The sequence below is a fragment of the Manis javanica genome, unplaced genomic scaffold, assembly GCF_040802235.1.
Source record: "Manis javanica isolate MJ-LG unplaced genomic scaffold, MJ_LKY HiC_scaffold_24, whole genome shotgun sequence".
NCBI lineage: Eukaryota > Metazoa > Chordata > Mammalia > Pholidota > Manidae > Manis > Manis javanica.
The window spans coordinates 1,408,419-1,696,776 of NW_027332170.1; the positions used below are offsets into that span (position 1 = coordinate 1,408,419).

The 288,358-nt window shown below is 40.7% G+C and overlaps 1 protein-coding gene across 9 annotated transcripts; it reads left to right on the plus strand.

The window, feature by feature from the left end:
- Positions 1 to 52,315: 52,315 nt before the first annotated feature.
- On the plus strand, positions 52,316 to 169,834 carry LOC140847599 (transcription initiation factor TFIID subunit 1-like). Of its 9 annotated transcripts, none has more exons than XM_073228286.1 (38): positions 52,316 to 52,449; positions 80,602 to 80,716; positions 80,862 to 80,978; positions 90,726 to 90,845; positions 100,612 to 100,853; positions 101,262 to 101,381; positions 101,867 to 102,085; positions 102,425 to 102,632; positions 103,840 to 104,016; positions 104,363 to 104,490; positions 104,586 to 104,693; positions 104,814 to 104,987; positions 105,462 to 105,635; positions 105,863 to 105,967; positions 107,501 to 107,701; positions 107,866 to 108,007; positions 108,395 to 108,525; positions 108,903 to 108,983; positions 119,178 to 119,327; positions 119,515 to 119,634; positions 119,932 to 120,107; positions 120,740 to 120,918; positions 129,967 to 130,180; positions 130,647 to 130,812; positions 132,148 to 132,359; positions 134,940 to 135,048; positions 141,586 to 141,684; positions 141,982 to 142,159; positions 145,709 to 145,776; positions 146,886 to 147,008; positions 147,764 to 147,856; positions 147,946 to 148,030; positions 161,095 to 161,162; positions 161,507 to 161,623; positions 164,687 to 164,803; positions 165,981 to 166,137; positions 166,758 to 166,935; positions 169,563 to 169,834. In XM_073228286.1, the coding sequence occupies exons 1-38, from the start codon at positions 52,411 to 52,413 to the stop codon at positions 169,780 to 169,782; spliced, it is 5,430 nt and encodes a 1,809-aa protein (XP_073084387.1). In that variant the 5' UTR covers positions 52,316 to 52,410; the 3' UTR covers positions 169,783 to 169,834. The 9 variants fall into 9 exon arrangements, with proteins under 9 accessions (XP_073084387.1, XP_073084389.1, XP_073084388.1 ...); XM_073228288.1 differs by having other exon boundaries at positions 132,151 to 132,359; XM_073228287.1 differs by having other exon boundaries at positions 129,970 to 130,180.
- The last annotated feature ends 118,524 nt before the right edge of the window (positions 169,835 to 288,358 follow it).

Genomic DNA, 288,358 nt, shown 5'->3' on the forward strand with positions numbered 1-288,358 from the left:
AGCCATCCTTAATGGTGTGAGGTGACATCTCATCATCGTTTTAATTTGCATTTCTCTAATAACTAGTGATGTGGAGCATCTTTTCATGTGTCTGTTGGCCATCTGAATTTCTTCTTTGGAAAACTGGCTGTTCAGCTCCTCTGCCCATTTTTTAAGTGGATTATTTGCTTTTTGTTTGTTGAGGTGCGTGAGCTCTTTATATATTTTGGATGTCAAGCCTTTATTGGATCTGTCATTTATGAAAATATTCTCCCATACTGTAGGGTCCCTTTTTGTTCTATTGATAGTGTCCTTTGCCATACAGAAGCTTTTCAGCTTGCTATAGACCCACTTGTTCATTTTTGCTCTTGTTTTCCTTGCCCAGGGAGATATATTCATGAATATGTTGCTAATGTTCGTGTCGAAGAAATTTTTGCCGATGTTTTTTTTTTAAGAGTTTTATGGTTTCATGACTTACACTCAGGTCTTTGATCCATTTTGAATTTACTTTTTTGCATGGGGTTAGACAGTGATCCAGTTTCATTCTCTTACATGTAGCTGTCCAGTTCTGCCAGCAACATCTGTTGAAGAGACTGTCATTTCCCTATTGTATGTCCATGGCTCCTTTATTGAATATTAATTGACCATATATGTTTGGGTTAATGTCTGGAGTCTCTAATCTGTTCCACTGGTCTGTGGCTTTTTTCTTGTGTCAGTACCATATTGTCTTGATTACTACGGCTTTGTACTAGAGCTTGAAGTTGGGGAGTGAGATCCCTGCCACTTTATTCTTCTTTCTCAGGATTGCTTTGGCTATTCTGGGTCTTTGGTGTTTCCATATGAATTTTTGAACTATTTGTTCCAGTTTGTTGGAGAATGTTGTTGGTAAGTTGATAGGGATTGCATCAAATCTGCATACTGCTTTAGGAAGGATGACCATTTTGATGATGATAATTCTTCCTAGCCAAGAGCATGGGATGAGTTTCCATTTGTTGGTGAACTCTTTAATTTCTCTTGAGTGTCTTACAGTTTTCAGGATTTAGGTCTTTCACCTCTTTGGTTAGGTTTATTCCTAGGTATTTTATTCTTTTTGATGCAATTGTGAATGGAATTGCTTTTCTGATTTCTCTTTCTATTGGCTCATTGTTAGTGTATAGGAAAGCCACATATTTATGTGTGTTAAAGTTGTATCCTGCAACTTTGCTGTATTCCAATATCAGTTCTAGTAGTTTTGGAGTGGAGACTTTAGAGTTTTTTATGTACAATATCATGTCATCTGCAAATAGTGACAGTTAAACTTCTTCTTTACCAATCTGGATTCCTCTTATTTCTTTGTTTTGTCTAATTGCTGTGGCTAGGACCTCCAGTACTATATTAAATAACAGTGTGGAGAGTGGGCATCCCTGTCTTGTTCAGGATCCCAGAGGAAAAGCTTTTCACTTCTTGCTGTTCAGTATGATGTTGACTGGGTGTTTATCATATATGGCCTTTGTTATGTTGAGGTACTTGCCCTCTATACCCATTTTGCTGAGAGTTTTTATCATGAATGCATGTTGAATTTTGTCGAATGCTTTTTCAGCATCTACGGAGATGATCGTGTGGTTTTTGTCTTTCTTTTTGTTTATGTGGTGGATGATGTTGAGGGATTTTCGAATGTTGTACCATCCTTGGATCCCTGGGATGAATCGCACTTTGTCGTGGTGTATGATCCTTTTGATATATTTTTGAATTCAGTTTGCTAATATTTTATCGAGTATTTCTCCATCTACATTCATCAGGGATACTGGTCTGTAATATTCTTTTTTGGTGGGGTCTTTACCTGGTTTTGGTATTAGGGTGATGTTGACTTCCTAGAATGAGTTTGAGAGTATTCTCTCCTCTTCTATTTGTTGGAAAACTTTAAGTAGAATGGGTATTATTTCTTCTCTCTATGTCTGATAAAATTCTGAGGTAAATACATCTGTCCCAGGGGATTTTTTCTTGGGTAGTTTTTTGATCACCGCTTTAATTTCTTTCATTGCATTAAATTTTATGTAAATAAACCTAAAGCATTTGAAGGCTCAATCAATATCACTGAAATCCATTTGTTTTTTATTTCAAATACTATTCAGGGAAGAGTCGGGAGTGCAGCAAAGACAGGAGAACTTCTAATTTAATCTAGCCAAGCAGTAATTACTGCCAAGTTCTATAAAGGTTTGCACTAAAGCACTAAATCTGGCCAGGCCTAAACTCTACAACTCACTTTTTAATAATACTGTGGAGTTTCTGTAACAAAATAGCATGGGCGTATTTTTTTCCCAAAGACAGCTGCCATACATGAAAAGGAACAGGCTAATGGTTTTACTTCCTTCCTACCCTGAAGCCTAAATGCATAGTTACTTGGCAAATGTTTTCTCCCAAGAATTTACAGCTGTTTCTGCCTTTCCTTTTGTGCTTATGTTTGGCTCTGGGTGGGAATACAAGCTAAAGCCCCAGATGTCAGGTGCAAAGTGAATCAGGTGTTTCACAGTGGTTATTTGATTAGAAAGAATTATATTGTTTAGCTAACAATATTATATGTATGGCAGACAACATTTTTAACATGTTTCTAACATTTAAACATGTGTAACTTATCTCCTACAGGTGCAACTATGTCTAAATATGCTGATATCTACATATATTTGAGTCTCTCTTTAGAGCCATGTCAGTATAGATACAGATTTCAAAAGCAGTTTTTATTTGTGTAGTCACTCTCTTGGGATGCTTTGAAGTAAAATAATATGAAAAGCAATACCCAAGATAGTTTAAGTAAATAATAAGAACGCACAGTGCCCCCTTAGGAATTTTGAATGGGGAAGGGACATAGATGGGAACAAGACTCAGTAGCAGCCCAGTGTGCAGGGCAATGTGGGAGAGGGAAGGGGTACTCATAATGATCACAGGACTGATCACAGGAATTGCCCACGTCTCCCCTTCAGAACTTCTCATCTAATCTAATCCAAAAATAATGCTTGACTTATTTTTACAGCAATTGTGTAAGGCCTTTAATCTCTAGATGCAAAGCATTGCTAGTAATATATTTGTGCATGACTGTCAGGCCAGGGAGAGTGAGTGGATCAGGAGTGTGGTAGGGGGGAAGTACTTTCAAGACTTGTTTCAAGTTCAGCTCAACAAATACACACTGGGCAGCTATCCTAGGCTGCATACAGTGGCCACTGCCTGCACACTCTCATAGCTGTCATTGGGTCTTTTGTCAAAATCCTTGCTCTTCTCCTATCCTCTTCCCCTCTCCCAATTCCTTGATGCTGTCACCATCCATCACCCCTTTTCTCTCATACCTCTAATTAACTGGGCTAGTTGCATCTTAAGCAAGAAACTTAGAGGTAGGGATCACCTAAAAAGACATCCTCTGCTTATGATGATTATTTATGACCATCACTTAAAGGATTATGTTAGCATTCAGTGAACTTAATAATTACTTATCTCCACTAAGAGGAATCCATTCATCTATTGACCTCCTGCCTTCAAATTCCTTTGGTTCCTGTGCCACCATCATGGTATGTCAGTGATCTGTGTCAGAAGCCTGTAGCATACAAAACATTTGCGATTGCTGCTGTCTCAGAGTATGTACACCCAAGTCATCAACTCATCAGTGCTCTGAGCATCCAGCAGACACATAGGCAGATGATCCTTGAACCTGAACATTTCTCTTTAGAGATTTCTAACTTACCCATCTCCTTTATAAAATGGTCAGATACAAATATCACCTACCTTTTTATTAAATTTGTGCGTTGATTTAGTTATATCTCTAAAGAATGGTAGCTTTGGTGTTTTTCCTTGGAGGAAAATATACTCATAGGTTCTGAATGTTCCTTTGTGTTGGAAGAACCTATTATAAGTAGTAATTTTAGAATTATGTCAAGAACTAAAAATTAAATCCAGTTCAGGTACTGTCTCCCAAAATGATTTAATTCATGCTCTTGAAATACCTACAACTTAAGCACTGTTACATGAATAGAAATGTAAAATATAAGTATTTGAAACCATGGTAAAATGCTACACTTTTGTTTGTTTTGCTTTTTGGTAGTAGGGAATAACTGGGATTTGTTTGGGTGCTTTTTTGAAAGAGTGAAGAGACATTTTAAAACCTAAAGAATGTGTGTGTGTTCGTGTATAATAGTAGTTGTTTTTTTAAAATTTTATCACTTCTAAAATTCAGGAACAATATACTCTGTTACAGATTAGCTAATGCTACAATCATTGTATTTGGAATACTGATTTGCAAGTACTGGTTATTTTTAAAGTTTTACAAAATTACTAGCATATTTGGCTTTTGGATCCTTTAAATTTTCTTAGAAAGGTCTCAATCTGGTAATGACCCATTCCGCTCACTTTGGCTCATCTCAAAAGTCGAAACACAGACATCAGTATTGTAACAATAAGGAAAATGTCTTACTTTTTGTGGGTACCTGGCCTTACTGGTACCAAATTGGTGCAGAATCACTTGTGCCCATTTACCAAAAACAGCAGAGAACACAGTAAAGCTTCATTTGTTCAACTTTTGGAATAAAGTTGAACACAGGCTTCCGCCTGCTATTTTTTCTTACCACTTTTAATCTTGTGTTGTCAGCATGAATCAGCAATTTCTATTTCTTCTCATGTTTCACTTTTTTCCATCCCAGAAAACTAGATGTTTACCTTGATTGTAAGAAAAAACTGTCCTCTTCCCATCTGATTTCCTTCTAAACAAACACTAATTTCTCTTACATACTGAGGAAGGAAATAAACCTTAAGCAAGTGTCTGAGCCAGCTTAGGCCGCTATAACAAATTACCATACTCAGGGTGGTTTAAGCAGCAAATATTTATTTCTCACAGCTTTGGAGGCTGGGAAACACGAGCTCACAGTGCCGGCAGACCTGGTATCTCGTGAGCACCTGCGTCCTGGTCCACACGTGTTGTTCCTGCTGGTGTTCTCACACAGCAGCAAAACAGCAAGAGAGCCCTTTGGGGTCTCTTTTATGAGGGCATTCATCTCATTCATGAGGGATGCACCCTCATGACCTGATTACCTCCCAAAGTCCTCACCTCTTAAAACCATCACACGGGGGTTAGGATTTTAACATGCGGATATTGGGGTGACACAAGCAGTCCATTTCAGTAGGCAAAAAGCAGGAGGTGTTAGAAGCCATTTCTAGAAATGCTGATAAAACTCTTGAAGGTGGTCTAAATTTCTAAAACATTTAAAAATCCCATCCTTCACCAAGCCTTAAGTGAGCTTCTTATTTCAGTCTATCCATATATTTAGGCAACAAGTATACCTTCAGGACCTATCACCTGCCCAACTCCATACCAGGAACTACATGAAAGCAGACCCACTTCCTGGAACCTTAAGGTCACACCCACTTATAACCCAACTTGTTTAGTAATAGTGTTGACACCTTCATTCGCATTTTTTTCCTCTCACATTTTTTTCTCATTGAGTCTCAGATTCCAATAATTTGCATCATCTTTCAATAATATTGAAGCTTTCCTTCCTCCTTAACAGAAATCCTCTATTTTTCTTAACTTTTAAATTAGAAATCAATCTAGATAATATCAAAGGCTCCACTTGGTTCTCTTTGCCTAGAAATAGAACTGTATATTTTCTGTTCTTATTCAGTCTTCACATAACATTAGTACCTGGGGAGTAGGCTGCATCTCCCACTCTAACTGATTCTCCCAGTGAGAATGCACTTTATTCTGTCTGTCCCTCCCCCACCTCCAGCCTCTTGAGGATCCTGTTTTACCAAAGTCCAGTGTGGCCATGAAGGAAGTTCTTCAGAACCCTGGTTGTGAGGCTGAGCATATAATGCCCAACTGCTCAGTCCCAGGCAGGAGGAATGGATGGAAGACTATGGACACTCAGTAGTAAACCTGTCTTTTACATAATTTAAAAATGTTTAGCAGAGAAATACAAAATTCTAAATCCATAATAAGGTACCATGGTTCACACCCACTGGCATGGCTTTAATCTACAAAGCGGAAAATAACAAATGTCAGTGAAGATATGGAGAAATTGGAACCATCATACATGCCAGAGGGAATGTATAATTGTTCAGCCTGTTTGGGAAATGGTCTAGCATTTTCTCAAAGGTGAAACATATTTACCAGAAGACTCAACAATTCCAGTCCTAGGTTTATAACCAAGAGAAAATATATGTTCTCACAAAAACTGGTGCATGAATGTTCATAGCAGAATTATTCACAAAGTCAAAAAGTAGAAACAAACCAAATGTCCATCAACTGATAAGGGGATAAATAAAAGATGGTATAGCCATGCAATGGAATATTATTCAAGGGTAAAAAGGACCAAAGTACTTATACATACTCCAGCATGGATGAGCCTTGAAAACCTTATGCTAAGTGAAAGAAGCTAGTCACAAAAGACCACATACTATAGGAGTCTACTTATATGAAATGTCCAGAATAGGAAAATCTATAGAGCTACAAAGTAAATTAGTGGTTGCAAGGGTCTGGAGGGTATGAGGGGTGGTGGTATGATGACTAAGAGATATGGGTTTAGAACATTAAAATGGTCTAAAATTGGTTGTGGTTCTCGTTGCACAGATCTGTGGATATAATTTTAAAAATCATTGAACTGTCCACTTAAAAAATGAAGAGAAGGCCACATAAAAGAATTTCATGTTAAAGTGTTATTCTTAAATTCTTACACTGTTTAATCAAAAATGAGACTATGTTGGGGATGAAGGGATATGGATTTTATGTATTTGTAGATATATCAAACAAAACTACTTTGGTCAGGTTTATGAATTTTGGGGCCTAGCCACAAAGGTTTTATTTATACTATTTGTCCATATATTTCTTCCTTGTGTCCACTCCCAGAAAATTTGAGATCATAGGTACAACAATCAAGTAAATTCAGATTCTTCCCAACTCCCTGGCCCGAAATATATCAGTCTTGTAGTTTCAGGAGCATATAGAAAAAGGTTTTGAGTCCTAAACACCAAAGATTAGTTGTCACCACAGTAGAGACTAATTTCCAGTCTTCTGTTTCATACTAATTGCCCTAAGATCGCCTGGTGATTTATCATAAGAATTAAATTTAAATGCTAGAGTCCGTTCTATCCCTAGAAATGTCTCCATGACAACCAAGGGACCTCCTAATTTCTTGCAGACATTGCTACACGAGTATTTCGAGGTTTTTTAACTATTTAGAATTCTGGCAATAAGAGAAAGTGAGGAATTAATGACAGAAACACATTCTTGGCAGTTTATATCAGTAGGTGTACATGCAGAGAAAGGGCTAATGATCCACTAGGAAGGTATTTGTATCCATGATCATGATATCTGCTTAAAACTGCAGTCATCTCACTTTTCCACACACTTCCCATCTTCCCTGGCTCATCCTGTTTTCTGTACCATGCCACACTCTTCCTAGTTCATACCCAAAAGTAGAGCTCACTAGCTCTACCAGTGACATTTCCTCTGTGCCACTAAAAACCATTTAGATGATGAGTCTTTCTCCTTAGGCACACTTAACCTGTACAGCCCAGATTACTGAAACAAGAAGTATTTGGCAAGGCAAATATATTGTGAAATTTATTTTAATACTTTGGCTCACATGTGGCTCTTGGGCTCTGAGTTAGAGCTTTTTATTGGTATTTACTTTGGTGCTCTGAGAGTGTAGCAGTTGAGTGTTTAAGAAGAGGTCAAGCAAACAGATTCTGGCATTAGATAAAGCTGCTTGGCAACTTGGCTCTTGTACTTTCTAGCTAAAGTTCTCTGGTGTATATTCTTTGTAGAAAATAGTAGTATGTACGTCATTGGATTATTGTGAGGAGCAACAGAAATACCCAAATCACAATGTCTGGCTCAGTTGCAATGTAGAACCATATTTTGTACTCTCCAGACAAAATGTCTTAACAGGGAATGTACCATATCAGTCTACCCAAGTTCCAGAGGTGCAAAGAGCATCTTTATGAAAAGACAAAGAAAAGTTGATCCTTTCTGGGAAATGCTTACTTGGGTAGACTTCAGATATTTTATAAAATCCAACATGATGATCCTAGTGGTGAAGAAGGGATTGCTTACTGTACATATGGAAAGTGATACAAAGAGAGCAAGAAAATAGAAAAAAAGGTACTAGATGGTAATTGTTATGTAACAGGTCCAAATAGAATGAGAAATACTAGAGGGATGGACACAAAATGCCGATATACTTAGGAAAGTCCAGAAGGATAGATCATCTTCAGAGACGTGGAAAGCACAGACTGAGGCACAGGCAGAGCTGGGTTATTAACAGGCTGTTTTGACGAGTGTGAGAAATTTTTGTTTTCAGCTTTGCAGTTGGAAGAGACTGGCAACAATCAGGGAAATGCGAAAAATTGGGGTGTAAGGGATAGGAAAAATAGGAGGTGGTGAACACCAGAGGTGAGTCCAGGTTAGAAACTGCATAATTAAAATGTCGATAAATTGAGAGAGAGGTTTTAGAAGCCTGATGTCCTGATACTCTGCCTCTGACCAGCACCTGGAGGCGGGTAAGACCGGTAATCAAACTTCTTTTTACTTCCCTTATGAAAGTCACATGAATTATTTGGCGGTAAACTGAGGAAAAACAGCAGTTTCCATTGTTTCCCATCCTGACCAAATAAACTTTGACCCACCATTTAACTTCGGTGCAAATACTGTCACCCTGCTTAATGGAGATACTTTGAAAGTGTTGACTGTTTCAAGTAGAACAAAAAAGTGTCATGATGCTCAGCTTTCATGGCTTTGTGTGTGCTTGGTTAGTTTCTCTATCAACAATCTTCTCTCTGGGAACAAATAGTTACCTTGGAATCATCCCAGATTGTTTCAGAGCACATGACTCCTTGGGCTGAAGAAAAAATTTACTGCTGCCCCAGAACTTTTATATGTTGTGTTTGAGTTTGTTAGAGTACTAAGCAGTTAATTTCTCCTGTAATTTTCATTCCCATTTTAAAGATGCCCTGTGATGTCATACTCATGGCAAATACATGTGCTTTCAATGAAACGTTAAAGGGTATTTGGGATGTTGAGCAATTTCCCAGTCAATTTCAAGCCCAGAGCTGTCCTTATCCTTCGGCACCTCATGTAGGAGCAACGTTAGAGCCCATTTCAGAATGAGAGTCTCCCGGTGAGGTCCGAACTCTCCTAAGTCTGAGTGCTAGTCTCAGGTAGTCATCCTGGTTTTGTTGGACTTACTGTCACTGGGTTCTAACAATAGGGCAGATGGAAACTGTATAGCTAAGAAACATCTCAAATTAGAAATACCTGAAAGTAAAAATGACACCTGTCATCAAAACTCATTTCCAAGACATTGTTAAAACCATCACACCTTATTATAAAACCAGACCAAGAAGCAGAACTTTACTTATAATCTAAGTGATAACATATGATAGGGCAATGGCTTATAAAAACAATAGCACTTCATTTCAGAGTCACTGAGGGCCTATTTTGAACTCAATGATCTATAAATATGGCTTAAGATTATCAAAGCTGGAACTAGAGCCAGGTCTCCACAGTCCCTGTCCACTATCCCTTTCATTATATAAAGGAAAGCTGCTCTGTGGGAAGGGCCATGGAGGAGAGATTAAAAAATATCCTAGTAGCATAAGTGACTTCTTCTGTTCTGGGAGAGTGTGGGCTCTTCCAGTACCACCGTGAGGATTTGCCTGAACATGCTGGTTGATTGACTCAATATCTCCTTCCCTAGAAACCATTGAAAGTTCATCGGCAAGAGTCTGTCGTGGGGTTCAGATAAATTGCCTTCAGGGCAGGAGATTAGAAGATGTCATCTTGATTTACAATGAGCTAAACTGTAGGGCCTTTAGGTCAAATACCCGTGAGCTCTCCTGATCTGTTATTATTGTTATCATTCACATTTTCCTCTTAATTTAAACTGAGCTGATTGTACAAAGGGTGTTTCTGTTTTGTTTCTCAGGTTGTGGTTTCTCCATCGGTATCATGAACCCCTCCTGTGAATATTCCCCTGGATTCCCAACCTGCATCTCCAGAAGTTATCGCGGAACACCCATTAAACCAAAATGGCAGAGGAGGGAGCCAAGATGGCGGCATGAGTAGCTCAGTGGAAATCTCCTCCCAAAAACATGTTTATTTTTGAAAATACAACAAATACACCTATTCCTAAAAGAGACACCAGTGGGTACAGTACAGCAGCCAGGATACATCTACATTTGCGAGAACTCAGCATCACACGAATGGGGTAAGATTCAAGCCACAGCCCAGCGGGACTCGAAATGCTCCCCCACCAAAGACCCCAGAGTGAAGAAAGGAATCCGAGCAGGGAGGGAGAGAAAGCCCCGGGCTGCTAAACAACCAGTTCTAGAAATCCTCACTGGGAGTTCAGACACAGATGCACCAGGTGCTGGATATTGGAGAAATGGAAAAGCAAAACCTGCGGGCAGGTCTTCACCACCGGCGCACCCCTGGGACAAAAGAAAAGCGAGTGCTTTTTGCAAGTCTTAAAAGTACAGGGACCTCACAGTTGGATGAAGCTGTCCCGGCACACTGAGCCCAGCACCTAGGAATCTTGGGGAACTCTAGGCGACCTAACCACTTGGGTGACAGCACAACTCTGAAGCACCTCATGTCTATAAGCAGCCTGCCTGTCATTCTGCTAACTGGCATGGTGGGTGACACATCAGCCCAGTAGTGGGAGAGTAGCAGTGCACGCAGGGGCAGTGCCAGAGGCACTTGGAAACGGCCTGTATGAGCCCAGAGTGGCAGTGGCTGAGCAGCTCGTGGCCAGCCCTCATGAGCCAATGGTGGTGGCAACAGAACGGGCCACACAAGCCCACAGTGGCAATGCCATAGGGGGCCAGGAGCAGCCCACAAGTGCACGTGGTGGTGGAAACTGAGCAGCCCGGCAACATCAGTGGTGGCGGTGCCAGAGGGGCATGGGAGTGGGCCACGGACACCTGCAGTGGTGCCAGACAGTCCCAGGAGTGGCCCGAGGGAGCTGGCATTGGTGGAGGAGCAGCTCAGGAGCACCGTGCCCCAAGCAGCTGCCCAGAATCTCAGCCCAATGCACAGCCACCCAGGCCAGACCCAAAGGCTGCTTCAGGCAGAGAGCTGCATGGCAGGGGCACCGTTTTCACAGGAGAGTGTATGAAGCATGCCTGCCACTCCCTGCAGGCTCTGCGCTGCTCTGACAGAGACCCCACCCACAGCAGCTTAGGCGATTAACCCAGTGGATCCTCCAGGATTGTGAGTAACTGACACAGGCAGCGCATAAGTGCAAGGAATCCAGCAAGCAGGAAAGGACTTTATTCTCCCAGCTGACACATCCACAACCTGCCTACAACCACTGCTACCACCATGAAAAGGCAGAAAATTTTAGTCCAGTCCAAAGTATCCAGACAACCCCCAAGAGCAGATCTGCAGAGACAGACCTAACCAGTCTCCCTGAAAAATAATTCAAAATAAAAATCATAAGCATGCTGATGGATCTGCATAGCAATATACAAGAGCTAAAGGAACAAGTACAGAGGGAGACTACAGAAATAAAACAATGTCTGGAAGGACTTAAAAGCAGAATAGACAGGATGCAAGAGGTCATTAATTGAAATAGAAACCAGAGAATAGGAATGCATAGAAGCTGGTGCAGAGAGAGATAAACAGATCTCCAGAAACGAGACAATATTAAGAGAACTGTGTGACCAATCCAAAAGGAACAATATCCACATTATAGGGATACTAGAAGAAGAGATAGGAAAGGGGATATAAAGTGTCTTTGAAGAAATAATTGCTGAAAACTTCCCAAAACAAGGGGAGGAAATAGTTGCTCAGAAGACAGAAGCACACAGAACTTCCAACAGCAAGGACCCAAAGAGGACAACAACAAGATACATAATGATTAAAATGGCAAAGATCAAGGACAAGGACAGAGTATTAAAGGCAGCCAGAGAGAGAAAACAGGTCACCTACAAAGGAAAACCCATCATGCTATCATCAGACTTCCCAACAGAGACATTACAGGCCAGAAGAGAATGGCATGATATATTTAATGCAATGAAATAGAAAGGCATTGAACCAAGGATACTGTACCCAGCATGATTATCATTTAAATATGAAGGAGGGATTAAACAATTTCCAGAGAAGCAAAAGTTGAGGGAATTTGCCTCCCACAAACCACCTCTCCAAGGAATTTTAGAGGGACTGCTCTAGATGGGGGCACTCCTAAAAGGAGCACAGAATGTAACACCCAATATATGAAGAATGGAGGAGGAGGAATAAGAAAGGAGAGAAATAAAGAATCATCAGACAGGGTTTACAATAGCTCAATAAGTAAGTTAAATTGGACAGTAAGTTAGTAATGAAGCTAAACTTGAACGCTTGGTAACCACAAACGTAAAGCCTGCAATAGAAATAAGTACATATCTTTCAATAATCACCCTAAATGTAAATGAACTGAATGCACCATTCAACAGACAGAGTAATAGAATGAATGAAAAAGTAAGACCCATCTACATGCTGCTTAGGAGAAACTCACCTCAAACCCAAAGACATGCACAGATCAAAAGTCAAGGGATGGAAAAACATATTTCATGCAAACAACAGGCAGAAGAAAGTAGGTGTCACAGTACTAGTATCAGACAAAATAGACTTCAAAACAAAGAAAGAAACAAGAAACAAAGAAGGACATTACATAATGATAAAGGGCTCAGTCCAACAAGAGGATATAATCATTATAAACATAATTGCACCCAATACAGGAACACCAAAATATGTAAAACAAATACTAACAGAACTAAAGGAGGAAATAGAATGCAAAGCACTCATTTTGGGAGACTTCAACACACCACTCACTCCAAAGGACAGATCCACCAGACAGAAAATAAGTAAGGACACAGAGGCACTGAACAACACACTAGAACAGATGGACCTAACAGACATCTACAGAACTCTATGTCAAAAAGCAATGGGATACACATTCTTCTCAACTGCACATGAAACATCCTCCAGAATAGACCACATACTAGGCCACAAAAAGAGAGTCACTTAATTTAAAAAGATTGAAATGCTACCAACCAATTTTTCAGACCATAAAGGTATAAAACTACAAATGAATTGTACAAAGAGAGCAAAGTGGCCCACAAACATTTTGAGGCTTAACAACATGATTCAGAATAATCAATGGATCCATGACCAAATTAAAATGGAGATCAAGCAATATATGGAAACAAATGACAACAACAACACAAAGCCCCAATTTCTGCGGGACACAGCAAAAGCAGTCCTAAAAGGAAAGTATATAGCAATCCAGGCACATTTAAAGAAGGAAAAACAATCCCAATTGAATAGTCTAATGTTACAATTATTGCAACTGCAAAAATAAGAACAAATGAGGCCTAAAGTCAGCAGAAAGAGGGACATAATAAAGATCAGAGAAGAAACAAATAAAATTGAGAAGAATAAAAAAATAACAAAAATCAATGAAACCAAGAGCTGATTCTTCAAGAAAATAAACAAAATAGATAAGCCTCTAGCCAGGCTCATTAAAAGAAAAAGAGAATCAACACCCATCAACAGAATGAGAAACAAGAAAGGAAAAATCATGACAGACCCCACAGAAATACAAAGAATTATTAGAGAATACTATGAAAAAATATATGCTAACAAGCTTGAAAACCTAGGAGAAATGGACAGCTTCCTAGAAAAATACCTTTCAAGACTGAACCAGAAAGAAACATAAAATGTAAACAGACCAATTACCAGCAACAAAATTTAAGCAGTAATCAAAAAAACTACCCAAGAACAAAACCCCCGGGCCAGATAGATTTACCTCAGAATTTTATCAGACATACAGAGAAGACATAATACCCATTCTCCTTAAAGTTTTCCAAAAAACAGAGGAGAGAGGAGTAACCTCAAACTCATTCTATGAAGCCAACATCACCCTAATAGCAAAACCAGGCAAAGGCCCCACCAAAAAAGAAAACTACAGCCCAATATCCCTGACAAACGGAGATGCAAAAACACTCAACAAAATATTAGCAAAGTGAATTTGAAAAGACATCAAAAGGAACATACACCACGACCAACTGGGATTCATCCCAGGGATGAAGGATGTTACAACATTAGAAAATCCTTCAACATCATCCACCACATCAACAAAAAGAAGGGCAAAAACCACACGATTATCTCCATAGATGCTGAAAAAGAATTCGACAAAATTCAACATCCATTCATGATAAAAACTCTCAACAAAATGGGCATAGAGGGAAAGTACCTCAACATAACAAAGGCCATATATGATAAACCCACAGCTAACATCATAATGAACAGCAAGAGGGGAAAGCTTTTTCTCTGAGATCGGGAACAAGACAGGGGTCTTGCCCACTCTCCTCACTGTTATTCAACACAGTACTGGAGGTCCTAGGCATGGCAATCAAACAAAACAAAGAAATACAAGGAATCCAGATTGGTAAATAAGTAGTCAAACTGTCACTATTTGCAGATGACATGATATTGTACATCAAAAAACCATAAAGACTCCACTGCAAAACTACTAGAACCAATATCGGAATTCAGCAAAGTTGCAGGATACAAAATTAACACACAGAAATCTGTAGCTTTCCTATATACTAACAATGAGCTAATAGAAAGAGAAATCAGGAAAATAATTCCATTCACAATAGCATCAAAATGAATGAAATATCTAGGAATAAACCTACCCAAGGAATTGAAAGATCTATACCCCGAAAACTACGGTACACTCTTAAGAGAAATTAAAGAGGACACTAGCAAATGGAAACTCATCCCATGCTCCTGGCGAGGAAGAATTGATATCATCAAAATGGCCACCCTGCCAAAAACAATATACAGATTCAATGCAATCCCTATCAAATTACCAACAGCATTCCTCTATGAACTGGAACAAATAGTTAAAAAATTCATATGGAACCGCCAAATACCCCGAATAGCCAAAGCAATCCTGAGAAGGAAGAATAACATTGAGGGGATCTCACTCCCCAACTTCAAGCTCTGCTACAAAGCCAATCAAGACAATTTCATACTGGCACAAGAACAGAGCCGCAGAACAGGGGAACAGAAGAGAGACTCCAGACACTAACCCAAACATTTATGGAAAATTAATATATATGTATTATTACATATATTATAATATATATATTATATTATATACCATGGATGTAGAATGAAGAAATGACAGTCTCTTCAACAGATGGTGCTGGCAAAACTTCACAGCTATATGTAAGAGAATGAAACTGGATCACTGTGTAACCCCATACACAAAAGTAAACTCCATATGGATCAAAGACCTGAGTGTAAGTCCTGAATTCATAAAAGTCTTAGAAAAAAACATGGGCAAAAATCTCATGTACATAAACATGAGTGAGTTCTTCATGAACATATCTCCCCTGGGATGGGAAACAAAGGCAAAAATGAACAAGTGGGACTAGACTATATCAAGCTAAAATGTTTCTGTACAACAAAGGACACCATCAATAGAACAAGAAGGTATCTGAAGTATGGGAGAATATATTCATAAATGACAGATTGGATAAAGGATTGACATCCAAAATATATAAAGAGCTCACATATTTTAACACCCAAAAAGCAAACAATCCAATTAAAAAATGGGCAGAGGAGCTGAATAGGCAGTTCTTTAAAGAAGAAATCCAGATGGCCAACAGGCACAGGAAAAGATGCTCCACATCACTAATCATCAGAGAAATGCAAATTAAAACCACAATGAGATATCACCTCACACCAGTAAAGATGGCTACCATGCAAATGACAAGCAACAACAAATGTTGGTGAGGTTGTAGAGAATCAGGAACCCTCCTACACTGCTGGTGTAAATGTACATTAGTTCAACCATTATGGAAAGCAGTATGGAGGTTCCTCAAAATGCTCAAAATAGAAAAACCATTTGACCCAGGAATTCTACTCCTAGGAATTTACCCTAAGAATGCAGCACTCCAGTTTGAAAAGGACAAATACTCCCCTATGTTTATCGCTGCACTGTTTACAATAGCCAAGATATGGAAGCAGCTTAAATGTCCATCAGTAGATGAATGGATAAAGAAGATGTCGTACATATACACAATGGAATATTATTCAGCCATAAGAAAAAAACAGATTCTACCATTTGCAACAACATGGATGGAGCTAGAGACTATTATGCTCAGTGAAATAAGCCAGGTGGAGAAAGACAAGTACCAAATGATTTCACTCATATATGGAGTATAAGAACAAAGGAAAACTGAAGCCACAAAACAGCAGCAGAATCACAAAATCCAAGAATGGACTAATAGTTACCAAAGGGAAAGGGACTGGGGAGGACGGATGGGAAGGGAGGGATAAGGGCGGGGAATAAGAAAGAGGGCATTACGATTAGCATGTATAGTGTTGGGCGGGGCACAGGGAGGGCTGTGCAACAGAGTGAAGACAAGTAGTGATTTTACAGCATTTTACTATGCAGATGGACAGTGACTGTGAAGGGGTATGTAGAGGGAACTTGGTGAAGGGGGAAGCCTAGTAAGCATAATGTTCTTCATGTAACTGTAGATTAATGATACCAAAATAAAAAAAGAGAGACTCCAAACAACCTATCAAACAAAAAAAAAAAAGCTCTCAACAATATGGGCATAGAGGGCAAGTACATCATCATTATAAAGGTCATATATGATAAACCCACAGCTAAGATCATAATGAACAGCAAGAAGCTGAAAGATTTTCCTCTGAGATCTGGAACAAGACAGGGATGCCCACTCTCCCCACTGTTATTCAGCATAGTAGTGGAGGTCATAGCCACAGCAATTAGATAAAACAAAGAAATACAAGGAATCCAGATTGGTAAAGAAGTCAAATCATCACTATTTGCAGATGTCATGATATTGTTCATAAAAAACCATAAAGACTCCACTGAAAAACTACTAGAACTAATATCAGAATTCAGCAAAGTTGCAGGATACAATATTAACACACAGAAATCTGTGGCTTTCCTATACACTAACAATGAACTAATAGAAAGAGAAATCAGGAAAATAATTCCATTCACAATAGCATCAAAATGAATAAAGTATCTAGGAATAAACCTAACCAAGGAATTGAAAGACCTATACCCTGAAAAACTACAGTACACTCTTAAGAGAAATTAAAGAGGACACTAGCAAATGGAAACTCATCCCATGCTCTTGGCTAGGAAGAATTAAAATCATCAAAATGGCCATCCTGCCCAAAACAATACACAGATTCAATGCAATCAAATTACCAACAGCATTCTTCGATGAACTGGAACAAATTGTTCAAAAATTCATATGGAATGCCAGATACCCCAAATAGTCTAAGCAATCCTGAGAAAGAAGAATACAGTTTGGGGGGAGGTTCTCACTCCCCAACTTCAAGCTCTACTACAAAGCCATAGTAATCAAGACAATTTGGTACTCTCACAAGAACAGTTCCACAGACAAGTGAAACATAATAGAGACTCCAAAAATTAACCCAAACATATATGGTCAATTAATATTCGATAAAGGAGCCATGGACATACAATGGAGGAAATGACAGTCTCTTCAACAGATGGTGCTGACAAAACTGGACAGCTACAAATAAGAGAATGAAACTGGATCATTGTCTTAACCCATACACAAAAGTAAATTCGAAATGGATCAAAGACCTGAATATAAGTCATGAAACCATAAACCTCTTAGAATAAAACATACGTAAAAATCTCTTAGGCAGAAACATGTGTGACTTCTTCATGAACATATGGCATTCCCTCCCTGGATAAGGGAAACAAAAGAAAAAATGAAAAGGTTGTACTATATCAAGCTGAAAAGCTTCTGTATAGCAAAGGACACCATCAATAGAACAAAATGTTATCCTACAGTATGGGAGAATATGTGACAGATCCGATAAAGGGTTGACATCCGAAATACACAAAGAGCACACACCTCAACAAGTAAAAAGCAAATAATCCAGTTAAAAAATGGGCAGAGGACCTGAATAGACAGTTCTCTAAAGAAGAAATTCAGATGGCCAACAGACACATGAAAAGATGCTCTACATCACTTCTCATCAGAAAATTGCAAATTAAAACCACAATGAGATATCACCTCACACCAGTAAGGATCGCCAACATCCAAAAGACAAACAACCACAAATGTTGGCAAGGTTGTGTAGAAAGGGGAATACTCCTACACTGTTGGTGGGAATGTAAATTAGTTCAACCACTGTGGAAAGCAGTATGGAGGTTCCTTAAAATGCTTAAAATAGAAATACCATTTGACCCAGGAGTTCCATTCCTAGGAATTTACCTGAAGAAAACAAAATCCCAGCTGCAAAAAGACAGATGCACCCCTATGTTTATTGCAGCACTATTTACAATAGCCAAGAAATAGAAGCAACCTAAGTGTCCATCAGTAAATGAGTGGATAAGGAAGATGTGGTACATATACATGATAGAATATTATTCAGCCATAAGAAGAAAACAAATCCTACCATTTGTAACAACATGGATGGGGCTAGAGGGTATTATGCTCAGTGAAATAAGCCAGGTGGAGAAAGACGAGTACCAAATGATTTCACTCAAATGTGGAGTATAAGAACAAAGGAAAACTGAAGGAACAAAACAGCAGCAGAATCACAGAACCCAAGAATGGACTAACAGTTACCAAAGGGAAAGGGACTGGGGAGGATGGGTGGGAAGGGAGGGACAAGGGTGGGGAAAAAGAAAGAGGGAATTACAATTAGCATGTATAGTGTGTGGGGGGCATGCGGAGGGCTGTGCAACACCGAGAAGACAAGTAGTGATTTCACAGAATCTTACTACACTGATGGACGGTGACTGTGAAAGGGCATGTGGCAGGACTTGTTGGGTGGGGAGAATAGTAAACATAATGTTCTTCATGTAATTGTAGATTAATGATACCACAAAAAAACACAATGTATGAATCTAAAAAAAAACAAACAAAACAGAGGAATCCACATCAAGGTCCTATGTGTTACTTTTTGACCTTGGTTACCTACATTTTTTTAAATAGTAGATGTCTGACAAACTTTCAAGAATGGGCTTTTAAAAAGCCCTACTACTGAAATTTCACTAATACTATAAGTCTCAAGAAAAAAATATTTCTGGCCAGAAATTGAGAGGAAATTCTTCTGCTCCAGAAAATCATTCCAATGGAGTGATCTGTTACTCTAGTGGGGATATGGCATAATGGAAGGAGTAGGATTTGGGCAAAGATAGATCTGGGCTTGAATTCCATCTCTGTCCATCCTAGTTATGTGAATTTATTTACCTGTACAATGAAAATTAAAATGCCTACCTTGTAGGTTGTTGCAGAATGTTAAGTAATCCATAAAAAATGCCTGACCCAGAATAGTGCTCCATAAATAGTAGCATTGTTTTACATCTTTTCTTCCTTGCACTGTAAAATGTCTTGAAAGGCACAACCTCTATTTCCACACCTCATTCTCTCCTCAACTCACTCCAGCTTAGTTTCACATTCCTCCATTCCACTGGCTCTCTTCTTGTCAAAGTCACCAGTGGTGTTCAATCATTCCTCAATGTTATGTCACTTCTCTGCAATATTTAGCCCAGGTGGTCACTCCTCCCTCATTGATTAGCTTTCTTTTCTTGGCTTCAGTGACACCACACCATCCTAGCTTCTACCTGTAAGTCCAGGAGGAGGAAATCCCAGGGCAAAATAGCTCTTAAAACCAAAATCAGTCATAGGGAGAAATAAAGCTTAAAACCCATTTATTACTTACAAACTGCAGTTGAGGGTTGTCTCTCTCCTCTGCTCCTGAAGAAGCAAGTCAGCAAGGAAGCCAGCCCCCTCTCTTTAACCTCTCTGGTTCAGACACACCCTCAGTTGCCTAGGTAATTACCCACTTAGATAAAGATGAACTTCTCTCCACCTCCCCAGGAATGATACAAATGCCCTAAAGCCATACTTCTCTCCACCCTTGAGCATCTGTTGATATGCAGATGTGCTTAAAGCCAGATGAGACATTCTGGAAATATAACAATTTAACCCACACCACCTATGTCACAGTAGGCTCCTTCTCATTTTCCTTTGCTGGGTCCTTTCCTCCCTCCAACTCAAGTATCTCAGATTCCGTCCCAGAACCCTGTTTCTGTCGTGGCCTCACACCCTCCCAAGTAATACTGTCCAGTCCTATTGTTTTAAATTCATGTATAGACCCCCAATTATTTATTTTCCCCTGAATTCCAGATGCATATGTTCAGCTGCCAGTTGACATCTCCATGTAGTAAGGTTAATTGATAAAAAAATAGATCTCTTGACTTTCCTGGCTCCTCACATCTTCCCCCACCTTAGTAAATTGCATCATGCACTGGGGATACTCTACCAAAACCCTAACCTCCAGCACATGCTCTTAACTCTATTTCCAAAATGTACCCACAGTCTGCTTCATCTGTGCCACCAAACCCCCAAGACCAGGCCACCATCATTTCTTAGCTGGACCATTGCTCAAATGGTCTCCAAGTTTGCAGTACAATCCATTCTTCCACAGCAACCAGAGTGATCTTCGGAAAACATAAATCATGTCATGTCAGTTTCACACTTAAAATCTTTCAGTGGCTTCCCACTGTGCTGAGAATGGAATCCAAAGTTTTCCATGGTTCCCTCAGGTCTGCATGACTTGGCCTCCTCTCCCTCTCCAGCCCATCTCATCCTGCTCACCCCCTCTAGCACCCTACCCTCTGGTCGTGCCAGCCTTTATTCTTGCCTCAACGCTTGTTTCCCCCTCAAGGTCTTGCCCTCCTAGTTTCCTCTGCCTAGACATCTGCCCCAGATTTTTCCATGGCTGCCCCTTCTCCTCATCCTCAGCAAGGCCTTCCCTGATCACCCAGTCTGAAATAGCACCAGCCCCTCAGTCATGCTCTATCACGTGACCCTGCTTTCTTTTCTTTTCATTATTTATAATCATTTGAAACTATCTTGCTTATTTTTGTGTTTTTTTCTGTATTTTCTTTCTTCCCTCCACTAGATTATAGGCACCTGGAAAGTAGGATTGATCTCTGTTATTCATCCCTGTGTCCTTAAAACTTAGACAGAGCCCAACACACAATAGACACCTGAAAATGTGTGTTTAATGAGTGAATGACTGAGTGACAGCTCTGCCTGTATGCCAAGCTGACACTCAGATGCTGTGGAATCCAGTCCTCTTCTTTTTCATCTTTTGCCACATGGGTAGTTCTTCTGCTTTACCTAAATGTTTTTTCTTCTCTTTCTCTGCTTCCCTCTACATTTTAAATGTCAGTGTTTTTCAACTAGTTATTAAATTCTCTCTCTTCAACATCTCCTATTTCTATCTTGTCCCCTCCTGCTCATGTCTGTCCTTACCTCACACTATCATCTTTTACCATAGCATTAAACAGTCTCTTAATTAGTCTACCTCCCCCCAGTATCACCATTCTTAAACCCAATATCCAGTTTTTCTAACACATAGATTTCAGTTAACAGCCTTGAAAGTCTCCACCTATCCCACAGACCCCTAAGTGAGGTGGGGAGAGGTCCTCTATGGTTGGGCTGGGCCTCTGCCTTCTGTGAGCATCACAGTTCCCAGCCTCCCCAGATGCCCCTACGCTCCAGCCATTCCCAAATGGCTTTCAAATGTCTTCCTGCTTTTCATCCCTTGCTCTGGTACAGACTTGCTCTTTCTGCTGCCAACCCCTTCCATCTGTATGTTAAATTTACACTCATCCTTCAATACCCAACGCGAGGATCTCCTCTTCTGCGAAACTCCTCCAACCTGCCAAGTCCACATTGGCCCTTTTCCTCCTATGCTTCCTCATTATCAAGTACATACTTCTGTGATTTTACTTTTCAAGTTATACAACAATCATTTATTAGCTTGGTACCACATTTTGAGTTCCTTAGTCACAGAAATTAAGTATTATCTTTGCATTTCTACACTCTGCATGAAATCACACAACTATTTATATCCACAATACCTCTCCCTTCCGTCACTTTGAAAATGGCTGGTTAACAAAATCCTTTACTTTGCACACATCTAACAATTGCTCTGAAAAAAAAGTAGTCTGCTTATTATGAGAACTCTAGGTTATTTTGGAATTCCTGAACCAAATGCATAATAAATTGGTTCTTTTAATAGTCCTTGGAAATAGATAACAACCAAGCAGATGCCAAAAGAAAAGGAGATGCTTGGTGTTCTTTGGTGGGGCGTGAATGCTAGGAACACTTGTACCTTTTGGAGCTTTCGCACTGCAGAGTCAGTGTCAGCACAAATGCATACGTGCACTATAAATATAAGCCTCTTTTTTTTTTGCCTTTATTCCCTATATCCAAAAGAATGAAATAGGATGTACATCTAAACTGTATCATCTCTCCTCTGCTGCTCAGAACAAAACTATCTTCCCCACTTTTAAGGCCTGTCCTTCCTACCACAGAAGTCAGCATACCACCTTTATAAAATTCCTGTTAAGAAGCACCCCAGAGATTTCTCCCAAGCAAAAATCAATTCCTATCACTCTGTTGGCAGCATTAGTGTGTGTGATTTTCAAAGAGAAACCAGCTCCCAAGATGTCAGATGGATAAGAAACAGGAAGTTGTTGACAGAAAAATAAGCCTGAGAAGGGAAGGACAGGACTGCAGGCAAAATTCAGGGTACGCCCCGCTCCAGCAGGCCTTGGTTTTTGCATAACGATGTGGTGATTAAAGCTTGCAATTAAAATGAGCAATGGCTTTCCAAGGGACAGCCTATTAAGAGTTAGGGTTCAAACTCAAGCATCTCTGGGGCTTAGGACGATTCTCAGTCCCACAGAGAAAAACTGTCACGGGTTGTGTGCTTACCTGGCCATGACAAGTGCAAACTCTGAGGTTAATGACCCTTGAAAGTATTGAAGAGTAAAAGCAATACATGTGGTTCCTAACTTGGTTTGGACTTCATTTATGTGAAACCTGACTAAGATTACCATGCTACATGTGTTTTTTTGTGTGTGAAAGTATTGAGAAAATATTAGAAAACCAAGATCTCCTCTGTAAGTCCAAGGAGAGGAAATCCCAGGGCAAAATACATCTCAAAACTGAAATCAGTCAAAGGGAGAAATAAAGTTTAAAATACATTTATTGCTTACAAACCTGCAGTCTGGCCCATCTCTCTCTCCTGCTCCAGCAGCAGCAATACCAGCCCTTCCCCTCACCTCTCAGGTCCAGATAAGCCCTCCTTGCCCAGGTAATTACCCACTGATATGGAGGTGAGCTTCTCCACCCCTGAGGAAAGATGCAAATGCACAAAAGTCATACTTCCTTCCACCTCTGAACTCCTGTTGATATGCACATGTACCAAAGCCAGGCACCATATTTTGGAAATGTTACAATTTTACCCACACCTCCTAAAGTGTCATAATTAGGGGAAACCCACAGTAATGAAATGTTTTGGGTATAGAAACACATGAAACAACACAAACACAGAACTGCCTGTTCTTTCTACACCAGAGTATAGACCCCATGTCCAGTGAATTCCAGTGAAAACAGCATGAACTTACAGAGAAATGCTACAAGATCAAAATGGTTCATAGCTTAGAATAGCCAGTCACCTCTGAGGGAGAAGAGGCAGTGGAATGTAGGAGCAGGAAATGGAGAGATGAAAGGCTGACAAGCAAAAGAATTGTTCTATGAAATGAAATCTCTTTGCCAAAAACAGAATAGAGTCTAATATTGTTATTAAGAGTGACTATTGACTGAAACTCTTACTTACAAAAGCACACTTAAGGATTAAAAAAGCCATGACTAGCTGCTGGGAAAAAAAAAACACTATTAATAAACTGTTGGTAACCATTCTTTTACCATCAGCATACCCCAGCATATTAATTTCATCAGGCTGCTGAAGCAAAGTAAAACAAACTGGGCGTCTTGAAGCAACAAAGTTTTTCGCCTATTGTCTGTAGGTTAGAAATTAGAAATCAAGGTGTCAGCAGGGCTGGGCTCCAAGACCGAGTCGAATCCGTTCCTGCCTTGTCCTAGCTTCTAGTAGTGGCTCTTCCTTGGTGTTCCTTGTTTTACCGCTGCTTCACTCCAATCTCTGACTCTATTGCTAATGGTGTTTTCTCTGTGTCTCTCTTTAACATGACATTTTCCTCTTATAAGGACGCCAATCATACTGGATTAGAAGCTACCCTAATGACGTCATTTTAAATTGATTGCATCTGCAACGACCTTGCTTCCAAATAAGGTCATAATCGCAGGCACTGGAGGTCAGGACTTCAGTACACCTTTTTGAGGGACACAATTCCTTTCCCTTGATTCAGCCTCCCATGGTGATCTAAAATAGGGCAAGCCTCAAGTTAAAATCGTCCCAGACTCCAAAATGAATTTTTCCCAAGCCCTACCACTTCCAAATGCAAGCTCACATGTATATTTCACCACGACCAATATCCACTCTGAAATCCTACAGCATTTATCTTGTGAGCTCCATTTCTAAAGTACTGCACTTTTGATTCACACATCATGTAAATGGATACTTGACATCCAATCTTTTATATCCAATCTATATGTCCTGTACGCGTATGTCTGTTCTTGACTGTGAGATCCCAGAAAGCAGTGACTAATTAATGGCTCCTTTTCTTTATTTTTGTTAAGCTCTTTAGAGGAGTTCCTACAAGCAAAGTGTTTTGAGCCCATAAAGATGTAGTTCATATATAGCAGCCTGGCAGTGTTGACACTGAGTCAGGGTAGACTCACATGTAGTCACATATTGTATTCAGAATCTTCTGCCTTCTACTTTGGACTTTGACCTAAGTGACTTAAGTGTGACTCACTCCTTGCTCCCTTATAAGGTTTTCTTATTTTATATGTCCTTCTGTCCGCCCTTTAATACAGCTTCCCTAAACCCAGCCTCCCATGAGGACATCTAACATTGCTTTACATGACTGAACGCTAAATATAGCCATCAATTAAGTTCTTTCCAGTGACACTCCTGAGACTCAGAAAAATTAAGAGATACAGTTGAAAATCAATTTAAGTGGCCCCCTGAGTACTTCCTTCATCATCATCATCATTTAAAAAAGCACATTAACATTCATTGAGTGCTTGACAGGTATTTTCTCATCAAAAGCCCATAAGGTAGGTACTTTATCATCCTAATTTAATTTTCAGTAAGGAAAACTGAGGTACAAGGACATCAAGTGAGTTGCCCAAGGTCATGCAGCTACTAAGTAGAGGAACACAGCATTTCATGGTGTCTGAAGCTTTTTCTGCTTGACAACATAGAGGACTACGGAAGCCTGGTTACCTAACTTCACACAGTTGTCCCTGGTAGCTGGGGCACAGATAAGATGTCATGTTACAAAGGAAATGTATTTGTCTAGGAAGAAAAGTAGTGTGGTATTGGGTATAGGTTATATGGTAGTTCATAAACTAATATTTAAGCAGGAAAACTCTGCTTATATGCAGAAGTTCGAAGAGGAAGAAAACTGAATGACCACAAATGGCTCTCTGAAAATGCGCTCCTCCTCCAAGAAATTTATTTATACAGTGAGTTCAAAGTGTCATGTGATGGAAGAGCTGTTGAGACTATCCCTGGCAAGAGGTGACTCACTACAGTCTTGACAAGAAGTTTAAGTTCAGTTCTTCATATGTCTCATCTTCACCTCACCGATCTGTTTTTTGATGAATTTCTCCCCTAGTCTCTTTGAATTGTTTAAGTGGACTTTAGTAATGCAATACTAAATCTAAAAGAACAAATGTTGAGGATGTTCAAAATGTTGAGGTCAGGATGTGCAAAAGATGATTTTAGTGAGTGAAATCTTTTGTTGCCTCTCATAGTGTATGTGACTGGCAGTAGTGTAGGTGGCCCATCATCCATGTGTCTAATCATGATAATGGTAGTTTTTCTGAATAGTTATGAGGTAGGGCAAGGACATGGAACAAGCATCGTGATTAGCTTTTCCTGCCTATGATGAAAAATGCCAAGATACAAACAGCATAGTAAGAACAGGAGGGACTCCATCTTAAGGCTAAGATTCCATTTTTATAACAAGGGATTTAGGAGGTAGGATTCTTAACATATTCTTTGGTAATCATCCAACAACCTATCTTAAGGCAGGGCAAGCAGTCCTAATATGTTCTCAGTGCTTGAGACATACCACTATCTTGGAGAAGAACTGATCAATAAGTTCCTTGTGTTAAATTTATCTTACAGAATATCTAGAGGACTGACTGTGGTTGGTGACATAAGGTCTCTCACTGAAGAGAGACATCATGAGACCACATGTCAAGCTTACACCTCCCAAACCCCCACTGCCCTTTGCCCCATTATTGAAAGCCTTAAAAGACAGAATCCTAAGCCCATAAGTGCACCTCCTCTCTGAGGTTGTCTGCACTCCCCTTTCTTCAAGTGTGTACTTTTCACCTTAAAGAGTTGTCACTGCTCAAGTTACTGCATTTTGTCTCTGCCCTCTTCTGGTGGTAAGTGTCTTTGTTACTGGGCTATTTCATTCTATTTTCTAGACTTAAACGCAAGTCTTCACTCTTTCTGTCCCACTTCAGACAAGAAGGGAAGGGGTAATGAGGTCTCTGATTTGGGCTTGAAAGTTTCCATAACCTGAGTGACTGGACAGGGCTTCAGATATATGATCATGCTCTCTAGTAGCCTGCTGGAAAACCTCCTTTCTTTGCCTTTGAGAAGTTCTCAGAACATAACCTCACTCCATCCGGTGCTCTGTAGCTCCCCCTAATCATGGGGTGGTAGGGGCTTAGTTCCCATGCCATGCAGATTTGAGTAGTCATTGGATACCAGGTGACCCTGGCTTTAGTAGTTGGCAAGGATCTTCCCCATGCCTAGCAGGAGTTTAGGGAGCCTCCATCTCCTCCCTCTATTCATTCTGGCTCTCTGCTGCCTGCAAGGCAGCTGCCATTCCCTGCTACTATTGCTTTAATGAATTCCTTCCTTACCTACACTTGTCTGACCTGCTTTTGCTCAGTCAAGAAGCCTCCTCCATTCAGACTGAAGTCTCACCAATAGCAGAGAGAGACCTCCACAGGTGCAGCTGCCCTACAACATTTGTACTATGTAATTAAAACGCAGAGAAGGAAAAAATTATACATATTAATCATGGCTGGTATATATTGTGTACTCACTAAGTACAAGGAATGTTACAAATACCTCACTGTTATTATCTCAGTTAAATTCTCAAAACCTTTTTCAGTACAATTCATCAGGTTTAACACAGGAAATTGCTGATATTCAACTGTTCATAACCTATAAAAATGGCAAGTTCATATTTCAGCCTAATATTATTATCCCTTTTTACTAATGAGTAGACTAAGACTCATAGGGATTAAGGAACTGTCCCCAAAAAATGATGGAGCCAAATAGTTGAATCCAGGCACAGTGATTTCAAAGTCCAGAGTCTTAGACTTGTTTGAAGGACACAGCATATGACAGAATGCATTAGGATAGACATCATGCAAATATCTATGTCCACACATGTAGAAAGTCTCCCAGAAAGTTTTGTTCTTCATCAAGGACAGTTTCCCTTCTTGGATTAATAATGCTTTTCCTTTTGATGCCAAATACTTAATAGCCAAAAATTTCAAAGGAAACATCAGTGTGTGTGCACTACTCCTCCAAATGTTCTTTTCTCCTAATAATTAACCATTCGTCCCCTTTCTGACCTTTATCACAGTGAGACTGAGAATCATCACATGGCTCCCCCACCCTGGAAATGATTCATCTGGTGAGTCTGTGCAGTTTGTTGGGTGATTCAGTTTGTAGGAGGGTACTGGTTAAGTAAATAAAAATTTATCTGTTGTTCCAAAATATGATCTTGGAACAGAAAAAGAACATTAGAAATCAACTGATGAAGTCTGCTGAAGTATGGACTTAATAACAATGAATCAATATGTTTATTAATTGTCACAAATACACCATAATAAATGTTGATAATATGGAAACTTGATATGGGAACACTCTATACTATCTTGGTACTTTTTCTGTGAACCTAAAACTATTCTAATATAAAAGATTTTTTTTAAAATCTGGTTGCCTAAGGATCTCTCTTGCTGAGTTGGCCTGGTCATTATATCATTCAGAATTCTCTGTGAAGTAGTAATTGGAAAATTAGTATAAGCTGGCAAAAAGTAACACATTAGCATAGTTTCACTTTTTGTATTATTTCTCTAATCTGATCACCCCACAGTGGTCCCTGTTCAGACCCCTCAGAAGGCCCTAAGTAATGGTAAGGGCTTCCCTAATCCAGCTGCCTGTTCCTCACCCAGAGCATATGTAACCCTTAGGGTCAATAGCAAGGCACAAGCAGGTGAATTGAGCCACTTGGCTATTTTACTTGAACACTAGTTATGGGGCAGGTAAAAAATGTAATTTAAATTTCAGAGTAATGTACACTTTCAGGCTTCCAGTTGCAGTAAAGCAGGGTATACAATGGGCTTCAAAGTACTTATAAAATATCCCCTATCTTTAGTTGAATGGAGGGTACAGGAATGCTTCTTTTATTATTCTTTAAAGCACATAAATGCTTTATACACCTGTCTGAAGTTGACATTCTTGGGAAGAAGCCTCTGAGATGGAAGTTATCATACAGAAGATTTATTTGGGAGTATCCTTAGAATCAACAGTGGAAGGTCATTGAAGGCAGCAGCATTGGATAGGGGAAGAAGCTGATCTGCAGTGCAAGTCTCAATGGGCATCTGAGCCAACCATGTAGGGGGTTTTGAGCTGGGGTGGTCCTTGAAGGTCGTCCTGACTTGGTGCTGAGGGACTGGTCTTTACAGCTCCTTGCTGGTCAGTCAGTGAATGAAAACTGCTCTTGGGAAAAGGTCTTCACCTTGAACACAGCTCCTCTCCTTGGCTGACATTTCCACACAGCAGGCTCACTGCTGACGGCTTTTTCCTGTTCTCAAGCAGTTGGGTCCAAGTCCTGACAGAGACTGACAGCACATCACAATGCCCAGCACAACACTGGTTTATGTGTGCTATTTTTCACAATAAAATGCATTTTAAAGAAAAGAAAATGGATAAAGCAAGAAGGTCAAGATGCTGAAGTCCAGCTCCAGTGAGTCCAGGAGTCCCTGAAGGATGGACAGCATCGGTGACCAACCAAAATAAATGAGGACACAGACACTAGCAAAAGATGAGCCTGGCCTTTAATGAAAAGTAGCAGCTTGATTATATACTCTTTGCTTACTTAAAGTACAGATATTAATAATTTAATTGACACATAGCAAGGTTACAAGAGTTGAGAGACTGAGATTACACCATTCATCAGATCTTGTTTCTAGGTAAGCTTGGTTTTTAGTTATTGTGGACAGAAAATTTTACAAAGGTTAGGTAGCTGTCAGACTCTTGGTTTCTTTTCAGATGACTATCTAAAGGTCACTCTTCTATTATTTTTATGTAGGCCCTCATTCTTTCATAGCTACACTGCCATTCCTCATCTTCGGTAGGAAAGAAGGAGGCTCTCTCTAAAAGAACATGATGGCCTTTTGTCAGGCAGGAATAAAGTTTATGGACTGTGCCTCGGACCCATTTCCAGTAAGACTTACAATGGAGGGTTTTCTGATCTGGAGTTAGGTAATGCCCTGTTCTCATTTGTTTTATAGTTTGCCAGGTTGTTCTTTGGCAGGCTAACCAAAGAATATTATTTGTTCTCTGTATCCACCTGTCACCATTAATCATTGAGTATGTTATTTGGAGGCCACATAGGGGTGGAGGCAGAATCTTGACCCAGGTAAATTTCCCATATCTTTTTTCCCATAAGATTGGATCCAGTACTCATGGGGTCTCACTTTCCCATCATCAGGGATAGTCACAAGGACAGTAGTGGTTTTTCCAATTTCCTTTAGGACCAGTACCCATAATTTTCAGGGATAATTGGATATGGCCTCTTCCCTGAAGGGGCAGCTTGAATTGAAACCAAAATAAACAAATGTATTAGGAGAGACATTTTCAGCAGGAGGGATTTTGTGGTTGCTCCTCTGGGAAGGCCACTGTGCAGTCCCTTCCATCTGACTGCCTGGACTGTGTTAGCAGGCTGGCGGTTCAGACTGGCTCCCAGCATCAAGATAGAAAAGAGAATTCTTTAGGAATGCTACAGAAGCTCAGACATGACAGGACAAAGTCAGAAACTTAAAATGATGAGTTAGAATGAGGGAGAAAACTGAGCAGACTTGGAAGTGTCTGTCTGCCGAGTAATACAGAGGATCTCCACTGAGAAAGATGAAACCAGTGATGCAGGTGTTATTTGGTAATACAACCCAGACTGTATGATTAACAGTCCTAGTGGAGTCAGCCTTATGGGTGAGTTAGATTGACAACTCTCAGGAAGTTAATCTGCATATTCATCTTTTGCTTTGTCCCCACTGTAAGGGACATATGTGGACAAGGGTTTTTATTCCGAGTCTGAGAAGTCTGTGCTCCTTTAGTTACACAAAGGAAGGTGGCCCACCAGGGTGGTGAAAGATTCCTTGAGAATTCTAGTATGGAATATGTTCAAATGATAGAAGGAATTCACTTTCTCTTCTCTCTCGCTGACAACTATCTTATTATTATAAATGCTATAATAAATGTTTATTCTTCACTATGAACCAGGCACTGTTTTAAATGTTTAAGTGTCTTATTCATTCTTCACAACAGCTAAATGAGGTAGGTACTGTAGTTATTTCCATTTTATTGATGAGAAAAGTGAGGCACAGGTGAATTCAATCACTTACTCAAGGTCTCCAAGTTAGGAAGTAATAAGACAAGCACTGAACATAAGCACCTTGGTACCAGAGGCCCTCAGCTGGAATACGCAGCTGTCTGGTAGAGGTGGAAAACCATCAGTGGTGGCAGGAGCCCTGTGTGCGGCATACTCTCTGGGCAAGGATGCAGCTTAACTTAGCAGTCAAGTTGGCAGCACCCAGCACTGAGATGCAGACGCAACATCCAGGCATGGAAGGTGTGCCTGGTGGGGAAGGCTGTGGGGTGTCAACAAGAACTCTGAGAACCAGAGACAGCATTACCCCAGCCCTTGTTCTGACTCCACAGAATTCCCCAGGAGCTCTGCCTCGAGCCCCCAAGACTGTTCTTTGCCACCCTCACTTATTTGCACAAAAATGGGGCATAATTAGGATCATGACCTGAATGAAGTTCTTGTCTGCAGATGGATTTTGAGAGAGTCAGGTTAGCAGTATCACTAGACAAGGAAGGATGTTGAAAAATTCTGATCTTAGGCAGCAGCAGTTCAGTGACAAAGGAAAAAGTTTTCTGAAGCAGAAAACACTCATACTGGGATGGGAACTTTTACAGCCCTTCCCACAGAGCAGGTTAAGAACCAAACCCTGGAGGGAGACTAGCTGGATCAAGAACAGAGTACCTGGGGACCCTGAACATGATACTATCACTCTCTGTGCTTTAGGCATGGGTAAGGTGGTACCAACCTCCTCACACTGCACCTGAAATTGTACAGCATTGACACATGTCAAGTTTTCAGAACAGGGCATGACCTGAGTTTTTCTGAGCACCTAGGTGCTATCATTAATTCCTCCTGGGTAGTAGGACCTTGTTCCCCTTGACAAGTCCACTCCAGCCTTTCCTTTTTGCTCCAGGAAATCAGGGCGTGGTTCTGGGATCAAAATCATTCTGAGTAACAGAGTAACTAACCATTCTGTCTGGAAGGAAGGCAAGTATCCCACATGAATAGACAGGCTAATTCTATTCTAGTTCTAGCATAGGCAGACTAGCTCTAAAACTGGGAAACACATCAAAATGTATGACTTAAAAACAGAAAACACAATCACATTCTCTGGCCCTCTGGTTCCTTATATGTAAAGTGTAGTGGGGGTTCTGGACTCAATTGGTGGCCCCTAAATTGGCTTGCTCAGAGCTGGCATCATCAGCCTCCCAGGAAGGATGGAGGAGAAGCTGTGCAAGCAGGACCCCAGCCCCTACTCCAGCCAGAGCAGCCTCCAAATGGCATCTGCTTTATCATATCATCATGACTGTAAGAACAAAATACCTGTCGATGGAAAGAGAGCAGAACCACAGCTCCTGATGAAATATAATCAAGTTCATCCTAGAGTAAGAATCTCAAAGCTCTCTTTTTATAATTAAGGGTACAACCATTAAAATATTATACAATATTATACCCTTTTTCTTAATTCATGACAAATCCAAGTGAGCATAATTTGGAAAGCAGCAGGAAAGGGAATGAATAAATTGAACTAATTATTGTGCTGAATTTTCATGGGGTGCCACAGAAAGAGAGATGCTTTACAAATTTAAGGAAGCTGGAAAATATTTTTATCCTTGTTAGGAATTTAGACTTCTGTGTCTCTGGGAAGTCCCTTATTCCTTGCGAATGTGTGTTCCTGGTCCAACAGGCAGGCCTACCAGGACTGGCTTTTTCCTTAGACATGGTAGACACAGCAACTAGGGACCATAATAATTTTAGGGCCCCACTGAAATGTTTTGTTTTTCATTTCGTGTAAAATGAGGAGAAAAAAATATTATCAATAATAATCATTTCAGACTGGATCATATTCATCTTTGTACCAACAAAATCATAAAATGTGTACATCATAAAATATCCCTTTTAACATTTTTCAATGGAAGGAGTCAACAAAGGCAAGCGTGCATGCATCCTGATAATGTCCTAATGCAGCCCCATGCCTACAGCTCACAGCAGGGAAGGGTCACTCAGGGGACCAGCTGTGCAGAGTCCAGGCACAGCCCACTTGGAGGACCAAATCCCCTGATGTGTCTTGGATTTAATCATGTCAGCAGCATTCCGTTTGTCCTGAGGATCCTTCCTATTCAGACTGTTAAGAGAACCTTCCTATTCAGACTGTGGCCTCATCTGGGGACTGGTTAGAAATGCAAACTCACAGGCCCCACAAAAGACCTTATGAATCAGAATCGGGATTTCCACGAGATTCTGAGTGATTTAGAAGCACAGGGATATTTGCAAAGCATGGTACCAAGCATGATGATTCAGATGATTCAGATGCAGAGAACTAAAATCTGCAGAGAAACAAGCAAACCCCAGAGCAGATCAATGCCTGAGATTAGTTGGACATTTTCTTAAAAGGAAGGTAGAAGCACCAGTAAGCCCAGGTAAAGCCAAAGGCAGGAGGGCCAGGAAAGAAGCAGGAATGGAAACTAAGGGAGCCTGTCAGAGACATTTGGCCTTTACTGTGCTTTTCCCACTGGACTCCGGAAACGGTGTGTTTGGGGATGGGAATCTGGACACCTGACCTCCAAGCATGATGGCTCCCTGGAAGCTGAATGGACAGTGTGGCAGAATCAACCTACCTGCCCACATTCTCCTCCCCCACTTGGACTCAGGCAAGGGCATCGCATCCCCCCAAGACCAGTGCCCAGAGCTTTGAGGCGACAAGAAGCTAAGGAAGCCATGGTGTGTGGCAGAGCCACAATCAATCCAGAAGATCAGGAGATGCCAAAGAGCAGCTTCCGGGTAGCAATTTTAATAGAGATAATAAGACCAAAACAACTACTCTCTCCCTGTACTCTAGGCAAAAGGGAGGTGGGTGCTAGCTCTTTGGTTATAGGAAGGTTTCATCTACATTTTCTTCTTTAAGCGGTGGTTGTATTGCTTTAAAATTTTCAAAAACTCTAAACTGGAAAAAACTCTCAAGTTCCTTCCAGCTGTAATGAGGCCTGTTTCAGCCGTAATCCTCCCTGTCTGGGAAGGCTGGTGGGCACCAGTCACTACCTTTCTCTCTCCAGCTTCAAACCAGTTGAACAAATGCACATAAGGAGCCTGAAGATGATAAAAGGACAAAACCAACTATATATCTGGTGAAGCAGAATGGGAAAATTAAAACAAATTCCCACGCCCCTAGGAAAGACCTGATCCCCTTATAGTATTGCAATGAGTGGCACTCAGAACCTGCTTAAAACTTATTCGAGACAGTCACAGACTCACCCCAATAACGGTCCCACAAAGTCTATCAGCCAACAGCAGTCTCGCCTGAGTACCTGGCTTCTGCAGGTGATGTCATCTCCCCGAGCTTCTGCAAACCCACAGGCCCTGAGCCTCTGTGTTTCCCCTGTAGAACCCTATTGGGAGTTTTATCAACCATTTGCTCAGACAGACTGTGGCTCCTTTACTATTGTTAGCAATCAATTTGGTTTTGATTTTGTCATTTTATTTCAAATATTGAGTGAGGGTCACATCATCCTTTTCACACCCCGAACTCAGGGTGTATGAATGGAACTTCTCCAACCAGTTGCAGGTGGAGATGCTTAGTTAACTAACTTCATAGATAAAGCAGCCACTGGAGAACCCTGGCATTTTTACTAATGTGTGCAGCAGTTAGAGGAAGAGAGGGAATTAGTGACATCCTAGTTTCCACTGTCCAACTGGACATGAAGGGATGTCCACCAGATTCTCTCTGTCTCACCAAGCATATTAGTCACTTCCCAGGAGAGGGAGCACAGGTGAGAGGGAAAATGAGAGGATGGAGATAGAAAGTGGAAATGATGCTCCAAAACTGCTCCTTCCAGAGATTGGAGGCTGATTCCATAGAAACAGGAGGAAGAGAGAACAAGTACTCCTCCTAAATGTTCTCCATATGGACCACTTTGCAAGCTGGTTGGGGACAGGAGATATAAATACTTAAAACACTTGAGAAATACAGGGCAAAATAGTCTGCAGAAGATAGTTTCATTGGGCGTCAGATAGTAAGGAAGGATTTCATAGAGAAGAAAGAATTTGAGATGACCTGGAAAAGATGGAATAAATTAATCAAATATCATCAGGTTTTTTTCATCAAATATGATCCGTTTTATCAAGTACCATGGTGTCAGATAGTGGTTTCTGGGTTTTATAAACAAAGACAGGTAAGTCATCATTTCTAACCTCAAGAAGCTCATACCCTGAGTAAGTGGTTTGCAAACCTAGGTGCACATTAGAATTAACTGAGGAGCTTTTTGCATATACCTACAATCCTGATTTAATTGATCTGGGATGGCTTCTGTGTATCAGTATATTTTAAAACCTTGGGTGTAAGCAAAGAATTATTAAAGAGAAAAAGAAGATAACCACACAAGAAGAAGATAATTTAGACTTCATTAAAAGTAAGCTTCTCTCATCATTAAAAGACACTACCAGGAGTGAAAAGACAAGCCACAGATTGAGTGAAAATATTAGCAGTGCAAGTATCCAAAGCTAGAAACAATATAAATGTTCTGTATAGCTTGTAACAAAACAATTGTCCTCAATAGGGGAATGAATAAATGAAATGTGGTTGGAACATTGATATAATGGAATATTACACACAAAAAGAATAAATGAACCACTTACACAAAGAATGGAATGGGTGACTCTCACATTTTGTTTAGTGGAAGAAGCCAAAGACAGAAGAGTATATACTGAATAATTCAATTGTTAAAATTTCAAGAACAGGTAAAACTAATTTATGGCATTCCGAGTTATCCGTTGGTGACTTGACTGTGAACAGGAACAGAACTTTCTAGGAAGCTAGAGTTGTTTGTTTTTTTCTAAATCCTGATCTGGGTGGCAGTTACGCAGAGTGTGTACAAGGACAATTCTCAGGAATTCAATTGTGAACCATCAGCAACCAATACCTTCAGCAAATAGGGGAAATAAGGGCCTTAGTACTGGAAAGGAGGTCTAGGAAGAGAATCAAAGCATCCACTCTCCAGTGGGTTCCAGTGTGGACCCCAGCGCTGAGAGCTATTGGTAACTGGTTCTCAAAGTCCCTGAACACACAGAGTAATACCCAAGTGATGGTTAGAAATGCAAATTATTGACTCCTACTGAATCAGATCTGAAAGTAAAGCCCAACAACCTGTATTTTAACAAGATCCAGATAGGCACTGAATTTGAGAACACTGTTTTAAGCAGATTTCACTTAAAAGTAGAGAAGAGCTTTTGGAGAAATGGAAGCAAACATAGCAATGTCACAAAGCAAGTCCAGTATGACATGAACAGAGTGCAGTCTGGAGAGGTGAATGAGAAACTTGTTTAGCAAATGGGACTAGACAGTAGAGGATTTTATTTTAAAATTTCCTCTCTTGGGGAAAGGATTAAAGATGTCAGCTTGAGAGGTGAGACAGAGGCTTCCTCCTAAAACTGCATATAATATGAAAATACAATTAATACAACTATCCCAAAAGAGCACCAGGAAAGAGGGCTGTGCCAGACTGCATATACCTGGAGAAAAGAGCAGATCTCATGGAACAGGGTAACATAACAAGGCTGTGGTCCAGCAGGACCTAAGCCCTTCCCCCACTCCAGCTCACTGGCGGGAGGAAGAGAAAACGGAGGAGGGAGGGAGTGGAAGACTTGGGACTGCTGAATACCTAGCTCCGGAGATCTGCTCTGGGAGCACAAACTTAGATTTCATGGTGCTTTCATGATACTCTCGTGATTAGGGGGTTGCAAATTCAAGACAGGCAGGGAGAATTCCTAGAGAGACTGAGATTCCAGCCGCTTGTGGAAAACAGGGATCCATATCTGGCTGCTCTGGTACAAAAGAAAGGCAAGCAGGAATGAAATAGAAAAGCAACAGAGACTTTTAGCACTGGAAGAGTGCAGACAAATATGATTCTAGAGTCGAGGGCAGAGCCAAGATGGTGGCATGAGTAGAGCAGTGGGAATCTCCTCCCAAAACCATAAATGAATACAACTCTTCCTAAAAGAGAGACAAGAAGACACAGGACAACAGTAAGACTACATTCATACCTGCAAGAACCTGGCACCTTGCGAAGGGGGTAAGATACAAGCTGCAGCCCAGTAGGACTGGAGTGCCCCTCACCCCAGCTCTGGGTGGGAGGAGAGGAGTCAGAGGAGAGGTAAAGGGAGCTCAGGACTACTAAATACCAGCCCTTGCCATCCACACCAGAGCGCAGACACAGTGCATGCGTGGGGTGCTGGAAACTAGGGACACAGGACAGTAACACCTGTGAGTGGGTCCCTGCGGCAGGTGCACATGAGACAAAGAAAAGCGAGGGCTTTTTGAAAGTCTTAAAGGGACAGAGACCCCACAGCTAGACAGAAGCATCATGGGACAGTTATCCTAGCAGCTAGGAATCATGGGGAACTCCGGGCACCCTAACCCCCTGGCAAGCAGCACAGCTTGGAGGCCCCTCATGGAGATAAACAGCCTCCCGGCCATTTCCCCTCTGACATGGCTTGACCATATCAGAGCAGCCGCCTGAGTCAGGCCATGCCCACAGCAAACACGGAGCTAAACTCCATAGCGACAGGGCAAGAATTAGAAACCCCGCCTGTGCGCAGCTGCCCAGCACAAGCCACTAAAGGTCACTGTTCTTCCAGGAGAGGAAGGCCACAAACCAGCAAGAAGGAACATTCTCCCAGTCGTCACACATGCCAGCTACACAAACTATCTCTATTGCCATGAAAAGGCAGTAGAATTTGATAAAGACCAAATCACAGTCAACCTCTGAGAAGGAGATAGACCAAACCAGTCTTCCTGAAAAATAATTCAAATTAAAGGTCATAACCATGTTGACGAAGCTTCAGAGAAATATACAAGAGCTAAGGGATAACATCCGGAGGGAGATTACAAAAATGAAACAATCTCTGGAAGGATTTATAAGCAGAATGGATAAGATGCAAGAGGACATTGATGGAATAAAAACCAGAGAATAGGAATGCATAGAAGTGGATGCGGAGAGAGATAAAAGGATCTCCAGGAATGAAACAGTGTTAAAAGACCTGTGTGACCAATCCAAAAGGAACAATATCTGCATTATAGGGATACCAGAAGAAGAGAAAAAGGGATAGAAAGTGTCTTTGAAGAAATAATGGCTGAAAACTTCCCCAAACTGGGGGAGGAAATAATCAATCAGACCATGGAAGTGCACAGAGCTCCCAACAGAAGGGACCCAAGGAGGACAACACGAAGACACATGATAATTAAAATGGCAAAGATCAAGGACAAGGTGCAGAGTTTTAAAGGCAGCTAGACAGAAAAGGTCACCAATAATGGAAAACCCATCAGGCTATCATCAGACATCTGAACAGAAACCTTACAGGCCAGAAGAGAATGGCATGATATATCTAATGCAATGAAACAGAAGGGCCTTGGACAAAGGATACTGTATCCAGCATAATTATCATTTAAATGTGATGGATGGATTAAACAATATCCAGACAAGCAAAAGTTGAGGGAATTTGCCTTCCACAAACCACCGCTACAGGGTATTTTAGAGGGACTGCTCCAGATGGGAGCACTCTAAGACTAAACAGATGTCACCAAAGAAAGTAAAATCCCAGCAAGCAGACTAACCAAATACTAACTAAAGGCAAAAAATAAAATCAACTACTCACAAAAGCAGTTAGAGGAAACACAAAAGAGTACAGAATAAAACAACCAACAAATAAAGAATGGAGGAGGAGGAATAAGAAGGGAGAAAAATAAAGAATCACCAGACAGTGGTTATAACAGCTCAATAAGCAAGTTAAGTTAGACGGTAAGATACTAAAGAAGGTAACCTTGAACCTTTGATAACCACAAATCTAAAGCCTGCAATAAGTACATATATTTCAATAATCACCCTAAATGTAAGTGGACTGAATGCACCAATCAAAAACATGGAGTAATAGAATGGATAATAAAGCAAGATCCATCTATATGCTGCTTATAAGAGACTCACCTCAAACTCAAAGACATGCACGGATTAAAAGTCACGGGATGGAAAAATATTTCATGCAAAGAACAGGAGAAAAAAGCAGGAGTTGCAATACTAGTATTAGACAAAATAGACCTCAAAACAAAGAAAGTAACAAGAGATTAAGAAGGACATTGTATATTGATAAAGGGCTCAGTCCAACAAGAGGATATAACCTTTATAAACATATATGCACCCAATACAGGAGCACCAGCATATGTGAAACAAATACTAACAGAATTAAAGGAGGAAATAGGATGCAGTGCATTCATTTAGGGAGACTTCAACACACCATTCACTACAAAGGACAGATTCACTGGGCAGAAAATAAGTAAGGACATGGAGGCACTGAACAGCATACTAGAAAGAGATGGACCTAATAGACATCTATAGAACTCCACATCCAAAAGCAACAGTACACACATTCTTCTCAAGTGCACATGGAACATTCTCCAGAATAAACCACATACTAGGCCACAAAAAGAGCCTCAGTAAATTCCAAAAGTTTGAAATCCTACCAATCAACTTTTTAGACCACAAAGGAATAAAAGTAGAACTGAATTGTACAAAGAAAGCAAAACGGCCCACAAACACATGGAGGCTTAACAACATGCTCCTAAATAACTAATGGATCAAAGACCAAATTAAAATGATAGTCCAGCAATATATGGAAACAAATGACAACACAGAGCCCCAATTACTGTGGGATGCAGCGAAAGCAGTCTTAAGAGGAAAGTATATAGCAATCCAGGCATATTTAATGAAGAAAGAACAATCCCAAATGAATAGTCTAATGTCGCAGTTATCAAAATTGTAAAAAGAAGAACAAATGAGGCCAAAGGTCAGCAGAAGGAGGGAGATAATAAAGATCAGAGAAGAAATAAATAAAATAGAGAAGAATAAAACAATAGAAAAAAATCAATGAAACCAAGATCTGATTTGGTTTCAAACAAAATAGATAAGCCTCTAGCCAGACTTACTAAGAGAAAAAGAGAATCAACACCCATCAACAGAATCAGAAACAAGAAAGGAAAAATCACGACAGACGCCACAGAAATACAAAGAATTATTAGAGAATACTATGAAAACCTATATGCTAACAAGCGGGAAAACTTAGAAGAAATGACCAACTTCCCATAAAAATACAACCTTCCAAGACTGACCAAGGAAGAAAGACAAAATCTAAACAAATCAATTACCAGCAAAGAAATTGAAGCAGTAATCAAAAAACTACCCAAGAAAAAAAAGAACCCGGGCCAGATTGATTTACCTCGGAATTTTATCAGACATACACAGAAGATATAATACCCATTTTCCTTAAAGTTTTCCAAAAAGTAGAAGAGGAGGGAATACTCCCAAACTTATTCTATGAAGCCAACATCACCCTAATACCAAAATCAGGCAAAGACCCCACCAAAAAAGAAAATTACAGATCAGTATCCCTGATGCACCTAGATGCAAAAATACTCAACAAAATATTAGCAAACTGAATGCAAAAATACATCAAAAGGATCGTACACCATGACCAAGAGCGATTCATCCCAGGGATGCAAGGATGGTACAACATTCAAAAGTCCATCAACATCATCCACTGCATCAACAAAAAGAAGGACAAAAATCACATGATCATCTCCATAGATGCTGAAAAAGCATTTGACAAAGTTCAACATCCATTCATGATAAAAACTCTCAGCTAAATGGGTATAGAGGGCAAGTACCTCAACATAATAAAGGCCATTTATGATAAACCCACAGCTAACATTATACTGAACAGCGAGAAGCTGAAAACTTTTCCTCTGAGTTTGCGACCGAGACAGGGATGCCCACTTTCCCCAGTGTTATTCAACATAGTACTGGAGGTCATAGCCACAGAAATTAGATAAAACAAAGAAATACAAGGAATCCAGATTGGTAAATAAGAAGTCAAACAGTCACTATTTGCAGATGACATGATATTGTACATAAATCCCTAAAGATTCCACTCCAAAACTACTAGAACTAATATCGGAATTCAACAAAGTTGCAGGATTCAAAATTCACACACAGAAATCTGTGGCTTTCCTATACACTAACAATGAACTAATAGAAAGAGAAATCGGGTAAACAATTCCATTCACAATAGCATCAAAAAGAATAAAATACCTTTGAATAAACCTAACCAAGGAAGTGAAAGACCTATACCCTGAAAACTACAGGACACTCTTAAGATAAATGAAAGAGGTCACTAACAAATGGAAACTCATCCCATGTTCCTGGATAGAAACAATTAATATTGTCAAAATGGCCGTCGTACCCAATATACAGCTTGGATGCAATCCGTATCAAATTACCAACAGCATTCCTCAATGAACTGGAACAAATAGTTAAAAAATTATTATGGAACCAGCAGAGACCCTGAATAGCCTAAGCAATCCTAAGAAGGAAGAATAAAGTGGAGGCGGGGGGGGGTTCTCACTCCCCAACTTCAAGCTCTACTACAAAGCCACAGTAATCAAGACAATTTGGTAATGGCACAAGAACAAAGCCACAGACCAGTGGAACAGAATAGAGACTCCAGTCATTAATTAACCCAAACGTATATGGTCAGTTAATATATGATAAAGGAGTCATGGACATACAATGGGGAAATGACAGTCTCTTCAACAGATGCTGCTGGCAAAACTGGACAGCTACATGTAAGAGAATGAAACTGGATCACTGTCTAACCCCATACACAAAAGTAAATTTGAAATTGATCAAAGACCTGAATTTAAGTCATGAAACCATAAAACTCTTAGAAAAAAACATAGGCAAAAATCTCTTAGACATAAACATGAGTGACTTCTTCATGAACATATCTCCCTGGGCAAGGGAAACAAAGGCAAAAATGAACAGGTGGGACTATATCAAGCTAAAAAGCTTCTGTAGAGCAAAGAACACCATCAATAGAACAAAAAGTTATCCTACAGTATGGGAGAATATTTATAAATGACAGATCCGATAGAGGGTTGACATCCAAAATATATAAAGAGCTCACACACCTTAGCAAACAGAAAGCAAATAATCCAATTAAAAATGGGAAGAGGAGCTGAATAGACAGTTCTCTAAAAAAGAAACCCAGATGACCAACAGACACATGAAAATATATTCCACATTGCTTGTCATCAGAGAAATGCAAATTAAATCCACAATGAGATATCACCTCACATCAGTAAGGATTGCCACCATCCAAAACACAAACAACAACAAATGTTGGTGAGGTTGTGGAGAAAGGGGAATCATCCTACACTGTTGGTGGGAATGTAAGTGAGTTAACCATTGTGGAAAGCAGTATGGAGATTCTCCAAAAGGCTTAAAATAGAAATTCCATTTGACCCAGGAATTCCACTTCTAGGAATTTATCCTAAGAATGCAGGAGCCCAGTTTGAAAAAGACATATGCACCCCTATATTTATTGCAGCACTATTTATGATAGCCAAGAAATGGAAGCAACCTAAATATCCATCAGTAGATGAGTGGATAAAGAAGATGTGGTATATATACACAATAGAATATTATTCATCCATAAGAAGAAAACAAATCCTACCATTTGTAACAACATGGATGGGGCTAGAGGGTATTATGCTCAGTGAAATAAGCCAAGTGGAGAAAGACAAGTACCAAATGATTTCACTCATATGTGGAGTATAAGGGCAAAGAAAAACTGAAGGAACAAAACAGCAGCAGAATCACAGAACCCACAAATGGACTAACAGTTACCAAAGGGAAAGGGACTGGGGAGGATGGGTGGGAAGGGAGGGATAAGGGTGGGAAAAAGAAAAGGGGCATTACAATTAGCATGTATAATGTGGTGCTGGGTACAGAGTGTGCTCTACAACACAAAGAAGATAAGTAGTGATGTTACAGCATCTCACTACGCTGAAGGACAGTGACTTTGTAGGGGTATGTGGGGTGGACTTGGTGGAGTGGGGAGCCTATTAAACATAATGTTCTTCATGTAATTGTAGATTAATGATACCAAAAAAAATGTTGAACAGAAAGAAAATACATGCAAATACAGGAAGGAATAGATTTAAAAAAATCAAGCACCAACTCACGAGACAGAATATATCAATAAGTAGAAATGCAGCAAGATTGAGATAGTAGAAGAATGGAAATCATCAATGAAGTAATTTTAAAAGTTTCTCAGAAATGAAGGATGTGCTCTTCTGGGTTGGAAAGATTCAAAGGACCCACTAAAATGGATGAAAAGCCATTCCATTGTGACATTTCAGAACTCTTAGGACAAATGTCACTGATTAAAAAATAAAAAATTCTGAAGAAATGGGACAGTGCCATCAAAATTCTGAATGAAATGATTCCACTGTAGAATTCCATATACAACCAAACTATCAGTCAACTACAAGGGCATCATGTTTTCAGATATGTACCATTGCAAAAATCTACTGCTTACTTACCTTTTCTCAGGAAGCTTCTGGACAATATGTCCTACAAATACAAGAGTAAATAAAGAGAAAGTCATTAGAAACAGAGAAGAGGAGATGACATGACAATGGGGTATCCCACACAGACTCGACGCAGAGGACTAAAGGAATCTCCAAGAGAATGAGACAGGGAGACACTGGAGGGGACATGTTCCAGCTTGGAGCACAGTGTTCCTCAGGAATAAGGACTTCTCATGGGCTGTCAGGACACTAATGCCTGCTGTGATCTGAAGGCCAAGGGCTGAGGTGAGCCTGGCTCAGGTCTGTGTCTGCAGTGGGCTTACTTTGACCATGTGCTGAAGTGCCTGCTCCCTCCTCCTCGCCCAGGTCAAGAATCACCTGCTTAGACCATCTTGGTTCCTTGGTCTCACCCCAGAAGTACACTGCTTCAACCTAAACCTGAGAGTGGGAGGATGGCCCTGGCGAGCCTGGGATCAGGGTACAGAGACCCCCATGCCCCCTCATTCCTGGCAGATGTCTCAGACCACATTCTACTACTGACTGGTGCCATAGTGTTGCCTGGAACGCACTCACAGCCATGCCCCGTGATTTTTTTCCGCAAAGCATTTGTAAATTCACAGAAATGCTGAAGCCAGGTTGTATAGCACAAAGACCATTTTGTTGATCTTCTCCCAATTATGCTTAGCAATATTGTCCTGTCCTTACACAATGAAATAGTGCTTGAGCAGTAAGGTTCTTAATAACCTTGTCTTTCCATTTACACATAAACTGTTGTCAATAAAATAATAAAATATTATGTGGAGAAAATAAGCAGCACAGAATGATACACATTGAATCCAGATAGTGTTTACTCAGCGAGGTAAGGATAGACAGGAGAATGAGATGAGAGAGGAAGATCCGGGGACCTCAACTTTGTGAACAATGCTTTATTCATAAATATCTAGTAGAAGACATATGACATGAGGCTAGTTAGTTAACATCTGATAAAGCTGGACTGTGAACATGCAGATGTTTATGATATTAATCTCTATTCTTGACTGCATATTTGAAATACTTCATTGTGAAATAGAATGTATTTTAAAAATGAATTGGAGAGAGGTTAGATTTAGAGGCTTAAATGACTGTCTAGAATCGATCCCTTTTTAAGTGGGTCTGTGATTCTGCCTGTTTCCAAGGAAACAATTTAGCCTACTATAGATATATGGATGCTGGCAGAAAACATGAGACCCCTTGCAGAAGACAAAGGGCTTTATTGCTCATGGCACATCAAGTCACAAAAGCATCATCATTATTTGCATTAATTTCTCTTGTCCCTAAGTCTTATTTGGCAGCACATACAAGTTCAGATGGAAGGCTACGTGTGTCATGGGGTACATTGCAGAAGAGGAACCCTGAGCTCAGAGAACCTGAGTCTTTTTCAATGGAAAGCAAGCATGCTTCTGTTTTGCTCTAGAGGTAGTCAGTATCTTCTAAGGTTTATGACTATGCAGGTTTCTTTTAAAATGATAGTCCAGAATAATCGTCTGCTTCCAAGATGTGCAGCAGCATGAGAGGCCCGTTGAGTATTATCTCTCAGGGTATACACTCAAATCACCCTGTGTATTCCTTTCACTACACTTATCACATTTATAATATCATGGTGATTTGAGTGATTATTTGTTTACCATCCATTTCTTCTCTAAATAATCAGCCCCATGAGGGCAGGGACCTTTCCATCTCCAGTAACTAGAAGTGTGCTGATATGTAATAGAAGCACAGTAAAGGGTTTTTGAAGAACTGCTCATGCATTATTAGACTTGAGTACACTAGAGGCATAACCAGCAGAAATGTGAATGGCTGGTTGCTGATGTCACAAGGCAAAAATTACTTTAATGATAATTCTTTACATTTATCCAGCACTTTTTATTTTATGAATCACCTTTTGTACATTATTTCATCCAAGCTTCATAATAAATCTTGAGTTGGATGAAGATGTTGAGAGACCTGTCTGAGATCAATGGACATTTTAAGTGAAAAAAAAAACTCTGAAACCTTATTCTAAGCCTATACTCTTTCCTATGTTGGATAAGACCATTTTTTATCCATGACAGTTATAAGGTAGAACAATGTCAAAGCAAACTAGGAGAAATATCTTTCCAATGTTTCATGTAAATGAAAAGTTAAACATTTGGGCAAGTATTTCATATGTTCATTAAAGGTATCACAGTGAAGATGAATGATTAGAATTCAATTTCCATCAGACTATGAATTACAAACAGCAATGCTTTATATATTTATAAACTATGCAACGTTTGTACATCATTTTATCCTTACAGAACACAATGAGGTAGATATTATTTGTGTTTCCTTTTAACAGATAAGAAAATTGAGCCTAGTGAAATCAGTGGAATCATACCCCTATTTTTCCCATAAATTAAAATATAGAAATGTTAGACTGAGGCTTTCTTATAAAGGGAATTACTTTCCCAAGATGCAGAATCCTTTTCTTCAATACAACCCACAACAGTGTATTCTAATATGTTCTGCTCTACATTAATCTCTTACTTTGGCTCATTATGTCAAATATCATGAAATCAGGAAACTATTTCCTAAACTAAGCCAATTCATGTAAGAAGCAGTTGGTATATAAACTAATAGAAGCAATCACAATCACACTGTCTTCTGAATCTTGATTTTCTCTGGGAGTATTGAGATTTAGAGTAAAAGTAAATATTAATAATTTAGCTTTGTAATGTGGTTTAAATTCACACTGTTGTCATGGGATAGGCAGTGTAGCAGATAACTACATTAGAGGAGCAGAATTTATAATTCTGTATTTCATCCTTTCATCCATTTTTTTCAGTATGTGTTGCATCCAATCTCATATATATAAAGAAAACATTTCTCATTTTTACCATTTATTTTGTAGCTGCCATATACTGCTTTGTAGGCTGATCTTTTTATATATTAATTTATAGCCTTTCACAGCCAGGATATGTTACTTTAAGATATGGATCATGTCCTGTAGTTTAAAATTCTGTCTACTTCACCTCTCTGCTCTGAAGTATCCGATCCAATTCAGGTGAGTTCCTGGTGCTCTATTTCTCTCCACATTTGCAAAATTAGCCCTACTCTGTTCCCAGGGAGAGTCTTACCAAGGCAAGAGTAAAGTCTTTCCAAGTCAGTATTTTAGAGCTCATCCTCAAGGCTACACCATCCCTGATGAGGTGCTGGCTTCCCACCCCCAATCTGGAGTACCAGGGCACCCTCATGTGCCAAACCTTACCTTCTTTTCTATTGCTGTTGTTGTGTTCCCAATATGACAATTTTTCAGAATCCCTGAGTCAACTGCCATGAAAGGGGAAAGAGGCAAACTGAGCTTGACTTTCTTGGGGAAAATGCGAAATGTAAATGACACCTCAGAGTTGTTCTGACCTGCGGCTACAGAGCTGGGTTTTCATGCTCCGTCATCTGCCAGCTGTTAGCTAAGGAGCTTCTCCACCACACCTAAACTCCCAGCTGTCTGCTTGCTGGCAAAGCAGCCCCAGTAGCATGAGAGAATCTCCAAAGGAGAATTTCTTTGTGAAGCAGATGCAAGAAACTCTGCAGCATAGAAATAGCAAAGTGATCTGAGGACATCTGGTCAGAGCACTTAACACTGTCTGTCCGGGCTTTCCATACCAGAGGCAACTCAAGGGAGAAAACAGAGGTTCCCTCCACCAACAGCCCAGGACAGTGACTGGGGATCATCCAGCATATCCAGCATATCCCCGCATGGATGCAGCTAAAGTCATAAGAATAAGAAGTGGTGACATGAGCCCTGAGCTGTACGTCCTTGAGGGGAACATGACGAAGGAGGAAAGATACCTGGGAGAGGTCTGATGAGATAGGGAGCATCACAGGTGATAATTACCGAGGGACAAAAGACAGAGGAAGAGTGGGGGGTAAGCCTTTCTGAATGTGCATGAATTACTGTGGGGCCTCCCCAGAGCTGGGAGGGAGGAATCTGGGCCGGTACTCCTGCAATTCTTTGGATTAGACTCGAGTTAGAAAAACACAGCTGACGAGGTGGGTGCGGCTTGGGGAAACACAAATGACAAATTTCTTGATCTGTCCTGCTGCTCTTCTGCTGTTACTTAGTCCAAAAGAGTTAAAGGTATTATCAGACATTAAGGGTAAAAAAATCTATCTTTTCATTTACTATCAGCAAATCTGTTCATTTTGTTGCTTCACCTTTCCAGATCAAGAGTCCAACTTAATTTTTCACTCTTTCCTCAAACTTATGTTTGCCATATAGGGAGATAATTTTAAGTGAGAAATTAGTCTAATATTCTCTATCCACATTGTTTCCAAGACTATGTGAAGAAATCATATTCATGAATTCATTCCATAAACACTTTTTGAATTGGATACCACATTAAGTGGGTAAAAAAAAAAATGAAAAGGAAATAGTCCTTTGTTGAAAAAGTACCAACATGCATAGGAATGATAAACATCAGATTCAGGTTAGTGGTTACCTGTGAGAGAAATGAAAGGGAGTGGGATTTGGAAGGCGTAAACTATATAATTATATTTTTTATATATCTTTTTTGTAATAATAATCCAAATAAGTAAATAAAAATAAACAGAAACTTTAGTATTTCCTTGCTGTAATTTAAATTCCAATAAATGTCAACTGAAGTAAGCAGGCAAAGAGAGGTAACAAAGGGCCTGGTAGTTTATTTGAATGCCACCCTGGGTGATGTTCCGTGGTCTGAAACACAGGCCTGGGAAGTCACCCCCAGCAGGGCAGGCAGCAAGTTTTTAAAGAAGGCAGGGGGAGGGAGAGCAAAGATGTACAGTGGCATGAGGATTGGCTCGTCTAGGGTATGTGGGGGTCTCTCGTTGGCCTTTAGCCAGGCACTGGAAAGTTACCACTAATCCTTTAGCTTGGGGAAAGGGCTCTAGTTGGGAGGGTTATCCCATCAGGCTCTGGAATGTCGTCAGACCAGAACCTGTTGGTTTCTTCACCTCGTTTGCTGAGGCCTGAGCTTGTCCATCAGGCTCACCCCTTCAGCTCATGCCTGCAGCCTAACACTTTCGTCACCCTAAAGAATCACCTCGGACACTCCCCATGTCCTGTACTTCATTTGGGACATTGTGTGAAGATGCTAAAGGCTTCAACTTACTGTGACAGACAAATTCAAAGCAGGAATCAACTCAGTATTAAGTGATGACTGAATATGGTGCAGTAAAGGATAGGAGTATTTGTATGCTCTGGGAGTTTTGGGGGAACATGCTCTCCTGTTCTGGAGTTCCAGAGCCACACTTTAGGGGATGCTATCAATCACACACATATGGGGGTGTAGCCCGATTTTTCAGCTCCCATTTATGGGCATGACATGAAAGAGACATTCAGTTAATATATACTCCAACAAAGATTTTTAAACACCCATGTATGAAACTCTATTTATCAGACAACTCAGTAAAACATAGGCTATGTCCTTAGTTTTTAATATTCAGGGACCACTTAACAAGTCCACACCCCTAAGTTTCTTCATGTTCTCGATAAATCCTCAACTGCCTATAAAACCCCCTAGACAACGCACCACTACAGACTCTCTTGTCCATTCCTGCTGTGAGCTGGGAGCTCTGTCCTTTCTCTTTATCTCTAAATAAAAGCCTGCACCTTGCTCTCCTATCTTGGCTATTTGTGAAGCTCATTCTTCCACTCCGCAAACAAGAACCTGGCATCACAATGAGGGAGGTATCATTACTAACCTCAAAGTATAGGTGAAGAAACCAAAGCCTCCAGACTAAGTGGCCCAGTTAACTAAGATCAGAACCCAAGATTTGCTGATCATAAAATCTATACCTTACCATTAAAGTACATGGCAAAAATAAATGGAGAACTTTCTATGGGAATCTAGAATAAGAAATTACTAGCTTTAGCTACAGAATTCAACGTGGACTTCATGGAAAAAAAGGGAAAATTGTACAAAATTTTAAAAGAAAGGTAGCAAAGAAATTCCAGAAAGGGCTTCAACAGAGGCATGAGAGAGCATGATGTGTAAGTAAATAGCTTTGTGTGTTTCAGTGACCTGTGCATTTAGGGCAACGGCAGAGGTGGGTTTGGTGAGGTGTGTATGAGCCAAATTATGAAAGACAGCACATTCAGGAGGGAGGAGGAATTAACAAATGAGTTTCTTTGAGAATTCCTTGGCACCTCTTTGAATGTCAGGCTTCTACAAGGTGGTTACTTGTGTGGATCTTTACAAATACAGCTGAATTAATAGGACACACTCAACTACAAGGAGCCAAAAGTTAAGGCAAATAATTTGATTTAGAAAGACAATTACTTTTAAAACATACATGAAGCTTGACATTTTGCTGTAGCCTTAAAGGACATTTTTTAAAACCAGTTGTGTTCATTGATCATGGGAGAGGAACAACCAACCAAATATTAGTTGTCTAATACTGGTAGTTTTTCTTAGGAGTGAGGTAAGCCATACTTTTAAACTATAGGTATGTGTTTTCCAGTGCAGAGATTAAATAATACAGTGTTATAGAAGTCTGTATTTGCTGTAACTACTTAGTGGTCAGTCATTAATATTTAATGAATATTTATAATTTTATTATACATATATCACAATCAATATATATGATTGAGATATATATTACATATCTTACATATGAGTATCTGTGGATGTATATATATGCATGCATATGTGTATATGCATATATACATACATATAATCATATAAAGAAAGAACATGAGTATGATCAGGACCCTTAATGTGTAATATCAACTAGATGTGTGATTTTTGTCAAGTCATTTAATTTATCTAAGGTTCTACTTACCTTGAAATGAGAGGCTTACACTAGATGGATTCTAAGATTTTGATTATGAAATGAGGAAACCTCTGGCTTTGACAAGCTTAAAATTAGTTGAGGACATAAAGCACATCCACAGGAAAACAGACTAAGCCCACAAGTAATTTAAAAACAAATCCTACAGAAGGAAGATTTTTAAAAAAAATCAGACTTTGGGTAGTTAATTGGGAAGGTCAATATTATACCACTAAGAAGTAGAGGAAAGGTGAGTTTAGAAGTTAAATGAGAAAAGGGTAGAAATTCTAACTTAGTAGTTAGAATTGTTTTGGGGGAGGAATATTTTATTTATTTTCTCTACATCATAAAATAACTTATTATCAAGAATACCAGTACATTTCTACTTGAAGTCATATAATGGTCATTCAATTTTTACACCTATTTTGTGTACTGGCTTGAAATCTTTCCAATGTTCCTAAGTTTCATTAACTCTCTAACTCCTTTTAGCTGTATCTAGAAGGTGGTATTGGGAAGTTTTTGAAAGGATTATCAGGAATTATGCATAATTGCTGGCTGTGTCACTATGGGGGAGCCACATGTAAATATCACCAAGGTTACTGTTATAAACAGTCTCATTCAAATTATTGCAAAACATTACCAGATTTGGGTGAGGTTTCTAGAGGAAAAGAGCAGCCAATCAGTCAAGCCATAACATTTACTCAGTACCCAATGTGTATGAGTTATTGATATTAGGTTTTGCTAAGTAAACAGAAACTGAAAAGCAGAAGAAAAAAAATCCCGGAAATAATGCTGATGCACAGCAGATGGTGGTGAATAAAACTGATGGGATGAGAAAGTACTGGTTTTATTTGAGGGAGAGTGGCTTTAGAGAGAGACAAAGAGAATTTTTGAAGAGTAAAGAATATGGAACACAGAATAAGATGGCCTGAGGTCTGAACCCAACTTAGTCACTTAAGTGCCGTCTAGGACAAATATTTAGCCTCAGTTTTCCTCTGTAAAATGTGTATAAGTTTTATTAATACCTTATTTCTTGAAGTTGCAGTGAAGCAAGGACTTATAAACTGAAAAACAGTAAACATGTTGTTTATTGGCATCCAGTCAGGTCCTTGGCCAAACTGTGTGGTTTATTCTCTATTATGCCTTCTCTGCAGCATTTATCCTCAACAGACACCTACTTTTTCACCGCATGTGTCAGCAAGTTTTCCCTCCCTGGACTGTGAGCTGTTCAATAGCACGGATTCTGTGTGCTTTTCATTCAGAAGAAACAATGATTCACACACTGTGAGCACCCAGTAAATTGGTTAGTAATAGTGTTTTGCATATGAATGGTTATTTGAACTTTTTAAGAGACTCTCACGTGACACATTCAGGTGTCAAATTCATTTCGCTATTTCTGATGTCATGTCACTATTTCAAAAGTTGTCAAGAGCTTCTCATCTTCTACTAAATAAAAACTTAAAAAACTTTTTTTAATTGAGCTATATAAAATTGATATATAACATTGTATTCGTAGTACTGGTGCCACCTAGGAGCTTTTTAGAAAAGCAGATTTTCCAACCCCATCCCAGACCTACTAAATGAGCTACTGCATCATAACAAGATTTCTAGCCAATTCATATACACAGCCTTGATTACATCTTTAGTTTCTAGCTAAACTTGAAGTTTTAAAAGTAAGATTCCAAGATTTTGCAAATAAAAGTAATGGATGTCCAATAAAACTTGAAAACAATGAATAATTTTTTAGTATATCGCAAATGCTTCAGGGGACATAAAATATATTTGTCTACCTGAAATTCAGATTTAACCGGACTCTGTGATTTAATCTGGCAATTCTCCGCAGAGTAAGATCTATGTCGCACACATATTTCAATTCCCCTGCAATAGTAGAGTGCCTTCCTCAACTGCTCAGCATTGTTTGTTTAAGGAATAGTCAATTGGCCTCTTGAGAACAGAGGTTTGTTTCTCTGGTTTTTGGTGAACATTGTACATCGTCAAAGACCAACAAAGTACCCTGCACACAATAAAGGACCAACTAACGTCTCTTTAATGAAAGAATGAATATGTCAAGAGCAATTTTCAGTTAAGGGACTTGGTTGTGTTACGTTTTAATGAAAGCCTGAATATTTTTCGAGTAATTAAAAAAAAGTTTAAAGAGCCTCTATTCGTACACTTTTTCACATTTTAGCTGGTAGTGTTCAGGGCTTGATGGGAACGTAATCGAGGGCTCAGGATGTACTCCGTCGCGGACCGAGTCAATACGGTCGTCTGAGAGCAGATTCCCGCACGCAGATTTCTGGCGTGTCGGCAGCAGACAGCAGGCGACGCCTCCCCCTTCCCGGGCCAATGAGGCGCCCGCGCTCGCGCACAGCCGCGCTCCGGCCCCCAGAGCCCGGCGGAGGGAGGCGGGGCTCCCGGGGCGCGTGCGCGGCGGCCTGGGCTGCGGGCCCCTCCCCCGGCGGGGTTGAGTGGCGCAGAGGACCGTCGGGAAAGGCGGAAGTCAGGAGGCCGCCGCCGCCGTTTGTCGCCAGGAGGAAAATGGCGGATGTGGAGGAGCGGTTGTCTGGTGAGGAGAAGGTAAGAGCCGCGGGGGCGGCGGAGCCCGTCAGTCCGGAGCCGGCCGAGCCCCGGCGCATCTGCCCGGAGTGGGGCCGGGGAAGGGCACTGGTCTGCGCGCTCAGCCGCCCTTCCTCCCTCTCTCTGCTGCGCCCTAGTGCCTGCCCCCCTGTCAGCCACCTGAGGCCCCGCGCAGGGGCAGCTCTGCCGGGCCTGCTCGCTCCGCTCCTTGTAGCGTGTGTGCTCCGAAAATAGGAAGTGGAAGCCGGGCGGCGGCGCCTGGCGCAGCGGGCGGGGCAGGGGGCGGCGAGGGCGGCGGCCGCCGGGGTCCCGGTCCCTCCGCCTGGCAGCGGGGCCCTGAGCCAAGTGTGGGGACTGCGAAGCGCTCTGGTCAGCCTGCGAGCGGCCCAGGGGCAGGACTCAGCCCCACGGCCTGGCTGGAGAGTGTAGCCGGGTGGGGGTTAAGGCCAAGGTCGCTTGGAAGGCAGGCCTTCACTTCTCCCAGAAGCCGAATGCGTCGTTTCCTGTTTGCGCTTTTTTCCTTGCCCGTGAAAGTCTCTCTTCTCTTTTTTTTTTTTGGCTTAAGCCGTACGCTTTGCATCTCCCGTGTTCCGTGGAGGTGGCAGAGTTGCTCACAGAAAGCTCCCCCCACCCCATAGTTGTTTCCGGCTCAGGTTGTCAACAGCCCCCCTGAGGGCCGATTTGGTGGCGCCCCGTCGTCCTGCTTCGACTTCTGCCTGAGGAGGGAGATTGTGTGGCTGCTTTCACTGTCTCTTAGATGATGTGACAGACAGCATTGGAACCAAGTGAACGACTTAAATCCTCAGGCATTTAAAATAAGAAACCTGATCATTGAACTACTTCTCTCTTAATCGCAGTTTTCATTTGGGTGTGAGGCCCCGTTCCCCAATACAGGGGACGGGACCCTACTTATTTTGAGTATTTCCTGGAGTGAACCTTGACGTTTCTCAGACTCAGAAGTAACTGACCTACTCTGAGTAAGATAGTTACAGCTTTTGATGTGTTCACACTTAATTTAACAACGTTCATATTTTAAGAGTTCTAAAGCAGTACAGTGAAACACAACACATCGTGGTGTTTGAGAAATCCTAATGTAAGCCTGAGGATATTTGCAGTTGGAATTCTGCTCCAAGTGTCTTTATATTGTCTCTTCACCGAAATATTCTGTCACCTTCCTCATGTGAATGTGTGGGTCTCATCTTCAATTTTGGAAATCCTTTCCTCTGCTGTTGGGTGAAGGTGATAATCAAACGACACAATTGGGAGAGCAATAAGGTCGCTCCATGATCCCTAATTCGCGGACCTGATAGGCAGATCCCGTGTACACAAAAGTTGGTGTGCAGTATTCACACGTGTAATATTGGTAAATAACCATGAGTTAGTAACTGAAAATGTACACAGGCTCACATGCACATTCAAAATTAAGTAGTGCCAAAAAGTTTTTAAAAGAATGTTACGTTTTTATTTTACCGTTTTGAAGTGGTGGTTAAGAAGCTCAAGTGGCTAGAAATCAAGTTGAGCGAGTACTCAGTGTTTGCCTTAATATAGACCTGCAATGTCTTGTAAAGGCCGAAAGTAGCAAAGTTTTTTCAAAATGAGATGACAAGATTCCTTATTATCTGGCACTCTCAGGGTACTAAGTGGGGAGGAGAGTGCCTTACTCTCTACGCTTGCCCAACACATTTTAAGGGTAGATGAATGAAAATTCTACTCTGAAGGAATTTGATGTTTTTGTTTTTAATTCGAGTTTTTGTAAGACTTTTCTGTAGACATTTACCTAGAGATTTCATTGCTATGTCTAGTAATTTAAGAAAAATACTGACCAAACTTTTGGGATAAATTGTCATCTTAGTTATCAAAATGTTCTTCTCATCTTTTGGGAGGAGGACGTTACATAAGGGATTGGAAAGGACTTAAAGGTGACATTATTAATTTAGTATTTAAATCCTATTACTCTTTCTCCCACTTTGTAATTTTCAAAAATAAGCTTTTAATACTTACAAGATTTTGGAATTTTCATTATTGATTGCAGATCTAAGGAAGGGGAAGCTCTTGAGAATTATGTAGTACTATGTACTTCATCTATGCCTGGCTCAGTTAGACAATACATAAGTTAATTGGTCTTAAGTTGGGGTAGGTTTTATTACCATTTGACGGATAAGTAAAATAAGGTTTCAAAAGCTTTAATTCACCCAAAGACATATAAGTATAAAGTGACAAATGTGGTATTTAAACCCGAGTTTGACTCCTGTGTGATGCTCTTGTGACAATAAACTACCTTAACAGTTGAAGATAGGAACTCTCTGGGTTTATCTCCTTGTTTTTAAATTGTTGATAGCTTATTTTGAAAAAGAAACAATAGTTCTTTTGTTTTTAATAAAAATTTTAAATACCAAACATTAAATAGTGTTGGGTTCTAAATTTAGTTTGTGTTTTGTTTTAGACCAAAGTTTATTATTGTTTAACACATTTAAGTTGTTTTTTATTAAGGTATTATTTATATGCACTCTTATTAAGGTTTCACATGAAAAAAAAGGGGTTACTACATTTACCCATATTATTGAGTCCCCACCCATACCCCAATGCAGTCACTGCCCATCAGTGTAGTAAGATGCCACAGATTCACTATTTGCCTTCTCTGTTAACACATTTAAGTTTTATGCAACTAGTATAGTTTCATATATGCCCTAAGTAGAAAGCATTTTAGAAATTAATGTAGATATCTTTGCTTTTTAAAATCATGTATGTACAACTGCTTTTTGAGGATACCACTATGAAATTTAATAAGCTTTTCACCTTTGGCCACTGGGTTAATAGGAAACAGAATTATCTAAAGAAGAACAATGAAGTTCTTTAGAGTTACTCATTTCCTGTAGCGTACCCCATGGAGTATTTTACATAGTTACAGAAACTCTAGGCCAAACGGAGTTCAAGTTCTCTATTGCTGGGTCAGCTGCATTATACAGTAAAGCCTTTTTGTGAATTTGAAATTATATAAACTTGTGGTATAAGGCTCAAATGAGAAAAACCATTCCCAGACCCCTCTCTAGGTGAAAAATCCAAGAAATCACTCCACGCTCCAGGAAAAAGACTCTTTGTTATTGGTTGGAAAGGAGTGTATTTCCCGGTCACTCCTTCCAACTTCCCCTAACGATTAGAGTGATCACTCCTATAGCTTTAATTCTAGTATCTTTGTAGATACATGTCTCGAGTACATAGTTCAGCTCTAACTTTATCTTTCTTGAGCACTGGTCATACATTTTTGTGTGATGGTCCTTTTCCCAGGAGACAAAGAGATGTGTTCAAATGGAACCTGCTGAAAGTCAGTTCATAAACCCCCTCCCCTTACACCTACACAAAAATGGGAAGAAATCTGTCTCATCCTGCACATTTTTCTCTTTATTTCTCTATTCCCATTATTCCAGTCATCCACTATGAGGTTTTAAACCTCAGCTTTATTTTTTTTCTCCTTGTGGTCTGTACCTTAAAATCAGTTTCTAAGTCTTTGTCACTTCTGTCATCGAAATGTGTCATACACAAGTAATTTATTTGAGAAGTTAATTCATTTATATTATTTGGTTTATAACCTCTTAGTTGTCCAGACTGTTGTTATTTGTGTTACTAAGTACTGTCGTTTAGTAACAAAATTTTCCTATGAATACAGAATACAAATTGTACTGTTCTGTGACTACACAGATAAGGAAGAAATAAAGCCAAAGGAGGAAAAGTAGGGTTAGAAGAATGTATCATACCGGGTCCTTCCCTTCTGTTGTATTTGCCACTGCCAAGCTTTTATTACAAAATTCCTAGACTAATACCTCCAACTTCCTGTATCTAAGCCATGTTTTAATATGTCATTTTTCTATTCCCAAACTTACAGTTGCTTGCTCCTCCATCAGTGCCAGCTCTTGAAAATGGTATTCCATTCTAACCTAAATAGTTCTGACTTCCCCTATATATACTGTTGTCTAAGATGCTCTGAATTCAAAGAGACCTGCATGCTAGTCCAAATCTAGTACCTCAGGTGAATTATTTAATCTCTCAGCTTTAGTATCGTTTGAAATGTGGGGATATAAAGGAAGTTCCTCTACTTAAATTTCTGTGAGCATAGATGTTGCCTGACATGTAGTAGACACATTATAAAGCATAGCTGTGTTAACTCTGCTCATGTTTTATCCACTTCGAGTGTTGGTACTGCTCCCTGGTATGTCCCAATTTTTAAAAGGGAAAATCGTAGCTCATCCCTCAAGATTTAGCTCAGAAGCTAGTTTAATCTCTCTTCTGAGCATTGCAACACATCATTAGTATTCAGCACAGTTTGGCATAATAGTTACTTGCTTACTTGTCCTTTATTCCCTATATTATTGAAATTCCTAAGTGCAGAAGTAATGTCATCTTTAGCATCTGTCCTGGACTGCATGTGATGAGTACATTGGTTCAGTGAGTAAATGAATAAGGGAATCATAAATTCACAAAATTAAGAGAAAATGTAACAGTTTTATGAAAAGTAGAAGTAGCATATAAAGGCAAATTTTGATGGCAAATCTAGTATGCCTAAACTTTTCATTTCTAAATAGTGCTGTAGATTTTAAAGGTACAGTCAGATGAAACCCCTGGTATTCTTTGAGGTACAGGTGGTAAAATTAGCTGTGGTTCAAATGACCTACACATGCTAAATATTCTTTATAAGTAGTTTATGTATTTATCCATTACTACACAGTCACAATTTGGCTTCAGAAATTTTGTTTGCAAGTAAAAACAAGGTAAGCTGCCATGTGTAAAACCCGTGTTATTCTTATTAACCATAAAGTAAATTCAACCAGTAAGCTATTAATGTAGAAAATAGTCATTTCTGAAAGGAAAGGAGCGACACATAGCAGCAATTCACTGGAGAGTTCCGCTTTATTAGGGAAAGGTGCTGGGTTATATAGGAAGGAGCATGAATTGATTGAGGTGTCACTTCTACGGGGCTGGTGGCTGTTGGCTAGGTGCTGGGATTGGGAGGGGGGCGAGAGGTGATTGGGCTTCAGGTGGCGCCAGCGGGAACTGAGGACCCCGAAGAGAAGCTGAAAGTTTGCCATCTTACTGGTGGGGACCCTTCATTCCCCCCTTTCTCCTCTATGGTTTTGTGGACGTTGCTTTCTCTCTGGCTGCTTCCCGCTGAACAGGGGCGGAGAAGGGAGTGAGGGCTTGAGGATTGGGAGGAAAGGGTTGATAGGACTCCCCGCAGTAAGGACGAGTAGATGTGGACTTCTTCAGGTTTGGAAATCAATGAAGGTTCCCTGTAACCATAGGTTGGCCAAGAGGATATGGGTGTCAGGAGCCAGGCGTCTGCGGCTATTGTTTCCGGGAACAGTTTCCAGTGGAGAGAGGGGTCCATCTCAGCGTGTGGTGAGGAGGTCACGTGAGGGTGAGGGATCTTCTGTGGCCAGAAGCTGGTAGTTCCTGAGTAAAAGCTGGTTGAAAGCTTGATTAGAGATTTTTCCGACTTGGGATTTGATGAACTTTATTATACAGGGTAAGAAGAGACAGGCGAGAAGAATGATTATTATGGGGCCTGCAATGGGCCACAGCCATGTGAGGAAGGGGTTTGTTAGTATTGAAGAGAATGGGTTGGAACTGGAAGCAGAGTGGAGGCTGGAGGCAAGGTCGGTGAGTTTGGTAATGTCAGTTTCTACAATGCCAGATTCGTTGATGTAATAGCAGCACTCTTCCCAGAGGAAGACGCAGGTGCCGCCCTTCTCGGCTGTAAGCAGATCTAGGGCCCGCCGGTTTTGAAGGGTGACTTTAGCTAGCGAAGTGACCTGTCTTTGGAGAGAGGCTAGAGAATCGGCAGTGGATGTCAGCGCTCCCTCAAGTTTGGCATTGAGATCTCTAACTGCCTATAGAGAGTGACCCAAGGCTTCTCCCGAAAACCCTGCCCCAATGGCTGAGGTGATCAAAGAGCTACTGACCATGATGGGAAGGAAAGCAGCTCTTTTTGTGCGCGAGGGCAAGGGAGGTTGGAGCTCAAGAAATTCTGCCATGCTGTAAAGTGTTAACTGTGGGATTAGGGTGATGAGAATGCAGGGTGTATCGGAGTTGAGAGGCAGTGAGTTGAAAAGACTGCTATTACACTAAAAGAAGTGTCCCGGTTGCGTAAAAGTCTTAGAGCCGGAGGTAGGGGTGTAGATAGAGAGGCAGTGAAGTGCGCTGGAGGGGGGTGGAGTTGGGCTTACACAGTGGTGGATGGTGAGATTATCTGTGTATTCTGGTTCCCAAAGGGGTATGTCTGCCAGGGGGCAGAGGGGTTGTCTTTCTGCATGGAAGGAGTAGTTGGAAATATTAAGGGGCACGGCGGCCAGCAGTGGGCGCTGTAGTGATGCGCACAAGAAACAATTGGCTGTGTTAAGGGTGTGGTTGAGAAAGATGGTGGTGTCCTGAATGAGCTGTAACGGAAGAGTAGGAGAAATGGGAAGAGGGGTGGGGATAAGAAGATAAAGATTCCCTATCAAGAGTTTGGATAATGACTTTTTCAGAATGTCTGCTATCTGATGCAACTTGAGAGATCTGGGAATGAGAGGGAACATACTTTCGAGAGATATGAAGTGTACTGTGGGGGGTCGAGGACTCCCCGTAGTAAACTGAGGCTGTGACTCTGGCAGCCCATCGAGAGTCCCAGGGATCTGGGATTGATAAGGAGAATGAGCTGTTGGGATATTTCATGAAACGGTTGGAGGAGTAATACTGTGGGTACTGGAAGTTACCTATGTAGTGAATGGTGCAAGACCAGTAGGGACATCTCCCGTAGGTATCTGGCCATCGCCTGCAATAGGCTTGTTTTTGGTCATAGAGGAAGCAGAGGTAGGGAGAATAAGGGTAGCTGCTAGTGAACACTTCGGTGGAGGGAGGAAAGTGGAGGTATAAAGGCTCAGAGTAGCTTTTCAGAGGGCAGTCTGGTGTGGCAATGAGGGCAGTAACTTTTGTTTGATGCTGTGTGTAAGTCTCTCTGACTTTGAATCGCCATACAAAGGAGGCTGGGGTGGTGGGGAAGACAATAGGAATGAGGAAAAAAAGGCGAGAGAGCAGTAAAGGAGGAAAAAGTCATGATTCGGGTATGGATGGCAAAGGGGGTGAACGGGATTTTGGAGGAAAGAGGACAGTAAGGTCAGGAGTCTGGAGGGAGGGAGAGTCTGTAAACTTTTGTAGGTTAAGAGATCTTTTAGGTGATGTGGGGACAGAATGGTAAGGGGCGCCCTGAATGTCAGTTTATGAGTTTCTTCCTGCAAGAGCTGTCTAGCGGCTAATGCTCGTAGGCAGGGGGCTCATCCCCGAACTGTGGGTTCTAATTGCTTGGAGAGATAAGCTACTGGGGGGCAAAGGATGGGCCATAATATTGGCCTAGGACTCTTAGAGCTTGACTGGCCCTCTCATGAATGTATAATGAGAAGGGCTTTGACAAATCAGGAAGATGGAGAGCTGGGGCTTCCATAAGGGCTTGACAGAGCTTAATGAAGGAGTGTCGGGGTGAGGAGGATAATGGTTTTTTAGGGGGGCTCTTGCTGAGGTTGTATAGGGGTCTTGCCAACAGGCTGCAGGGAGAAGTTAGGGATCTATGTTCTAAAATATCTAGCTCGGCTTAGAAAGGGCCTAGAAAGAAAAGGATTTTTGTCTTGGTTTTGGGAATGGGCAGGTCAGAGAGGAGCCATTTTCTGTCTAAGGTAATGGACTTTCTTTGTTGAGATAGAAGGAATCTGAGGTAAGTGATAGGAGGGGAAGAGATTTGAGCTTTGACGGGGGATACTCGGTAACTTCTGGAAGCTAGAAAGTTAAGTAGGGAGGCAGTGTCAAGTTGAGACTGTTCCCACGAGAGACTGCAGAGTAGAAGATTGTCTATGTATTATAAGGTGGACTTGGAGTGATCATGATGAAACTGTTTGAGGTCCTGAGCTAGGACCTGTCTAAAAATATGGGGACTATCTCGGAAGCTTTGTGGCAAAACTGACCAAGTGAGTTGTTTAGAATGTCATGTGTATGGGTCCGTCCAGGTGAAGATGAAAAAATCTTGGGAGCAGAGGTCTAGAGGGATAGAAAAATGGGTCTTTGAGATCTAGGACTGAGAAGTGGGATGCTGAGGCTGTATGGTTTTGGATCTAAGGGATGGATAGGGACAATGGCTATGTTGATGAGGCGAAGGTCTTGGACAAGGCGGAAAGATCCATTGGTTTTTTTAACAGCTAATATGGGGGTATGTCTTTGAGATCTAGGACTGAGAAGTGGGATGCTGAGGCTGTATGGATTTGGAACTAAGGGATGGATAGGGACAATGGCTATGTTGATGAGGCGAAGGTCTTGGACAAGGCGGAAAGATCCGTTGGTTTTTTTAACAGCTAATATGGGGGTATTAAATGGGGAGTGAGTGGGTCTGCTTGAATGATGGGTTGGAGGCCTATGAGGGCTGAAGTGGTTAGGGGGTATTGGGCCTGACAGATATACTGAGAGGGGTCACATAATTTGATAGAGGCAGGGGGACATAGGGCCACGGAGGGGCTTGTAATGTCCCAAACTTTGGGATTTACAGGGTGTATGAGGGCAGAACCGGAGCTTTCATTGGGTAGAGGGGGGTCGTCGGCTATGAGGGCCATCAGAAAGGGAGTACTGGGGGCTGTGGGAGTGGATATAGTTATGGAAACGTGGAGGAGGGAAAGGATGTCTCGTCCTAGTAAAGGGATGGGACACTGGGGCATAACCAGGAAGGAGTGGGAGAAAGGTATGGGATTGTCTTGGATTGTGCATAAAAGGGTGGGTGGGGAGTTTAATGGGAAAATCTGTTTACCTCCTACTCTGACTATAGGAGTAATGGCTGGCGTGGTAGGGCCCCGGTATTCTCACAAGACTGAGAAGGTGGCTCCTGTATCTAGGAGGAAGGAGATGGGGTGACCGTCTACTGTTAGAGTAACCCTGGGCTCCTGTTTGGTGATGGAAATGGTCGGGCGAGAAGCCCCCGGGCCCGTCAATCTTCTTCTGCCAGCCCCACTACGGCAGGCTTAGGATGGGGGTTGTTCGTCCAGCCTCCCCTTCGGGTGGTTGGGCAATCAGACCCCCAGTGGCCCTTTTTGTGGCATCTGGGGCATGGGGTGGTAGGAGATCTGGGGGAGGGGCACGCCCTTGACCAATGTCCCTCTTTTCTGCACTTGAAACAAGCTCTTGGGGGGGCTTGTTTGTAGAGGGGCACCCAGGTTGTGGTTTTATCAGCTGGGCCAACATCTGGAAATTGGCCTGATCAGCCTTTTGTTTACGGCATTCTTTCTCCTCCTCCCGCTTATGGAAGACTTTAAAGGCCACTGTTAGGATCTCAGTCTGTGGGGTAGCGGGGCCCTGTTCTAACTTTGAGTTTAGCTTTAATGTCGGGGTAGCCTTGAGCTAGGAAGTATGTCATAAGGACATGTCTTCCTTCAGGTGTTTCTGGGTCCAGGCTGGTATACTGTAATAGGGCTTGAGTGAGTCTGTCTAAGAACTCGGAGGGGATTTCATCTCTCTTTTGAATTATGTCTTGGAGCTTTTGAAAATTGACTACTTTACAAGCTGCCCTTTTTCAGACCTGCTATTAAGCAGGAGGCAAAAATATCTCGAGAGCGGAGACTCATGGCGGTGTTATAATTTCAGTGTGGGTCTTGTTCGGGGACAGCAGTGGGGCTAGGGGGATAGGTGGGGTCAGTCCTGTGGGTTTCAGTAGCCTGCATTTGGGCGAAGTCCTAAACTCGTCTACGCTCTTCAGGGAGGAGAGTATTGGCCAGGAGCATGAAAATGTCATGATGTGTGAGGCTGTAAGACTGGAGGGTCTATTGAAACTCCCTGATGTATGTCATGGGATCAGTGGAAAAGGAACTTAGGCATTTCTCTAGTTAGGCTAAATCTCTTAAGGAGAAAGGGACATGAACGCACACGATGCCTTCGGATCCTGCTACCTCCTGGAGGGGGGCGATAATTTTGGGAGGCTCTCGGGACTGAGTCTGAGGGGGACTGAAGGGTTCTGGCTCAGTCTGTGGGGGAGTGACGTGGTCTAGCCATGCCTAGTCGAGCAGGTCCTGAAGTGCAGAAGGGGGGCAAAGAAAATAAAGAAAGATAGAATCGGACCCACATGTCGCCAGCTAGCAGCCCAGCTGCTTGCCTCTGCTGCTTTAGTTGGGCTTGAACTCATGACTCTGAGGTTAAGAGTCCCATGCTCTACTGAGCTATAGCAGGGCTCCAGTTAATTGCTTATGGAATGCATTGTTTTCTATTCCTGCCACATCGGCAAGTGGGGGAAGGGCATAGCTAGAAGCAGGGGCGGTGTTTCTACACATCTTCAAGGTCTCCCTGTTTTCAGAGTGAGGAGTCTTGGCAAGATATGTTTTTGTGGACAGATAACTTCTAAGGACTGCACCAGTTGTTCTCTAGCTTGTGCATTCCCATGCTGCGTTCAGACATGGGGGAAGGTGCTTTCCCATTCTCCTTACAAACATGTGAGAAGACAAAGGCGGTCCCTAACAGGGGAGAAACAGGTGATGAGGGCAAAGACGGAGGAGGCCCCTGGGACCTAGTTAAAGGGGGGCTGAAAGGCTCAGGCTTAATCTGCAGGGAATGAAGGTGGAGGAGGTGAGATGGGGGAGGAGATGGTTGGGGAGGAAGGGAGAAGGGCTGTTGTAGGAGAAGAAGGGGAAGGGAGTGAACAGGAGGCTTCTGCGGGGGCGGCGGCTTGTAGGCTAGGAGAACTTGGGAGGGGGCGGGGAGAGGAGGAGGCAGAAAGCTTCCATATAGGGAATCTCCTTCCATTTTTTCAGGCGCTGGCAGTAGTTAAAAAGATCGCGAGTGATTTTAGGATCAAGAGTTCCCCCTGCGGGCCATTGCTTGTTATTGTCTAGGGGGGGATGTCAGCCAATCTTGGGAGCAATATTTACGGAGAAGTTTTGGTTTTATATCAGGCGTCAGGGAGAGGGTAGCCAGATGCTTAAGCAGGCATTCAAGAGGTGAACTTTCAGGGAGGGATGAGGAGGCTCCCATGGCTAAAGGACAGAGAAGGAGACAAACGGGAAGACGAACGGAGATCCTCGGATTGGAAGCAGACCACAAGGAGACAAAGGGCGTCCCCGATGATCCTTGGTGGTCTGCGGAAACTCGTATACGAGTCGGAATTTCTTGGGAAGTGTGGGTCGTCACCCAGACTTCCCTAAGAAGGCAGAGTGCCGGAGTCACGAGGTACCTAGTGCTAGGCGTTTTCGGCGGACGGAGCAGAAGGAGGAGGGAGGGAGGGAAAAGGGAGCGTTCTCATCCACAAAGGAGTCACCTCGTTTATGGCTGTTGGAGGGGGGTGCCAGAGAGTCAGCCGCAGCCGAGAAGGCCTGAGGCGGGGATTTATGACTGTCGGAGGAGGGGTTTGAGCGTCCGCCGCAGCCGTAAAGGCTTGAGGCGGGGATTTATGGCTGTTTGGGGAGGGGCCTGAGGGTCCGCCGCAGCCATGAAGGCCTGAGGTGGGGAGAGTTCCCTCCTCATCCCCGAGCGTCAGGGCCTTGCCGGACGATGACGGTCAATGGCACTGCGATAGCTCAGGGAAGAGTGGCCCACCGCGGGGAAATTTTGCTTAAAAACTTTCAGCACTGATGGAACGGATGGTGAATGCGTTTGACTGTCGGAGGAGGGGCCTGAGCGTCCACCGCAGCCGTGAAAGCCTGAGGCGGGGAGCGTTCCCTCCTCATCCCCGAGCGTCAGGGCCTTGCCGGACGATCACGGTCAATGGCACTGCGATAGCTCAGGGAAGAGTGGCCCACTCCGGGGGGAAAACTTACCTAAAGGCCAGAGAGGAGTGGTGAGTGTGATGAGCCAGCGCCGGAAAAAGAGGACGAGGGCAAGCTGCTGCTGGTGTCGGGGGAAGACGGGGCCCAGTTGGGGTGTCCCGTCTCCCGGGTTTCGGCACCAATGAAAGGAAAGGAGCGACACATAGCAGCAATTCACCGGAGAGTTCCGCTTTATTAGGGAAAGGTGCTGGGTTATATAGGAAGGGGCATGAATTGATTGAGGTGTCACTTCTACGGGGCTGGTGGCTGTTGGCTAGGTGCTGGGATTGGGAGGGGGGTGAGAGAGAATGATTGGGCTTCAGGTGGCGCCGGCGGGAACTGAGGACCCCGAAGAGAAGCTGAAAGTTTGCCATCTTACTGGTGGGGACCCTTCAATTTCTAATTTCATTCTGTAGATGAATGACTTCTGTCATTGCAGCAATACAATGTAAATATTAATAGAGAAAGCAAAAATTTTATAAGTGCTGTACCGTTAGTGGAATTTTTCAGACTTTACACATTAAAGGTAATTTGTAGTATTTTTTTCAGTACATTTGGGAGCCATCTATACAAAATAAGGAGAGATGTGTAGAATTTTTCATTTTAGAGTAAGAACTTGGAATATAAAAACACTTAGAGATGAGAGTACAAAGTAATTTTTAAAGTTGAAAAGAATGACGGAAACTTGACCTGTGGTTTGGTGCTTTGACCCAGAAGCCTAATTGTGTGAAGTAATAATTTATTGCAAGATATTCATGCATATTAAAGAAAAAACAGGTGTTCCATAGAACCACTTGTATTTGTCAAAAAGGTGAATTTTAAAAATTTTATTTTGAAGCTTAGAGGTACAGTCTACATTCTTTCTCTTGACATTTATTTACGTACTCCATTGTGAATCTAATGCTGATAACTTCTCCTGCACATTTTAGTTTATAATGTTTCTTTTGATTGATGATGAATGTGAACAGTCTTAAAACTACCTTCCCATTCATTCATTCACCCAAATAACGTATTTTATTGAAATCAGTAAAAAAACTCATAATTTTCCATAGTTTAGGATCTGTGAAATCAGGTTTCATTGTGACAAGGCTTATGATATTTAATTGGTAGTATTTTTCCTTTTTTAGTGGTAAGTAATATTATGCATCATACATTGATGGATTAAAATCAGCAAGGATACAGTGCAATCGGGATTGGTGGAAGGTGGTTAGTATGGCATCTCCTCACTCATTGTGCTGAGGGCTGTTGGAGGAGTTCATTTAAACTTGGGCTTTTTGATGTGCTCTTTGCATAAGTGAACATTATTCAGCCACGAGAAAGAAGGATATCGTTCCATTTGTGAAGACATGGATGGAACTTTAGCACATTATACTAAGTAAGATTAAGTCAATTAGAGAATGATAGTACTGTTAGATATCATTTATGTGTAGAATCTAAAAAAGTCGAATTTGTTTGGAAAAAAACAAAAACAGTGAAGTGGTGGTTACCAGGGAATCAGAGGTGGGGGGGATAAGATTGATGGTGTTTATGGGTACAAACTTGAACAACTACGAAATAAGCCACTGAGATCTAATGCACAGTATGATGAATAGAGACAGAGTGTACTTTAATGATAGACTGTGATATGTATTGCTTCAGTGGCAATCATATTAATATAAGTGTATCAAAGTACTACCCTGTACACCCTAAATCATGAAGCGTAACATGCAGGCCCAGAGATTTTTATGTAGTTTTGAAAATTCTCTCATTGTCGGTTGGTGCCTGGAGATAAGATAAGCCTTTTAGAAGAACAAGTTTGGACATGGCAAAAAAGAGAGGACAGAGAGCATAACTTTTGAATATACTTTCATTTAAGGCTGAAGGGAAGAGATACAAAGGTGAGGAGTGACTCTTGAAGTAGAAGCATATACCTACTACAAGTAGGTAGGTGCTCAAGTCACAGAACTTGAAGAGAATTATCAAAAGGATCAGTACTCCAACAGACACACGAAAAGATGCTCCACATCGCTAGTCATCAGAGAAATGCAAATTAAAACCACAATGAGATATCACCTCACACCAGTAAGGATCGCCACCATCCAAAAGACAAACAACAATAAATGTTGGTGAGGTTGTGGAGAAAGGGGAACCCTCCTACACTGCTGGTGGGAATGTAAATTAGTTCAGCCATTGAGGAAAGCAGTATGGGGGTTCCTCAAAATGTTCAAAACAGAAATACCATTTGACCCAGGATTCCACTTCTAGGAATTTACCCTAAGAATTCAGCAGCCCAGTTTGAAAAAGACATATGCTCCCCTATGTTTATTACAGCACTATTTACAATAGCCAAGAAATGGAAGCAACCTAAGTGTTCATCAGTAGATGAATGGATAAAGAAGATGTCGTACATATACACAATGGAATATTATTCAGCCATAAGAAGAAAAGAAATCCTACCATTTGCAACAACATGGATGGAGCTAGAGGGTATTATGCTCAGTGAAATAAGCCAGGCAGAGAAAGACAAGTACCAAATGATTTCACTCATATGTGGAGTATAAGAACAAAGAAAAAAACTGAAGGAACAAAACAGCAGCAGAATCACAGAACCCACGAATGGACTAACAGTTACCAAAGGGAAAGGGACTGGGGAGGATGGGTGGGAAGGGATGGATAAAGAGGGAGTGGGGTAAGAAAGGGGGCATTTCTATTAGCATGTATAATATTTGTGTGTGGGTTCACAGGGAGGGCTGTGCAACACAGAGAAGACAAGTAGTGATTCTACAGCATCTTACTATGATGGACAATAACTGTAATGGGGTTCGTGGGGGGGACTTGTTCTTGGGGGGAGTCTAGTAAACATAGTGTTCCTCATGTAATTGTAGATTGTTACCAAAACAAAAACAAAAGCAAAAAGGAAGCACTACTGGTACTGCACAGAGATTAAGGAGTATAGGATTGAGAAAACCTTTGGGTTAAAGGGAAAGGGATGAGAAACAAATTTTATTACTATATGCCAATATCTACCATATTAATCGCCATTATCAGAGTAACCTTTTGATTATTCCCACTTTACAGATGGGAAAACTGGTGCAGATGAGGCTAGCTGTTTAAATGGAGGACTAAATATTACTGGTGGCCTTTAAGAGAGAAGTTTTACTGGAGTTTGGAGCAGGGAGTAGAGAGAGAAGCCAGATTACCAGGGACTAAAAATTGTGTATGTTTTCCCTCAGTCTTGTATGCATTATAAACTACTCATCTTTCAGTAGCCAGATCCAAAGACTTTCTTCTTGTTTTGTATGCTGTCTTTTATCTGTACCCTTAGCAGTTTGTACATGACCTTTGTTATAACATTTACCAATTTTAGTAGGTTTACCTGTTGTTCTTATTTCCTGTGTTCTTTAGGGGCAGGTCCTTTGTCTTAACTCATTTTTGTAATTCCAGTTGAGAGTGTGACATATATTAATTAGGTCAGTGGTTTTCCACTCTAATTGCACATTAGAATCAACAGGAGAGTTTATAAACATGGATGTACAGGACTTTTAGGTTTGCTTCCTAAAGAAATGTCTTTTTCTGGAGACCATGTAATTGGCTGCAGATGGAGCCATCCTGATGTGTTGCCTAGTGACATGGAAGTCACTGTATGGTGAACCACAAGTCTGTTTGCTATTGCAGTTTCACACGAAATGGTTTTGTAGCAATGTTTGGTGAAAGCAATAGAGTGCTCATTTGATCTCAAGATAGTTACCTTTTCTTGATTTTGTTTGCAAATACAAGGTTTGGGCAATGGCCTATACTTTCCCTGGTGTTTAACCTCTTTTCATCGTCTACTTTTGACGTGGCTATTCCTGTGTTCCTTCTAACATTTTAGAGAAATCTAGCTGGCGTAGGTAACAGCAGCTAAAACATTTTATAAGCTTTTGTTCACCTTGTTCTCCATTCCTTAAATGCCTTTATGACTCCTTTCCACTCATCCAGCTCATGTCTATACTTCAGGGTTAATAAGCTTGCCTATATTCATTCTATATCCTTCTAAGGCTACCTTGGTTTTTTATTTGTTGCCCCTGTTGCTGTCACTGTGACTATGACAGTGATGTTGACAGTGGTTGTGGGGCTGGTTCTGCTAGTGGTGTTTATGACATCTAATCTTTATTGAGTATTTCCTATTGAATCTAAAAAAACCTATTTGGAGTTAGCACTATTTTACAGAAGGAAGGAGTTAAGCAGTAGGAAGTTTATTAAGTGACTTTTAAGAAGCTTATGTGTTGTGAGTGAAATTAAGCATTGATCTGAGCAAAAAGCCTAAGTTCTTAATGACTGCCCCATGCTGACTCCCCTCAAATTTTATTTTTACAATATAGTTAATGCGATATGTAATGATAGTTTTTTGACATCTCCTATAATTATTTTCATTTATTATTATTCAATAAGTAGAGTTTCAGCAGATTTTCATTGGTCATGCAAAAAGTTATGTGACCTTAATATATTTGGTTTTATATATAGTTTACATTAGTTTGCTAGGACTGTCACAATAAAACACCATAGACTTGGTAACTTAAAAAACATACATTTATTTTCTACCAATTCTGGAAGCTAGAAATCTAAGATCAAATACATTTTAGAATCCCAAATGAAAGGGTTTCATGGGGGTTTAGAACATGTATTTCAACATCAGACAAGTTTGATATGAGTACCAGATCTCTAACTTACTTGTTTATGTGACTTTGGAAAAGTTTCTTAATCCTTCCATTGTTCAGTTTCCTTTCTGTATCGTAGAGATAACAATAGTATATACTTCAGAATTTCTATGAAGATAAAATTAGATAATGCAAGAGAGGCACTTTGCTCAATACATCACACATTTTAAGTAATCAGTATATATTATTTTCTTCCAGGGATCTTACCACATTATTCACTCCTTTATTTCTTAATTCAAGACACATTTCTGAGTTCAGGTCTAGCAGGAGCTATGCCAGATTCCAGAGAGATCAAATCCCTGTCCCTGTCTTGAGGGAAGTTCCGTGGAAGCGAAAGACAATAGTTAAAGTACAGTATGTATGAGAAATAATGTGAGTACAAAGGCAGGCCACTATTAATGTTGGAGAAGAAGTTAGGGATGACTTCATAGATCAGTGAAGTTGGGTAAATTTTGGAAAATAAATAATATTGAGGTGGACCATAGTAAGAGCTGGAGGATAAGAGAGAAGTTTGGACATTGAGTATTTAATGTCTGAATTTTTGCAGTGGCCTTCTAGTTGACTTTCTTGATTTACATCCCTCTTACTTTTTCAAGTATTTTTATCATGTCAGCTTGATGCCAGGGTTCTTATTTGTTGAGTCTAAGAATGAACTTAGCAAACAGACAAGGTAGGAGAACCATGGAGACTTTTACTGAGAGAGACACTCAGAAGACAGAGCTCCGGGTTTACACCAGGAGGGGACAAGAGAGCCCAGGGTGGTGCATTGTCTAGGGGATTTATAGGCAGTTGAGGACTTTTGAGAACTGAGGGCTTAGGGTGTAGACTTGTACCACCTGCCCTGCCCTCAAGGTGGGCTGGGTTATTGTCTGTTTGTTAGGGCTGTTTGTGGTGAATTCATGGGGTTATGCTGAGATACCCTTGTGGAACACTCAAACGTTCCAAGCCAAGTTGCTCCTGACCTTTTGACCTTTAACTGATCTCAGTGAAGATGTCTATATTCCTAGTCTGGTATCTTTACCCTAGAGAATTAGTGTGACCTTGACTTTGCATAATGCTGAACACAGTTTTGATAGGGACTTTATGTTGTTACATTGCTTTGATTGTAAATATCTTGCCTTGCCTTTTCCGGAGGCCCTCACCTTACCCTGTCTAAGCACATAGTCCCTACCTCAAGTCTTAAATGACAAAGTTGTAGTGAATCTCTATTGCATATCTGCTCCTATTTACATGATCTCTTTCTGTTCATGTAACTTGGGTTTATTATATTGCTCTTTTTCTGTAACTTGGGTTTATTATATTGCTCTTTTTCTAACTTCATGTCATGAGCATGTGTTAGAAAAAGCATATACTATTGTTATCTCTACTATACAGAGAGGAAACTGAACAATGGAAGGATTAAGAAACTTTTCCAAGGTCACATAAACAAAGCACTTTAAATTTTTTCTAATATATTTTAGGCAATAAGTTTATCTGAAAACTCTGATTTTGTTGTACCTCACAAGTTTTTGTACATTTTATTTTCGTTATCAGTTATTTCACAAAGTTTTTAGAAGTTTTTGTCGTAATTTTTTCTTTACCTCATGAGTTGTTTAGCAGCATATATTCTTTTAAATTACCAGATGGTGGTGGGAGCATTGTAAATTTTTGTCACTCATTAATGTTGTAAGAGATGTAATATGCGTAATACCTATTCTCCGACATTCATTGAGGCTTTCCTCATGGCCTGGAACATAATCAATTTTTGTAAATATTCTATGGATGCTTGAAAAGTTTATCCACAAACTGTTAGTCACATAACTATATGCTTGTCCATAAATTCATTGCTTCTGTTTCCCAGATCATCATTTCTTTTGTCTGTATAATGTATCAATTATCAATAAAGATATGTTGAAATTTTTCTCTGTGATAGTGAATTTATCATTTTAAGGCTGTTTTTCTTAGGTGTCTGCATGGTTGATGAATCTTTTCTATTTAATAACTCTTTGGAGATACAGTAATGCTGTTTGTCTCTAAGTCTGTTCTTTTTATATGAATTGATATACACTAGATCTTTACTTTGGCTAATGATTGATATGTCTTTTTCCATTATTTTACTTCCAGTATATAGGTAATAACTGCAAACAACATATACTTAGACTTTTTTCATTTATCTCTACACTGTTCCTTACTACATATAAATACCTTGAAAAATCCAAACTTCTTATCCAAAGTCTTCTCTCCCTGCACCCTAGGCTACAAATTTACTAATTTCTTACTTTTCCTAACATCTTACAACTTTCATATTTGTATATGGCGCCCTCTAGTACCTAGAAGCTCTACTCTCTGGAGCTGCTCAGCCCTTGAAGTAATGTCAGGAGATGCAGGGTAGTGGTATTGGTGCCTGGGGGCAGAAAGAGCTGTTTCCTGCTTCCTGGCTGCTATGCCTGTCTCCACTGCCTAAACCGGTGGGCCAAGCACACAGGTATAAGCCTGTATGCTTTGCATCTGTAGTTGCTGTACACAGATCTTCCCTCTGGCTGGCCTAACGCCATGGTAGGGTTTGCTGGTTTGCAAGCCAGGTGGGGGCTGGCTGGGAGAAAGGCGCGGTAGGCTGCATATCACGGAGGGGGTCCTTAGAGGTGTGTAGCCAGCCTGCGAGCTGGAGCACTTGAAGGTCGTGAAAGCCCCTAACCTGCTGAGCAGAGTGCCCCCAGACAATTTTGTCAACCTGTTCTTTTTCCTGAGTAGTAAGCTCTGTGCAATCCTTGCTCCTTTAGCAACCCTCTTGCCAAGGGTTTCCTTGTTAGGAAGTCTCTCAGACTGCCCACCTTTCTTCTGTCCCAGAGCAGGCAGATGTGGATCCCTGCTTTCCACAAGCAGCTGGAATCTCAGTCTCTCCAGGAATTCTGCTGGTCTTAGCTTTCCAACCCCCTAATCACGAGATTTCCATGCAGGCACCATGAAATGTAGGTTTGTGCTCCCAGAGCAGGTCTCTGGAGTTATGTATTTAGCAGTTTCAGACTCCACTCCCTCCCCAGTCTGTTTCTCTTCCTCCCTCTGCTTAGCTGGGGTGGGGGAAGGGCTTGGGTCCCGCCGGGCCACAGCTTCGGTACCTTACCCTGTTCTGTGAGGTGTGCTCTTTCCCCCAGGTGTATGTACTCTGGTGCCGTCCTCTTTCCTGTTGCTCTTTCATGATTGGTTGTATTAATTATATTTTTGTACTATATGCAGTTTTAGGAGGAAGCCACTGTCTTATCTCTCACACTGCCATCTTTAATCCATTCAGCATTTTATTATTTTTTATCCAATTTTAAATGGAGTTGTTTTCCTGATTTGTCTTTCTGCTGTTTTGTTGTTAGTATATAGGAATGCAATGTATTTCTATATATTAATTCTGTATCCTGCAACTTCTCTGAATTCAGTGATCAGTTTTAGTACTTTTTTGATGGATTCTTTAGGGTTTTCTATGTACAGTGAATGCCATGCCATCTGTAAATAGTGAAAGTTTAACTTCTTCCATACCGTTTGGATGCCTTTTATTTCTTTGTGTTGTCTGATTGTTGTGGCTAGGATCTCCAGTACTGTTGCTACATAACATTGGTGAAAATAGGCATACTTGTCTTGTTCCTGATCTTAGAGGAAAAGCTTTCAGCTTTTTCTACTAAGTATGATGTTGGCTATGGGTTTGTCATAATGGCCTTTATTATGCTGAAGTACTTAACTCATTTTATTGAGAGTTTTTTTCATGAATATGTTAAATTTTGGCAAATGCTTTTTCAGCTTCTATTTAGGCAATCATGTGGCTTTTATCCTTTTTTTCTTTATGTGGTGTGTGATGTGGAGTGACTTATGAGTAGTGTATCATCCTTGCATCCCTGGAATAAATCCACCATAGTCATGATGGATGATTTTTTTGATATATTTTTGGATTCAGTTTGCTAATATTCTGCTTTTGTAGACTTTTGCTTATATGTTCATTAGGGATATTGGTCTATAATTTTCTTTCTTTGTGGTGGCTTTGTCTGGTTTTGATATTAGAGTGATGCTGGCAGTATAGAGTGAGTTTGCAAGTATTCCCTCTTCCATTTTTTGGAGCAGTTTAAGAGGACAGGTATCAACTCTTTTTTAAATGTTCGGTAGAAATTGGCTGTGAAGCCATCTGGACCTGGTGTTTTGGTTTTGGGGACCTTTTTGATTACCAGTTTGATTTCATTGCTGGTAATTTTCGTGTTCAGACTTTTGTTTCTTCTTGGGTCAGTCTTGGAAAGTCGTATTTTTCTAGGAATTTGTCCATTTCTTCTCCGTTGTCCAGTTTATTGCCATATAATTTTTCATAGTATTTTCTAATAAATTTTTGTATTTCAGTGCATACGTTGTGGTTATTCCTTCTTCGCTTCTGATTCTGCTTATGTTGTGTATATTCTTTTTTCTCCTGGAAAGTCTGATATAAGTACTGCTATGCCTGCTTTTTTTCTCCCTATTACTTACATGGAATATCTTTTTCCATCCCTTCACTTTTAGTCTGTGTAAGTCTTTGGATCTGAAATGAATCTCCTGTAGGCAGCATATAGATGGGTCTTGTTTCTTTATCTGTTCTCCACTCAATGTGTTGTGCTTGGTTCATTCAGTCCATTTTCATTTAAGATGATTATTGATAGATATGTACTTACTGCCATTTTATTGTTTTCTGCTGTTTTTCATCTCTCCTCTCTGTTCCTTTCTTCCTGTGTTATATTCTTGTCTTGTCATAAATAGTTTTCTTTAGTGTTGTAATTAGATTTCTCTCTCTTTTAAATTTATTTATTTATTTGTGTCTTTATTGTAGACCAAAATATTGTGGTTACCTCAGTCTGTATTTCATTGCTCAAAATATCAGGCATCATTTGTTTTATAAAGAAACTAATAGGAATGAAAGAACACACTGATGAAATGGCTAATATGCTGAAGAGAATAATTAATTGAAATGAGAAAAGAAATTTATCTTCAAGGCATGCTAAGCAGCCTCAAATGCCCACTGTTTTCTGTAAAAAAGCTATTTATAGCCCTACACCCAACCCAAGTAAAGTGTGTTCATGTCCTGGGCATGTTCCTACCGCACCCACAAAAAAAAGGCACCTTATGGTCTACTGTGTAGTCAGAGAATCAGAATTCAAAAGCCAGTTCTACCACTTATTTGTGCTATAAGCTCAGTGGAGTTTTTTTAACCTCCTTGGGACTTCACTTCCTCTCATTTTTAAAACGGGAAAAGTATGTCCACTTATTTCATATGTGGTAGATTGAGGCAATAAATATAAAGTCATAGGAATATACCTCACATATAAATGTTCAATAAATGTCGACATTATCATTTTACATTTTTTGAACAATTTTCATCATACCTCATCTTATGTGGTAATGCAGATTAAGCATACATTAGTTTCTTCTTGGAAATAAAAAGTGCCTCCCAATTATCTAGCCATTGTTTAGTCATTCAGTTAATTACTTTATAATAGGTATGAATCATTGTTATTTTACCAATTCCTTATTTGATTTCACTTTTGAGATTTCCACATTATCGCCATGATGTAGCCAATTACAAACATCCTTCCAGCATTTGCAGGGGAAGGTATCTGGAGTAGTAATGTTTAACAGATACCATGTTTTAGTAGTCCAAGTCCTGGATGGAATGTGAGAAATTTAAGGATCCATTTTAATATATCATTGTGTTTTCTGGATTGTGGGAAAATCAAACTTAACAAAATATAGTATATAAATAGTAAAAGAATTTAAATCCTCTTTGGATGTTCTATGGGCACATTTTGGAGCATGAATGCAATAAATGTTTTGAAACAGGGGCAGGTAAACCTGTTCTGTAGTGAACAGAGAGTCAATATTTTGGACTCTTCAGTCTATTCAGTCTCTGGTTCAAAATATTTACCTCTGACTTTAATGTGAAAGCAGCCATAGATAACATGTAAATGAATGAGAAAAACGGTGTTCCAGTAAGAAGACTGTATTTATTGACATTGGATTTTGGAATTTCATATAATTGTCCTGTGTTCTTTTGATTTTGTTAACCATTTAAAAATGTGAAATTCTTCTTTAGCTCACAAAACCACTCAAAATGGCTGGCTGGCTGTATTTGCCCCACAAACCATAGCTCGCCACCCCCTTTTCTTTCTTTTTTAATTTTTAGTAAGATATGATTGATACACACTCTTATGAAGGTTCCACATGAAGAAACAATGGTTACTGCATTTACCCATATTATGAAGTCCCCACCCATACCCCAGTGCAGTCACTGTCCATCAGTGCAGCAAGTTGCCAGAGATCCACTATGTCCCTTCTCTGTGATACACTGTTCTCCCCATGATCCCCTACAACATGTGTACTAAACATAATACCCCTCAGTCCCCTTCTTTCACCCTCCCACACCCCTCCCCTTTGGTAACCACTAGTTCATTCCTTTGCCATCCCTTTTCTATAAACGCTAAGGAACCTGAGATGCACAGAGATTAAGTAATGTGCTTGAGGTCCTCCGGCGGTGGACCAAGAAGCCAGTATCCAGAACTTGGGTGCTGTGGCTTCAGAACGTGCTCCTTGCCCCACGTGCATGCATTTGCGGGCCCTACCACTGTGCAGGTGAGGGTGGCACACATGGGGCACATTTGGAACAAAGTGGCCACTTCACCTGATAGGAAGGAATCCAGAGGAGGGAGAGGCATGGAAGGGAGGCTGTGATGTGGTGGCCAGAGCTCACAGTGACATTTAATGTAACAGCAACAGAGGAGAGGCAGGACTTTAGTTAGTGAAATCATGTAATTTAGAAAAAAGTGCTGGAACTTCATCTTATTTCTAAGTTGGCATAGTGTTCATCTCGCTGCTTCCCAATCCTGGACTGGCGTGATGAGGGTGTGTGTCCGGGAGTAAAGGTGGGCATTTCAGGCAAGGTAAACTGCCGGAAAGAACAAAGGGGTTTGGGTCATTCAGTCTGAGAATCCGTCTCTTTCTGTTTCTCTGTGTCTCTGTGTCTCTTCCTGTCAATCATCCATCCATCCATCCATCCATCCATCCATCCATCCATCCATCCATCCATCCATCCATCCATCCATCCATCCATCTGTGTGTATGTATATATGTGGAATCTGTAAAGGAACCTCTGTTAGAATTAACAAATTCAAATTGTGGGAAGGTTCACGTTGGCTGTTTCCCCTCTACCTGCTCTGCAGGCCTACTTTTGCTGCCTGTAAACAAACGATAACTATCAGCTCTTCAGCCATGTGCTCTTTTCTTTTTACAGTTAGGCAGGCAGTCCTGTTTGCATGAACTGCACAGTGTGTGGGTGAACATGAGTGTCTGCTGTAAACTGTAACAAGTATTTAGTGAGTGGGAAGAGGTATTAGTGCAGGGCTGGGGTGCTGTGTTCTAACTCCAGCCCAACTGAGAAGGAGGGCCTCACCCTGCTTTCTCTTGACCCTCAGGCAAGGAATTGACCTCCCTACTTTTTTGGTTCTTGTTTGTTTGTTTTTCTTTGGATTAGCTGCCCAGGAAAGCAAGAATCAAGAACAGCTCAGTCTGTTGAACCCTGAATCTCTCTTGATCCCAGAACCCAAGCCCAGAATGGAGTTTGGTCTTGGGTGGGGAGCAGGCTGCCCAGTCCAGACAGAATTAAGTACCTGGAGGGTGTGATGTGGGGTAGAAGATGAGGAAGGAGGACCCTTGGAGGAAGCTGTCACAGTGCCCCTCTGTTGCCAATGGCTGTGTCTCCAGTGGTGGCTTTCTTGGGCAAACAAGTTCCTTTCTGACAATGTGAACACCACTGGGAGGGTGAAAGAAGGTGACCACCTGCCTCACCAGATCACTGTTGTTGCCAGGCCTCCTTCAGCCTCTACTGCAGAAAGGGAAGTTTAATGTTCTTCTTTGGGGTGGGGGCATGTAGTTCTGAAGTGTAGGATGCCAGGGTGGGAATGTCGAGATGCATCTGGTCTCGGGGTATCAGGGATGAAGTTAGCATTCATTGAGCACCTACTGCGACATCACACTCGGCTGGGCTCTTTGCAAGAAGTATATTTTCCACAGACCCTTGGAAGTGATACTCTTTCCTGTGGTGTGTAGGTGAACAGATGGGCTAAAATGAGGAGAGGTACTTTTAACTGGTGAGATGTCTTTCCTTACAGTCTAAGAGGAAAAGGAAGTTCTAAGAGGTGGGAAATAAAAGCAGTGTAAAATGGGGTCTGTATCCAGTGCAGAGGAAGAAGGAAGAGCATTTATTAAGCACTTACTATATTCCAGGTATCCATGAGCAAATTAGATCTCTATTTAGTCCTTATGATGAGTCTGTGGTATGTTATTTCTGTCGTGTACATAAGAACACACATGTTCTGAGAGTCAAATCATTTCTTCAATGTCAAAAAAATACGAATTAGAGCAGGAAAGGGAATATAGATGGTGTGACTCTGGACAAGATATTGGCCAACAGAAGTGACCAGAGCTGGCAGATGAGACGAGAGAGAGCATCATAGGAATGGGTAGAACGTTCAATAACCCATTTAAAAATAACATCACCAACAAGAGCAGGGAAGAGGTTAGCTATAAATGGAACTCATATAAATAAAGCAGATAGATTTTTGTGGCAAAGGGTAGATAGGCAAGTCCTCCACTTATTGGTACCAGAGGTTGTATAAAATACTGGAAGTACAGGCACGAGCTACTGTCCCTACTTTGTGCCCACAGAGGCACATTATGGTCTTATCACCATCACAGAGGATGCAATTAATGTGGAACAAATGTGCACGAGGCTGGTGGGCATGGGACCTGCTTCTGTGAGGAGATGAGCCTGGAGGGAGCTGGACTTGCCCATCAGGCAGGACCCTGTACTGGGCTGGGGTAGGCCATGGGGAACACAGCGCATGGGTGATGCAGTCGGCAGTGGGACATCCCAGCCAGCTGGGGTTCAGTGTTTAGAGTCGTGAGCCTCATACACAGTGCATGAGAATGGGCAGGTGGAAAGCTGCTGATCTGCAGAGGCAGTCAATGGTGTGGACATAAAAAAGCCCCTGCCCATGTCTGTGGTCATTATTGCCTTTTAGGGCCTTCTTACTCTTTGGTGAAGCAGAAAATTTCCCTTGTGTCTTCCTGACCCCACCCTATGGCCACACACATCAAAAGGACCTGGAATGGTGGTTTAAGTGCAGGTTCCTGAGTTCTGTACAGACTCACTACATGAAACCCCCCATAATCAGTTCTTTCATACATTAAGGTTTGAGAAACATGAAGAGGAATATTCATCAGTGCTTTAGAAAGTAATCATATTAACATAGGCATATCCATCAGGTACGAAAGTATCATTTATTAAAATTTCCAGTTATGTGTTAGGTCTTGAGCTAGCCACTTTAATTGTGTTAGTTGATGTGATTTTTAAAATAAAGCCCATGTTGAGACAATGGTTATCTCTACGACACACATGAGAAATATGCATCCAGGAAGCTGAGTAGATTGCAAGATTATCTAGCTAAGAAATGGTAGAGCCAGGATGTAAACCCAGGTGTGTCCTGATGTAGGGAGAAAGTCTGGGATGGTAAGAGACTCGGGGTAGGTGGGATCAGAAACACATTGTGCGGTCCTCAGTGTACCTTTGGTATAGTGCAGTCGATGGCCAGTTTTTTTTTGGGACGAAAGAGCGAAGCAACAGCAAGCACAAGGAGAGGACCTTGCATTTTTACTACTTCTGTCAGCCGGAGCACAGCGACCGGCGGAACTAGACCATGTGACCCAGCCAGCTCCTTTGGATTGGGGGAAGAGCTATGGCTCTCATCCGGCAGTAGCATTTCCGCTCGTGCACCGATCAGCTGGAGGGGGTGGGACTAAGCCGCTTCTTTGGCCAACCTCTTTACAAATATCTAGTCTCCTGCCCGCCTACGGTTGAATCAAAAGCCCTTTGTAAAGTAGTCAAAGCAATTCCACTTTCTCATAAGATGGCTGGTCCGGTCTTTCCGGTTCGTTTTTCCTTTATTCCACTTCTGGTAGGGGTCCAGGAGGTGCGTGATTGACTTCTGGGAGACTAATGCTTTTATTTCCGGGCTATGGGTTCAGGCTGGGATTTGCTTTGGGTGGCTTCTGCTGATCTCGGCGCTGCCGCCATCATGTCAGACATGGACAGCGATGAGGTTTCTGTGGGAAATGGCCCATTTTCTTTAATTAGTTTCCTCTTTGGCAACATCAGTGGAGCCGGGCAGCTGGAGGGGGAAAGCATCTTGGATGATGTGAGGGGTGGGCATGGGGTTAGGGCTGGGGGTGTTGCGGCTAAGGAGACAGCTGGAGTGTGTAGTGTAGAGGATGTTTAGAATTCGAGGGCGGATGTGGTCCTCTTTCTGAGGGCGCAGTAATGAGAAGAGGATACTGCGTTTGTAGACTGCAGTAAAAGAGAGGAGGCTTCTTTGTGGATGAGCGTGAGAAGAAGACAGGATGGTAGACCAGCCCCTGTAGGTCAGGGGCGCCGATGTGGGTGACTTTGAACAGAACGTTCCACCTGACCCAGGCAGTAGGGAATATTTATTGCACTTTTAACCTAGGAAGGTTGCCTTCAAACTATTGCAATGGGAACTTGTTAGGCTGGAGGAAGGAAAAACAAGGACATGCAAACAGAACAGAGAGATATCCTAAAAGGAGAACAGACCAGACCCCAAGGTCTGTGCCTTATATGGAAAGGGGACAGCTCTTCCTGAATTCCATCCTTCTGATGTGCCAACTAAGACCCTGATGTCAGCCTGTTCCCTCTTGGAAGGAACAAAGTTTCTATTGTCTGTTATGTCACCGTTAGCCAATCATACCTCTCCACGCCCTTAAGATAGCTTGCCCACTCCTCCCCCTCCTAACCCCTTATAAGCCCCCCACCTCCCTGACCGGGTGTGACTTCCCCGGCCTGTGATAGCCAGACCACGGAACATCACCCGGGAATTTGCATTCATATAAACTAGAGTCCCTCTGTTGCCTCTCTTCGCCTGCTTATTTCATCCAGAATTTATCTTACAGAACCTACTTGTAGATACCTGAAACTGCATTTCTGCCATCGCTGATCTAAGGTGGCTGTAGAGCAAGAGGACTGGACAGAGGCTGCAACAAATCATATGGTTCACCTCCCTGTTACTAGAACAGTGAATGTTCAAACTGTCCGGGGAAGGCAGACCCCTTCTGGGCCCAGCGCCCTTAAGTAGTTTTCCCAGTGTTCACCGGCATTCATTCATGCTATCGTTGGCCTGTGGCCAAGCGAAACTCACCTTCGTTTAAGGTTCATCTTTTCAAGGAGAGAATAATGATCAATATTCCTTCTCCCGTGGAGCACACACAAGTACACAAAAACTAGCAGAAAAGTTATTGCCTTGTCTGGTCCAAACGACCTCTGTTGCTTTACCCTTTATTCTGAGAATAAAATACCCTTTAAACTGTTACATTCATTTAGTCTTAGTGGTGGTTTTTTGAATATTTCTTTATATTACCTTAAAGTAGGGTGATGAAATTGGACACAATATGTCAATAAATACCTGATGAATAAATAGTTGAGTGGAAGATTTACTTTTCACTTCTTGAATGTGAAGCTCCTTTTAGCACACTGCAGTCATTTTTCATGCAGATTTTATAGCTTTGTTGTGGACCAGGAAATACGTCTTGTACGGGAAGCTTAGGTATAGTTGTTGTCTTTGACTCTGGTGCTGTCCCTTTTTCAGGAGGGTAAGAAGCACCTGGCAGGCTTGGGGACTTTGCGTCTGGGCAGCCTGATCACTGAACTCACCGCAAATGAAGAACTGACTGGGACTGACGGTGCCCTGGTAAATGATGAAGGTGAAGTCTGGGTCACAGGGAGTAAGGTGGGGGAGGAGGCTAGCCACTTAGGGTAAATGTACTTTTCAATGGGAGTTACCTAAGGGAGTGAGAGTTATTTGCTATTTGTTAATATATACTCCCCCCTGCTTTTTTTTATTCATAGGCTGGATCAGGAGTACAGAAGATGCTGTGGACTATTCAGACATCAATGAGGTAGCAGAAGACGAAAGCCAAAGGTGTCAGCAGACAATGGGGAGCTTGCAGCCCCTTTGCAACTCAGGTGATTGTTTGGTGTCCTCTGTAGAGCATACCAGTGTATTATCCCGCTGTATAGTCTAGTTTGTTTGTTTCTTTCTTTGTGTGCTTTCTGCCATTGTTCCTGCTCTCTGTGCCTTTGCTCTGCTTCTCTCCCTTTGTCAGCTCAGTTCCAAGTTGCTGCTCTCCTCTGGTGTTCCGAGGCAGTGGTACCATACTCAGGCTATTATTCCTCGTACTGATTATTTCCAAACTTGTGGTGAATGCCAAGTAACGATGATAATGCTTTCTCCCTTATCATCTGGTATTTGAGTACCTACCTTGTTCATAGCACTGTTGTAGATGCTGTTTAAACTCAGTCTTTGCCCTCAAGGAATTGGTAATTCAAGGAGGATTAATATGTATGATCACATATAAACAAGCACACACATTTCTTGGCTCAGCTTCTGTTAATCACTCACCAGCTCTATGCTGACAGTGCAGTTAATGCATGCACACACCATAGGTTTTTCTCCTGGGTGTAAGGTACTACATTATAGAATCAGAATGTCAAAACTGGAAGGGGTCTTAGTGATTATTTTCTTTTCACCTCATCATAGATAAGGAAAACTTGAACTTGAGAGAACTTTAATAATGTGGAGCTTTATTAAAAGTTCTACAGTCAGCTAGCTGCAACCTTGAATAATTCAGCAACTCAGTGCATTAGACATTTTTGGAATACCTGATGTGTGCTGTGTAACTAATAGACAGTATGGAACAAAGATAATAAAATCCATTTTCTGATCCTGAACTCAGTTCCATAGTCTGGAACCTAGAGCTACCATCATATTCCACTCTTTCCACTGCCATTTGCTACCTGTCACTGCTTGAAACTTTTATATGAAGTTGTTTATTTGTTGTCCACCTTTTTGAATTACATTTCAGGGTCAGTTAATGGATTTGAGTGCTTCCTATATAAAGAGATGAATTGTACCACATACACAAGAAGTAACCCAGATAAATAGAAGATACAGGTCTTACCTTCACAGGGAAATTAGGGAAGATGGGGTAGACAATGCAAAGCATAATTACTCCTAAGAGGAAGACAGAAATCAGCTAAAAGCTCATAGTTCTGTATGGAGTTTTATATTTAGTTTTGAGAGCCTGCCAGAATAGCTAAGTTAAAAGTAGCATAACTATTGTTTTGAGCCCCCTGACTGAGGCTAAGGGGGAGTTCATAGTAGCTCTGATTTTTAGGGAATGTATTATTTTCAGATTTAGGTTTATTTCTCTAGGGATGATATGGAAGAGCATAGTGGTAGTTTCCTGTTGGGTTTTATGAGCTGACCACCTAGGAAAGGAGAATGTTGAATTTGATAAATCTCAATTCTGAGTTCTCTTGACCTCTGAGGGTACCTTTGTCTCTGCCATTAGCTTCCTCCTTCCCTGACATTGTCCCCTTCCCATGGCCTGATTTATATGGGTGCTTCTTTGGAATAACTGGAATTGCATGGAACTCATTAGAAAACGCTTCATGGAGGTGAATATTGACCAAAGTATTGAAAGACAAGGTTTGATGGATAAGAGGCAGCAGAGCATTTGGTTTGGAGACATGGATTGTCTGAAATGTTTGGAGATAGAATAGTGGGGGGGGAATTGGCCAGCGGGTTTTCTTGAAAGGAGTGAAAACATACCGCCAAAGAGCAAGACCCCAGGGTAGAAGAATTTGAAAGCACCTTCTTGGAAATAGAAAAGATGTGTTTGAGGGGTAAGAAATTAATGAAGGAGACAGGAGATTAAAATGATAGGTTGGGAAAATGAGGATAGAAGTGGTATTGATAGTAAAAGAAAGTAATTTAAAAGAATATTTCAGTGTTACGCAATTAAATATCTGAGTGAAAAGGTTATTTATATATTTTTATTATTTTTTATTTTGTTATCATTAATCTACAATTACATGAAGAACATTATGTTTACTAGGCTCCCCCCTTCACCAAGTCCCCCCAACAAAAACCCATTACAGTCACTGTCCATCAGCATACTAAGATGCTGTAGAATCACTACTTGTCTTCTCTGTGTTGCAGAGCCCTCCCCCCACATTATACATGCTAATCATAATGCCCCCTTTCTTTTTCCCAGCCCTTCTCTCTCCCTTCCCACCCATCCTCCCCAGTCCCTTTCCCGTTGGTGAGTGTTAGTCCATTCTTGAATTCTGTGAATCTGCTGCTGTTTTGTTTCTACAGTTTTTCTGTTTTTATACTCCACATATGAGTGAAATCATTTGGTACTTGTGTTTCTCCACCTGGCTAATTTCACTGAGCATAACACCCTCTAGCCCCATCCGTGTTGTTACAAATGGTAGGATTTGTTTTCTTCTTAATATTCTTCTATATGGAATATTTCTTCTATAATATTCCATTGTGTATATGTACCACATCTTTATCCACTCATGTACTGATGGACACTTAGGTTACTTCCATTTCTAAGCTATTGTAAATAGTGCTGCCATAAACATAGGGGTGCATTTGTCTTTTACAAACTGGGTTACTGTATTAGGGTAAATCCTTAGAAGTGGAATTCCTGTGTCAAATGGTATTTCTATTTTGAGCTTTTTGAGGAACCTCCATATTGCTTTCCACAATGGTTGAACTAATTTACATTCCCACCAGCAGTGCCCCTTTCTCCACAACCTCGCCAACATTTGTTGTTCTTTGTCTTTTGAGTGGTGGCGATCTTTACTGGTGTGAGGTGATACTTGATTGTAGTTTTAATGTGCATTTCTCTGTTGATCAGCGATGTGGAGCATCTTTTCATGTGTCTGTTGGCTGTCTGAATTTCTTCTTTGGTGAAGTGTCTGTTCAGATCTTGTGCCAATATTTAATTGGATTATTTGCCTTTTGCTTGTTGAGGTATGTGAGCTCTTTATACATTTTGGATGTCAACCCTTTATCAGATCTGTCATTTATGAATATATTCTCCCATACTGTAGGATGCCTTTGTGTTCTCTTGATGGTGTCCTTTGCTGTACAGAAGCTTTTCAACTTGATATAGTCCCCCTTGTTCATTTTTGCTTTTGTTTCCCTTGCCTGGGGAGATATGTTCATGAAGAAGTCGCTCATGTTTATGTCCAAGAGATTTTTGCCCATGTTTTTTTCTAAGAGTTTTATGGTTTCATGACTTAAATTCAGGTCTTTGATCCATTTCAAATTTACTTTTGTATATGGGGTTAGACAGTGAGTGATCCAGTTTCATTCTCTTACCTGTAGCTGTCCAGTTTTGCCAGCACCAGCTGTTGAAGAGACTGTTGTTTCCCCATTGTATGTCCATGGCTCCTTTATCATATATTAATTGACCATATATGTTTGGGTTAATGTCTGGAGTCTCTATTCTGTTCCACAGGTTGTGGCTCTGTTCTTGTGCCAGTACCAGTGTCCTAATCACTGTGGCTTCGTAGTAAAGCTTGCAGTTGGAGAGTGAGGTTCCCCCCACTTTGTTCTTCCTTCTCATGGTTGCTTAGGCTGTTTGGGGTCTTTTGTGGTTCTGTATGAATTCTGGAACTGTTTGTTCTAGTTCGTTGAAGAATGTTGTTGGTAATTTGATAGGGATTGCATCAAATCTGTATATTGCTTTGGGTAGGATGGCCATTTTGACTATTTTAAGTCTTCCTATCCACGAGCATGGAATGAGTTTCCATTTGTTAGTGTCTTCTTTAATTTCACTTAAGAGTGTCCTGTACTTTTCACGGTATAGGTTTTTCACTTCCTTGGTTAGGTTTATTCCTAGGTATTTTATTCTTTTTGATGCCATTGTGATTGCAGTTGTTTTCCTGATTTCTCTTTCTATTAGTTCACTGTTAGAGAATAGGAATGCCACAGATTTCTGAGTGTGAATTTTGTATCCTCAACTTTGCTGAATTCCGATATTAGTTCTAGTAGTTTTGGAGTGGAATCTTTAGGGATTTTTGTAAAATATCATGTCATCTGCAAATAGTGACAGTTAAACTTCTTCTTTACCAATCTGGATACCCTGTATTTCTTTGTTTTATCTGATTGCCATGGCTAGGATCTTCAGTACTATGTTGAATGACAGTGGGGAGAGTGGGCATCCCTGTCTTGTTCCCGATCTCAGAGGAAAAGCTTTCAGCTTCTCGCTGTTCAGTATGATGTTAGCTGTGGGTTTATCATATATGGCCTTTATTATGTTGAGGTACTTGCCCTTTTTACCCATTTTTCTGAGAGTTTTTATCATGAATGGATGTTGAATTTTGTCAAATGCTTTTTGAGCATCTATGGAGATGATCATGTGGTTTTTGTCCTTCTTTTTGTTTATGTGGTGGATGATGTTGATGGATTTTTTGAATGTTGTACCATCCTTGGATCCCTGGAATGAATCCCACTTGGTCATGGTGTATGATCATCTTGATGTATGTTTGAATTCCATTTGCTAATATTTTGTTGATTATTTTTGCATGTTCATCAGGGATATTGGTCTGTAATTTTCTTTTTTGGTGGGGTCTTTGTGTGGAATAATTTTAGAGTGATGCTGGCTTCATAGAATGAGTTTGGAAGTATTCCCTTTCTTCTATTTTTTGCAAAACTTTCAGGAGAATGGGTATTATGTCTTCTCTGTATGTCTGATAAAATTCGAAGGTAAATCCATCTGGCCCCAGGGGTTTTGTTCTTTGGTAGTTTTCTGATTACCACTTCAATTTTGCTGCTGGTAATTGGTCTGTTTAGATTTTCTGTTTCTCTATGGGTTAGTCTTAGAAGGTTGTATTTTTCTAAGAAGTTGTCCATTTCTTCTAGGTTTTCCTGCTTGTTAGCATAAAGGTTTTCATAGTATTCTCTAATAAATCTTTGTATTTCTGTCGTGTCTGCTGTGATTATTCCTTTCTTGTTTCTGATTCTGTAGATGTGTGCTGATTCTTTTTTTCTCTTAATGAGTCTGGCTAGAGGATTATCTATTGTGTTTATTTTCTCAAAGAACCAGCTCTTGGATTCATTGATTTTTGCTATTGTTTTATTCTCAATTTTATTTATTTTTTTTCTGATCTTAATTATGTCCCTCCTTCTGCTGACTTGCGGCCTCATTTGTTCTTTTTCCCATTTCGATAATTGTAACTTTAGACTATTCATTTGGGATTGATCTTCCTTCTTTAAATTTTTCTGGATTTCTGTATACTTTCCTTTTAAGACTGCTTTCACTGCGTCCCACAGAAGGTTGGGCTTTGTGTTGTTGTTGTGATTTTTTTCCATATATTGCTTGTTCTCTATTTTAATTTGGTCTTTGATCCATTATTTTTGAGCTTGTTAAACATCCATGTGTTTGTGAGCATTTTTGTTTTCTTTGTACAATTTATTTCTAGTTTTATACCTTTGTAGTCTGAAAAGTTGGTTGGTAGTATTTCAACCTTTTTAATTTACTGAGGCTCTTTTTTGTGGCCTACTAGGTGGTCTATTTTGGAGAATGTTCCATGTGCACTTGAGTAGAAGGTGTATCCTGTTGCTTTTGGATGTAGAGTTGTGTGGATGTCTGTTAGGTCCATCTGTTCTAGTGTGTTGCTCAGTGCCTCTGTGTCCTTATTTTCTGTCTGGTGGATCTATCCTTTGGAGTGAGTGGTGTGTTGAAGTCTCCTAAAATGAATGCATTGCTTTCTATTTCCTCCTTTAATTCTGTTAGTATTTGTTTTACATATGATGATGCTCCTGTATTCAGTGCATATATATTTATATTGGTTATATCCTCCTGTTGGATAGACCCGTTTATCATTATGTAATGTCCTTCTTTATCTCTTGTTACTTTCTTTTTTTGAAGTCTTACTTTGTCTGATACAAGTACTACAACACCTGCTTTTTTCTCTCTGTTGTTTGCAAAAAATATCTTTTTCCATCCCTTGACTTTTAGTCTGTGCATGTCTTTGGGTTTGAGGTGAGTCTCTTGTAAACAACATATAGATGGGTCTTGTATTTTTGTCCATTCTGTTACTCTGTGTCTTTTGATTGGTGCATTCAGTCCATTTGCATTTAGGGTAATTTTTGAAAGATACATATTTTTATTGCCATTGCAGGCTTTAGATTCATGGTTACCAAATGTTCAATGTTAGCTTTTTTACTATCTTACTGTCTAACTTAACTTGCTTATTTAGCTATTATAAACACTGTCTGATGTTTCTTTTTTCTCTCCCTTCTTATTGCTCCTTCTCCATTCTTTTTATGTTCGGAGTTTTATTCTGTGACCTTTTGTGTTCCTTTGGCTGCTTTTGTGAGTAGTTGATTTTATTTTTTGCCTTTAGTTAGTATTTGGTTGGTCTGCTTTCTTTGCTGTGATTTTATTTTCTCTGGTGACATCTGTTTAGCCTTAGGAGTGCTCCCATCTAGAGCAATCCCTCTAAAATGCCCTGTAGAGTTGTTTTGTGGGACGCAAATTCCCTCACCTTTTACTTGTTTTGAAGTTGTTAAACTCTCCTTCATATTTAAAGGATAATTGTGCTGGATATGATATCCTTGGTTCAAGGCCCTTCTGTTTCATTGTATTGAATATACAATGCCGTTCTCTTCTGGCCTGTAAGGTTTGTGTTGAGATGTCTGATGATAGCCTGATGCGTTTTCCTTTGTAGGTGAGCTTTGTCCTCTCTCTAGCTGCCTTTAAAACTCTGTCCTTGACCTGTGCACCCTTGCCAGTATTTATTATTGTCTTACGGATGTTGGCCATGCTAACTGGTGTGAGGAGATATCTCATTGTGGTTTTAATTTGCATTTCCCTGATGATTAGCATCTGGAGTTTCTTTTCAAGTATCTGTTAGCCATTTGGATTTCTTCTTTGGAGATGTGTCTGTTCAGATCCTCTGCCCATTTTTTAATCAGGTTATTTGCTTTTTTGGGTGTTGAGGCATGTGAGTTCTTTGCATATTTTTATGTTAACCCATTGTCGGATAAGTTGTTTATGAACATATTCTCCCGTATTGTAGGATGTCTTGTTGTTCTGCTTCTGGTGTCCTTTGCTGTACTGAAGCTTTTGTTTTGATGAACCTCCACGTTTTCATTTTTGCTTTTGTTTCCATTACCCAAGGAGATGTGTTCAGGAAAAAATTGCTCATGTTTATGTTCAGGAGATTTTGTCTGTGTTTACTTCTGAGTTTTATGGTTTCATGTCTTACATTCAGGTCTTTGATCCATTTTGAGTTATGCTTTGTATATGGAGTTAGACAGTGATCCAGTTTCATTCTCTTAAATGTAGCTGTCCAGTTTTGCCAACACCAGTTGTTGAAGAGGCTGTCATTTCCGTGTTGTATATAGGCAGCTCCTTTATTGTATATTAATTAGCAATATATGTGTTGCTTTATATGTGGGCTCTCTGTTTTTTTCTGTTAATCTATGGGTTTGTTCTTGTGCAGGTACCAAATTGTCCTGATTATTGTGGCTCTGTAGTAGAGCTTGAAGTTAGGGAGCGTAATCCCCCCTACTTTGGTCTTCCTTCTCAGTATTGTTTTGGCTTTTAGGAGTCTTTTGTGCTTCCATATGAATTTTAGAATGTTTGTTTTAATGCTTTGAAGAATACTATTGGTATTTTGGTAGGGATTGAGTTGAATCTGTAGATTCCTTTAGGTAGGATGGCCATTTTGACAACTTAATTCTTCCTATCCATGCACATGGGATATATTTCCATTTATTGGTGTCTTTAATTTCTCTCAATGAGTGTCGTGTGGTTTTCAGGATATAGGTCTTTGATCTCCTTGGTTAGGTTTATTCCTAGGTATTTTATTCCTTTTGATACAATTGTAAATAGAGTTGTTTTCTTGATTTCTCTTTCTTCTAGTTCATCGTTAGTAGATAGGAATGCCACAGATTTCTGTGTATTAATTTTGTATCCTGCAACTTTGCTGCATTCAGATATTGATCATAGTAGTTTTTGGTGGAGTCTTTAGGATTTTATCTTCAGTATCATATCATCTACATGCAACAACAGTTTAACTTCCTCTTTACCAGTCTGGATGCCTTTTATTTCTTTGTTGTCTGATTGCTGTGTCTAGGACCTCCAGTGCTATGTTAAATAAAAGGGAGAAGAGTGGGCATCCTTGACTTGTTCTTGATCTCAGAGGAGAAGCTTTCAGCTCTTCACTGTTAAGTATGATGTTGGCTGTGGGTTTGTCATATATGGACTTCATTATGTTGAGGTACTTGCTTTCTATACCCTTTTTGCTGAGAGTTTTTATCATGAATGGATGTTGAATTTTGTTGAATGCTTTTTTAGCATCTATTGGAATGATCATGTGAATTTTGCCCTTCCTTTGTTGATGTGTATGATGTTAATGAATTTTTGAATATTGTGCCGTCCGTGCATCCCTGGAAGAAATCCCACTTGCTCATGATGGATGATCTTTTAGATGTGTTTTTGAATTTTGTTTGCTCATATTTTGTGCAGTATTTTTGCATTTATGTTCATCAGGGATATTGGTCTATAACTTTCTTATTTTGTGGTGTCTTTGTCTGGTATTGGTATTAGAGTGAAGCTGGCCTTACAGATGGAGTTTGGAAGTATTCCTCCTCTTCTACTCTTTGGAAAACCTTAAGGAGGATGGGTATTAGGTCTTCTCTAAACGTTTGATAAAATTCAGTGATGTAGGGGTTTTGTTCTTAGGTAGGTTTTTGATTACCAGTTTAATTTTGTTGCTGGTAATCGGTCTGTTCAGATTTTCTGTTTCTTTCTGGGTCAGCTTTGGAAGGTTGTATTTTTCTAGAAAGCTGTCCATTTCTTTTAGGTTATCCAGTTTGTTAGCATATAATTTTTCATAGTATTCTCTAATAATTTGTTGTATCTCTGAGGTGTCCATAATGATTTTTCGTTTCTCATTTCTGATTCGGTTTATGTGTGTGTAGACTCTTTTTTTCTTGATAGGTGTGGCGAAGGTTTTATCTGTTTGGTAATATTCTCGAAGAACCAGTTCCTGGTTTCATTGATTCTTTCTATTGTTTTATTCTTCTCGATTCTATTTATTTCTGCCCTGATTATTATTATGTCCCTCCATCTACTGACTTTGGGCCTCATTTGTTCTTTTTCTAGTTTCATCAATTGTGCGTTTAGACTATTCATTTGGGATTGTTCTTGTTTCTTGCAGTAAGCCTGTATGCTATGTACTTTACTCTTAGAACTGCCTTTGCTGCATCCCACAGGTTTTGAGCTGTTGAGTTTTGTTTTCATTTATTTCCATGTAGAGTGAAAGGTCTTTTGGTATAAGAACATGGTACAATTGTAGAGGGGAAAGTCAGGGCAAGGCATATAGATTTGGGTTTAATCTCAAAAAAATGGTGATTTTTGAAGGAAATGGAAAGTATAGAGGAATAAAAGAGTGTTCAAGACCAAGTTTTGAGTGATGCCTGTGGCTAAAGGACAGTGAAAAGCATAACCAACTGGAGAAAGTGGACAAGAAATGTGTCAGACTTGGGAGGTGAGAAAAGAGAAAGTTCACTCTCAAGGAAAGTGACAGAAGAATGTTAAATTCAATTATGAGATTAAACAGGGCAAAATAACAAATAAAGCAAGATTTGATCAGGACAAGGATCAAAGGTTTTTAAACAGTTCTTGGGAACTCCCTAAGTTCCTGTATGATGTATACGTAATGGAACAGCATTTGTCGATGTCATTTCCTTCTAAAGGCAGAAGGTGCATCTTCCCTGTGTGTTCTTAGGGATATGCATAGAGCTTTATTTGGTGCTTTAAATTCTTGAGTGATGAGGGAGCACCAGACTGTTGTGTGACATTCTGAATACTGAGCTTACCTTCATGGTATTATTAGATTATGATGAAGATGACTATGATGCTGATTGTGAAGACATAGATTGCAAGTTGATGCCTCCTCCACCTCCACCCACAGGACCTATGAAGAAGGATAAAGACCAAGATGCTATTACCTGTGGTAGGTAGTTTGTTTTTATTGATGGAGCAAGTTGATTCAAAAGTCCAGACTTTTGGTGTGCACATAGGGGCTATTAAGCTGCTAGGACAGGATACAACTTCCCGAAGTGATTCATTCAAATTTCTGTATTAAAGGGAAGCTTTACTTTTAAAACATGTGGCAGCAGTATCTTAACATGCACTCAAGAAGAGGTAGTTTAAATTGATCAGTGGTAGTCAAATCTGGCTGCCCATCAGAATCACCCTAGGTCTTTAAAAAAATATGGATTTCTGACTCTTCATCCCTGGAGAGTCTTAATTCAGAAGATAGAGCTTAGGCATTTCAAAAAGTACAGTATCCCAAAGTAATTTCTGATGCAACTCATTTGTGTACTGGTATTTGAAAACTACCTGTTTAGATGATTCTCTTTAAAATAAATTAAATGGGGAGGGCACTCTAGAATATGTATAAATCATATAGAGCCAATAGCCAGATTCAGACATTACAAAGGCAGAGTCCTCATTGATCATCTCACCTCTTCCTAAGTCTGCAATAGTAGTAACCCTGTCCTATGCTAGAATTTGGGGAAGAGCAGTGTCTTTGATCTCCTGTATTTTGATGCTTCTAAGCTACTTCTATTAGAATTTTAAGCCATTTCCTTTTTAGTCTGTGGGCTAAACAGCAGCTATAATTTTATGTCATAGATCTTATTTATTTTTTTGAGAGGGCATCTCTCATATTTATTGATCAAATGGTTGTTAACAACAGTAAAATTCAGTATTGGGGGGTCAGTGCTCAATGTACAATCATTAATCCATCTCAAGCCTAACTCTCGTCAGTCTCCAATCTTCTGAAGCATAACGAACAACTTCTTACATGGTGAACAAATTCTTACATAGTGAATAAATTCTTACATGGTGAACAGTACAAGGGCATTCATCACAGAAACTTTCGGTTTTGATCACGCATTATGACCTATAAACAATCAGGTCAAATATGAATATTTGTTTGATTTTTATACTTGATTTATCTGTAGATCCCACATTTCTCCCCTTATTATTATTATTATTTTTATTTTTAATAAAATGCTGAAGTGATAGGTAGATGCAAGATAAAGGTAGAAAACATAGTTTAGTGTTGTAAGAGAGCAATTGTAGATGATCAGGTGTGTGTCTGTAGACTGTGTTAATCCAAGCTAGACAAGGGCAATAAAACATCCACGGATGCAGAAGATTTCTCTCAAAGCAGGGGGTATGAGGTTCTGAGCCTCCCCTCTGTTGATCCCCAATTTCTCACCTGTTGGCCCCCCTGCCACTGTGCCTGCCTTAGGTTGTTCCTCCCTTGAGGAATCTTACCCATCTCTGGCTAACCAGTCATCTTCCAGGGCCATACAGGGAAATGTAAAGTTGGTAAGTGAGAGAGAAGCCATATTGTTTGAAACGGTTAGCTTTTTACTTCTTTGCAGATTTATGCCCTGTGTCTTCTATTCCCAGCACTTGTCTCAAGGAATCTTTACCACCTGGAGGAATTATGATACTCGGTAACTTCGATATGAGGCACAAATTCTATTTAAGGGTTGTAATTAGGAAGGAAGAAGAAAAGCTATAGAGGTAGCAGATGGAAGAAAACATGGGAGGATTGATTATTTCTTTGACATATCTTCTTGTAGAGTACCTTAAGTATGTATAGGTTTTAAACTACTAACTAATTTGCACACACATATTAACATAATAGGAATACGGTGACATAAACAAAGCAAATCTATAATTACCATCCATCTCCAGTGAAGCCAAGAAAACCATTTAGGCACCCTAGGCATTTGTGAAAATTTGTCTATGATATGATGGATATTGTCCAACTGTACTTGAACAGTCTGAGAAAAATCAGACAAATTAAAGCAGCCCATTTCTGGGATCTGTTCACCTCCCATATGTTCTTTTAACCGTAGATAGTCTATAGTCATAAGATTTTGGAGTGCTACAACTTGCACCCCTCCCAGCTCCTGGTTGAGTTCCACCAGTACAGATCTGGTCAAATTCGTTCTCTCACTGTATGCACATGGCAGCCTAGACATCTCCCTCCTCATTCCAATGGCAAGTCCAGGAAACGGTGGGGTGGACGCAGCCACAACTGCAGCATCGCGCCGATCCCTGTGGAGGCTTTTTGATGATCATACCCTGGCACGGGTCCTCCAGAGAGTGCTGATGCCGGAAGCTCCTCCTCATATCCTATCTTAGTTCATTTTCTGGGTATCCAAGCTAGGCCTTGATCTTCTGCATAGAAACAAACAGACCCTTTGCCCACACTTTGACATGCCCTCTATACCACTGTGCAGAACTCATTGGAGGTCAGCACACAGGGACTGCTATTTTTGTTTATTAAGAGAAAGGAATATTATCAGAAAAGAGTACCTCCATAGCTGATCATCTGACACCCTTTAAGTGATCGACATTAAGGATATTTAAAGCATGCGTTGATCTTTGATTTACCAATAGTTTTATCCTATCAAGGAGTAATCCCCCTTTTCTTTCTTTCTTTTTTTTTTAATCTTTAATCTACACTTACATGAAGAGTACTATGTATACTATGCTCTCCCCTATATCAGGTCCCCCCTAACAACCACATTACGGTTACTGTCCATCATCTTAGCAAAATGTTGTAGAATCCCTACTTGTCCTCTCTGTTGTACAGCCCACCCTCCCCTTTCTCCCTCCCCCCCATGCATGCTAATCATAATACCACCGTTCTTCTCCCCCACCCCTTATCCCTCCCTGCCCACCCATCCTCCCCAGTTCCTTTCCCTTTGGTACCTGTTAGCCCATTTTTGGGTTCTGTAATTCCACTGCTGTTTTGTTCCTTCAGTTTTTCCTTTGTTCGTATACTCCTCAGATGAGTGAAATCATTTGGTATTTCTCTTTCTCCAACTACCTTATTTCACTGAGCATAATACTCTCCAGCTCCATCCATGTTGCTGCAAATGGTTGGCTTTTTTCCACTTCTTATGGCTGAGTTGTATTCCATTGTGTATATGTACCACATCTTCTTTATCCATTCATCTACTGATGGACATTTAGGTTGCTTCCAATTCTTGGCTATTGTAAATAGTGCTGCGATAAACATAGGAGTGCATCTGTCTTTCTCAAACTTGATTGCTGCGTTCTTAGGGTAAATTCCTAGGAGTGGAATTCCTGGGTCAAATGGTAGGTCTGTTTTGAGCATTTTGATGAACCTCCAAACTGTTTTCCACAATGGTTGAACTAATTTACATTTCCACCAGCAGTGTAGGAGGGTTCCCCTTTCTCCACAGCCTCGCCAACATTTGTTGTTGTTTGTCTTTTGGATGGCAGCCATCCTTACTGGTGTGAGGTAATACCTCATTGTAGTTTTAATTTGCATTTCTCTGATAATTAGCGATGTGGAGCATCTTTTCATGTGTCTCTTGGCCATTTGTATTTCCTTTTTAGAGAACTGTCTGTGCAGTTCCTCTTCCCATTTTTTAATTGGGTTATATGTTTTTTGTTTGTTGAGGCGTGTGAGCTCTTTATATATTCTGAACGTCAAGCCTTTATCGGATCTGTCATTTTCAAAGATATTCTCCCATACTGTAGGGTTCCTTTTTGTTCTATTGATGGTATCTTTCTCTGTACAGAAGCTTTTCAGCTTAATGTAGTCCCACTTGCTCATTTTTGCTGTTGTTTTCCTTGCCCGGGGAGATATGTTCAAGAAGAGGTCACTCATGTTTATGTCTAAGAGGTTTTCGCCTATGTTTTTTTCCAAGACTTTAACGGTTTCATGACTTACATTCAGGTCTTTGATCCATTTTGAGTTTACCTTTGTATATGGAGTTAGACAATGGTCCAGTTTCATTCTCCTACATGTAGCTATCCAGTTTTTCGAACACCATCTGTTGAAGAGACTGTCATTTTGCCATTGTATGTCCATGGCTCCTTTATCAAATATAAATTGACCATATTTGTTTGGGTTAATGTCTGGAGTCTCTAATCTGTTCCACTGGTCTGTGGCTCTGTTCTTGTGCCAGTACCAAATTATCTTTATTACTGTGGCTGTGTAGTAGAGCTTGTAGTTGGGGAGTGAGATCCACCCTACTTTATTCTTCTTTTTCAGGATTGCTTTGGCTATTCGGGGTCTTTGGTGTTTCCATATGAATTTTTGAATTATTTGTTCCAATTCATTGAAGAATGTTGCTGGTAATTTGATAGGGATTGCATCAAATCTCTATATTGCTTTGGGCAGGATGGCTATTTTGACGATATTAATTCTTCCTAGCCATGAGCATGGGATGAGTTTCCATTTATTAGTGTCCCCTTTAATTTCTCTTAAGAGTGACTTGTAGTTTTCAGAGTATAAGTCTTTCACTTCTTTGGTGAGGTTTATTCCTAGGTATTTTATTCTTTTTGATGCAAGGGTGAATGGAATTGTTTTCCTGATTTCTCTTCCGGCTTGTTCATGATTGGTGTAAAGGAAAGCTACAGATTTCTGTGTGTTAATTTTGTATCCTGCAACTTTGCTGCATTCCGATATCAGTTCTAGTAGTTTTCGAGTGGAGTCTTTAGGGATTTTTATGTACAATATCATATCATCTGCAAATAGTGACAGTTTAACTTCTTCTTTACCAGTCTGGATTCCTTGTATTTCTTTGTTTTGTCTGATTTCCATGGCTAGGACCTCCAGTACTATGTTAAATAACAGTGGGGAGAGTGGGCATCCCTGTCTGGTTCCGGATCTCAGAGGAAATGCTTTCAGCTTCTCCCTGTTCAGTATGATGTTGGCTTTGGGTTTATCATATATGGCCTTTATTATTGAGGTACTTGCCCTCTATTCCCATTTTGTTGAGAGTTTTTATCATGAATGGATGTTGAATTTTGTCAAATGCTTTTTCAGCATCTATGGAGATGATCATGTAGTTTTTGTCTTTCTTTTTGTTGATGTGGTGGATGATGTTGATTGATTTTCGAATGTTGTACCATCCTTGCATCCCTGGGATGAATCCACTTGGTTATGGTGTATGATCCTTTTGATATACTGTTGAATTCTGTTTGCTAGTATTTTATTGAGTATTTTTGCATCTATATTGATCAGGGATATTGGTCTGTAATTTTCTTTTTTGGTGGTGTCTCTGCCTGGTTTTGGTATTAGGGTGATGGCTTCATAGAATGAATTTGGGAGTATACTCTCTTCTTCTGTTTTTTGGAACACTTTAAGGAGAATGGGTATTATGTCTTCTCTGTGTGTCTGATAAAACTCCGAGGTAAATCCATCCGGCCCCGGGGTTTTGTGCTTGGCTAGTTTTTTGATTACCGTTTCAATTTCTTTCCTCGTTATTGGTTTGTTTAACCTTTGTGTTTCTTCCTTGGTCAGTCTTGGGAGGTTGTATTTTTCTAGGAAGTTGTCCATTTCTTCTAGGTGTTCCAGCTTGTTGGCATATAGGTTTTCATAGTAGTCTTTAATAATTCTGTGTATTTCTGTGCAGTCTGCTGTGATTTTCCCATTCTCATTTCTGATTATGTTGATTTGTGTTGATTATCTTTTTCTCTTAATAAGTTTGGCTAGAGGCCTATCTATTTTGTTTATTTTCTCAAAGAACCAGCTCTTGGTTTCGTTGATTTTTGCTATTGTTTTGTTCTTCTCAATTTTGTTTATTTCTTCTCTGATCTTTATTATGTCCCTCCTTCTGCTGACTTTAGGCCTCATTTGTTCTTTTTCCAGTTTCGATAATTGTGATGTTAGACTATTCATTTGGGATTGTTCTTCCTTCTTCAGGTGTGCCCGGATTGTTATATACTTTCCTCTTAAGACTGCTTTCGCTGCGTCCCACAGAAGTTGGGGCTTAGTGTTGTAGTTGTCATTTGTTTCTTTATATTCCTTGATCTCTATTTTGATTTGTTCATTGATCCATTGATTATTTAGTAGCCTGTTGTTAAGCCTCCATGTGTTTGTGAGCTTTTTTATTTTCTTTGTAGAATTTATTTCTACTTTCATACCTTTGTGGTCTGAAAAATTGGTTGGTAGAATTTCAATATTTTGAAATTTACTGAGGCTCTTTTTGTGAGCTAGTATGTGGTCTATTCTGGAGAATGTTCCATGTGCACTTGAGAAGAATGTATATCCTGTTGCTTTTGGATGTAGAGTTCTATAGATGTCTATTAGGTCCATCTGTTCTAGTGTGTTGTTCAGTGCCTGTGTGTCCTTACTTATTTTCTGTCCGGTGGATCTATCCTTTGGGGTGAGTGCTGTGTTGAAGTCTCCTAAAATGAATGCATTGCAGTCTGTTTCCCTCTTTAGTTCTGTTAGTATTTGTTTCACAAATGCTGGTGCTCCTGTGTTGGGTGCATATATATTTAGAATGGTTATATCCTCTTGTTGGACTGAGCCCTTTATCATTATGTAGTATCCTTGTTTATCTCTTGTTACTTTCTTTGTTTTGAAGTCTATTTTGTCTGATATTAGTACTGCAACCCCTGCTTTCTTCTCACTATTGTTTGCCTGAAATATGTTTTTTCATCGCTTGGCTTTTAGTCTATGCTTGTCCTTGGGTTTAAGGTGAGTTTCTTGTGGGCAGCATATAGATGGTTCTTGCATTTTTATCCATTCTATTATTCTGTGTCTTTTGATTGGTGCATTAAGCCCATTTACATTTAGGGTGACTTGAGAGATATGTACTTATTTCCATTGCAGGCTTTAGATTCGTGGTTACCAAAGGTTCAAGGTTAGCTTCTTTAGTATCTTACTGCCTAACTTAGCTCGCTTATTGAGCTATTACATACGCTGTCTGGAGATTCTTTTCTTCTCTCCCTTCTTATTCCTCCTCCTCCATTCTTCATATGTTGTGTGTTTTGTTCTGTGCTCTTTTTAGAAGTGCTCCCATCTAGAGTAATCCCTCTAGGATGCCCTGTAGAGGTGGTTTGTGGGAAGCAAAATTCCTCAGCTTTTGCTTGTCTGGGAATTTTTTAATCCCGCCATCATATTTAAATGATAGTCGTGCTGGATACAGTATCTTTGGTTCAAGGCCCTTCTGTTTCATTGCATTAAGTATATCATGCCATTCTCTTCTGGCCTGTAGGGTTTCTATCGAGAAGTCTGATGTTAGCTTGATGGGTTTTCCTTTATAGGTGACCTTTTTCTCTCTGTCTGCCTATAAAACTCTTTCCTTGTCCTTGATCCTTGCCATTTTAATTACTATATGTCTTGGTGGTATCCTCCTTGGATCCCTTCTTTTGGGGGTTCTGTGTAATTCCATGGTCTGTTCGATTATTTCCTCCCCCAATTTGGGGAAGTTTTCAGCAATTATTTCTTCAAAAAGACTTTCTATCCCTTTTCCTCTTTCTTCTTCTTCTGGTACCCCTATACTACGAATGTTATTCCTTTTGGCTTGGTCACATAGTTCTCTTAGTGTTGTTTCATTCCTGGAGATCCTTTTATCGCTCTCTATGTCAGCTTCTATACGGTCCTGTTCTCTGGCTTTTCTATTCCTTCAATGGCCTCTTGCATCTTATCCATTCTGCTTATAAATCCTTCCAGGGAATGTTTCACTTCTGTGAGCTCCTTCCTGACATCTGTGGTCTCCCTCTGGACTTTATCCCATTGCTCTTGCATTTTTCTCTGCATCTCATCCCATTGCTCTTGCATTTTTCTCTGCATCTCTGTCAGCATGTTCATGATTTTTATTTTGAATTCTTTTTCAGGAGGACTGGTTAGGTCTGTCTCCTTTTCAGGTGTTGTCTCTGTGATCTTTGTCTCCGTGTAGTTTTGCCTTTTCATGGTGATAGAGATAGTTTGCAGACCTGGTACGATAGACCGCTGGAAGAGCTTCCCTTCTTGTAGGTTTGTGGCCTTCCTCTCCTGGGAGAATAGCGACGTCTTGTGGCTTATGCTTGTCAGCTGTGCGCAGACAGGGCTTCTGCTACCTGCCTGTTTGCTATGGAGTTTATCTCCACTGTTGCGGTGGGTGTGGCGTGGCTGTGGTTGCTCCTTCAAAGGGGTGGAGCCCTGTTGGAGGGGGAACGGCGGCGGGGAGGCTATTTATCTCCATAAAGGGCCTCTGTGCTCCCTGTTGCCCAGTGGGTTAGAGTGCCCAGAGATCCCCAGATTCCCTTCCTCTGGTCTAAGTGTCCTGTCCTGCCCCTTTAAGACTTCCAGAAAGCACTCTCCAAACCAAAACAACAGCAGCAACAATGAGAGAGGGAACAGAAAAAAAAAAGGAAAAAACACACGATTTTTTTTTTTTCTTCAGGCGCTGGTCCCAGGCACCCTCTCACTGGTCCTGCTGCCCTGTCTCCCTAGCACCAGGGTCCCTGTCTCTTCAAGGCTTCCAAAAAGCACCCGCCCACCGGTCCTGCAGGGAAAAACGTGCGATATTCTTTGTCTTCATGCGCCGGTCCCAGGCACCCGCTCACCGTTCCTGCTGCTCTGCCTCCCTAGCACCGGGGACCCTGTCCCTTTAAGGCTTCCAAAAAGCACTCGCCAAAAAGAGAAAAAAAAAGGGGAAAAACTCGCGATTTCCTCTGTTCTCAGGCGCCGGTCTCAGGCACCCGCCCACCGGTCCCGTAGGGAAAAACGCGTGATAATCTTTGTCCTCAGGCGCCGGTCCCATGCACCCCTCTCACCGGTCCTGTTGCTCTGCCTCCCTAGCTCCAGGGTCCGTGTCCCTTTAAGGCGTCTAAAAAGCACTCACCAAAAAGAGAAAAAAAAGGGGAAAAACGCGCGATTTCCTCCGTCAGGCGCCTGTCTCAGGCACCTGCCCTCCGGTCCCGCAGGGAATAACCCGGGATATTCTTTGTCCTCAGGCACTGGTCCCAGGCACCCGCTCACTGGTCCTGCTGCTCTGCCTCCCTAGCACTGGGGTACCTGTCCCTTTAAGGCTTCAAAGAAGCATTCACCAAAAAGAGGAAAAAAAAGGGGAAAAACGCGCGATTTCCTCGGTCCTCAGGCGCCAGTCTCAGGCACCCGCCTACCAGTCCTGTAGGGATAAACGCGTGATAATCTTTGTCCTCAGGCGCCGGTCCTAGGCACCCGCTCACTGGTTCTGCCGCCCTGCCTCCCTAGCAATGGGGTCCCTGTCCCTTTAAGGCTTCCAAAAAGCACTCGCCAAAAACAAAAACAAAAACCGCTCCGGTTTCTTTCCACCCGCCGGGAGCCGGGGGGAGGGGCGCTCTGGTCCCCCCGGGCCGGGGCTTGTATCTTACCCCCTTCGCAAGGCGCTGGGTTCTTGCAGGTGTGGATGTGGTCTGGATGTTGACCTGTGTCCTCTTCCTATTTTAGGAAGAGTTTTCTTTGTTATATTTTCAAAGCTCTATGTGTTTTTGGGAGGAGATTTCCACTCTCTACTCACGCCACCATACTGGCTCCGCCCCCCCCTCCATAGATCTTATTTTATGGTAAATAACTTAATTGTTATCCTATGGCCTTAAAAAAATTCTTCACCTCATGGGTCTCTGAACCAGACATGATAAGGGCTGACTGATGTAAAGATGTATAATTTTGGGCACATTCATTTAACCTAATATATTTACAGGAAGTAATAAATGTAGTAATAGTGTTTGTTCTCTTTCATCACAACCCTAGGGTACCAGGTACAAGGTGAGTTGGGGATAGTGGGAGATAATGAATTGGAATGAGTGTTTTGGGTTGCATTCTAGTAATCTGAGTTCTTGGAACTATATCCCCTGCCACTGAGCCATGCATAAGCCTAGATTGGGGGTTGTTGGCTGAATTTGAGGAAATAATGCTCACACCTATATGCCAAAGGGGTTTCTCTTCCTTGTTGCAGTGTCTGAGGATGCAGAAGACATCATCTTGCCCTCCGTCATTGCCCCTGCCTCTTTGGCCTCAGAGAAAGTGGACTTCAGTAGTTCCTCTGACTCAGAATTTGAGATGGGACCTCAGGAAGTAACACAGGCAGAATCTGAGAATGGAAAACTAACCCTACCATTGGCTGGGATTATGCAGTATGATGCCACCAAGCTGTTGCCAAGTGTCACAGAACTTTTCCCAGAATTTCGACCTGGAAAGGTACTTTCTGTGGAGAATGCCCACATTGCAAACCACTGACTTCTTCTAAGTACTGAGATCTATTGTTAAGGTACTGAATATAGAATGGCTTCCTTATTCTTAAAATCTAAAGGTGTCCTTATCCAAGGACATTATAGTAAGTCTTTTTTTAAGTTGCATGCATTGATAGCACATGTGATTTATATAGTTCTCATTAGAAATCGTTCTTGTTGTCTTAGAAGAATTAGTCCAAATTACTAAGGAATACTTCTTTCTTTGCTTTTTTGGAAGAGGTTATAAATCTGAGTTTATCGCTCCTTATCTCTTCTTCACAGTTGAGTAGACCCCTCAAAGTTTCCAGACCCAGATGTTGCTGTTTTTGTATCTGGCATTTGAGTTTCTGATACAGTAAAGTGTTCTTTGTACTAGGTGTTACGCTTCCTACGTCTTTTTGGGCCAGGGAAGAACGTCCCATCTATTTGGCGGAGTGCTCGGAGAAAGAGGAAAAAGAAGCACCATGATCTGATACAAGAAGAGCAGATCCAGGAGGTGGAGTGCTCAGTAGAATCATAAACCAACCAGAAGTCTTTGTGGAACTAAGACTTTGCTCTGCCACCACCTCCAAAGCCGTGTCTCTGATGATGAAGTAGACAAAATAGGGACCTGCGATTAAGACCTAGGAGGGGAACAAATGAGTTCCCCCTAGCATATGTCTAAATTAGGAATAACACCTTAGTAGGCAGAGTCCTGTGGTGATTACAAGTAATCATGAGTTCAGTCCCAGTGGCTATCCCTTCCTTTTTGTAATAAAAAAGTACTGGGGGCTGGAAGATGGTGATATGTAAACTGGGGAATAGGAGAGTTTGAATGATAAGCACAGTGTGCCTTGATATACTTCTGTTGTTCATATTCTAACTCCAATTCTATTCAAGAATCATCCTTATGGATCTTTTAACTTGCTCTCCTGCCTATATTCTTAGGACAGCTGGGATCAGGAAATCCTCTTCCCCTTCCACTACTTTGTTTTGTTACAGATCACGGTGATGGCTCCTGTGGAGTCCAAATTTTCCCAGTCAACTGGAGATACAGATAAACTGACAAATATCAAACCAAAAGTGGCTGAGTGGCGTTACGGGCCCGCCCGACTGTGGTATGATATGCTGGGTGTCCCTGAAGATGGCAGTGGGTTTGACTATGGCATCAAACTGAGAAAGATGGAACATGAACCTGTGATAAAAAATAGAATGATGGAGGTAAGCAACACTAGTATGTAAGAATGGAATCAAAGTGCCCAGGGCCCTCTTATTTTTATTTTACTTTCCAACTAGGATGATACTGGACAGGGTTTCATTGGTGAAAGATGTGGGTGTCTAAGCCTTTTGTCTGGTAAGGTGTATCACCCTGGCATCTAGGTCCCATTGTAAGGATTTTAGTTGTGAAATGAGTGCTGTGCCAGACTAGGAGTGGTCCTCCATTATTGGGTGGTTCTCTCAGGTCAAGAACCACATGTGATGTATGTAATATGGGATTTGGGGTGAAAACTTTGACCAGTGACCATTCAGGGATTTGTTGTTCCTTCCGTACTTATGCAGGACTTTAGGAAGCTTGAGGAAAGCAATGGCACTGATCTTCTGGCTGATGAAAACTTCCTGATGGTGACACAGCTGCATTGGGAGGATGATATCATCTGGGATGGAGAGGATGTCAAACCCAAAGGGACAGACCCTCAGCGTGGAAGCCTGGCAGGCTGGCTTCCTTCCAGAATGACACCGAATGCCATGGCTTATAACGTTCAGCAAGGTTTGTTTCTATGCTGGCTGTGTCCAGCACACTGCCCTTCATCTCAGTCATCCTAATTGGGCTTAGCTGTAATCTTTGCTGCTGCTGAGTCAGGGCAGTGAAATGGTTCGGATCTGAGCCCTGATTCTAGTCTTTAATAATTTTTTTTGCACTGTTATTAATGAGCTGTGATTCTCAATTTAAGAATGTGATAACCATTTTGAAATTAAAGATCTTTCTGAGCTATAAAAATTCTTTATGTGGTTCATTTTGTTTCCAAAACTCCTTTATCTTTATCATTCAGAATTTGCCTTCTTTCTCTTTAAACATGCCAAAAAAGGTATATTAATACTTAGTGTAGAAAAATTGGAAAATATGTTGTCAAAAGTCCCTGGTAATCCTACCATCCAAAGACTATTGACTATTAACTTTTTTATATACTTTGTTTTCAGTTTTCTGTGTGTGTGTGTGTGTGTGTGTGTATGTAGTAGCTGGGCTCATCTCTATAGATACAGTTTTTAACTAAGTATTCTATGTTCTAAGTTCTTCATAAATGTTTAATGACATGGGAAACTCGTTTTAAACAAAAAACATATGAAGTGGCATACTTGATACCCTGCTTGTGTAAGTGGGGAAGAAAAGCACTCTATATTAACACAGAAAGCTGACTAAAAGCAACTTCAGTATGGGTGTCAAAGTGGTTATTCTGGTTTGTAAGATCACAGATAGGTTCAGTTTTCTTTATACCTTTCTGTATTTTTTTCCAGATTTACAGTTAACATGGATTACATATATAATTTGGAAGAACAACAAAAATGTCTTAATTTTTAAATCCAAGAAATTATTTTTTTCCTTTGTCACACACTTTATTGGTTGCACAGTATTCTTACATGGATGATTTTATAAACTACAGCAATAATTGTATTTTTAATATATTTTACTGCCATTTATTGTTACCATATTTTGCCATATCATTTATTACCAAAATTTAACTGATTCTATTAAACATATGGCTATTTAAATTTTGACTCGTTAAAGTTATTGCAAGAAGCATGTTTTTCTGCAACGTTTTTTAAAGTGAGAAATACACTGTGTCCAGTAGGTTTCTTTTCAGTAGCCACATCAGTAATTCTTCTAACATTTGTTCGTTTTTCCTCTGCTAGAATCATGATTGAAAGGGGCATAAGTGTTTTGTCTATTGCTGAGTTTTTCTTCCTGTTTTGACTAGGTTTTACAGCCACCCTGGATGATGACAAGCCTTGGTATTCCATTTTCCCCATTGACAATGAGGAGCTGGTATATGGACGCTGGGAGGACAATATCATCTGGGATGCCCAGGCCATGCCCCGACTGTTGGAGCCTCCTGTTTTGACACTTGATCCCAATGATGAGAATCTCATTTTGGGTATGGTACTGTAAGGCCAGTTTCATAATTGACAGCTTGCTGTTAATGTCAAGAGGCAGTAGGAAATGGGTAGGTCATAACTAGAATCTTCTCTGTAGCAGTTTGAGAGAGCAAACGGTGGCTGTTAATTTCTAATATTTGTGTATCATTTAGGGAAAACTTGTAATGTAGGAAAGTTGGAAAGCAGTACCTTTGAGACGTCCTGAGTGTGTTTGGTGAGAGTGAATCATGGACTAGAAGTGGTTTGGAGTGGGATGAGAGATCTGGTTAGGAAGTACAAAGGTACTGGGAGAAAAGGTGAATCTTAGGGATAGCACCTCCAGAGTGATTTTTATTTCATCCTTAGAAATTCCTGATGAGAAGGAAGAAGCCACCTCTAACTCCTCCTGTAAGGAGAATAAGAAGGAATCATCTCTGAAGAAGAGTCGAATTCTCCTAGGGAAAACAGGTGTCATCAAGGAGAAACCACAGCAGGTCTGTGAAGGGAAAAGGGACTCAGTGTTTAGAACAAAGAAAGGTAATGGAGAAGGGTAGTCTGACTAAGGTTTATTTGATGACCTGTCATTTAGAACATGTGTCAGCCAGAAGTGAAAGATCCATGGAATCTCTCCAATGATGAATATTACTACCCCAAGCAACAGGGTCTTAGAGGCACTTTTGGAGGAAATATTATCCAGGTAAAAGCATTTTTTCTGTGGTGTATGGGAATCACTGCTTTGTTCTGCTGGAGAATAGGGGTTAATCTTGCCTAAGCTAGAGTTAGTATTTAATTAGTACTTTTGTATCTCCTGGCTTAGCACTCAATTCCTGCTGTGGAGTTACAGCAGCCCTTCTTTCCCACCCACATGGGGCCCATCAAACTCCGGCAGTTCCATCGCCCACCTCTGAAGAAGGATTCCTTTGAGGCAGTATCTCAGCCAGCTCCTCATTCAGTCCAGCCCTTGCTAAAGCACATCAAAAAGAAGGCTAAGGTATTATGATTGAATCCTGGTTAGAAAGAACCAGCCATAAAAAACATTGGAGTACAAATTGGGGGAATGCACTGGATATTAGGTGATATTAGGGAATTATTTACTTTCTTAGATGTCATAGAATGTTACTCTGGTTATTTAGGAGACTGTCCTTATTTTTAGGAGTCGTGAGCAAGAATACTTCATGGCTGAAGTGCTCGATGACTGCAATTTTCAGAAATGGTTCTGCAGAATCCATAGGAGATTGTTATAGATAAAACAAATACAGCAGAATATAAACAATTACATGTAGGTGGTGAGATAAGTGTTCTGTAGTTTTAGCTTTATTATAATGTTTCAGAATTTTTGTGATGAAATGAAAGAAAAGGCAAGTTGAGGTAGTGTTTGGAGTCAGTGTCTCAGAATGAACAGCATCAGTCTGTAGTTTCAGTTACCCTATCAGGAGCTGGACTATATTCTCTTTATTCTGGGCAGATGAGAGAACAGGAGAGGCAAGCTTCAGGTGGTGGAGAGATGTTTTTTATGCGCACACCTCAGGACCTCACAGGCAAAGATGGAGATCTTATTCTTGCAGAATACAGTGAGGAACATGGACCATTAATGATGCAGGTTGGAATGGCAACCAAGATAAAAAATTACTATAAGCGGGTGAGTCTACTCAGAAGATCTTTGTTGTTCATATAGCTAGTCAGATGTCCAGTGATAATCTGTAAATGTGTATATGTCTTTGTTATACTATAGATTTCTTGGAAGAAAGGAATGGTATCTTAGAGGTAGTAATACTAGTAAAGTGTCAGTTATGCTCATGGAATATTTTGTGTAGGTTTATTGATTATATTCCATGATAATACGTGAGTCTGCTGTGTTCCTTACAGAAACCTGAAAAAGACGCTGGAGCCCCTGATTGTAAATATGGAGAAACTGTTTACTGCCATACATCTCCTTTTCTGGGATCTCTCCATCCTGGCCAATTATTGCAGGTGAGGAATTCTTTCCTGTTGTAATGTTTAAGAAATTGACAGATGAGCTAGTCAGCCCAGAGAGAACCAATTTCAGTTCATTGAGGTACTACTCTTAACATCAAATGTGGGGAAGATCAGTATAATCCAAGAGTGGTTGTAATCCAAAATTTTTTTGATCTTTTTATTAAAATTGGCTTCTAACTATCTTATTCATGAGCTAAATTTAAAGTAGTTTTTTTGAAATTGTGCACACTGGTAAATCCAGAAACATCTGGGTGGCAAAGGGAAGTCAACCTGGGATTAATAATAATAGGTAGTTTATAAATGTTTGATTTGGATATGTCTAAGTGGTATGTTTTGACTATATTATTTGTGGTCATTTTGAGTATTGAACCACACCTAAACTGTGCTATTTAAAGTCCACAACCGTGGTAAAATGTTTTTTCTTCCTTCCTTGATGGCTGTAGAAAGGCCCTCTGGTAACCTAGCTTTCACACATTTTGTTACAGGGAGATAGAGAGGTCCACAAATGATGTGAGGAAATCTCTATAACTTGCCTGCCTTGTTTTTCCTCCACTTAATTTCTCTTGGCAATCTTAACCCTTTTCCCTGCTCTTGTACCTTGTGAGTTCCATTATTACTCTGGCTTATTCTCTTAAAGCATCTGCAAAGCCTACTTTTCTTTATCCTTTACATCTGTAGTCCATTTTCCAACAGATTTTGAGTACTATCTTTATTCTATTACTGGCATTTTTCTTCCTGTAACTTTCTGTTGAGATGTTCTATCAATTCATCTGCTTTTGTGGCTACCTTTGTCGTTTCTGAAAAATCCTGTTTTATCTTCTCCTGTAATTCTTTTTCTTTCTGTATTTCACAATTAGAATTTTGTTTGCACAGTCATATATTGAAGATCCTCTTTCTTCTTTTCCACAGCTCTGATTTTCTCAGAAGTCTTTCCTTAGATGCATAGGTTTCTTGTGACAGTTGATTCCCATGTGACTGCTACTTAAGTACAAAATTTTTCTCTCTTCCATGTTTAATCTCTCTTCTCTAGCACATATTCTACCTCATTAGCTTTTGTTGTTTTATTTTTAAATTTCTTTAACAAATGTTCTGATCTCATCTGTATTATGTCAGGGGCTAGGGTATTAGTATAGTACTTGTTTATCAGATGACTTCCATATGTAATCTTTATTGCAATCCTGTGAGATATAAGCATTTTAAGTATCTGTTTTGTAGATGGTGGAAAGTTAGACTCAGGGATATTAAATAACTTACCTGACATTATAATAGTGAGTAGCAGAGCTAGTGTCATGACTCCAAATCCTGTAGTTTCCCCTCTACTGACTCTTACAGATTGCCAGTGGATAAAAACTTAACCTATCCAATCCCACTTGATATTCCATATTATAATTTGTTTATATTACTGAATGGATTTTAGGTGGCATAATGGGGACAAGAGCAGACAAGCATGATTATCCTTTCTCATTAGTTGACCAAATTTCTTAGGGCTTCTCTGTATATAATTTGGTGTTTTTCATTCTGTTTTAGGCACTTGAGAACAACCTTTTTCGTGCCCCTATTTACCTTCATAAGATGCCAGAAACTGACTTTCTTATCATTTGGACAAGACAAGGTTACTATATTCGGGAATTAGTGGATATTTTTGTGGTTGGCCAGCAGTGCCCCTTGTTTGAAGTTCCTAGGCCTAACTCCAAAAGGGCGAATACACACATTCAAGACTTTCTGCAGGTGAGAATGAGAGGATAAGGAGGAGGTCAGGATGCACATAAAAGGGCATATGAATTTGGGGGCACATCAAGAAAGATCAAAATGCACAGGGGCTTAGCAGGGGAAGGGGCCCTGGTGAGGGCTTTTATTATTTGGCAGTTAAAAACATTCGGTTTATTGGGCAGGTTTTTATTTACCGCCTCCTCTGGAAGAGTAAAGATCGGCCACGGCGGATCCGAATGGAAGATATAAAAAAAGCCTTTCCTTCCCATTCAGAAAGCAGCATCCGGAAGAGGCTAAAGCTCTGCGCTGACTTCAAACGCACAGGTCATCAGTTGTGACTGATTATTTGCCCTCTCTGCTTCTTTCCAAGAAAGAAATCAGGGATTTCTGTTGAAGGATAAGTGTACCGCTAACAAAATGGAAAAAGAAATTGTTAGTCATCTTAAGGAGAAGATAGAAAATCTTCGAAGTGTGGAGGCTCTGATTGCTTTGTGATTTTGCCTGCCAGGAAATTCAGTGTGTTTGTTGGATGTCTTATTTGAGATGTATGAAAACCTAGCAGGGGTTCTCTTGACCAGTCAGACTATCTTTGGCTAGGCCTCATACCTTTTAGGACATTTCCTGGTTCAGTCTTTGTTTGCTATCCCTGTCACTGTCAATGAAAGGGCCTTGGGAATTCAGAATGTTTTCATTCTCTCTTATCTTTTTTAGGGATGGACTCAAACTGGTGGGTGCTGAAATCTGGTTTTCGTTTGCCAACTGAAGAGGAGATCAGAGCTATGGTGTCTCCAGAGCAGTGCTGTGCTTATTATAGCATGATAGCTGCTGAGCAGCGACTAAAGGTGAACACCTTCCTCTTAGGCACTGCTTATGCCTATGGGTTTTTTCAGTAGTTGAGAGAAGCGCCTAAGTATTCTTATCAGGCCAAAATAGAAAAGATCTAGCTGATGTGTGATGGCACAACTCTGACCCACTGAATTAATGAGTCTGAGTTAATGAGCATCTGTATTTAGCTCCCTCGTGGGCCTTAACTATACGTATATCAGCTGATAAGTTCCTTGAAATGTAATATATCCTCTGATAGCTTATGGTCATAGTTAACAGAATCCATTTTCTCTGCAAAATGTGCTTTGATATTCTGTACTTGGTGTTCAGTGAAATTGTGCTTTGTGCTTTCCAATTGACTGATAATTGATTGCATGAATTGGTCCACTTCCAGGATGCTGGCTATGGTGAGAAGTCCTTTATTGCCCCAGAAGAAGAAAATGAGCAAGATTTTCAGATGAAGATTGATGATGAGGCAAGGAAGTACACTAATTTTTATTAGTACATACCATTTATCCTTTTAGAAAAAAATAGCTTTATTATTTATTGAGGATTTTTAGAAAACCCATTTAAAGTGTACAATTTTTGTGTGTTTATGTTGTGTATGTTTTGATGTATGTTGATACCTGTGAAATCAGCACGACGAGTGTTTCTGTCACCCCCAAAAGTTTCTTTGTGCCTCTTTGAAGTCCTATTATCATGCCTCTTCCCTTCTCTCCACCCTCCTTATCCCCTGACAACCACTGATCTGCTTTCTGTAACTATAGATTAGTTTACATTTTCTGGAATTTTAGATAATGGATTCATATAGTATGTATTCTTCTTTAAAATTGTGTAAAATATACATAATATAAAACATAGCATTTTCACCTTTAAGTGCACAGTTCAGTAGTCTTAAGTATATTCACATTGTTGCACAACCAATCTCCAGAACTCTCCTCATCATGCAAAACTGAAACTGTTACCCTTTAAACAGTAACTCTCCACTCCTTCCTCCCCCAGCCTCTGACAACCACCATTCTACTTTGTCTTTCTTTTACTAATTTAAGTACTTCACCTACGTGGAATCTGTAAATATTCGTTGTTAGGTTACTGATTAATTTAATCTAGTGTAATATTCTCAAGGTTCAGCCTTGTTGTAGCATGTGCCAGGATTTCCCTTTTTAAGGGTAAAAATAATTCTGTTGTATGTGTATACCACATTTTGTTTACTCAGTCATTGATGGACATTTGTGTTGCTTCCACCTGTTGACTATTGGGAATACTGCTGCTAGGAACACAGGTGTGCAAACAACTATCCAAACCTTCCTTTCTTTTGCATATGTACCTAGAAATGGGATAACTCAATCATATTGTAGTTCTATTTTTCGTTTTTTTTTTTTTTGAGGAACCTCCGTACTGTTTTCTAAAGAAGCTGCACCATTTTATATTGCTCTCAATTGTGTAAGAGTTCCAGTTTCTCCACATTTCCCAACACTTGTTATTATTGTTTCTTTGATAGTAGCCAGCCATCCTAATGGGTGTGAGGTAGTACCTCATTGTCATTTTAATTTGCATTTCCTTAATGGTCAGTGATGTTCATCATCTTTTCATGTGCTTGTGGGCGATCTGTATGTCATCTTTTGAGAAATAGCTATTCAAGTCCTTTGCTGATTTTTAACTCAGATTGTTTATTTTTTGTTGTAGGAGTTCTTCATATATTCTGGATATTAACCTTTCATTAGATAAATGATATGCAAATATTTTCTCCCATTCCACAGGTTGCCTTTTCACATTGTGTTGTGTCCTTTGATACAGAGAAGTTCTAAATTTTGATGAATTCCAATTTACCTAATTTTACATTTGTAGATTGTGCTTTTATCCAAGATATAATTGCCAAATTAAATTATATCATAAAGCTTTTCTCCTGTGTTTTCTTCCAAGAGTTTTATGTTTTTAGGCCTTACATGTAGGTCTTTAATCCATTCTGAGTTGTTTTTTATGTGGTGTAAGATAAAGGTCCAACTTCATTAATTTGCATGTGGATATTCTTTTTTTCCACCACTACTGGTTGACAGTATGTATTCTTTCTCATCTGTCTTTCATTCTGTACTTATGTTGAGATTAATTCAGGTTATTGTGTATATTGAAAGTTTGTTTCATTTTTATTGCTGAGCAGTATTCCATAGTATGGATGTACCACATTTAGTTTAACTAATCATGTATCTTTAAGGATATTTCGTTGTTCCTAGTTTTTGGCTGTTAGGAATAAACTACTATGAATATTCATGTATAAATCTCTGTGTGGTTGTATGTTTCTTTTTTGCTTGGGTAAATACTTAAAAGTGGAATTACTGGGTCATGTGGTAATTCTGTGTTTAACCTTTGGAGGAACTGTCAGGCTTCTAGAGTGGCTGTACCATTTTACATTTCTACCAACAGTGTATCAGGGTTTCAATTTCTCCACATCTTTGTCAAGACTGGCTAGTTTCTGATTTTTTAAATTATGGCCTTTCTAGTGCCTTGTGGTTTTAATTTGCATTTCTGTAATGGCTAAGGATGTTGAGTGTCTGCTTATTTATACACAACATTTTTGGTCACCTGTTAATCTCTTTTTCCCATTTTTATTTTGAATTAGTTCTTTTTCTTATTATTGGGTTTTGAAACTTATGTATGTATACTAGGTCTGAGTCCTTAAAGAGGTATGTGATTTGCAAAGATTTTCTCCATCTTAATTTATTTATTTATTTTTATTTGTTCCTTCAGTTATTTGATTTTACTATTTTATTTTATTTTATTTTATTTACTTATTTTATTTTATTTTAGTATCATTAATCTACAATTACATGAGGAACATTATGTTTACTAGACTCCCCCCATCACTAATTCCCCCGCATACCCCCAAACAAACTCTGTCCATCAGCGTAGGTAAGACACTATAGAATCACTACTTGTCTTCTCTGTGTTGTACAGCCCTCCCTGTGCCTACCCCCCCCCGAACCCCTAACATTATGTCTGCTAATAGTAATGCCCCTCTTTTATCCCCTTATCCCTTTCCCTTTGGTAACTGTTACTCCACTATCGGGTTCTGTGATTCTGCTGCTGTTTGGTTCCTTCAGTTTTTTTCTTTGCTCTTCTACTCCACAGATGAGTGAAATCATTTGACGCTTGTCTTTCTCCACCTGGCTTATTTCACTGAGCATGATACCCTCTAGCTCCATCCATGTTGTTGCGAATGGTAGGATTTTTCTTCTTCTTATGGCTGAATGATATTCTCTGGTGTATATGTACCACATCTTTATCCATTCATCTAGTAATGAACACCTAAGTTGCATCCATTTCTTGGCTATTGTAAACATAGCCAGTGCTGTGATAAACATAGAAGTGCATGTCTTTTTCAAATAGGGCTGCTGCATTCTTAGGGTAAATTCCTAGGAGCAGAATTCCTGGGTCAAATGGTATTTCTATTTTGAGGAACCTGCATATTGCTTTCCACAATGGTTGAACTAATGTGCATTCCCAACAGCAGTGTAGTACGGTTCCTCTTTCTCCACAACCTCACCAACATTTGTTGTTTGTCTTTTGGATGGTGGTGAGCCTTACTGGTGTGAGGTGATATCTCATTGTGGTTTTAATTTGCATTTCTCTGATGATTAGCTATGTGGAGCATCTTTTCATGTGTGTGTTGGCCATCTGAATTTCTTCTTTGGAGAAGTGTCTGTTCAGATCTTGTGCCAATATTTAATTGGATTATTTGCCTTTTGTTTGTTGAGGTGTGCGTGTCCCACCCCCCACATTATACATGCTAATCATAATGTCCCCCTTTTATTCCCCCTCTTAACCCTACCTTCCCACCCATCTTCCCCAGTCCATTTCCCTTTGGTAACTGTTACTCCACTTTCAGGTTCTGTGATTCTGCTGCTGTTTTGTTCCTTCAGTTTTTTCTTTGTTTTTATACTCCACAGATGAGTGAAATCATTTGGTACTTGTCTTTCTCTGCCTGGCTTATTTCACTGTGTATAATACCCTCTATTTACATCCATGTTGTTGCAAATGGTAGGATTTGTTTTCTTCTTATGGCTGAATAATATTCCGTTGTGTATATGCACCACATCTCTTTATCCATTCATCTACTGATGGATATTTAGGTTGCTTCCATTTCTTAGCTATTGTAAATAGTGCTGCAGTAAAAATAGGGGTGCATCTGTCTTTTTCAAACTGGGCTGCTGCATTCTTAGCGTAAATTTCTAGTAGTTGAATTCCTGGGTCAAATGGTATTTTTATTTTGAACTTTTTGAGGAACCTCCATACTGCTTTCCACAATGGTTGAACTAATTTACATTCCCATCAGCAGTGTAGGAGGGTTCCCCTTTCCCCACATCCTCACCAGCATTTGTTGTTCCTTGTCTTTTCTGTTGTCCATCCTAACTGGTGTGAGGTCATACCTCATTGTAGTTTTAATTTGTGTTTCTCTGATAACTAGCGATGTGGAGGGTCTTTTCATGTCTCTGTTGACCATCTGAATTTCCTTGGAGAACTGTCTGTTCAACTCCTCTGCCCATTTTTTAATTGGATTATTAACTTTTTGTCTGTTGAGGTGTGTGAGCTCTTTATATATTTTGCATGTCAACCCTTTATCGGATTGGTCCATTGAAGTAATTTATGAATATATTCTCCCATACTATAGGATGCCTTTTTGTTCTATTGGTGGTGTCCTTTGCTGTACAGAAACTTTTCAGCTTGATATAGTCCCACTTGTTCATTTTTGCTTTTGTTTCCCTTGCCCAGAAGATATGTTCCTTAAGAAGTCGCTCATGTTTATGTCCAAGAGATTTTTGCCTTTTTTTCCCAAGAGTTTTATGGTTTCATGACTTACATTCAGGTCTTTGATCCATTTTGAATTTACTTTTGTGTATGGAGTTAAACAGTGATCCAGTTTCATTCTCTTACATGTAGCTGTCCAGTTTTGCCAACACAAGCTGTTTAAGTGGCTGTCGTTTTCCATTGTATATCCATGGCAGCTTTATCGTGTGTTAATCGACTGTGTATGTTTAGGTTAATATCTGGACTCTGTTTCTGTTCCACTGGTGTGTGGATCTGTTCTTGTGCCAGTACCAAATAGTCTTCAGTACTGTGGCTTTGTAGTAGAGCGTGATCCCCCTGCTTTATTCTTCCTCCTAAGGATTACTTTGCCTCTTCTGGGTCTTCTGTGTTTCCATATGAGTTTTAGAATAATTTTCTCTTGTTCATTGAAGAATGTTTTTGGAATTTTGATAGGAATTGCATTGATTTTGTAGATTGCTTTAGGTAGGTTGGCCATTTTGACAATATTAATTCTTCCTATCCATGAGCATGAGGGATGTGTTTCCATTTATTGGTATCTTCTTTAATTTCTCTCATGAGTGTCTTGTAGTTTTCAAAGTATAGGTCTTTCACTATCTTTGTTAGGTTTATTCCTAGGTGTTTCATTGTTTTTGATACAACAACTGTGAATGGAATCATTTTTCTTATTTGTCTCCCTAGTAGTTCATTGTTAGTGTATAGGAATGTCACTGATTTCTGTGTATTAATTTTGTATCCTGCTACTTTCCTGAATTCAGATATTAGTTCTAGTAGTTTTGTAGTGGATTTTAAGGTTCTTTATGTACAATATCATGTCATCTGCAAACAGGGACAGGTTAACTTCTTCTTTACCAATCTGGATGCCTTTTATTTCTTTGTGTTGTCTGACTGCTGTGGCTAGGACCTCCAGTACTGTGTTGAATAGATGTGGGGAGAGTGGGCAGGACCTCCAGTACTGTGTTGAATAGATGTGGGGAGAGTGGGCATCCTTGTCTTATACCCAGTCTTAAAGGAAAAGCTTTCAGCTTCTCGCTGTTAAGTATCATGTTGGCTGTGGGTTTGTTATATATGGCCTTTATTATGTTGAGGCACTTGCCCTCTATACCCATTTTGTTGAGAGATTTTATAATGAATGGATGTTGAATTTTGTCAAATGCTTTTTCTGCATCTTTGGAAATGCATGTGTGGTTTTGTCCTCCTTTTTGTTGATGTGGTGGATGATGTTGATGGATTTTCTAATGTTATACCATCCTTGCATCTCTGGGACAAATCTACTTGATCATGATAGATGATCTTTTTGGTGTATTTTTGAGTTCTGTTCACTAATATTTTGTTGAGTATTTTTGCATCTGTGTTCATCAGGGATATTGGTCTGTAATTTTCTTTTTTTTGTGGTGTTTTTCCTTCTTTTTGGTATTAGAGTGATCCTCATAGAATGAGTTTAGAAGTATTCCCTGTTCTTCTACTCTTTGGAAAACTTTAAGGAGAATGGGTTTTAGGTCTTAACTAAATTTTTGTAACATTCAGCAGTGATTCCATCTGGTCCAGGGATTTTGTTCTTTGGCAGGTTTTTGATTACCAGTTCAATTTTGTTGCTGGTAATTGTTCTGTTCAGATTTTCTGTTTATTTCTGGGTCAGCCTTGGAAGGTTGTACTTTTCTAGAAAGTTGTCCATTTCTTTTAGGTTATCCAGTTTGTTATCATGAATTTTTTATAGTGTTCTGTAATGATTCTTTGTATTTCTGTGGTGTCTGTCTTGATCTTTCCTTTGTCATTTCTGGTTCTGTTTATGTGTGTAGACTCTTTTTTTCTTGATAAGTCTTTTTGGGGTTTATCCATTTTTATTTTCTCAAAGAACCATTTCCTGCTTTCATTGATTCTTTCTGTTATTTTATTCTTCTCAGTTTTATTTATTTCTACTCTAATCTTTAGAATGTCCCTCCTTGAACTGACTTTGGGCCTCGTTTATTCTTCCTTTTCTAGTTTTGTTTATTGTGAGTTTATATTGTTCATATGGGATTGATTATCTTTGCTGAGGTATGACTGTATTGCAATATACTTCTGTCTTAGCATGGCCTTTGCTGCATCCCACAGACTTTGAGGTGTTGAATTATTGTTGGTATTTATCTCCTTGATCTCTGTTTTTATTTGGTCATTGATCCATTGGTTATTTAGGAGCATGTTGTAAAGCCTCCATGTGCTTGTGGGCTTTTTCATTTTCTTTGCATAATTTATTTCTGGTTTCATACCTTTGTGGTCTGAGAAACTGGTTTGTACAATTTTAATCTTTTTTTATTTAGCGAGGCTCTTTTTCTTACCTAGTATATGATCTATTCTTGAAAATGTTCAATGTGCACTTGAGAAGAATGTGTATTGTGCTGCTTTTGGATGTAGCATTCTCTTGATGTCTGTTAGGTCCGTCTGTTCCAGTTATTGTTCAGTGCCTCTGTTTCCTTATTTATTTTCTATCTAATTGATGGGTCTTTTGGTGTGAATGGTATGTTAAAGTCTTTAAAATGAATGTGCTGTATACTATTTTCCCTTTTAATTATGTTGACTTTTGTTTGACATATTTAGGTGAATCTATTCTAATGTGTTGCTCAGTGCTTCTCTATACTTATTTTCTGTCTGGTTGACTGGTCCTTTGGATTGAGGGAATGAGTGATGTGTTGAAGTCTCCTGAAATGAATGCATTATATTCTATTTCTTTGTTTAATTCTGTTATCACATATGTTGGTGCTCCTGTGTTGGGTGCATAGATATTTATAATGGTTATATTCTCTTGTTGGACTGATCCCTTAGCATTATGTAATGTCCTTCTTTATCTCTTGTTACTTTCTTTGTTTTGATGTCTATTTCATCTCATACAAGTACTGCAAATCCTGCTGTTTTCTCCCTATTAATTGTATGAAATATCTTTTTCCATCCCTTCACTTTTAGTCTGTGCATATCTGTGGGTTTAAAGTGAATCTCTTGTAAGCAGTATATAGATGGGTTTTGTTTTTTATCCATTCAGTGACTCTATGTCTTTTTATTGGTTCATTCAAACCATTTACATTTAGGGTGATTATCGATAGGTATGTAACTATTGCCTTTGTAGTCTTCAGATTTGTGGTTATCAAAGGCTCAAGGTTAACTTCCTTACTATCTAAGAGTCTGACTTAACTCACTTAATATGGTAGTACAAATAGTCTAAAGGTTCTTTTTTTCTCCTGTGACTTCCTCCTCCATTCTTTATGGATTAGGTGTCATATTCTGTACTCTTTGTCTATCCTTGATTGACTCTGGGGACGGTTAATTTGATTTTGCATTTGCTTTGTAATTAGCTGTTCTACTTTCTCTACTGTGGTTTTATTACCTGTGGTGACAGCTATTAAACCTTAAGAACACTTCCCTCTGTAGCAGTCCCTCCAAAATACACTGTAGATGGTTTGTGGAAGGTAAATTGTCTCAGCTTTTGGTTGTCTGGAAATTGTTTAATTCCTCCTGCAAATTTAAGTGATAATCTTGCCGAATCAAGTAATCTTGGTTCTAAGGGCCCCTTTGTTCGAGGCCTTTCTGCCTCATTGCATTAAATAAATCTTGCCACTCCTTTCTGCCTATAAGTTTTCTGCCAAGAAATCTGATGATAGCCTGATGGGCTTCCCTTGTATGTGTTCTTATTTCTCTCTCTGGCTGCTTTGATTAGTCTGTCCTTATCCTTGATGTTTGACATTTCAGTTACTCTGTGTCTTGGTGTTGTCTTCCTTGTGTCCCTTATCCTGGGAGATCTGTGCACCTCCATGGCCTGAAAGACAATCTCCTTCTCCAGACTGGGGAAGTTTTCAGCAATTACCTCCTCAGAGACACTTTCTATCCCTTTTTCTCTCTGTTCTCTTTCTGGTACCCCTATAATGTGAGTATTGTTCTGTTAACGATTGGTCACACAGTGCTCTCAATATTCTTTCATTCTTAGGGATCCTTTTATCTGTTCCTCAGCTTCTTCGTATTCCTCTTTTCTAGTTTCTATTTCATTTATCGTGTCCTCCACCATATCTAATCTGCTTTTAATACCCCCATTGTGCTCTTCAATGATTGTATCTCCAACTGGAATTCCCTCCTGAGTTCTTCAATATTTTTCTGTACCTACGTAAGCATGTTAATGATTTTTATTTTGAAGTCTCTTTCAGGAAGATTAATGAGGTCAATGTCATTTAAATGTTCCTGAGGAGTTGTGTTAATAATTTAAATTTCAACCAGGTTCCTTTGGCATTTCGTATTTGTGTACGGGCCCCTCTCGTATTGAGAAGCTCTACTCTGTGGAGCTGCTTAGCCCCTGAAGCAATGTCAAGGGCCACAGGGGAGTGGTATTGGTGCCTGGGAGAGGAAAGAGCTGTTTCCTGCTTCCCAGCTGCTGTGGCTGTCTCCAGTGTCTGAACCAGTGGGCCAAGCATACAGGTATAAGCCTCTATGCTTTGCGTTTGTAGTTGCTGTAAACAGATCTTCCGTCTGGCTGTCCTAATGCCAGGGTAGGGTTTGCCGGTTTGCAAGCCAGGTGGGGCTATCCGGGAGGAATGTGCAGTTGGGTGTGTATCACCGAGGGGTTCTTTGGTGGTGCGTAGCCGGCCAGGAAGCTGGAGCACCTAAAGTCTGTGAAAGCTCCCAACCTGCTGGGCAGAGTGCACCCGGACAATTTGTCTACTTTAGTTTCTCCTGAGCATTACTGCTCTGTGCAGTCCTTGCCCCTTTAGCAGCCCTCTTGCTAAGGGCTTCCTTGTTAGGAAGTCTCTCAGACTGCCCACCTTTCTTTTGTCCCAGGGCTGCCAGATATGGATCCCTGCTTTCCACAAGCGGCTGGAATCTCTTCAGGAACTCTGCCTGTCTTAGCTAATCACGAGAGTACCATGCAAGCACCATGAAATGTGTGTATGTGCTCCCAGAGTAGATCTCTGGAGTTAGGTATTCAGCAGTCTCAGCCCTCCACTCCCTTCCCACTCTGTTTCTCTTTCATTCTGGCAGTGAGCTGGGGGAAAGGGCTTGGGTCCATCCGGGCCACGGCTTTGGTACCTTACTCTGTTCTGTGAGGTTTATTTCTTTCACCAGGTTTATGCAGTTTGGCACAACCCTCGTTCCTGCTGCCCTTTCAGGATTACTCGTATTAATTATATTTTTGTATTTTATGTGGTATTAGGAGGAAGCCTCTGTCTCACTTCTCATGCCTCCATCTTTAATCTTCTCCTCCTTGATCACATTCTAGGTAATCATTTGTAGTCTTAACTCGTCTGTATGGAGAAACACATTCCCCTACTCTTAATTTCCTTACTGTTTTGTGGGATTTCTAAAAGGTATTCAGGATTCCAGGAGAGAGAGGACAGACCATTTTGAGCAAACCAGTGGCAGAGGTGAAGTGGACTCTGATTCAGTGCTCCTGGGGTTGGGGCTAGTGTTTTGTAAAGCATGATTTACCATCTGATTATGAAAATATGTGGGTCATTCTAAAGAAGTAATTGTACTGTCAAAGTGCAGTTTCAGTCTAACTTTTGTGCATCACGAGGATGGGGGCAACACCGTCTCTGAGAACTCTCAGGGAAGCTCAGCGAATATTGGAGTGAAGGATACCTCTGTTCCACATATTCCTTCTTCTAATGGCTGAAATCTTAACTTCTACTAAATATCATGATTTAATTACCATAGGAAAGAAGAACAGCAAGCTCTGAGCCCTGGTCAGCTTTATGTATGTAACAGTTGGTTTTTGTGAATAGTTTACAAAAGTATCAAATTGTGTTACTGTAATTGATCCAACTTTGTATCATGGCTAGACATAGAGCAAATGTGCTCCATAACCCTTAAATCTTTTCCTGTATGTCAGGTTCACACAGCTCCTTGGAACACCACAAGGGCCTTCATTGCTGCCATGACGGGCAAGTGTCTCCTGGAGGTGACTGGGATGGCAGATCCCACAGGGTGTGGTGAAGGGTTCTCGTATGTGAAGATTCCAAACAAAGCAACACAGCGGAAGGTGAGAGTGTCCGAGTTTCTGTAGGATGTGAATCAAGGAAGATAGAAAGGAAGGTTAATGAGTCATGATGAATAGGATATATCATCTAGGAAGCAGTTAAGTTGACAGGATGATTTAAGTGGTTACTACAAAGAATTCAGCTCTCTAGGATTCTTACCTATTTTGTTGTATTTTGTTTTTGATGTAGGATGGTAGGGAGCCTCAGCCAATGAAGAAAACAGTGACAGGAACCGATGCAGATCTTCGTCACCTCTCTCTAAAAAATGCCAAGCAACTTCTTCGTAAATTTGGTGTGCTTGAGGAAAAGGTGAGGAGGAAGAGGAAAATGTAGAGGCTCCTAGGGGCTTTGCACAAGGAGGGAAGAGCTAGTAGGCAGATGTAAGAAACTGTCTGGAGGATTTTGTGGTGTAAGTTGTGGTGGCCTGGGTCTTGTATACTTTTTCAGGAGTTAGTTCTAAATCTTTCTGTTTAAAATATTTTGGGTGTTGTTTTTTTGGTCTAGCTCTCTAACCATGTGTCTTGGTTTTCTCTTTGAAATACCTGAATAATTGGTGTGTGTGTGTGTGTGTGTGTGTGTGTGTGTGTGTCTCTCTCTCTCTTGTAGATTAAAAAGTTTTCCTGCTGGGAAGTGATTGATGCGTTACGCACAATGTTAACAGAACAGGCCCGCTCTGGAGAGGGACCCATGAGTAAATTTGCTTGTGGATCAAGGTTTTCTGTGGCTGAGCATCAAGAGCGTTACAAAGAGGAATGTCAACGCGTCTTTGACCTGCAGAACAAGTGTGTTTTAGTGCTGCAGAAAATCCAATCTGGAAAAGTGGGGGAGTCCAAGACACTATTTTATAATGGAGAAACCTAATTATGTTTTAGTCACACCTAATAATATAACTAGGTAGTAAGGTATCTGGAGATTTCAGGATGGCATCTGTTCATATACTGCTAGAGTACCTACTTTATTCAAAGCAACTTGGCAAAGGTTTTGAATGGCAAGTGGTGCTAGGTTTGAGCTCTGGGTTCCATGGCAACTTTTATGGCCTACTTGGGCCTAGCAGCCATTACAGTGGTGTTAGGGGACAGGAAGTTGTATGTTCTCTGAAGGCTTACTGTTGAGAGGATGGGAATGCCCTAATTCATAATGACCAATAATATATTGATGTGTTTCTCAGGGTCTCTCCAGGAATTCTGAAAGAGCTGTGCTATTTCGTATTTCTAACTTGCCTTGTTCACTGAATGTCTAGGAAAACTTGTGAAGCTTTTCCAGTAAGGGCTCCATATCTTAGTGGATTTTGAGTGTTGTTTTTAAGGCTGACTTCCCAATTTCCTACTCTAGCCTCAAACTGTTCCTTCAGCTCTTTGTAAACTTCTGTATTTCCCCTTGTCTTAATTTAATATTGTTTTTTTTCTCTTTTTAGGGTTTTGTCATCAACTGAAGTCTTATCAACTGACACAGATAGTAGCTCAGCTGAAGACAGTGACTTTGAAGAAATGGGAAAGAACATGGAGAACATGTTGCAGAATAAGAAAACCAGTTCTCAGCTATCACGCGAACGGGAGGAGCAAGAGCGGCAGGAACTACAGAGGATGTTGTTGGGTGAGGGTAGTGGCTTCACAGACAGACGAGAAAGATTAAAAAGTATAAGTAACTGCAAACTAATTATTGAGGCAGTGCTGGAGGCAGCAGATGTTGGGATGAGTGTAGAAAGATTGCCTGTAGATGAGGTAAGAAAGATGACTGCAAATTGGACTCTAGGTTGTGGTGCATAGATGGAGGAGATGCTATCAGTCCACTGCTGTCGCTGCATCAGGCCTGGCCAAGCCAGGGCTCTCAGTGCTGTCCATCAAATGAGCTTTCCAGGCATTCTTCATAGAGGGTAAGAGTTTTTAATACAGAATCTGAATGAATTTGGGGTTGGTTCTTGAACCCTCTGCAATCAGTATGTCAAATTCTGTGCAAATGTGCCTTTTCTGAGATCATCCATGGCTTTCAGAAGATTTTCAGAGTATTCTGAGCACCTAAAGAGAGCTAAAAAAAACCCCAGCCAAAAATTGCAGAAGTTGAGGGTGAAAGGTGATAGTGGCCTGAAGTGGTGTGGGATATATATGGACTTTGGAAATGAAGAGGTAAAAAAAACAAGCTGACTTTAAGATTTCTCTCTGGGCTTGCTAGGAAGATGGTGGTACCATTGATTAAAGTAGCAAATTTCAAAGAAAGAAGCAGGTTTAACATGGGGAGGTGTGGAGTTTGAGGTCCCCATGCCACTACCTAGTGTAGATGGCAAGCAGGCAACTGAAAAGTTGGATGTAGATACAGAGAGAGAATAAAGGCTGAAGATGAAGGTTTACGTAACTGTTCTCACTCATAGTAGTCTTTTCCTTTGTTTCCTTCTCTTTGTAAAAGCTTTGTGTAATTTTGTTGTTTTGACTACATTGTAAAGATGTAATAAAGCCTCTTCACCAGTGTTGTTGTGGATCAGCTGTATCTACATCACATGGGAGCTTGTTAGAAATGCAGAAATCTTAGGGCTCATCACAAACCTACTGATCAGATTCTGTATTTTAACAAGATCCTCAGGTGATTACTACTCTTGCATAATTAAAGTTTTAGAAGGATGCTCTGGACTTGTTTCTGTCGTGCATGGGTACATTTTTTTTATTAAGGTATCCTTGATATACAATCTTATGCTTGGATTTCACATGAGCAACTTTGTGGCTACTACATGCCCCGCATTAAGTCCCCACCACATGTCCCATTAGAGTCACTGCTCATCAGCATAGTAAGATGCTATAGAGTAATAACTTGCCAACTTTGTGCTATATACTTCCTTCCCCGTGCCCCCCACTACATTCAGTGCACTAATCATAATGCCTCTTAATCCCCTTACACTCCCTTCACACCAACACTCCCCAGTCCCTTTCTCTTTGGTAACTGTTGGTCCATTGCTGTTTTGTTCCTTTTTGCTTTGTTGTTATATTCCTCAGATGAATAAAATCATTTGGTACTTGTCTTCAGCTGCCTTATATCACTGAGCATATACCCTATAGGTCTGTCCATGATGCAAATGGTAGGATTTGTTTTCTTCTTATGGCTAAATAATATTCCATTGTGTGTAGGTACCACACCTTCTTTATCCACTTATCTACTGATGAGCACTTAGGTTGCTTCCATAGGTTGGCTATTGTATGTTATATTGTGCTCTGATAAACATCAGGGAGCAAAGGCCTTTTTTATTTTTTATTTGGGTATCATTAATCTACAATTACATGAGGAACTTTATCTTTACTAGACTCCCCCATCACCCCCACATACCCCATTACAGACACTGTCCATCAGCATAGTAAGATGCTGTAGAATCACTACTTGTCTTCTCTGTGTTGTACAGCCCTCCCCATTTCTGCCCTCCCACATTATACGTGATAATGATAATCATAGTGCCCCCTTTCTTTTCCCCACCCCTTATCCTTCCCTCCCCACTCATTGTCCCCAGGCCCTTTCTGTTTGGGAACTGTTAGTCTGTTCTTGGTTTCTGTGAGTCCGCTGCTGTTTTGCACCTTCAGATTTTTTCTTTGTTCTTATACTCCAAATATGAGTGAAATCATCTGATACTTGTCGTTCTCCACCTGGCTTATTTCACTGAGCATAATACTTTCTAGCTCCATCCATGTTGTTGCAAATGATAGGTTTGTTTTCTTATGGCTGAATAATATTCCATTGTGTATATGTACCAGATCTTGTTTATCCATTCATCTACTGATGGACACTTAGGTTGCTTCCATTTCTTGGCTATTGTAAATAGTACTGCGATAAACATACGGATGCATCTGTCTTTCAAACTGTGCTGCGGCATTCTTACGGTAAATTCCTAGTAGTGGAATTCTTGGATCAAATGGTATTTCTTTTTTGAGTGTTTTGAGGAACCTCCATACTGCTTTCCACAATGGTTGAACTAATTTACATTCCCACCAGCAGTGTAGGAGGGTTCCCCTTTCTACGCATCTTGACCAGCATTTGTTGTTCTTAGTCTTTTGGATGCCGGCCGTCCTTACTGGTGTGAGGTGATACCTCATTGTGGTTTTAATTTGTATTTCTCTGATGAGTAGGGATGTGGAGCATCTTTTCCTGTGTCCGTTGGCCATCTGAAATTCTTCTTTGGAGAACTGACTGTTCAGCTCCTCTGCCCGTTTTTTAATTGGATTATTAGCTGTTTGTTGAGGTGTGTGAGCTCTTTATTTATTTTGGATGTAAGCCCTTTAACAGATCTGTAATTTACGTATATATTCTCCCATACTGTATGATACCTTTTTATTCTATTGGTGATATCCTTTGCTGTACAGAAGCTTTTCAACTTGATATAGTCCCACTTGTTCATTTTTGCTTTTCGTTCCCTTGCCTGGGAGATATGTTCATGAAGAAGTCACTCATGTTTATGTCTTAAGAGATTTTTGCCTATGTTTTTTTCTAAGGGTTTTATGGTCTCATGACTTACATTCAGGTCTTTGATCCATTGTGAATTTACTTTTGTGTATGGGGTTAGACAGTGATCCAGTTTCATTCTCTTACATGTAGCTGTCCAGTTTTGCCAACACCAGCTGTAGAAGAGGCTGTCATTTCCCCCTTGTATGTCCATGCCTCCTTTATCATATAGTACTTGACCATATATGTTTGGGTTGATATCTGGACTCTGTATTCTGTTCCATTGAATTGTGGGTCTGTTCTGGTACCAGTACCAAATTGTCTTGATTACTGTGGCTTTGTAGTAGAGCTTGAAGTTGGAAAGCAAGATCGCCCCTGCTTTATTCTTCCTTCTCAGCATTGCTTTGGCTATACTGGGTGTTTTGTGGTTGCATATGAATTTTAAAACTATTTCTTCCAGTTTGTTGAAGAATGCTGTTGGTATTATCATAGGGATTGCATTGAATCTGTAGATTGCTTTAGGCAGGATGGCCAATTTAGCAATATTAATTCCTAGCCAAGGGCATGGGATGAGTTTCCATTTGTTAGTGTTCTCTTTAATTTCTCTTAAGAGTGTCTTGTAGTTTTCAGGGTATAGGTCTTTCCCTTCCTTGTTTAGGTTTATTCCTAGGAATTTTATTCTTTTTTGATGCAATTGTGAATGGAAATGTTTTCCTGATTTCTCTTTCTGCTTGTTCATCGTTAGCATGTAGGAAAGCAACAGATTTCTGTGTATTAATTTTGTATCCTGCAACTTTGCTGAATTCAGGTATTTTTTCTAGTGGTTTTGGAGTGGAGTCTTTAGGGTTTTTTATGTACAGTATCATGTCATCTGCGAATAGTGACAGTTTGACTTCTTTGCCAATCTGAATGCCTTGTATTTCTTTGTTTTGTCTCATTACCATGGCTAGAACCTCCCATACTATGTTGACTAACAGTGGGGAGAGTGGGCATCCCTGTCTTGTTCCCCATCTCAGAGGAAAAGCTTTCAGCTTCTCGCTGTTTTAAGTATGATGTTGTCTGTGAGTTTGTCATATATGGGCTTTATTATGTTGAGGTACTTTCCCTCTGTACCCATTGTTTGGAGAGCTTTTATCATGAATGGACATTGAATTTTGTTGAATGCTTTTTCAGCATCTATGGAGATGATCATGTGGTTTTTGTCTTTCTTTTTGTTGATGTGGTGGATGATGTTGATGGATTTTTGAATGCTGTACTATACTTGCTTCCCAGAGATAAATACCACTTGATTATTGTGTATGATCCTTGTGATGTATTTTTGAATTCGGTTTGCTAATATTTTGTTGAGAATTTTTTCATCTATGTTCATCAGAGGTATTGGTTTGTAGTTTTCTTTTTTTCTGGGGTGTTTGCCTGGTTTTCGTATTAGAGTGATGCTGGCTTCATAGAATGTTTAGAAGTATTCCCTCCTCTCCTGTTTTTAGGAAAACTTAACGGAGAATGGGTGTTATATCTTCTCTATATGTCTAATTCAACAGTGAATCCATCTGGCCCAGGAGTTTTGTTCTTGGGTAGCCTTTTGATGACTGATTCAATTTCGTTGCTGGTAATAAGTCTGTTTAGATGTTCTGTTTCTTCCTTGGTTAACCTTGGAAGGTTGTATTTTTCTAGGAAGTTGTCCATTTCTTCTAGGTTTTCCAGCTTGGTAGCATGTAGGTTTTCATAGTATTCTCTCATGATTCTTTGTATTTCTGTGGGGTCCATCATGATATTTTCTTTCTCATCTCTGATTCTGTTGATGTGTCCAGTTTCTCTTTTTCTTTTAGTTAGTCTGGCTGTCGGTTTATCCATTTTGTCTACTTTCTCAGAGAACCAGTGCTTGGTTTCATTGAGTCTTTTCTATTGTTTAATTGTTCTCAGTTTTATCTCTTCTCTGATCTTTATTATGTTCCTCCTTCTGCTGACTTTGTGCCTCATTTGTTCTTCCTTTTCAATGATTGTGACTTTATACTATTCATTTGGGATTGTTCTTCCTTCCTTAAATGGGAAAGGATTGCTATATACTTTCCACTTAGCTTTTCTGCATCCCACAGAAGTTTGGGCTTTGTGCTGTTGTCATTTCTCTCTATATATTGCTGGATCTCTGTTTTAATTTGCTCATTGATTCATTGATTATTTAAGAGCACATTGTTAAGCCTCCTTGTGATTGTGAGCCTTTTTCTTTTCTTTGTAAAATTTATTTCCAGTTTTATACCTTTGTGGTCTGAGAAACTGGTTTGTACAATTTCAATCTTTTTGAATATACCAAGGCTTCTTTTGTGGCCTAGTATGGGGTCTATTCTGGAAAATGTTCCATGTGTACTTGAGATGAATGTGTATTCTGCTGTTTTGGTTGTAGAGTTCTGTCAGTGTCAGTAAGGTCCATCTGTTCTAATGTGTTGTTCTGCGCCTCTCTCTCCTTACTTATTTTCTTCCTGGTTCATCTCTCTTCAGAGTGAGTGGAGTGCTGTAAGTCTCCTAGAATGAATGTATTGCAACCTATTTCCCTCTTTAATTCTGTTAGTATTTGCTTCACATACGTATGTGCTCCTGTGTTCGGTGCATAGATATTTTTATTGCCTTTATCTTCTTGTTGGATTGACCCCTTTTTCATTATGTAATGCCCTTCTTTTTCTTTTGTGACTTTCTTTGTTTTGAAGTCTATTTTGTCTCATACAAGTACTGCATCTCCTGCTTTTTTCTCCCTATTAGTTGCATGAAATATCTTTTTCCATCCCTTCACTTTTTGTCTGTGTGTATCTTTGGCTTTAAAGTGAGCCTCTTTTATTTAGCATGTAGATGTTTTAAATCCATTCTGTGATTATTCTGTGTCCTTGGGTGCATTCAGTTCATTTACATTTAGGGCAATTATTGATAGGTATGTGCTTATTGCTATTGCAGGCTTTAGATTCATGGTTACCAAAGGTTCAAGGATAACTTCCTCACTATCTAAGAGTCTTAACTCACTTAATATGCTATTACAAACACAATCTAAAGGTTCTTTTTTTTCCCCTCATCCCTTGTCTTTCTCCTCCATTCTTTATGTATTACGTATCATATTCAGTACTCTTTGGCTATCCATTGAATGACTTTGGACGTAGACATATCATATTCAGTACTCTTTGGCTATCCATTGAATGACTTTGGACGTAGTTCAGTTAATTTTGCATTTGTTTAGTGATTAACTGTTCTACTTTCTTTACTGTGGTTTTATTACGTTTGATAACAACTATTAAACAATAGGAACACTGCCATCTGTAGCAGTCTCTCCAAAATACACTGTAGAGATTATTTGTGGGGGGTGAATTCTCTCAGCGTTTGCTTTTCTGGAAATTGTTTAATCCCTCCTTCAAATTTAAATGATAATCTTGCTGGATAAAGTATTCTTGGTTTGAGGCCATTCTGCTTCATTGCATTAAATATATCATGCCACTCCTTTCTGGCCTGTAAGGTTTCTGTTGAGAACTCTGATGATGGCTTGATGGGCCTTCCTTTGTATGTGATCTTATTTCTCTGGCTGCTTTTAATAGTCTGTCTTTATCCTCTATCTTGCCATTTTCATTACTATATGTCTTGGTGTTGTCTTCCTTGGGTCCCTTGTGCTGGGTGATCTGTGCACCTCCATGGCCTGAGAGATGATGTCCTCACCCAGATTGGGAAAGTTTTCAGCAATTACCTCCTCAAGACAGTTTCTATCCCTTTTTCTCTCTCTTCTTCTTCTGGTACCCCTATAAGGCAAATATTGTTCCATTTGGATTGGTCACACAGCTGTCTCTATATTCTTTCATTCTTAGGGGTTCTTTTTTCTCTCTGTGCCTCAGTTTCTTTGTATTCCTCTTTTCTAGTTTTTGTTTCATTGATCGTCTCCTCCACCATATCTAAACTGCTTTTAATAGCTTCCACTGTGGTCGTCAACGATTGCATCTCCCACCAGATTTCATTCCTGAGATCTTGAATATTTTTCTGTACCTTCATGAGCATGTTAATGTTTTTTATTTTGCTCTCGGTTTCAGGAAGATTCATGAAGTCGATGCCATTTAAATCTTTCTCAGGTGTTGTCTTTATAATTTTACTTGGAACCAGGTTCCTTCGTCATTTTATATTTGTGTATGGCACTCTCTAGTGCACAGAAGCTCTATGTCTGGAGCTGCTCAGCCCTTGTAGCAATGTCAAGGGTTGCAGGGGAATGATATTTGTGCCTGGGGTGAGGAAAGAGCTGTTTCCTAGTTCCCAGCTGCTGTGCCTGTCTCCAGTGCCTGAACCAGTGGGCCGAGCACACAGGTGAAAGTGTCTATGCTTTGCGTCTGTAGTTGATGTAAACGGATCTCCCTCTGTGTGGCCTAATGCCAGAGTTGGGTTTTCCAGTTTGCAAGTCAGGTGGGACTGGCTGGGAGAAAGGCACACTTGGGTGAGTATCACCGAGGGGGTCCTTGGTGGTGCGTCGCCAGCCAGGAAGCTGGAGCACCTAAAGTCTGTGAAAGCTCCCAACCTGCTGGGCAGAGTGCACCCGGACAATTTGTCTACTTTCCTTTCTCCTGAGCAGTAAACTCTGTGCAGTCCTTGTCCCTTTAGCAGCCCTCTTGCCAAGGGTTTCCTTGTTAGGAATCTTCTCAGACTGCCCACCTTTCTTTTGTCACCGAGCAGCTGGGTAAGGATCCCTGCTTTCCACAAGCGGCTAGAATCTCAGTCTTTCCGGGAATTCTTCCTGTCTGAGCTTTCCAACCCCTTAATTGTGGGAGTACCGTGCAAGCACCATAAAATGTAGGTTTGTGCTCACAGAGCAGATCTCCCAAGTTAGGTATTCAACAGTCCCAGGCCTCCATTCCCTCTCTGCTCCATTTCTGTTCCTCCTTCTGGTGACGTGGGGTATTGTAAGGGCCTTGGTCCCACTGGGCCACAGTTTTGGTACATTATCCTGTTCCGGGAGGTCTGCTCTTTTCTCCAGTTGTATGCAGTCTGGTGTAGTCCTGTTTCCTATTGGTCTTTCAGGATTTCTTGTGTTTATTATATGCAGCTTTAGGAGGAAAACTCTGTCTCACCTCTCACGCTGCCATCTTTAATCCTCCTTCCTGAAGTTCTTCTTTGGAGAAGTGTCAGTTCAGATCCTTTGCCCATTTTTTAATCGGGTTAGTTGCTTTTTATGTGTGAAGGTGTGCGGGTTCTTTATATATTTTGGACATTAACGCCTGGTCTCATACGTCATTTATGAATATATCCTCCCATACTGTTGGTTGCCTTTTTGTTCTACTGATGGTGTCCTTTGCTGTACAGAAGCTTTTTAGTTTGAAGTACTCCTGCTTGTTCTTTTTTGCTTTTGTTTCCCTTGCCTGAGGAGATGTGTTCATAAAATAGTTACTCATGTTTATATTCAAGAGAGTTTTGCTTATGTTTTTTTTTATCTAAGTTTTATGGTTTCATGACTTCATTCAGGTCTTTGATCCATTGAGGTTTACTTTTGTGAATGGAGTTAGACAGTAATCCAGTTTCTTTCTTTTGCATATGGCTCCCCAGTTTTGCAAACACACTAGTTGAAGAGGTTGTCATTTCCCTATTGTATGCCCATGGCTCCTTTATCATATGTTAATTGGCCATATATGTGTGGGTTTATATCTGGGCTCTCTGATCTATGGCTCTGTTCTTATGCCAGTATCAGATTGTCTTGATGACTTTGGCTTTGTAGTAGAGCTTGAAGTTGGGGAACGTAATCCCCCCGCTTTATTCTTCCTTCTAAGGATTACTTTGGATATTTGGTTTCTTTTGTGGTTCCATATGAATTTTAGAACTATTTGGTCTAGTTCATTGAAAAATGCTGTCAGTATTTTAATAGGGATTTCACTGAATCTGGGTGCTTTTCTTACGATGATCATCAGCTGTTTCCTGCTTTGACTTTTCTCTTATGCTATTCAGACGAATGAGAATATACCTCTTGCTGCTCTGTCCCCTATAACAACATGTAGTTTTTGGAGAACTTTTCATATTTTGTACTTATAAAAACAGGAACATTGACAGTGGTAAAGTGAAGTCATGAAAAGACAAATCAATGTATTTGAGGGGCTGGTGGCTACTTTGGTTCTTTCTATAGAGCTGTGGTTTTGTGGCATATAGAGCTTCAGTGTCTCTACCCAATCCCAAGAAAATGGCTCTTTGAGTCATAGGGGTAGTTTGTCGAAATCTGTTTCTGCCTTGCAGCAGCAGGCTCAGCAGCAGCAGGAAACAATCACAGAGACAATGACACAGCTTCTGTGCCTAGCCTGAACTCTTCTGCCACTGGCCGTTGTCTTAAGATTTATCGCACATTTCGAGATGAAGAATGGAAAGAGTATGTTCGATGTGAGACAGTTAGAAAGCCAGCTGTCATCGATGCGTATGTGCGTATACGGAACACAAAAGATGAGGAATTCATGTGAGTTTAATTCACCAGTGTGGTGTGGTAAGGAGAATGAGAAGAATGGTGGGGAATTGGGGTAGGAGTGGGTGCTTGAGTTTTAGAAACTGTTTTCTGTACCGTTTTCCCTAGAGATCTTTTAACTGGGAGCAGTCTTGTCTTCATTTACATCTTTGGGTTTGAAGCCAAAGATCACAGGGAGAACTCCAAATGTGCCACCAAAAAGGCATGCTTTCAGTTGCCCCTGAGTCCTTTGCATTTTAGTTGGTTGGTTGTTAAAAATATTAGGCTTTACTCACAACTTCTCATTCTGGGAGAGAGGCCTCTGTTCCTGTGCAAGGCTGATGATGAAGGGAGATGGAAATGCCAGGTAGTCCCTTGTTTTTCCGTCTGGATGGATTACTTTAGTTTTGAGATGTTCAGCTAATAGAATAGTCTTGTTAAAGTGCTCATGGTTTTGTGATATTTTTGTCTTTGTTATTAGTCGAAAATTTGCCCTGTTTGATAAGCAGCATCGAGAAGAGATGCGAAAAGAACGGCGCAGGATTCAAGAGCAGCTGAGGCGGCTTAAGAGGAACCAGGAAAAGGAGAAGCTTAAGGGCCCTCCTGAGAAGAAACCCAAAAAAATGAAGGAGCGTCCTGACCTGAAAGTAAGTATGATGTGGCATGATCATACAGAAGAAAGCAAACCTTTCCCTTTAGCTTTTGGTATCCTCCCTTACTGGGAATGAGGGCAGTGTCATGGAAAGCTAGTTTCAAATGATGTGGCTGCTTGGCTGTTAACAGTATTGGTGTGACTGATACTGATACCACCAATTTGGTGCCCTTGGGGGTAATTTTATACTTCATCTGTTGGAAGAATTTTCTAGGAGTCGAGATAGGTTTGGTGGATTTTTTTTTACATGCACATTTATGTTCTTAGATACATATTTATATCTTATTTTTAAATTGTACAAATTAACAGAAGCAACAGAAAAAAACACATTCCGGGTAGTTTTGCATAACCCAGATAGGAATGCAGATGGTACTGTACAATGTAGCTGTAATATGACTCATAAAATGAGGCAACTATGGTACAGTGGAAAGAGCCATGGACTTGGAAACAAGATCTGGACTCAGGTTCTGGTTCTACCATTTGATAGCTCTGTGACCTTACCCGCCTCAAGCCTATTTCCTATAAAATGACACCTGTCCCACAATGTTGTTGTATTAAGTGACCTAATGCATGGGAATCACTTTATAAACTGTTAAATTCTTGGCAGATATAAACTGCTGTTATGTGTACTGAGGTCATTAGTATTTTAGTGTTTCTTTCTTGTAGGTGATATGATATAAACGTGACACAGTACTGACTTGACCTCATTTTTTCTTATTAAGGTATTATTGATATATGAAGGTTTCACTTGAAAAACAATCTGGTTACTACATTCGCCCATATTGAGTCTCCCCCATACCCCATTGCAGTCACTGTCCATCAGTGTATTAAGATGCCACAGTCACTGCTTGTTTTCTCTGGGCTACAATGAGTACTGACCTCATTTTATAGATGAACCTGAAGTCAGTTTCAAAACTGAGATGGAGACTTGGTATTATTGAGCCTTTTCCTTTTGGCTCAGAATATACCCATGCTAGCTGCCTGTGTGGCTGAATGCAGCCTTGGGCCAGCCTTGGGCTTCCAGCAGCCTTTCTCCTGCATGTTTGACATTATCAATGTTTACAACTTAAACTGGGAGTGAAAATCCTCACCCTTTTCTTCCTTAGTTGATTTTTAAAGAAATGATCGTTCTCTGTATTTCATTTTATTTTTAATGTATCAGTTCCATACATGCACTTTTGTCTAGTGGTTTCTGGTTGAAAGGCCTATAACAATTCTATTAGAAAAAAGTTCTGAACCTGCCTTTGTTTCTCTCCTGGCTCCCATGTATTTTTTAACACTAGCATGCAGCCTACTTACTCCTGTCATGTTGTTAATTTTCTTTTTGCAGCAGAAATGTGGGGCTTGTGGTGCCATTGGGCACAGGAGGACAAACAAATTCTGCCCCCTCTATTATCAAACAAATGCCCCACCTTCCAAACCTGTTGCCATGACTGAGGAGCAGGAGAAGGAGTTGGAAAAGACAGTCATTCATAATGATAATGAAGAACTTATTAAGGTTGAAGGGACCAAGATTATTTTGGGGAAACAGCTAATTGAGAGGTAAGGGAAAGCAGATCTGTTGGAGGCTGATGATATTGATGGGTGGCAGGGGTGGATGTGATGTGTTTTCTGCAGTTAACATGGATGGATTTTCCTCAGTAATTGTTGCCAGTAATGAAAATTAGTCTTTTGTCATGAAGCACTCAGGTTCCACTAATTAACACTGGGTGTGCTACTGAACTTTCCTGAGTCTCAGTTTCCTTATTTACAAAAGAGAACTACCCATACCAGGGTACCCATGAAGATAAACTGAGAGGGACTATATAGAACATGTAGAACAGTGCCTGGCATATAATAGATGCTCTTCGTATTCTACTTGCCAGCACTGGTAACATTCTTAAGGTCCCTAACCACACTATTCTGATAGTGAACATCCAAATAGGTCAAGGAGACATAAACGATGCTTGTATGTACCTGTCTCTTTCCCTCAGAGAATTTAATATTGATAATCAAGTGGAGAAGTTTTTAATGAAAGAAGATTTTCCCCCTAACTTTATAGTTTGAAATTGGAAACCTACAGAAAGTTGGAAGAAAAATACACTATACTAGTCCTCTAAACTCACCAGCTGTTAAAACTTTTGTCACATTTGCTTCATCTTAAATCTAAACCTTTTTTTTCCTGAACCATTTGGAAGTAAGTTGCTGGCATCATGACATTTTAGTCATGAACTTTTTCACACACATCTTCTAATCAGGACATACCATTATACTGTTACTGCAGCTAGGAAAATTAACACTGATTAAGTCATATCTGATATTCAGTATTCAGATTTCCCTGGTTGTCTCAATGCTCTGTTGCATATTCTCTGTGCAGAATCCAATCCCAGTTCAAATATTAAGCATTTTGAGTGTCTCTCAATCTAGAACTGTCCTTTGCACTTGTTTTGTTTTACATGTCATGTCTTTGGCAAGGTGATATTGTGTACTTATTACACCACATCAGGAAGCACATTATGTCAGGTTTTCTCATGAGTTTTAATCTTGTTAAAGTGATCCCGCAGATTCCTCTGTAATAAATACATGTTTTTCCCTTTGTAATTAATAAGAGGGTGAATAAACTGTTCCCAAACAATCTTTCTCTTAGTAGGTTTAGCATTGATGATCATTGCTTAACTCAATTATTATGTTAGGAGTTGCAAAACAGTGGTTTTTATATGTAGTGTTCTTCCCACGTTAACTGGCATGCTCTAAAGAAGAGCTTTCCCTCCCTTTTGTTTGAGTATTACTATGGATTCTGAAATTCTTTCCTCTGTAAGTTTAATGTCTTGTAACTCATTAACATCATTATTAATTTTGATGTTCATATTGTCTTAAACTTGACCTCTTCCAGCTAGATCCTTTGTCCTTTTGAAATGACCCTATAAATCTTTGAGAACTTCTTGTCTTTCTGACACAAGATGTTCTAGGCTGTCCTTGAAATTTCCCTGTCCAAGACCTAGAGTCAGCCAGTTTTCCAAGGAGCCATGGTTCCTTTTATTAGGGAATGGTATTTAGAAAACCAAGATCTAAATGTTAGGTATGCTCATTGCCACTAAGATATCATTGCTTCTAGACTTTTAGTAGACAGAACTAGGAAGTGTACATATATCTGTAAATCACAATTCATTATGATACCTCTAATTCAGATTGCATCTATGGATTCTTCTTCATCTTCCCCCATTCCATATTTGTATCCTTCCTGTCATTCCCAACATCAACATATTTATTCATTTTCTCTTCTTAATATAGTTTGAGAATTACAATACTGATATCTCTATTAACAACAAATATATAAAGTAGATTCATGGTGTTTTCTGTAGTTTGTTGTCCTTGGACTATGTCACTGAAGTTGTGCAGTCAGGGTATGATACTCAAAATATATTCGAATTCTTTTTTGTGTGTAATTTCTTTATGAATTTGATATAGTTATATTCATTTGGTTTTTTATTGAGGTAAAATTGGTATATGACATAAAAGTTTCAGTGTACAACATTTTAACTTCATATTTATATCGTGATCACCACCGTAAGTCTTGTTCCCATCTATCACCATAGAATTTGTTTCTGTTTCTGTTAAGTTTTGGGATCTTTTTTCATCATTGTTGATTTATATTTTTGGTATCTGTAACAGTCATGTTTTGCAGCACATTAGAAAAGGAGAATGTAGTATCTTGATCCTATACAATGGAAGGGAAGAAGGTGGGTTTTTAATGACTGAGGGAAAAACAAACTTGTTTTTCTTTTCAAACCACTTTTTAATACTGTTCATGTTTCCATTCTGAGTAACTTAAGTTTCCTAAGACTTTAACCCTAAAAATGTTGGAGCTGGAAGGTTTCCTGGAATTCCTTTAGCCTAGTTCCCTTATCTGCCAAAAAGGAAAGTGAGGTGAAGTTACTTACAGCTTGCCCAGTTCTTTATTAATTTGGAGATCCTATAAGGCCTTGGGTGATCTGAGCCTTAGAATACAGATGTCTAGCTTTTGGTTAGGCTTTTCCCCCCCCAGGCTTTTGCTCTGGTACTTCGGACATTTTCATTGTAGTTGCTTTTTTTCTGGCAAGTGGAAATAGGGACTGCACACTATGAAAGTGTTATTGATTGCAGTGCTAATGAAGTTCGGAGAAAATCTCTGGTTCTCAAGTTCCCTAAACAGCAATTTCCTCCAAAGAAGAAATGGCGCGTTGAAACCAGTGTTCACTGTGACAATTTGAATGTGAGTATTTTTATTGCTTCTTTATGACCAGATGGGGTTCGTATTGATTCCCTTTACGCTCTAACCCATGGCTGTGGCACATCCTTAGATTCTTCTTTTGGCTTTGCCCTAAAAACTATGTGTAGTGTTTGTTACAAGATTGCCAAACTCTATTTATCTAGCTAGAAAGTATTGGGTTTTTCAAGTCTGAAGAAACATTCTGGGTCGAAGGTGCTCAAGATGCCAGCATGAGTAGAGCAGTGGAAATATCCTCCCCATGAAAATACAACAAATACAACTATTCCTAAAAGAGAGACCAGAAGATACAGTACAACAGCCAGGTTACATCTACATCTGCGAGAACTCAGCATCTCATGAAAAGGGTGATTCAAAGCTGTGACCTGGTAGGATCTGAGCACTCCCCCAACCGCAGCTCACTGGTAGGAGGAGAAGAATCAGAGTGGGGAGGGAGTGGAAACACAGGGCTGCTAAATAACCAACCCTAGTAATCTGCCTCAGGAGCACAGACACATATTGCATGCTGTACTGGATATTAGAGAAATGGGAAAGTAAAGTCCAAGACAGAGTCTGTGAGCGGGTCCCCACAGCCAGCTCTCCTAGGACAAAAGAAAAGCAGGTGCTTTAAAATTCTTAAAGAGACAGTAGTTTAACAGGTAGACAAAATCATCCCAGCACATGCGTCCAAGCAGACTGGGAATCTTAAGGAGCATCAGACACCCTAATCCACTGGGTGGCAATGCGGTTCCGCAGCCCCTCATGGCAATAAGCAGGCTGCCGTTCGTTCCCCTCCACCGGCACTGCACGGAAACAGCTCACTGCAAGGAAATTGCTGCAGACCAGCCGGGAAGCAGCCTCACCCACAGAAACCACACAGTCTTCTGCCAGCGTGCAGCTAACTGGGCCAGAACCCGAGGCTTTGCACCAGGGACAGAGGAAGCTGGCACAAAGTCCAGAGGGATGAAGGGACGAAGGGGTGCCATTCTCATAGGAGAACATGCCATGCGCCTGCAACCCCAGGCAGTGCCCTGGGCTATCCTAAGGGCTTCACTATGCATGGCAGCTCAGGGTATTAACCCAGAGATGGCTCCCTGTGTGTGGTTAACTGGCACAGGCAGTGGAGAAGGGCAAGGTGACCATCAAGCAGGAAGGGACTTCGTTCTCCCAGCTGACACACGTGCCACTTGCCAGTGATCACTTCTCTTGCCGTGAAAAGACAAAAGAACCTGGTCCAGTCCAAAATCTCTCAAACATTGCCAGAGAGAGGGCGTGGAAAGGTATAACCAATTTTGCTGGAAAAGAATTAAAAACGGAAGTCATAACCATGCAGATGGAGCTGCAGAGAAATATGCAAGAGCTAAGTGATGAAGTCTGGAGGTAGATAATATAAACGAAACAATAAAAAGAAGGATGTAAAGAGGAGACTGGATGAGGTGCAAGAGACTGTTAATGGCTAGAAATCAAGAGAAGAGGAATACAGAGAAGCTGAGACATAGAAAGATAAAAGGATCTTTAGGAATAAAAGAATGTTAAGAGAACTGTGTGACCAATCCAAATGGAATAATATTTGCATTATAGAGGTACCAGAGAAGAAGAGAGAGAAAAAGGGATAGAAAGTGTCTTTGAAGAAGTAATTGCTGAAAACTTCCCCAAACTGGGGAAGGAAATAGTCTCTCAGACCATGGAAGCCAACAGATCTCCCACCACAGGGGACCCAAGGAGGAAAACACCAAGACATATAATAATTAAAATGGCAAAGAACAAAAACAAGGACGCAGTATTAAAGGCAGCCAGAGAGAGAAAAAAGGTCACCTACAAAGGAAAACCCATCAGGCTATCATCAGACTTCTCAACAGAAACCTTACAGGCCAGAAGAGAATGGCATGATATATTTAATGCAATGAAACAGAAGGGCCTTGAACCAAGAACACTGTATCCAGCATGATTATCATTAAAATTTGAAGGAGGGATTAAACAATTTCCAGACAAGCAAAAGTTGAGGGAATTTGCCTCCCACAGACCACTGCTACAGGGTATTTTAAAGGGACTGCCCTAGATGGAAGTACTCCTAAGGCTGAATACAGGTGACCAGAGAAAATAAAATCACAGCAAAGAAAGCAAACCAACCAAATACAAACAAAAGGCAAAAAATAAATCAGCTATATACAAAAGCAGTCAAGGAAACACAAAGGAGTACCGAATAAAACACCTAACATATAAAGAGTGGAGGAGAAAGAATAAGAAGGGTGAGAAGTAAAAAATCATCAGAATGTGTTTATAATAGCACAATTGAGTTAAGTTTAGATAGTTAGATAGTAAAGAAGCTACCCTTGAACCTTTGGTAAGCATGAATCCAAAGTCTGCAATGACAATAAGTACATATCTATCGACAATCACCCTAAATGTAAATGGACTGAATGCACCAATCAAAAGACACAGAGTAATAGAATGGATAAAAGAGCAAGACCCATCTATATGCTGCTTACAGGAGACTCATCTCAAACCCAAAGATATACACAGACTAAAAGTGAAGGTATGGAAAAAGGTATTGCATGCACACAACAGGGATAAAAAAGCAGGTGTTGCAGTACTTGTATCAGACAAAATAGACTTCAAAACAAAGAAAGTCACAAGAGAAAAAGAAGGACATTACATAATGATAAAGGGGGCAGTTCAACAGGAGGATGCAACCATTATAAATATATATGCACCCAACCAACACAGGAGCACTGACATATGTGAAACAAATACTAACAGAATTAAAGAAGGAAATAGAATGCAATGCATTCATTTTAGGAGACTTCAACAAACCACTAGCTCCAAAGGACAGATCAACCAAGACAGAAAATTAGTAAGGACACAGAGGCACTGAACAACGCACTAGAACAGATGGACCTAACAGACATCTACAGAACTCTACACCCAAAAGCAGCAGGGGAATACACTTTCTCTATTTTCCAGAACAGACCAAGGCCATGAACAGAGCCTCAGTAAATTCAGAAAGATTGAAATTCTACCAGCCAACTTCTCACATCACAAAGGTATAAGTCCAGAAGTAAATTGTACAAAGAAAAAAAAAGGCTCACAAACACATGGATACTTAGCAATGTGCTCCTTAATAATTGATGGATCAATGACCAAATTAAAACAGAGATCAAGCAATATATGGAGACAAATGAAAACAACAGTACAATGCCCAGAATTCTGTGGGAGGCAGTGAAGGCAGTTCTAAGAGGAAAGTATATAGCAATCCAGGCCTATTTAAAGAAGGAAGAACAATCCCAAATGAATAGTCTAAAGTCACAATTATTGAAACTGGAAAAAGAAGGACAAATGAGGCCCAAAGTCAACAGGAGGGATATGATAAAGAGTAGAGCAGAAATAAATAAAATTGAGAAAAATGAAACAGTAGAAAGAATCAGTGGAAACAAGAGCTGGTTCTTTGAGAAAATGAACAAAATAGATAAACCCCTAGCCAGATTTAAGAGAAAAAGAGAAGCTACAGACATAAACAGAATCAGAAATGAAAAAGGAAAAATCATGATGTACCCCACAGAAATACAAAGAATTATGAGAGAATTGTATGAAAACCCATATGCCAACAAGCTGGAAAACCTAGAAGAAATGGACAAATTCCTAGAAAAATACAACCTTCCAAGAGTGACCCAGAAAGAAACAGAAAATCTAAACAGACCAATTACCAGCAGTGGAATTGAATCGATAATAATAAAAAAAGTACACAAGAACAAAAGCCCCAGGCCAGATGGATTCACTGCTGAATTTTATCAGGCTTTTAGAGAAGATGTAATACCCATTCTCCTTAAAGTTTCAAAAAAATAGAAAAGGAGGTAATACTGCAAAACTCATCTGATGAAGCTGGCATCACTCTAATACCAAAACCAGTCAAACACCCCTCAAAAAAAGAAAATTACAGACCAATATCCCTGAAGAATATAGATGCAAAAATACTCAACAAAATATTAGCAAACCAAATTCAAAAATACATCAAGAGGATCATACACCGTGATCAAGCGGGATTCATACAAGGGATGCAAGGATAGTACAACATTCAAAAAGCCATCAACATCATCCACCACATCAACAAAATGAAGGACAAAACCACACGATCATCTGCATATATGCTGAAAAAGCATTTGAAAATTTTCAACATCCATTCATGATAAAAGCTCTCAACAAAATGTGTATAGAGAGCACATACCTCAATATAATAAAGGCCATATATGACAAAAACTCAGCCAACATTGTACTTAAGCATGAGAAGCTGAAAGCTTTTCATGTAAGATTGGCAACAAGACAGCAATGCCCACTCTCCCCACTATTAGTCAACAAAGTACTAGATGCCCTAGTCACAGCAATCAGACAAAACAAATAAAGCACATCCAGATTGTTAAGGAAGAAGTTAAACTGTCACTATTTGCAGATGACACGATATTGTACATCAAACACCCTAAGGACTCCATTCCAAAACTACTAGATGTAATACATGAATTCAGAACATTTGTGGAGTGCAAAATTAATATACAGCAATCTGTTGCTTTCCTATACACTAACAATGAGCTAGCCAAAAGAGAAATCAGAAAAACATTTCCTTTCACAACTGCATCAAAAAGAATAAAATTGCTAGGAAAAAACCTAACCAAGTGAAAGATCTATGCCCTATACCCTGAAAACTACAAAATACTCCTAAGATAAATTAAAGAGGACACTAACAAATGGAAACTCATCCCATGCTCTTGGTTAGGAAGAATTAATATTGTCAAAGTGGCCATCCTGCCCAAAGCAATCTACAGATTCAATGCATTCCCTATCACAATACCAACAGCATTCTTCAACGGACTTGAACAAAGTTTTAAAATTCACATGGAACCACAAAAGACCCCGAATACCAAAGCAGTCCTGAGAAGGAAGAATAAAGTAGAGGGGATTTCACTTCCCAACCTCAATCTCTTCTACAAAGCCACAGTGATGTAGAAAATTTGGTACTGGCCCAAGAGCAGACCCTTAGACAAGTGGAACAGAAGAGAGAATCCAGATATTAACCCAAAAATATATGATCAATTAATATACAATAAAGGAGCCACAGACATACAGTGTGGAAGTGACAGCCTCTTCAACAGCTGGTGCTGGCAAAACTAGACAGCTACATGTAAGAGAATGAAACTGGATCATTGTCTAACCCCATACACAAAAGTAAATTCAAAATGGATTAAAAACATGAATGTAAGTCATGAAATCATAAAACTCTTAGAAAATAACATAGGCAAAAATCTCTTGGACATAAACATGAGCAACTTATTCATGAACATATCTCCCAGGCAAGGGAAACAAAAGCAAAAATGAACAAGTGGGACTTTATCAAGCTGAGAAACTTATGTACAGCAAAGGAAACCATCAATAGAACATAAAGATATCCTACAGTATGGGAGAATATATTCATAAATGACAGATCCGCTAAAGGATTGACATCAAAAATATATAAAGACTTCACATACCTCAACAAACAAAAAGCAAATAATCCAATTAGAAAATGGTCAGAGGAGCTGAACAATCAGTTCTCCAGAAAAGAAATTGAGATGGCCAACAGGCACATGAAAAGATGCTCCACGTCGCTAATCATCAGCGAAATGAAAATTAAAACCACAATGACATTTCTCCTCACACCAGTTAGGATAGCCACCATCCAAAAGATAAACAACAACAAATGTTGGCGAGTATATGGAGAAAGGGTAACCCTCCCTCCAACACTGCTGGTGGGAATGTAAATTAGTTTCTATTGTGGAAAGTAGTATGGATATTCCTCAAAAAACTCAAAATAGAAATACCATTTGACCCTGGAATTCCACTCCGAGGAATTGACCCTAAGAATGCATCAACACAGTTTGAAAAAGACAGATGCACACCTATGTTTATCACAGCACTATTTACAATAGCCAAGAAATGGAAGCAACCTAAGTGTCCATCAGTGTATGAGTGCATAACGAAGATGTGGTACATATACACAATAGAATATTATTGAGCCTTAAGAGGAAAATAAATCTTTACCATTTGAAATAACATGGATGGAGCTAGAGGGTATTAGGCTCAGTGAAATAAGCCAGGTGGAGAAAGACATTTCAGATGACTTCCCTCATCTGTGGAGTACAAGAACAAAGAAAAAACTGAAGGAACAAAACAGCATCAGAGTCACAGAACCGAAGAATGCAGTAACAGTTACCAAAGAGAAAGGGATTGGGGAGGATGGTTGTGAAAGGAGGGATATGAGCAAAAAAGCGGCATTATTATAGGCACACATAATGTAGCGGGGGAGCTCATGATGAAGGCAGTACAACACAGAGATGACAAGTAGTGGTTCTATAGCATCTTGATACGCTCATGGACCGTGACTGTAGTGGGGTATGTGGTGGGGACTTGATGATGGCGGCAGTGTAGTAACCATAATGTTGCTCATGTAATTGTACATTAATGATACCAAAATTAAAAGTTAAAAAAGTAGCATTCTTATTTCTTGTTTCTCTGTAGAGACCTCGTAAGTCCATTCACCGGCGCCAGACAGACCCCATGGTGACATTGTCCTCCATCTTGGAGTGTATCATCAATGACATGAGAGAGCTTCCAAATGTGAGTTCATTGCATACATATCTACAGTAGGGATGGCTAGGCCCTTTCTTCTGTGTATAATTACAGGTACAGGGCAGTAGATAGAGTCACAGCTGCTTGGACCTCCTAATTTTTCGGTATACAGTTGTTTCGTTCTTTTCTTTAACAGTTTAGTTAAAGAGGAAGTCAGACCTGTTCCACCTAGAAAGATTCCTTTGAGAGTTGATATCCACTTAGACAGGTAAAAAGTGAGTTTTCAGGAATTGGCTCTGGCAAGTGTTCTTTGCTCATTAATGGTGCTGGATTTTGTTTGCACAGACATACCCTTTCCACACTCCAGTCAATGGAAAGGTTGTCAAGGACTACTACAGAATTATCACTCGACCAATGGACTTACAAACACTCCGTGAAAATGTGCGTCAACACCTCTACCCATCTCGGAAAGAGTTCAGAGACCATTTGGAATTAATTGTAAAAAACAGTGCAACCTACAATGGTAAGAATCACCTGATCCTTGACTACAAAGGTCACCATTCAGATCCTTATTTATCCCTTAATAGTCCTAAATTCAGACTATCTTGGACACTGAAAGGACACACAATGTATTGAGGCTTTTTGGGGTTATGAAAATCATGTATACATGTTCTAGTCATTTAATAAATACTGCTTTTTTTAGAAGAAAATAATAAATAGCTAACATTTATTTAACATTTTCTAAGTGCCATCCACTGTGTTAAGCACTTTATATATACTTACTTACATACTGTAATTCTCAGGACAAGCCTGAGATGTTTTTTTTATTAAGGGATCTTTGATAAACTGTCTTTTGAAGGTTTCACATGAAAAATAATGTGGTTATTACTACATTTACCCATATCATCAAGTCCTCCCTCACACCCCATCAAAGTCACAAATAGTGCTGCTGCTTATTCCCGCTTTTTAATGTACCCTCTGTATAATTTGGAGTGTATCTGTTGAAATGAAAGAATTTCATGGAGAGTACTGGGGGAAGAAGTGGGCCTAAGTAAGCAGAAGGGAGAGAGATTCTGTGTGGATGGAACATGTTCAGAAACTGTGCTTGTGACCATATTTGCTGTATGTGAATCTTTGATTTGATCTACAGATCTTTTAACATAGAGGCAGTTATATGCTCCAGCTAGAAAGGCAAGGAGGAAGAAATCTGTTTTCTGAGTCTTAAAAGAGGGTAAACAATATAGCTTCTGCACGTAAAGGATAAAGTTTTCTAGTTTCTAGTTGTGTCCTTGTCCATAGGTTCATATATAGACATAGGGATTAAGAGTACAGCCAGAGTATGAATAATTGCTCTGCCACTTACTAATTGAGTTACCTCAGACAAGTTATTTAATCTCCTCAGTTTTCTCATCTGTACAACTGGGACAGTAGTAGTACCTAGATTTTAAGACCTTTCACAAGCAGGCCTAACCTGTTTATCTAGTCTCATCACCTGTGACTGGATCCCACAACTACTGTAGACTCCTGCCACACTCAACATATACTTCACTAAATATCCTATGCTATTTCTTCATGTCTTTGTACCGTCTTTGCTCTCTGGAATGCTCTTTCTTCCCTTTCAGTGGTAAATTTCCATTCATATTTCCAGACCAGGTCATATCATCTCTTCATGAACAGTTATTCAAATTGCCTAAAGTATCCATTTTTTTGTCCTTTTGCTCTCCAGCACAATTAAGTGTATGTTTTCAGGTGTTGTAATATATATAATTATTTATGTATCTGATTCTCCCGCCACCTTGTGTCCTTCTAGAGAGACCATGTCTTACTCATCGTTGTATTCCCAGGACCTAGCAGAGTGCCAGACACATACATACATACAAGGGAAGAATAACTTTGTTAGGTCCACCTGTCATTCAAGTTGCAAGGATAAATACTTAAAACAAAAATCAGATTGGAAGGGGAACGGAAAGTTAAGTATTGACTTTGAAAATACGGAGTTTGAGGTATCTGTGGGTTATTTAGGTGGAGATGTTAGTAAAAAAAATAAGGAAGAAAATTTTAAAGTTAGAACTGTCTTATAGCCTTATATCCCTCTCTAGCTCAATCTTCTTTCTTCTCAGACCAAGGTGGTGGTCATTCGGCTAAAAAGTAGCAGAGACGTAAATACAAGTATATCTTATGTAAAGCCTATGCTCTTGACCACCATGCTCCACATACGCCTCCACTTACTCATTTCCCATTTGTACCTCACAACTCTGCAGTTGACTTCTGCAGAAATACTAGCAGCCTCCTAACTGTGGGTGGATCAGATGGCCTATTTCAGAAATACCTTTTATTTAAACAGCTTTATTGAGATATAATTTGTACGCTATATAATTCACCCACTTAAACTGGTCAGTTTTAATGTGTGTTATACATGTTGTAGTGTGTATCGGTATTTATTACCTCTTTTTATTACCACATGATATTCCTTTGTGCAGAGACCCTGTTTTTAAAAATCTGTTCATCAGTTTATGGACACCAGGTTGTTTGTGCTTTATGGCTAATACAAACATGCTGCTGTGAACATTTATGTACAAACTATTATGTGGATATTTGTTTTAATTTCTCTTGGATAAATATCTAGGAGTGGAATTGCTTGTAACAGATGGTAACTCTGTGTTTAGCTTTTTGAACTGCCAGACTGTATCTCTAGAGCAACTGCACTGTTTTACAATCCCAGTGTGTAGTAAGAGTTCCAATTTCTCCACATTTTTTGTCAGTACTTGTTATTTATTGTCCATCTTTTTTATTTTAACCACCTTGTGGATATGAAGTGGTATCTTACTGTTGTATTCATTTGCATTTCCTTAATGACTAATGATGTCGAGCATCCTTTTTTCCCTCCATCTTTGAAATAGAATTGACATACAGCACTGTGTAAGTTTCAGTGTATAGGGTAGTAATTTGACTTACATGTGTTGTCAAATGAGTACCACAGTGTTTAGTTAGCATCCACCATCTTACACAGGTGCAATAAAAGGAGAAAAATTTTGCTTCATTTTGATGAGAACTATTAAAATATAACAACTTTCCTATATATCCATACAGCAGTGTTAATTATAGTCATCATGTTGTACATTATGTCCCTAGTCCTTAATTTGTCTTATAACTGGAAGTTTGTGCCTTTTGACCACCTTCCTATAACTCCCTTGCCCAACCCCACCTCTGATAAGTCTGATCTCTTTTTCTGTGAGTTTGGATTTTTGGTAGTGGTGGTGTTGATTTTTTTGGATCCCACATAGAAGTGAGATCATGCAGTATTTGTCTTTGCTGTTGAACATTTTATCATGTGCTAAGAATAACTTTCTTGAACTTTTAAAGTGCATTTAGCACTGTTGACCACTTGATCCTCCTCAATCCTCTCCCTCTTATGGGGGGACTTTATCTAATCATTTCCCACGTTTTTCATTTTCATGACTTCAGCTGCCATGTATCCGCTGATTATCACCATCTTACACTAAATTTGCTTAAATTAGGGCAACTGTAAGTAGGAGGAGTGTAGAAGATCATTGAAGGAATTTCCTAAAGGAGTTCAGGGAAACTAAAATAACAGTCTGAGATGGGACAGGTATTGTTGTGTGGCAAAGGCTTTGGATTAGCCATATTTTGGGAGGACATCATAAACCAGGAGTTCTGTAAATGAAAATTGTAATCACAAATTATATATGCTAAGTATGGAAAGATATAAACCATGCATTGATCTTCTCAGCCATCTTTCAGCAGATTGTTATTCCCTGTCTATAGTATCATTTACAAGGTATTAAAGGCAGCAGTACTAATAATAGTAGTACTATGTGTGGAGGTAACACAAATAAGGAAGAGTTAAAATTAGTTTATTCATACATAGTGTGGATATGCCGTGTTAAGCCCTGAAAAATGGAGCTAACACTAGTATACCTGTCTGACTCAGCAGCAAGGCTGGTGCCTGGCACATAGTTGTATTAGGTGCTTGAGGAAATGTGTTATAAATCTGAAGAGGTATTGGCAGCTCTTGCCTCCTTAATCTTAATAATGTTTTGCTGTAATTTAGGTCCGAAGCACTCACTGACCCAGATCTCTCAGTCCATGCTGGATCTCTGTGATGAAAAACTCAAAGAGGTAAAACATTTAAAATGAGAGAAAGGCAGTAGAATTTGAAGGTGGTGGGAGCAGGGTTGAGGAAGTACGGCGTTAACAGAAAGAGGAGTACAGGAGTGGGGAAGTAGCATATCTTCAGTATGTTAGAGTCTGGAAGGGACCTTAGAAATCATATAGTCCAATCCTTTTTTGTAGATGGAAAAACTGAGGTTCATAGAAGAAAATGACTTGCCCTGGGCAGCATGACTACTAAATAGTAGAGCTGGGATTAAAATCTAGAACCCACATAACTCTTCAAAAAGGGCCAAGGAAAATGACTTCCCAGGAAGTCAGCTGGAGCTAAGAGAGAGTTCTGGCAGGGAGGAATTTTAATTTTTAAAAGATAATGTGTCTATATTCCATCTTCTTACCAAAAAAAAAGGAAAAGACACCTTACAAGCTTATAAAAATATACAAGTTGATAATGATGTTAATATGAGGTAGACATCTCATAAAAGAGGATTACCAAATGACCGATAAACATGAGAAGATTCTCAACTTGATCACTGGGAAAATGCAAATTTAAACCAACATACCTACCAGAAGCTAAAATTTAAGAAAACAAACAAAACAAAACCCTGAAAATACTAAGTGTTTGTGAGGATGAGGAATTATTAAAACAATTTTTTCCTAGTATAGTCTGAAATCATTGTATTGGGTTAGATTCCCTTATAGAGAAGTCAGTAATCACCAATAAAGTGTTCAGTGCTTTCAGCAATAGTGTTGTAGCAGAAAGAACATGATATTAAAATCTAACTTGGTAAAGGTGTTTTTGTTGTGGGAGCTAAGCTATTGAGACCCAGGAATGTATATTTTTGGTGATCTATAGGAATAGAAGATAGAATTCCTAAGAGAGTGGTTGGTATATCCCTTTGATGCTTTTGGATGTATTGGTTGATATGGCTCTTTGATCTTTTACTGGAGTATCATTTATCTGGACTTTTTGCCTGGAACTGAGTAGCTGAAAATTCAAAGTTAGAGTCTCTGGCTCAAGGGGAATAGACAACTGAGCTGTAAATTCTCCTTAATTTTCTTTGTTGACCACACCTCAGGAAAACTTCTGTCTTTCCTTTCGCTTTGTTTTGTGTCAGGAAGAAGACAATTTGGCTCGTTTAGAGAAAGCTATCAACCCCTTGCTGGATGATGATGACCAAGTGGCATTTTCTTTCATTCTAGACAACATTGTCACCCAGAAAATGATGGCAGTTGCAGATGTAGGTGGTCTTCGTGCTAAATATTGTGAAGACAGTACAGGGGGAAGGAAAACAGTAGTATTTGCATGTATATGTATGTTGGGGAGTCTGGAGGGTGGTATTTATCGATTCAAAGTGATGTAATTTTAAAAACCAACCTTTTTTTGCTGTCTGAGGCATTATCACTGAAATCAAAGAGTCCAAGAACCCTATGGATATAGAGGCTTATTCTGCCTATTGTTGCCATTCAGTATTTCAATGTTCCTGAATAGCTCTGTAGAGAGATTAGGATGCCAGCCAGTGGGAGGCTTTGCATTTAGAGGTGCTTCATGACAAATGACAGTTTGATAGTTAACCAGTGTTTGTCGTCATCCTCATGTTTTGTCTATTACAACTTCATGTCCAGGGCTACTGTGTTGATTCAACGTATCATTTTGTTGTAATGATAGTCCCTAGGAATTCTGAACTGTTAACATTCAGCTTGCAGGCATATGTTATATATGTGCAATGCTATAAAACTTCTGGATGGAGCTGGGGATAAGAAATTTTAATTGTAAGTATAGAGCAGGAGATCTTACGCTATGAGAGCATAGGAACCTTTAAAGGATTCCATGAACCCCTTAAATTATATGCAAAGTTTTATGTAATTATGTCTTTCTGGGTAGAGAATTCATAGCTTTTGTCAGACTCTTAGGAATATTAGTGATTAGGTTTAGAATTTCTGGTATAAAGAATGATTTTGCATTTAATTATTTCTCATGGTTTCTTTTAACTAGTCTTGGCCATTTCATCACCCAGTTAATAAGAAGTTCGTTCCAGATTATTACAAAGTGATTGTGAGTCCAATGGATTTAGAGACTATACGTAAGGTGAGTGTTTTGTGTTTTGTTCTAAAATGTCTTTTTGGAATCCAGTAACTTTGTATATGCATCTGAGTCCCTGATTCTTTTAATCACAGAATATCTCCAAGCACAAGTATCAGGGTCGGGACAGCTTTCTGGATGATGTCAACCTTATTCTGGCCAACAGTGTTAAGTACAATGGTGGGAATTTCTCCTTCCGCCCCCCCCCCCCTTCCATCAGGCTATCCCTCCAATATTAGTTAGCATCATTAAAATTTAAGTGCATGAAATAGCTTTGACCATTGATAGCAGAATCAGTCAAGTGAGCCTTTTAAAAAAACATACTTTAGTGTACATATTTTGTAAAGTTTGCTAATTTTAATGATGAAAAAAGCAATGTACACTTACTTTTTAACTTTGGAAAGCACAAAAAATGAGATGAAAATGAAAATCAAATGGATATTACTTTGAGGTTTGAGCTATCACTGTTTTCCATGAGATATTAAACTCACCAATGCCCCAGGCACTTAGATGAAACTTAACGAAAATCTGTGACTGTAGATGATGGTGAGCTTCTTCAAACCATGGAGTTTTTGCTCAGTACGTGAACTGATTGAATAATATATTCCAGCCAGCTACTTACTTATGTGCTCGCTACTTAATCTACTGATAGGAAAGACATAGTCACTCTCTCTCTTTGTATGATTCACACTCTAATTGGTAGACAGAGTTAAAATGCAGCTTGACAAGGGCTATATTAGAAGGACAGTGTACACTTCAGACACAGAAGGAACACTTTCACCTTAAGGGTTAGGTGATAAAACAATCTGACAGTTCAGTTTTGAATGACTTGCTTGTCAATAACTAAACACTGATTGAGCACCTACTACATACTGTTTAGTGATCAAAATGTAGATGAGCTCACAAATAAGGCATATATCAAAATATATCCAACATTGTTGAAAACTGATTATTCAACGGTATGTATGGAGGGGGTTGCAAATTCAGATCCTCTAGAGGAGGACATCATTGAGTGACATTGGGCTCAATAGGGACTGATGAGCACATACCCCGTGTAAAGGGATCAGTCACTATTTTTAGCTCGGTTGTTGCCACAGGTGAGGGCTATAAAAGGGATAGTTGGAGGATAATTTTTACTTTGTTCTTGTGTGTACTTAGTGTTTGGATTTTTAAAATTGAGTGTGCTTGTAATTTTTAAAAAAATAAACTTACATTTTTGGAAGGATGGATAAACCAGATAACATCTAGAATTTTGACTTGGAGAACTGGTGCCACTGATTAATATAGGAAGAGTGGTTTTGGAGAAGTGGTAGATGTAATCTGGGTTGTGCTGTACTGAGGCAAAGCATCCAAGTGAAGACTTTTTTTTTGGTATCATTACAATTACATGAGGAACATCATGTTTACTAGACTACCCCCTTCACCAAGTTCCCCCCACATACCCCATTATAGACACTGTCCATCAGCCAGTAGTGGTAAGATACTGTAGAATCACGACTTGTCTTCTCTGTGTTGTACAGCCCTCCCCATGTCACCCCAAAATTTTACATGCTAATTATAATCCCCCCTTTCTTTTTTCCACCACCTTATCCCTCCCTTCTCACCCATCCTCCCCAATCCCTTTCCCTTTGGTAACTGTTAGTCCATTCTTGGGTTCTGTGAGTCTGCTGCTGTTTTGCTCCTTCAGTTTTTTTCTTTGTTCTCATACTCCACATATGAGTGAAATCATTTGGTACTTGTCTTTCTCCACCTGGCTTAGTTCACTGAGCATAATACCCTCTTGCTCCATCCATGTTGTTGCAAATGGTAGGATTTGTTTTCTTCTTATGGCTGAATAATATTCCACTGTGTATATGTACCACATCTTTATCCATTCATCTGATGATGAAAACTTAGGTTGCTTCCATTTCTTGGCTACTGTAAATAGTGCTACAATAAACAAAGGAGTGCATATGTCCTTTTCAAACTGGACTCCTCCATTCCTATGGTAAATTCCTAGGAGTGGGATTTCTGGGTCAAATGGTATTTCTATTTTGAGTTTTTTGAGTAACCTCCATACTGCTTTCCACAATGGTAGAACTAATTTACATTCCCACCAGCAGTGTAGGAGGGTTCCCTTTCTCCACAATCTCGCCAACATTTGTTGTTTGTCTTTTGGATAGCGGCAATCCTTACTGGTGTGAGGAGATATGTCATTTTGGTTTTAATTTGCATTTCTCTGATGACTAGCAATGAGGAGCATCTTTTCATGTGTCTGTTGGCCATCTGAATTTCTTTTCTGGAGAACTGACTGTTCGGCTTCTCTGACCATTTTTTAATTGGATTATTTGCTTTTTGTTTTTTGTTGAGGTGGGTGTGCTCTTTATATACTTTGGATGTCAACTCTTTATCGGATCTGTCATTTATGAATATATTCTCCCGTACTGTAGGATACCTTTTTATTCTGTTGATGGTGTCCTTTAATGTACAGAAGCTTTTCAGCCGGATATAGTCCCACTTGTTCAGTTTTGCTTTTGTTTCCCTTGCCCAGGGGAAGATGTTCATGAAGAAGTCGCTCATGTTTATGTCCAAGAGATTTTTGCCTATGTTTTTTTCTAAGAGTTTTATGGTTTGATGACTTACATTCAGGTTTTTGATCCATTTTCAATTTACTTTTGTGTATGGAGTTAGACAATGATCCAGTTTCATTCTCTAGCTGTCCAGTTTTGCCAGCACCAGCTGTTGAAGAGGCTGTCATTTCCCCATTGTATGTCCATGGCTCCTTTATCGTATATTAATTGACTATATATGTCTGTGTTAATATCTGGACTCTCTATTCTGTTCCACTGGTCTTTGGGTCTGTTCTTGTGCCAGTACCAAATTGTCTTAATTACTGTGGCTTTGTAGTAAAGCTTGAAGTTGGGAAGCGAGATTACCCCCTGCTTTATTCTTTCTTCTCAGGATTACTTTAAGTATTTTGGGTCTCTTATGGTTCCATATGAATTTTAAAACTATTTGTTCAACCTTGTTGGTATTTTGATAGGCATTCCATTGAAACTGTAGATTGCTTTAGGCAGGATGGCCATTTTGACAATATTAATTCTTCGTAGCCAAGATTGTGGGATGAGTTTCCATTTGTTAGTGACTTCTTTAATTTGTCTTAAGAGTCTCTTGTAGTTTTCAGGGTATAGGTCTTTTGCTTCCTTGGTTAGGTTTATTCCTAGGTATTTTATTCTTTTTGATGCAACTGTGAAAGAAATTGATTTCCTGATTTCTCTTTGAGCTAGTTCATCGTTAGTGTATAGGAAAGCCATGGATTTCTGTGTATTAATTTTGTATCCTGCAACTTTGCTGAATTCAGGTATTTGTCTAGTATTTTGGAGTGGATTCTTTAGTGTTTTTTATGTATAATATTATGTTATCTGCTAATAGTGATAGTTTGACTTCTTCTTTACCAGTCTGGATGCCTTGTATTTCTTTGCTTTGTCTGATTGCCTTAGCTAGGACCTCCAGTACTGTTTTGAATAACAGTGGGGAGAGTGGGCATCCCTGTCTTGTTCCTGATCTTAGAGGAACAGCTTTCAGCTTCTTGCTGTTATGTATGACATTCGCTATGGGTTTGTCATATATGGCCTTTAGTATGTTGAGGTACTTGCCCTCTATACCCATTTTGTTGAGAGTTTTTATCATGAACGGATGTTGAATTTTGTCTAATGCTTTTTCAGCATCTGTGGAGATGATCATGTGGTTTTTGTCCTTTTTGTTGATGTGGTGGATGATGTTGATGGATTTTCAGATGTTGTACCATCCTTGCATCTCTGAGATGAATCTCACTTGATCATGGTGTATGATGCTCTTGATTTATTTTTGAATTTGGTTTGCTAATATCTTATTGAGTATTTTTGCATCTATATTCATCATGGATATTGGTCTGTAAGTTTCTTTTTTTGTGGGATGTTTGCCTGCTTTTGGTATTAGAGTGATGCTGGCTTCATAGAATGACTTTGGGAATATTCCCTCCTCTTCTATTTTTTGGAAAACTTTAAGGGGAATAGGGATTATGTCTTCTCTTTATGTCTGATAAAATTCAGTGGTGTATCCATCTGGCCCAGTGGTTTTGTTCTTGGGTAGTTTTTTGATTACTGATTCAATTTTTGTTGCTGGCAAGTGGTCTTTTTAGGTTTTCTGTTTCTTCTTTGATTACTCTTGGAAGGTTATATTTTTCTAGGAAGTTGTCCATATCTTCTAGGTTTTCCAGCTTATTAGCATATAGATTTTCATAGTATTTCTGTGGGGTATGTCATGACTTCTCCTTTCTCATTTCTATTTCTGTTGTGTGTAGATTCTCTTTTTCTCTTAATAAGTCTGGCTAGGGCCTTATCTGTTTTGTTTATTTTTTCAGAGAACCAGCTCTTGGTTTCATGAATTTTTTTCTGTTGTTTTATTGTCCTCAATTTTATTTATTTCTTCTCTGATCTTTATTATGTCCCTCCTGCTGACTTTGGGCCTCATTTGCTCTATTGTTCTTCTTTTTCCAGTTTACATAATTGTGACTTTAGACTATTCATTGGGGATTGTTCTTCCCTCTTTAAATATGCCTGGATTGCTATACACTTTCCTCTTAAGACTGCTTTTGCTGTGTCCCACAGAAGTTGGGGCTTTGTTCTGTTATTTTCATTTATCTCCAAAAATTGCTTGATCTCCATTTTAATTTGGTCATTGATCCATTGATTATTTAGGAGCATAGTGTTAAGGCTCCATTTGTTTGTGAGCCTTTTTCTTTTCTTTGTACAATTTATTTCTAGTTTTATTCCTTTGTGGTCTGAGAAGTTGGTTAGTAGTATTTCAAATATTTTTGAATTTACTGAGGCTCTTTTTGTGGCCTAGTATGTATTCTATTCTGGAGAATGTTCTGTGTGCACTGGAGAAGAATGTGTATCCTGCTGCTTTTGGGTATAGAGTTGTGTAGATGTGTTAGGTCCATCTGTTATAGTGAGTTGTTCAGTGCCTCTGTGTCCTTACTTATTTTCTGTAAGGTGGATCTGACCTTTGGAGTGAATGGTGTATTGAAGTCTCCTAGAATGAATGCATTACATTCTATTTCCTCCTTGATTTCTGTTAGTTTTTGCTTCACAAATGTTGGTGCTCCTGTAATGGGTGCATATATATTTATAATGGTTATATCCTCTTTCTGGACTCACCCCTTTATCATTCCCTTTGTCATTTGGTATTTCATTTCCCTGAGATTACTGCTTTGTTCAAGGATTCTTTAGGGAATAGGCTAGGTATGTGATGTCTGTAACTTACTAGCAAGCCCTCTTCTCTTACATACTGTATTGAGCTCGTAGATAGTGATTTAGCAATCTTTGGTGTAAGGCAGCATCTTTACTTAAAGTCTTGTACTTCTGGTGAGTGAAATAGTACAATATGCCAGTCAACAAATATGCACCAGAATATATTAGGGATACAACAAAGTTCATGTTTCTTTTTCCTTTAAATTCTTTTTATTAAGGTGTTATTGATATACACTCTTATAAACGTTTTACAAGAAAAACAATGTGGTTTACTACATTCACCCATGTTATCGAGTCACCCACCATACCGCAAGTACTGCAAGTCCTGCTTTTTTCTCCCTATTAGTTGCATGGAATATATTTTCCCATCCCTTCACTTTCAGTCTTTGTATATCTTTGGGTGTGAAGTGAATCCCTTGTAGGCAGCAGATATATATATATAAATATATATAAATAAATATATATATATAAATATATATATTTATATGTATATATATAAATATATACACATATACATTTATATATATGTGTGTGTGTGTGTCTTTTTTTTTTTTATCCATTCAGGACTCTATGTCTTTAGATTGGTGAATTCAGACCATTTACATTTAGGGTGATTATCGATAGGTGTGTACTTATATCCATTGCAGGCTTTAGATTCTTGGTTACCAAAGGTTCAAGGTTATCTTCCTTACTACTATCTAAGGGTCTAATAACTTAACTCACTTGGTATGCTGTTACAAAAACAATCCAAAGGTTCTTTTTTTCAATTCCTTTTTCTTCCTTCTCCATTCTTTATATATTAGGTATCATATTCTGTACTTTTTATCTATTTGTTGACTGATTTTGGGGGTAGTTGATTTAATTTTGTATTTGCATAATAATTATCTCTTCTTTCTCTACTTTGATTTTCTTACCACTGGTGACAGCTGGTTTAGCCTTAGGAACACTTCCTTCTATAGCAGTCCCTCCAAAATACACTGTAGAGATGGTTTGTGGGAGGTTAATTCTCTCAGCTTTTGTTTGTCTGGAAATTGTTTAATCCCTCCTTCAAATTTAAATGATAATCTTGCTGGTAGAGTATTCTTGGTCGAGGCCCTTCTGCTTCATTGCATTAAATGTATCATTCCACTCCCTTCTAGACTGTAATGTTTCTGTGGAGAAGTCTGATGATAGCCTGCTGGGTTTTCCTTTGTACATGATCTTTTATCTCTCTCTGGCTGGTTGTAATGGTCTGTCCTTATCCTTGACCATTGCCATTTTAATTATTTTATTTCTTGGTGTTGTCCTGCTTGGGTGCCTTGTGTTGGGAGATCTGTGCACATCCATGGCCTGAGAGACTATCTCCTACCCCAGATTAGGGAAGTTTTCAACAATTACCTCCTAATGACACTGTCTATCCTATTTTCTCTCTCTTCTTCTGGTACCCCTATAATGCAAACATTGTTCCATTTGGATTGGTCACACACTTCTCTCAATATTCTTTCATTCCTAGCGTTCCTTTTTTCTCTCTGTGCCTCAGCTTTTTTGTGGTCCTCTTCAGTTTCTGTTGCATTTACCGTCTCTTCTACTACATCTAACCTGCTTTTAAATTCCTCCATCATATGTTTCACTTCAGATATGGGATTTCTTAAGGATTGAATCTGCATCTAAATTCGTCTGTGAGGTCTTGAATATTTTTCTGTACCTCCATGAGCATGGTAATGATTTTTATTTTGAATTCTCTTTCAGGAAGGTCAGTGAGTTCAGTTTCACTTAGGCCTTTTTTTGGTGCTTGTGGTATTTTGGTCTGAACCAGGTTCCTTTGGTGTTTCATATTTGTATGCGGACCCCTCTAGTACACACAAGCTCTAATTTCTGGAGCCCCTCAGTCCCTGGAATGATGTTGGGGGTCGCAGGGGAGCAGCACTGGTGCCTGGGGGTAGGAAAGTGCTATTTCCTGATTCTCATCTGCTGTACCTGTCTCCACTGTTGAACCAGTGGGCTGAGCACACAAGTGTAAGCCTCTGTGCTTTGGGTTTGTAGCTGCCCTAAGCGGGGCCTCCCTCTGGCTGGTCTGATGCCTCCATAGTGTTTGCCAGTTTGTGACCGGTGCCAGCAGGCCAGGAGGAAGATGCAGCAGGCTGCATATCAGTCGGGGTCCTGGCAGCTAAGAAGCCAGTCAGGGGGATAGAGTACCTGAAGCTCCTGAAAGTTCCCAGCCTGCTGGGCAGAGTGTGCCTGGACAGTTTTGTCCAGCTGTCGTTTCTCCTGAGCAGCAAGCTGTGTGCAATCCTTGCCCCTTTAGCAGCCCTCTCTCTCACTGTTAGGAAGTATCTCAGACTGCCTGCCTTTCTTTTGTTCCAGAGCAGCCAGATGTGGATCCCTGTTTTCCACAAACAGCTGGAATCTCAGTCTCTCCACGTATTCTGCCTGTCTTAGCTTTCCAACCCCACCAATCTCCAGAGCACCATGCAATGTAGGTTTGTGCTCCCAAAGCAGATCTCCAGGGCTGGCTGTTCAGCAGTCTGAGGCCTCTGCCCCCTCCCTGCTCTGTTTCTCTTCCTGCTGCCAGTGAGCTGGGGTGGAGGAAGGGCTTGGGTCCCACCAGGATCATGGCTTTGGTATGTTACCCTGTTCCATGAGGTCTTGTCTTTTCTCCAGGTGTATGCAGTCTGGCATAGCCTTCTTTCCTATTGCTCCTTGAAGATTATCTGTATTAACTATGTTTTTGTATTTTGTGTGGTTTTGAAAGGAGGTGTCTTTGTCACCTCTCACAGTGGCATCTTTAATCCCATAATCAAGTCCATGTTTTTTTTAAATTACCATTTGGGACAGTAAAGGTTGTTTATTAGGAAAAGGATACAGAAGAACATGCTTTCCTTCAGCCTTGAAGTTTCTGTAATGTATTTTCAGAGCAATCATGTAGTGCTAGGAGAAACAAAACAAAACCTTACCATGAGGGATACCAATCAATGTTAACTTACCCCATGTTTATTCTATATAAGCTATTGTAGTTCGGCATCATGTGGAGTTGTGTGAAGAGTGTAGAAAGAAAAATGGGCACAGCTAGACTTAGTGATCTAAATCTAGTAAGTGATTGCTGTAAGCTCCGTGAAAGCAGTATGTGTCTACCTAATACCCCTAGTGCTTGGGATAATGCTTGGCATATAGTAGACGCTGAGTAAATAGCTTCTGAATGAAGCAATGGCCAAAGACGGAGGCGCAGTACCAGGAAAGAGTGGAAATGGTATTATAGAAAACACAGGATTAGAGAACTTCGAGGAAGAAGTGATTGTCAGTTGTATATGTAACACAGGGCTTCTAAGTTCACATTTGAAAAATGTTCATTGGATTTGACAGCATATCATTGTTGACGTGATGTCAACGACTTTAATGAAGTGTTGTTTAACACTGTCTCATTCTCTGACACGGGTGCTCCTTTCTCTATCGTCCCATAGTACTTTGTGCATTACTGAGATTAGGAGTTTCTGTACATGTTCTTCATGGGGCCGTGAAGGGCTTCAAGGATAAGGACCTGTCTCTTGTTTTTTTTTTTGTTGTTGTTGTTCTGTTTTTTTTAAATTTTTTATCTTTGTGTCACCAGAGCTTGGCACTATACCTGGCTTATAGGAAGTGCTGAAAAATGAAGAGTCAAGCCCTATTATAAGTTGTATTCTACAGGAAAAGGTGTTTTTAAGTTTCTGTATTATTTTTCTAATTGTTTTAGAGATGTGAATGGCTATGTTTAGACAAAGCTGTATATATATGGTTAAATTTGCTAAGTGGAATGGTAGTTCATTTGGGGAAAAAAAACATTTTCAGGCTGCTTGGGCTTTTCTTTGGGTAGGTCCTGAATGTAAATCGTAGCCTTGCCCAGTGAAATTTATTACCCAGTTCCCCTCTGGATAGTTTCTAGCCTCTTGAGTTTCCAGTCCAGATTCTGACTGAGGTTCTCTACTCAAGTTTGAGAGATCAGACCTCTTATGTTGGAAACTAAGAATCTTAACTTGCCTTAGATCCATCTTCTGCATAATAGTAAAGAGCCTAGCTGCAGTGTGGAAGAGTAGATTCACTTTTCTTTTTACTTTTTCTGGACCTACTTTGAGATAATGTATCTATGAATTGGGAGAGGCCAAGCTCATCTCTTTGATCTTTGTATCGTGTGTAGTTGTGCAGATTTTTCTCTTCTTTTAGTTTTAAATCTGGCACTTTTTTCCTCAAAAAGCTTTCTGTCATGCTAAGATTTTATTTTTCAGTTTTAATGATTCACATTGCAACACGTGCATAATCTCCCTCACTTAATAATTTATGCTTGTTTTGGCAGACTACTCATTTTCTTATGGAGGAAGGTTACTTTTAATATTGTTGTAAAAGCTCCCAAAGGAAATGTGAGCTTAGAAGTGATCACAAACCTCTCCTTGTTGTACAGCATTGCTCACCATCTTGACTGGGATTTTTCTCTGAAACCTTTCAGATAGCAATAATACATGCTCTCTCTAAATAGAACCACAAATCTTAAAACTTTCCTGTCTTCTGCTTACCTCACTAAGTAGGTAAATTAGCTTAGAAATGACAGAAGGACTTTTCTTGATTTTGGTAGAACATCAACTTTCCCAAGCTGTCATTGGAATTACACTATTTAGGAACATTGAGATTTGAATAATATGTAGGCTGTTGACCATCCTTGTTTGAAGTGAGGCAAAATATAAACGAATGTATTTCTTTGACAAGACATTTACAGTTGCTTTGCCATGATTTAATAAGAAGAGAGGGAGAAGTAAAATATATTCAGAAAACATTTCTTTTTGTAAATGAGTAGCTTATTCATATTCAGAAAACATTTCTTTTTGTAAATGGGTAGCTTATTCTCCTGTAGGACCAGTGATAAATCATAGTTGACCTTGTTTTTCATACTCACTTTCATGTCATTCTGGAAACTACTCTGTGAGTTCTCATTTTCCATGTAGTAGCTCTGTGTGGACTGGGAACTTGGTATTCCGTTTCTACTTAATCTTTTTCCCCACACGCTATTTACCCCAGTACCTTTATTATTACCACAGAGGCCCTGTTAGCTTTGTGTGTCTCTTTACTGGACTCCTTTTCTTCATAAGCTGTGATACCTAAAGTTGATTGTCCTAATTTTAGGAAGTTTCTCATTGCTGGAGAATATAGAGTGTGATATATTTAGCTTGATATGGGGTGGGATTGGGGGAGGGGTTATGGACTCTGTTGAGAGTCTCATGGAAAACCACAGGTCTTCTATCCAGACAAACGTGTATTACATATATAATTTTGTTAAGTTTTAGGAGGTTCATGTATTGCTCTTTCATTACCACCCCATTCAAGAATTCCTGGTAGAGGTAGAGATAAGAAAATATCTGGGTATTTTTATCCTTTTTCAGTGGTATTAACAGTCGTTTGCCAACTCCACTACCATCTTTAATCAAAAATAACTTAAATGCTACTTTGCATGTATAGTAGAGTCACAGAGGTAAATAGTTTAAACCTTGTAACCCTTGAGAATATGGATTATCAAAAACTGGCATGAGACACAAACAGCTAGTGACTGGAACACAAGACAAGTGTATCAGCTGTGTAAACAGTGTATTTTTTCATATTCTGCTGGTATTATTAGGTATTTCTTCAGAGATGAGTGTCACAAAGAAAATAGGGAGAGAACAGGTCCCATCTTTGGAATGGTTTAAAGTAAGAGAAAATTTTGCAAATGTATGAAAGTGATTTTTCCCTGTATTATAAATGAGAGTGTTGAGATACTGAAGGGTTAGTTCATGTTTAAGTTTCCAAACTGAAGTATACTAAGGGTGAAATTATTAATCAGTAGGCTGGATTTTTTGCCATGGGGCAGATTCGTATAGGTAAAACAGCCAGTACACTCTCTGAAGCTGATGTTGTACTGGCTCGGTGAAGGCAGCGCATGACTGGTACGCAGTCCGTTTTCTTTAGCAACACATCACTGTTAAGATGAAAGCTTTTCTGATAACTTTGGCAGTCTGTCACCATCAGTATTTTGGGGACCAACCTACTGAAGACCCTGGGAGATTAGAACTCTAGAAAACTTGAGTTGCAGTCTTCTGTCACTCAAAATATTCTTGATTATAAGCCAGCTGTGGCTGGCTTTTATTTATGTCCTAAATACCTGGATAGTTGACTTAGTTTTCTTTCTGTTGTATTTGTGTTTGGCACAGTCAGTCAGCCTGTGTGAGGACACAGCATTATTTTATGTATTTTAAAGATTAGATGGTCTATACTTATGAGAGCTTTTAACTGAAAGAGACTTAACTGTATAATCACTTGTAATAATCAAGTAGGTATGGCATGAAAACTTCACAGGCACATGTATATTTTTTATCCCTTACATTCTGATAAACAGTAGGTTTAATTCAGGCATTACCTCCTCTGTGGAGCCTTTCCTTAATTCCTTTTCCTCTCTTACCTCCCAGAATTGCTACTTCTTCCTCTGTGCCTAACCCTGTGTATGCTTTTCTACTGCATTGTATCACCCTGTTTGTTTATAGTCTCTCTCACTATACTAGACTCTAAGCTTCTAGGGGGAATAGTCTATGTCTTACTCATTTCAGGGTATAAAGCCAGGCACGTAGAAGGTTCTCAGTAATGTGTTATGAAGGAAGGAAGGGGTGAATGGAATGAATGAATGAGTGAATGAATGAATATTAAAGAATATTAGAAAGCCCTTAAGGAAGGTATCAAAACCTCGCATGCCTTCAGGGTCCAGGCATAAATGAGTTAAGCAGACCTGGTGGATTCTGCTGTGGTAACTTGGAGAACCCCTGCCTTACCTAAAAGGAGCAGCTGCTACTCCACTCCAGCCCATTGGTGCCTTGTGGGAATGCTGACTCTGTTGCCACACCTTTAAATTATTTAAGAGAAGCCAGACTTTGGTTATTTATATGAAACCTTATGACTGTCAGCCAAGTTTCTTAAACCCTTTTATTGATGTTTAATTTACATACCAAAAAGCGTGTATATTAGGGGTATACATCTCAGTCCATTTTCACAAACTGAACTGATCTTTTATGTGGACCAAACAAAACTGGATAGGCCTGCAGGCCACCAGTTTGCAACTTGTGACAAAGGCCATATGGGAGCTAGCTACATGGTTTTGTTAAGAATTACCTGATAGGTACGTGTGCTTTAAAGAGGCACATCAGCCAAATGCAGTGTGTGGACCTTGCTTGGATTTTGATGCAAATAAATGAGATATAGAAAAGCATTTATGAAACAGTTGGTGAAATTTGAATGTTGACTAGCTGTTTAATAATATTGAAGAATTACTGTTAATTATTTTAGATGTTACATAGTTGGCTTGGTTTTTCTCTTTTTATATAGACTTTATTTTTTAGAGCACTTTAGAGCAACTTTGAACAGAAGCTGCAGAGTTCCCATATACCCTGGCCCCCTCCACATGTAGCCTCCCTCATTATAAACATCCCCCACCAAAGTGATACATATGTTATAGTTGACGAACCTGAACTGACCAATCATTATCACCCAAAGCCCATAGTTCACATTAGGGTTCACTCTTGATGTTGCACATTTTTAGGGTTTTGACATATATAATGACATGTATCTGCCATTATAATATCATAGTTATTTTTCTATGAGTCTTTAAAGACACATACTGATTTATGAATGAAATGAAATAATACTGGAATTTGTTTCAAAATAATTTTGGAGCAGTATGAAAGTTTAGTTATAAATGAAAGAAACTTGACCATATATTGGTAATCATTGAAGCTGGTGATGTGTACATGAGTGTTCACTATAGAAGTGTCTCTGTTTTTGTATATGTTTGAAAATTTTCACCTTCAAATGCAGAGCAGAAGTTCAAGTTAAAGCTGAAGCATAATTTTTGGGGTCTGGGATAATGGGACAACTACCGTAGGTTACAGAATCTCAATTTCTGGAACTGAAGTCTACAAAATTAGTGACATTTCCTTTTTTCATCTGAAGGGCCTGAGAGTCAGTATACTAAGACTGCTCAGGAGATTGTGAACATCTGTTACCAGACATTGACTGAGGTAGGTGTAAGAGGAGGTCCCCTTGGAATCCAGCTTCCTGGAATCCCTTTGTTTCCTTGTCTGAGGAGGTTTGCCTTCCCTGCCTGTCGAATTTTAAAGTGTAACGTCCCACCCCCACCCCCACCCTCACCCCACATCCGTGTTTCCTTCCATGCTTTATTTTCCTCCTTAGCATTCAATTATTTTATCAAACTATACAATTACTTATTTTAATTTTCATATCTATTCTGCCACTAGAATAGCAGCTCATAAAGACAGGGAATTTTGTCTGCTCTGTTTGCTTTTGTATCTCCAGGATCTAAAGCACATATTGAATGAATTCACCAATTTTCTTTATTTCTCAGTATGATGAGCATTTGACTCAACTTGAGAAGGATATTTGTACAGCTAAAGAAGCAGCTTTGGAGGAAGCAGATTTAGAAAGCTTGAACCCCATGACTCCAGGCCCTTACACATCCCAGGTGAGTCTGAGGACTAGGAACTTCCTCTTAGAGTTTTCTTATTGGTTTGGGAAGTTGGGAGCATAACAAATGTATTGACTGAGATACCCTTCCTCTCTGTCCTTCCTCTTCATATGCCTTTTGTGTGCTTTCTTGTCTTCTCAAAGGCTAAGGTGAGTGAGGGCCATCGGTCTTGGTGGCCTTGTTGAATCCAAGAGAGGCAGATATGGAATGAATGAGTGGGGTGGGGTGTTTGTTGTTTAGGCAGTATTTAGGAATACCAGATTCCTGACCATTATGGCCAGAGGCATCCTTTTGAGTCTCTGGAGCCGTCCTGCCCATGAACTGGGGCTCTAGGACATCCTAGAGCCTATATAACTACATATAGACTTAGTTATACATGTGGGCCACATTGTTTCTGTGCCTTATAGATGCCTGATTACTCATCCCCATCTTAGTGTAACTCAGATGTTACCCATTTTCCTGGATTGGCTCCCTCTCCTCGAAAATGAAGATCGGTAACATTTATAATATTCCTTAATTTCATGTCAAAAGGTTTAGAAAGCAGGATTAATAAGAAATGTTTAGTCTTTCTGTTCTGACCCTTGAATATATACTAAGTGTATTTCATCTATACTGTACTCTTAGAGGGCTGGCATATTTAAAGGAATGGCCTCGCCAGAATACAGGTTGTGCTTGGTTTCTCGATTGGAGGCACCATGGTAAAGTGGGAAGCACATGAAGTTTGGATAAAACAGGCCTCGGTTTGGATCTTAGCTCTGCTACTATCTAGCTTTGTGAGGCTGAGACGCTAAGTTAACCTCTCTAACCCAGTTTCCTTTTTCTCTCAAGTATATTTCTCAAAATTGTTGTAAATATTAAATAAGCCTGTTTGCCTTGCACATAGTACACATTCAGTAAATGTTTCCTCATCTGTATGAAAGTTGTCTACAAAGTCCTCAGAGGCCCCTTCAGACTCAACCCAATCTTTGAATGCAAAATTCTCCTAATTTCCACTGGAAAACATTTTTTTCATTCTACTGAGGTTTTACTCTGAACTAATAATGGGACCTATGTGATCTTTGTTGGATTATTGCTGTCTGTATCTCATTGATGCACTCTCCCTATCTATCTTTTACTTTCTCTTTCACCCCAAACCTAGGTTACTGAGGGGTCTAATAGGCCCACAGCTTCCACAAGGCCCTTTCCGGTAAGTTAAAGCCTGGGTTTTAGCCACCATTTCCCAGGAGAGACGAGCCACTCTATGGCGCATGGTTTGCTCTAGTCTATGACAATGTAAACCTAGTCGTTGGGTGAGTCAAAGCTTTAAACCTAAAAGCCATCTCCCTTTTCTTCCCTACCCTTCCCACACTACCTGAAAGAGCTGAGGAAAATCTGGAAACTGTTAATCCTGCTTGAGCAGTAGCTATTGCTTAGTGCAGTTAGAGGATCTCCTGGGAAGGGTGGGGTGTAGATTGCTGCTGCATCCTTCTAGCTTACCCTCTCATTGTCGCCTTCACTCTTACATATACATTTTAAAATAGTAAACCCAGTTCATTACCTCTTAACCTGAGGAAGATGCACATGAGTGATTGTCCTTACTCATTACCACTCTTCTGACCCAAATGTTTAATCAAAGAGTGTTTGCAAAAGTTTGACCAGGCATTATACAACTCTAGTTGCATAGAAACATAAGAGTAATACTTTACTAACAGCTCTAAATGGTGGTAGTCAGTAATGCATTTTTCACTCAACTGTTTCCACCTAGCTTGTCATTGTGTCGTACACTCGACTTAACCCCTTATCTAAAACTGCTTACTTTGCAGTTCCTCGCAAAGCCTTTCATTCCTGATTTTCTCTTATGTTCCAGAGCTAGTTTATCTGCTCTGTAGTGATTTGAATTGTCTTGCCTCTCTTTCTCCAAAACCCTCTTCTCAATGAGCCTCACTTGTTTGCTTTTTAAATGAGAGACAGTATCATGTATGTGAATTTTTGGTTGATCAAAATTATGTGTTCTTTGGGAAAAATTGGGAAATATAAAGAATAAATAAATTGCCTAAAGTCAAGTCTTCCACTCAGAACCAACCACTGTGAACATTTTGGTGTGTCTCCTTCAAGTCCGTGATGTGAGTGTCTGTGAGTATATACACATGTGCATGCTTTTATAGACACATTTTTAAAGTGGAATGGTCAGTATGGCTTTCTGTCTTGTTTTCACATTACAAACAGTTTATTTCATTGAGTAGTCTTTAAAAACATGATTTTTAAATAGCTGTATAATATTTCTGCCCTCAGCCAGCTTTTTAGAGAAGTCTACTTCTCCAGCCTGTTCTTTATTGATCTGCTTGCCCTCCTGTCACTGAGTAGTCCTTTTGCTAAATCCCTGTTCTCTTCAGGAGAGGGAAGAGAGAAGAGGTCTATAATTTATTGAATACCAGGCATTGGGTAAGGGGCTTAACACTTCTCTCTCTTAGTTCTCCCAACGACCTTGTGAGGTAGGTTTTACAATTGAGGAAACCCAGGTTTAGAGTAAGCAATTAGTTAAGGTTACTCAGCTTGCAAGTGATGGAGCCAGGACTCGAGCCCAGAGCAGTTTATTGCAAAGCCCATGGCTTTTCACCACACCATTTTGCCTCATAGCATCCTCTGAAGAGCTCAAAAGCTATTAACCCATTCCATGCTCTTGTTGGAGTTAAAATTCCTTTATCCCATTTCCTATTAGAGATCCAAACCAAACAATCAAAATAGCACTGGTTGAAGCCCTGGACCTAAAAATAATAAGGCAAGGCCTAGAAAAAACTAGGTTATTGACCAGAAAGGCTGTTAGGATATAGAATGGTCCCATAGCTTTGATGGTTTTCTGCTTCAGGCTTCTGATCATGTGCATCAGAAGTCTCTCTGCTAGAATGAGCAACATTTGTAAGGTTCCCAAAACCTGTCTACATAAACCTGTGCCAAACTATGTTTTCTCTTTAAATCAGATAATTCTGCATGACCTTTTTCTGCAGTGAACATTTTAAGGGGGAGTTCTGTGTATTTCTCCCTTTCGTAAGTAGAAGCTAAGTTGTCTGATTTATGCCACAGCCTCCTGATTTGTATGATAACAGCACATCCCTCAGTGTGTCTCGAGATGCCTCTGTATTTCAAGATGAGAGCAGTATGTCTGTCCTGGATATTCCTACTGCCACACCAGAAAAGCAGGTAACAGAAGTAGGATTTTCTTTTTCTCTTTGTGTGATTGGTAGTGTGCTCTGAGGTGGGGAGCAGTGGTAGTGATGATATATGACCGGTGTCAAGGATGATTGTGCCCCTTGGCCCTGGGAACGAAGGCTTAGAAATGTAATTTCAAGGTGGGATGGTAGCAGATCATGTGACTGGCATCTTCTGTGTCTCCCCATGGGCAGAGTCAGGCACAGCAGAACTTCAGGGAAGTGTAAGAGGCATCAGAGCAACCTGACAGATGACTTAGAGATACCACCTGCACTCAGAGACAGTTCAGAATAATTTCCCTGCTACTTCACCTATGTGTGCGATAATCTAAATGAAAAATATGTATAAAATAAAATTAGAATTTTAATATTGGTCTTTTCTAGAGGTACCAGAAGATATTCCTGATCTGAAGCCAGAAATCCTCTATCAGTTTTTCTCAGTCAGGGTTCCACTGGCAAGTGCAAAAACCCTGGAGAGTTTTTCTATCCCAGAGTCCAACACAAGCTAAGGAAAGCTTGGGTTAGAAAGGAAGTCTTCTTATGGTGATACAGTAAGAGGAGGCAAAGGACCTTCCTGTTCTTTGGGTTTTTACCCTACCCATGACTTCCAGAGAACCAACGGGGGAAAGTACACATGCCTTAAGCTGTGTAAACAGCCCCCACTAACTATTTGGGAACTCAGTTTCCATACCTTTCTCTGGTATTGTTGACTGGGATATCAGTGAGGAGCATCCTTCCGGGTGAGATCCCTTGGTTAACTCCCACAGGCATGAGCTATTTGTGTTCCTTACTCAGATGCACCAGGGCCAAGGTAGTCTGGGTGAGGAAGTCTCTGATGTGGATATTGAAGGGTATGAGGAGGAGGAGGAGGAGGATGGGAAACCTAAGACTCCAGCCCCAGTGAGTATGCTTATAGAAAGCTTATGGTTACATTACACTCTTACATGGTAGAAGCCCCAGTAGTACAGGGCAGGGCAAATCCCAGGGTATCAGAGGGTCTCCATAGGGAGGTCCAATCTGACTTTAATCCTTGTTACTAGCTCAGGAAGTCTGTCCACCACAATTACTTAACTTCCTATGAAACTGATAGCAAGGGTGGCTGGTGGCATCTTCTGGTCTCTTACTTGGTCTGTTGATGGGACTTTGACATGCAACTGGTCTTAATTCAGGAAAGTGAAGATGCAGATGGTGATCTTGCAGATGAAGAGGAAGGAACTGTGCAACAACCTGAAGCCAGAGTCCTGTATGAGGATTTGCTTATGTCTGAAGGAGAAGACGATGAGGAAGACGCTGGGTGTGAAGAAGAAGGAGATAATCCTTTCTCTGGTAAAGCTGGTTCCTTTGCTTCTGTTCCTATATAGCTTACCAGAGTACCCTCAGGACTGGATAAGAAGCTCTTGGCCTCATATGCTGTTGCCAGAAGTTGCTCTTCTATTGAAGTTCCATTTATAGGCCTTAGAGGCCTGAAGACTCACTCATAGGGTGATCAGATTCTTTAGCCTTAGAGGAAGTGAGGAAATAAAACAGGAGAAGAAGGTTTAAAAGATGGCAGGAAAAGGCAATGCAATGCCTTAGTAGCAACTTTGGTTTGAATATTTGATAAAGACTAGAAGAAATGCCTTATATGGCATAGTAGGGAAGGAAAATTAGGAGGAAAAGACCCTGCTTTGGGATGTTTTGTGGATTAATGACAATGACAGGGAAAAAGTATAGGAAAAGATGATAGGGAAAAAACAGGTAGATTGGACTGAGACGGAAGAAGGAATAATTGTCTGAACTCAGTTTCCATACCACAGATCTTGCCACTGTTGACTGTACACAATCCTCAGATGTGAGGCATCCAGGCAAGATGCCTATATAGATGTACGCAAGTAACTAGTTTTGGAAGACCAAAACAAAGATGGTAATTCTGTCAAGCTTATCTCAGGGTCTGTCTCTCTTCACAGCTATCCAGCTGAGTGAAAGTGGAAGTAACTCCGATGTAGGATCTGGTGGGATAAGACCCAAACAGTGCTGCATGCTTCAAGAGAACACAAGCATGGGCCTGGAAAATGAAGAAAGCATGATATCCTATGAGGGAGATGGTGGGGAGGCTTCTCCTGATCTGGAGGATAGCAACATCAGGTAATCGACTGCAACATGCTACAGGGCTGTGACATCACTGCCCAGCTATGATGTCAAAGGGTCCAGCATCAGATTTCTTTCATCCATCAAACATTTCCTGAGCCACCTACTAGGGCCAGGCACTCTGCTAGGCCCTTGGGGACACAAAGTAGCAAGACCATCCTGCTCTTGAGGAGCTCACAGTCTAGTGGAAGAGACTTATAAAACCAAAATCATTACAAATGCAATGTAATAAGTGCTGTAGCTTAAGTTAAGTACAAAGTACAAAGTCATCACTGAGAAAGGAGTCTCTCACTCTGCTTGGGGTAATCAGACAGTTTCACAGACAAGGGATCATTTAAACTGGGCCTTATAGGATGCATAGGAGTCTACTGTAAATGGCAGCAGGTGAGGAGACTCTTAGAGTTAGAATAGATTCAAGGCGCAGAAATATAACAAAGTTTGTTCCAGAGCAGTGGTGTTGGGAGCTGTGACTCCAGAAGTATCAAGGGACTGGATTGTAGAGGATCTTAAATGGCATGCTCAGACATTTCAGTTTTGGGTAATAGAATCACCACTTTGAGAAAAAGGAATCAACATCAAATTTGTATATTAAATAAGTAATTCCTGGACAATGATGAGGATCTCAACTGGGATCTGTTAGAAGCAGGGGTAAAAGGAAGTGATGTGTTCAAGAGCTATTTGGAGAGTAGATCAGTTGGATTTAGGAGGTAAGGAGATCAGGTATAAAATGAATGGAAATTTCACTGCAATAGGACAGAGTAGGAACAAGTATTAGATGAGGTGGGAAAGGAAGAAAAAAATAATTTGTTTTTGTACATGTTGGATTTAAGATACATATGATGTATGTAGGCAGAGGTGTCTGGCAAACAGTTAAAAATCTTTATTCATTTAGCAAATACTTATCACAAGTACGAAAGCAACTAAGATGTGGTCCCTTCCTTCAAAGAATGCAGTCTAGTGGGAAACCTAAAACAGCTAAACAGTCACAGTGCAACACGAAATGTGCTATGATAGGTAGCAATAAGGTTTTCTGGGACTTGGGTAGGAGTAGGGAAGGAGCTGGGTGGAGAAAGAAGCTGAGCTGAATCAGGGTAGGAATTAGCTAGATGAAGAAAGCAAAAGGCACTCTAGAGAGTAAGAATAGCTTGTTGGAAGATACAGAGGCATGAAGCACTTGTAGAGAATGCAAGTAGCTCATGTGACTGGAGCTTTTGATCCATTATTCATGTGATAGAGATCATTTAAAGAGGTTGGAAAGGACTAAGTCATGAGGGCCTGGACGTTTTGGGTCGACACTGATTGTGAGGGTACAGTATGATCAGGTCTCCATTTTGGAAAGATTTCTCTGTGCCCGAAAAGATAAATGGTCAAAATAACTTGAGTTAATAATTCACAAAAGAAATGCAAATGACCAATAAATATATGAAAAAACAACTTCCTTAAGAATTAAAGAAAGGCAATAAAACCAGGAAATGTAATTTTTTACCTAGGAGATTGACAACAATTAAAATGAATGGTAATGCCTATGCCCAGTGTTGGAAAAGACATTCGCAAATGACTGGTGGAAATGTAAATTGATAAAATGGGGTGGGCAGAAGAGAGGTATAACAATTTATCATTATAAATCAAAAACTTAAAAATGTGCATCCCCTTAGGCCCCAAAATTCCATGTTTAGGAAATTATCCTATGGAATAGTAAAACACTTTCATCAAGATGTTTGTTCAAGGATGTTCATCACAGCATTGTTTCTGATAGGAAATTGGAGACAGCTTAAGTGTCCCAGGGAAAGACTGGTAAATCATGTTTCAGCCATACATGGACTACCATGCAGCTATTAAAATGCTGCTATAGATGTGTGTTTATTGACATGGAAAGCTGTTCATCATAATTATTAGTAAAAAAAAAGAAGCAGACTCCTGAGGAGTATGTAGAGTACTCTAATTTTGTAAAAAAAAATGTTTTAAGTATCTAAGCAAAGTGCTAGAAAAAAAAATTGGAAGGTCATATACCAAAAGTTTTATCTCTGGGTGGTGGAGTTACTTGGTGATTTTTTTCTTTTTTTGTGGTGTATATTCTAACTTTTTGACTAGTGAACTTGCATTACTTGTTTGATTTTTTTTTTTAAATTAAAATTAAGAACAAAACAAACAAAAAATAAAGAGCACTCTGGTAGAAGTGTGAAGAATTAATTGGATTTCAGTGGTGCAGGCCAGAGAAAACAAAGGACTAAGCTAAGTGAGGCAGAGTAGGGATGGAAAGGAGGGTGTAGAGACAAGATATATTGAAGAGGTAGAATCTTGGGTGCTGTTGACTACCTGGATTCGTAGATCAGTGATGCTGTAAGTGGTAGGTGAAACAGATTGTCAGCATTTATGGTCATGTCAGCAGGAAGTGTCTCATTGAGGTAGGGGAGTTCCATTCAGGTGCTTGTGTATATGAAGCTGGCTAGTTGATGTTTTTGAAGAGGATCATTTTTCTCTCGGGTCTGTAGAATAGCCCAGAATCAGTCATTTTAGTGTCCAGGGGAGGTGAGATGGGATGATCCCTTGGTGGCACCAAGAATGGGACTGGTCAGCTAGAGGATGGTGCCTGAGCTTGAGAGATGACATGTTTCTTTTCTCAGTTATGGAAGCTATGAGGAGCCTGATCCCAAGTCGAACACCCGAGACACAAGCGTCAGCAGCATCGGTGGGTCTGAGGTATCAGAGGAAGAAGAAGATGAGGAGGAAGAGCAGTGCTCTGGGCCGAGCACACTAAGCCAGGTCCAACTGTCAGAGGATGAGGAGGACAGTGAGGATTTCCACTCCATTGCTGGGGACAGTGACTTGGACTCTGAAGAATGAGGCTTCCTTTGGGCCTCCTTGGTCAGCCTTCCCTGTTCTCCAGCCTAGGTGGTTCACCTTTCCCCAATTTGTTTATATATGTGCAGTGTCTGATCCTGAAATCACCAGGTTAACTAACACCTTAGCCTTTTAAGAGTAGTAAGTAAATGATAACAGATCACCTCTCCTGATCTTCCTGGGGCAACATCGCCACCCTTCGATTTAAAAGCAACCCCCTTCCCCTACTACTAACAAAAAGAGAGCAATCTCCTCCATCTCTAGAGCCCTCTTTAAATCCATTTAATTGCTCTTGGTATCATTTTTCCCTGGGAAGGGAGGAGAAATTATGAAAGGACTAATACCTTTACGTCCTCTTGATGTATTAGAAATTTTACAAGCATGGTATCATATCGATTTTCTAATTTGTAGGCCGGAACAGGAGACACCCCCTTTGCTGGGACAGAGAATTGGATTCTGGTGGACTCTGTATCACACTAAAAACATATCTGTTGGACAAATTGCCTGTTGCTTTATGTGATTATGCAGTGCCTTGTTCCTAAGTGGATTTGAGGCTGAAATGGCCATAAATCTTTGCAACAGCCCTTATGTCAGAAATAAAAAGTTGCCATGTAACTGTGTTCTGCCCCCCTACCTCCAGGGGAAAAAGTAGGGCAATGATGATTTCCTTAGGGCAAAGACTGTCTTCTATTTCTTCTCATACTTAGGATATCATTCTGTGCATAGTAGGTACTCAGTAAATGTTCCTAGAGACATAAAGTCCTCAACAGATTTGTTACAGAGCATCTGCTCCAGAATAAGCACTCTATCAGGTCCTTGGGATACAAACATAAATATGACACATTTCATTTACCCAAAGAGCTCACAATGAAGTTGAGGGAAGGGGAACGGGATTTAAAACATTTTAATAAATTACTACAATAATTTGAGATAAGTGCAGTTAAGAAGCTAGATACAAAGTGTAGGCGAAAATAGAGGAGTGATCATGTATGAAGAAGTCAGTGAAGTCTTCCTGGAGCTAATTTATTTATATTTATTTATTTATTTTTTATTTTGGTATCATTAATCTACTATTACATGAAGAACATTAAGTTTACTAGTCTCCGCCCTTCACCAAGCCCCCGTCCACATACCCTTTCACAGCCACAGTTCATCAACGTAGTAAGATGCTGTAAAATCAATACTTGTCTTCTCTGTGTTTTACAGCCCTACCCATAATCCCCCCTACACTATTCATGCTAATCGTAATGCCCCCTTTCTTTTTCCCTGCCCTTGTCCCTCCCTACCCACCCATCCTCCCCAGTCCCTTTCCCTTTGGTAACTATTAGTGCATTCTTGGGTTCTGTGATTCTGCTGCTGTTTGTTCCTTCAGTTTTCCTTTGTTCTTATACTCCACATATGAGTGAAATCATTTGGTACTTGTCCTCCTCCACCTAGCTTATTTCACTGAGCATAATGCACTCTAGTTCCATCCATGTTGTTGCAAATGGTAGGATCTGTTTTTTTCTTACGGCTGAGTAACATTCCATTGTGTATATGTACCACATCTTCTTTATCCTTTCATCTGCTGATGGACACTTAGGTTGCTTCCATATCTTGGCTATTGTAAATAGTGCTGCGATAAACATAGGGGTGCATGTGTCTTTTTCAAACTGGAGTGCCACATTCTCAGGGTAAATTCATAGAAGTGGTATTCCTGGGCCAAATGGTATTTTTACTTTGAGCATTTTGAGGAACTTCCATACTGCTTTCCACAATGGTTGAACTAATTTACATTCCCACCAGCAGTGTAGGAGGGTTCCCCTTTCTCCACAACCTTGCCAACATTTGTTGTTGTTTGTCTTTTGGATGGTAGCCATACTTACTGGTGTGATGTGATACCTCATTGTGGTTTTAATTTGTATTTCTCTGATGACTAATGATGTGGAGCACCTTTTCATGTGTCTATTGGCCACCTGAATTTCTTGGAGAACTGTCTATTCAACTCCTTTGACTATTTTTTATTCGGGTTATTTGCTTTTTGTTTGTTGAGGTGCATGAACTCTTATATATATTATGGATGTCAAACCTTTATTGGATCTTTCATTTATGAATATATTCTCCCATACTGTAGAATACCTTTTTGTTCGATTGATGGTGTCCTTTGCTGTACAGAAGCTTTTCAGCTTGATATAGTCCCACTTGTTCATTTTGGCTTTTGTTTCCCTTGCACATGAAGTAATGTTCATGAAGAAGTCACTCATGTTTATGTCCATGAGATTTTTGCCTATGTTTTTTTCTAAGAGTTTTATGGTTTAATGACTTACATTCAGGTGTTTGGTCCATTTTGAATTTACTTTTCTGTATGGGGTCAGACAGTGATCCAGATTCATTCTTACATGTAGCTGTCCAGTTTTGCCAGCACCATCTGTTGAAGAGACTGTCATTTCCCCATTGTATGTCCATGCCTCCTTTTTCGTATATTAATTGAGCAATGTGTTTGGGTTCATGTCTGGGGTCTCTATTCTGTTCCACTGGTCTGTGGCTCTGTTCTTGTGCCAGTAACAAATTGTGTCCTTTGGTTGCTAAGTAAATGAACTACTGAAGTCCTCTCAATCAGTTTTCATGTGCCTCCCATTTGAGCATTAACTTTCTCTCCTTACAATTCCTGACATTTGCACTTGCACTTAGGTTCCCCTACCTAAGCTACATTCAAGGATATATACTCTAGAGTTCTCCAGGTTATTGTGTTGTCTGAGTATGTGTGATTGGGTAGAAAAGGTTTTGGGTAGTAATCTCCATCCATTCCTCTCTCCCTTTCCTATTGTCATAGTCATTGCCCAATTTAATTTCCCAATGAGTCCCTCTTAGAATAATGTAGAAATGGTGAGTAGAAACAATGGTGTTCACAATTCCATTCTACTAATTCATCACCCACCCATTCATTTGGCCATAACTTACCCCATTCCCACAAGGTTCAGGAATGCAGTAGCTGGCAACAGCACAGGCTGGCCCCCTGCCCTCCCATCCCAGGGCCCACAGAAGTCTTGTATTGCAGATGGACTGAGTAACCTATTTTAAAAATGTGTTCTTTGCTTGGAGATGCTGAAGTTTAAATCAAGGCAGGGATCAGAGACCCTTCTGAGACAGACTGTGGACAAGGCATATGGAATCTAGGAGCCTTTCATCCTCTTGATTGTCCCAGGTCTTTTTCCACAAAGTGCATGGAGTCCTGTGTGCATATTGTGGCATCTCAAGAGTTACCTGCTTCTACTTTGGTTTCTAATAATCTGGTGGGCTCAAGACACTGTGACCTTGGTCTTTAAGGGTTCATTTAGTAGCACGTGGCATTTATGGGCATGGTCCTGGAACTAAATGTCCCTGTAGTAGGAACTCTCTTCCTAACCCTATTGGGTAATCATTGTTAGGTCTCAGGAAACATTTGTTCTCAGTGAATGAAGCATGCTTAATGTCCTGGCTGTTGAACCAGGGGCCTGTCTATTGGGGTACAGTGCACAGAAGAAAACAGTGCCCCCACACCTGTCTCTCCACTTGTTCCGCCTTAGTTCCATGGGGAGATACACCCATGGGGGGTATGATGCAAATGACCACCAAAGTAGCTCCCTACTGCCTGGAATAAACCTTGTGTTGAGACTCGGTTTCTCTCTCTTGGTGGAGTCGGGACATCAGTTCATTTCTCAAAGCATCATCCAAACATGGAGAAAGCCCAGGCCCACGTGTGTGTCTCCATCTACAGCCTTTGCCTTTTAGCTGTCTCCAGAAGCAGGGGGAGCTCTCCTCACAACCTGTCTGCTTTAGGAAGTGGTTCACTCGTTACTAGTCCAACTGACTGTCTCTGAACAGAATATAAGTATATCTCTGCAGTTACATTTGTATGGCTGGCATTTTTGAGTGCAGGGTTTCTTTTTTGTTTGCTAAAATCTTAGATTTATTTTTCTTGGTAGACACTCATGTAGCAGTGATACTTGGTATTCTTCTGTGGAAGGAGACTAAGCAGCTGAAACTAGTCACCTGCTTTGCTTCTATCAGTCTTGAAAAAATGATGGAAATTATGCTTCTAAGACACTAGAACAGTGGGAAGTATCCTGATATTTGGTATTTTTGAATGCATAAGAAAATGTCTACAATTTTACAAAATTATAATGACCACACTTCTGCAGGTGAATGGCAGTATTTTGTATTTGAATAAGGCTCTTTGTTATCTTTGAAGTAATTTGTTTCTGTTGTCTCGTTGTCGGGTGAAGTTAGTAAGAACTATTATTAACCCATTGCCTTGTTTCATCCTTGTAGAGCATTTTACTATGCCCAGGCCACTTCAAAAACAACGGCTTTGCTCCTGTATTCGTATGTGTGTGTCTGTGTCTGTGTCTATGTCTGTGTGTGTGTGTGTGCATTTAATTTGGAGGAAACATATTGACCAAGTAGTTGCAGAGATAATACAGAGGGATCCTGTGTATGTACAGATGGTCCTCACCCTGGGGTGATTTTGTCCCTTCGCAGGTCTCAAGGATGTTTGGAAATGCCTGGAGGCCTTTTGGTTTTCATAGTTGGATGTGCTACTGGCATCCAGTATGGAGAATAGGGATGCTGCTCTACATGCCAAAGAAGAATGCATTGCCTCACACACACAACAATTAACCAGCCTAAAGTGTAAATAGTGCTGCAGTTGAGAAACTCTGCTCTAGACGCTTGACCAGTTTCACTAGTGTTATCATGTTAAATTACCATGACACATATATCAAAAGTAAGAAATGCTTCAATATCATGACGCTATGGAATTTTTCAGATTTCCATTTGTTAAAACTAATACCCTTTGGTCCCGTGTATACTCCTCTTTAGTCTGATCCCATCTGTGACAGTTTCTCCATCTTTCGTTGTTTTTCATGACCTTCGTCTGCCTTTTTGTTTTTGAGCTTCGTACTTTTGAAGAGATTTGTAAGTATTTTTCACCTGGCTGTGATACCGACCCCATCCACATAGCACAGGCAGTGTATATAAATGTGTGCTTTGGGGTTCATCCTTGACTGCAGGTTTCTTGGCATTGAGAGGGTAGGGATGACTGGTAATTGTCGTGGTTGTGAGCTCAAGACAGTCCCATATAACAAGGCATTTCCTAAGGAAAATGGCAACCACAGTGCCCTCCCTTACGCACATAGCTCTCATGTCCTTTCTAGTAACTCATGTAGACTGAAATGCCTTGCTTCAAGTCTAGCAAAAGGCAGGTAGTCAACTTCAGAGTAAAAGCTTGATTTTTTATAGTTTCAGTCCAGGAGTTTTTGTCTCTAACAGTAAGTGTCTCTACTGAAAATCTTTGCTTTAATGTTTTTAGCAACAATTTGAGTCTTTTGGGAAATCTTTATTTGTAACTGGATGAAACGTTTTCATTTTATTTGCTGAGGTATTGCAAAGAAGCATGAGTTGCAGCCCAGTGGAAACACTGAAAAAAGAACTAGAATGCATAGCATATTTCCATGGCAAGGGGGCCAGGAAAGAATTTGGGGCCTCAGCTCTGTTCAGGGAGGTGTGTGTATCCCTCCTGCTGCTTTTCTTTATAGCCCTTCCCCCAACCTGCCAGTGTGCACATTCATTTACTTGTATCTTCTGTCTCCGCCCCCCTTAGAAAGCAAGTTCCATGGGAGGAGGAACTTTGCTGTGTTTGTAGTGTATTCTCTGACTCTCTAAAGGGAAATACCATCAAATCCAGGCTTGCACAGTATTTAAAGAAGCTTGAGCTGGAAAGAACAACACAGGCAAAGTGGCCAAACGACCTCTTACCTGGTTTCTGGCCTCTGGTAGTATGCTAGCAATATGGCTTTGTACTGTCTAATTTGTGCATACGGGATGTGCTGCACATAATGCTCCCTCTTTTCGCTTTGACAGTGTGTGTGGAGATATGTCGTTCTGTAACACACGTGTAGCTGTAGTTCAGTAGTTTGCCACAGCAGGTCATTGTGTCCTTCAGGGGATACTTGGGAGCACCTAAAGACACTCCTGATTGTCACTGCCGGAGGTGGTCCTAATGCATGTGGCCGAGAGAGGCCAGGTTCGATGCTCCAAGTCCCCGGTGCACAGGGCATCCACCCCCCACATAGAATTCTCTGGCGCAGTAGCCCACGAGCCCATTGGCCTATTTCTTCCCTTTAATCTGTGGACTCCCTTGACAGCACGTACTGCATCTACTTCACGCAGTCCACTACTGGTGGGTGTTCAGGCAGCTCCAACTCGCTGCTCTGACGGAGTGCTGCCCGCAGCCTCACCGGTATGTATGTATGTATGTATGTATGTATGTATGTATGTATGTATGTATGTATGTATGTATGTATGTATGTATGTGTGTATGTGTGTGTGTGTGTGTGTGTGTATGTGTGTGTGTGTGCGCGCGCGCGTGCGTGTGCGTGTGTGGGCAGTGAGTTTCTGGAAGCCGCGCTTTGCTCCAGGGAACACTCCCCAGTGCTGCTCCAGATGGCTGCCCCCCGACACGGCCGCACTGCCTGGGACCTCCCCCCCCCGTTTGATATTGTTTAACTTTTTAATGTTTTGCAGCCTGAAGAGGGTAAATACACAGATACTTTTTTTTTACATTTATCAATAACGCAAAACCATGAATAATTCACACCCAGAACATTCTTCTCAATGGGGGTGATGTTTTTGTCAAGCACACAGCACTTCATGGTGCTCACCTTTGTATTTGATGTGCGTTAAATACCCCCCCTTACCCCATTTTCGGAGCACGAATCTGACTGTTTCTGTCACTAGAGGGCACTGTCCCTCAGTTGTTCTCCACTGGGGTGATTTTTTTTTTTGACAGGTACTCCCCCCACCCGGCACCCCAGGAATATGTGGCAATGACTGGAGATAGATATTTTTTCACAGTGGGGTTATGCTACCGGCACCTAGAGCGGGCAGTCCAGGGATTCTGCTACACCGCTACAGTGCAAAGGATGGCAGCAAGCCAACCGCAGTTATCCGACCCCAGGCATTCCCAGGGGAACGCATCTACTTTATCCAGTCGGCTACTGGTGGACGTGTAGGCTGCTCCATGGGGAGAGACCGTGGCGTGGATGAGATCCCGCTCTGTGACTCCATCCAAAAAAGACACGGACAAACTGTGTAACAGAAAACTGCCTCCTGTTATTTCAGATAAGGTCAAGGCGGGTAAAGGGGAGTCGCCCTCCTGGGGTGGGGAGGGAGGGGAGGGTGGGCAGGGGGCAGGCTGTGGTCGTGGTGTCAGCTGCGGCTCCTCAGCGCCCGGAGCAGAGGCTTCCCAGAGGCCAGGGGCTGGACGCGCAGGCAGGGACCCCTACATCTCTCCGCGCGGGCCTGAAGGCTCCCGGCTCAGCCGCCGCCTCTTGGTGTGGTGGCCTTCGAGGCGGGGAGGTCCGCTGAGGCTCCTTTTCCTGCCCCGGCGCGGGGTGCGGGCCCTCAGCTCGGTGTCCTTGGCCTGGCGCGGGCACCTCTCGGCCGTTGGGTCGCTAGAGAGGCCGCCTCTGCCCCCAGGCTGGGGGACCCACAGGGCGCCGTGGCTCTGCGTGCGCCGGGGCGGCGGGCGGAGCAGCGCCAGCTCCCAACCAGAGTCCTGCGCTGGCCGGGAAGGGCTCGCCCCGCGGCGGTCTGGCGAGGCGGGCCCCGGGCGTCCTGCCGAGCTAGGGCCTCTGGGCATCGGGAGCCTCACCCGACCGGGCTCTTGTGCGGGTCCAGCCGGGCGGGACGGCGGGGAGCGGTCGCGAGCGGACGCAGAGCTGCGGCTGGGCTCGGCGGTGGGCGATGGTCGGACCCAGGCTCTGCCCAGGTAGTGTCCCATGGCGACGGTGCGGTGGGCGCCCTGTTCAGCTTCCCGACGTTCCACGGACGGAGGCCCGCAGGGCTCAGCTGACCGTTGGCTTCGCGGCGCAAGGACAGCACGTGGGCGCGCCTGCGCCAGGTCAGCGCCCTCCGGACTCGCGACCATCCCGGGGTGCGTTCGCCCCCTGAACAAGCTTGGCACTGCTGGGCCCAGGGGGGTTGCCTCTGGCCAGAGGAGCCGAGGAGCCGTTGCCTTTTGTACCTGACATGTAAGGGGGAAAATGGAATTACTCCTACCAGGTCGCGAAAAGTACAGGAAATTGACGGGCAGGCACCCTTTCGCACCATTGTAAAATGAACATAGTGCTCTTCTAGGATGCTCTTTGAGGAAGGCTAATCAGTTCACTTTTACTAGTCTTTAAAGGGATGTGTTTTCTTTTTTTCTGGCATGGTTGCTCATGTCAATTTTTGCAGCTTTGTTCATAAGGAAATTGTGAAAGCCATTCAGCATTACTGTTTTATCTCCAAAAACATTGATTTAATGTGAACTCTAAAATCGAACCTTCATGTATTTCAAACATTCATATGTAGATCATCTCCAGTCTGAACTCTAATGCCATTTCTTTCTTGTCATTTCTACTGGTAATCCGTGTATACAGAGCAGAATGAGACCCAGTTCCACTTTGCAGTTGGAAATCAGGTAACTTACAAATAGAGTTTTCAAAGGCTGCTGGTAAACTGTTGATAGCATATCAGTTTGGAGGTCTGTTATTGGGCTGGCCCTAATACTAGAGGCGGGAAGGGGCAGAAATAGTGGCCAATGGAGCAAGCAAGGATTGGATCAAGACTGGGCAACAGATTTTTCTTCTGTGTCTGAGAGGTGAAACGCTTGAACTAAAACACAAAAGGCTTCTGTAGTTCAGAGAGAGGCCACGTGCTGGGGAAGTAGGCATGCAGTTAGCTAATGCTGATGGAGAATGAGATCCCTAATGGTCTCTCCTGAGAAATTCTTTTTTAATTTGGTAAATTCTTAGTTAAGGAATAATCCCTAATTATGTGATTTTGAAACAAAGGAAATTTCCTATTTTGTATTCTTCTCAATAAGACAGCTTTGTAATGGTAGACATGACTTGTCATTTCTAGGTAAGATGCGACTTTAGATGTAGTAACACCAGATTGGATGTTCTAATGCAATCTGACACTATTTCCTTAAATGTACTTTTTCTTTCCATCATCTGCAGCATTCCCCATGTTCTACTTTGCAACGTAACCCAGAGGGTGTCCTTCTGGTTTGTGGTTACAGATCCTCCAAAAAACCACACCCTTCCTGCTGTTGAGATACAGTCAGCCATAAGCTAATCACCGCTAGATATGTCTTGTGCTGGTAAATCAACTTGTTAACTAATTAAACTGTTTTCATAGATTTTGAAGAATTCACTCTGCTTCACAATGACTAATTTATTAATATGTCAAAATTTCACTTTGTCAGTTTGTATTAGAGGTCAGTGTAGATCTGTGCTTTTCCTCCTGGGGCAGTGTTCCCTCCAAGAAGACATTTGCCAGTATCACAATTGGCAGGGGAGGGAGGCCACCAACATTGAGTAGACAGAAAGTAGGGGTGCTGCTAACCATCCTACTATACACAGGACTACCCTCACAGCAAAGAATTATTTGACCCCAAATGTCAATCATGTTGTGCTTGAGAAGCCCTGGTTTTGATGATTTCTAAGAACATTCAGTGGTGTCATCTTTTGCTAAGAGCACTTTGTGTGGCCCTATTGTGTGATGGTTCATCACACAGGTCTTGGAGCCCGAATGCTTAGGTTTTTAATTCTGGTTTAGTTTCTTGCTAACTATTTGAATACAGACAAGTTACTTCCCCTCATTTTGCTTTCCTCTTATCACCTATAAGATGGGAATCATGATGGCACCCCTCTCTCAGAGTTGTTGAGAGATTTAATGAGTTAAGAAGTATAAGGCGTTTTGAGGGACACGTCAAACCTTTGACATTTATTTACAAGCCCAGAAAAATATTCACATTTCTTGGGTCTCTAGGGACTTACCTTCTTTAGTCAATTTACAGTCTTTCCTTTTTTTATTATTTTAGTAACATTAATCTACAATTCCATGAAGGACATTATGTTTACTAGACTCCCCCTTCACAAGCCCCCCCCACGTCCCCGTTCACAGTCACTGTCCATCAAAATAGTAAATGCTATAAAATCACTACTTGTCACCAAGTTCACAGTCACTGTCCTTCAACATAGTATAGATGCTGTAAAATCACTACTTGTCTTCTCTGTGTTGCACAGCCTTCCCTGTGCCCTGCCAACGCTATACATGCTAATCATAATGCCCCCTTTCTTTTCTTCCTGCCCATATCCCTCCCTTCCCACCCGTCCTCCCCAGTCCTTTTCCCTTTGGTATCTATAGTCCATTCTTGGGTTCTGTGCTTCTACTGCTGTTTTGTTCCTTAAGTTTTCTTTTGTTCTTATACTCCACATATGAGTGAAATAATTTGGTACTTGTCTTTCTCCGCCTGGCTTACTTCACTGAGCACAATACCCTCTAGCACCATCCATGTTGTTGGGAATGGTAGGATTTGTTTTTTTCTTATGGATGAGTAATATTCCATTGTGTATATGTACGACATCTTCTTTATCCATTCATCTACTGATGGACATTTAGGTTGCTTCCATGTCTTGGCTATTGTAGATAGTGCAGCGATAAACATAGGGGTGCATCTGTCTTTTTCAAACTGGAGTGCTGCATTCTTAGGGTAAATTCCTATAAGTGGAATTCCTGTGTCAAATGGTACTTCTATTTTGAGCATTTTGAGGAACTTCCATACTGCTTTCCACAATGGTTGAACTAAATTACATTCCCACCATCAGTGTAGGAGGGTTCCTGTTTCTCCACATCATCGCCAACATTTGTTGTTGTTTGTCTTATAGATGGTGGTGATCCTTACTGGTGTGAGGTGATGCCTCATTGTGGTTTTAATTTGCATTTCTCTGATGATTAGCGATGTGAAGCATCTCTTCATGTGTCTGCTGGACATCTCAATTTCTTCTTTGGAGAACTGTCTGTTCAGATCCTGTGCCCATTTATAATTGGATTATATACTTTTGTTTGTTGAGGTGCATGGGCTCTTTTTTATTTTGGGTGTCAATCCTTTATAGGATATGTCTAGTCCATTAATGGTCTCTTGTATCTCATCCATTCTGTTTTAAAGTCCTTCCAGAGCTTGTTTTATTTCTATATTCTCCCTCCTTAGTTCTTGCATATTTCTCTGCAAGTCCATCAGCATGGTTATGACTTTTGTTTAGAATTCTTTTTCAGCGAGACTGGTTAAATCAATCACCCCAGGTTCCTTCTCAGTGAAAGATGTAGCAGGTATCGAAGCTGTCTGGGTTAGTCTTGTCTGGACAAATATTTTTGCCTTTTCATGTTGATAGGTGCAATGGTGAGCTTTTAACTTTCTGTCAGCTGGGAGGGCCAAGGCTTTTCACTAGCTTCTGCCTTTTTTTACTGGGACAACTGCGACCTGTAGTGGCTTGTGTTGGGCAATTGCGTGTAGACTGGGTCTCTGTATCTTGCCCAGCTAGTATGGAGGAAGCTCCCTTGCTGTGGGCATGGTCAGCCTGAGGCTGCTGTTCTGCTAACGCAGGGCCCCGGAGGGGTCATTGATGGGGGTCTGTTTGGCTGTTTACCTCCGTGAGGGTTCTCACAGCTGTTGCCCAGGGGGTTAGTGTGCCCGGTATTCCCTGGAATTTCCAGCTGCTGGACTTTGATCCAGTTAGCTTCCATCCAGCTGTGGCATCCCTGTCCCTTTAATACTTTAAAAAAGCACTCCCTTTTTTTGTCACAGGGGTGCCAGCTTCGGGACCTGCTCAAAGGTCTTGCTCTCCTGTTTCCCTAGTTTCTGGCACCCCACCCATGCACTGTGTTTGGGCTCTGGTATGGAAAGCTATTTTCAAAAATGCAACAAATTGGGCTGAGGGTTTAGCAGTCCTGGGCTCCCTCTCCCTCCCTGCTCTGACTCCTCTCCTCCCGCCAGGAGCTGGGGTGAGGGGCACTCGGGTTCCACTGGGCTGGCGCTTGTATCTTACACCTTTCACCAGGCACTGGATTCTCTCAGGTGTGGATGTAGTCTGGCTGTTGTCCTGTATCTTCTGGTCTCTCTTTTAGGATTAGTTGTATTTGTTGTATTTTCAAAAATGTATATGTTTTTGGGAGGAAATTCCCACTGTCCTACTCATGCCACCATCTTGGCTTCCTACAGTCTTTACTTTTAAAACATATGTTTTAAAGGAAAAGGTCAATATCATGACTCATACAAATTAAAAATAATGCTATTGAGGCTTTTATTATTAATTAATGGGGGAACTTACAAAATGATAAAATCAGTTCAAAGGAGACTTCAAGGCACCACGCATGTACAGTGATTGAGGAATGTTGATGTTCATTTACAAAGAGATGCCCCACCCAGGCTTTTGCACTGGGAAGTACTCTACCATGTTCCACCAGACACAGTTTCCTTCGTCTTCTATGCACAAGAATCATTTACATTTCATCCATTTTCTGCGATTTGTAGATTTGCAATATAACTCAAAGATAATAAGAGGTGGAATTTTTCCAGAAAAGTGCACTCCCCAGATCCTCTTAATAGTTTTTAACCCATTTCAAGTTTTACATAGTTTTAACTGCCAGTTCCACTCCTCTTCTCTGTTCATCACGACAACTTTTCAAAAGTGAAATGTATTCTTTACAGAAGTGGAAGGAGGCAATGTGTGTTTATTTCAATTAGTGGGCACGTTATGTGTGTCAGAACTCCACATCCCACACATGATTGATGTTGGTGGCAAAGGTATACTGGAGGAAGGAGGCAGGAAAAAACTATTTCCTGAGAAAGAATGACTGAAACCACAGAACTCTCCTCACAAAGGACTCCTTCCAAGTTACTGAAATGCATATTGTTCTCTTTACCAAGGGAAATATCTAGTGAGGGAACTCATTTGCTCTCTGTAAAATATTAACGTTCAAGATAATGAGTATATAATCAAATGCCAAAGGTTTTTGTGTGAGCAGTCATCTCTTTACTTAGCTGATGCAAAGACATTGAGCATCTGTACCAGCGGGTAGTGATTTAGCCTGATGAACAAGAAGGTTTGAGTGGAATTGTTCCAGCACTCTGCCCCTAAGGATGCTGTTAAGACCCACTACTTGGGAAGTAAGAATCAGGAAGATTGTATTTCCCCGTGACAAGGGTTTTATGCAAGCCCTGTGATCTGGGAGGACTACAAGGAAAATGAAGGCACTGTGGTTAAACCAGCCTTCAGTTACTGTGAGGAGGGAGAGGCAGTGCTCTGGGTGAAGGTCCAGGATGTAGATGAATATGTTCACAACAAAGTGTCTGTTTTGGAGGTCCCAGGAGGAGAAGCTATTTGGGGGGTGAGGATGGCCAGTAGGGTGAGGATTTATCAGGGAATGGACAGGGCTCAGCAGGATAGTAAGAAAATAAAGGAAACAATACCAGGGGAAGGATAGAGCAAGAAGAGTGATGGTCCCTAGAAAGCAGGTTATAGGAATTTCAAGGCTGAATCATCTATGTGGTTGGGCAAAAATACTACTTCTACCTAGTACTTGTATAACACTTCTGGTTCACAAGGCATGTTCTTATGCATCTGAGGCATTTAATATCAACACCAGTCATTTTTGAGTAGTTACTATCATCCCTGATTTATAAATGAGGAAATCAAGGCTCAGGGTGATTTAACTGATTTTCTGAGGTCACCATGCTAGAAAAATAAAAACTGAGTACCTGAACTCAGGCTTACTGTTACTACATCGAGTGTTTTTTCCCCCCTTTTCTATCGAAATGTCCACACCAGTGGAATTACGGGAGAGACTGACTGACCAGTTTGAAGATGTCTATTTTAGCTCTGTCATGAGGGCCTGGCCTTATTCAAGGCCAGTTTGGTTGGAAGACATGCATGGTGACTGACACTTACTGGAGATTTCAGTGGTGGGTTTAGTCTGTACTGAGCCACAATTTATAGTCATCCTGAGAGGTGATAAAACAGGAAAGCATTAAGCAACCGGGTAGGCAGACAGAGAACACAGAGCAACTTCTCCTTCCACTCTGGGTTGTACCTCAGTACTGGTTTATTGTTTTTCAGAAGGGTTTGTGTTCCCAGATTATCAATATTAGGTATGAGAAAAGAAAATATTCCATAGTTTGATTAAAAGTATGTTGAAATCATCCCCTGCTGTAGATGATCTGGCTGTGACTGTCCTTCGCATTCATGAATAATCATGCCTCAGCAGAGATTTTTATTTGCTCAAGGAAGTAGTTCTTGATAGCTTGATGCTGGTCTGCAGAGATTCTCAAGCCATTACTGTCAGGTTTATGACCTGGGCTATCCAACCCAGTAGTCACCAGCTACATGTGGTTAGCAAGCACTTGAAATGTAGCTCGTCCAAGATTAGATATGCTCTAAGTGTAAAGTACACAGTGAGTTTCAAAAAATTACTACAAAATAAACTGTGAACCAGCTCAATATTGATAACATGTTAAAATTATATATTCTCAGATATGTTGGCCAGAAATATTTTTTAAATCAATTTCAACTCTTTCTTTGTCCTTTTTTAAAAAAATGCAGCTCCTAGAAATGTTTAAGTCCCATATGAGGCTCATATAATACTTCTGTTTTCCAGCGCTGCTCTGGAGGTAGATGAAGTCAGCCAGTCCAGTGGGAATTCAGTAAAGGCCGTATAATATCTGCAAGAAATCACCTCACCTAGTTTGTAAATTCTGGTTAGAAATTCACTTATTTGGTTTAAGTCAAATAAGTCTCTGCCACCAACCCCTCCCCAGTTGCCATCATCACCCAAAACGCAGGTTTTCCCCAGGAGAAGTCATACATTTACCTTTATATTTTTTCTAGACTTTCAGAATCCTAAAACACCATTTCCTTTAATCATATGGAACTACTTGCAGTTTACTGAACAATTAATAATACCATGTCTCTGTTCCTGTGCTCACTACACACTTTGGTCTGAAGAACTCCTACTTGCCCCTTAAAACACAGCTGAAAAGTTTCCTTTCATTCAGCAGCCCTGACTTCATGCTATGATGTCCTTCCTCCTCGGCTGCGCTCCCACTGTGCCCATATTTGCATTACTCACACCGAACTTTTTGCACCGCACTGCGGCTGTGGAGGGGCTGATCTGCCATCCTTCCAGACTGTAAGCTCCTTGGTATTTTCAATTCACTTTTATCTCCAGCACCTAACACAGTATCTTACTTGGTAAGTTTTCAGCAAATATTTCTTGAATTAATGGAAAAAAGAAAAAAAAAGAGAGATCACATTGATGAATTTGCAGCTGCTCCTGGCTTCATGTTTTCGTTCCTGTTTTTCTTGTCTTCTCATGTTTATCACTCACTTTTTACACACTTTTCGGGCCATCGGTATTTATGCAAGCCAATGTACACAGAGTTCTGTCATTTTAATGTAGGTGCTACTGCTCAGGAAATAAAACCTGGTGGGCAGAGACTGAAGCTCAGGACTTCTGGTTACTTCTGGGACATCAGTGCCAATGGGGGGCAGTAATGCATAGACAAGCATCTCTCTGGCAGCCAGCACTGCAGCTTATGCAAAGAATACCACAGCACAATTGCCCTTCCCAAACTGTCTAGTCAGCCTAAAGCCTCTTGCTATGGGTACGCTCTGTTTATAGAGATAGGGGGAATTATGGAGAGAGAGGTCTGTACCTTCTGTTTCTATTTTATTTCTGTCTTGTTTTGTTTTTAATCACTGTATTTTAGAATGAATAGCAAGTGGATCAACAGTGTCTTCTTTTTGAATTACCAGACTCTGTAATTTTCAAAAACCCCTTCCACTCTTGCACCACCCACAGACCCATCTGTACCCATCCAGCTGGATTATTGTATTTAGTGTCATATTCTGCATCGTCATTGTTGCAGTCACGCTACTGGTTTTATCAGGAATCTGACAACGTAGAAGGTAAGATATTGAAAGGGAGTAATTTAAAGAGCATCATCTTATTTGTTCATGATTCAGAAAAATGAGAGAATTTTGCGTGAAATTTGAAGATAATACCCTAAATCTGAAACTTTGAAAAAACTGATTTTTCAAAATATCACTTATGTTCTTGTTTTTAGAGAATTTTTAGAGTCCAACGTCCTTTAGCTAGCTCCTTTATTTTCTTTCTCTCTATTCTACACCATGTGAATGTTTCATATCCAGAGTTGATTTCAACATCTTTGTTAGGACCTCATAAGCTGCAGAGTTAAGCAGACCTGCCGGGCAGGCAGAGTGAATCTTCCGCAGTCATATACCTCCAAATACTGGCAGTCCCACACTCCTTCCATGCCTCCTTCCTTGGCCTGCCTCTTGGCCCCGTGTCTGCAGCCACCATCCTGTGCCACATGCTTTTACTGTCTTATACTCCCCGCGCTTTGATGGATGCTCGTCTCTCTAGTGTCTATGATATTACATAGAAGTGTGTTCCTCAAAGTGTACTTCAGATCCACTCCCTGTACCAGAATCACCTGAAACACTTGTTTACAATGTAGGTTCCTTTGCCCTACCACAGACCCTCTAAACTAGAATCTCTGAAGTGGATGCATTTTAATGACTATCCAGTTTATTCTACTTCACTAAGTGTGAGAGCTTCCAGTGTAACTGCTTCTATATAGATAGATTCCCACTTTTCCAGTTCATCTGCCCAGATTCTGAGGCCCTTGTACACTTGCCATCTGAGTTACCAATGTTACTTCAAGAGTGAATTACAGAGCAGGTGGGGAGTCACTAAGGTGGGGGCAGGAGAGGAGACAGGATTTCTCAGCGTGATGAAAGGAGGACAGAATTTGGTCTACCAGTATCTCTGATCCAGAGAGAAGTGGACCGAGTCAGCTCTTCCCTAGGTGCTTCATTGCATCGTAAACTTTCACTTCTGACAGTGAAGAAGAGGAATTCTGGTGAGTGAGAAACCGGGGCACCTGCACTGGTTTTCCAAAGGGTTGGTGCTCACACGGGACATGGGGGTTGTGTTTGGTAAAGTTGTGTTCAACTAAATGTTTCTCCTGAGGTTTACTGCTTTCCATATGTTTTATCCTAGTTACTAGCAGAAGGTAATCATTTAAAATATGGAGACTTTGTAATTTTTGTCACAGATGATAAGTGAAATGCTATGGGTACATGTTATTTATTTGCTTATAAAAATTAAACACTAAGGTTAAGATCAAGTTCAAGCCATACTTGCTTGATTTTCTTCATCTTGGCATGACATGTAATGTAAAGAGTGTTTATGCCAGTTGATAATTTGTTTTCTTTTTTGAATATTAATAAATATTCTGTAATATTTGACTACCTGCATTTAAGATTTTTAAGGGTTTTTTTTAGATTTCCATTTCTGTGTCTTCATTAATTTTTCTCATGAGTGTCTTACAGTTTTCAGAGTGCAGGTCTTTCACCTCCTTAGGCTTTTAAGTTTTGTGTCACCCCAAAAGTGCTCTGATTCTGTGGCTTCTAATGATGGCAGCCTTTATAAATACACTTCACCTCCTTGGTTCCCAGTTTTCTCACGAGTATGATACAGCTAGAGTAGGAGTTAGGAGAGGGGACTCTCGAGATAGACTGCTTAGACGCAAAGTCTTTTTCTCCTGGATTCTGCTCTTGTATAGAACCCATCAACTGTGTGCACATCAGGAAGCACAGGTCATGAGTCAGGAAGCCAAGCTCAGGGAAATATGCTTTGTGGTGCTAGAGTCAAGTTGGTTAAGTCTTTGCTGTCTGGGCATAGATAACTTTGCTGGAGTGACAACTAAGTTTATGGGAAATAATGAATGTGGTGGGATAAAAAGAGTTAATTCAGTAGAGTACTCAGAGTGGAGCCCGGTCCACAGTGAGCATTCAGTAAGTGTTAGCTGTTACTGTCACTTTATTGTCCTGCCACTTTCTGGCCTTTGAGCAAGTGTGCGCTGGGATCAGCTATCTTTCTTCTGCTGATCCGATTCTACAGTAATATAATAATAACTGGTTGTGTGGCATCATCATCTGTTGCCTGGGGGAAATGAGGCTACTGTCACAATCTCGCTTTCACAAATTCATCTCACGTTCACACTAGGAAGACAGATGGACAAATCTCTTGTGTAAACCTAAAGAGCATCAATAATTAGCACATATAGTCAGGACAGTTACGACAACCTTCTGAAGATAAATTGATTTGTTGTGTTTTAACTTTGATACAGCCTGTGTTGGGTTTCTCTTGGGCAAAATATTCAAAGGGGAGGAGAGGGTGCAGTTTGAACTGGGGGGAGCCTGATCGTTGTGGTGAAGACCTTTCTGATCATGGAAGAGAGAGGTGTTGCCTCTAAAGGCCTTAGTCTTGAGGAAGACAAAGATTTGTTCAACAGTCTGATCCATACGTTAGATAATAATGCACATAGTGTTGTGTGATATGAAACCTTAAGCTTCGAAGCCCAGGAGGGACCCCAGGGTCATCTAAGTAAGCATTCTGCTTCTATGGAGATGAGTGCCAATGTCATCTAAGACATATCCATAGTTAAACCTACTTTTGAGGAGGTTTCTTAAGTAAAGCTTTAGCAGTTCTGCTAGCTGTGTCAAGAGTAGCATTGCATTGATTACTCAGAGGCATTAGGTTCAAGCATGAAGTCATTGGAGCCCAAACTAGGTGAACTCAAAGACCATCTATATCCCCTTTAGCTCAATGACCTTGGTTGAGTTGTCTAATTTCCACGGTTCTGTTTCTCCATCTGTAATAGAGAGATAATATCTCACAGGGCTTCCATGAAGATTGCATGAGATAAATGTGAATAAAGTACCTGGAATATAATATGCACTAAAGAAACTGTAATTATTATTGTTATCCAAGATCATCTTAAGTCATTTCTATGATTAAGGGATCCTGTGAAAGGGTCTCTTTTCCATCCAGATGTTGCTATTATACTGTAGAAAATTTTCCAGTTCAGTGTCTCATTGCTTGGGATTGTATTAGTTAACAAGCACCCATTTAGAAGGCAAATTATCTTACTAGGTCTACTGTTTACTATAATAGTGGTGAACTGGTTAACCAGCTTTCTAAAAAATAAAAAATTTATATACCCCAATTGTAGCATGTGCCAATTTCCTCTGAAGTATGAAATTTCTGAGTGCTTAACATTCACTTAAAGCTTGTGCCGGCCAGCTTCAGTGCACCTTTATAACTGCCCCCTCCTTGTGTAATAATTTGAGAAGGCTGCTTCTCTATCACCATCTAGTTGAGAATAGCAGTTTGGGGAAATGAGAGATTTGCTGAAGGGAAAAAGTTGGGAAAGTGCTATTTTTTGAATTTTTGAGCAACAGTTAGGGTGCTGAGTGGATAGGAAGGCTACCATGATGAGCTGTGTATAGTTCGCAGCGATGCCTGTGTCAGGTCTGTGTCCAGCCCCAGCCTGGAAGTGGATGTTCTAGCTCTTCGGTCAGCTTGATGATGCCGGTGATGGTGCACGATAGCGGCCGTGATGGTCATGACAATGGTGTTTTTGACTTGATGTGTGTTTTAGTAGAATGAATACTCTTGGTTTTGGGGTCTAGTCTCAGGCCCTGGCATTTATTAGCTGAGTGATCTTGAGCAGGTCGTGTGTGGCAAATGAAGATCATATTTTCTTATATAGTTATGATGATGAGAAGACAAAGGAGAGAATATACACAAGTGCTTTCTACACTGAAAAGTGCTTTATCAATACCATCTACTAGCACTACCATCAGAAAGCAGTTACAAAGTGCTAATTCTTTGTAATGTGGCACTTTGTGCTATAAAAGGAGTCATAGACAGCAGCATTTCAGACCTGCATGTATGTAGAATTGACTTATGAATCTTGCATATAAATAGACTTTTAATATTAGAGTCTTAGGAAGGGACTTTAACAATGATCTAAATCCATCTTCCCAGAAGCCAAGGCTCAGAGAGGTAAAAATATCTTATTCTTTTATTGACCATCCGTTCTGTGGTAGGAGCTGTGGTGTGTATCATGGAAGACACATACACGGATAACATGATTGGTCCTTGCCTATAAGGAGATTGTGATCTTGTAGTAATCAAAGACAGGTCAGGGACTCAGGACATAGAACCCTGGTTATATTCTATTCCTAAAAGGTCAGTAGTAAATGGAAATGCACTAAATTTCTACAGATCTTGCTTTTCATACAAGGGGATGGGGCTCAGCCAATATTTTCATATACTGAAACTTTGCATTCTTATATAATCTTAATTAAATGAATTGTCCCAAAAATAGCAGGGTAAATGAAATCAGAAATGTTACACCAAATAACTGCTTTTCTTTGCTGTTCTTTAGTATACATGCCCAATAGAAATCAAACACGTGTTTTGAATGAAGCCTGGAATGATTAAATAGAATTCCATGTCCACTTCTTTCATCAATCTTGTTCCATTCTGAAAAACAAGTTGCTCTATATAATTTATATCTCAGTTCCTTCATTTGAAAAGCAGGGATAATAATATAATATACATAATACTGCAATGGCAATTAAATGAGATGATCTATACAAAGCACTTTGTCTGATTTCTGCCATGTAATACATACTAATTATTATTATTGTTGCTACATAGGAGATACAGAGTGATGTGCCTGTAAACTCATGGTTAGAAGGTAGTGGTCCCAGTGTTTAAAACCAGATAGGCTTGATGCCAAAGCCCACCTTTCTCAGTGTGCTGCCACTGTCCCTGAGATCATTCCAGCAACGCTGACGTTTTCCCCAGGAGTCCGTACTGAGGAGGAGGACAGAGCCAATCCCCAATAATTGATTCTGTCCTGTTTTAAAATCACATTTGCCTGTCCTTTGTTGCTTTTTGGTTTATTCTTGGGCCTTGGCTCTTCAGCCCTATCTAGTTTGAAGGGAGAGAGCAATGCTCTTTCTGCTTTCAGCCGCCACTACCTTTTCTTGCACAGACCCTTGTCCCCAACAGCCTCTCGCTGTGAGGGCCACCTGCTACCCCTTTTCTTCCTTCTGCCATTCTTTTCTCTGGATTGATGAGAGATATCCACCCTCAACACTCCAGTCACTTTTTAAAAATCCTTTACCTGAAGCAAATCACCTAACGTTGCAGAAACAGCGGAAGTCATTAATACTCATTTTTATTTTTCAGGGAAAATAATGTCTATTTGTAACAGAATATCAAATCAGAATGATTCAGAAAAATAGTTAGGTTTTATTATTCTTAGAGACAACCATGTGCAGGCAGTGACTCAGTTGATCACAGTTGATTACACACTGAGAAATGTGCCAAAGTGCTGTACTACTGTCAGATAATCTGTGATCTGCATATTGTGTCCATCGGCCAGCGAGCTCCTGACGCTGCAGTTTGGGAAGCCCGGCAATGCCAAGACTGTGAACGACTGGATGCAAGGTCACAAAAGAACAATATGCCCCTGATTTGCCACTGACACCATTCGGTTTGCTAAGTTTCCACAGCCGTCTTGTTCAGAATCCTGTTGGTTGAGGAATCGTCCTAGAGAAGAGAGACTTGTCCTCAGCCATGTGCACCTTCCCGTTTAGTTCTTCCACCTTCCCTTGTGCTGCCCAACGGGTTGCTTTTAATTTGTGGTGGACGTGGGTCAGGCAGAATCCCCTGGAGTGATCTGTATGTGGCCAGCACTCTGCAGCTTTTCTTCTAACTAACTCTGTAAAAACGTTTTTTTTTAAACTGCAGACACTGGCACATACACACTGCCACCATTGCTCAGAAGACCACTGTTTCAGTGCCTCCTTCAGAATGCTTCATTCACTGAGATTTTTCTAATATGGGTTTCATACTCATATACACAAATTTCAGGGTAAGATTTGACTGTTTATAAAATCTGCTTACTGTTACGGAGAATTCTTATCCACTTCAAGCCCAGTGAGGCATGACTGGGGGTAAATTGCGTGAACTAGACATTTTTTTAATGATAATTTATAAATACACATTTGTTACTAGGGCTTTATCCCCACTGAACCATCACTCCCCTTTTATAATCCATATAATAGGGGAGGAAGGATGAGGGGAATTTGGAGTTTTCCCCTTTTTTTGAACCGTTTCTTTTCACTTTAGGACAAGAACTGTCTCTTCTAAACTATTGTAGGCACTCAAAACAATTATTGAATGAATGTTGGCTACTAAGAATGGAAGTGATGTGACTGATGGTTACAGACTATCAACTGCTTTTGCTTTCTGGAGGACATGGAAAGGAACACTAGCGCTGTCCCCAGGAGGAGGGGCAAAAATACTCTAATCCTCACCCCGTGAGACTCCAGTGCCCACCCAACCTGTGCTGCTGGCTGCTGGCCAGTGCTTGGAATGGCCAGTGCAGTGTCTTCACCCTGAGGCTGGAAAAACACAGAAGCCTGTCTTTCCTTAGGTCTCTGGGACTATCATCCCCAACTTCCAACCCAGCATTGGGCCTGTAGTGATACACTGTGACATTTGAGACTGGCATATGCAATGGCAAAATACTTTCAAATGATGACAGTGGGGTCTCCAGTATTGGAATGCTACTTGGCCTTTCTTTAGGAACTCTAACCATTAGAAATTATTTAATCACCTGTCAGTGAAGCCTGGCAAAATCTATACTAACCTGTGATTCCTAAAGTAGGAAAACGACTACTCCCTTCCATCCACTTGAAAAAATAACATTATAGGAGATAAGTATCGTGTCTGCGTATGTATGTATATATATATGTATATGTGTGTGTGTGTATATGTGTGTGTGTCTCTGTATGTATGTGTATATATATATATATATATATATATATATATATATATATGTACATATCTTTCCTTCCTTTCCTTCCTTTTCTTGTGGTGGGTCTCATTCAATGTCTACCTTGGGCTACTGTCTGAGGAACTTTGCCTACAGCATCAGTCCATCCACCCAATTGTTTGTCCACTCACCTAACTACCATCTGTCCACTAGTCCATTAAGTTATCATCCAGCCAGGCAGCCGCTGATGTGCATTCATTGATCTGCCCATCCATACGTTCATCTTTCTGTCTAACCAGCTAGTCAGTCACCCATGTGCCTGTCCATCCAACTATGCACATGAGTTGAGTGTCGTCTTCTCTGTGCTGAGTCCTGATCAACTATTTTACGAAATGTCTTTAAATTTGGATTTTTCTCATTAGTTGCTCCTAAGAGATTCAGGTAAAAATGTGACAGGGCAGGAACACAGCATTTTATAAATGAATGAATTAAATACACACACACACACACACACACACACACACACACACACACACAGACACAAGATCAGTGTATCACATCCAGAGGCACTTGACAGTTTTTTTAATTGTTGGTGATGTTCACCAAATTCTCCCTTGACAAAGTACAAATGTATTTTTAAAATTAGTACATTGCTTTGCTTGTGGGGGGGCTACACTGAGCTCATGGAACTATGCTGTTCCCTCTCAGTGGTTGAGTATCCATTGATGACCCTCATCAAAATCAATTATTACTGGAGTGGTGGTTTTCTGTTTCTGTTCCTCCTTCCATATTGGTTGTCATTTTTTGCAAACAAGAGCTCTCTCCTTTCCCTGCCTTCTCCACTGTATTCTTTAAGGCACATTCAGATGGACTCTTACGTTGGACTAGTAGGAAGCTACCTCGGGCATCACTGGGCTTCTTCCCTACCTCCTTACCTGCCAGAGACCCAGCCAGGTTCTCAGGGACATCCACAGCACTGGGAGTCAATCCTGTTCACCACTCCAATGCCCACCATTCAGCCACATGATCTGTTCAGGCCTGCCTCGTTGCAGTTTCTGCAGATTCCTGGCACAAGAGAATCTTGGGCAAGTCTGGGAGCCTCAGTGCCCACCATCCTGCTTCCGCGGTGCCCCAATGTCTAACTTGTGATAAGCCTCAGGGAAACTCTTCCTCCAGTTGCCTAGGCGTACCCACCTCTCTTTTCTCCCTCTCCCTCCGTGACGTCAGGAATAATTGGCTCAGTGCTTGGTCTTTCACAAGGCAGGCAGAACCTTTGAATTCAAGGTTACAGATTTCCTCACCCCAAGGAAATATTAAGGGTCTGTTACCACTTGGGTAGCAGTATCTACAAAGGGCCTGAGAATGAGAAACACAAAAATTTATCCTGTCATAGAGAGTTTTTGGAATGACCTGGAATTGTAGCTGTGAGTTGTAATTAGTAAGATGTTTTCTGAGTCCCAAAAACCTGACTTATAAATGAACACAATTACTTTGTAATGAGTAGAGCCAAGCGGTGATATCTGCAATTTACAATTGTCATTTCTTTCTGCAAAGTGATGAGACTTTGCTTCTCGATATCTTATTTCAGTCTGATTCTCAAGTTTTTAAAAAATTGGCAGACTACTAGTTGTCAAACCCTATGAGGGAAATTTCTTACCGTTTTAAAGTTCTAGAGCTAAACTTTTTAATTTTCTAATTTACCATATATTTTCCTTATATTCCTTCATACAGTTTGTGTGTGAATGTGTGTTAACAAATATATTCGTATCAATATGCATGTATATTCATTCATATACATATTCATGTGTATTTATTTTACTATTACAAAAAAGATCACTTGTTCTGATAAATATGTACATATCATCCATGCAGATTTCTTGTCTTGAGAGCATCTTTTCACCTCATCAGCTCTTTATGATCTTTGACATGTATTTGAAAACACACATCATCATCAATTATTTCACCATTCGAAGATTCCCCTCCCCTTGTCTGCTCTCCGTGTTTGTACCCAAGATCATGCTTTCTCCACTAGATCCCAATCATTCTTTCTGTATGCATTTAGGAGGAACAAAGGACCAGCTGAAGTGAATAAGTGCGAAAACATGATCACAATTGAAAATGGCATGCCCTGCGATTCCCTGGACATGAAGGGAGGCCACAGGAATGACGCCTTCATGACAGAGAATGAGCGGCTCACCCCTCTCTGAAGGGCTGCTGTTCTCCTTCCCCAAGACACTCAACACTTGTTCTTTGCAACTGCTGAGCATCACACATTATCAAGGGCAGATTATACATTTAGTTTCATCATTCTTCTTTATTAAGAAATTTTTGTGGGTATGACAATGAAAGGCAATCCTTTACACCCGTGAATACCCTTGGAACTGTAAGCCACTCAAAATAGTCTAAAATATTTCTCTGACAACAGTGTGTAAATGTAGTCATGTGGTGTTTCTAGTTATTGATTTAAAAATGCATTAGTATTTAAGCATTTCCAGAGATAAGGCCAGGTTACTACATATATAATATATATATAATATATATATATTATATATGTATATATATATGTTTCACACTTGGAAGACGTAAGGAAAAACATTTTTCTAGTGGAAAATACCTCTAATATGGTGTAGAAATTACTGAAAACGAATCCTTTTCAATATCTTTTATATCACTGTGTACATGACTAAGTAAGCAAGAATGAAAAGTAATTGTAAGTGGGATGGATGAAAATGGGCATGTTGATGCACGGTGGAATTTGATCCTGTTGTTACCAACAGATATTGTATCTTATACATCTGTCTCTTCTAGGGCAGCTCTGTTTTTTGACTATTTCTGCAATCTGAAAAAGTACAGCCTTTGCTAACCTAATAACGTGCTAATCATCTCTTTTTGATTATGTGACTGATTGTGGTTTTCACACTGTGGAACATAGTAAACCTAATTTTTCCTAGTTATGTTTATTCTGCTCTATAGCCCTAGAAATAATTGAAATTTTTTTGTGTGTATCCGTGCTTCAAGACACCTAGTAGTGTTCAGACTGGATTTTACTTCCAGATAGACCATGTGTCATTCTAAATTCTAACATTAATTATTATACATTTATTAATAAAAAGAAAGTCTGTGGCCTCATCTCCCAGAGCTGTCACTCAGCGTCTATGTTATAGCAACACTCTCTAACTCATTTCACTGCCGCCAGCATTCTCCCGGGACACAGAGTCTAAGATGGGTAATGGCATGCAGAAGGCTTGCTGGGTTGGGGGGGGCGGCCTCTCAGGAGATACACCTCTAAGCAGTGAGGAAGGCAACTGAGCTAGACAGACACTCAGGTTTCTGCCATCGTCTGATGTTCCTGTCTTTGTGTAATCCCCTCTCCACTGAGTGAGGACGGGACCTGTGACTTCTTCTAATGAACAGAATATGCAAAGGGGAGAAATGTTATACCTGTAATTACTATTTGGTATGTCTGAGTCTCTCTTGCCAGCAGACTTCTAAAGATGCTCCATGCTGGCTTGATTAAATAAGTGGCCATGTTGGGAAAACCCACAGGAAAGAAACCATGAATAGCCTCTAGGAATTGCTGGTGGGTTCTCATCACTGAAGACAGCCTCCCACCAATGGTGAGCAAGAAATTGGGCTCCTCAGTCCTGCAACCACAAGGAAATGAATTCTGTTGACAATTGGAGTGAGCTTGGAATCATATTTTTTCCCAGTCATGTCTCCAGATGAGAATGCAGTCTGGCCAACACTTTGCAGCCTGAGAAGGGGACCCAGTGAAGCTGTGCCCAGACTCCTGGCCCATGGACATTGTGAGACATGATAAGTGTGTGTGTGTTTTAAGCCATGAAGTGTGTGATAATATGCAGCAACAGGAAACTAAGAGTGTAGACAGAGGGAGAAGTCAGCAGCAACATGGATGAACAGAGGACCCCGCTGCTCCTAAAGGGAGCTTAGGAGCTGGGCCTGTTCCTGACTGAGGTAAAGTAGCTGGGCCTTTGTACCCCCACGTTATTAGTCGGGCATGGCCATGGATGCTCTCTGCAGCAGGCTTTGCTCTCAGGAAAGGCAGTGCCCTGTGGCTGGGGTCAATGCCCACTGAAGGACTCAGCTGTGAGCCTTCAAAAGCCAGTATTCCCAGCAGCTGGGGTTGGATACATGGGCCCTGAAGAGGGAGCCAGCTGACCCCAGAATGTCCCCCACACCCTCTCTAGCTCATTGGCTGCAACACAGCCTGAATAAACATCCAAAATGCAAACCTGATCCTGTTGGTTCCTAACATAGAAGCTTTTAAATGGTTTCCTGTTACTTTTAGGATGAAGCCAGACTCCTTAACACAGGGCCCACTGTAGTATGATCCTCACTTCCTCTCTCAGCCGTTCTCCCATTTCTCTCCCTGTTTGCCAGTCATAATAGATCTCTTTTCCAGATCTTTGAGCATGCTGTGCCTCCTACCTGGCACACTGCTCCCAACCTCTCAGCCACTCTTCTAGCTTGTCCTTAAGGTTTCTCTCCCTTAAACACCTTCCCCTCCTGGAGGTTCACATATGTGCTCCTAGACTGCCCAGACACTGATGTCATTTCTCATTGCACTCTCATTGCATCTCAGTGTGTTTCCATGGAGGCAGGAGACCACAAAAGCAAGGCACCCTAGGGCCTACAGAAGTCCTCATACAGCCTGTCTCCATACATATTTTTAGAACCAACTTCACTTTCATCCCACCTCTAACCAGATAGAATCAACTACAGCTTTGTAACCTCACCATATTTATGCATCTTTTTGCATTGATGATGATTATACTATTTCATTTGTTTACATGTCTGTATCTTCGCACTACATACAATATTCTTAGAGGCAGTGTTCTGGTCACTTAGAGTAGTTCCTTCCCTTCTTTTCTCCTTTCTTTCTCTTACTACACTGATGAGCACACTTGAACACAATCCCTGACTTCACAGACCTGAACGTTTACATAATACGTGCTCAATAAACATGGGCTATAATCAAGCAAATGACATGGTAGCTGTCGCAAATGCCTAGTCTTACCCCTTCTGCGAGCAAAGCCTGCATCTCTCCCTGTACACGGAGGAGTTTAATTTTGTGAGTATGAGATTTTGTCCTTGGACACCATTTTAACTTTGGAATCAGATGCTTTATTAATATTACTAGGACTTTGTTATTTTCAGGAGAGGAATGAGATTTGCCTTCTCAGTTGGCAACGTATGATTTACTAAAGAACCACTTCCTATCTTACATTCTACTGAGTTGTATCCTCTGGAAAAGCTTTGCATGTAGGCATGATGAAGCCTTGTCTGAATGTGAGCAAGCATGATCCAAGGCACACACTCGGAAGAAGGTGGACATTGTTCTTGGTAGGAAGAAAAAGCTAGGGTATTACCATGGCTTATAGTCCACCAAAATGGTTTATATAGGACCTGAACAGATAAAAAGCATATCCATGACATTAAAATCTCCTGGGTGAGCTACTAGGAAAAGATGTCTGAGAATTCTCAGTACTGGGGTAAAGAAGGCTGAGAAACAATGTTCCTAGGTTGGCTTATTTTGAAGGCAGGGGTTGAACAAATTTGATCACCAGATCATTTTCTCCACTGTCTGTTTATTCAGATGCTGAGGGCATTTATTGCACTTGTAAAAGTTTGCTTCACTGAATATCCTTGTTGGGGAAGTTGTCTACACTAGCAGAGCTGTGCCGTAAACTTGACATTCACCATAATAGCAAAATGGTGCTTATGTCTCCTGCCTACTGCCTTTGACAAACACTCTGGGTACTTAGGGAACAGTCGATCATCAACCACACCTTTCACTTTTAATTTGATGATCCCATAATGTGCTGCAAGGGAACACATTGTGAGGTGATATGTACTGGAAATAAAATGGTGTAAAGCCAGTGGAAATATAGACGTCATTCCCATCTCCTAGTCTTTAGCAAAACTACAGTGAAATTGGAAAGACAGAAGCATCTGAAAACCCAGTCACTACAGAAGAAATGAGCGGGGATGATGATATGTGGACTTGTTTCACAGAGGAAATGTAAATTCAGGGACCCTTTGGGTTGTTTGGTGTAGTTTCAACTTCCACACTTTCCACAAGAACTAACAGATACAAAACATCGCTATATAAAAGAATGCAGTGAGTTCTTGCATTTAGAATGATCCATGATCAGATTCCGGATGTGAATGTCACCAAGTGAAGGGTGCACATTTATCATTCCTGCATAAGGAATAAATAGGAGAGACACAAATTAAGAACCAAAAAGAGTAAAATAATCCCTCAGAGGTGAAATCCCCAGTTATTTTAAATTCACAGAGCCCCTTAACATAATATTTCATTTCATAAAACATGTTCTCCTTCATAGAAATCACGTGCCTAGTTACCTCAATTACATAAGCAAATGCACAGCAGTTTTTCCCCTTCTTCCCTACTACCCTTCCTAGATCTGTCCTTCCTTTCTTCCTATCTGCTTCAAGAACTGATTGAATGTCCACTGTGTGTAAGCTATCATGCTAGGTTCAGGAAATAGGAACAGAGGGAGAATGTCCTAGAAAGGGTGTATTCATTATATTTATGACAAGATTCAGATGGTCACTGAGAATATCATTCCCTTTCGAGGGAATTTTGGTTTGAATGAATGAATGGAAACTTTCTGGTTCTTTATTGAGTAATTTTGCTCTTTATTTTCACAATATTGTTTGAAAAAGAATTTTATATCAGTTATGGGTACAGGGTCAGAGCTAATTCATAAGTTAGAGCATTAGAATCCTCTTTATGAGGACACAGTAGGGTACTGGGGGTACAATAGTTGGTGGTACTAGGCAGTCACAGACAGTTTGGCCAGTAAAGAAATGACAGGTGTGTCCATAGGCATAATTTCTCCATAGTTACTCCTTGCTGTCGCTTGTAATTTTTGAAAATTAGTGTCTATATGACAATAATATGGGTGTGGAGTGTTGGATGAAGGAGGACACTTTGAATCAGACCAAGAAAGAGTGATCCTAGTTTTTTTCAAGTGTCTAATTTCTTTTTGACCCAACCTGACAGTAAGTTCCCAGAACAACAGGGCTAGGTCATAGCCAAGACCACGGGAAAGTGGGGAGCAAGAGCCCCCCCCGCATGGCAAAAAACAAAGGTGAGCACTGGCCACCATGGGCAGGCAAACCTATAAGGTGCTGTGGTCATGTGCCTTGCTGCAGTGAACCAGAGGCCCTCATGTGCCAAATTTAGCAAAAGTTCAATTAAGACTCAGGTCTTAATTGCTCCTGGACTCATCTGTCATCCTAAACCATTAGTTCATAGCTCACCATAATTAGTGAGCTTGGAAGTATTGTGGCAGCATTCAGTTTGTACCAAGGTTGCGTTTGAAAACTTATGAGGTTGGACCAGATGAAACTGATGCTATGCATTCATTTTTGACCTACAGTAATGGCCATTTTTTCCTATGGTTCAAGCTGTTAGTTTGCCAGTGATTTCTTTGGAATTCAGGAAAGATGTTCCCCATCGAAATACATCATAGATGATAAGACAGCCTTCAGGCCAGCTCACAGGAGTTCATTAACCCATAATATAGCTGAAATATTGTATATTCATGATCTAAAATACTAGAAGACAGACTGTTACAATGCCAGCAATTTAATGAAAACAAACAAAAAGAAAACAATTGAAAAAGAACCAGCTCTGACTGTATTTTGTTGTCAGTACTTGAGGGAAGCAGGTTTTAATGGAAGAATAAAGAAGTACATAGAATTAGTAAAAAGAATTTATAGACTCTCCTGAAGAGCTTTAAAGGTTATTGATCTTAGCTAATTGGAATCTGTACAAATGAGGTCTGAATTCACTGTCATGGCTTCACCATCATCTACTCATTTACCAACTTTGCATCTGGCTTCCATTCCCCTAACTGTGAGGAAGCTGCTCCCTGGGCAGTTACTAGCGAGTTTCTGGTTGTCAAGGTCACAGCTTCTTGGTACTTACCCTCCTAAATGTCTGGACTCATTTTACTGTGTGGGGCTCCCTGCTCCACTCTTGACACACTGTCCCTTCTTGACTTACCGTGATATGGCCCTATCCTTTTACACCTCTTCCTCTCTCTGACCATTCCTAAAGAAGCCAGAGAAGAAATTGAAAGAGAAATAAATAAGCAGGTGAAAAATTGAGTGATTTGTGTAAAGTGTAGTTGAGCTCTCTCGGTAGTGATGAAAGAAGAGAATTGCATCTTGAAGTGCGTAATGAAGGTGGTGGAGAAAATACTTAGGGTTAATGGTTCTGTCTGCTGATGACCAGTAGGTTTGCTGCTATCCAGAGAAGCCCTGGGAAGAAAGAGAAAAGATGTTCAAGTAGTCATTGTATATTCAATGATCAGTTGCTCCACACCATGGCAGAGAGCACCAGGACTGGAGCAGTGCATATCCACAGTCCCTCGTTTACAACGCTCAAATTTGAAAACCTCTCAAATCCATGAGATGGATTTTCCTGACCTGAACAGACATGATGCTCTTTGTGATCTTTATGTGTTTTACTAAATGCTCTTTATTTATTGTCCTTCATGTTATTGAATGCAGACACATTCAAGTGTTTGGTGGAAGGATGCTGCCCCAGATCCCACTGGGAGTACATTAATGTGTGGCCTATGTACAGTATTATGCATGCAAGATGCCGCAGATCCACTATGTGCCTTCTCTGGGCTGCACTGTTCTCCCCGCGACCACCCACACCATGTGCACTGAACATGCGGGTGTTGCTGTCCCCTGGCTGATGAGCAGCACCTGCGGAAGCCAGAGGGAGGATGTGCTCGCTGTGAGCTTTCATTCCCAGGACCAACCCCAGCTTTGGCTTTGCGCTTGTGCCACCCTCTGCCTCCAGCCCCGGGGGGGTGCGTCATTCAGCCCTGCAATGTGGTAAGTGCGTTCTGGCCTTAGCCCCTCTGCCCTGGCTCCTCCTCCTCAGAAGTCAGTTCCCCTCGCTGGGCTCAGGCTGGCTCCGATTATCTTTAAGTCTGGGGCCCAACTGTCACCTCTAGCAAGATTCTGACTACCCTCCTATTATGTGATACACTGTCCTTATTTTTTAATCATAGCATTCTGCTCTTTTTTAATTTTGGCATCATTAATATAAACTTACATGAGCAACACTGTGGTTACTAGATAGATTCCTCCATCATCAAGCCCCCCCACAAACCCCATTACTGTCACTGTCCAACAGCATAGTAAGATGCTATAGAGTCACTACTTGTCTTCTCTGTGCTATACTGCCTTCCCTGTGCCCACCCCTTACATTAGGTGTGCTACTTGTAATGCCACTTTCTCCCCTTATCCCTCCCTTCTCACCGATCCAGCCCCATCCCTTTCCCTTTGGTAACTGTTAGTCCATTCTTGGGTTCTGTGATTCTGCTGCTGTTTTGTTCCTTCAGTTTTTCTTTGTTCTTATACTCCACATATGCGTGAAATCATTTGATAATCATCTTTCTCCACCTGTCTTATTTCACCAAGCATAATATCCTCTAGCTCCATCCATGTTGTTGCAAATGGTAGGATTTGTCTTCTTCTTATGGCTGGATAATATTCCATTGTGTATATGTACTATATCTTCTTTATCCATTTATCTACTGATGGACACTTAGGTTGCTTCCATTTATTGGCTATTATAAATAGTGCTGCAATAAACATAGGGGTGCATATGTCTTTTTCAAACTGGGCTGCTGCATTCTTAGGGTAAATTCCTAGAAGTGAGAATCCTGGGTGAAATGTTATTTCTATTTTGAGCATTTTGAGGAACCTCCATACTGCTTTCCACAATGGTTGAACTAATTTACATTCCTACCAGCAGTGTAGGAGGGTTTCCCTTTCTCCACAACCTCACCAATATCTGTTGTTGTTTATCTTTTGGATGGTGGCAATCCTTACTGGTGTGAGATGGTACCTCATTGTGGTTTTAATTTGTGTTTCTGTGATGACTAGCGATGTGGAGCATCTTTTCATGTGTCTGCTGGCCATCTGAGTTTCTTCTTTGGAGAACGGTTCAGCTCCTCTGCCCATTTTTTAATTGGATTATTCACTTTTGTTTGTTGAGTTGTGTGAGCTCTTTATACATTTTTGATGTCAGCCCTTTATCAGATCTGAAGAGGAACCAATAAGAGACACAAAAAGCAATTGAATCGGTTCAAGAATGTCAGCTTATGTCCTTGCAATTTGCTACTTGCTGTGTCTGTGAACAGCACAGCCTCTCTCCCTCGACTTCCCTCTAAAAGCCCCAACTGCTTGTGCTTCGGGGTGGACAGTGGTTTTAAGGCTTTTAAGGCACCAACTTGCCACTCCCTCATTTTCTAGCAAATTAATAAACTATTCCTTTCGTTTCCTCAAAACCTTGTCATGTGTTTTGTGATTTGACTTTGGTGACAAGGACCGGTTTTCTGTAACAGACTGATCTGTCATTTCACCAGTATCCCACAAGTTTTTCAAATGGTATTCTTCAGAGGAACATTAATTAAGCCTTTAACAGGTCCTTTCTTCTTACTCATCAGTTGTGTTAATGGAAACAACCCCAAATAAGAAGAAATAGGGTAATAAAGAAAAACAGAGAGAGAACAAAATTGATGAGTTAGGCTGATGGTGATAAGAAGGCAGGGGGGATCTTTCATCAGAGTATACCAAAATTCTGTGGTCACCCGAAAGGAAAAGAGCTTTAAATGAGGAAAGGCTCATGTCAAAATAAAATCTCATTTGCACCAGCACTGTAAAAAGATAAAAGCAAACTGTTCTTTTCAGTCTAAATCTGACGTGTCCAAGTCGAGAACCTCTCACTGTGCACACCTAAGAAGAAGCTTCTACGCAGCAGTTGAGAATGAACGTGATCACTGGTACCTCAACATTTAAGGAGAAAACCACTACAGGTACAGCTAGGAGGTTTGCCTCAGAATATGACATCTGACTTAACGTATTTTTACACGTAAGTACTCATGCCAATTTATCAAGGTGTCAGTGCCAAATAATTGTCTCCAATATACTAGATCCAAAGTTGCTGTTTTGGGTATAGGGAAACTGGGAAGAAATGTATGGTCCATTGCCTAAAAGCACCTGCACAAGGGAGGTGGCACCATTAGGTTAGACAGGGGTCCTCAGCCTCAGCACTACTGACATTTGGGGTTGGATAACTCTTTGTGGTAAGGGGCTGTCCCGTGTGCTGAAGGATGTTTAGCTGCCTCCCTCATCTCTGCCTATCAATCTATTCCATGCCATGGGACTTGCTATCCCTGCCCCCTACAGTTGTAATAAAATGCCCCAAGATTATTTCCAAATGTTTCCTGGGGGTCAAAATTGCCGTGACTGTGAACCACTGGGTTAACATACAATAGGCTTGCACAGAGGCAAAAATCTTTTATCCCCTTATGTATCTTTTCCTAATGATAGCATACAAGAGAGTAGAATCAGTTTGTTACCTCTCTAATTAATCTGAAGATACTGGGGTAATTATTATAAGCTTCTTGAAATTGTTTATTATGTAGATATACCAAGTTCATTCCAATGGAACCATGAAGGATCATATTTCATTAAAAATGTACGACTTCTAAAAATTAGTAAGTGGTATTAAATATAATTGAGATGCTAGTTTTAAAAGTGCGGCGTTTTTAATCTTATAAAAGATTTCCATTTGCAGTGATTAAAGGTTTTATTAAATTTTTTGAACGTGTCACAGCCAGATGTACTTCTCAAAAAGCAACAAAATGTACAGAGTAACATATTTTAAGTGGTTTCATAGTTTTCTATAGTACATTTAAGTGCTATAGGTTTAATAAATTTGTGTGTAATAATGAAACTGAATAATCAGGTCAAAATTGAGAAGTGGCATCAGTCCTTGCTATCTCCTGTTTTACTGCAGTAAGTGGAGCGTACATATCCCCTTGTACTTTTACAACTGTGATGAACTTTAATAGACATCTCACATGAAATCAAAAGAACGATTTACATGTTTCCTTTGCATGTGGTCTCATATTTAATTTACCCTGAGAGCAATAGATCAATAGTTACGTACTGAGAAACTGCTTTTCAATGTTGTTGTAGAGTATGATAAAGCACAGAGAAATCAATTTCTTTTTCCTGTCTCAGGAGGCTCGGTGCTTTTTGTATTGCTCATGGAAACACTAATCTCAGCTTTTTATATGTTTTCTCTAAAGTCTGAATACTGGAAGTAAATAGTAACATTATCAGAATTATTTAAACTGCTCTATTTGTTCTCACTAGCACTGTTGGTAATATGTTATTAGGCTTGTACACATGGAATTACTAAAATGAGCATTGATTGTATGAAGCAGGTTATATAAGTGTGAATCCTTCAGAAGTTTACTTAACACTGTTAGTACATCAAAACTAACAGTAAATATGTGCAGGGTTTTGAAGAGCGTAGGAAAGGAAAAACATTAACGTAGAAGAGAGACAAGAATCCCAGTAACTACTGTGTTCCATCTCTTTTATTAAGATTTCCAACAAGCTATTTAAGCATTAATTCATCTTCACTGCCTTCTATGTATACATAACTTGGTGTCTTTTAGTTTGATTATGAACCCACCTTAGGTTTAAATCCCCAGTCTCTGCAGATCAGCACTGTGTGTACAGTTTTCATAGTTTTCTGGGAATCATACCCAAAAACTTCTTTAAAAAATAGATGGTTAACTCACCGTTTTACGCTAGCAGTTTCTGTGGTTGAGTCTTACGTGGATTGTATTAGCTTCACATATGTATTCTACATATGTTAAGTTGGAGGTCAATGACCAGTTTACAAAACGGTATTTACCATTTAGGTGGGCAATATGGTAAGAACATTTTTGTCTCCTTTGGTAAAACTTAGTGCCTTCAGTGGCTGTGCGTCCATGTGCTTCCTGCAGGGTTGTATTGACCTGTTTGCAGGAGCTCAGCCGAGACTGTACAATACTGAGATGCAAACCATGAGCAGCCTAATAATGGTGGATCCTATTGCATTTGAGGTCAAAGCAGAGTGTAATTAATCATGATGATTGCGGAAGGCCCATATGATACCATGACATAAGCTTTCAGGGACCTGTTTGTTCAGGAGATGAGATTTGACCTGCTCCACATGGAGGAGTTCTTGGTGTTGTAAAAGTCCTTTGAGTAGGCTATTGCTCGAGGAGAAAACAATTCATGGTTTGGGAATTTGCCAGGCTGGAGCCACGTATAACAGAGGTAGATGACATCATTGCTACCTTCTTGGAAACTGTCCTTGGTGTTAATTAATAGGAAGTTTACTGTATTTACCACACAGAGTCCATTTCTGGATTGTATAAACTTTATGATAAGTACATAATGATATCTCAGTGTTTCTTTTTTAAAATTATGGGTAATGTTTGTCTGAACATGGGGGAATGTCTTTCTTTTTGGGTCATGAAGGGTGGACTCCTGGAAGGATCGTCTTCTATTTAGCCCTCAGCAGCCACCTGTTGGTTTGTTCTCTGTCTAGTATCTTTTTCTTTCCTTCCTTCTTCTTTTTTTTTTGTTTATTGTTAAGAAAAGTGAATGGAAAAGTCATTTCCAAACATACCTCCCGGATGTTTGGAGCTCTGTTTCCTTTTCTTCCTTTCTCTCTTATTTTTTTTAAGTGGTAATAGTGTGTTTCACCTCTGGTACATTCTACTTCAGGAACCCTTGGGTCAAGTCACATATTAAAGGTCACCTGGCAAGCATCCTCTAGCCCAAGGCTTTTTGCTAATGGGTGCCTTTCCAATATATTGAATAAAATTAATCTGGTAGAATAAAAGCAGAGTTAAATTCTACTGAGTGCAGTTATTCCATTTAAGTCCAGTGAAATGAAGAAGTATTTACAGATATTCTTGGCTTCCTGCGTGCTGGGGCATAGATGGAGACCAAGTTTTCTGTGAGATGGGAGACAGACAAATGAAACGAAGACACTAATGGTCACAAGGCACCATTGTCAGTTGGTGATGGCTTCACAGGAGGGGAGGGAGGGCTCATTTGAGCCTGGGGCACCTTTATCCTCATCCATCATCTAGCTGGAGGGTTTCTTGTGCTTTCTCAGTGCTGCGGAGGGACAGGGGGACTGGGAGAAAAGTGCTGGAGACAGGCAGTGCTGGGTGTCCCGAATAAATGAGGGGACAGGTCAATGTGACTGACCCAGAGTATGCATAAAGGGAGGTAAGACTTGGACAAAAGCACACACAGCATAGGATCGCGCAGCTTCACGGCTGGAAGAGCTAACACTGTCTTGTTCTCATGCCTCATTCACACTTGGGGGCCGCAGTCGAGGGATGCATCCTGCCGGTAGTTGGAGGGACAGGGACTTGAGGTGAGTCTTCTGACCAGGAACGAGTGCTCTTTCCCGTATGCTATGCATTTTTAAGCACCCTGCCTCCTTTCATTAGTTCATTTGCTCATTCATTCAGCAACCATCGCAGGCGCTCTTCCAGGATTCAGGGCTCCAGTGGTAAGCACGCGCTGACAGTCCTGGCCTCAGTGGGCTGACCTGCGCTCGTGTCCTTCCTGAGGCCTCAGCGTGCTGGGTCTGCCTCCCGGTTCCTCCCTGCTCGGATCCCTTGGGTCTGCGATTATGGCAGATGTACACAGAGTGCTCACCATCTGCCAGGTGCTCTAGGCATTTGTGTGGATGCTCTTCCTGAAAGCCCGCAGTGGCTGCACGAGCTGTGGGTGGTCAGGATGAAACCGAAGCCTGAGTAACTTCACCCAAAGCCTGAAGGTGCAGTGTCTGTCTGATGGGAAAGTTGAGCCCAGAGCCATCATCTGTACCTGACCTGCCCTTGGTTAGGTAACTGTGTGCCCTTTGCATCATGTTATAACCACCAGTTATCTTTATCTTCATTTGTTGTTTGACCCCCAGGACTGTGAGATAATAAAAGTCTATCATTTAAGTCACTCAGCAATTTGTTACAGCAGCAGTGGGAAACTAATACAGCCCATGCGTAGAGTGAGAACAGGAGCACCTGGACAGCATGGTGTCTTTGATAACAACCATAATAGCTGGCACTTGTTGGATGCTTAGGGGGAATCATGCTAAATATTTTATACCTTCTTTTCTCCCTGGTTTCTCACAACAGCTAGGAGTCCTCATGCCTGTGGACTGAGCCTGGAGTCTCACTCACATTAGGTACCAAGTGATATCTGATGGCCTGGTGGGCAGGGTAGATTTCTGAGAGAAGAGGCCAGTAGGAAACTATTGGAGGTTTTCACAGATGGTGACTGGCCTTGAGCTAGAGTAAACAGGACATGAGGACTGGAAAAGGCAGGGATTACATCAGAGAAATTGTGAAGGAAACAAGAAGTGCCCAGGTTTTAGCCAATCTTGAAGAAGGCAGGTGCAATCAGGGAGGTGGGGCAGGGTTCAGAGGAATCTTGCTGCCCCCTCTGGGGGAGCAGGACCACCCCATGGGCCAGCCCAGGGCCTTCTATTATCCCCGCTTGGAAGCCTGCCTTGTTTATGTTCCCGCTGCTGTTGACGGTGTGTGCTCAGTGCCTTGGCTACAGAGTGAAGCAGCTCCAGCCTTTCATCTTACTCTCTTGCTGATGGGTAGCAAGTCCTAAGAGTTACTCAGCCGGGCCGGTGTTACTGAAGACCAGGTTTTCTCAGTCTTAGCACTACTGATATTTAGGGCTGTGTAATTCTCTGTTGTTGGGCTGTCCTGTGTAATAAAGGAATTTAGCCCCATCCTGGTCTCTATCCACTGGGTGCCAGGGGCACCGTGCGCCCGCAGGTCCCGACAGTGTCTCTAGACATTGCCAAATGTCCACTGGGGGCCAGTATATATAGCCTGGCTGAGAACCCCGTCACTACTTCCATCTGCCTGGTTACCACTGTGCATGTTTAGGAGCTGAGTTTGTTTCAGACAGATTGACAGTCTGTGAGATGTTATGGATCAAAGAGTAAGATCACAGGCCTGATTTCTGTGTTTCCATGAGAAATGGATATTAAACATGATGCTTTGAAAAATCCTGAATTTACTACACCATACAGACAGGCATACCAGTATGTAAAACTTTGGGAATGTATTTTAGTCAGAGTATATTCTTCAACTTGTATAAAATTCTCAATCAGTGGGTAGTTACTGACTGTCAAGTGTATGTATATACCCAGGGGACCAGAAGGAAATGAATCTGCTCACATTTCAGTGCTGTGCAGCAACGCAGAGTGGGCCTGGCCTTCCAGATGTGTGGCGCGGGTGAGTTTGCAGGATGCCCTTAGAGACTACAGGCCCTCTGTGGATGAAGGAGTGGTGAGAGGATTGCCTCTGCCTTTGCCCAGCAGCTCTATAAAGAGAGGGCAAGGTCACCTTGACAGGCTGCTTATGGAACTGTGCAATCTCCAGCATTTTCGATCTGGAAGGGCCTTTGTATTTCCTTAAAGCTCAAGGAGCTGAGGGAGACTGAGGGAAAGAGAAAGGCGGCCGGCTGGGCCACGCCCTCCGGGACCAGCTCTGCGCTCTGGTGGGCAGGGCCTGTGGAGGACTTCTGGGGGGCTCTCGCACTCCCCCAGGAGACGGTGCTGCCAGGGTGAGCAGGCCATTTCCAGGCCGCGTGGAGCCCCAGTGGGACACCGCGGAGCCGCTGCAGGACATGAACGCCCTTTGCCACTTGGAACTCTGTCCTGGGGAAAGGTGCCACTCTTCAGGTTGGGGAAGGCCTCTGACTGTGTGGGTCAATGGCATTTTCCCTGAAAATTATCCCTGTTTAAAAAAATTGGGATACAATTCCAATGCCATAAAATGTACCATTTTAAGGCACACAATAAGTGGCTTTTAGTGTTTCACAAAGTTGTGCCATGGTCACCACTGTTGAATTCCAGGACATTTTCATCAGCCCAAAAAGTGCCTCTGAGCAGACACTCCCCATTCCCGTTCCCGTTCCCCCTCCCCCGCCCCCTGCCACTACTAGCCTCCTTCATATCTGGCCTTGCCTCTTGTGAACATCTCATCCCAGTGCAATTGTACTGCCTTCAGGGTATGTTCTTTTCACCCAACCTAAGGTTTTCATGGCATTCATCCTTGTTGTCAGGATCTGGTGTGTGCTTCTGCTTTTGGTTTAATGTAGGGGACATGCCATCATGGGTCCTAACTAGGGCCGCTGTGTGAACTTTGCCCACCGGAGTTGCTGGCGCCCTTTAAACAAAGATCAATTGAGGATCAAAGAACAGAGAGGTTAACTTTTAGGCTGTTACTTAACTTTTAGTTTGTTACTATACCTCACCCAGGCCTCTTCCTTTTGTTTCCTGAGGTGGTTGGGGGAAACGAAAAGGCTATATAAATTAATAAGCCAGCTGTGGAAACGTTACCAGTATGCTTCTGTGAGGCAGCTCTGACGTCAGTATGTGGAGGGTCCAGATCAGCTCCCGCCACCTGCGCCGTGCCACTGTGCAAGTCCCGGAATTTCCTCATGGCTGGAGTTTGTCACGTGTACCATTAGAAAGACAGAGCTTGTTGTTAGTCAATTTAATTAAGTGCAAACTTTCCCAAATGTGATGGCTGGCCGTAGGAGACCTAAGGACAGGGGTGGACAAACAGTGGCCCATGGGCTGAATCCAGCCCACCCACCACCTGTTTTGTACAAGCTTGCAAAAAAAGAGTGAGTTTTCCAATTTCAAATGTTTGAAAAGGAATAAAAAGAGTAGTATTTTTGAAATATATGTAAAATTCAAGTTTCAGCACCAATAAGTAAAGTTTTATGAGAGCATAGCCACATTTGGGTGTTTATTGTCGGGGACTGCTTTCAAGCTAACACTAAAAGGACAAAGTTGAGTTGCTGGGAAAAGACCATGTGGCCCAAAAAACTGAAAATACTCTCTGGCTCTTTATAGAAGAATTTTGCTACCCCTGATCTTATGAGTAATGGAACCTAATCAAGATAAACATTGGTCACCATTGTTATTCAACAATGGGCTGGAGGTCCTTGCCAATACAAGGCATCCAGATTGGTAAAGAACAAGTCAAACTGTCACTATTTGCAGATGACATGATATTGTACATTAAAAAAACCCTAAAGATTCCACTCCAAAACTACTAGAACTAAAATCTAAATTCAGGAAAGTTGCAGGATACAAAATTAATACACAGAAATCTATTGCTTTCCTATACACCAATCATGAACAAGCCGGAAGAGAAATCAGGAAAACAATTCCATCCACAATTGCATCAAAAAGAATACAATACCCAGAAATAAACCTAACCAAGGAAGTGAAAGACCTATACCTTGAAAACTACAAGACACTCTTAAGAGAAATTAAAGAGGACACTAACAAACAGAAAGTCATACCGTGCACTTGGCTAGGAAGAATTAATATCGTCAAAATGGCCATTCTGCCTACAGCAATCTAAGATTCAATGCAAACCCTACCAAAATAGCAACAGCATTCTTCAACAAACTGGAGCGAATAGCTTTAAATTCCTGTGGAAGTGTAAAAGACCCCAAATAGCCAAAGCAATCCTGAAAAGGAAGAATAAAGAAGGGAGAATCTCACTTCCCAACTTCAAGCTCTACTACAAAGCCATAGTAATCAAGACAATTTGGTACTGGCACAAGAATAGACCCACAGACCAGTGGAACAGAATAGAGAGCCCAGATATTAACCCAAATATATATGGTCAATTAATATATGATAAAGGAGCCATGGAAAGACAATGGGGAAATGACAGCTTCTTCAACAGCTGGTGTTGGCAAAACTGGACAGCTACATGTAAGAAAATAAAACTGGATCATTGTCTAACCCCATATACAAAGGTAAATTCCAAATGGATCAAAGACCTGAATGTAAGTCATGAAACCATAAAACTCTTAGAAAGAAACATAGGCAAAAATCTCTTGGACATAAACATGAGCAACGTCTTCATGAACATATCTCCCCAGGCAAGGGAAACAAAAGCAAACATGAACAAGTGGGACTATATCAAGCTGAAAAGCTTTTGTACAGCAAAGGACACCATCAACAGAACCAAAAGGAATCCTACAGTAGGGGAGGATATATTTATAAATGACATATCCTATAAATGATTGACACCCAAAATATAAAAAAAGCCCATGCACCTCAACAAACAAAAGCATATAATCCAATTATAAATGGGGACAGGATCTGAACACAGTTCTCTAAAGAAGAAATTCAGATGGCCAACAGACACATGAAGAGATGTTTCACATCGCTAATCATCAGAGAAATGCAAATTAAAACCATAATGAGATATCACCTCACACCAGTAAAGATCACCACCATCCATAAGACAAACAACAACAAATGTTGGCGATGATGTGGAGAAACAGGAACCCTCCTACACTGCTAGTGGGAATGTAAACTAGTTCAACCATTGTGGAAAGCAGTATGGAGGTTCCTCATAAAGCTCAAAACAGAAATACAATTTTACCCAGAAATTCCACTTCTAGGAATTTACTCTAGGAATGCAGCAGCCCAGTTTGAAAAAGACAGATACACCCCTCTGTTTATTGCAGCACTATTTACAATAGCCAAGAATTGGAAGCAGCCTGAGTGTCCATCAGTAGACGAATGGATAAAGAAGATATGGTACATATACACAATGGAATATTATTCCACCATAAGAAGAAAATACATCCTACCATTTGCAACAATATGGATGGAACTAGAGGGTATTCTACTCAGTGAAGTAAGTCAGGCAGAAAAAGACAAGTATCAGATGATTTCACTCATATGTGGAATATAAGAACAAAGAACAAAACTGAAGGAACAAAACAGCAGCATACTCACAGAACCCAAGAATGGACTAACAGTGACCAAAGGGGAAGTAACTGGAGAGGATGGGTGGGAAGGGAGGGATAAGGAGGGAAAAGGGGCATTACTATTAGCAGACATGATGTAGGAGGTGTTCCTGGGGAGGGCTTAGTAATACAGAGAAGAAAAATAGTGATTCTACAGCACCTTACTACACTGATGGACAATGACTGTAATGTGGTATGTGGGGGGGACTTGGTGATGGGGGAATCTAATGACTATAATGTCATTCATGTAATTGTAGATTAATGATACCAAAAAAAAGGTACACATTCATTCTGGGCATCTAATGTACATAGCATTTTGATTACAGTTAAGAGTATTACATGCTCAAATTCCAAGAGAGTAAGTCTCAACTGTTCCTCACCACAAAAATGAAATGGCAATTTTGTGACATGATGGAGATGTTAGCCAGTGCTGTGGTGACAGTCACATTGTAATATATAAGTATACTGAATCAACGCATCGTCCATCTTAAACTACACAGTGTTGCATGTCAATAACATCTCAGTAATATGAAGAAAATACTCATTGAAAACTAAGGTTTAAAGGTACAGAAAGTTCTAATTCCTGGGAGAATGCAGGTATAGTATTGTTAACTCTTTTGTGCTCCCAGGTAAATGAGTGCTGTTTCTCCCCATAATTTATGAACTTCAGTGGGCCTGAAAGGCCAGTTGACGGAATTGTGTGTGTGTACATGTGGCTGCTCCGAACATGCAGAAGGAAAGAAGAAACCCAGCTACTGTTTACCTCTTCCCAGCTCCCTTTAGAGTCCTGGAGATGCAGTAAGAACTCTCTGGGATCCATGTCATGGGGAGAGCCCTCTGTTAGCCTATTCCCCTTAGAGGAAACCGTGTGGCAATCCAGCCCCAAACCACTGTCCCATTCCAGGCAACACAACACACAAAAGGAAACTGGTATGTTCGCATTTGTAGATCATTCTTAAAATAATAAAAGTATAGTGCTGGAGAACAGGTTACAGATTGCTGGAGGTTAGGGGTGGGGGCAGGTGTACATGTAGCTATGAAAGAGTTGCCCAGGGAGAGTCATACTGGTGGAGCATTTCTGTACCTTGATTGTAAGCTACACAGAATAAAATGGCATGGAAGTATATTTTTACATACCAACACATGCACAGATAGACACACATGCTTGTGAATTCTGTATAAGCTCTGTGCATTGTACCAGTATCAGTTCTGGTTTGTCATGTGCTTTATTGTGCAAGATGTGACACTCGGGGAGGCTGGGTGAAGGGTGCATAAAACTCTCTGTACATTTCTTTGTAATTTTTTGTTACTCTATGATTATATCAAAATAAAAAGTTAAAAAGAAAATCACAGAATAAAAGAAACAAACAGATCCAGTTTTTTATACTTGTTTTTCTTTAAGACCATCTCCTTCCTTAAACTCGCTTGAGTAAATCTAGCACTTGGTTAGGTCCTCTGTAAATGTTTGTTGAATATAATTGTGCACGTAGAAACAGGTTTTGTTTATCTATAATAATAATCTGCATTTCAATTACTTTTTCTCATATATTCTAGAGTTCTCAAGAGGAGTCCCTCCTTACCAGATGTTAGACCCCCATTTTGTTGGGTGGGGTGGCCCTCCCTTATCTTGACTTGGGGGATGTGAACCCCTTTATAGCCTGATTGGGGAAGTCCTGTTGCTCAAATCCAGAGGATCTCCAGTGCAGGCAATTTTGCACATATATGTTGCAGTATATCAATTATATCTCTGGGGGCACTTGGCAGTGTTTAGAGAGATTTTTGATTATCACAACTGGGGGTGAGGTGAGGTGCCATTGGCATCTCAGGTGTAGAGATGCCAATGGCATCTTGGATGTTGCTTAGTGTCTTAGAGTGCACAAAACAGCCCCCACCGCCATGAAGAATGATCTGGCTCCAGGTATCAAGGGTGTCTGGGTCGCTGTGAACCATTCATAGAGCAGCTAGATCTGCAGTTGACTGAGGCAGGAGTCCAGTGGCTGGAGCTGTCCAGTGAGCTCTGAAGGGGTTCCTGAGACTGGTAGGACTGGGGAGGAGGCTCCTTGTTCCCACACATCCACATGGAAATAACTCCTGCTAATCGACAGCCTGTCTTCATGTAAATCTGGGGTCTGGACAGTTATGTAGCTGCCAAAAAAGCCACACGGGCTGACTGGAAGATGGCGGCTTGAGTAGGGCATTGGAAATCTCCTCCCAAAACCGTATCTATCTTTGAAAATACAGCAAATACACCTATTCCTAAAAGAGAGATCAGAGGATACAGTACAACAGCCAGGCTACATCTACATCTGTGAGAACACAGCTTCTCATGAAGGGATAAGATACAAGCTGTGGCCCAGTGGGTCCCAAGCACTTCCCCAACACCAGCTCCCTGGTGGGAGGAGAGGACTCAGAACAGAGAGGGAGTGGAAGCACAGGACTTCTAAATAACCAGGCCTAGTGATCTGCACCAGGAGTGCAGACACACACTGCAAGGTGTGCTGGATATTAGGGAAATGGAAAAGTAAAATTTGCAAGCACCCGGCTCCCCTGGGACAAAAGAAAAGTGAGTGCTTCTTGAAAGTCTTAAAGGTACAGGGGCTTCACAGCTGGACAGAATTGTCCCAGCACACTCAGCCCAGCAGCTGGGAGTCCCAGAGAATGACAGGTGCCATAACCCCCTGGGTGGCAACACAGCTCTGAAGCTCCTCACAGTGATAAACAGGCTTCTGGTAATTTCCCCTCCTGTGTGGACCTGGCAGAGCAGCCTGGGAGTGGCAGCACCCACAGCAGCCCCCCAGATCCTCCTCCCAGCATGCACCCACCGGGTCAGATCCAAAAGCCACTGCTGGTGAGCTACTGCCCGTGGCAGGTAGAGGAAGCTGGGGTAAGGTGCGAAGGGGCACTGTCCTTGCAGGAGAGCACACCTGGGGTGTCTGTCTCTCCCAGCAGGGCTCTGGGCTGCCCTGCCCAGTGCAGGTCTGGAAATTAACCCACAGCCTGCTCCCGGTGGGTGGATAACACACAAAGGCAGTGTATAAGGGCAAGGCAACCAGCAAGCAGGAAGGATTTTGTTCTCCCAGCTAACACACATGCTACCTCTGTATGACTACCTCTATTGCCATGAAAAGGGAGACGAATTTGGTCCAGTCCAGAATTACCCAGACAACACCTGAGAGACAGCCTGGGGAGATAGATTTAACCAATCTCCCTGGAAAAGAATTCAAAATAAAGGTCATAAGCCTGCAGAGAAATATGCAAGAGCTAAAGAATCACACTGGGAGGGAGAATACAGAAATAAAATAATCTCTGGAAGGACTGAAGACCAGACTGGATGAGGTGCAAGAGGCCATTAATGGAATAGAAATCAGAGAAAAAAATACAGAGAAGCTGAGAGAGATAAAAGGATCTCCAGGAATGAAAGAATATTAAGAGAACAGTATGACCAATCCAAAAGGAAGAATATTCACATTATAGAGGTACAAGAAGAAGAGAGACAGAAAGGGATAGAAAGCGTCTTTGGAGAAATAATTGCTGAAAACGTCCAGAAACTGGGGAAGGAAATAGTCTCTCATACCACGGAAGTCCACAGATCTCCCTACACAAGGGACCCAAGGATAAAATACAAAGACAGAGTATTAAAGGCAGACACAGAGAGAGAAAAAGATCACCTACAAAGGATAATCCATCAGGCTCTCATCAGACTTCTCAACAAAAGCCTTACAGGCCAGAAGAGAATGGCATGAAGTATTTAATGTAACGAAACAGATGAGCCTTGAAACAAGGATACTGTATCCAGCATGATTATCATTTAAATATGAAGGAGGGATTAAACAATTTCCAGAAAAGAAAGAGTTGAGGGAATTTTTCTCCCAAAGACCACCTGTACAGGATATTTGAAAGGGACTGCTCTAAATGGAAGAACCCTAAGGCTAAATAGATGTCACCAGAGAAAATAAAATTACAGGAAAGAAAGCAGACCAAACAAATACTAACTAAAGGTACAAAATAAAATCAAATGTGCACAAAAGCAGTCAAAGTAAACACAAAGGAGTACAGATTCAAACACCTAACACATAAAGAATGGACGAGGAGGAATAAGAAGAAGAGAAATAAAGAATCATCAGACTGTGTTTATAATAGCTTAATAAATGAGTTAAGTTACACGACTAGATAGTAAAGAAGCTACCCTTGGCACTTTTGATAACCACGAATCTAAAGCCTATAATGGCAATAAGTACATAGCTTTCAATAATCACACTGAATGTAAGTGGACTGAATGCACCAATCAAAAGACACAGGGTAATAGGATGGATTAAAAAGCAAGGCACACCTATATGCTGCTTACAAGAGATTCACCTCAAACGAAGACACACAAAGATACTTCATGCAAATAATAGGGAGAATAAAGCAGGTGTTGCAGTACTTGTATCAGACAAAATAGACTTTAAAAGAAAGAAATGAGTTAAATAAAGACATTACATAATGATAAAGGGGTCAGTCAAACAAAAGGATATAACTGTTATAAATATATGTGCACCCAATACAGGAGCACCAGCATATGTGAAAGAAAACTAACACAGCAAAAGGAGGAAATAGAATGCAATGCATTCATTCTGGGAGACTTTAACACACCACTCACTTCAAAGGACAGATGCACCAGACAGAAAATAAGTAAGGACACAGAGGCAATGAACAACACACTAGAACAGATGGACCTAATAGACTCTATAGAACTCTACACCCAAAAGCAGCAGGATGCACATTCTTCTCAAGTGCACAAGGAACATTCTCCAGTATAGACCACATACTAGGCAACAAAAAGAGCCTCAGTAAATTCAAAAAGATAGAAATTTTACCAACTAACTTCTCAGAGCACAAAGGTACAAAACTAGAAATAAATTATACAAAGAAAACAAAAAGGCTCACAAACATATGAAAGCTTCACATACTCTTAAATAATCAAAGAAGAAATCACAAAATTAAAATAGAGATCAAGCAATATATGGAGAAAAATGACAACAGCACAAAGCCCCAACTTCTGTGGGATGCAGAAAAAGCAGTTGTAAGAGGACAGTACACAGAAATCCAGCCCTACTTAAACTAGGAAGAACAAATCCTAAATGAATAGCCTGAAGTCACAATTATTGAAATTGAGAAAAGAAGAACAAACATCACCAAAAGTCAGGAGTAGGGGGGACATAATAAAAATCAGAGAAGAAATAAATAACATTGAGAAGAATAAGACAATAGAAAAAAATCAATGAAACCAAGAGCTGGTTCTTTGATAAAATAAACATAATAGACAAGCCCCTAGCCAGGCTTATTAAGAGAAAAAGAGAACCTACACACATCAACATAATCAGAAATGAGAAAGGAAAAATCATGATGGTCCCCACAAAAATACAAGGAATTATTAGAGAATACTATGACAATCTATATGCTAATAAACCAGAAACCTGGAAGAAATGGACAACTTCCTAGAAAAACACAGCCTTCCAAGACTGACCAAGGAAGAAACACAAAATCTAAACAGACCAATTATCAGCAGCGAAATTTAATTGCTAATTAAAAAACTACCCAAGAACAAAACCCTGGACCAGACGGATTCACTGCTGAATTATATCAGACATATAGAGAAGATATAATATCCATTTTCCTTAAATATTTCCGAAAAATAGAAGAGGAGTGTATGGTTCCAGACTCATTTTATAAAGCCAGCATCAGTCTAATACTAAAATCAAAGACCCCACGAAAAGAAATTACAGAACAATATCCCTGATGAACATAGTTGCAAAAATACTTAACAAAATATAAGCAAACTGTATTCAAAAATACATCAAGAAGATCATACACCTGGATCAAGTGGGATTCATCTCAGGGATGCAAGGATGGTACATTTGAAAACCCATCAACATCATCCACCATATCAACAAATAGGACAAAAGCCACATAATCATCTCCATACCTGCTGAAAAGCATTTGACAAAATTCAATATACATTCATGATAAAAACTAAATAAAATGGGTATAGAGAGCAAGTACCTCAACATAATAAAGGCCATATATGACTAAACCACCATCAACATCATACTTAATAGTGAGAAGCTGAAAGCCTTTCCTCTAAGATCTGAAACAAGACAGGGATGCCCACCCTCCACTTTTACTCAACATAGGACCTGAGGTCCTGGCCATGGCAATCAGACAAAACAAAGAAATACAAGACCTCCAGATTAGTAAAGATGTCCAATTGTCACTATTTGCAGATGACATGATATTGTACTTAAAAAACCCTAGAGACTTCACTCCAAAACTACGAGACTAATATCTGAATTCAGCATGGTTACAGGACACAAAATTAATACACAGAAATCTTTTGCTTTCCTACACACTAAATGCACTAGCAGAAAGAGAAATCAGGAAAACAATTCCATTCACAATTGCATCAAAAAGAATAAAATACCTAGGGATAAATTTAAGCAAGGAAGTGAAAGACTCATGCCCTAAAAATTACAAGACACTCTTAAGAGAAATTAAAGAAGACACTAACAATTGAAAACTCTTCCCATGCTCTTGGCTAGGAAGAATTAATATTGTCAAAATGGCCATCCTTCTTAAAGCAAACATACAGATTCAATGCAATCCCTATCAAAATAGCATCAACATTCTTCAATGAACTGGAGCAAATAGTTTTAAAGTTCATATGGAACCACAAAAGACCCCGAATAGCAAAAGCAACCTGATAAGCAAGAATAAAGCACTGGGGATCATGCTTTTCAACTTCAAACTCTACTACAACGTCACAGTAATGAAGACAATTTGGTACTGGGACAAGAAGAGACCCACAGAGAAGTGGAAAAGGATGGAGAGTCCAGATATTAACCCACACATATATGGTTAGTTAATATATGATAAAGGAGCCAGAAACCATGGAAGAAACAGAATAGAGAGACCAGATATATACGGTTAATTAATATATGATAAAGTAACCACAAACATACAATGGGGAAACCGACAGCCACTTCAACAGCTGGTGCTGGCAAAACTGGACAGCTACATTTAAGAGAATGAAACTGGATCATTGTGTAACCCCATACACAAAAGTAAATTCGAAGTGGTTCAAAGACCTGAATGTAATTCATGAAATCATGAAACTTTTAGAAAAAAACATAGGCAAAAATCTCTTGGACATAAACATGAGCTACCTCTTCATGAACATATCTCCTGGGCAAGGAGAAAAAAAGCAAAAATGAACAAGTGTGACTATATCAAGCTGAAAAGATTCTGTAGACCAAAGGACACCACCAATAGAACAAAAAGCAATTCTACAGTATGGGAGAATATATTCATAAATGACAGATCCGATAAAGGGTTGCCATCCAAAACATAAAGATCTCATGCACCTCAACAAAAAGCAAGTAATCCAATAAAAAAAATGGTCAAATGAGCTGAACAGAACAGACAGTTCTCCAAAAAAGAAATTCAGATGGCTAACTGACACATGAAAAGTTGCTCCACATCACTAGTCCTCAGAGAAATGCAGATTAAAACCACAATTAGATATCACCTCACACCAGTAAGGAACTCCACCATCCAAAAGACAGACAAAAATAAATATTGGCAAGGATGTGGAGAAAGGTGAACCCTCCTACACCGCTGGTGGGAATGTAAACTAGTTCAACCATTGTGGAAAGCAGTATGGAGGGTCCTCGAAAAGCTCAAAATAGAAATACCATTTGACCCAGGAATTCTACTTCTGGACTTTACCCTAAGAATGCTGGAGCCCAGTTTGAAAAAGACAGGTGCACCCCTATGTTTATTGCAGCACTATTTACAATAGCCAGGAAATGGAAGCAACCTAAGTGTCCATCAGTAGATGAATGGACAAAGAAGATGTGGTACATATACACAATGGAGTATTATTCAGCCATAAGAAGAAAACACATCCTACCATTTGCAACAGCATGGATGGAGCTAGAGGGTACTTTTGTCAGTGAAATAAGCCAGGTGGAGAAAGACAACTACCAAATGATTTCACTCATGTGTGAAGTATAAGAAGAAAGGAAAAACTGAAGGGTCAAAACAGCAGCAGACTCACAGAACCCAAGAATGTACCAAGAGTTACTAAAGGGAAAGTGACTGGGGAGGATGGGTCAGAAGGGAGGGGGGAAAAGGGGCATTATAATTAGCATGTATAATTTGGGGGTGGGGAACGGGGAGGGATTTCTAAAGAGAGAAGATAAACAGTGATTCCACAGCTTCTTACTACACTAATGGACAGTGACTGTAATGGGATTATTGGCAGGGACAATCGAGTAAACATAATGTTCCTTGTGTAACTGTAAATAATGATACCAAAGTTAAAAAAAATGAACAAGTGGGACTATATCAGCTGAAAACCTGTACAGCAAAGGACACCACCAATAGAACAAGAAGGCATCTACAGTATGGGAGAATGTATTCATAAATGACAGATCAGATAATGGGTTGACATCCAAAATATATAAAGAACTCACACACCTCAATGAACAAAAAGCAAGTAATCCAGTTAAAAAAAAGGTCAGAGGAGCTGAACAGAACAAACATTTCTCCAAAGAAATTCAGATGGGCATCTGGCAAATGAAAAGATGCCCACATCGCTAGTCATCATAGAAATGCAAATTAAAACCACAATGAGATATCACCTCACACCAGTAAGGATCGCCACCATCCAAAAGACAAACAATAGCAAATGTTGGCAAGGATCTGGAGAAATGGGAACCCTCCTACACTGCTGGTGGGAACATAAATTAGTTCAACCATGGTGGAAGGCAGTATGGAGATTTCTGAAAAAACTCAAAATAGAAATACCATTTCACCCAGTAATTCCACTCCTAGGTATATACTCTAAGAATGCAGCAGCCCAGTTTGAAAGGACATAGGTTCCCCTATGTTTATTGTAGCACTACTTACAATAGCCAGGTAATGGAAGCAACCTAAGTGTCCATCAGTAGATGAATGGATAAAAAAGATGTGGTGCATATGCACAATGGAATATTATTCCACCATAAGAAGAAAACAAATCCTACCATTTGCAACAACATGGACGGAGCTACAGGGTTCTATTCTCAATGAAATACTCGAGGTGGATAAAGACAGGTATCAAATGATGTAAGAACAAAGAAAAACCTAAGGAGCAAAACAGCAGCAGACACACAGGACCCAAAATGAACTAACAGTTACCAAAGAGAAAGGGACTGGAGAGGACGGTTGTGAGGGGTGGGAGAAGTCAGGGAGTGGTGGAGATAAAGGGCATTATGATTAGCATGCATGTGTGGGGTGCACGTGGCATGGGGTGGGCCATAGAGCACCAAGAAGACAAGTAGTGATTCTACAGCAACTTCCTTCACTGATGGACAGTGACAACAATGGCGTATCTGGGTGAAACTTGGTGATGGGGGAGTCAGGTAAACATAATGTTCCTCATGTAATTGTAGATTAATGATACCAAATTTTAAAAAATGGCTATCCTAGTAGGCATGAAGGGGTATGATGTGCATTTCCCTAGTGACTAATACCGGTGGACATATGTTCATGTACTTTCTGGTCATTCATATATCTTGAGGAAATAATCTAAGACCTTTAACCATTTTTCCACTGGGTTGATTGCCTTTTTCTTTTTAAGTTTTAAGAGTATATTCTGGATTCTGGACCCATATGGGATATGCAATTTTCAATTAATATCCAATTTTGAAAAGTTGTCCTCATGGGTTCAGTTAGCAGCTGGGCTCAGCAACCTTTGAAGTGGACCCGTGAGCCTTAGGTCTTCTGCAAAATACCAGGAAAGCTTTCTTCAAACAAATAAACAAGGAGAAAATGCAGCCTGTTACCCTCAGGTCACCCAAGGGGATGGATGAAGCTCCCTCTCTGCCAAAACTAACAGAGGTGAGGTGAGGCAGGTTTAGCTAAGGTGACTGGTGACCTACCTGAGTGGACAGGTATCATCAAAGCAGAGAACCCCGCAGGTCCATGGAGAACCAGCAAGTATCATATCCCTGCCCAGTCCCAGAATGTCTGTTCAGAGCCTCTCATTAAGTGTGCAGCAGGCTGCCTTTGTCATGCCCACTGGCATTATAGGACGGCCCGGCCCCCTCAAAGTACCATCAAGACTCACCATGTTGCCAGGCCTCTCAGGAGGTGCACCCTGTCTGCCTCTGTCTTCTGTGCCTATGGGCACATGCCCTGCATTTGCTGCGAGATGTGGAGCTGGGCCTGAGCTACTTTTTGGTTTCTCTGGCAGAAGAGAGCACTATTGGTGCTTGCTTATAGCCTCGCTTGAATCCTGTGACTGTGGACGAATGTGGTGTTCCACTCCCAGGAAAGATACTGTCAGCCTGTTTTCCCCTACGTTGTGTAGCCTTAATTCCCAAGGTTGGCTCACGGTTTGGCTCAAAACCGAGCAGGTGGGGCGGTCCTGGGGCAGTTGGTGGAGCTTCCCAGTGAAAGATGGTCTCATCTGGTGGGAAGCTTGCGCAGGGGAAGGTGAGGCTCCCAGGGCCCCTCTGCCTCCTAGGAGGCCCTCTGAGAACAGGCCTCCTGCCCCCCTCATGGTGACTCCAGCCCTTGGCACCCCATGCCTTCTGTGCTGTGCCTGCCTGTACGTCCTTCCTGCCTCTCCCACTGGGCCAAAGGGACTGATTTCCCCACAGACGTTGGAATAACGGAGGGACCCCTAAAATCGGCTTCTGCTCTGTAGGAAAAGAGAAGGAGAAGGCCATCTCAAAGGGCATCAGTTCCCCCAAAGGATATGTGCTTGATTAAACTGCAAGTTAGGGAGAAAGGGGTTTTGTTGGGCAGTTTTATAGGCTTGCTGTACTTAGGTGCTGCGTCATGTTGATGTTCAACTGGAGAGAGAGATGGCAGAGCAGCATCTGTTTGGAATAATCTGGTCAGCCCTGCATCTCATGCTCAGCACATGCTCACTGAGTGGGTCTTAAAATTCCATTACTCGTTCAGAGCCACTGTCTCCCCCCAAAAAAGGAAAAAAGGTGGAGCTCATTCCAGGGTGTGTTGCCTTTTACCTTTGATTGCGTACAGACGCATAGCATTTTGTAAAGTATTTAAGATGAAATTCAGATGGAAAACAGACACAATAAAAGATGCCTCACAGAGCTAATCATCAGAGAAATGCAAATAAAAACCACAATGAGATATCACCTCACACCAATAAGGATGGCTTCCATCCAAAAGACAAACAACAGCAAATGTTGGTGAGGTTGTGGAGAAATGGGAACTATCTTAAACTGCTGGTGGGAATGTAAACTAGTTCACCTACTGTGGAAAGCAGTATGGAGGTTCCTCAAAAAGCTCAAAATAAAAATACCATTTGACCCAGGAATTCTACTTCTGGACTTTACCCCAAGAATGTAGGAGCCCAGTTTGAAAAAGACAGATCCACCCCTATGTTTATTGCAGCACTATTTACAATAGCCAGGAAATGGAAGCAATCTAAGTGTCCATCAGTAGATGAATGGACAAAGAAGATCTGCATATACACAATGGAATATTATTCAGCTATAAGAAGAAAACACATCCTACCATTTGAAACAGCATGGATGGAGCTAGAGGGTACTTTTCTCAGTGAAATAAGCCAGATGGAGAAAGACAACTACCAAATGATTTCACTCATATGTGGATTATAAGAAGAAAGGAAAAACTGAAGGATCAAAATAGCAGCAGACTCAGAGAACCCAAGAATGGACCAAGAGTTACCAAAGGGAAAGTGACTGGGGAGGATGGGTCAGAAGGGAGGGGAAAAAGGGGGCATTATGATTAGCATGTATAATTTGGGGGTGGGGAACAGGGATGGATTTCTAAAGAGGGAAGATAAACAGTGATTCCACAGCTTCTTACTACACTAATGGACAGTGGACAGTGACTGCAATGGGATTATTGGCAGGGACAAATGAATAAACATAGTGTGTTGGGGACCGCCTTTGTCTTCTCACATGTTTGTAGGCAGAATGGGAAAGCACCTTCCCCCATGTCTGAACACAGCATGGGAAAGCACAGGCCTGAGAACATCCGGTGCAGTCCTTGGAAGTTATCTGTCCACAAAATCATATTTTGTCCTTGAAGACAAGCCAAGACTCCTCTCTCTGAAAATAGGGAGACCTTGAAGATGTGTAGAAACACTGCCCCTGCCTCTGGCTATGCCCTTCCCCCACTTGCTGATGTGGCAGAAATGGAGAACAAAGAACATTCTGTTTACGCATTCCATGAGCATCTAACTGAAACCCTGCTGTGCCTACCTTTGCCCAGCTACCGCTGACGACAATACTATGCTTGATTGTCTATGGGTTAATGCTATGTCCTGGAATCATGTAACCCCACTGCATTATATAAACTCTGGACCTTCATTAAAGTTTTGCTGGCGATGCATGGGAGCATCAGCCCTCCCAATTCTTTCTGTGTTTCTTTATTTTCTTCACCCGCCCCTTCCGCACTTCAGGACCTGCTCAACTAGGCGTGGCTGGACCGCATTAATAATGTTCCTTGTGTAACTGTAGAATAATGATACCAAAATTTTTTAAAATGTTCATTTAAAAAATGAACAAGTGGGACTATATCAGCTGAAAAGCTTCTGTACAGCAAAGGACACCAGCAATAGACCAAGAAGGCATCTTACAGTATGGGAGAATGTATTCATAAAGGACAGATCACACACCTCAACAAACAAACAGCAAATAATCCAATAAAAAAATGGTCAGAGGAGCTGAACAGAACAGTTTCCCAAAGAAGAAATTCAGATGGGTATCCGGCAAATGAAAAGATGCCCCACATCACTAGTCATCATAGAAGTACAAATTAAAACCACAATGACATATCACCTCACACCAGTAAGGATCGCCACCATCCGAGAGACAAACAACGGCAAATTTTGGCTAGCATGTGGAGAAAGAGGAACCCTCCTACACTGCTGGTGGGAATGTAAATTAGTTCAACCATTGTGGAAAGGCAGTATGGAGATTTCTGAAAAAACTGAAAATAGAAATACCATTTCACCCAGTAATTCCACTCCTAGGAATTTACCCTAAGAATGCAGCAGCCCAGTTTGAGAAAGACAGATGCACCCCTCCGTTTATCGCAGCACTATTTACAATAGCCAAGGAATGGAAGCAACCTAAGTGTCAACCAGTAGATGAATGGATAAAGAAGGTGTGGTACATATACACAATGGAATATTATTGAGCCATAAGAAGAAAACTAATTCTACCATTTGCAACAACATGGACAGAGCTAGAGAGTATTATGCTCTGTGAAATAAGCCAGGCGGAGAAAGACAAGTACCAAATGATTTCACTCATCTGTGGAGTATAAGAACAAAGGAAAAACTGAAGAACAAAATGACAGCAGAACCACAGAACCCAAGAATGGACCAAGTTACCAAAAGGAAAATGACTGGAGAGGATGGGTGGGAAGGGAGGGATAAGTGGGGGGTAGAAAAAGGGCATCAAAATTAGCATGTATAATGTGGACTGAGGCACGGGGAGGCCTCTGCAACACAGAGAAGACAATTAGTGATTCTATAGCATCTTACTACGCTGATGAACAGTGACTGTAATGGGATTTGTGGAGAGGACTTGGTGATGAGGGGAGTTGAGTAAACATAATGTTCCTCATGTAATTGTAGACTAATTGTACCAAAAAAAAAAAAAGAAATGTATTTAGTCCACATGTTTGGTCAGCATGTTGCTTTCTCTCCGCTTTGCTAGACTTACACTGTTTGGGGCTTGCCCTCATCTCTCTTTTCCCAGAGCCATCCCTGCACTCAGCTAGTAGCAGTGCCCTCACCCACCCCTGAGCAGGTGGCTAAATACTTATTTTATTACACTTGTGGAGATATTTTAAATATTCAATGTGGCATTCTCAGTTTGAAAAGCAGATGCTGGTTAAAATAACAGATCATGTACTCCCCACATATGGTTCCTGCCTTTACCTGCCTACCATCTTCTCTCTCCATGGAAACCCCATGCACATGAGAGACAGGTGACTGTTTACCTGTGAGCATCACTTATGCAAGTTGTACCAACCCAGACTTCAAGTTACAGTTGTCTGAAGAGCATTTAAAAACTACTGTTGCCTATGCTCAACCACAAATCAGTTAAAGCCAGCTTCCTGGGTGAATCCAAATTTCCCCGGGTATTCTTATTGCAGCCAGGATGGAAATCCACTGTCTCTTGGGACTTGATTTTGTTCATGGCAGTGAATGAATATTTGCTGATGATTTCAACCTCATTATGAAACATGGACAGGTAAGCTTTGATCGTGGAAACCAGAAATACCAAGGTTTGCAAGGGGAAGGAGAGGTCAGATAGCTGTAAATGCCATTGTAATGGTGTTTTGGAGCCCTGCAGAGGGAGATAAGGACTGAATAACTGCTGCATGCAGAACAGAGCCCGAGAGTAAATTACTAATCAGAACATCCCACCATGTCTGCGACCAACTGGGTAGTGCAGGAACCGAAGGTAAATTATTTGCAAAACCTAACAGCAGGTCTTCTCTCTGTTGAACACTGGAGGACAGGATATGCAGAAGTCAGACAGCCAGGTTTCCCTAGAGTGTCTGCTCAACTGAGCTCAGGGACATAGGATTAATTATTGGTCAGAACCCGCTGCCTAATCTTCCCCCTAGTGGAGAGGTAAGAACTGCTTAAGGCAGCACAGACACTAAGAGCTAATTACTGATCAGAACCTATCAGCAAGTCTGCCCCCTTGTGGACACTGGAGGACATCCAAGGAAGAAGTCAGATACCTTGGTTTCCCCCACTCCTCTGAGGATAAATTATTGATCAGAACCTTCCACGAGGCCTGCCAACTAGGGTACAGTTAAAGACATGCCAGGCAGAGCTCAGATTGTCAGGTTTCTCTTGATTGCCAGCACCGCACAGCTGAGGAACTGAGGGTTAAATACTGATCATACCCTTCTGCCTTGACCTCTAGTGGAGAGAGAAGACCTGCACAACTGAGCACAGAGACTGAGGATATCTGATTTATGAGACTGTGCAGCCTCACCTGCCCCATAATGGGCAGTGAAGATGTGCTCATCACACTGCAGGGACTTAAGGTCAATTACTGATCAGAGCCTACCAGCAAGTCTGCCCCCTTGTGGACACTGAAAGACATGAAAGGAAGAAGTCTGATTCCCTGGGTTCTCTCATAGCTCTGTGACCAGGAATAAATTAGTGATAGGACCCAGTTGCCTATTCTGCCCCATACTGCTCACTGATGGACAGCTCAACCCAAGGCTGGGACAGATGATAAATGATTGATCAGGATCTGGCTTCTCGTCTGTCGCCTAGTGAAAAGTGAAGATGTGCTCATCACTGTGAAGAGACTGAAGGTAAATTACTCATCAGTACATACCATGAAGTCTGCCCCCTTGTGAAAAATGATGGACATGCAAGGAAGAAGTTGGATATACTGGATTTTTCCACTGCTCTGGGACCAAGATTAAATGATTGATCAGGACCTGCCACCACATCTGTCACCTAGTGGACAGTTAGAGGCATTACAGGCATAGCTCAGATGGTCAGATTTCTCTTGACTGCCTGCTCAGCATAGCTCAGGGACCAAGGGTTAAGTACTGATCATGTCCTTCTGCCTCATCTGACCCCTACTGGAAAGGGAAGGACAGCTCTACACAGTGCAGGGACTGAGAATAAATGACCAATCAGAACTTGGCTTTTTATTGGCTACCTAGTGGGAAGTAGAGTTCTGCTCATCATACAGCAGGGACCAAAGGTGAATTACTCACACAACATGACAGCAGGTCTGCTCTCTGGTGGACACTGAAGGACATGCTATGAAGAAGTTAGATGACCAGGTTTCCCTATACTGTCTGCTCAACAGAGCTTAGGGAATGAGGGTTAATTATTGGTTGGAACCTGCCGCCTAGTCTGCCCCCTAGTGGACAGTGTAGGACAGCTCAACTCAATGGAGGGACTCAGGATAAATGTCTGATCCTGACATGGCTCCCCACCTACCCCATAGTGGGCAGTGAAGATGTGCTCATCAGAGTGCAGGGACCAAAGGTAAATTGCTGATCAGTACCTACCACCAAGTCTGCCCCCTTGTGGATACTGAAGGACATGCAAGGAAGAAGTCAGATACCATGGTATACATGGTCTCCCCTGCTGTTCTGGGACTGGGTATAAATTGGTGTTCAGACCCTTTTGCCTCATCTGCGCCCTACTACACAGTGAAGAACAGTTCAACACAGGGTGGGGACTAAGGATACATGACTGATAAAGACCTGGGTCCTCATTGGCTACCTAGTGGGCAGTCAAGTTATGCTCATCACAGTGCAGGAACCAGAGGTAAATTACTGATCAGAACTTACCACCACTTCTGCCCCCTTGTGGACACTGAAGGACATTCAAGGAAGAAGGCAGATACCATGGTCTCCCTCCCAGCTCTGGGACCCAGGATAAATTGGTGACTGGAACCTATTGCTTCATCTTCCCCCTACTGGGCAGGGTAGGACAGCTCAACACAGTGCAGGTATGGAAGATAAATGAGTGATCAGGACCTGGCTCCTCATCTGCTACATAGTAGGCAGTGAAGTTCTGCTAGTCACATGGCAGGGACCAAAGCTACATTACTCACACAAGGTGACAGCAGATCCACCCTCTGGTGGACACTAATGACATGCTATGCAGAAGTCTGATGGCCATATTTCTCTCTACTGTCTGCTCAACAGCTCAGGGACAGAGAATAAATTATTGGTCAGAATCTGTCACCTAGTCTGCCCTGTAGTGGACAGTGAAGGACAACTCAACACAATGCAGGGACTGAGAATAAATGTCTGATCAGGACCAGGCTATCAACCTACCCCATAGTGGGCAGTGAAGATGTGCTCATCACAGTGCAGGGACAGAAGGTAAATTATATATCAGTACCTACCACCAAGTCTTTCCCCTTGTGGATACTGAAGGAAATGTGAGGAAGAAGTCAGATACCATGGTATGTATGATCTCCCTTGCTGCTCTGGGACTGGGGATAAATTGATGTTTGGACACTGTTGCCTCATCTTCCCCCTGCTGCACAGTGAAGGACGGCCCAACACAGGGTGGGGACTAAGGATAAATGACTGATCAGGACCTGGGTCCTCATTGGCTACCTAGTGGGCAGTGAAGATATGCTCATCACATGGCAGGGACTGAAGGTAAATTACTCGCACATGACAGCAGGTCTGATCTCTGGTGGACACTGAAGGACATGCTATGCAGAAGTCAGACGGCCAGGTTTTCCTACTCTGCTAAACAGAGCTCAGGAACTGAGGATTAATTATTGGTCAGAACCTCTGTCTATTTTTCCCATTAGGAGAGAGTTAAGAACTGCTCAAGGCAGCATAGAGACTGAGAGCTAATGACTGATCAGAATCTACCAGGAAATCTGCTCGTTTGTGGATATTGAAGGACATGCAAGGAAGAATTTGGATACCCTGGTTTCCACCACTGCTCTAGGACCAAGGTTAAATTACTGATCACAACCTGCCCTGGGGTATGCCACCTATTGAACAGTTAAGGACATGACATTCAGTGATTGCCAGATTTCTCTTGACTGCCTGCTCAGTAGAGCTCAGGAATCGAGGGTTAAATACTGATCATGTTCTTCAGCCTTAACTGCCCCTTAGTGGAGAGGGAGGAAGTGCTCAACAGAGCTATGAGACTGAGGGTAACTGACTTATGAGACCATGCAGCCTCACCTGCCCGATAGTGGGCAGTGAAGATGTGCTCATCACAATGCAGGGACTGTAGGTAAATAACTGATCAGAATCTACCAGCACATCTGCCCCCTTGTGGACATTGAAAGACATGCAAAGAAGAAGTCTGATTCCCTGGTTCTCTCATAGCTCTGGGATGGGGGATAAATTAGTGATAGACCCTGTTGCCTCATCTGCCCCATACTGCTCAGTGATGGACAGCTCAACCCAAAGCAGGGACCTATGATAAATGACTGATCAGTACCTGACTTCTTGTCTGCACCCTATTGCAAAGTGAAGATGTGCTTGTCACAGTGCTGGGACCAAAGGTAAATTACTGATCATAACCTACCACCAAGTCTGTTCCCTTGTGGACTCTGAAGGACATGCAAGGAAGAAGTCAGATACCCTCTGTTTCCTGCTCTGCTCACAGAATGAGGATAAATTACTGATCAGAACCTGCCACCAGGTCTGCCCATAGTGGACAGTTAAGGATATGCCAGGCAGAGCTCAGATTGTCAGGTTTCTCCTGAGTGCCTGCACAGTACAGCTCAGGGACTGAGCATTAAGTACTGATCATGTCCTCTCGCCTAGTCTCCCCCACTACTGGACAGTGAAAGACAGCTCAACACAGTGCAGGGATGGAGGATAAATGACTGATCAGAATCTGGCTCTTCATCTGCTATCTAGTGGGCAGTGAAATTCTGCTCATCATAGGTCAGGGGCCGAAGGTAAATTACTCATACAGCATGACAGCTGGTCTGCCCTCTGGTGGACACTGGGGGACATGCTATGCAGAAGTCAGATGGCCAGGTTTCTTTACATCATCTGCTCAAAGAGCGCAGGGACCGAGGATTAATTATTGGTCAGAACCTGCCACCTAGTCTGCCCCCTAGTGGAGAGTTAAGAACTGCTCAAGGCAACACAGAGACTAAGAGCTAATTAATGATCAGAACCTACCAGGAAGACATTGAAGGACATGGAAGGAGGAATTTGGATACCCTGGTTTCCCCCAGTGCTCTGGGACCAAGGATGAATTACTGATCAGAACCTTGGTAGTCTGGTCCCTTGCGGACACTGAAGGACATTCAATGCAGAAGTCACAACTCTGGTTTCCCTAGACTCTGTGCTCAACACAGCACAGGCACAGAGGCTAAATTACTGACCAGAACCTGTCACATCATCTGTCCCCTAGTGGACAGTGAAGAATTGCTCAACACAGTGCAAGAACTGAAGATAAATTACTGACTGCAACTTGCCATAAGGTCTGTGCCCTAGTGGACACTGAAGGACTTACCCAGCAGTAGTCAGATTGCCATGTTTACCTAGACTGCCTTCTCAAAACAGCGTGGGGACCAAGGGTTAAATCATGATCAGACCTGTGGCCTCACCTGTCCCTTAGTAGAGACTGAAAAACTGCTTGATGAAGCACAGAGACTGAGGCAAATTACTGACGAAAACCTGCCACCTCGTCTGTCCCCTAGAGGACAGTGAAGAACTTCTCAACACAGTGCAGGGACCAAAGGCAAATTACTGATCAGATCCTCCAGCCTTGTCTGCCCCCTAGTGGATAGTGAAGAACATGCTGTGCAGCCTTCCGTTGGCCTCTGGGTTCATCCTGATGCTTCTGTACATTGCTGCTATTTGCCATCATCAGTATCTTAGTCAGTAGCATTTGCTAGCGGTGTTGTCACACAGAATCCAAGTCAGGCTCGCAGCTCAGTTACAACTACTTTCTTGTATTAACTTCTGCAAGAACTTAGGTCTGGCAAGGACACTGCAGCCAGCCTCATAGAAAGTAAGGGCAACCGTGAGTCTACAGACCTGATGAGTGTATTTTCTGGAAGGAATTCTTGCACTCCCTCAGGCATGCTCAAGGATCATTTCACCTACTACAGAGAGGATCCTCAGGAAGAATCTGCACTATGGTGATGAGAGGAAGATCTGGGGATGCTGTATCCTGTCAGTGCAGTGAGGGCATGAACACAATTCCAAAGAATGAGAAAAGTCATCTTGAGGAATAAAGGGTCTCTGCACCCATCACTACCTCTCATAACTCTCCCTGGGATTTTGAAACAGCACCCTCATATTCTTTGTAGAGTTCACTGGCAGTATAGATCTCAAATGTACTGGCCTCAGAACCCAGAAAGGGAAAGAGAAAAACACTGATAGTGTGCCCATGTCCCAGGTTTTTCACAAGATCTAAAGATATGTTTTGTAAAAAAGAAAAAGAAAGAGAAAACCCCACATGATCATCTCCATAGATGCTGAAAAAGCATTAAAAAAGATTCAACATCCATTCATGATAAAAACTCTAAACAAAATGGGTATAGAGGCAAGTACCTCAACATAAGAAAAGCCACATATAACAAACTTACAGCCAACATCATACGTCACAGTGAGAAGCTGAAAGTTTACCTCTAAGATCAGGAACAAAACAGGGATGCCCCACTCTCCCCAATGTTATTCAACATAGTACTGGAGGTCCTAGCCACGACAATCAGGCAAACAAAGAAATACAAGGAATCCAGACTGGTAAAGAAGAAGTCAAACTGACCCTACTTGCAGATGACAGGATATTGTACATAAAAAAAAAAAAACCCTAAAGACTTCACTTCAAAACTACTAGAACAAAAATCTGTATTCAGCAAAGTTGCAGAATACAAAATTACACAGATAAATTTTTTGCTTTCCTATACACTAATGATGAAATAGCAAAAAGAAAAATCAGGAAAACAATACAATTCACAATTGCATCAAAAAGAATAAAATACATAGGAATAAACCTAACCAAGGAAGCAAAAGACCTATACCCTGAAAACTACAAGAAACTCTTAAGAGAAATTAAGGAGGACACTAACAAATGGAAATTCATCACATGATCTTGGCTAGGAAGAATTAGTATTGTCAAAATGGCCATCCTCCCTAAAGCAGACTACACATTCAATGCAATGCCTATCAAAATACCAATAGCATTCTTCAGTGAACTGGAACAAATAGTTAAAAAATTCATATGGAAGCACAAAATCCCTGAATAACCAAAGCAATCCTTAGAAGGAAGAATAAAGTGGGGGGATTTCACTTCCAAACTTCAAGCTCTACTACAAAACCACAATAATCAAGACAATTTGGTACTGTCACAATACCAGACCCACACACCAGTGGAACAGAATAGAGAGTCCAGATATTAATTCAAACATACATGATCAATTAATATATGATAAAGGAGCTATGGACATACAATGGAGAAATGACAGCCTCTTCAGCAGCTGGTATTGGCAAAACTGGACAGCTACATGTAAGAGAATGAAACTGGATCATTGTGTAACCCCATACACAAAAGTAAATTCAAAATGGATCAAAGCCTGAATGTAAACTGTGAAACCATAAAACTCTTAGGAAAAAGTATAGGCAAAAATCTCTTGGACATAAACATGAGTGACTTCTTCATGAACATATCTCCCCAGGCAAGGGAAACAAAAGGAAAAATGAACAAGTGGGACTATATCAAACTGAAAAGCTTCTGTACAGCAAAGGATACCATCAATAGAACAATAAGGCATCCTTCAGGATAGGAGAATATATTCATAAATGACAGATCTGACAAAGGCTTGACATCCAAATATATATAAAGAGCTCATGCACCTCAACAAACGAAAAGCAAATAATCCAATCAAAAACGGTCAGAGGAACTGAACTGACAGTTCTCCAAAGAAGAAATTCAGATGGCCAACAGACACACGAAAAGATGCTCCTTATCACTAGTCATCGGGAAAATGCAAATTGAAACCACAATGAGATGTCACCTCAAACTAGTAAAGATTGCTAGCATCCATAAGACAAACAACAACAAATGTTGGCGAGGCTGGAGAAAGGAGAACCCTCCCACACTGCTGGTGGTAATGTAAATTGGTTCAACCATTGTGGAAAGTAGTATGGACGTTCCTCAAAAACTCAAAATAGAAGTACCATTTGACCCAGGAATTCCTCTTCTAGAAATGTACCCTAAAGAATGCAGCAGTCCAGTTTGAAAAAGTCATATGCACCCCTATGTTTATCGCAGCACTATTTACAATAGCCAAGAAATGGAAGGAATGTAAGTGTCCATCAGTAGGCGAATGGATAAAGAAAAAGTGGTATGTATACATAATGGAATATTATTCAGCCATAAGAAGTAAACAAATCCTACCATTTGCAACATGAATGGAGCTAGAGGGTATTATGCTCAGTGAAATAAGCCAGGTGTAGAAAGACAAGTAACAGATGATTTCACTCATCTGTGGAGAACAAGAACAAATATGAAAAACTGAAGGAGCAAAACAGCAGTAGACTCACAGAACCCAAGGATGGACTAATAGTTATCAAAAGGAAAGGGACTGGGGAGAGTGGGTGGGTAGGGAGGGATAAGGGGTGGAGAGAAAGCAGGCATTATGATTTGCATGTATAATGTGCGTAGTGGGGCACGGGGACGGCTATACAACATAGGCAAGACAACTAGTGATTCTATAGCATCTTGCTATGCTGATGCCCAGTGACTGTGGTGGGGTATGTGGGGGTTGGGGCCTTGATGAATGGAGGAGTCTAGTAAACATAATGTTCCTCATGTAATTGTAGATTAATGATACCAAAATTAAAAAAAACAGTTACAACATCCTTTCACCTACATTTGATTTAATCTTTCCAAAGGGTTTAATAGATCGTACAGTATCATCTAAGGTAATTGATGTATTATTGTGTATCCACCAAACACGTGTTATCCCTTTTTCCAAACCTCTGCCCTGCACAGCTAAATGCATCTAAGAGAGCCAACCGAGTGGGTGCTGCAGACTACATGGAAACCAACTGTGGACAGGGGCCAGCTTTTGGGCCCTGTGGCCCATGCTATCAGATTAAGGAGTACACGATCACTTTTGTCACAAAGGGACACCAACTCAGGTAACAGGGCCCCCACGTTGCCTGAGCTCCTTCACTCACCTCCAGGAGGTGCCCAAAGGGAGGGGACCACTCCCTCTATAAAAGACACCCCTGAATTTTCCTTTTATGGATGACACCAAACACATGGTTTGAGGCAGGAAGAGGTTAAGTCAGTACAATGAACACAAATGTCATTCCTGTCAAACGAGCAACCCTGGAGGCCTGTTAAATCATCCAATAACACAAAACCTGCAGGGATCCTTTGTAACAGAAGTCAGAATTGTGCTTTCATTCTGCAAATATCTAGCAGTGCTTGCTGGGTGCCAGGTTCCAGGCTGTGTGTGGGGAATATAAAGACAGAAGACACAGAGTATGGCTTTTTTAACTGGCCCTGGGGCCAGTAACTGCCGTTTATAACAACCTCCAAATCCCCAACTTCCTCAACCAATGGGCACTGCTGATGTTTGCAGCTTCCTGTCCCATCCTCTCTGTTCACTCACATCCTCTGGACACTGGTCAGTCTTTCCCATTCCAAGCTCAGTCCTGCCACAGGGCCTTTGCACATCTCTTTTTCTGCCCGCAAAGCTCTTCTGCAGATTTCTTTGTGTCTCATTCTTACCCTCAATGCTAATGTCACCCATACACAGCGAGGCACCCAGGACCCACTATCTGAAACCACTCTCCTGCCCCTCCTAGTGTGTTTTTCTTTGGAGCACTTCTTACCACCTGGAGTATTTTATAGTCATTAGTGGTTTCCAGTCTCTGTCTCTGCTGTTGGACTGGAGAGTCTCACTCGACAGGGAATATGTCCCAGTCACCATCGTATCACTAGAGCCTCCAACCGCACCTGACACCTGAGCACAGATTCAATGCAGTAAGTGCCTTGGCATCAGGTGGCTGCAGCACTGGTATGTTGGAGCATTAATTAAGACTGATGGGTAACTAAGAAGGGCAGGAACAAGCAGAATTTAAAGAGAGGCACATGCCGATTTGTGGAGGACACCTAAGGAAGAGAGAACCTTAACATTACATGGAAAGGGTGATAAATTGTGGCAGTGGGACAGATGTGCCTGGAAATGTCTTGGGAACCTGGAGTTACAGAAGATGTGATGATAAAAGCAACCAAAACCAGGATGGCTGTGCAGCATCCCCGCCCCCCGCCACCCACACATACATTCATGTGTACAGAAAAGCCTCAACACCTGCGGGGGGTGCAGCACTCAGATCTCCCTCCCAGGGTGGGATCAGGGCAAGTCTGGGAGAATATGGGTCTGAGTAAGTCAGCATTTAGAGGGGGGCAGGACAGAAGGGCTGACACTATAGACCCTGCAGCCAGACCCTGAGGAGACTTCAGGCTGCAGGCAAGGACAGTGGGAGAAGCCCTCACACTGGAACCCTGTGTCTGCTCTTCACAGGCCTCATGGGAGACTGGCACCAGCTGCGGAGACTCCTAGAAGACATTTTCAGGACTGCATTTCTGCTCAAGGCACTGATGGCACTTCAGAAAGACCTGATCCTCACAGGGCCATGCACTGTTTATGAGGACATCCTGGGCTCGTGCGAACTTGTGTACCACTTCTGTGCTCTTTTCAAAAAGTCGGGGCTGGAGTGTCATGTGGTGGCTTGTGTTCAAGGTCTAGATGAGGAAACCCACCCGTGACCTCACACTTGGGGGCATGCTCTGGACCCTGTGGCTTTCTAAGAGTTCCTGTTCTTCCGCCCACCTCAGGGAGGGGGTCCACTTGGTGTCATCTCCACTCTGTCAGACGCCACTGCTGCTGGAGTCCTGAGCCCAGCCCTGCCGGCCCTGAGGTCACCGGCTGCCTGCTGCTGTGTGCTTTCTGCCGGCCCAGCTGTCCGTGGGCCTTCTCTTCCTGCTTTTGAGGTTCCACAAAGTGAGGATGTACACAGGCTGAGCAAGTCTCCGAGATCACCCAGTGAGGCCACTGGGGGCTGTGGACTTGTTCTTTGTTGATGCAAGAGTATCTGGAAGTGTCCCTGCGGGAAATGCAGGTGCCAACAACCTCCTGGTGCCCAGGGATCAGGCCCCTTCCTAGCAACCCTACTGAACGTAACTTGATATTTCAGGTGGGGATTGGAAATTTTTACTGCCTTTTAATTCTATGCCTCACCAATATTTGCTCCATTTTTTCTCAAACTAGGAATATGTAATATTTATTTATGCCTAGAGTTAGCATTTATTGGATGCCTACTGTGTGCCAGCACTGAAGTACATAGTATAGACAGCTGTTTGATCATATGCAGAACTGTGGTTCACCCGATTCAAGGCAAAGAACTCCTAAGTGAGATTTGCAAGAAAGGCTGGCCCTCCACTGCCTTGGATGAGGCCACATGAACAGATCTGGGCCTGGAGGCCAGTACCCCTTGGGTCATTGGGACAGCTCTTGCATAGAAAATCAATTCCTAAGACTTAGATCACATATCACCCGGGTCTAATAAGCCTAACAAATGTGGCTATTTTTCAGACAGCTTACTCATTATGAAATCTTAGTAAAAACCAAACTTTAAGATCCCAACTCTTCCCATCCCCAACTGACTTTACGGTCTTGTGATTGCCATAGTGGCATTGCTCAACACGTAACACTAAGGAAGATTTAAAGCTCCTAATTAACTCTCATATTTCACAATTAGGCGTTTGATAACCAGGAGCTGCTACCAATTTTCCATCAAAGATTCATAACTTCACATTATGACAAACAGTCATTGGACATTTCTCACCTTGCAGGCCAATCCTTAAAGAGGAATGCAAGGTGGCAAAGGGACTGCGATCCTGGCAACGGGTGCCCATTTGGGTAAAGCTGTTTTCACTGCAGTGTAATAAAGTGGGCAGAGGAGGAGCTTCAGGCCTCAGTGGGGACACAGTGGGGAGCAGGGTGCCCTCCTCCACATATAGCATCGCTGCCAGTCAACTCCCCACCCCGAGAGGAAGGTGGTCCCTTCCTGGAATACTTTTACCATTGCATTTCTGCAACACTGACAACTAGCTGCTTATGGAGAGGAAACTTTCAAGGGGTTAAAATATGAGTAAAAGAGGGAAGGTAAAATTAATCAGTCATCCTAACAGTGCCTGAAACTGACATTTAATTACAAGTAAGTTTTATAGATCTGGTTGTTATCCTTCCTCAGTACTGACTTGATTAGAATGTAAATATGCTTACTATACATATAAATTCAGGATACAGAGCAATTGATAAATTATAAGGCTTTAGTATGTACATACTGAAGTATAATGAAAAGTGTGTCTAATAGGTTTATTAATAGATATAAACAATATATAAACAAGACCATGTAAATATGTGTAGTAGATTTAGTAAATGGCAATCTTTAGATAAATATGATTTGGGCCTTTAACAGATACTTTATTCTCCTTAAGAAGCAGGTTAATGTACATAATCTCCAATGAAAAGAGCAGGCATTTTTTAAGGAAAATATAAAGAGAGAAAATCCATAGACAAGGTAGGTTGATGGTATGGGGAGGAAGTTTCACAAGAAAACAGCACTGAACAGCCAAAATAGAGTCCCCCATAGGGGCCTTCAACAATGTGCTAAAGTGTCCTAAGTAGTAAAATACATGATTAACTTCTGAATAAAATCTCTCTTAATTCTTTATAGCATGTATAAAAATTCCTGCACAGAGTTATTACACAAAATGCTGACAACTGTATTTGAGCAGTAATTTAAAAATATTCCAAGATGGCCAGATACAAACTCAGAGAACCCTACCCCCACCTCAGCCTCACCTGTACCATATGTATTTGCAGATCATTGTGGCTGACTTTGCAAACTTACACTATGCTTTAAAAATACTCAAAAACACCTGCCTTGTGACAAATGGTGGCTCACAGTACATCACTGTGGTTCCAAGTAACAGCTTCTATTTTACAGAAATTCTTTTCACAAGCAAAAGTACTTTTTGCATTTCTTGTTTACACCAAAGTCCTTCCTTTTATTCTGTAAGGTACCTCTAAGGTTTCCTCAAACCAGCTTTCCCATTGATTACTCTACTATTAGCTTTAAATTTTTCTCCAATACAGTCTGAGATCCTTGAGGGCAGAGTTTGTGGTCTCTGGTCCATGTACCCACCCCAGCCCCCAGCACAGGCCCTGGTGGACTTGTTGGCACCATAAGCTATGAACAGGATAAAGAATGGGTCTGTCCATTCCACAGAATATTGCTCACCCATGAAAAGGATAAGGTGTGATTGAAGCTGTGATGTGGATGGACCTTAACAGCACGGTGCTGACTGACAGAAGCCAGACACAGGAGGGCAAATGTCCATTTAGATGGAATGTGCAGAGGCAGCAAATCCAGATACAGACATTAGGCTGTGGTTGCCAGGCAGAGGGTGACCTGGGAAGCTACTGATAGTATGTAGAGGGTTTCTTTTTGGAGGGTGAACATGTTCTGGAATTAGATAGTGGTGATGTCTGCACAATGTTGTGAATACACTAAACCCTCTGAAGTGTAAAATATACTTTAAAAGGATGAATTTTATAGTATGTGAACTGTATCTCAATTTCAAAAAGCAGCATGCCACTGGGACCCATTGGCCAGTTTGCCCACCCCTCTGCTGAATGTTTGAAGGAAAAGCCCACTACACGACGTCAACCTACAGCAGCTGGTGAGGCCCCAAATACAAAGACCTGTGGGACATCTCCTTCCTCTCATCCTCCAAACTATGAACTAACAAAATGGAGTTCAAATTTCAAAGGCAAACTTCTGCCTGCATGACACCATCGTGTGAATGGTGAGAGGGCAGCCCCACCGAGGTCTCTTCCTGAGGAGGAGGAGGTAAGGGAGGACACTTTAGGGGAGAGCGGCCATAGGCTGCCTGTCCTGAGGGCCTTCTGTTGAAGCTCTAGCTGCTTGTTCTAGAACCTGTGTGAAAACCTCCCCCTTTGAGGGGCAGGCCAGGCAACAGCTTGCTCGGGAGAATGAAGTGAGGGAGTCTGAGTGATCTTGTTCCTTGGCTGGGGCAGACTGGGATGCTCTCTATTGTCACTTCCAGTGTGTCACGGACCTCCCAAGGTGGGCTCCACATCTTTATGACACCAGGGTGGGAATACAGAGCCCAACAGTGCGAGGTAAAATGTGTGGCAGTATCATTTCCCAGCTGGTTCCAGGCTAGCAGCAAGTCATCTGTGGCCCCTCATCCTCACTGAACGGCTTGCATGAGACAACAGCTGTGAACACTTGGTCTCCGTCTTTTAGCTTTAGCCACAGCTACTGTTGCCCTCCCAAGCTCCCAATTATGACCAGGCAGGCCCCCTGTCAGGGACTCAATCTATGAACTCACCCTGGTATTTTAGGCCCTGAGTGCAAACAAGACGTCACCTGAAAGCAGAGCCTCCTTCAGTGTATTTGAAAAGTAGAAATGGAAAAGACGATGAAATTCTGATGTCATTTCCAAACATCTGTCTGCCTATTTGCCCTATTCCAAATTGCGACATTTTTTCTGTACACAAAATTTGGTTTGGATGGCATGGTGTTTGTGGCATCGTGTGTGTGTGTGTGTGCATGCACTTGCATTTAGTTCAGACAACACATTGGGGAAAGCAGATATTTGGATCCAAGCTGTTGGTTTATCCTGAACTGAGGTCACTGTGGTCAATGTCTGGGAACAGTGCTGTTTCCGCATTGGGGAGGGTGTCACTGGCATTAGTTGGCCAAGCCCAGAGAGGCTGTTCACCACCCCACAGCACACAGGAAGCCCCAGGGCCATATGCTGGTGCTGTAAGCAGAGACAGGAGATGGGCAATGGGAAGGGCTTGCACAGAGTGCTCATGTCTGCTTCTACCCACTCGTCAGCTGAGGAAAGGTGAGGCAGCCTCCACCGGTCAACCTTCCTAACCATTCTCACTCTCCGGCTTCTCTCTCTCTCTTTTAGACAGCCAGTGGGCTACCATAAAATTATAGCTAACAAAGATATCCTAAGGACCCATTTGCTTGTGTGTCACAAATCACTGGGTCAGTGAAAACTTCCTGGGTGTCAGAATGCTGACTTTCAAACCCTTTCTCTTAAAGATACCCTTTTGCTAAAACAAAACCCTACAAGAAGCTCAGATACAGACAAGTGTGGTCCAGTAGCAAAAGACAATTCAGAAGTTGCCATTTGGATTGTATAAAAATACATGTAATCTGTTCAAACCACAAGCTTTGCTTTAGTCAACACAAAACTTTGAAACCAAACACTGAGGTCAGCAAGAGAGTGCCTGTCAACCTGGACATGTGGTTTTTAAGTTGGTGTTTTGATTTGATTGTACCTCATCAAGGAAATGTAGTTGTAAAGGGCTACAGAGCTGAAATGTGGTGGATTCTAGATAATGCATCTTGTCCTGTCAGGACAGTTTCCACTTAAATGAAGAGCACAGGTGAACTTTACGCTGAGCTCCACACACACACATGAGCTACTGCGGTAGGATGTGGTAACAGGTTGGTGGGCTCTGCTGGGTTAGTACTTGGTTACCAGCATATTTAACTATGCACAGTTTTTCTCCAGATTTTCATGTGAATTTTGGTACAGGGTTTGGCCCATTTCCTAGATGCCTAGAGCATTGTGTGAAAAGCACAATGCTGGGGACTTTAAAGGGAAACAGTGTATCAGCAGAGCCAGCGTGAGCTGACCAGCTTTTTCCCTAAATGCCCCATGTGAGCTGGGCCAACCCTCCCCACAAGTCGTGGGCAGATGTCACACCACTCACTGCCTCATGGCAAATGTTAGCAAGGTGTTGGCCATTGACAGCTTATCCCATATTCGTAATGCCACACAGCCCAATGGGTAGCCAGTTAAAACTACTCTTGAAGTATACTTCAGGGCTTCAAAGGTCAGATGGGTACCCCTGACATCCTAAAAGGAGTGGTGGAAGATGGAATGAAAGATGGGCATTGGTACTGGCTACAGAACCTGTCCATCACTACCTGAGGACATTTCAGATACGTCGGAATCTCCACCATGGTCCTAGTCCCACGAAGGACCTCCGGGGTAGCTGGGGACTTGGCAGTCTACCTGTACAGGCAGACAGTCATTACCTTCAGACAGCATGCTCAGGGCCTCATTGGAAGTGTGTCTGCCAGCACCTGCCACCTTCCTGGATGCTGGGCCCTCCCGGGGCACACAGGAGCCTTCTGTGGATAGGGAGGCCCACTCAGTGGCCAAGGTCCTCGACTCCCAATGGATGTCCTTCCTGGCAGACAGAGAATCCAGGCTGCATCCTGTTCAGTCATAGAAGGCCAGAGGCAACAGAAATCCTTGGGCTGGGTTCAGGATGCCCTGGAAGGAAGCACAAAAAGATAGGCATGGGTTGGGATATACAGCAGGAATTAGAGCTCTGGGGGATCACAGAGTGACACCCTCCATACAAGATGCCCACTGGGCTGCCTCACCTGTAAGTGACCCTGTTGGCTGGTTTGGAGCAAGACCATGATTGGCAGTAGGTGGTGACATGCAGGGGCACCCGGGAAAACAGCAGGTGGGGTGGGGTGGGAAGAGAGGACAGGGGTGCAGGGGACAGGGTAACTGGACAATCCCACTTTCACCTCTGCAAAGTGACTCTGCTCTCCCACAAGACAGATGCCTTCCAAGGCATCACAGGACTTGACAAAGGCTCCTGAGGCCGACAGTGAGTCTCGGCACCATTCCTCCACTGCGTGTGGTGTGAACACATGAAGCGAACCAAGGAACCAAGCGAGCCAGAACCTGGACCACAGTGCAGGGGTGCAAGCAGCTAATGCTGGTCTTATTTTAAAGCCCTTACGGTTCACATTCTTCCAGTTCTGAGGCAACATAGATATGAATTCTGCATAGGGCCCTGTGCACTTCTCCATAAACAGATCATAGTTTGTCTTTATTACATAAATGCAGTATAGTGAAAGCACTGGGAGGAATCTACCCAAAGTGTTTCTGTTTTTCTATCATTTCATGTATGTCTTCCCAGTATTTTTTCACACGTTATTATGTTATGTAGCTATAATGAATCTAACTTATATATCCTCCATTTCTCATTTAGAAATTTCATAATGGTCATTTGTAACATCTGCATAACATCCTATCAATTATACCCATAATTTACTTAAACATTTCCTTTTATTTTTCCAATTTGTGTAGCCTCTACTGCTTTATAGTTATGCATGTTTTAAGGAATACCTTCAACCCTTTTTCATAGTCTCTAGTGTTTCTTTAAGTGAGAGTCCCTGATATTTTGAGTCTGCCTGAAAGTTTGATACCCTGTGCCAACCCGATTTATTACAGCAGTACCGATTTTATAATGTCCCCAACAGTGAATGAGCCTGGTCAGGCCCAGGAACCTGTTCAACTCATTACATTTTGAAATCATACATCATGTTTCTGAGTGTTTTTTTTCCCAAGAAGAAAACTTTTTTTTTTAGATGATTATTTTTACTGAAGGGTAGTTGACACACAGTATTACATTAGTTTCAGGTGTACGACACAGTGATTCAACATTTATATACATGATAATTCTAGGTACCAGGTATCACCATACCAAGTTGTTACAATATTTTGACTATATTCCTTATGCTATACATTACATCCTGGTTACTTATTTATTTTACAATTGGAAGTTTGTACTTTTTTTTTATGAGGGCATTTCTCCTATTTATTGATCAAATAGTTGTTAACAATAAAATTCTATATAGGGGAGTCAATGCTCAATGCACAATCATTAATCCACCCCAAGCCTAATTTTCATCAGTCCTCAATCTTCTGAAGCATAACAAACAAGTTCTTACGTGGAGAACAAATTCTTACATAGTGAATAAGTTACATGGTGAACAGTACAAGGGCAGTCATCACAGAAACTTTTGGTTTTGATCATGCATTATGAACTATAAACAATCAGTCCAAATATGAATATTCATATATTTATACTTGATTTATATGTGGATACCACATCTCCCTCTTTATTATTATTATTTTTCAAAAAATGCTGAAGTGGTAGGTAGATGCAAGATAAAGGTAGAAAACATAGTTTAGTGTTGTAAGAGAGCAAATGTAGATGATCAGGTGTGTGGCAGTAGACTATGTATTAATCCAAGCTAGACAAGGGCAATAAAACATCCACGGATGGAGCAGATTTCTCTCAGAACAGTCGGGGAGAGGTTCTAAGCCTCACCTTGGTTGATCCCCGATTTCTCACCTGACGGTTCCCCTGCAACTGTGCCTATCTAGGTTGTTCCTCCCTTGAGGAATCTTACCCGTCTCTGGCTAACCAGTCATCTTCCGGGGCCATACAGGGAAATGTAAAGTTGGTGAGAGAGAAGCCTTATTGTTTGAAAAGGTTAGTTTTTTACTTCTTTGAATATTTATGCCCTGTGGCTTCTATGCCCAGCATTTGTCTTGAGGTATCTTTACCACTTGGAAGAATTATGATACATGGTAAATTCGATATGAGGCACGAATTCTATTTAAGGGTTGTAATTAGGAAGGAAGAAGAAAAGCTATAGAAATAGCAGGCAGAAGAAAACATGGGAAGATTGATTATTTCTTTGACATATCTTCTTGTAGAGTAACTTAAGCATGTATAGGTTTTAAACTACTAATTAAATTGCGCACACACATTAATATAATAGGAGTACAGTTACATAACCAAAGCAGACCTATAATTACCAGCCATCTCCAGTGAAACCAAGAAAACCAGTTAGGCACTTTATGCATTTGTGAAAACTTATCTGTGATATGGTGGATATTGTCCAACTGAACTTGAACAGTCTGAGAGAAATCAGACAAATTAAAACAGTCCATTCCTGGGGAATGTTCACAACCCATATGTTCTTTTAACAGTAAATAGTCTGTAGTTGTAAGATTTTGGAGCGATACAATTTGCACTTCTCCTAAATCTTGGTTGAGTTCCAACAGTATAGATCCAGTCTAATTTGTTGTTTTACTGTATGCACAGGCCAGCTTAGATATCTCCTTCTTCATTCTCATGGCAAGTCCAGGAACCTGTGGGATGAGTGCATCTACACCTGTAGCAGTGCGTGGATCTTTGTTGGGGTTTTTTGATGATGATCTTCTGGCATGAGTCTACCAGAGAGTGCTGATGTTGGAAGTTCTTTTTCATATCGTATCTTAGTTCATTTTCAGGGTAGCCAACTTAGGCTTTGATCCTCTGTAAAACCAGGTCCCCCCTATAAACCCCTTTACAGTCACTGTCCATCAGCATAGCAAAATGTTGTAGAATCACTACTTGTCTTCTCTGTGTTATACAGCGTCCCGTTTCTCCCACACCCCCCATGCATGCTAATCTTAATACCCACCTTCTTCTTCCCCCCCTTATACCCCCATACCCACCCATCCTCCCCAGTCCCTTTCCCTTTGGTATCTGTTAGTCCATTCTTGAGTTCTGTGATTCTGCTGCTGTTTTGTTCCTTCAGTTTTTCCTTTGTTCTTATACTCCACAGATGAGTGAAATCATTTGGTATTTCTCTTTCTCCACTTGGCTTATATCACTGAGAATAATATCCTCCAGCTCCATCCATGTTGCTGCAAATGGTAGGATTTGCCCTTTTCTTATGGCTGAGTAGTATTCCATTGTGTATATGTACCACATCTTATTTATCCATTCATCTACTGATGGACATTTAGGTTGCTTCCAATTCTTGGCTATTGTAAATAGTGCTGTGACAAACATAGGGGTGCATGTGTGTTTTTCAAAGTGAAGGGCTGCATTTTTAGGGTAATTCCTAGAAGTGGAATTCCTAGGCCAAATGGTATTTTTATTTTGAGCATTGTGAGGAACTTCCATACTGCTTTCCACAATGGTTGAACTAATTTACATTCCCACCAGCAGTGTAGGAGGGTTGCACTTTCTCTACAACCTCGCCAACATTTGTTGTTGTTTGACTTTTGGATGGCAGCCATCCTTACTGGTGTGAGGTGATACCTCATTGTAGTTTTAATTTGCATTTCTCTGATAATTAGTGATGTGGACTATCTTTTCATGTGTCTGTTGGCCACCTATATTTCTTTTTTGGAGAACTGTCTGTTCAGTTACTTTGCCCATTTTTTAATTGGGTTATTTGATTTTGTTTGTTGAGGTGTGTGAGCTCTTTATATATTCTGGACTTCAAGCCTTTATTGGATCTGTTATTTACAAATATATTCTCCCATACTGTAGGGTTCCTTTTTGTTCTATTGATGGTATCTTTTGCTGTACAGAAACTTTTCAGCTTGATATAGTCCCACTTGTTTATTTTTGTTGTTGTTTTCCTTGCCTGGGGAGATATGTTCAAGAAAAGGGCACTCATGTTTATGTCTAAGAGGTTTTTGCCTATGTTTTTTTCCAAGAGTTTAATGGTTTCATGACTTACATTCAGGTCTTTGATCCATTTTGAGTTTACTTTTGTGTATGGGGTTAAACAATGGCCCAGTTTCATTCTCTTCCATGTAGCTGTCCAGTTTTGCCAGCACCATCTGTTGAAGAGACTATCATTTCGCCATTGTATGTCCATGGCTCCTTTATCAAATATTAATTGACCATATACGTCTGGGTTAATGTCTGGAATCTCTAGTCTGTTCCATTGGTCTGTGGCTCTGTTCTTGTGCCAGTACCAAATTGTCTTGATTACTATGGCTTTATAGTAGAGCCTGAAGTTGGGGAGTGAGATCCCCCCTACTTTTTTCTTCTTTTTAAGGGTTGCTTTGGCTATTCTGTGTCTTTGGTGTTTCCATATGAATTTTTGAATTATTTGTTCCAGTTCATTGAAGAATGTTGCCGGTAGTTTCATAGGGATTGCATCAAATCTGTATATTGCTTTGCAGGATGGCCATTTTGACAATCGTAATTTTTCCTAGCCACGAGCATGAGATGACTTTCCATCTGTTAGTGTCCCCTTTAATTTCTCTTAAGAGTGACTTGTAGTATTCAGAGAATAAGTTTTTCACTTCTTTGGTTAGGTTTATTCCTAGGTATTTTTTTTTGATGCAATTGTGAATGGACTTCTTTTCCTGATTTCTCTTTCTGTTGGTTCATTGTTAGTGTATAGGAAAGCCACAGATTTCTGTGTGTTGATTTTGTATCCTGCAACTTTGCTGTATTCTGATATCAGTTCTAGTAGTTTTGCGGTGGTGTCTTTAGTGTTTTTTATGTATAGTATCATGTCATCTAAAAATAGTGACAGTTTAACTTCTTCTTTACCAATCTGGATTCCTTGTATTTCTTTGTTTTGTCTAATTGCCATGGCTAGGACCTCGAGTACTATGTTAAATAGCAGTGGGGAGAGTGGGCATCCCTATCTAGTTCCCGATCTCAAAGGAAAAGCTTTCAGCTTCTCGCTGTTCAATTTGATGTTGGCTGTGTGTTTATCATAGATGGTCTTTATTATGTTGAGGTACTTGCCCTCTATACCCATTTTGCTGAGAGTTTTTATCATGAATGGATGTTGAACTTTGCCAATTGCTTTTTCAGCATCTATGGAGATAATTATGTGTTTTTTGTCTTTCTTTTTGTTGATGTGGTGGATGATGTTAATGGACATTCAAATGTTGTACCATCCTTGCATCCCTGGGATGAATCCCTCTTGGTCATGGGGTAGATTCTTTTGATGTATTTTGGAATTCAGTTTGCTAATATTTTGTTGAGTATTTTTGCATCTACGTTCATCAGGGATATTGGTCTGTAGTTTTCTTTTTTGGTGGGGTCTTTGCCTGATTTTGGTATTAGGGTGATGTTAGCTTCATAGAATGAGTTTGGGATTATCCCCTCCTCTTCCATTTTTTGGAAAACTTTAAGGAGAATGGGTATTATGTCTTCCCTGTATGTCTGAGAAAATTCCGAGGTGAATCCATCTGGCCCGGGGGTTTTGTTCTTTGGTAGTTTTTTGATTACTGCTTCAATTTTGTTGCTGGTAATTGGTCTCTTTAGATTTTCTGTTTCTTTCTGGGTCAGTCTTGGGAGGTTGTATTTTTCTAGGAAGTTGTTCATTTCTCCTAGGTTTCCCAGCTTGTTAGCGTATAGGTTTTCATTGTACTCACTGACAATTCTTTGTATTTCTGTGGGGTCCGTCGTGATTTTTTCCTTTCTCGTTTCTGATACTGTTGATTTGTGTTGACTCTATTTTCCTATTAATAAGTCTGGCTACATGCTTGTCTATCTTGTTTATTTTCTCAAACAACCATCTCTTGGTTTCATTGATTTTTGCTATTGTATTATTCTTCTCAATTTTATTTATTTCTTCTCTGATCTTTATTATGTCCCTCCTTCTGCTGAGCTTAGGCCTCATTTGTTCTTATTTTTCCAATTTTGATAATTGTGACATTAGACCATTCATTTGGGATTGTTCTTCCTTTTTTAAATATGCCTGGATTGCTATATACTTTCCTCTTAAGACCGCTTTTGCTGTGTCCCACCGTATTTGGGCTTTGTGTTGTCGTTTGTTTCCATATATTGCTGGATCTCCATTTTGATTTGATCATTTATCCATTGATTATTTAGGAGCGTGTCGTTAAGCCTCCATGTGTTTGTGAGTCTTTTTGCTTTCTTTGTACAGTTTATTTCTAGTTTTATGCCTTTGTGGTCTGAAAAGTTGGTTGGTAGGATTTCAATCTTTTGGAATTTACTGAGGCTCTTTTTGTGGCCTAGTATGTGGTCTATTCTGTAGATTGTTCCATGTGCACTTGAGAAGAATATGTATCCTGTTGCTTTTGAATGTAGAGTTCTGTAGATGTCTATTAGGTCCATATGTTCTAGTGTGTTGTTCATGGCCTCTGTGTCCTTACTTATTTTCTGTCTGGTGGATCTGTCCTTTGGAGTGAGTGGTGTGTTGAAGTCTCCTCGAATGAATGCATTGCATTCTATTTCCTCCTTTAGTTGTGTTAGTATTTGTTTTAGGTATGTTGGTGCTCCTGTATTGGGTGCATATATATTTATAATGGTTATATCCTCTTGTTGGACTGAGCCCTTTATCATTATGTAATGTCCTATTTTGTCTTTTGTTACTTTCTTTATTTTGAAGTCTGTTTTTTCTGATACCAGAATTGCAACACCTGCTTTCTTCTCTTTGCTGTTTGCAGGAAATATATTTTTCCATCCCTTGACTTTAAGTCTGTGCATGTCTTTGGGTTTGAGGTGAGTCTCTCGTAAGCAGCATATGGATGGATCTTGCTTTTTTATCCATTCTATTACTCTGTGTCTTTTGATTGGTGCATTCAGTCCATTTACACTTAGGGTGATTATTGAAATGTATGTACTTACTGTCATTGCAGTCTTTAAGTTTGTGGTTACCAATGGTTCAGCGTTAGGTTCTTTACTATCTTACTGTCTAACTTAACTTGCTTGTTGAGCTATTATAAACACGGTCTGATGATTCTTTATTTCTCTCCCTTTTTATTCCTCCTCCTCCATTCTTCATGTGTTGGGTGTTTTGTTCTGTGCTCTTTTTAGGAGTGCTCCCATTTAGAGCAGTCCCTGTAGGATGCCCTGTAGAGATGGTCTGTGGGAGGCAAATTCCCTCAACTTTTGTTGTCTGGGAATTGTTTAATCCCTCCTTCATATTTAAATGATATTCATGCTGGATACAGTAGTCTTGGTTTGAGGCCCTTTTGTTTCATTGCATTAAGTATATCATGGCATTCTCTTCTGGCCTGTAGGGCTTCTGTTGAGAAGTCTGATGATAGCCTGATAGGTTTTCCTTTGTAGGTAACCTTTTTTTTTCTCTCTGGCTGCCTTTCATACTTTGTCCTTGTCTTTGATTTTTGCCATTTTAATTATTATGTGTCTTGGTGTTGCCCTCCTTGGATCCCTTGTCATAGGAGTTATGTGTACCTCTGTGGTCTGAGAGGCAATTTCTTCCCCTAGTTTGGGGAAGTTTTTGGCAATTATTTCTGCAAAGACACTTTCTATCCCTTTTTCTCTCTCTTCTTCTTCTGGTACCCCTATAATGCGGTTATTGTTCCATTGCGATTGGTCACTCAGCTCTCTTAGAATTCTTTCATTCCTGGAGATCCTTTTATCTCTCTCTGCATCAGCTTCTCTGCCTTCCTGTTCTCTGTTTTCTAGTGTATTAATGGTCTCTTGCATCTCGTCCATTCTGTTTTGAAGTCCTTCCAGAGCTTGTTTTATTTCTGTATTCTCCTTCCTTAGTTCTTGCATATTTCTCTGCAAGTCCATCAGCATGGTTATGACTATTGTTTTGAATTCTTTTTCAGGAAGACTGGTTAAATCTATCTCCCCAGGTTCCTTCTCAGGGGAAGATGTTGCAGATGCCAAAACTGGGTTAGTCTTGTCTGGATCATATTTTTTTGCCTTTTCATGTTGATAGGTGTTATTGACTGTCAGTTGGGTGGGCCAAACTTTTCACTTGCTGCTGGCCTTTCTTTACTAGGACAATTGCGACCCCTAGTGGCTTGTGTTGGGTAATTGCGTGTAGACTGGTTCTTTGTGTCTTGTCCAGCTGATATGGAGGAATCTCCCTTTCTGGGGGCATGGTCTGCCTTAGGCTGTTTCTCTGCTTTCACAGCACACGGAAGGGTGATGGACGGTGGGGGGAGCTGTTTGGCTTTTTACATCCATGATGGGTCTCAGAGCCGTTGCCCAGGATGTTAGTGCGCCCAGTTTTCCCTGTAATTTCCAGCCACTGGGCTGTGACCTGTGTTGTTTCCATCCAGCTGTTACGTCCCTGTCCCTTAAAGACTTTCAAAAAGCACTCGCTTTTCTTTGTCACAGGGGCATCAGCTTCGGAACCTGATCAGAGGTCCTGCTGCCCTGATTCCCTAGTTTCCAGCCCTCCACACATGCACTGTGTCTGTGCTCTGGTGCGGGTGGCTGGTGCTGGGTGTTTAGGAGTCCTGGGCTCCCTGTCCCTTCTGCCAGGAGCTGGGGGGAGGTGTGCTCGGGTCCCTCTGGGCCAGGGTTTTTAACTTACCCCTTTCACCAGGCACTGGGCTCTCGCACGTGTGGATGTAGTCTGGCTGTTGTCCTGTGTCTTCTGGTTTCTCTTTTAGGATTAGTTGTATTTGTTGCATTTTCAAAAATATATGTTTTTGGGAGGAGATTCCCACTCTCCTACTCAGGCCTCCATGTTGGCTCCACCCTCTATGTGGATTTTTATGGCCAAACCACCCTTGACTTTCTACCTAGTTTTCCGGTTAAAAAAAAATGCTAGTGAAGAAGCTCTTCACCTATGTGCTCCCACTAAGAATCACAACGGCTATCCTCTCGCTAAAAGTGCCACTATTCTTCTGTAACAAATGTTCAACAAAACAGTCAAATCGAGTGAACCCCATGACTAACCCTAATGTTCAGAGAAAGTCTGAATGGGCTGCTCTTCGCAGTCACTGGCATTCGTTTTTGTGAAGGAACTCCTTATGTACATATCACATTGTATCATCTTCTTATTAAAAATAAAATGTATTTGGGTTTCCATAGTACATCTGAAGCTTATAGTCTCCTCTGCTGTTCTATTCAGAAAACTATTCCTTTCCTTGAAGCTTTTCAGTTCCTGAAATCTAGGCAGATATGTCATGTACATACACTGTCAAAAATTAAAGGAAGAAAAAAAACACTGCTATGGCACAAGCACACATGGACAGCATCAGTGAGCACAGCCAACTCTAAGCTGAGCCGGTGGCTATCAGAGAGCTCAGATGTGTGCACAGGAAGCCAATATGCTTAGAGCTCAAATACCTTGAAGATAATAACTGTTTGGTTACAGCAGGGTTTCCTCAGCAGTATTGATGTTTTGGGCTGGGTTCTTTGGGAGATGGGCTGTGCTGGGCACCATAGAATGGTAAGTGGCATCTGTGACCTCTTATCCCCAGATGCCAATGGGGGTTCACTACTCCAGTTGAGACTGAAAAATGTCTCCAGAAATTTTCCAGTGCTCCCCATGGAGAACCAGTAGGTCAGAAGTAAGCAACAACACTTGCTGACAGATGCCATGGCATGTTGAGACAATTTTAAGGCAGATGATTTATCAAATAAAACTGCACAGACTCAACAGACCCTAGCATCCATCTGCCTGGGACTTTGGCTTCTTTGAACTCAAATGTCTATTGGGGTGATTTGCCTGCCTTTCCCTGGGCACCTTTGGCAAGATCAATGAAAATGAAATTGCTAAGATCTAAAATGCCATGACAGCACTGGGTATCTAGACAACACAGGGAGAATTAAGAAAGTTGGAGGATAAATCTGCAGAAATTGCCTGAAAAACAGCACAAAGACAAACAGCACGAAAGAAACAGTGGTAGAGCCCTTAGGAGGCATGGAGATGAACGTGACAAGGCCCCATATGTGTCTCAAGGCATTTCAGTGGCATAAAAATAGATTATCGAGAAGGCGGTACTGAAAGGAGGTTGAAAAATTTCCATAATTAGTGAAAGCCATAGATGGAGATAGTACATTGTGTCTTGAGCAGGATAAATATAAATAGAATCACACCTAGACATATGATACTGAAAAGGCAGAAATTTCAGACACAAATTCTTAAAAGAATCCAGGGAGAAAACAGAAATCAATGATGAAGGATGTACATTCAATCAATGAGCCCCAGCCTTTTAAACAAAGAGCAAAAAGAGTTAAATAGGATCCTCAACGTGCTGACCGAAAGCAGTGGTCATCCAGTAATTTTCTATCCACAAACCCATCAGTCAAGAACGACGAGAAAATGAACATAAAGAGCTTATGAAAGGAGAGTCTTTAGGAACAAAGCAGTTGGACCCAGAAAGGAGGAGTTGGATTGAGGAACAGTAATAAACAAAGAAATTGGTACACACATGGTCATCTACACTTGCGTTGATTAGAGCTTTGAACTCTGTCTATACCCTGGAGTTCACGGACAACATGTAAGGTAAGGGAGGAATATTTAGGGCTAGAACTTTTTAATGTCCTTGTGTATTCCGAGTCATTGATTAACTTTGGGTTTTCAGCATGTTCTGTATGTCATAAAGTTAAGGGTAACCACTAAAAAACATAGCCATAAGGTGAGAAATGAGAGAAAGGAACTGCAAACAAAGAAACAAAAGTGAACATTTTGAGAGATAACATGATTATGTAGAATAGCCAAGAAAAGACTACATGGTCATGATTCCATGTATAGGGATTTTTCTAGGAAGGGCAACAGTATGGAGAAAGAAATAAAGCAGTGGTTTTCTTGTGCTTAGGCAGGAGTGGAAATGATGGCAAATGGGCACTTGGGAACATTGTGGGCAGACAGGTATTTTCCAAAACTGAGTTGTGGTCATGGTACTACAATTACATACATTTACTAAAAATGCTTCAAACTCTATACCTTAAATGAGTGAATATTATGGTATATAAAGTGCATCTCAGAAGACATGTTTAAAAATAAATTCAACTGCATTCCAAAATACCAGTGAGAACTTTTTAAAAAATGTGATTTAAAATAAATCCTATTTACAAGACATATAAACAACCTCCAAGAAGGAACAAGTGGTTACCAAAGGGGAGATGTGGGGAGGATGGGTGGGGAGGGAGGGAGAAGGGGATTGAGGGGCATTGATTGGCACACATGGTGTGTGGGGGGAACCATGGGGAAGACAGTGTAGCACAGAGAAGACAAGTAGTGACTCAGTGATGTCTTACTACACTAATGGATGGTGACATCAGTGAGGTATGGGGAGACTTGATAATATATGTGAATGTAGTAACCACATTGTTTTTTCATGTGAAAACTTTATAAGAGTGTATATCAGTGATACCTTAATTTAAAAAATACATTAGAACAAAAAATATGCTATCTACAATGGTAAGAAAACCAACAATGGTCAAAGGAATAAATCTGAGTGGAAGATATGTGTAACTCTCATGGGGAAAGAAAAGAATCTCATTTAAGATTTTTAAAATGAGATTAACTTTGTGAAAGACCAGTAAGTTAATAAAGAGGTAGACTGTTTATGGATGAGATGACTCAATATTGTTAAGTCAGCAATTCTCCATTTAATGTACTTCCATCCAAAAACACTCAGGAGTTTTGTGTTACTTTGGGGAACATGAGTTGCTGTGACAGAAGATGAAACAACAGTGACTTCCCACGGTGTAGTTGTATTTCTGCCTCAGGTTGTGTCCTGTAAGCTATGACTTGGAGACTCCAGACCCTTCCATTCCATAGCCACTTTTCCTCAACAGGTAGATGGTGAGTTCTCTGGGCCTGTTTGCATCAATCTGAAGTGAAGCATGTGGAACATCACTCGGGGGCACTTCAGAGGCTGGCCAGGAGGTGGTATGCAGTACTTCTGCTATCTTAACAGTGACTAGTCCTAGCCACATGGCTGGGAAATTTGGCTCTGGGACATGCGTAGGAGAGAAGAAAACCAGATCGTGGGGGATATACAGCTGTGTCCACTGCACTTTCTCATGAAGCTTGATGAGCTGCTATTTCCAGGCTCCTCATGAGTTGTGCAGTATGCACTTCTTCTGAACTGTCCTTCCATGAGAACTTCAGAGCCCCTGGAATATACACTTCCACTCCAGAAGTAACAAAAATCATTCAGGGCTCACATGTATAGTTTGTGGTAGAAAATGGAAATCAAACCTTAATGTTATAAATGAGATATATCGATTAGAGCCATCATTATATACACTCTGTAGGCCTTTGTGTGACTTACAAAATCCTCAACCTGCCTGCACAGCCACCGCACCCCAGGCCAGAATCTAACGCGTTGCCTGCTGGCAGGTACCTGAAATGGGAAAGGTAGCAGAGCCAACAGTGTGACACTCAGCATCTTCAACAGCGCCTTACAGTTTGATCTTGGCTCGGTATTTACCTCAGTCCCCCAGGCTCTCCACCTGTAAATGTGGGGCAGTACCTGAGGAGGAGTAATTGTCCTCAGCACGTCGACACTAAGAGGCATAAACCGAGCTAGGTTCTTCAACATGCCTGGTAAACACTCCATGCATGGTAGTCATGTGGCCGCCTATTCCTTCCGTTCTGTTACTAGAAGTTACACATGGCCCCACTTGATAGATGCCTGGCAGTTATCACTTTTCTTAAGAACAATGGAACCTAAACATGCTTTTCTTTCACTTTGTGGCCCATTCATAGGTGCCTTGCTGGGTCACAGGACGCTATTCCACAAGTCCAAATGGGTTCCAGCCCAGGGCATGGGCCATAATACCTCTTCTTGTCACTTCCAAAAAAATGTTGACAGGTCATCAGCTGAAGGCAGAGAAGTGTCAGGTTGGTTTTCAGAAAGATAAACAAGCAGATCCTTAAATCTGAGAACTGGTAAGCTTGATGTCAATAACCACAAAATGCCAGGAAATGACAAATGTATAATTTTTGGATTCATAGGATGATTGCAATCTTCAGTGGCCAGCACGATTTCCTAGGAACAATCTAGCTAATCCAGTGTCCCCTTTCCCTCAGGTTAAGGGCTGCTCAGGTTGTCATGGAAGACAGAATGGGCTGCAAGGCCTTCTGAGATGTGTGACTGAACCTTTGGGGAGAAGGAGGGAGGTCCGGCTCTCATGGAGCAAAGGCTAAGAACTTTGGGTGGGGTCACAAAGGGGACCTCAGGTGGACCAATGCAGGTCAGGGAGGTCAGCCTTCACCCTACAAACCAGGCCGCCAGCTGGGCCCGAAGAGGGCCTCAGGGAAGAAGCCTCAGGAGGCCCAGTCAGAGCTGAGGGAGGCGTGATGAAGGCCGTGAAGTGGGTATCCATGGCTGTGAGGCTGATTCTAGAGCCTCCTTGCTTCAGACAGAACCTCCCCATTTTTGGGGCATGTTTCCCTTGTTCCTCCCTGAGAGCCCTTTGGATCCTTGACAGGAATGGGTCTGACTGAAGCCACTGAAATAAGGCTGGGGTTGTACAGATGCTAAAGTCACTGCTCTTCCAACTTTGGATCCTGCGAGCAGGAGGGCGGGATCGCCCCAAAATGGTGGGGTACGGGAGGGATGTGTAGACTCTCCTTGCAGAGAAGAGAAAGCAGCTTGAGTTTGTCTGAGTCGGCAATTTTCAGCTAGGATCATTCTGTCCCCCAGGGGACATCTGGCAATGTCTGGGCCCATTTTGGGTTGTCACAACTTAGGAGGTACAGTACTGCTGCCATTAGTGAGTAGCAGACTGGGGTGCTGCTAAACAGCCTACTGTGTGCATGTTGGCCTGAGCAGAAGAATCATGCAGCCCCAAATGTGCACAGTGCCCAGTGACAAACACCACTCACCTCCGTAAGCATAGCATGGGAATGCTCTCACACACCTGCGTTTTCAAGTTAAAAACAAAACAAAACAATTTTACTTGATTTTGAAATGGGAAAAGGATGGAGGGATTAATTTTTTCTGCTGCTCTTTAATGGTGAGCATCAACAATTTAACTGGTGAGGCAGTCTGGTGGGAAACAAAGGGGACAGAGAGACAGTGCAGTTACGGAAAGAAGAGGAAAACCACTCCTGCGCTGCAAACATTCTTAAGGAAGCTGGAGGTTCACGGTCATTTAGAAACACGTCTACTTTACCCACAGGCTCTTTTCTGGGAAGTCCAGCCCTGAAGGAAGGGAGGCTGGTTTTCCAGCCAGTCTGTTGGCATAAAGGTTGCGACACGATCACAAGAGACCTCTGGTCAAGAGGAAATACTGCCCGCCCGCCCCTGAAGGTGGCGCCACCCTATTCCCAGCTGCGGATATGGGCTGGGGGCCGGTTTCCCATTGCAGAGTTGAGGACTCGGGCCGCAGCCCTCTGCACAGGGGCAGGGGCCACGTGGGCACGGGCGTCAAGGTGCTGAGCCCACGAGGCATTTGCGCTGGTCTCCTCCGGGGCTTCCCTGGCCGAGGCGTGGTCCACAGGGCCGGCCGCGAGCCCCACAGAGCCGGCCACACGGCCATGTGTGGGGAGGCGGGCCGCCAGATCCGCGGACCACACGGGGCCAGGCACACGCGGCCACCCATGTCTACGATAAGGAAAACACATAACATTTACAGGGTCAGCGATCCAGTCAGGTGGTCCCCTCTGCTTCTCGAAAGAAACACTCAAACAACTCCCGGTCCCTTCTCCTTCATCCTCAAACCCTTTTCACCCTGCTTGCTGCCTGGTTCATAGAAATGTTACAGATATGGAAGTTGAATAATATCTGTTGCTCCCCTTGTCTTTGTTCAGGGCTCAGACCTTGGGAGATTACTCCCCTCTGAGACTGCTGGTGTGAAATAAAACTCAGCAATCCAAGACCTCCTAAGTGCCGCTTAGTTCTTCCCTCAGTGATCCAGTCCAGGTTTTCCGGTTTTCCTTCATGTTTGGCTCCCTAACCGGGAATCCCAACCGCGCTGGCCCATTGTTGCCATCAGCTTGGGGCAACCATGGGGCAGTGATGGAACAGAGGACTGCAATGGAGAAGGCGCACGCTGCCTGATCTTTTCTCAGTCCTCACCTGGTCGCCATGGGTAAGCCCCACTTCCCTGTTCCCGCTGGACTCAAGCAGGCTTGGCAGGTGGGGAACTGGTTCTGATGTCAAATCTGGAAAGGCTCAGGGGCCCCTGACCCAGCCAGTCCCACCCACTGGGGTGGAAGGGGAACCTGATCACCTCCCAGAAGACTTCTTAGACTTTCCAAGGGGAGCAATGTTTAAACTATCTGTGTGTGTGTGTGTGTGTGTGTGTGTGTGTGTGTGTGTGTGTGTGTGTGTGTGTGTGTGTGTGTGTGTGTGTGTGTGTGTGTGTGTGTGTGTGTGTGTGTGTGTGTGTGTGTGTGTGTGTGTGTGTGTGTGTGTGTGTGTGTGTGTGTGTGTGTGTGTGTGTACGTATGTACAGAGGGTCTGAAGTCATTCAGTCTGCACTGAATCTGTGATTCCATGGTCTGCACTACAGACTCTGAGTCCAAATTCATGGTCGGCCGTCACAGCATATTGGTGACTCAGCTTTGGCTGATCTGGCCTGGGAATTATATGGGTCAAGGCTGACCAAAGTTTCCAAAAAGAAACTTTCTGATTGGTCTCCACCCTAGAGGAGGCACCCCTCCTTTGTCTGTTGTTATGGTACCATTACACTGATGTGTTTTGGGGTCAGAGTACACCCAACCCACTATTCTTGACACCATGATCAAAATTTCAGGAAGGGATTTTCAGGAGACTACAGTGTAAAATTAACTCCTGGAGGGTTAAAAACCCTGTGTGAATCTTAATGCCTCACTTCTAGTGTAGGGTGTCCTTCAGAAGGAACCCTAGAGGTCTCAACAATCTCCCAAGTGGGGTGCGTTGTCACCAAAGACCCAGGTCATCCTGACCAGAGCCCACTGACTCCTGGTTAGGAGTTGCCCTGACTCTTCCCCCTTGGGTGCAATTCACTTGCAACAGGCAGGGACAAGAAATGGTCTTAGTCACCTCAACAAAGCAGCACACAAAGGATCAACAAAAGCCTGAGCCTCTGCAAATTCCTGCTGTTGATCCAGAAGAAGAGCTAATGTTGCCCCCACCTTATGCATCACCAAGTCTGGCAGCACTTAGCCTCCGGTTCTGGATACTCCACCACTGTCAGCCTCCATGCCACCTCCAGAATCAGTGGACCCACTCACCCTGGACCAGCAGCCAGATTGAACCCTTGGCTGGGCACAGGCACCCTACAGATGCCAGTGCAAGAGATGAGGGAGCCTGAGACGTGTGATGAGGATGGGACCACTGAGCCAGGCCAGTCCATGCTTTACTATCAACCCTTTTCTATGGGTTGACCTCTGAGGAGGTCAGCTGGGAACACAACATCCCATCATACTTGGAGAAGCCATAAGCCCTGGTTGATCTCTTGGATTCCCTCTTCCAAACTCATCAGCTGAACTGGGAAGACTGCCAGCAGCTTTTCCACACCTTGTTCAACATGGAAGAGAGGAGACAGATTACAAAAGGGGCTCACCAAAACCTGAAATAGCACGCACCAGCTAGGGTCCTAGATCGAGGTTCATGGGCTGAAATTGCTGTTCCCGAGGAGCACCCTGAGTGGGACTTCACCACTCCTGATGGACAGCACGAGATCTGCTGATATCAGGACTCCCTCCTCCAGGGGATCAAAGCTAGGCCCAAAAAGCCTATGAACATGACCAAAGTATTTTCAAGTCACTCAAGAACCAGGAGAGATTCCTGGGGACTATTATTAAAGACTGTGTGAAGCTTATTGCATCTACACTCCTTTTGGCTGTGAGGCACAAGAGAGCCAACAGAAGGTCAACACCTCATTCATGGCCCAAGCTGTCCAGAGATCAAATGAAAGCTTCAGAAACTTGAGGGTTTTGCCAGGATGAATATCACTCAGCTGATTGAAATTGTCCACAAACTGTATCAAAACAGAGAAGTTGAGGCTGACAGAGAGGCTGAAGGAAGAATGAAGAAAAATGCAGCCTCCTAGTAGCTACCCTAAAAGGAATAGATGACCAAAAGTCAGAGTAAACCTGGCTGCTAAGAGTGGGGAAGCCTAGGACGCCCCTAGCCAGGGACTAGTGTGCTTACTGTAAAGAGAAGGAGCATTGGAACAATGAATGCCCCAAGAGGCAAAGCCCCAAAGCCCAGTCAATACCGGAAGGAGCCTCATGGAGAAAGGATCACTTGCCTGGCAGGAGCAGTCTCAGACTGACAAGACCGGGCTCTCTTGCACTCGGCCCCCATGAGCCCACGGTCAAAAAGAAAGTGGGAAGGGGGGCCAAAACATGACTTTTATGCTTAACACAGGAGCAGAACACTCTGTGGTCACCCTCGCTGTAACTACCTACAGTGAAAAAGACTGCAACTATTCTAGGGGCCACCAAGACAAAAGCAGTCCAGCAACACTTTTGCCAAGCCCGCCAATGTGAACTTGGAGGCCACAAGGGCTGACATGAGTTTCTGTACCTGCCTGAGAACTCTGTATCCTCCTCAGCTGAGATATACTCTCAAAGCTCACAGCCCAAATAACTTTTGAACCCACTGGGTGAGCCAGCCTCAAACAAAACCCATGCTGAGGAGACCCAGGGTCCCTCGTACTGGCAATAACCACACCTAGGGAAGAGGAGTGCAGGTTATTCTGTGCCCAGGCCCCCTTAAGTAGCCCACCTGAATTCAGAGCCAAGTATGGTCTGAAGATAACCCACCTGGCCTTGCTCATAACTGAGTCCTTGTCATTGTGGAATTAACTCGGGGTCTCAGCCACAAAGACAGAGGCAGTACCCCCTCTCACAAGAGGCAAGAGCAGGCATCCAGGAATACCTGCTCAGACTCCAAAAGGTAGGCACACTAACTGAGGGTCAGTCACTCTGGAACACACCACTTCTACCAATCAAAAGGGCAGAAGGAGGTTACTGGCTGGTTTAAGACCTGCAAGCCATCAGTAAAGTGACCGTTTCTTCACACCCAATGGTCCCAAATCAATACACCCTCCTCAGCCAGATACCAGGGTATGCCAAATGGTTCACTTGCCTCGACATAAAGGATGTCTTCTTCTGCCTCTGGCTGGTCTCCCAAAGCCACCCCTTCTTTGCCTTTGAATTGACTGAACTAGAGACTGGGCAGAATATGCAGTTAACATGGATGCAGCTTCCACAAGGGCTCAAGAACTCATCCACTCTCTTTGGAGAGAGGGTGGCTTCAGATCTTGCCTGCTTTCTGAAGGAAGCAATGCACTGCACCCTCCTCCAGTATGTAGATGACCTCCTCCTTGCCAACGACACCCAGGAAAATTGTGCAAAAGGCACAAAGGCCTTCTTGCAACACCTGTCAGATTCAGAATACCAAGTCTCATGGGAAAAGGCACAAACATGCCAGCTGCAAATCCTGTACTTGGGCTTTCTTCTCACCTAGGGAAAAAGGGCATTAAGGCCAGAAAGGAAATGACCATTACTTCCTTATCCCAGCCCCATACGAAAAAGGGCATATAAGAATTCCTGGGGGCTGTTGGGTTCTGCCGAATCTGCATTCCTGGATTCTCAGCAAAGGCAAAACTCCTCTACAGCCTCTTGGGGAGCCAGACAAAGAGCTCCCTGTCTGGACAGAAGAGGCAAAACTCACCTTCCTGGAAATAAAGGCTGCTTTAGGACAGACACCATCCCTAGGCCCGTTAGACATAGAAAAGCCCTTCAGTCTCTTCATACATGAAAAGGAAAATGTCTCCCTCAGGGTTATAACACAGATTGCTGGGCCCTGGCAGTAACCAGTTGCATATCTGTCAAAAAGCCTGGACCCATCTCTTGGACATAAACATGAGTGACTTATTCATGAATATTTCTCCCCAGGCAAGGGAAACAAAAGCAAAAATGAACAAGTGGGACTACTGCAAACTGAAAAGCTTCTCTACAGCAACGGACACCACCAATAGAACAAAGAGGAATCCTACAGTATGGGAGAAATATTCATAAATGACAGATCTGAAAAAGGCTTGACATCCAAATTATATAAAGAGTTCATGCACCTCAACAAACAAAAAGCAAATAATCCAATTAAAAAATGGTTACAGGAGCTAAAAGGATACTTCTCTAAGAAATTCAGATGGTCAACAGACACATGAAAAGATGCTCCACAGCACTGGTCATCAGAGAAATACAAATTAAAACCACAAAGAGAAATCACCTCACAATAGTAAGGATCACCACCATCAAAAAGACAAACAACAGCAAATGTTGGTGAGGATGTGGAGAAAGGGGAGACCTCCTCCATTGCTGGTGGGAATGTAAATTAGTTCAGCAATTGTGGAAAGTAATATGGAGGTTCCTCAAAAAGATCAAAATAGAAATACCATTTGACCCAGGAATTCTACTCTTAGAAATTTACCCAAGGAATACAGTAGGCCAGTTTTGAAAAGATAGGTGCACCCCTGTGTTTATCATAGCACATTTACAATATCCAAGAAATGGAAGCAACCTAAGTGTCCATCAGTAGATGAATGGATAAAGAAGATGTGGTGCATATGCACAATGGAATATTATTGATCCATAAGAAGAAAACAAATTCTACCATTCGCAACAACACGGATGAAGCTAGAAGATATTATGCTCAGTGAAATACACCAGGCAGAGAAAGACAAGTCCCAAATGATTTCATTCTTCTGTGGAGTATAAGAACAAAGGACAAACTGAAGGAGCAAAACAGCAGCAGACTCACAGAACCCAAGAATGGACTAACAGTTACCAAAGGGTAAGGGACTGGGGAGGGTAGGTGGGAAGGGAGGGATAAGGTGTCGGGAGAAGAAAGGAGGCATTATAATTAGCATGTCCAATGTGGGAGGGATATGGGGAGGGCCGTACAACACAGAGAAGACAAGTAGTGATTCTACAACATCTAACTATGCTGATGGACAGTGACTGCAATGGGTAATGTGGGGGGAACTTGGTGATGGGGGGAGTCTAGTAAACAAAATTTTCCTCATGTAATTGTAGAGTAATGATTCCAAAGTAAAAATAAAAAACAAAAGAACAACAACACAATTACAAAAAAGACTGGACCCTGTTGAGGCAGGATGGTCACCCTGCCTCAGGGTTCTGGCAGCCACAGTTCTACTCATTAAACAAGCAGATAAACTCACCCTGGGACAACTAAATGTCAAGGTTCCCCATGCTATGTGTTCCTCATGAACACAACTGGACACTGCTTCCTCTTTAACTCTTGGTTGGCACAAATACCAGTGGCTCCTCTATGAAAACTAATGGGTCACTCTTAAAACAGTACAGACACTGAATCCATTCTACCCACCGAAAAGGGGAAACCAGATCATGACTTTTCTGAATTAACTGACAAAAGTCTATGGAAGTCATCTAGATTTGCAAGACCAAGCAATACAAAATCCAGAACTCATACAGTTCAGTGATGGCAGCGGTTACCTACAAGATGGTATGTGGAGAGTAGGTTATGCAGTAACTACTGCCACTGAGGTCTTATAAGTAAAAGCCCTGCCAGCTAGACAGCTAGATGGTTAGCACAAAAGGCTGGCTTGCATGCCTTGATTCATGCATCACCATCAGTGAGAGCAAGTGAGCCAACATCTACACTGACTCCCGATATGCCTTTGTCACTGTACACATACGTGGGGCAATCTACAAGGAAAGATATCTCCTCATAGCCGCAGAAAAAATGGTCAAGAAAAAGGAGCAAATACTAAAACTCCTTGAGGTTGTCTGGATCCCCAAAGAAGTAGCAATTCTGTATTACAAAGGACACCAAAAGGGAAACAACCCTCTAACACAGGGGAATCAGCTGGCAGGTGAAGCAGCTAGAGCAGCAGGTAGTAAGGACACAGGTAAAGCTCCTTCCCTCACTATGGCCCTAACATCCTGCATGGAGGCACCTACACCCAAGTAAACTGAAAAGGAGAAGGACTGGGCCATGGCTGAAGGAGCCACCCTTACTAAAAACGGGACGGTGGATGCTGCCTGGCAGGTACATCTTTGTCCCAACTGCAACCAGAAGACATTTAGGCAGCAAGTACCATCAGCTCATCCACATAGAAAAAACTGCACTGGGAGTCCTCCTCAAAAAGCAGTACTCCTTCAGCCAGCTGCCAGCATTTATGCCAAGCAACAAGTGAGCAGTGCATGACTTGCACCAGAAATAATGCTTGATCTGCACTGTGACCCCTGCCAGGTGTCCAAAGGGCAGGAGTTGTCCCCTTTGAAGACTTTCAGATAGACTTCACAGATGTGCAGCCAAGCAGAGGACTCAGATACCTCCTAGTGAAAGTGTGTAAATACTCTGGGTGGGTCAAAATCTTCCTGAACAGGACAGAATGAAGCCTAGAGGTAGCTGAAGTGAAATTGTGTTCTGGTTTGGCCTACCATCTACAAGTCACAGTGACAATGGACCTGCATTTGTAGCAGACACAGTACCTCTCTATGATGTTATTTTCATCCCTTCTTTCCCTTCCCTTCCTCCCGCTCACTTCTGTGGAACATCAGTGTGTCTCATAAAGTCTAACAAATGGGGGACCAGGTTCAGTACCTATACCTACACGCCTGCCCAGTAGATTAGAACAGGGCCACCCTTTGCCTTAAAGATGGGAAAAAGTACTGGACTGGAACAATAAGTAAACAGGACTCAGACTGTGCAATTAGGTGAAGAAAGGGATCCACTGTCTGCTAGACCTACCCCCCACACATTGGAATGTCTGATGGTGGGGAGTCCAGGTTCAGGTAAGAAGTGACAGGGATGAAAAGGTCAAGCAGGCCCTAAGGGCACTGACTAAAAGGCCACCAGCTTACTGCAATATTGACTTTTCAGAACTCTGACAACTAACTCAGTCCCTAGTGGGTCAACCAGGTCATTACAGCAGCCTACGAACTGATTTGAAACATAAGCAACTAGATACTAGCTTGCTGGCCTTGATAGCCCTTAACCCATTGGGCATATATTGGAACCCCAGTGCCCTCATACTGGAGTTCCACTCAGGCAGCCAAAAGTAATACATCGCAGAAAAAGAGAGAACTAATTGTTCTGGTAGCCTACAACATCCAGCTGTAACCCACCTCAGACAGCATAATGTGCCTGACCAACTCAAAGGCAGGTAACATTAGCTATGGCTCCACCCCAACCCGGTTGTGTTCCAAAACCTACACCACCAATCAATCAAAAACTACTGTGTCTCCTGGGAATTTTTCTCCTGTGTGGAAGAACTGCCTTCTGATGCCTCCAGAGGAGCTGGACCAGTTTATATGTGCTGGTCTTCCTCACCCTTGACATGTCTGTCTGGTCTGACCAAGAGGTTGCACAAGTTCTCAGTCTCTTTCCGAAGATACAAAAATGGACAGTTCTAAGCATGGTTTTGTTGGGTGTGGGAAGACTTGCAGGAACTGGAGCAGGAGGAGCAGCTAGCTTGGGCTCTTCGCTGCACTTTGATCACAAACTTTCTCAGGAACTAAACGAGGATGTCGAAGAGGGTGCAGACTCCCTCTTTTCCCTGCAAGGTCAGATTAATTCACTTGCAGCAGTCACACTTCAAAACCAAGAGCCCTAGGCCTGCTCATGGCTGAAAAGGAAGGAACCTGTGTATTCTTAGGCTAGGAGTGCTGTTATTATGTGAACCAGTCAGAAATAGTAACCACAAAAAATCAAAGAACTGAAAGAAAGATTATTAAAAAGGAGAAAAGAATTAGAGACAGGGGTGGTGTGGGGACTCAGCCAGTGGTCCTCCTGGTTACTTCCACTGGCTGGGCCTCTCATCTCCACCCTCCTGGTCATCACTACCGGCCCCTGTGTACTAAATGCCCTCACAAAGTTCATAGTAAACACCATTACAAATTGAGCCACCACTCATATACTGGCTGTGAAAGGCTATTGGTCAGTCATAGATCAGGATGACGCCCCCTAAAATGAAATGTTTGAGGGGACATCAGAGGGGGTAGTGACAAGGGGAACATTTAAGATTTACAAGGTCAGCAATCGAGTCCAGGTGCCCCTTCCACTTCTCAAAAGAAACACTCAAACACTCCCGGTCCCTTCTACTTCATCCTCACTCCCCCCAACCCCTTTTTCACCTGCTTGCTGCTGATTGCTATGCAGATAGAAATGTTAACATACAGAAGCAGAAAGATACAAATTTCTCTCCTTGCCTTTGTTCAAGGCCCAGACCTTGGGAGATTACTCCACTCTGAGCCTGTGGTGTAAAATAAAACTCAACTCTCCAAAACCTTCAATTGCCACTTGACTGTCAGTGATCCAGTCCAGATTTTCTGGTTTTTCCATAACATCTGGAGTCACACCCATTCCCACAGGCTCCAGAACTTACATCTCACTCTCTAGTAAACCCAGGGAGACAGGCAAGCACTGAGGAAGCTTATGGCTTGGCCTGACACTGAGCCCAGGATTCCCAGGGTTTGTGGAGCACCCCACTCATCTTGCTCTCCAGCCAAGTAGGTGCTGGTGAACCTGTGTGTCCTGGTAGAAGAGGCTTCCTTGTTGGGTGGAAATCTTGAAGAATTTGCAGTAACTTGCATCAGCTCAGTTGCAAACATGAAGTCACTCTGGTAACCAAGAATGCAACGGCATATTAAATCTAGTTACTTTGTAAATGGGATGCAATTGTTCGCCCTGAATTAATGCAGATGAGTACCTACCATTAAAATCATTCCACATGATCAATATTGTGGTTGCTTATTATTGTGCCATTTTATCCCTTACTCACTAACCCCCTGCACCCATGCCAAACCCCCCAACCCCTGCCACACTTTGTAACCATTTGTCATTTCTCAATGACTTTGAGCCTATTGCTGTTGTGTTCCTTCTATTTTTCTCTGTTTTAAGATTCTACAAACAAGTGAGATTATATGCTATTTGTCATTCTCCTCCTGGCTTGTTTCACTGAGAACAATACAATCTAGATCCATTTGTACTGCTGAAAATGGCAGTATTTCTTTTCTTCTTATACTGTTCAATAATGTTCCATTTGTGTGTATGTACTCTTTATCCATTCATCTCTGGATGGACACTTTGTTTCTGTATCTTGGCTATTGTAAACAGTTTGGTGATAAACATAGGGGTGCATATGTCTCTCAAATCAGGGACTTTGTTTTCTTTGGGTAGTTTCTCAGGAATATAATTCACAGGTCAAAGGGTATTTCTACTTTTAGCTTTTTGAGGAAGTTCTATACTGCTTTCCACAGTGGTTGTCCAGACATGAAGTTACACCAGTAGTGTTTGAGTGTTCCTATTTCTTCTCATCCTGGTCAGTACTTGTTATTTCTTATTTTTTGGACAGTGGCCATTATAATCCAAGGGAGGTGCTATTGCCTTGTTGATTTGATTTGCACTTCCCTGATGATTAATGTTGTTGTCCATCTTTAAATTTCCTGTTGGCAATCTGTATTTCTTCTTTATAGAAATGTCTGTTCAAGTCCTCCATCCATTATGTTATTTGTTTTTTTGGATGTTGAGGCATGAGTCTTATAATTTGGTGTTAACCCCTTATCAAATCAGTCATGTGCCAATATACTCTCCCATAATGTAACAGGGCCATTTTTTTCTGCTTATGGTGTTCCTTGCTGTACAGAAGTTTTCATTTTAATGTAGTCCCATTGTTCATTTTTACTTTTGTTTCCCTTTCCCAAGGAGATGTGTTGAGAAAAAAAGTTGTTCATGTTATATTCAACAGATATTTGTCTGTTTTCTTCTAACAGTTTTATGGCATGATGACTTGCATTCAGGTCTTTGATTCATTTCAAGTTCACTTTTCTGTATGGAGTTAGTCAACAATCCAGTTTCATTCTCTTACATGTAGCTCTCCAGTTATTCCAATTGTTGAAGAGGCTGTCGTTTCCCCCATTGTATGTCCATGGCTCCTTTATCATATATTAATTGACCATGTATGTGTGGGTTTGTTTATATCTGGGCTCACTATTCTGTTCCATTGGTCTATGGGTCTGTTCTTTTGCCAATACCAGGTTGTTTTGATTACTGTGGCTTTATAGTAGAGTTTGAAGTTGGGAAGCATAATACACTCAGATTTGTTTTTCCTTCTCAGGATTGCTTTGGATATTTAGGGTCTTCTGTGGTTCCATATGAATTTTAGGGCTTGTTCTAGTTCATTGAAAAATGCTATTGGTATTTTGGTAGGAATTGCATTGAATCTATAAATTGCCTTGAGCTGAATTTCCATTTTGACTATTAGTTGTTTTTATCCATAAGCACAGGGTAAGTGTCCTCTTTAAATTACTGGTGTCCTCCTTAATTTCTCTCATTAGTGTCTTGTGGGTTTCAGAGTAGAGGTGTGGAGTAAATTGCAAAATTTCCAGAATCTTCCACCTAGCCCTAGTTCATTTACATATTAATGGGTATTTACCAATGCAAAGCCTCCTCTTTGTCTGGGAAAGGGTTGGAGAGATAATAGCCATTTGCTTTTCCCCTCTGTTCCTGGTATGTATTTGGCTGAGCATCTGTCAGTCACCAAAGACCTGCTAATGGAGTTCCTCCTAGAAGTGGTGGGTGGGAAGTGGAGAGCCAGGTGAGGGGGCAAAGTGTGAGTGATGGCTGGGGGAGTTGGACAGGGCTTGGCCTAGTTAGTGAATTTGAACAAGCTGTGAGCAATAAAAAATGAATTTTCGCAAAGTACCCTGTCCCTTATTTCAGTTTCACTGGTTTCATATGGGATTCACCAGGTCTGGTAATACCCTTCCATCTGGCTATACTAGGCCTTTCAACTCCTTGGATAGGTTTATTCCTAGGCATTTTCTTTTGGGTGCAATTGTAAATGGAGTTGTTTTCCTGATTTCTCTTTCTACTAGTTGTTAGTATATGAGAATGTGATGGATTTGTGTTTTGATTTTGTATCTTGAAACTTTGCTCAATTCAGTTATTAGTTCTATTATTTTGGTGAATTCTTTAGGGTTTTCTGTGTATAATAACATATCATCTGTAAAGAGTGACAGTTTAATTTCTTTCTTCCTTCCCAATTTGGGTGCTTTTTATCTCTTTGTGTTGCCTGATCGATGTGGCTGGCACCTTCAGTAACTATGTTGAATGAGAGTGGTGACACTGGGCATCCTTGTCTTGTTCTTTATCTTAGATGAAAAGCTTTCAGTTGTTGCTATGAAGTATTTGGCTTTTATTATGCTGAAGTAATGCCCAGTTAGTTGTGATTTTTATCATGAATGGATCGTGAATTTTGTCAAATGCTTTTTTTGGCTTCTAATGAGATGATCATGTAGTTTTCATCATTCTTTTTGTGAATGTGATGTATGATATTCATTGGTTGATTGATGAATATTGTACCATCCTTGCATCCTTGGACTAAATCCCACTTGATCATGATCATGATGGATGATACTTTTTATGTATTTTTGAATTCAGTTTGCTAATACTTTGTTGAGGATTTTTGTGCCTATATTCGTCAGGAATATTGGTTTGTAATGTTCTTTTCATTGGTATCTTTATCTGATTTTGGTATTAGAATGATGCTGGCCTCACAGAATGAGTTTGGAAGTATTCTCTCGTCTTCTGCTTTTTTGGATTTCTTTAAGAATTGTGGATATTAGCTGTACTTTAAATCTTTGGAAGAATTTTTGATGCCCTCTGGTTCTGGGATTTAGATTCTTGGGGGATTTTGGATCACCAAATCAATTTCTTTGCTGGCAATTGGACTCTTCAGTCTTTTTGTTTCTTCCTAAGTCTTGCAAGGTTGCATTTTTCTAGTAACATCGGCATTTCTTTATAGGTTGTCCAATTTGCATATAATTTTTCATAGTATTCTTTAATAATTCTTTGTAATAATTCTTAGTGATACATGTAGTAATTATTTCTTCTTCATTTCTGATTTTTTTATGTGTGCACATTATTTTTTTCCTGTTAAGTCTGGCTAGGGTTTTATCTAATCTATTTTCTTGAAGAACCAGCTCTGGTTTCATTGAATTTTATTCTTCTCAATCTCATTTATTTCTGTTCTCATCTTTATTATGTCCTTTCTACTGACTTCAGATCATTTATTCTCTTTCTCTCCTTTATAATTTTAGACTGTTTATTTGGTGTTTTCTTTGTTGCTTCTTGAGGTAAGCCTATATTGCTTTGAATTTTCCTCTAAGAACTGTTTTTACTGCCTCACACAGATTTGGACCTTTTTTTTATATATATATATATCTGCTTGTATCGCTTGATCTCTGTTTTAACTTATTCACAGAACCACTTATTATTAAACAATCTTATTGATTCAAATACACAAAACAGTGATTAAACATTTCACACATACCTTCTTACCTCCTACATTGCAGTCTCTATCAATGTAGCAAGATGGTAACATCATTATTTGTATTCTCTGTGCTGTACTACTATCCATTTGCTCCAAATACATTGCGTTTGTGAATTGTGACCCCAATCCTCTTCACCAACCCCCACACCTTCCCCAACACCTCTGTTTGGTAACCATCAGTCCCTTCTCAGAATCTGTGACTCTTCTTCTTTTTTGTTCTTGAGTTTTGAATTGTTATTATACTCCACAACGGAGTGAAATTATTTGGCATTTGTCTTTCTCTACCTGGCTTATTTCACTGAACACAATACTCTCTAGATTCATCAATGTTATTGCAAATAGCAGGATTTCTTTTCATGGTTGAATAATATCCCATTGTACACATGTACTCACTCTTTTTTATTCATTCATCTGTGATGTACACTTAGGTTGCTTCCATATCTTGGCTAATGTAAATATTGCAATGATAAACATAAGGGTGCATATGTCTTTTTGAATCAGAGATCTTGTTTGGTTCAGGTAAATTCCTAGGAGTGGAATTCCTGGGTCAAATGGTATTTCTATTTTTGACTTTTTGAGAAACCTTCTTATCATTTTCCACATTCATTGCACCAACCTACATTCACTCCAACAGCGTAGAAGTGTTCCCCTAACTCCAAATCTTTACTAGCATTTGTTCTTTTTCTTTTGTATAGGTAGTTTCTAACTGGTGTGGGGTGATAAATCCTTGAGGTTCTAATTTGCATTTCCCTTGTAATTAGTCAAGTGGAATATCTTTTTATGTGCCTCTTGGTCATCTGTATTTGTTCTTTTCAGAAGTGTGTGTTCATGCCCTTTGCCCATTTCTTAGTTGTGTTGTTTTTTGGGTGTTGAGACATATTAGATTTTTATATATATTTTGGATATTAACCCCTTACTGAATAAATCATTTAAGAATATGTTCTCCTGTTCTGTAGATTGCATTTTTTTCTGCTAATGGAGTCCTTTGATGTACAGAAGCTTTTTAATGTAGTCCCAATTGTTCATTTTTTGTATCCCTTGTCCAAGGAGATGTTTTCAGGGAAAAATTGCACTTGTTTATGTTTAAGACATTTTGTCTGTTTTCACCCAAGAATTTTAAGATTTCATAACATACATTCAGATTTTTTATTCATTTCAAGTTTGCTTTTGTGTATGGAGTCAGAAAATAACCCAGTTTCATTATCTTACATGTAGCTCTCCAGTTTTCCCAACAATAGTAGTTGAAGAGGCTATTTTCCCCACTGTTTCTTAATAGCTACTTTGTTGTATTTTAATAGGCCACATATGTGTGGGTTTATATCTGGACTCTCTATTCTGTTCCATTGATCTATGGCTCTGTTCTTGTGCCAGTACCAAATTGTTTTGATTACAGTGTCTTTGCAGTAGTGCTTGAAATTATGGGGCTTAGTAATCCATCATCTTTGTTCTTTCTCAGGGTTGCTTTGGTTATTTGGCATCTTTTGTAGTTCCATATGTATTTTAGAACTGTTTGTTCTTTTCATTAAAGAATATCACTGGTATTTTGATGGGGATTTCACTGAATGTGTAGATTGCTTTAGGAAGGATTGCCACTTTGACAATATTAATGCTTTCTATCCATGAGAGCCAGATAGATTTCCATTTATTGGTGTTCTCTAATTTCTCTTGAGTCTCTTGTTTTCAGAATAAGGTCTTTCACCTCCTTGGTTAGGTTTATTCCTAAGTATTTTATTATCTTAGGTATGTTGTTTTTTGTGAGTACTTGTAAATGGGATTTTCCTGATTTCTCTTTCTGCTACTTTATTTTTAGTATATAAGAATGCAACCATTATTGTGCATTAATTTTGTATCCTGCAAACTTACTGAATTCAGTTCTTAGTTACTAACTTTTTTGGTGCAGTCATTAGGGCTTTCTATGTCCAGTGTCATGTCACCTGCAAATAGTGACAGTTTGAATTCCTCCTTACCAATCTGGATGCCTTTAATTTCTTTGTGTTGACTGACTGCTGTGGCTAGCACCTCCATAACTCCTGAAATAAGTGGGGAGAGTGAGCATCCTTGTATTTTCCCTATCTGAAAGGAAAAGTGTTCAGAGTCTCACTGTTAAGTATGATGTCGGCTGTGCGTTTGTCATACATGGCCTTTATTACATTGAGGTACTGGCACTTGATACCAATTTTCTTGACGTTTTATCATGAATGGATGCTGAATTTTGTTGAATGCTTTTTCAGAACCTATGGAGACAATCATATCTTTGTTTTCCTTTTGGTTGATGTGGTGTATGATGTCGATGGACTTTTGAATATTGTTCCATCCTTGCATCCCTGGAATAAATCCTACTTCATCATGACAGATGATGTTTCTGGTGTATTTTTGAATTCATTTTGCTAATATTTTGTTGAGTATTTTTGTATGTATGTTCATAAGGGATAATGGTCTGTAATTTTCTTTTTCTGGGTATCTTTGCCTGGTTTTGGTACTAGAGTATTGATGCCTCATGGAGTGAGTTTGGAAGTATTCCCTCTAATTCTACTTTATGGAAAACTTTAAGGAGGATGGTTTTAGGTCTTCACTAAATGTTTGATAAAGTTTAGTAGTGAGGCCATATTGTCCTGGAATTCTGTTCTTAGGTAGTTTTTTGATTATGAATTCAATTTTGTTGCTGGTTAATTGGTCTGTTCAGATTTTCTGTTTCTTCCTGGGTCAGACTTGGAAGGTTGTATTTTTCTAGAAAGTTGTCCATTTCTTCTGGTTATCCAGTTTGTCAGCACATAATTTTTTAATAGTACTTCCTATTAATTCTTTACATTATAGGAGTGTCTGTAGCGATGTTTCCTCTCATTTTTATACTGTTTATGTGTGTAGACTCCTTTTTTTTTTGATAAGTCAGTGCATTTTCTGAGCCTAGGACAAACAGGTGGGACACAAGCACAAAGAAAAATGAAATTTTCATCCCAAACAAAGCTATAACAACTGGGTATATATCATAGAAATGGGGTGAATGAGGTGGGGCAGAGAAATGGGGCAAGCATCATGATGAACTCTTCCCACCTATGTATGATGAAAACTGCTGAGATATAAACAGTATAACAAGAACAGGAGGAACTCCATCTTAATGCTTAGATTCCATTTTAAAAAGCAGAGTGGAAATACCTAGGAATAAACTTAACCAAGGACATAAAAGACCTATACCCTGAAAACTACAAGACACTCTTAAGAGAAATTAAAGAGGACACTAACAAATAGAAACTCATCACATGCTCTTGGCTATGAAGAATTAATTTTGACAAAATGGACATCCTGCCTAAAGAAATCTATAAATCTACAAATACAATGCAATTAATATCAAAATGCCAACAGCATTCATCAACAAACTGGAACAGATAGTTTTAAAATTCATATGGAAGCACAAAAGACCCCAAAAATAGCCAAAGCAATCCTGAGAAGGAAGAATAAAGGAGGGGCATCTCGCTTTGTAACTTCAAGATGTACTACAAATCCACAGTAATTAAGACGTTTTGGTACTGGCACAAGAACAGGCCCACACACCAGTAGAACAGAATAGAGTACAGATATTAACCCAAACATATATGGTCAACTAATATATGATAAAGGAGCCATAGACATACAACGGGGAAATGACAGTCTCTTCAACAGCTGATTTTGGAAAAACTGGACAGCTACATGTAAGAAAATGAAACTGATTCATTGTCCAACACCTTACACAAACATAAATTCAAACTGTATTAAAAACCTTAATATAAGTAATGAAACCATAAAACTCTTAGAAAAAAACACGCAAAAATGTCTTGGACATTAACATGAGTAACCTCTTCATGAACATATGTCCCTGAGCAAGGGGAAACAGAGGCAAAAATGAACAAGTGGGACTATATCAAGCTGAAAAGCTTTACAGCAAAGGACACCATCAGTAAAACAAAAAGGCATCCTACGATATGAGAGAATATATTCATAAGTGACAGATTCGATAAAGATTTGACATCAATGTATATAAAGAGCTCATACACCTCAACAAAGAAAAAGCAAATAATCCAATTAAAAATGGGCCCCGTTTAATTATTTAATATGACCTTAGCTTTCATGCGATAGTATTGGTGATGTAGTTCAATGTTTTGATACTTTTCTTCCTGTACTCTACTGATGAAGGCTTCCTCATTTCCTTCATTGAAGGAAGAAATAATAAATCATATTCCACCCCATTTAATGGTTCAAAACTACATAATGGCATCAAGTCTGCATTATATGAAACCTAACATAACTGCAAATATGTAGCTCTCTAGAAAAAGTAAAATTTTCTTAAATTATTTGCTCATCTTGTGGAAGCTCTTCAATATTATGCAGTATAAATCATCATCAAAAATGAGAGAAGCATTGTATTGCTGAGTAGTGTTTTTAGTACAATATAAGCATTAAACACAAATAATAACTCAAATATATATTTGTGGACATTACACATGACTGAAAGAAAAATTATGCCAACAGCTCTACTTTGCATCATAAAGCCAAATTATTTCTAAAATCTTCTGATGCTGAAAAAAGTACAATCTTGAATAATGACTTTTCACTTAAAAGAATAATCACAAGCTTGTGACATAAACATTATATATATTTTCAAGTATACTGAAGCTTCTCCCATAACACATTTCTCTGACAAACTATTTCTTGCACTATAGAGAAATACCACAGAAAATATTCAGTAAGAATTTATATAATAAAATGTAGGATTTCTATCATAACTACATCTGATTCACTTGGTTTTTCTCATTTTTCTCTTCCAGCATCATTCAGAAAGTTTATTGCATTAAACTCCCACAAATCTTCAGGTCCTAACATGTAGAATTCCTCTTTATGTTATTCTTTTGCTAATTTCTCATATAAGAAGTTCATGATTTTCCTCCTAAAACATATTTTTTTCCTTTGCAAATCCTGCTCTCCATGTCCCTTTAAATCCTAAAATATAGTGACAATAACAGACTTGCTGGAAAAATCCCCCATTCTAGGTTGTGTGTAACATTAATGTGATGTCAGTTGAATTGCCTTGTAAAAATATGTGAAATAAAATATGAGTGTAATGGACAAATTTTAGGTCCCATGTCAGAAAATTCTAGCATTCTTTGCCTCCAGTAGAGTATAAGAAGAAGTTGGAAATAAATTGGAAATAAATGTTGGAAATAAATGTTCAAGATGGATTCAGTCAAGTTTTCCTAATAAACTGGAAGAGCTGTTTACCATGAAGCACATAAAGGTTTTGAATTTGATACTCTCTTGGGAGTTCAGGCATTTTTGTTTAAATTAGGAATATTATAGTAAAATATTATCCTGGAATTATTATGTCCAGGCCCTTAATCCATTTTTATTGATTCCCCTGTAGAAGTACAGACAGTAGCCATCCTCATATCATCCTTCAACAAAAATAGTCTTCTGTTCTGTTTGTAGGGTGAGCCTCAAGAAAACTGAAGTGTGTCTTCATTATACACAATAATTTTTACTATTACTATTGCTTGGAAATTAAATTGTTATTAAGTTTGAAATACCATTTCTAGACAGTGCAAAAAGGACAGGAAAATACACACATTCAAGCAGACAGCTAATCTCTTTCCCTATCCCTATCTGTATCTGTACTCTTTCACGTAAAGAACTGAGAGCAGGAGTGGATTAGGATAAGTATTGAATATGAGCTGTGCTAACTTTCCTCCCTATAACCAGACAGAACCTCAGATTCAGAATTGGATGAAATCATTTTTTAGATAATCAGCTTTGCAATGCAGAACTTTACTATTGACAAATTATACAAATAATGGTAACATTTATACATTTTTAACACACATAACCAAATAACATAATATGAATTCATTCTTGTAATATAAGCTCCGAATTTTCTAACCCTGTTCAATTGAATTTGCAAACTTGATGTTGCATTAACTTTACTTAAGCTAATTCTTACCTCTTTTTCCCACTTGTATTTTTTAAATTTTGTTATCATTAATCTACAATTACATGAACATTATGTTTACTAGGCTCTCCCCTTCACCAAGTCCTCCCCACAAACCCCTATACAGTCACGGTCCATCAGTGTAGTAAGATGCTGTGGAATCACTACTTGTCTTCTCTGTGTTGTACAGTCACCCCATGCCCCGACCCACATTATAAATGCTAATTGTAATGCCTCCTTTCTTCGTCCCCACCCTTATCTCTCCCTTACCACCCACCCCGCTAAGTCCCTTTCTCTTTGGTAACTATTAGTCCATTCTTGGGTTCTGTGATTCTGATGCTGGTTTGTTCCTTCAGTTTTTCTTTTTTCTTATACTCCACATATGAGTGAAATCATTTGGTACTTGTCTTCTCTGCCTGGCTTATTTCACTTTGCATAATACCCTCTATCTCCATCCATGTTGTTGCAAATGGTAGGATTTGTTTTCTTCTTATGGCTGAATAATATGCCATTGCGTTTATGTACCACATCTTCTTTATCCATTCATCTACTGATAGACACTTTAAAAAAGCTCTTAGTGTTGAAGTTATATCCCTATTTAAGAAAATCTCTTCCAATAAAACTAGTTTCTTGAATTGGAAAAATAAGTAAATGCATATAAATATAAAATAGGCACAGGATCTGAATAGAAACTTCTCCAAAGAAGAAATTCAGATGGCCAACAGACAAGTGAAAAGATGTTCCGCATCACTAATCATTGGAGAAATGCAAATTAAAACCTCAATGATATATTACCTCACACCAATAAGGATGGCCAACATTCAAAACACATACAGCAATAAATGTTGGTGAGGTTGTGGAGAAAGGGAACCCTACTTCACTTCATTGAGGGGCTTCAGAGCTGCACTGCTGCCCAGGGGTCTGGGGCACTCATAGCTCCTCAGAATACCCAGCCTCCTGGGCTGAGTGTGCCAGGATGCCTCCATATAGCTGTAAGGCCACTGTCCCTTTAGACTTTCAAAAAGCACTTGCGTTTCTTTTGTCCCGGGGGTGCTGTACTCAGGGACCCGCTTGCAGATTTTACTGTTCCTTTTCCCTAATATTCAGCACACCATGCAATGTATGTCTGTGCTCCCAGTGTGGAAGGCTAGGGCTGGGTATTTAGCAGTCCTAGGTTCCCACTCCCTCCCTGCTCTGACTCCTCTCCTCCCACTGGGGAGCTGGGGTGGAACACTCTAGGGACCTGCTGGGCTGCAGCTTGTATCTTACCCACTTTGTGTGATGCTGAGTTCTCACAGGTGTAAATGTAGCCTGGCTGTTGTACTGTATTCACTGGTCTCTCTTTTGGGAATAGTTGTATTTGTTGTATTTTCAAAAATATATATATGGTTTTAGAAGGAAATTTCCACTGCCCTACTCATGCCGTGATCTGGGTTCTTCCTTTGTCAAGCATCTTTGATGAGCCCAATTTATTTTTTAACTTTACGTATATGCTGTTTTTTTCTCCTCCAGTTCCTAATCAAGTAATGTACAACCTGGGCAATTAATAAAGCAAGGAAGCCCAGCCATTAACAACAGTAAAACTAAGAAGGATTCCATCTAGAAGATAAGATTGCATTTTCAAAGCCAATTAAGTAAGTTTCTTAACATACTCATTAGCAAACAGGCAATACCTCAGCCCACCTCAGGGGGCGGGAGGGGGGTGGCTGGGCAGATAGTCTTGTTTGAAGGCTCCCAGAGCAAGCCTATTGTATCTCAGAGTGGAGTCACCATAATCAATTTCTTCTGTTAAGTTAGTTTTAAACATTCAGGGGCCACCTTCACCCACAAACCCTTTGCCATAATACACAAAAATTCTTAAAAGTGGGGGAATCCCCCAACCTTTCATGGTGCTCCCTATTTCTGAAGTCACCTTTACTTTCTAAGTGCATAGACTTTCTCTCTTTCAATAAAATTTAGGTCAAGGTGACTCTCTGCCCTAAGGTCGCCTGCTGCAACTATTCTCTCTTTAAGTACCTTTAAATAAAACTTTTACTCTGCTTCACTACTCTATCTCTGCCCTTTAATTCTTTGTCACAGGGGGACAAGAACCAAGGAAAATAGTCAATGCTCCCTACAACATCCCTACTTCTTTGCCCAAGCACTACCAAACTAAAAATAGAAATACCTTTTGACCCTGGAATTCCACTCCTAGGAATTTACCCTAAGAATGCAGCAGGCCAGTTTGAAAGAGACATATGCACCCCTATGTTTATCACAGAACTATTGACAATAACCAAGAAATGGACACAACCTTAGTGTCCTTCAGTAGATGAATGTATAAAGCAGATATGGTACATATACACAGTGGAATATTATTCAGCCATAAGAAGAAAATAAATTCTACCATTTCCAATAACATGGATGGAGCTAGAGGGTATTATGATCAGTGAAATAATCTGGAGGAGAAAGACAAGTATCAAATGATTTCTCTCATCTATGGAGTATAGGAACAAAGCAAAAACTGAAGAAACAACAGCAGAATCACAGAACCCAAGATGGGCTAACAGTTAACAGAGGGAAAGGGACTGGGGAGGATGGATGGGAAGGGAGAGATAAGGGGGGAAAGGAGGGCCATTAAGATTAGCACATATAATGTATATGGGGGGACATGGGGAAGGCAGTATAACAGAGAGAAGAAAAGTAGTGATTCTGTGGCCTCTTACCACACTGATGGACAGTGACTGTAATGGGGTATGTGGTGGGGACTTCATAATAGGGGAGTCTAGTAACCGTAATATTGTTCATGTAATTGTACATTAATGATAGCAAAACAAAATATATAATTAAATAATTTATAAAAAATCTAAGTTGATGATCATCATTTAATAACACATACCTCTCCTTAATCCCTAATCTCAATGACAAGTGTAAATGCTTGCTACCCAAGTAAAGCAATTGCAAATCTATGTGGTTTTAGGAGGAAATTTCCACTGCTCTACTCATGACATGATCTGGGTTCCTCCTATCTCAAGTATCTTTGATGAGCCCAATTTATTTTTTAACATTACTTATACTCTGTTTTTTTCTCTTCCAGTTCCTAATCAAGTAATGTGCAACCTGGGCAATTAATAAGTCATGGAACCCCAGCCATTAACAACAGTAAAACTAAGAAGGATTCCATCTAGAAGATAAGATTGCATTTTCAAAGCGATTTAAGTAAGTTTCTTGACATACTCATTAGTAAACAGGCAATACCTCAGCCCACCTCAGGGGGCGGGAGGGAGTGGTTCCTCCCCTCTCCTCAACCATCCAATTGTCCAATATCTACCCTATTTTATCTTCTGTATTTCGGCTCTACCTCTCTTGTAGCAATTACCTTTCAATTAATATGTATATTCTTCCTATCTCCTTTCAATACTATTCAACTGATCTAATTTGAACATTTGGTATTATTACATCTGATATTAAAATTCTGTCTCATTAGCAACTCTTTGCTAATGTGAAAACTGAAAATTTTAGCCAAGAAGTTTATATGGACTTCCATTTTAAACAAAGACAGCATAAATGGAAGACTTAATCATTTTTCCCCCAATTTTAAGCATTTAAAAAATTAAGATATGATTGATAACCACTCTTATGAAGTTTTCACAAGGAAATTCACAAGTTTCACAATGTGGTTATTGCATTCACCTTTATTATTGAGTAGCTACTATACCCCATTGCAGTCACTGCCCATCAGTGTAGTAAGATGCCACAGAGTCCCTATTTGTCTTCCCCGAGCTATACTGTCTTCCCCATGACCCCACACACACCACATGTAACAATCATGACACTCCACAATCCCCTTCTGCCTTCCTCTCCACCTGGTCTCCCACACCCCTCTCGTTGGGCAACCACAAGTCCCTTCTTGGAGTCTGTTAGTATGCTGCTATTTTGTTCATTCAGTTTTGCTTCGTTGTTATACTCCACAAATGAGGGAAATCATTTAGTATTTGTCTTTCACTGCCTGACTTATTTCACTGAGAATAATACCCTCTAGTTCCATCCATGTTGTTGCAATTGGTAGGGCTTGTTTCTTTCCTGTGGCTGAACAGTATTCCATTGTGTATATATACCACCTCTCCTTTATCCATTCATCTACTGAAGGACACTTAGGTTGCTTCCGTATCTCAGCTAGTGTAAACAGTGCTGTGCTAAACATAGTGGTGCATATATATTTGTGAGTCTGAGAGGTTGTTTTCTTTGGGTAAATTCTTAGCAGTAGAATTCCTGGATCAAACCGTATTTCTATTTTTAATTTTTTGAGGTACCTACATATGGCTTTCAAGAATGGTTGAGTTAATTTTCATTCCCATCAGCAGTGCAGGAGAGTGCCCCTTTCTCTGCAACCTTGCTAGCATTTGTTGTTCCTAGTTTTTTCTATGTTGAACATCCAAACAGGTGGGAAGTGATATCTCATTGTGGGTCTTAATCTGCATTTCCCTAATAATTAGCAATGCTAATTATTCTTTTCATGTGCGTCTTGGCCATCTGGGTTTCTTCTTTGGAGAAGTGTCTGTTCAGAGCCTCCACTCATTTTTTAAAAGGGTTATTTGCTTTTTGCTTGTTGAGGTGTGTGAATTCTTTATATATTTTGAATGTTAACCCCTTGTAGGATATGTCATTTACAAATACATTCTCCCATACTGTAAGACGCCATTTTTTCTGCAGGTGGTGTCCATTGCTGTACAGAAGATGCAGTCTCATTTATTCATTTTTGATTTAGTTTCCCTTGCCTGAGGAGATGTGTTCAGGGAAAAGTTGCTCATGTTCATATTCGAGAGATTTTTGCCTATGTTTTCTTCTAAAAGATTTATGGTTTCATGACTTACATTCAGGTCTTTGATCCATTTTGAGTTTACATTTGTGTATGGGGTTAGACAATAATCCTGACTCATTCTCTTGTATGTAGCTGTTTGGTTTGCAAGCACTAGCTGCTGAACAGGCTGTAATTTCTCCATTTTTTATCCATGGCTCCCTTATCATGTATTAATTGACCATATATGCTTGGGTTTATATCTGGGCTCTGTAGTCTGTTCCACTGGTTTGTGGGTCGGTTCTTGTGCCAGTACCAAATTGTCTTGACTACTGTAGCTTTGTAATAGAGCTTGAAGTTGGGGACTGTAATCCCTAATGCTTTATTTTTCCTTCTCAGGATTTCTTTGGCCATTTTGATCTTTTGTGGTACCATATGAATTATAGAACTATTTGCTCTGTTCATTGAAGAATGCTTTTGGTGTTTTGATAGGGAGAGCATTGAATCTGCAGATTCCTTTAAGCAGAATAGCCATTTTGACAATATTAATTCTTCCTATCCATGAACTCAAGATCTTTCCATTTGTCAGTATCTTCTTTAATTTCTTTCATGAGTTTCTTGTAGTTTTCAGAGTATAAGTCTTTCACTTTCTTAGTTATGTTCATTCCTAGGTATTTTATTCTTTTTGATGCAATTGTGCATCGAATTGCTTTCCTTATTTCTCTTTCTGCTAGTTCATCGTTAGTCTATAGCAGTGCAACATATTTTTGTCTATTAATGTTGAATTCTGCAACTTTGCTGAATTCACATATTAGATCGAGTAGTTTTGGAGTGGGTTCTTTAGGGTTTTTACATACAGTATCATGTCATCTGCAAACAGGGACAGTTTAATTTCTTCCTTGCCTTTTATTTCTTTGTGTTGTCTGTTTGCCATGTCTAGGCCTTCAGAACTATGTTGATCAAAAGTGTGCAGAGTGAACAACCTTGTCCTGTTCCCCATATTAAAGGAAAAGCTTTCAGCTTCATGCTCTTAAGTATGATGTTGGCTGTGGGCTTGTCATATATGGCCTTTATTATGTTGAGGTATACTTGCCTTCTATGCCCATTTTGTTGAGAATTTTTTTTATCATAAATGGATGTTGAATTTTGTCGGATGCTTTTTCGGCATCTATGGAGATGATCTTGTGGTTTTGTCCTTCTTTCTGTTGATCTGGTGGATGATGTTGAAGGATTTTTGAATATTATACCATCCTTGCTTCCTTGAAATAAATCCTACTTGATCATGATGGGTGAGCTTTTAGATGTATTTTTAATTCAGTTTGCTAATATTCTGCTGAGTATTTTTGCATCTATGTTCATCAGGGATATTGGTCTGTAGTTTTACTTTTTTGTGTTGTCTTTGCCTGCTTTTGGTATTAGAGTGATGTTGGCCTCATAGAATGAGTTTGGGAGTATTCCCTCCTTTTCTACTTTTGCAAAATTTTAAGGAGGATGGGTATTAGATCTTCATTATGTGTTTGATGAATGCAGCAGTGAAACCATATGTTCCGGGAATTTTGTTCTTAGGTAGGTTTTTGATTACCAGTTGAATTTCCTTGATCATAATTGGTCAATTCAGATTTTCAGTTTCTTCCTGGGTCAGTCTTGGAAGGTTGTATTTTTCTATAAGTTGTCCATTTTTTCTACTTTACCCAATTAGTATATAATTTTTCATAGTATCCTCTAATAATTCTTTGTATTTCTGTGGTGTCCACAGTGATTTTTACTATCTCATTTTATGATTCTGTTTATGTGTGTAGATTTTTTTTTTCTTGGTAAGTTTGCCTAGTGGTTTATATATTTTGTTTATTTTCTTAAAGAACCAGGTCATCCTTTCATTGATTATTTCTATTGTTTTATTCCTCTCGATTTTATTCATGTCTGCTCTAATCTTTATTATGTTCCTCCTCCTACTGACTTCGTGTCTTATTTGTTCTGAAGACGTAAGTTTTTACTTTTAGTTTGATATCAGAAGAAATGAGCTTCATTTATAACATACAGAGTGTGTGGTGAAAAGTTCTACAACTAGGTCAAAAGATAACCTTAAAACTGAAATGAATTATTACAAAAAGTGATTTTTCAGGACTCAGAATGAAAATATTTAAATCAACTCCATTGCTTTGTAAAATGGCAGACAAAAATTCAACATATTTAAGTATGCTTTTCACTCAAGAATTTGGAAGTTGTTACTTTAGGGGATATTTGAACTAGAGCATTAATGAAGATCAGTATATATTTGTAAAACTTCTCAGTTGTAGAAAATAAAAAAAGTACTTAATGACTAATTGAGACAAATAGCTTATATAGAATTAGCCCTGATACCATATTTGAAATACTACAGAGAAAAACAAAACAGGTGTAGTAAATAGACTAGTTGAGGAAGGAAAGACAAGTCAGTCTTAAAGCCATAATGAATCTATAAATTGGCAAGAGGAAATATCATTTGCCATTCTTAAATCACCCAGTGCAAATATAAAGTGCCAATCACTTATTTACACCTCCAAATTTTCCTATTTTGGTGTTAAAATAAGGCTATTTGTAGTTAGAATGTATGTATAAGATTGCTTCCCTAGACACTGTGAGTAGGGGAAGAAATATCATAATATTCTCTAAAACTAAGAAAAATCTGAATTTGAAAATACATCTGACCCAAAGATTTAAGATAAAGAACTACATACTTGGAAGGATCTTATTCTGTGCCCCTTCATTGTTCCATATCAAGTTTTTAAGTAATGCAAAGGTCATATAATTTAATGGTGTGTTTCTGATTAAATGTTAACACCTAAGAACTGATCATTCTTTTTAAGCATCCTGCAGAGTGCCTAGGCACCAAGTTGGTTCATAATAAACACCCACTGAAGTAAAGAATAAAAGGTTCTCATTATACCTCAGTAGATGAGTGGAAGATCAAAAGATAACTTTTCATTTTCTTTTTGTTGGTGTACTTTCTGTACTTAAAGTATAAATAAACTATGAAGATATAAAAAGCATTATACATATAGTCAACACACTCCATAGATTCAGAATAATTAAGAACTAGGGGAATGGTAAGAAAGAATACCACTTGTGCATATCTTCCTCATTACACTTCTTACAACTAGCTGTTTTCAAATTGTTTTAAAATTATATATAATTTATATACTTAAAAATACATAACTTTGATAAAAAGTCAAGTGCACATATCAAGAGAGAAATCGATATTAAGTTCGATGAAGGATGTGAGTTTCAGGCTATTAAATAATTAATTTGCTTCGCTTAGAAATGCAGATTCTAAGAAAGTCTACAATTGGGTTATTTTGTGTATGAAACAGTGTGGATAGAGGGGTGAAGATTAACGTCAAATGAATCAAAACAGGAAAAATAATTCATGGAATAGACTGTTTTTAAAGGATCAAAAGAGCTCACAAATCACGTTAAATTAATACCACTTCCTTTCTGACAAAGTACTAGATTTGAGTACTGTGGGATTAACATATAAATCAAGTATAAAAATCAAATGAATAAGCATATATTACTTGATTCTTTATAGATCATGATGTGTGATCAATACCGAAAGAGTTCCTTGCATTGTTCACCATGTAAGAACTTGTTTGTTATGCTTCTGAAGATTGGAGATTGTTGAGTTAGGCTTGGGGATGATTAATAATTGTCTATTAAGTCCCCTATACAGAATTTTATTGTTGTTAACAACCATTTGATCAATAAATGAGAGGTGCCCTCTCAGCACCACTTTTGCATGGTTAAGCCTCGAGTCCCCTGGCTGGCCCTTTCAGATCTTCAATATCTCATCGCATCTCCTTCCTTAACTGTGGGTCACAGGCAAGGAGGGACCAACAAGTAGTGCCTGAACAGGGACCCTTAAACTCGGAGTGGGGAAGCTCCAAAGATCATCGATTCGGTAAGACTCCCAGGAAAGCATACATAGGGATAGGCTTGAGACATCAGGGACACTACAATGGGCCAAAATGAAACTAAAGCACCTAAACCAGATTACTTAAAATTACTCAATACCCTCCTAAAAACATCAGTAGTGAAAACTTCTAAAAAGGACTTTGCTCAATTTCACAAGTATATTAAAAAATATTGTGAGTTATTGCCACCACAGGGAGCACTTAAACAAGTTGATTGGGATAATGTATTAGGAGACTTTAAAAGGCTCTCAGACAGGGAAATGTCATCCCTGTTCCTGTTTGGTCTTTATGTAATTTGATCACTCTCGCCTTGCAGCCTTTGCAAACTCCCCCACTGTCGGAAACCAAATCAGACACACAGGAGTGTGAGTGAGAACTCTTGGATGATGTGGTGAAATCAAGTAAGCGATCTCCATCCCCACATCTGTCTGACGCCTCGTCATCCTCCTCTTCCTCTTCTTCAGAGACTGACAGTGAGAGTCCCATTCGCTACTCTCATTGTAAAGAACACTCAGCTCCTGTTTCTGCTGCATCTGCCCTCGCGGCAGGAATACATAAAGCCCAGAGGGAGGGTGATATAGATGCTTACCTGACACCCTTAGTGGCACCAGTTTATTGGACTCCTTTTGAGCCGAATGAGGACCCTGATTTTCCACAAGGAGGGGTCAAAGCACTTTATATACCTATACCTTACAAGACATTAAGAGATTTTAGACAGGCGAATCGCTTTGGTCACAGGGCAAGAGAAATCACAAATACATGAATTTACCCATTCAGAATCATATATATCTTTATTACTCTCTGTATCATAATAGCCATAGTCTGATTGTTCGGAAAGGAAGAAAATACTTTTAACATGTGAATTTAAAAGTGAAGTAAAGAACTTCAGACTATTTTGTAATGATGTGTGTTCTGTGGGGAAAAAAATTTCAGTGAAACAATACCTGTTTATCCTTTCCTGCCCTCCTCTCCAAAGGTGCACCACTACAACAATTTTGGAAAGCACTTCACTTATTCAATCATATCAGAAAGATTGGGATCTGAGACTTTGATATTTCATGCCATATTCCAGGTAAGATGAACCATGGGTATTACTGACTTCACACTTTGAAATTTGTTGCACTCGTACCGTTTCACAGCTAATTTATATTGCCAGGCTAAAGGGAGAAAAAGAATTTTTTTAAATAAAATAGCAACCTGATGTAACAAAAGAATTATCACCTTTCAGATAATAAATTTAACATGAATTCTGAAAACCTAAAAACATTATGTCTTAGGAAAATTCAGGTTTAAAAATACTTCTTATGTAAAGAGAACTTAACAAAAGGGTAGGTGTTATTCTGGACTCTTATTATACCTTGTCTCCTTTCAGCCTTTCAAACCTTTACTGATACCATAATTTTCATGATCTGGAGAGATTCAAAACCTTTCCCCCAAAGTCACTAATTTAGCAAAAGTAGAGCCAAGGACTCACTCATGTATTTTTGTCTTCAAAGAGCAGATTATTCATCTTATATATATTAAGAAAAATTTGACATACTAAGGCTTCTCATATGACATACCAGATGAATAAAAATTTGAAAGAAAAATTATTCTGCTTAGCATTCCTCCATATAAACTTCCTTTTCTAAAAACATGTAATAACTGAAAATATCAAAAGTATATACTCTCTGTCTACAAAAGGACTCATTTGGTATTTGCCAAAGTATCTGTTTTTGGATATCTATTTCTTAACTTGAATTTACCCTCGGTATTAACAATTAAGATTTTTTGAGTAAGCATCCTTTAAAATGTAAAATCTGTTAATGTATTATTTAAGAAGATTATTAGTAAGGTGGAACTAAATTACTGCTAGTGCAGGTTTACTCAGATTCACGCAGTCCATTCTTCTTCTGTTCCTAGTCCCATTACTATATAGCACCACTATATGGACTCTGTCCACCTGGGAAAACCCTGCCAGCAGAGATCCTGGCCATTTCCCTTCAGGTCCACACTCTAAGAGCCCTAGATGGCTATCCAAAACCACCAAACTTAAGACTACTCAGAGTACACTCCTACACTCGGCCACACCTTCAAGACTGAGTGAGAGAGCACTTTCATTTCATCCATACAAACACAGAAAAGTCAAACAAAATAAAGAGAGGAATATGCTTGAAGCAAAGAAGACAAATTTCAGAAAAAGAACAAGATAAGATTTAAGCTGTTTGCCCAACAGAATTCAAAGTAATAGTTATAAGTATGCTCACTGGGCTTAAGAGAACAGTGTAGGAACTTAAGGAGGACTTGAAAAAGAGATGGAAAATGCAAAAAAGCACCAATCAGAAGTGGAAAGTAGAGTAAAGGAAATGAAAAATGCAATAGAAGATGAGAAGATTCAGAAGAAGAAATCAGTGATTTGGAAGAGACAGTAAGAAAGCATTTAAGCTGAACACTAGAAGCAAAATGAAGAAAGAAATGAGACTATGTTAAGGGACCACTGGGACAACAAAAAACATGTGAACATTCAATTCAGTAGTCCCAGAAATAGAAGGCACACATAAAATTTTCAGTCATAGTATCAGTTTGTCACAGTGATGGTACTACAGAATGGAGAATATAGCCAATGATTCTGTAATGACTTTCTATGTTGACACACAATAATTACACAGTGCAGGTAAGGATTTTTAATAATATGGGTAACTGTTGTGTGAATATGTTGTAAAATTGAAACAATATAAAAGTATATACCAATGATTCTTCAATTAAAAATAAATTTAAAAATCAATACCTGTTGAAAATAAACAAATAAGAAGAGGTGTTACATACAATGGAATATTAGTAAACAATACAAAATAATGAAATCTTGCCATTTTTTACAAATTGATGGACATCGAGAGATAATACTAAGCGGGAAGACAAATACCAATTGAATTCACTTTTATATGGGATCTGAAAAACAAAATAATCAAACCAGAAATAGACTTACAGACATAGAGAACAGACTGGTGGAGTACAGGTTGGCAAATGGATGAAACATATTAAAAGGGAAAAGAATTAGTTGAGAATGTTTGCTATCTTGATGGGCGTGATGGTTATATGGGTATATTTACATGTGAAAATTCAATGAATTACACAGTAAAACTTTTGCACTTTACTCAATGTACCTTAATTCAAGAAAAGTACTTGTTAAGGGACATTCCAAGCACTGAACCCAATGCACAGTGCCTTCATTTATCCAGACCAAATCTCCTGGTCTTTGAATAAACCTACGTATGGGAACACTTGCTTCATAAAGATTTTCAAGGTTGGACCACCAAGAACTCACTAGAAAATTCAAATTATATATGAAAAATATTATGTAATATATACGACTTTTAATATCTCATGAAATATGGAAAAATAATTTCAATTAAAAGATACTCTGCATACTTCATTAAAACGTATGTAATAAGAACTGCATCTTTCAAAAGTTTCAGCTTTAAAATGATAGTGGCAATTCTGCAAAAATCAACAGCAGGTGAGAATAGGTAGATTTATTTAGGATGTGTACTAAGTGTTTAAACTAATTTTTCAAAAGTCCAAATGTTATCATTTCAAACTACACTTAAACAGAATTTAAATTTTCCTTCAAAAGGAGTATTTTGATTTATTCACTCAAAATAATCATTGCTGGAGAACATCTTAATATCTCAGAATTCTTATAAAAAGAAACTTTAGAAAAAATTTACAGTGGGGACTATATATCAAACCACTTCTTTAAAAAATCACTCTGGCAGATGAAGAATGAAAGATATTATCTTGATTCAGCAATGGGGTAAATTTCTTTTATTTTCTTCCAGAAACTGAGAGAAGGTCCCTATTCTTGCAAACACCCATTCACAGCCCAAAGGCAAAAAATTAAATTATTACACTTTAATTTTAAATTCTGTTACTTTATCACTCTCCTCTACAATGTTGTTTCTTAATGTAATTACATTAATAATATTTTTATAAAGAATTTAGTAAGGTTTCTTAAGTGTTTCAATTATTTAATTTTCTGAGGAAAAATATTCTGGCAGAATTACTCATTTATGAAGATGTAAGAAAAGATTTTGCTTTATTTCTATTTAATCTTAAAATATAGAATAATGGATGACTGAGTTGTCTAATATTTACTTCTACCTTAGGAGGGTAAAGGAGGAGCAGAAGGGTCCATACAGACAACTCAAAGATACCTTTTATCATATTTTTTAGTTGCTACTCAAAATAATAAATAAGTAAGGGCACAGTATAGATTTCATAAATGACATTTCTCTCTTCCCTGAAAGAACTGCCATTTCACTGGTACGTACAAGTTCA

Coding starts and splice junctions, on each gene's coding strand:
- LOC140847599 (XM_073228286.1), top strand. CDS start 52,411: ATGGCGGATGTGGAGGAGCGGTTGTCTGGTGAGGAGAAG. Junction 130,181..130,646: donor ACAAAAGATGAGGAATTCAT/GTGAGTTTAATT, acceptor CTTTGTTATTAG/TCGAAAATTTGCCCTGTTTG. Junction 147,009..147,763: donor AAATGATGGCAGTTGCAGAT/GTAGGTGGTCTT, acceptor TCTTTTAACTAG/TCTTGGCCATTTCATCACCC.